The following is a 257,558-nucleotide window of genomic DNA, read 5'->3' on the forward strand; positions in this document are numbered from 1 at the left end:
TCTGGGCAGTCCTATCGTTTTATCTAAAAATTGCTCCTTCCTTCCCTGCTGAGCAGTCAAAGCATCTTCCACGGAGCCTACAGCGACGCATTCTCCTCTCCACCCTTCTCTGGGGGGAGTCCTCCCCAGCCTGCACCTCCTCCTGCTCCCCGAGTTCTGACCTCTTTGCCATCGCTGTTACCTCCCAGGGGATTAAAAAGAGAAGTATTTGCTGCTGTGGCAGCTCTCTCCTCTCTGGGGCACCCCTCTCCATTTTTAGCCTCCACACAGCCCCTGGAATGATGTTTTTTAATCGCGGTGTTTACACGCACCCTCTGGAGGCTGCTGAAGCGCCCCGACAAGCCTCTGAAATCAAAGGCTCGGAGGTGCCCCCGGGGCAGGGACCAAAGGGAACCCATCACCTGGGCGGGTGGGCTCGGGTCCACGGCACCCGCAGGTCCCACCCAGCCACCCACGGGGACGCGGGTCCCGACACGCCGCCCGCCGCCCCCGCCCCGGCATCCCAGCCCGCAGACGCCATGGCAGACCACAGGCAGGCTTCCACGCCTGGCCAGGAAAGAATCCATAAAGTTAGCGAACATCTTCAAAATGAAGCATCTGACAAGCCCCATCCTGAAGCCGAGGGCTGGGTTCCAGTTTGGCACCGGCCCCGTGCCGTGCCCTTCCCAGAACGGCAGCCGGTTCCCTCGGCGTGTCTGTGGGTCCCAAATGCGCTTGGTGTCTCCTCGGGGAGCCAGGCTGTGACACGGAGCAGGCTGGGGACACTGCCACCAGTCAGGGGGCAAAGGAAGGCAAGAGGACACTGGGAAAGTGGGGAAGACGTGGCCTGGGTCCTCATGCTCTGCATTATCCCAGCAGAGCCCCTGTTCTGATTCCCAGGAACGTTTTGCCCCCTGACCACCCATTTTCAGGTGTGGTGGTGTGGATGGCTGATGTTCTCAGCCCATCCCGGGCGAGCAGGGCTGTGTCTCTGGGGGAGGCCATTCCCCTGCTCCCTCAGGCTGGGCTGAGGGCTTGTCCGTGCTGCAAAGGCCTTCGTGCCACGCATCCTCATCCTCGCTGCCGCAAAGCCCTGTCACCAGCCCTGTCACCAACACAGCGACGGTGAGACCGGCCAGCAGCCCTGAGACAACCTGTCAAAACGCTGCGTACCCCGACGCTCTCCCGCTATTAACAGTGCAGCACCCAGCGTGTGGATGGAACAGACCTGGGATGTCCTTGGCCTTGCAGCAGGAAGGGACAGGCTCTTCTCAGCCCACAGCGGGGGGGTTCCCCCATGCGTGCCCCCCAGGCGAAGCTGCCCAGGGCGGAACCTCCTCTCCAGCCTCCTCTCTCCCCATCAGTCTGCTTTGGGTATCCTGCATCCCAACCCATCCCTCCTGCAGACGTCTGGGCGCTTCACCCCACTCATCTGCTCCTGCCCCCTCCTTGTGGGGCCAGCCCCCCACCCCAGGTACCTGCCCCCCACCCCAGGTACCTGCCCCCTTGGGCCAGACCAGCCCCCCACCCCAGGAGACCCTTTCCCACCGCCTCCCGCCATCCTCTGCCCTCCACTGCTCTCCTGCCGGCCATAAAAATATATAGAATATCGAACATTATTTTATGACGTACTATAAAAAAAAAAATCCTGGAACTACAAGACGCGCCAAACCTCGGCAGCACAGGGGGAATGCTTTGTTCCAGCTGTTGCTGGGTTGCCTGAGCTCTTCCCAGCATAGTTCGAAGGCTTTTTGGGACAGGAACCTTGTTTTCTTGATTTATTTATGTTTTCTGGCCTGGGGCGGCAGCAGCAGCAGTTGGGGCTGTACCTGGTTGGTGATGCCATTTGTCCCTTCCACACACGCCATCCTGCTCCAGCACCCACACCCCGCGATGCCAGCCCCTGCTCCTCCTTCCCCTTCCCCTCCTGGGCTGGTGAAACTTTCCTATAAAACCTGCAAACCAAGCTCCATAAAGCTCCCGATTCATTCTGCAGATATTTCCTGCACGGGGGCTTTCAGCAGCATCTGCTGGTTTGAAGTAGGGTTTTTATTCGTCCTGGGGGCACCATTACTTTCTGCTTTAGCAGTTTTGCCTGCTCTGTAGTCTCTGCCAGGCTCCATCCACGGAAGAGAAAATTGGTGAAAGAATAATAATTATGATTGTTATAAACAAATATTTCATTGCAGTGGCCCTTCGTGCATGTGTTCATCACTGATGAGGAGACCAGAGGGGAGAGCCGGTGGTGCTCAGCTTGGAACAGGCTCCTGACAGCAGACGCTGTGTCCTCACCCAGCCCAGAGGGCAACTGCCCTCCTCCTTCTCCTTCTCCTCCTCCTCCTTCTCCTTCTCCTTCTCCTTCTCCTTCTCCTTCTCCTTCTCCTTCTCCTTCTCCTTCTCCTTCTCCTTCTCCTTCTCCTTCTCCTTCTCCTTCTCCTTCTCCTTCTCCCTCTCCCTCTCCCTCTCCTTCTCTCTCTCCCTCTCCCTCTCCCTCTCCTTCTCCTTCTCCTTCTCCTTCTCCTTCTCCTTCTCCTCCTCTTCCTCCTCCTCCTCCTCTTCCTCCCAAGACACCTGCCAGGACGCCCCTGTCTCTTCTCCCCAGAGGCTCTCTGGTGGGTCACAGGGGCCAGAAGAGTGGGACATGCACTAGGATGGCAAGAGGAGGGGAAGGGAGCGACTGAGCTGGGGATGCTGGGGAAAAAGTCTTGCAAAGCGGGGCATGGGGAAAAAGTGCATAACCGTGTCTTCTGGATTCTGCCTCAGTTTCTTGATGGACGTCTGCTCTCTGCCAGCTGGCTGGGAACACAAAGGACTGATAATTTTGTTTGTAGATGATTCACAGTGGCAACCAGCAGCAAATTTCTCCTCTCATCAGGGAATTATTTGAATGAGAATTTTGGGAGGGAGTGTAGAGGATCTTTCCCCCTCTCTCTTCTTTCACCAGCCATGCACGATCACCTTCTGCTCGTGTCCCCCAATCTCCGAGCCCTGCGGCCTGCGGATGCTCCACGGGCGAGCGCCCCGGCCCCTCACTGCCCCCCAACCTCCTCCACTTTCATTTCCTGCTGCAGAAGGTTCCAGGTATTTCCTGCAGCCACTTTACATTTCCTGGAGGGTTTCTTCATCTCACCCCCAGCAGGATGGCCTGAGAGGACAGGGGCAGTCCTGCAGAACGGGTACGCGGGAAGCCCAGCACCCCCACCCTCCTGCAGCATCCCCCAAAGCGGGGACTGAGCAGGTCCTGCAGCTCCCTGAGCCACCTCTGAAGCTGGGCCAGCTGCTCTGGGCACTGGGTCAGCCCGAGGAGTAGAGCCCAGTCTCCTAGCACCCCATCCTGACACATCGCAGCCTGGGAAGGCGGGAGAAACAGGCGAAAATACACCAAACGGAGCTTGTATGAACGCAGCACCAGCTGTGAAGTCTAGGATTGTTTCCCTTTATCTTCTGTAAGATCGGTCACAACCTCTACTGAGCCCGTCCTCCCACTTTGGGCAGAGGACACGGACCTTTCCTGTGGCTCCTTCCCCGCTCCCCGCTCCCCTGTGCACATCCCGGGGGGTACCCAGCTCCTGCAAAGCCCGAGCATCCCGCTGCGGCCACGTCCGCCCCACACGGCCCAGCAGAGCCGTCCCCAGCACCCGCTGTCTGCTCCCCGTGTAAACAGACATTGCCATGGAAAACCCACACAGCTCAAACAGCGGCTCAGCAGTGTTTGCCGAAAGCCTGGTTTCTGAGCCCAGAAGGAACCCGTGCAGCCCAAAGATTCTCTATTGCCCTTGTTTGCACACAAGTAAGCTGTTTCTTATGTTAATTTGTGCTTCAATAAACGTGAAATAAAATTCATTCTGCCCTTTCCCAGCTGGCGTCATCACCGTTTCCCTCTGTTTATCGCATCAGCACCATCGCCCTGGCAACCGCGGCGTGTCCCAGGCGGGGATGCTGCCTGCAGGTCCGGCAAGTGCCGGCTCCGCGCCCCCGAAACCAGGATCCCACTTGCACACCAGTGTCACCGGTGGCACGGACGGGAGGGAGGGACGTGGGGGAACAAACGCGAGCTGGGAGCTGAGCGGGCTCAGCAGAGGATGCTCTTGGCAGCGGAGACACCGACCCCGCAGCGCCTGCAAGCCCGAGCTGCGGAGGTGTCTGCCCTGTGAACCCGCAGCCGTGGACATCCCCCCGGCCTGGGTCCGGCTCCGGGAAGGATCCAAACGGAAAGCCCAGCTGGGAAGGAGGGAGTTCGGGCGCAGTTCGGTAACCTGGTCCTGGCGTGGGCTCGTCCTGCGCCCAGTCCTGCTCTCCCGCCTTGCTGGGCCCTGTCCTCCCCCCGTGCCTCCCCGTTGTCCCGGCAAGCACCGAACGGACCCCTTCCAAACCACACTCCAGACACCATCTGCAGCGGGATTTTTTCCCTTTTAACCCCACAGCGATTTGATCTCAGAATTCACTTTACAAATTAGATCCTTCCTCTCCAGGAGCCCCCCGAGCCCCCGCGCTGGGCACAGCGGCTCAGCCCGAGGCTCTCGCTCCTCTCCACCCGCTCCTGCTCCAGTGCCGAAGAGCCGGAGGCCACGAACACGGGATTCTCGCAGGAGCCGCCGACCGATCGGCCGCGCCTCCCGCGGGCTCCGCCTGCCCCCCCGCGGCAGCGCCCGGACCCGCGCGCGGAGACACGCACGGACACGGACACGGACACGGACCCACGCACGGACATGGACCCATGCACGGACACACGGAGCCGTGCACGGCCCCATGCACGGACATAGACCCACACCCGGACCCACGCACAGACCCATGATAGGACCCATGGTGGGACTTATCCCCGGACAGGGACCCGCACCCAGGCCCATGCATGGACACACGGACCTATGCACGGAGCCAGGGTGGGACCCACGCACGGACCCACACCAGGACACACGTCAGGACCCATAGTGGGACCCACACCCGGACACAGCCCCATGGTGGGATCCACACACATACTCACACTAAGACCCCCAAAGCCGATGAGCCCGGCCACTGCAGCACCCCAACAAGTGCAGGGGTGTAACCCCCATTCCCAGCTCCTACTCCCACCCCCCATTCCCAGTCCCCACTCCCACACTGTGTGGGTGGCCAGGAGTCCCTAATGTGTTTGCTCCCTCAGACAGCTTTGCATCTGCTGGTTTTAATGGCATTAACCTCAGGTGGGCCAGTGGTTCCGGTGTTCTGACCAGTTGTCCTGGAGGGCTTTTGGAAGATTTTGCTGCTGTTCAGTGGCAAAAGAGAGCACCTGTCTCAGCAAGGTGGGGACAGGAGCCAGGTGGCTGCACATCAGCCAGTTTAACCCTGTTATGGGAAAAATACCGGACACATTCTCCCAACAACTTGTAAGCAGAAAGAAGATAACAAGGCAAGGAAAGCAGTCAGCATGTTTTTCTCAGGAAAAAAAGTCATGTTGAACTAATCTCACACTTCTTTTTATGACAGAGCAACAGCCCTTATGCTTAAAGAGGAGCAGGAGTTGTCCTATGTTTTGTCTGTTGTGCCTTTTGATGTTGTCTGTCGTGAAACACTCGTGAGCAAGGGAGAGGAAAACCGAAGTGATGAAGAACTGGGTGCTGGCTGCCGCAGCCCTGCCCGAGCGGAGGGCTCCAGGCTCCCGCCAGGCTGCGGTGTGCGCGGAGCGGGGCTGACTCCGGGCTCATGCATCCATTAATGGCTTGGCTGGTAGAATGAGAGCCTGCCGATTTATTTGGCATATGTGATGGAGCAAGAAGGACACAGGAATAGGATTTGAATTTGAAATGATATTGAGAAATAGGAGACACAGTCTTGGGGAAAAGTGAAGCACGGTTCAACAGGAGTAGATGAAGCTCTGCCCTTAGGAATGATCAAGCGCACAGAAGCAGGAGGGGAATGGTTGGCAAGGCGGGCTCTGAGAATGGCAATGGACTTCGCCTGAGCGTGAGTCCCCCGTGCCACTCCGAGAGAGAAGGCCAAACGCTGCCCAGGCTGCCTAGCCAGCGGTTCGAGATGTGCAGTGCAGGCTCTCCCCTGCTTTGCCCTGCAGCTGTGTCAGGAGGAGCAGTTCGGGGCATTGCAATTCAAGGAATTTGTGGGAAAACGCCAGAGAAGGATCAGAGGGAAATGCTGAACCATTGGGGGAGATTCACTCAAGAGACAAGACTGGAGAGTGGACATAATCCTCCCCAAAGGCACACGTTTTGGGGCTTATACCAACCTAACATCAGTCCAGCTCCTCTAACTTCAGCCACTCATGCTATGAGGATGAGGTGAGTCCTACCTGCACTGGGACTGGGACCAGAACCAGGACCGGGACCCTCTGGAGGCTCCAGAGCCGGTCTCAGCTGAGCCCGACCTGCAGGCAGTCGTCATCCCCTGCCCCACACCCTGGGAAGCCCAGTGCCCTGGAAGGACACAAAGCCTTGGTCGAGAGCCAGGGGAGGGGCTGGATGTTGACATCCCCAGGGGAGCCTTGTGCAAGGCTTTCAGCTGGCACAGCCAGCAAATGAAGATTAAATAGCCACAGAAAGTTGCTTTGCCTCTTATCAAAGAGCTGTTGCTCTCCTCTCCATTCACAATGACTCATGCTATGCTGGAGCACTTTCCCCAGCCTCATCTGGGATGGATTACTGCCTTGGACCCCGCTCTGCTTCCTTACAGACATGGATTCTCCTGGAATGTCTGCCTCCTCCTCTTCCTCCTCTCTAGTGTTTCTGCTCCTCGGATGTTCCCCTGCCAGCTGACAAACGCAATACCCTGAGCAGGGCTCTCCTGGGCTTGCCCACGACTCCTGGGACCCCCTTGTTCATGGGCATTCATCCCATGAACAGCAGAGCTGCAGCGGGAAGCCAAACCGTCCTGGCAAGAGTAAGACGCAGCCAGGAGACGGCCTGCGGTGCAACAAGTCTCAGGCATCACATGCCTGCGAGAAGAGAGGATTTTTGCCAGCAGGTGTGATGCTCAGGTACATCAGGGCTGAGGGACGCCTGCGGTCCCAGCTGGCGGTGCTCAGGGGAATAACCCTGCCTGCACCCAGCACCCAGCACCCAGCACAGGCATATCTGCAGCCCAGCGCTGCGGATGGCGCTGCTCCCCAAAGGCTCCCCTGTGTCCAGGAGCCAAGAACCCCATCTGTGCCCATTCCCACCCGCTGGCCCCGCTCTGCCCATGTGGGTTCTGTGGGTTGCAGAGCTGCCCTCCTCTCTGGTTAATTCTGACCTGCAGAGGGGCCACGGGAGGGTGTTCAAACTCAGGGCAGTGAGCACAGATGCATTGGATCTTCATTAGGAGCTGCCAGCTGACATGGGAGGGGTGATTGCATGCCCCTCTCTTTAGGGAGGTTTAATTTAACTGCCTCGGAAGCCCATGTGTCATTCAGTGCTGGGGACAGTGGTGACACGAGGAGGCAGCAGAGCTAAATCAGATGCCAAATACCGATTCCTTTGCACGTCCCCCGGGACTGACAGCCAGAGTTACTCTCACCATCTGTCTTCCCGCGTGCAGCCCCTGGAGAAGACGCACGCTCCTTCAGCTAACACTGAGACAGCAAAAGGACAAATGCTTTCGTTTCCAAGCGTATGGATTTTCTGTTCAGGTATTTCGGGAATGCGCTGCGTTAGAGGAATGTGTTTTATTCATCTGCGTAATGGGCCGCAGCGGCTGCACTGTGCTGCAGGAGCAGGTGGTGCGTGCTGCCCCTGCTCTGCTGCTGGGCCGGCCCCTTCACAGCCGTGCCCAGGGCATCTTTCAGGGAGTTGTGTTTGCACTTCAAGATCCTCAGAGGAAAAAAATGTGTAAAATATTATATTTATTGTTCCTCATGCTCTCAAACTTATACCAGGCGAGCCTGGAGGCTGAATGGGTTGGCCAGAAGCTTGGGACATGTGATAAAGTCATTTTCTTTCTAGATAGGACACGTGTCCATGGGAGTGAGACCGGTATTAATAAACCACCAACTAGCAGCCAAGTTTGTTGTGTTAACTCAAAAGTGATGAGGTTGTTGTGAATCCCTGGGAGTCTGGGATGTGGGTGTAGAAAACAGCTTGGAAAAATACTATATTTGGCCAAAACCTGCAAGTGAACCCTTTTTTAAAAATTTTTTTTATCGGTTGAAACTATTTAGCAGTTTATATCCTTCGTGTTAATTTTCCCTTTCAAGCTTCCCAGAAAATGGGAGGGTAAACCCCAGGAACTGCAAGAACCAGCCCAGCCAGGGGAGCTGATGGGGGCATGGGCAGGGACCCCGAATCGCCTGTGGACGGGGCTGTTGGTGACGCTGCTGTGTCAGAGGAGCCGAGCTGGGGAGGCACGGGGGCGAGCTCTGCTGACCTGGCCGAGCCTGAGCCTGAGCCTGAGCCCGAGCCTGGCCAGCAGCGGGAGGAGGCTGGGGTCGCCTTCCCCATGTCCCCAGACACACAGCTCTACAGCAGCAGTCCGGATGGCTTTTTGTCCCTCAAGGGGCGCTCGATGGGCAGAGCACTCACAAAATGTGGGAAAAACACTCGTTTACAAAAGTTTTCCAGGCTACGGGTGTCTGGGGACTTTAGGAAGTAGCTCGGTGGAGGGTGACATCCGAGTCAGACAAGTTCTCGCAGAGAAAGGGAGCTGTGGTGGGAAAACCCACTCTCCCCAGCTTTGCATATTCATTTATTAAGATTAACAGGCTAATCCAGTGCCCCTCCCTGCACTCTGACAACCTCAATACCCATCTGCACTTTGAATTACCTTTTCCCTGCAAGGCCTGGCTCCCCAGACCACCCACAGTATCACCAACAGCTCCTGCTTACCCCCCGCATCACCCGGGCTGCCAAACGCTGCCAGAGCCAAGCCCTGGCCCAAACCCTCCTGTGCTCGCGGGGCTCATCCCCAAACCCAGACAGCCCAGCCTGAGCTCCTCTCTGCTTTTTTGTCTCCACACAGTTGTGTCCCTGCCATGCTCTTCCTCCTGTGCTTGCATCCTGGCAGGTTCTCCTCATCTTCCTCATCCAGCCATGCTGGACCACCCTTGCTCAGCACCCCTGTGAGAGCATCTCTGTCTGCACGGGGACACCGGGTAGGGTGGCAGAGGAGCCACATCTCGCCCTGCTCGTCCCGAGGAGCAGCGCAGGTCCCCAGCCTTCCCCTACCCGACGCCGCCAGCAGCTCTGCTCCCCAGGCCCGTGCTGCCACGTGCTCTAAATCCCAACTGCTCGGCTTAATTCAAGCAGTGGCTCGTCCTGCCCCACCATGAGCATCTGCAGGGGCTGGTAAAGCTCCAAAGAGTGCTGGAAAGGCATTGCTCGCTGCCCTCAGCCCTCCAAACCCCCCATCTTTGCTTCAGAAAAGCTCTGGTGATGCCAGAGTGGTGCGGGTTAATCCATCTTCTCGGAGTGAGAACTGAAACAGGAGTATGTAAGCTCTTCCAGCAGCAAGCCCGATGGATCAGGGATTCAGAAATGCCCCACTTGGACCATCGATGTTTTATTCAGTGCTAATTTGCAAGTCTTTGCATTTGAGATGATATTGAAATTACTGTAGTTTCCAACAGTGGTAAAACCAGGGCTTACGCAGACCTGGAGGAAGCTCATCTGCTTCATCACCAACTTGGCTTCCACAGCATTTCCCAGAAGGGCGAACAATTCCGCAAAGAATCAGCTAAAAAGTGACATATTCACCCGCCTTTGTTTTCACTTAGATCAGCTGAAATCTTCCTCTTTAATTCCTGTAATGCTCTTATTTACAATAACTTTGCAGGAACATGCGAGTAACACGATGCTGCGAGTTCCCGAGCAGCCGAGCAGGGAAACCCGCAGGAAAACAAGACCGGGTTTGGTAAAACCCATCCCGACGGCTGATGCCTGCACGGGGCGATGCTGCTGCTCCCCGATGTCCCTGCTCACACGGGGCTGGGCCCATCGCAGCAGGACGTGGGGGGACAGGGCAGGGACCCCCAGGCACTCCTGAGCTCCCAGAGTTCCCATCACTGCTCTGCTCCCATCTTCGGGGGGTTGTTCACTGCAGGTACACTTTTTATTGGATTTTGTTAAATTAAATGTGTGATCCCCTAATATCTGACCCAGCTTTGAAATCTCCCAGGCACAAGTAAGCGCTTGCTGTCTCAGCTTTCCATTTACATGTTTATTTACTGCCTTTCAGATCACCCGGTTTGCACTGTGCAGCCTCTGATGAATAAATAACCAGTGCCCTTGTAGGCCAGATTGATTAAATGTATTTAATTAATGAGCCTGGCTCCCCTTGAGGGCTCTCCCAACTAAAATACTGAAACCAGCCTTTTATATATGACACCACCAGGACCCATTGATTTGCAGCAATATGAAAGAGGAATAATTTATTAAGTTCATTGATGCCGTAACAAGGATGTCCCCGAGGACGGGGACAGGCTGCTGAGGGGCTGGGTCACCAGCGGTTCGCACATGGGTTGCTTCAGCCACACAATGCCTGCAAATGTCTTTATTTCTGGCGGTGGCGGCTGTCTGTCTGTCTGTCCCTATCCCGCCAGCTGTACCCACGCAGTTGGAGGGACCGGGCACTGCAGAGCTCCCAATAACATCGCAGAGATACGGGTACTGGGAACAACGGGAAAGAGTGAGGTTTGTGCGCAGACCCGCAGTGACCTGTACCTGGGGACAGGAGCTGCTGAGCTGTTGCTCCCACGGGAGGCTGTGCTGGGCTGCTGGGGACGGGGGCTGCAGGAGATGCTCAGCCAGGATGGGTGCAGCATCATCCCCGGAGGGGCCAGCTGGGGCTGTTCCTCCCCAGGGTCAAACCTGGGGGACTCCAGGAGAGGGGAAGTGGGGGCAGCACTGAGGAGCTTGCACTGGGCTGGAGCAGGGGGGCTGCCCAGGGCCGGCCCCAGGGACCACCCAGTGAAAAGGGACAGACGAGCTTCTGCTGCACCCCCAGTTCTCCCAGTTGGAAGGCGGATGTTGGGCTGTGCCAGCAGCTCGCTCTGCCGCAGACCTCGCCCTGCCAGGCTCAGCAGCGTCCTAGAGGAGATGCCACATGTGTTTGTTAATGAGTCCCTTAAATTACTGCTGAAGCTAATTGAGACCCACACCTTCCCCCTCCAGCTCGCTCCCCACCGGCCGCAGGCTGGGCAGGCAGACGCAGCACTACGGGCGATCAGCAGCGTGCGGCTGATGAGCCGCCCCTGGGTGCCGCGGGAGCATCCAGCGCCGAGCGTGCCGGGTCCGCCGCGCCGCCGGCACGGGCGTCTGCCGGGCTCATCTCGGTGACGATCGTCAGGTTTTAATTAGTCTCAAACACGATTCCTGTCACAAACACTCTGCTGGGGGTTGTTTGTTTTAATTTGATCAGGGACAGGCAAAAGAGAGGGGGAAGAAGGAAGGTAATTAAATTTGACTAAAAATCTTGGAATGCCGCGAAAGCTGATGTCCTCATTTGCATAATCCGCCACCTGCAGCGCCCCAAATTGCAGCAGCCTGACTGTCCCCTTCCGGCAGAGGGTCCCGCTGTCCCCAGAGGGCACTGCGGCCGCGGAACCTGCGCGGGGGACGGGGACGGGGATGGGGGACGAAAAAATCCCTGGCTGGCTTTGTGCACATCGGGGGCTGAGGGGGAAAAAATGTCAACATTTGGGTGAAGTGGGGAAAATGCCAACACCTGCATGAAGTGGGGAAAATATCAACATTTGGGTGAAGTGGGGAAAATACCGTCAGCTGGTGCTCGCTGCAGGCAGGCGCCTGGGGGCAGCCTGGAGCGGATGCCTCAGTCCTGCCCCAGGACCAGCGCGGTGACCATCAGTTCTGTGCACAGGACGCCAGAGCAGGGTGACAAGAGGCGGACACAGCTGACTGTGGCTCCAGGTCCCCAGCCCGGGGACAACTGAGGGGCCCCCAGCTGGGGGTTCAAGCACAACGCCAACAGAGCAGCAGGTGGGTGTAAGATCAGACTGGGCATTTCTCTCCTCTGTCTTCCTTTTGTGTGGCCTTAAACAGCTCCTTTTGTCCCTTGGTGCTTCTGTTTCCCTACTTGTGTTTCCCTGTTTAACACGGAAAAAACACTGTCCCTAATTTCCCTGCTTGTCTGTCCATAAAGCAATTATCCGAAAATTATTTCTGCTCATTGGCAAGTTAGTTCTAATGATGTTTGCTAAACATTTGATTATTATTGCAAACACTGCTTTTGCATGGGGAGTCAGGGCTGTGATTTCTAGAGACAGCTCCTGGCAGAAGTAGGTTTCACAGGCAGGCGTTTTGTTTTATAGAGATGTCACAGTCAGGACTAGAATGGGTGATGCTGTTAGGTTTTTCTGGCTGTATAGATAAAAATAATCAAGGTGATAAGCTTAGACTGGGTGACAAACAGGGGTTTGATGGCTGGTAGTAGAAATCCTGGGCAGTTCGGAAAGAAACATGGAGATGAAGAGGTACTGGGTGTGTTGGAGGAGGCACAAGGATGGCCCTGTCCCTGGGGTGTGCATTTACAGCCAAACCAAATCCTCTGGATGTTTCATGCAGGAGTACCTGCCCCTGTCCCTCAAACCCCTCCGCGGTGGGTCCAGCCATCCCTTTTCGAGCCCTGGAGACCATTACACAGTGTTTAAGAAACGCTATTGAAGGGCTTTCTGAAGGATTTCTGTAACCATGGCCTTACCCCAAGAGCCGCAGGGCACCAGAGGTCGGGGGTCATCCCAGGGAGGGTTTGCCCATCGCTCCTTGCTGTCTGAAGGCACACGGGCTCCTCACATCGCTCCCTCTCATTGCAGGAGCTGAGGGGACAAGAAGAGCCCGTGAGAAATAACTGAGTGGGTTAGAGTGTGAAACACCCAGGCATTTGGTGAGAAGAAGAGAGAAAACTGGAGAGAAGCTTCATTTCAGCCCCCAGATGGGCTCTAGGAGGAGAAAATGTTGGTTAGACCCACATAGCTGCCCAAATGGCATCAGCTCTTATCTGGCCAGAAGACAGAGCCACCCTTGCAGCATCTGGCACTGCTCCTTCCCCATAAACTTGCTGGGAATAAAACCTCAGAAAGGAGAGAAACAATGCAGAGATGGAGCTGGGAAAGCCGAGGGGCTGTCAGGGTCCAGCCCAGTGCTGCTGGAGCAGGAGAGGCTCTTGCAATACAACGCTATACAAAAAAGAGGACTGAAGAGTGACACAGAGCAAGGTGAAGAGGCTGAACTGTTAGAGGAGCGGTGCAGGGAAAGAAAGAAAGTGATGTGGGCAAAATGTAGGAGGCTTTTAGCAGCTGAGGGGAGTCTGAAGGAGAAGGTGCTGGTGTAAAGGATGTGAAGGGGGCTGTCATGAGCACGCTTTGCAGCAATTGCAAGAGTGAAAGGAGCTGGAATGGCACCTGCTCCGAGCAGCACCCCTGTGGAGAGCACCCAGGAGGAACTGCCCCTTCCAGGGCGCTGTGGGAACCGGGCACCTTCCTCCAGCACACAACGCTGCCCGTGCCGTGGCTGAAAGACGGGGCTGGCAGCAGCAGCGCGTCGGGAGCTCATCACCTGGTGGTTGTTATGGCAGCACACGTTACCTTTACGAGGTGACGTGGTGGTGTTCAGCTCTTTCAGGAATGGATTGCATTTATCACGGGCCCCAGCAGAAATAGGATGTCACAAAAATGAATTGCGCTCGCAAGCAGGGTAACATCTGTCTTTGCTATGGATGAGCCCCAGGAGCTGCCTTGGGAAGAGCCCCAGCCGTCCCGCACAGAGCAAGGGCCGAGGGTGCGATTCTCTTTTGTGCTGTCTGCAACCACAGCGCAGGATCTGCGAGATGTTGTCCTCCTGCTTAAAAAAATACGAGGCAAATGACACGTTGGCTGTCACTGAATGCTGAGCTGGAGCATCCTCTGAGCGCCGTTCCCAGCCCATGTGCTGTCGCTTTCCCTACTGCTGAAGTAACACAGCTGGAGAAAACAGGCATGATCCAAAAGTCATTGCTGCTGCTGTTCCCGCCCTCCCCTCAATATTCAGCCTATATTTGGGGTTGTTTGGCCTCTCTTGTGCATCTTGCACCCTTCCTTTGATCGCACAGCTAGGGGCTCCTCCCGAGCTGTTCCCTACCCTGCTCCGGCAGCATCTTCCCCTGGGAGCCCCCAAAGTGCTGGCCCCTCCATGCAGTGCAGCAAAGCAGGTGAGATGGGCGCAGGACTGGCCAGCGGGATCTGCATCGCACTTTAAATCTTCCTGTTAAAGGCAGCCCCGTTGTCCCCTTCCTCCCCGCTCTTGGGCCCTCTCTGCTGTCTCTATTACACACAACGGTCTGTGCATTCGCAGTTCAGGAGTCTCGGGCTGCCCAAAGCAGCCAAGGACACAGATGTCCAAAGATGCTCTTTAACACAGTGCACATCAGAGCCCCAGGGAGGTGAAGATCGATCTGCAGCTTCGCCAGGCAGGTCCAGCCCTGCGGGAGCAGAGCTGTGGGTGGGAAGGGTGGCTCGGCAGGGTCCAAAGGACCAGCAAGAGGAAAGCTGTGCTGGTTCCTCTGCAAGGCCCAGAACGGGTTTAATCCCCTTCCAGACCTGGTGGTCTCCAGGGAGCCGGTTCTTGAGCTTCTCTTTGGAACAAGAGCGAAAAAAAAATCAGTCATTTTCTTCAGATGCGTGTTTTAAAGCACCTGTAATGAAAGACAACTGTACATCTTCCTTTCTGTAATGGGTCTGTTTGCACTACAAATATGGTACATTTTCTACCTGACTTGCTAATAAGCAATCATTTTATCTCCTTTTATCTATAATTAAGCAGAAATGAGCCTCATGTTGCGGTTTTGCAATCATTTGCTAATATAGAGTTCTGCTAAGCTTGTAAAGGTTGGCTTTTATAAGGCTTGAAAAGATTGATCTGAAACAATATGCAGGGGGAAAAAACATGAATCCCTGTTAATGGAACTTGAAGGATTTGAATAAGGGATTGATTTTTAAATGTTCATTTGTGAGAGTCATGGGTTGAAAGAAAACACTCTTGTACTCATCAGCTGACAGCGCTGAACAGGTTTGAGAGCGGGGCTCTGATCCAAACAGCGCTGAGGTGCCTCCAGACGGTTTTGCAAAGCCTTGGGGGTTGTTGCTTGTTTAGTGTCCCCAGCAGCTGCAGGATGGTGCGATGGGACCCCCTTTCCCGGCTCTGTCCCCGCAGCCCCGGGGTGCTGTCACAGGGGGCTGTGCTGGCATCGCCCTGTCCCCAGCCCTCCCCGTGCTGCTGCCACCTTTCCACGGGTGCTGGTGGCAGGTGGGTTCCTGGGCAGCCTTCTGTGCCTGGAGCAGCACAGCCCCTGCCCACAGACAGCAGCCAGCAGCGCTTTTATGTGTGTATACATACATACATTTACATGCATAAAGCCAAAGGCTGCCCAGTTCTGTGACGGTTTTATGGCCATGGCATCAGTGTAAAGGGCTATACTCACTGGTACTTTTTTCTCACCGTACCCTGTGGTCCCACCCTCCCAGGTGCAGACGGTCTGACGAACACCTGCCCCTTCATCATTGGAGCCTTCGAGCCCGAGCACTTGGCGAGTACCACCAGCATGCCTGGGGCTGGACGGGCAGCCTGGCCACCCTGTCCTCCAAGGTTCGGTCCTGCTGCTCACTACAGGACCCTGGAGGAATCCCGCGCCATTGTTTTCCCGTTGAAGCCCTGCAGAGCTGCGAGCAGCAGCCCAGCGGTGCTGCGGTGTCCGGCTGCTGGGCTTCTCCCTCAGCGGTGCTCCCCTGCGCTGTCAGGACACCTTTGGCAACAACGGGAGGAGCGGGGTTTGCTCCCCGCTGCAGTCCTACCCGGGCGAGCGGCCCCGTGCCTGTGGCTGCTTGGCCACCACCTACCTGGGTAAGGCCAGCATGGGACCTGGGGACAGGGATGATGTGGGGTGGGATGGGCTTGCCTGGTGAGACCAGCCAGGGCTACCGAGATGCCTCTGCCCCCTCTAGCGACAGAAGCGGGAGTCGTCCTGCTGTCAGCCGCACCACCACCCCCGGTTCATGAGGTTTGCACTTTGGCTGTGCCCAGAGTGAGATTTCTTCCTCTCCACGCTTGAATCTTGCAGCCTTCATCACCATCGTCTTCACCTATTCCAGCACGTTCTACTCCATCCACGTCGTGGCGTTCAAAGCAGAGAGAAGCGTCTGCTACAGCAAGCTGCCATCACAAAGCAGATCTTCTTCGTCATCTTCGCGGATGCTCGCTGCTGGAGCCCCATCTTCTCCCAGAGCTGCTCTCCCTGCTACAGCTGGATCCCGTGTGAACCCCCACTCCTGAGGCAGAGCCCACACGGCTCAGCTTGGGGTTGCTGCTGTGCTGAAGAATCACAGAGCGTGAATGTTTCCTCATCAGCCAGCAGGTATCGTTAGTACTTTATTAATTACATGGATGGGAAGAGCACCCCCCATCCAAGTCAAACAATCTGTTGCAGTTGCATATGATACAAAACAAAAGTCCCTTAAATACAAAATACATGTCTTTTAAGTGAGCATCACCTGGCACTGAGCTCTACTGCCAGCGTTATATATTAATATTCCAACTGTACAAGTATTTATAGATAGGAACACAAGAAACATTTTAAAAAAATATTAGGAGAAAAATCACTCTCCCAAATGTTAGTTATATTTTTATATATATATAAATATATATATAAAAACAGAGAAGAGAGGCTGGGTTGCTTTTTTCTTTCACCAGGAGACAGACAGGTCGTGTTACAGCGAAGCTGACACCGGGAGTCGCTCCCGCGTGTGGGTCGTGCTGCCTTCCAGTTGGAACGATGTCTGGTGACTTGGGTCCCCGCTCCAGCGCAGGAACCAGGTCAGGTCAGCTCCGGCGGGGGTTTCTCCGCGGAGGAACAGGGAGGGATGGGGGGGAACGGGAGTCTCTGCAGGGGCAGTGCTGGGGAGGCAGCTCCACGGCTGGGGAGCAGGGACACCCCCACCTCCCACCGCCCCACTGAGCCGGGGCAGTGCCAGGGGAGCCCCAACAGCAGCAGGACCGGGGAGCTGCAGCACCCGCCGTGTCCCTCCTCCTGCCCACGGCACCTCTGCATAACCAGCCCAGGGCTCCAGATGTGTCCTGCCCCCTCCAGCTGCTGGGGATGCTGGTTTGAAGGGACAGGCTTGGCTTGGAACGTGGTTCATCCAAAGCCCAGTGCACGAGAGAGGGCTTTTAGCCCAGTAAGAGCAAGGCACAGGACTAGAGGGCTTTTCTTCTCCTATGAAATTCAGCACCAAAGGTAATTCCAACAGGCTCCTTCTGCCACTCGGGGCAGAGCCCTGTATCTGTGTGCAGCTGCTCCACTCCCAGAACCGCCGCTTCTCTCGCTACCTGACAGCTTCTGCTGGTGCCTCCCTGGCTGTCCCTGCCGGGTGACACCGTGCACACCGCCCACCCCTCGCTGCCCACCCTTCACTTCCCAACACAGCACTGCGACCTCCCCGCTCGCTTCTCCCACTTCTCCCCACGCACCTTCACTCCTCCTAGCACAGTGGGACCCACTGCGCCCCAGCCCTGTCCCCTGGGGTCACCCCCAGCCCCTCTCTGTGCTTCCCAAGCCCTCTGGTGGGGACTAGGGGCTGCACGGCTTCCTCTCTGCTGTGCCAGGGCGGCCAAGGCAGCATGGGGACAGCGGGATGGGGATGCCCAGCCCAGGGTACAAGGACACATATAAATATGTGTCCCTGCCTCCCCTGCCATGCTCCCCCCGAGAGCCCATTCTGGATCCACCAGCAAGTCCACATCTGACAGGACCGAGCATCCTCGTGGCGCCTCAGATCTTCGTCTCGGGGCCGCTGGGACTCAGGGCAGGGAAGGAGTCGCGGATCCTCACCAGCTCCATGGCACAGAGGTGCCCAAAGACCCTGTTGTACCACTCGGGAGACCGGCCCCTGGGGAGGGAACAGGAGGGCGTGAGCGGGCAGGAGGGACCCTGGCAGGGGACAGGGAGCAGGGTGTCCCTTTGTGCTCCAGGATAAGCACCCAGCGTAGCTCGACCCGCGATGGATGATGAGACACTGAACCAGTGCAATGTGACAGAAAAGGGAACATGACCCCCCGCCAGCCACAGTGATGTGGTGACATAGGGGAATGTCTGGGACCCAACCTGGCTTGTGCCAGCCCAGAATGACGACCGGAGTGCCACTGGCCCTGTCCCCAGCCCAGTCCCGCTTCCCTGGGGCAGGGTGAGCGGGTGAGCTCCTGCCCCTCACCCTCCCACGGGCCTCTCCTCACCTGAGGTCAGCTCTGCAGATGTGGGTGACCCTGGAGCGGCCCATGGCGCTGGGCTCCATCAGGTACTGGGACGTCAGCACGATGGCTTTGACGCCTCCCTCCGCCGGCAGCTTCTCGTGCTCCACTGAGATGGAGATGAGCAGGCAGGCTCCCCGCGGCAGGTCCGTGTGCCAGCGCCTGGGGACACAGCGGTCCCCTCAGTCCCGTCCCTGCCGCCCAGCCCCGTGCAGCCCCTGCTCACCCCTCCGGGGGGGACCCACCACCCCAGGTCCCTCCCTGTCCTCACCGGAGCACCACGCAGTCCCTGCGCGGGTGGGGGGCCATGCTGTCCGTCACGTAGTGGTAGACCTCCACGTTCTTGTCCAGCGCCTCCACCACCTTGCTCTGCAGCAGGTCCTCGTCCCAGAGGTGACGCTCCCGCAGCACCCGGTGCAGCACCGTGGCCGGAGGGGCCTCCACCTCCGTGGACACCTTCCACAAGCGCAGAGGGTGCCCGTCCCCGACCTGACGGGCCGAGGGAGGGGTCAGGCAGGCTGTCCATGGGACTCCCACAGTGCTGACCCTGAGCAGCTTTACTGATGGCTCCCAGTGCCACGGAGCAGCACCAGAACAGCTGCTTGTATGAGGAGGTGGGATGGCAGCTGCTCTGGCTGCTGGAGAGGGGCTGGATGCAGGCACAGCTCCCCTGCCAACACCACCATGGTGTCTCTGTGCGACTGCTGGGCACAGCGCACCCTCCAGCCCAGAGCTGCCCATCTCTCAGCCCAGAGCTGCCCATCTCTCAGCCCTGACCCTGGCCAGGGAAGGGGCTGCTGATCCCTCCTCACCAAAGGGAACAAGTGCCAAGGGTGCTGGCAGGTTGGCAGGTGCCTGCAGCACCTGTGGCACCCAGGGGTCACCCCGTACATGTTTCCCTGTGTGACTCCAAGCCCCCTCCATACAGTGCCATTTACCTTTTTGCAGGAGAGCTCCGTGTTCAGGGGCCCTGGGGTGCTCAGCCACCCCTTGAATTTCTCTGACGACTCTTTCAGCAGGTTTTGGACGCTCTGCTCGAAGTAGGAGTGTAAATCCTTGCTCTCCCCCTGACACACGAAGTCAGCCAGGGGATGGGGATAAGCATCTGCTGCCATGTAGGAGCTGCTCAGCTGGAGCAAGATGTCGTGGGAGACCTACAAGCCAAGAGCACACAGATCATCGGAAAGCCAGATGGAGCCTACGTGGGCTTGGTGAGTGGTCCCAGGCAGCTAGAAAACCACAACTCCTCATGTCATCGAGGAGGGGTGAAGGGTGGACACAGGCTCCCAGGGGACAGGGCCCGCAGCCTGTGACCTGCAGCACCACGAGATGCCGCTGAGCTGCGCTCCCGGGCTGGCCGACCAGCGGCAGCCGTCCCGCTGAGGACTGGGGGCCCTTACCTCACCCACACTGACTCCTCAGGACCCGCACCCCGCTGGCGAGGTCGCATCTCCCTCTGGCAGCACCCGGGTAGGGCAGTACCGGGCTGGAGATGCCACAGCCACCCACCTGGAAGAGCTTCTTGCAGTCGGTGATCATGTGGGACAGCCCCTGCGTTGCAGCCATGTTCTCATTGAGGTCCTTCTGGTCAGGCTTCCCCATGGTGCCCCTCTTGTGGATCACCCTGCAGGGGAGCGGGCAGGGCTGGCACCAGTGGGGACCCCCTTGCACAGCACAGCACAGCACAGCACAGCACAGCACATCCCACCAGGGAAGGGGTGATGGGGAGGCTGGGGAGCCAGCCCAGCCCTTACCTGGGCGAGGTGCTCTCCTTCTTGGACACGTTGAGGTGGAAGATGGAGGGGGCCAGGCAGACAGCCAGGTTCCCAGCGGTCATCTGGTTCTCCTCGGCGGAGGCGATGTCGCTCAGGAAGTAAAGCAGGGTCTGCAGCACCTCCCGGTTCTCGTCCGGCATCAGGATCACGGCCGCTTGCACCGCCTGCAGCCGCTGCTCCTTCGACACGACTGCCGGCGCGGGGCCAAGACGACGGTCAGCAGGTCCCTCCCCGCAGGCCACCGCCTGCCCCACCGCCCCGTCCAAAGGAACAGAGAGGTCCCTCCCGCCAGCAGAGCCCCGCTCCCACCCCCAGCCCAGCACTCACACTGGTAGATCTGCAGGAAGGTGTCCGTCAGCTTGCTGGTGAAGATGGGCTCAGGCAGGTCGCGGAAATACTGCTTCAGCAGGTCAGCCACGTCGTACGCCGACTGCCCCTCGTAGTTGACGTTGTCGGGGCTGCTTTCGTTCATGTGCCGGAGCGCCTGAATCCGGGACTTCACCCCGGACTTGCGGAAAATGCCAACCTGCCAGGGAACAGCAGTTGACGCTTGGGCACAGAGTGGGCAGGACCGGCAAGGCAGCCCCTTCCCCAAAGGTCTCTGTCCCCACCCCAGAGGAGACACCTGTGGGAGTGGAGGTCCCACAGACAATCTCACCCTCCCGCTTCACCACAGCCAAGCGCCACGAGAGGCGAACAAAAAGAACCCCTGAAAGCTCGTTTTTTTCCCCAAATGACAGCGATGCGGTGCAGCGGTGGCATCACCTGGTCCAGGCACCGGCTGCGCAGGTAGCGCATGGCCTGCTGGATGCTCTGTGGCAGCGGCTGCCCCGTCCGCTGCACGTTCACGATGGGTGGCACGCCAAAGACCATCTTGTCCCTGTAGTCGGGGACTTTACTCCGCTTCATGAACTTGGGCACGGTCCTGTGGGGTGGGACAGACAGACGTCAGTGCAGCAAACAGCTCCCTCAGCACCAGTGCACAGAGGGGAGCAGGGCCCGGGTGACACACACACACACACACACGCGCACACACACATGCACACACACGCACATGCACACACACACACGCTTCTGCCACGTTTGAAATGGAAGTGACGCAGCTTTTGAGCAGGAACTGCAACACATTTATTAAGCCAAAATACACTTTAATGCTCGGCTACAAAAGGAAACCACTGTCCCGCTCTTACATTGCTGCAGCATTTTTAATGCCCCGCAAATGCCTGCATCCCTCCTGGACGCAGATGATGCCACAACCTCAAGCATCAGCCCTCAGCTCACACTTGCAAAGATGCCCACAGCCACACAGAGCAAAGGCAGCTTTGGTTTTGGCTTTTCCCCTCCCTCTCCAGCACTTTGCACATCAAAGCTGCCCCAGGCTGCGGGACCCGGTCTAGGGGCAGCACCCAGCACAGCCCACGGGGTCACCGTCCCCGTCCTCCTCCCCAGCAGCTCACCATGTCCAGGCTTGCTTGTGGGGCACAGAGTACTTCTCCATGATGGCCGTGAGCCGGAGCAGCGAGCACTTCTGGAGCAGGTTGAGCTGGGCAGAGGACTGGCGGTTGATCTCCAGGGAGGCCGAGTTCAGGCTGGGCCGGTGGGAGTTCTGGAAACTGTGCCAGCGCAGCTTTCTGCGGGGAAAGGCTGGTGATGGTGGAGCTGGAGACCCCAGGGAAGGGCCCTTCCCTGCCCGCGGCCCCAGTGCTGGGGGTGCTGTGTCCTCCCCTGGGTGCTCACAAACCCGGTGGGATACGGTGCCAGGGAGAGCACAAGTGACACTGAGGCCCTGCCAGGAGCCCGGACACTCAGGGTGACACATGCCTACAGGGCCACCATGCAGAGCAATGCCATGGCAAAGGAGACATCTCCAACACCTGTGTTCCTGAGAACAAAAGACACCCCAAGGAAGTGGTGTTCTCTTGGGAGCCTGTTAAGCTCTTCCCAAGTCTGTGCTGTTCCTGCCCAGTTGCTCCAGTGCATCCCCAAGCCCAGAAGGGACATTCCCAGCTAACGAAAAGTCCACCCGTCTTTATCCCTCCACACCTGCCTGCAGGCACATCACCCTCCAGCATCGGCCCAGCAGGGCTAGGAAAGTCACAGAACTCAGCAACGGCTGCAGTTTCCTTAGGGAAAGCCAAAGAGAGCTCCAGCACACTGCAAACAAGTGCCTCCTTCATCTAGACCTGTTGTTAGTAAATGCAAACCCGCTCAGAGAGGTGGCAGCCTGTGCACAGCAGGCAGCAGCAGGCAGGAGCAGGCAGCAGCCACCAGAGTGCACCAGCGACCCGTGCCTCTCAGCCTTCTCAGCACAAAGGTGCTCCGGACTCCTCAGCATCTTTGTGTCCCTCTGCTGGACTTTCTCCAGTAATTCCTTGTCCTTCCTAAACTGGGGAGCCCAGAACTGGACCCCGTTCTGCAGATGGGGCCTCCCCAGGGTAGAGCAGAGGGGGAGGATTCACCTCGACCTGCCGGTCACACTCTTCCTCACACCCCCAGGTACCACTGGGCACACCGCTGGCTCACGTCACCCTGTTGTCAACCACAACTCTATGATGCTGCTTTCCAGCAGGTCAACCCCCAACCCGCACTGGTGCCTGGGGTTACCCTCCCCGGGTGCAGGACCCTTCCCCAGCCCAGCCCCGCTCACCTGCAGGGCCTGGTGAGCGATGCTCCCACGCCCGAGTCCCGCCGCTCCCGCATCTCCATCTCCTCAGCCTCGTTGAGGGAGTTGCCCGTGCTGTCGAAGTCACTGGCAGAGGTGCCAACATCCGACATGGATCGCTCTTCGAAGTGCAGGTTGGAGGGTTCCCCTCCCGAGTCCGACTCCTCCTCCTCCTCAGCCCCTTCCTCCCCAGCCAGGTCGGGGGAGATGGCTTTATACCAGAGCTCCACCTTCTGCTGCAGCCCCCACATGTGCTGCAGGATGTCGTCGAGGTTCTCGTAGGTCACCTCCCCGTCCTCCTTGCAGAAATCCTCGCTGCTGCCGAACTCGGGCACGTTGTCGTACACGCTGACGCGGCTGCCCAGGGAGCTGCAGGAGCCCCGGCGGCGGCAGGGGAAGCCCCGCGGGGAGGACGAGCCCTCCACGCTGCTGCCACCGCCTGCCACCAGCCCCACGGGCACAGTCCCCGACTTCCAGTGGGTCAGGGAGCTGCCGCCCACGGGACACAAGCTTTCAATGGACAGGGATTTGGGGAAGGTGCCCGGCTTGTGGTCCCGCGGGATGTACACCAAGCAGTCCCCCCGGTACACCTGCCGGCACGGGCGGTCCCCGGCAGCCCAGTCGCCGCTGGCCGTCACCGACGTGTCGTAGTCCTCCAGATAGACCCCGCTGCGTTTGGAGTCAGAGCCCACCTTGCTCCTGCCTGCACCCAGTAAGCGGTTAGTCCTGTACGATACCGAGAAGAAGTGTTTTTTGCCATGGAAAGAGGCAGATATCCCTCTTTTGGGGGAACTGGCCTTGGCAGCTGCAAGGTCCCCGTTAGTCTTCAGGGTGCCCCATCCTGGTGTGGCCGTGATGCTGCTGTGTGGGGCCACCTTCTCATCTGTGCCAGCTTTCTCCTTGTCCTTCCTTCGGAGTGACTCGATCCTCTTCAGGAAGCTGCGAGACCGTCGCTTCTTCAGCTTCTCCTTGGAGCCCGTGTCGCGGCTGGAGGGCTGCTCGGGCGAGGAGCGCTCGCTCAGGCTGTGCCTGGAGGCGGCGATGGCAGCGGCGGTGGCGTGGATGGGGGACGGGGGGCCGGGTGGCGCAGCTGCGATGCCCAGCGTGCCGCCCGCGCTGCCGCTGCTGTGCAGGGACGTGGCCTCCGGGTTGGTGCTGAGGTCGGTGAGGACGCTCTCGCGGCTGGACGCCAGCGGCATGGTGGAGCTCAGCACCTCGGAGCCCTGCGAGAGGACGTCGACGGAGCCCACCCGCGACCACCTCTTGCTGTCCCTCTGGAAAGCCCACCGGTCGCTGATGGCGCACAGGTCTTCCTCCTCAGAGTCTTCATTCTGCAGGTGGTCGACAAGAGGGGACAGTGGATCAGTCAGAGTCCCAGAGGGTCTGTGTGTCCTCCCGCCCCGCTGTCCTGGGACAGGCGCCCCAGCAAAGGGCACAGTCGCAGCACATCCCCTTAAACCCATCCCGGTCCTCTTTGGTGATGAAGGGCTCCAGGGCCGTGCCTGTCCTGGGTGACAGTGGAACAAACAACCGGGCAGTGCCGGGGCCGTGCCTGTCCTGGGTGACAGTGGAACAAACAACCGGGCAGTGCCGGGGCTGTGCCTGTCCTGGTGACAGTGGAACAGACAACCGGGCAGTGCTGGGGCTGTGCCTGTCCTGGGTGACAGTGGAACAAACAACCGGGCAGTGCCAGGGCCGTGCCTGTCCTGGGTGACAGTGGAACAGACAACCGGGCAGTGCCGGGGCCGTGCCTGTCCTGGGTGACAGTGGAACAAACAACCGGGCAGTGCCGGGGCCGTGCCTGTCCTGGGTGACAGTGGAACAAACAACCGGGCAGTGCCGGGGCCGTGCCTGTCCTGGGTGACAGTGGAACAAACAACCGGGCAGTGCCAGGGCCGTGCCTGTCCTGGTGACAGTGGAACAAACAACCGGGCAGTGCCGGGGCCGTGCCTGTCCTGGGTGACAGTGGAACAAACAACCGGGCAGTGCTGGGGCTGTGCCTGTCCTGGGTGACAGTGGAACAAACAACCGGGCAGTGCTGGGGCTGTGCCTGTCCTGGTGACAGTGGAACAAACAACCGGGCAGTGCTGGGGCTGTGCCTGTCCTGGTGACAGTGGAACAGACAACCGGGCAGTGCCGGGGCTGTGCCTGTCCTGGGTGACAGTGGAACAAACAACCGGGCAGCGCTGGGAGCTGCTGGGAGCCCGGGGCAGCCCAAGCACACAGGTGGTGTCACCAGTCGCTGCCACCACTGCGCGCATTCCCCAGCCCCTCGCCTGCCCACGAGCGCGCAGGACGCACCTGTTTACGCTGAAAGTGGACTTCCAGCTTCATGGAGGCACAAGTGTTCAGGGTCATCAGCCTCCTGCAAGAAAACAAGTGAGGCTTTACCCCAGTCCTGGCCCCTGGGGGGCCACGGGGCTCTTCTTTTTGCCTTCTTTTCTGTTTCTGTCTGAGAGCCCTTGTTTGCTGTCACCTGTCAGCCAGCAGCTGCGGCTCCAGGGACCAGGGGGACACGCAGAGCAGGACCGGCCCCAGCCAGGCCCTTCCCCTTTCCCTAGCCCACAGCTTCAAGTCCTGTTCCATTTTCTCTACACAAGCGAACAAATCTTCAGTTAATTCACTTTAATCAGCACCTTCATGAACACTGAAACGAGGACTTTTGTTCAAGCATGCCAGTCCCATGTCTGCACAGCCAAAACACGAACCTCAGGGACATTTTACCAAAAATGTGTCTGCTGCCCCCCTTGCGACCTCACTGAACCCCTGAGCGAGCGCGGCCCTGCCGAGCATCCTGCGGCAGGTTCAGCCTGGCAGAGGGAGCGGGATGGGAGCACACGTGTGTCGGGGAGAACACGTCCAGGGGATTCATCGTCCTGGAAGAGCTGCACTTTCCAGTGCCCTTCTAGAACTTTTTGTTAGGCAAAAATTGCATGGGGCCACCTCAGAGACCCCAGAGACAGCGGGGGGAGCCAGGGACACTCCTGCGCCGTGTCCCAGCCACCCTGCACAGGGATGACCTGCTCAGGTCATTAGAGCAGAACCATCTCCGAGGCTCCTGCGGCCAGCCAGGCAATGACAAAGGGACCCAAAAGCTCAGCTGGGGAGGGATGGCCAGAGACATCTCGCTGCCTCCCACCCTGCTGCAACCACAGCGAGGGAGAACAGGAGCTCCTGTTTAGCAGCACAGGGGATCCCCCCTGCCCAGCCTCTCTGCTGGGAGAACAACCAAGCGGCAGAGCCCTTCCCGTCCCTCTCTGTCCCATTCAGCAGCAGCGTGCGTGGGAGGGACGGCGCGCGCCAACGCTCGTGTCTCACCACGGCGTCAGCGTGGGGGCATGGGCAGGATGATGTGTCCCAAAGCCAACGGTAGGCTGAGTCACCACGTGCCAGAGGGACACACAGCCCCCCCAGACGCTGGGACAGAGTGGGGGTCCCTCCTTTTGGGTATTTCCTCTTGCTCAGGCTGGCAGAGCTGGGTGAGTCCCCCAAACACCCGCTGCCAGCAGCAGTGTGTCCTGCTGGGAACACGTGGCTGTGTTTCCAGGTACCGGGTGACAACCGTCACCCAGAGCCAGCGAGCGCGCGGGGACGCGGGAGCCCCTGGCTGTGCGGGGAGCCGGAGGGACCGGCGGCACAGCTCACCCGCGCCAAGCGGGCCCCAGCACAAACTGACAGCTCCGAACCGCCAGCAGGAGCACCCCCAGCTCCTAACGACCTGCACAAAGCGCTAATTAGCAGCCTGCAGCTTCCATGGAGCCCCTCGCACAGCACCAGTCTCAGCACACCCCTCGCTGTGTGTTTTTTCTCTTCCGCAGGCGCCTCACACCTGACAAACGAGGGAAACTCTGTCCACAAACACGATTTCATCCACAGGCACTTTGACTTGAACCCGCCTTACACTGAGGACCCAGCAAGATCCCTTCGTTCTGATGCAGCGACACGGTTTCCAAACTCCATTTCATACTCAGAGACATCATGAAGCATCCTTGCAAAATACAGCAACATCAAACACACCCGGGGAGACACGGCTCCCTCCCCTGGGGACTGCAGCCCAGAGGTGCCCCCAGGGCAGCCGGCAGTGGCAGGGGACAGCGTGGGCAGTGGGGACAGCGTGGGCAGTGGGGACAGCATGGGCAGTGGGGACAGCATGGGCAGTGGGGACAGCAGCTCCGGGTCTCTCTGCACCTCTGCTGCTTTACAGTTCAGCTCTGGCCAATCCACTCCTAACCGAGCTCTACAGCACAGTTACCCAAGCGCGAAATTAAAACACAGCCCAAAAGTCACACCATGAGAAGAATTATTCCTGGGAAATATTTACATTCTCCAGGAGCTCCACATGTTCACAACAGAAACCCCTGGCACCACCCAGCAGCGCTGCCCGATTCCGAAGGCGAGCGCATCCCAGCCTCTCGGTGCCAAGTGGTACCTGCACAGGGATTTGAGGGAGTCCTGGTCCAGGAAGCTGTGGTCCTTCTTCACAGCGCCGATGTCGAGAGGGAACAACGAGTCTGCGGAGGGAAGTGAGAGGAACATCAGCGTCGATCCCAAGGCAGCCGCCCCACAGGGCCAGCGCCAGCGTGGGAGGGGATGCTGCGAGGAGACACTGAGGATGGAGAGGTGTGGGAGGATTCTGGGCTGTGAACATGAGGTGGAAGAAGCCAGGAAGGCTGGGGCATCGCATTGCCACTGGGAGCTGCCATCCGGATGGGTGTTGGGGTGGATGCTGGGATGGGTGCTGTGCTGGCTTTAGCACTCGGTGAGATGAGCTGGCTCAGAAGCCCAGCCCAGCCCTTGCAGCACGTTCACACGCCCACGCGGGTGCCACCACGGGGCTCTGCTCCCAGCTGAGCACAGCTGGAGCTGCCCCTCTGCAGCGGGGCAGGGACCCCTCGCTCCTCCCCTCAGCACCTCATGGTGGTTTGGGGAGAGCAGCCACCTCCCTAACGCTGCCCAAGACACAGCTGGGTGCCCCTCAAGGCCACACCTCACACAACCACTGATTGCTCATTAATGTCTCCCTGCTCACATGGATCCCCCAGGGTCAGGAAAGCCCCTCAGCTCCACTGGGCTGAGCTGGGAGCTGCTAAGAAGTCCCCTGGGGCAATAAATTTGTACCACTATAGTGGTACAGTAAACCTAGCATCAAATTAAATCCCCCAGCACGTTTCAATGGCCACGGGCTGGGTGTGCAGGGGCAGAGCCGCTGGCTGGGCCCGGGGCAGGAGCTGCAGGAGCAGTCAGAGCTGGTGTGTGCCCAGGGACTCGGGGCAGTGCCCGTTCCAGGTGAGCTGGGGGTGGCAAGGTGCCCACAGATCTCCAGCCACGTCCCTGCCCATCTCTGTGCGCTCAGCTCTACTGGGACAGCGATGTAGGACCTGGACCACTAACCACGAGTGCCTAAGCCCAGCTGTTAATGAAGCTACCGAGTGCAATTACCAAGGGGACACTGAGCCCTCACAGCTGTGGAGAAAAACAGAATGAAACACTTGGAGGATGTGGAAAGTTTTGCTCAGAGAGGGTGGGAAAAGTGTTGGTTTATTCACAGACCGCAGCACCCAGCGCCCGCTCCTGAGGTCCTGGCCTGTGAGCACTGCTTGGGGACAACACCTGGGGTCTCCCCTGGATGAATCCGGCCGGTCCCTGCACGTGGCCGTGTTGGGAGCCTGTCCCCTAAAATAGCAACCCAAGGCAAACAGGCAGCCTGTAAAGCCATCACCCGGGGGGCAAGAGCCGGGCTCCCGCGCACGTGTTGCGGGGGGCGGTGGAAGTGCCCGGCCGAACAATGGCCACGGCCGCAGCCCGCGGACACCCGGCTTCCCGGTATTGTCCCGGCCCCGCGCCCCGGCCCCCCCGCAGGGACCAGCACACAGCTGAGCAGGAGCAGAGACCCATCCATCCCCAGAGCCACAGCAGGACCCGCAGGGCTCTGCGCATCCCCTGCGCCAGGGGTACCCGTCTGCTCCGGCACAGCTTGCTGGGGGCTCGGAAAGCACAGACCTGCTGCCAAACAGCGCGTGGGGCAGGGCAGGATGCGTGCGCAGGGAGGGAGGAGGGAATGCTCCCCACATTACCCGCATTGACTCCTCTGCGCTCCCACTCCTTGCAAACTCTCCCTGGAGCGCTGAGGAGCCGCTGGCTCTGCAAAATCTGCCTGGCCCTGGCCCGAGCGGCCGCCCCGGGGACTCCCTGCAGCCCAGCCTGAAGGGGAAGAGTTCAGGAATGCAGGAGGGTGAACAGCAGGGCTGGCTGGCCAGGCCACGGCCAAGTCCCAGGGCTTGGAGTTTTAACACATGCTCATGTAATTCGTAAACAGTCTTCTCCATCCTCTCCTCTCCCAGCGCTTCGTGAGCTCTCCCCGCAGCCCCCTTGGAATCTGGCTGAGATACAGGGCAGGGCTGGGGAGCAGCAGAAGAGGCGCCCTCACCTTCGTACAGCTGGGCATACTGGGGGAACCCCGCCGCCCGCAGCCACTCGCAGGCTTTCCTGGCTTCGGTTTCTGAAAGAGAGCAAAGACCCAGGCTCAGCATCGCGCCCGGCACAGCGATGCTCCCGCGGCAGCAGCTGCTCCCCCGGCTCCCGCAGGGCCCGTGTTCCATGGGCACAAACTGAGGAACAAGCGGCTGCAGGTTCGGAGCCAGGGAGCCCGGGGGAGCCTGGGGGGGCTGAGGGGGCAGCGATGCCCGTGCACGGAGCGTCTCTGCCCAGGGAGCAGAACTGCCCGGCTTCAGCCGCCCCCCGGCACACAGCACAGAGGAGCCGGTACCACAGGAGCGACAGGGACACAACACAGCGCTTCAACCTGCCGGTGAAACACTGCATTTCTGAACCCACTAAACCAAACACAGCTCTTTGCCAGGCAAGAGAGGAAGATCTTTATTTTTAATAATTAGTTCAGAGCTCACCAAAGCTTAGGGCTGGTCACTTTTGCAAACATCCTCCAGAAAAGCCTGCCAAAGAAGCCTTGCTCTCTCCTCCCTCCTCCCACCTCTTCTCTCAAGCCATGTTCACCCTGGCAGGCATCAAAACCCTGACGGTTTTCTGTGTCCCCCCCTGGCCGGGTCCCATCCTCACATGCGGTTCAGCTGTCGCCCAGATGAGCCCACCCAACAGCCAGCCCTGTTTTCTGGGAAATGTCTTAAACTTACAGAACCTGAGGGCAAACAGCCCAGAGCTCAGGCAGCCAAGGAAGCTGCTGCCGGGAGTCGGACCCGGTCTGCTGAGATTCACCCTGCTGAGGGTGGCAAACGTTTGACCTCAAGTGCAGAAAATGCAATGGCAGTCTCAGGGTGTCACCCGTCCCTCTCGGAGCACCACCCAGCACAGACGGGACGGGGGGGATCCACCCAGAGCAGACTGCAGTGAAACACCCCGATTTCATCACCATCCATCAACAGCCTTGGCCCAGAGCTCTGGCTGCATTTCCAATTACAAAGCTACAGCAGAGGGAAAAAAAATGTGCTCAAAACAAGCGGTTCAGTTCAGGACGGGACCAAGCCAAAACCTTGGACCCAAATATTACAGAAGTTTTGGGAAGAAGTTCTGGATTAAGCATTTGCAACTGGGTCCAAACAGTGCAGCTGTCCTTAACCGCACCAGGAGCTGGAACCCTGGGCCTGACCCCTCCTGCCCTCCGCTGGGCTCCAAACCAGTGACTCCAGTGGAGACCTCAGCCCTGGAGCCTGAGCGGGTCACCCTGTCCCGCAGAGCAGCGCATCCCTCCCAGGCACCCCGCACCCCCGCGGGGAAGGTGACCGGCCATGGGGGTACCAGGACGCCATCTGAACAGATCCCTTTGGATCCAGGGGCAGGCTGGGCCCAAGGACGGGCATCTCCCCCAGCCCCACCAGCAGACATGCCAGCCCCCCAACTGCCCCCAGTGGCCACTGGCCATGCGGCCACCACAGCCAGAGGCTGCAGCTCAGGGTGTCCCCAGCCAAGAACACAAACACCAACCTCCTAGCCCTCTATTGCCCCATAATGTCCTGATCCCCCTGCCCGCCACCCCCGGGGAGGGACGGGTCCGGGGTTCCCCACGTGCTGAGCTTACCTGGGACAGAGCAGGGGCTGAACTGGCAGAAGCGCATGGCCAGGGTGGCGATGGGCACCGCTCAGCCGGCCAGGGGATGCAGAGGAGCCCTGTGGCACCCCGCGTGGGGACAGCCACCCGCCGTGGGGAGCGGCCGGGGCTGCGGCAGGACGCTCCGGCGCAGGACTGAGCTCTGCTGCCCATCACCCGCTGGAAACCAGGAGCCAGAGCACGACATTTCCTTCCCCCCGCGCCTCCTCCCAGCGCAGGGGCTGCCGGGGGGGCCACGGGAACCAAACCTCTCCTGGCCCCTCTTTGGAGCCGGGTCCCCAGCTCTGTCCCCAGCAGCAAGTCCTGCGCCCCCCTCGAGCCCCCGCAGCGGGAACAAGTCCACCCAGAGCAGGGACTCTGCCCACCCGAGTGGGGACACCAACGTGCTGGCACTGAGAAGGTTTCCACGAGTCCCCGTCCGGAGCCGGCGTCAGCGTCCTCCTCCCACCCCGCTTCCCGCAGACGCACTTTCCCAGGGAAGCGCAGGAAAGGACAAGGACGGGCAGGGACAGTCCTGCCCAACACCCAGAGAGGGGCTGAACCCCACTGGGCCGTGGCCGGACACCATGCACGGGGTCACCCATCACAAGACATGTCCCCAGCCCATCCTCATACCTCCCGGCAGCTTCACTGCCAGGATGAGGTGACAGGGGACCCAAACCCTGCACGGGCAGCACAAGAACCTGCCTGCTGCCTCTGCTGGACATCCAGTCCGAGCCCCAGGGACACTGCCTGGGGACCCTCTGAGCCCCAGGGACACTGCCTGGGGACCCTCTGAGCCTCAGGGACACTGCCTGGGGACCCTCTGAGCCCCAGGGACACTGCCTGGGGACCCTCTGAGCCCCGGGGACAGTGCCTGGGGACACTCCGAGCCCCGGGGACAGTGCCTGGGGACACTCTGAGCCCCGGGGACAGTGCCTGGGGACAGTCCAAGCCCTGGGCACCCTCCGCTGCCTCAAGCCGGGCAGAAGAGCCACGAGCAGCAGCGATGGAGATGGGTTTCCAACACAGCTGTGTATCTAGATGTGCAGATACCCTGATGTCTAATAAAGGCTCATGACACACTACGTCCACCCCTCAGCAGGGCTGGGAAGAGGGTCTCGTTGCTTCCTCTGGTCAGTAAATTATTTTCATGAGCTTGTAGTAACTTAATATCTTTGCAATCTGCAGTTTAAATGCAACGGAAATGATCCCATCGGAATTGTATTGCGGGAGGAGCGGGCGGCCGGCTCCGGCAGACAGGCACACACACACAGCACCGGCTTCCTGGGAAACACGAGGATCAATCCTGCCTCTCCAGCACCCACCCGGCCCCAGCGCGGAGGAACCAACCCCCGCGCACCCACCCGTGCCAGCCCCACGCCAGGGCCTCTCACCTTGCTGGTGAAAGTGGAAGAAAAGGACAAAAACCAACATGGAAGTGGGAAAACAAAAAGGACGCAATTCCCCTACTGACCCTCCAGCACAGGGACCGCACCGTGGCGCTTCCCTGGACGGGACCGGCCGGCGGGGAGCACCCGGACCCACGGCGGGTCCACGCGGTTCCGATGGGAAGGGCTCCTGGCCACGAGATGTTTGGAACCCAGCATTTCTCCCTCGAGTGCTTTTGGGACGACAACTACCCCACCCCTGCTCTGGAACAGGCGCGGATGAGGAAAAGCCCGGGAGATGCAATAAAAGCTCTAAAACGAGTGAGGTGGAACACCAGAGGTCAACGTAATTACAGGCAGGAAAGCCACTTCCCAGAACCCCGGCTCTGCACTTTCGCTTTAAAACTCCAAAATAAAAACCACCCCAGCATCCCAGCTTCTCACAGCAAGTTTCCAAATCCCCCATAAAAAGTCCCACACAGCCAATTAGTGTGTGAAAAGCAAACCACATCCAGCATTGCCCACACATGACCTAATGGAAAGCCCTGCGAGCAGCTGCCCAGCAGACGCGGGTGGCAGCTCCGAGCGCCGGCTGCACGCTCCGCTGGAAACACGCTCTTCGCTTTGCTTTTTGCTGCATTTTCTTTCCATCCCACCTTAAAATAAACTGCTGCCTACAAGAGTGCCCATGCAGAAGCGGAGCTCAGCTCGCCTTCCCAGCCCATAAGGTGCAGCACTTGCCTATAGAAGTGACACCTCAACCAGGGGTACGCGCCTTCCCCGCCTGTACAGGTGAGGAGCTGAAACAACAGCTCCCATGGAAACGTGTACCTTGCGGCTGCTGCAGGTACGGGAACAGGGGCACGGCCGGTGTACGGGAAGTTACAGGGGAGTTAATTCCGGCTGCAACGCTCAGTGCTGAGCTCTCGAGGATCAGAGTCACCTCTCTGAACGGGGCATCACTCGGACACATCCGAGGGCCAAATCCGCCCCTCCGTGCTGACTGAAGGTGCCTCTCCTGTCACAGCAACCTGGGCTTTGGGAGCAGGAGCAAAGGCATCGCCATCCACACATGCCACAGGCATCCCCATCCACACATCGTCTGGCACTCAGCACCAGTAAATACCAGTTATCTGCCTCCAGCCCGGCCCGCTCCCAGCACCATCCAGCAAAGCGCAGAGATTTCCAGTCGCCAGCACGGACAGGGCACAGGGATAGGAATGAGAAACGCAGTTGGACGCTCTCCCAGATGCAGCGGGTTTCCATAATTAACCTTCACGCAGTAAATAGGTCTCACAAGTTTTGGAAACTGCTCCTCACTACGTCGCCAACAAGGAATTGTTCAAATGCCTCCACCACCTCCGGCCCCGAAATGTCCTGTCTGCTCCCAAGGGCATCGCTGCCCTGGGGGTGGCACCTCACAAGGGGGAGGGCACATGGTGGCACCGCCAGCCCCAGCCGGTACCAGAGCCCCCCGCCCCGTCCACGTCCCAGACAGCCACTGCCTGGTGCAGGTGAACACGAGGGAAACCTGGGCTAACACTGATCCTAGAGGCAGCACAGGAGCTGCTGGCCAGTGCTGGTACCCAAGCACAAGCCACCCACGGCAGAGAGACCGAAGCTGTTTGGTTTCTGGATCAGCCCGTGTACCACCCCCAGGTATCACCCCAGGCTCCTCCGCTCCCAGCTGCCCCAGCCCGGTGCTGTCCCCTCCTTCCCCATCGCCCCGGCCGTCCCAGCGCCCCATGCTCGGGGCAGCGAGTCTGGGACCCCCAGGCGGCAGCTCGGGGTGGGACAGTGGGGAGGAAGGAAGGGCCCGGGGTGCCGGACAAACAGCTGCTCTGTGGTCAAAGGAAAGTTTCCAGGCAATAGAAGCGGCTCCACGCAGTGGGTCCCCCAGCCCAGGGCAGCAGTGGCTCCATGCAGCACCCATGGAGCTCCCCCTTTGCCCCTCTTATCTCTGCCCCGCTCACAGCTCGGCTCAGCGCCAGGGCTGCGTGCAATCACCGCTATCAACTGAATGTGACAGCTTTGGTTTCCTCTTCTGCAAACGAGCCTAACCGTAGTCTCCTATCTGTTTTATTCTGTTCTAAAGAAAGTTAAAATACAGCCCTTTGCACCCAAAGTGAGTAGGACCTTGTGTTTTGCAGTCAGAAACACAGCTGTAAGACCATGGGGGAAGCAATGCCGGAGCTCGGCTCTACAACACGTCCAGCCAAAAAGCGGCTTCTCCCTGTGCAGGCCGGCACCCGGCTGGGAGCTGCAGCCGACCCGCGGGGAACACCATCGCTTCCACACACAGCACCTCGAGCCACTTAAATGCATGTTTGCAGCCTCTGCTGCCTTTAATAAAGATCGCAAGATAGCACCAAAGCAGCCATATCAGCCCCAAACGGATGAGGCTTCATCCGACTTCTGTGAAATGCAAACACTTGTTACCTTCTTTACTTCAAAAACGGGAGAAAAGTCCTCCTTTCAGTGTTCACTCCCCTGGGACAACAAAGCTGAACAGCCACCTCCAGAGGAGCCGAGGTGCATTTTCTGCAGCAGCAGAGGGTCTCATTCTCCCCTGGGCTGTTATTTCAGATGCAGCAGTTGACCAAACAACATCCACGCTCAAGAGACATGGGGTGCCACAGCTGCTGGGGGAGAATCCAGCCAGGCAGCTGGCCACGCCACCCGTGGGACATGGCTGCAGGACACGGCGGGTGACAGAGAGGGGACGGAGCCGTCCCCGGGGCCGGCGGCTGCTCCTGGCCGCGGCGCTGCTCACACGCGGCACGGCAGAGCAGGCGCGAGCAGGTCCGTGTGTCACCAGGTGAGGCATCCCCTGCAGGGTGTCCCAGGGGACAGGCGAGCCGCCTGCTCCCCACAGCCCCCTCCACTGCCCAGGGTCTGCTGGCACCTTTGGCCACCCCAGGTCACCTCCTCCCGGCCTCGGCTCCAGCCCGTCCCTGGGAGCAGGAGCACGGCGGCAGCTCAGGGGTTAAACGCGGCACGTTTGAGCGCTGCAGCTGCAGAGCAGATGTCTGGTGGGAACAAGGGAATGGAAAGGGCACGGATAGGAACAGAAACAAAGGGCCAGGAAGGTGAAGACCCTGATCCATCCTCCTTTCCTCCCCCACCTGCATTTTTGCAGCTGCTCTGACCCCTGAGGAATAACAGCCGGGACAGGAACCACTCCGTCCTGCTCTGGCCAGGGGAGCCTCCGCTCCAGCCCACCCCGTGCATCACCCAGAGAAGGTCCCTCAGCACCGGGATGGCCAACAGCTCTGCCTGGGTCTGGGCTTGGGGTGAAAAGTCACTGTCTTCTCTTTGGTACCAGTTCCGTTATTCCCTTCCTGGGCTCTTAAGGCTGAGCTGCCTGTATCTCCACAAACACACATCTGTGTGCAGGGGACGGCCAGAAGCTTCCCAGGGAAAATAAGAGTCAGAAGGTGCTCACCTGGCTGAGGCACCCAGCAGGAATAAGCGAGGCTGGTACAAGTGACCTGTCTGCAAATTAATCCTTCTTGCCCATCCTGTACCCCACCCTTTCTAAAACAGCACTGCTGTTTTCCTGTTGATCATCCCGTGGGTCTCACACGCACTTTGTTTGGACTAACGGACGCCGTCCCTCGAGCTCAGCCGGTGGTGCTGGAGCTCCCACCCTCGGTACGGCATGGGACACTGCGGATGCTGACCGTGACCCCGACGAGAAGGGACCACATCATGCATTATTATACATTGACAACAACAAAACCCCATTTTCTGCTGCTTGAAGAGGCTGGAGCCAGCACTGGCAGAATGACACTGCCCCCGCAGCGCGCCTGGAGGTTAAAGCCCAGAGAGCCGCATCCTGCTGCTGCTCCTGCCGCAGCACGGACAGCGAGACCCGGCACAAGCCACTGCCGAAGGCCAAGGAGGGTCAAGGCAAAGGAAAACAACAACAGCTTCACCAAAAAGCCAGAACCAGCGGCAGCTCCCGCCTTCGCAGAGTGCTCTCAGCTCCATCATGCAACACCCACAGCCGATGCACATTCATAGCTCCAGCCCATGCAACCAGCTGCAGGCTCCCTCCCACACCGCCTGCTCCGGAGTCATCCTCAGCTCCTCTGTTTTTAAAGCCAGGCATTACAAACAGTTACTTGCTTAAGACACGAGGGACTTTCCTCCTACTTCTGTGCATTTATTTAGAATAAACACTAGTGTGTGTCACCAGAGGAACCCCATGGAGCAGCATTCCCTCCTGGTCTTCCTGCAGCTTTCATACGTTGTACAGATTCTAAACCCCACCAGTCCCCAGCTGAGGGACGCACAGGTTCCTGTGGCCTTGGTGGCCGTCCTGCGAGCCCCTGGGGACGCCGAGCCCAGAGCCAGCGCTGCCCGAGCTGATGGCCGGCACCGCCAGACACGTGTCCTCGCAGGAAGAAAGGGGCACTAAATCCTCAGCACAGGCACAAAGGGATCGCTTCAGGGCTCTTTTCTTCCCTTTTTAAAGGCTGCAATACACAAATAAGCCAGAATCAAGTATTCCTCCAGCTGCGCACAATAATGCAGCTCCTTTTTCTGCCTCGGCAATCCCCTGTTGCAGCAGGACGCCGCAGCCATCCCCTGGCGCTGCATCCTCACCCAGCGGTCACTGGCGTTTGCTGTGCCCAGACCACCAGCCGGTCCCTGCGAGCAAAGGCGCCCAGCGCTTCTGCGCACACAGCCACACGTGCCGGCCGCTGAGCTTGCCAAAATCCCACCCCACGCCACGAAGACTTCTGCAAACACGGCTCTGTACCACCACGAAGCCCTGCGTGTGCAGATGGCCACAGTCCCACTCCTCAGCCTGCGAACGGCGGCTTGCGGGTCATTTACAGAGCGGCCCCCCTGGCCAGGGACATCTCCCTGCAGCCCTTCCGGAGAAAACTACAAATCAAGGCGTAAAGCCAAAAAAACCCCAAAAAACTTCAGTTTCAAAAAGCAGCCAAGTGACATTTCCTCTGCAAACGCAGGTGTGTGTGTGCTGGGACAGGACTGTCACCCTGCCTGCGCTGCCAGTGGGAGGGGGTCAGCGGGAGGGGTCAGGGTCAGGGTCAGCAGGAGGGGTTGGGGTCAGGGTCAGTGGGAGGGGTCGGGGTCAGCAGAAGGGGTCAGGGTCAGTGGGAGGGGTCGGGGTCAGCAGGAGGGGTCAGGGTCAGCGGGAGGGGTCAGGGTCAGCGGGAGGGGTCAGGGTCAGGGTCAGGGTCAGCAGGAGGGGTCGGGGTCAGGGTCAGCGGGAGGGGTCGGGGTCAGGGTCAGGGTCAGCAGGAGGGGTTGGGGTCAGCAGGAGGGGTCAGGGTCAGTGGGAGGGGTCAGGGTCAGGGTCAGTGGGAGGGGTCGGGGTCAGCAGGAGGGGTCAGGGTCAGCGGGAGGGGTCGGGTTCAGGGTCAGGGTCAGCAGGAGGGGTTGGGGTCAGGGTCAGCTGGAGGGGTTGGGGTCAGGGTCAGCAGGAGGGGTTGGGGTCAGGGTCAGCAGGAGGGGTCAGGGTCGGGGTCAGGGTCAGCAGGAGGGGTCGAGGTTAGCAGGAGGGGTCGGGGTCAGGGTCAGTGGGAGGGGTCGGGGTCAGCAGGAGGGGTCGGGGGTCTCGGCTGGGGCTCAGGACAGCAGGGCAGGTCGGGAGGAGCTGGCACGTGGCGCAGCCACCGCGCTGTCACCAGCCTGGCTGACTCTGGGAGCATGAAAAAGGCGTCAGGTCCGCCATACCCGCTGCATCTGAAGGCGGGAGCAGAGGCGAGGAAGAAAAGCTCCACACAATGAACCGAACCCGGGCTGTGCTTTGTCACATCCACCTCCCCTCTCCTTCCTCTCGGCACAGCCGCACCCTCAGCACTTGGCCTGATTTTTTATCAGGGTTCGGGGCTCACAACACAAGCGGCTCCAGCCCTGCCCAGCCCGCACGCTCCTGGCACGGCGGAAGACGCAGGTCATTCCAAGGGGAAAAAAAGGTAAAGGAAAATCTAGTCCGTTTTGTAAGGAAAGGGGAAAAAAAAGCTTAACAACACAACAAACTACACCTCCTAACCCTTCCCTCACCCTGCAGCGTCAGAGCCACAGCAAACTGACTCGCTGCAAAGGAAACGCCGTTTTCGAGAAACGTCCGACAAGAAGTAAAGAAAGGTCACTTCACAGGCTTTCCCATCTCCCCCAAAAGAGCGCGTGCTGGCTCAAACCTCTACAGGATGGAAACGCAAAGCTGGGACCCGAGCAGACTCACCGTGGCAGGAGGTGTTAATTCTGGCTTAAACCGTGGATTCAATGTAGAAAACAACATCAGCATGACCACTGGCCTCCTTGGCCCCCCCAACCCCCCCGGGCCATCCGCCGCAGGGGCACTCCTGGCCAGGGACCTTCCCGCCGGCGGTCAGCTGCAGATCGCCGATTTTTCCACACGGGACGATCGTACTGAGCTAATCCAACGTGCTCGCATTGACCCAGCCGTCGTGCTTCTCGCCCAAGGCAGACGGGACGGCCCCGGGCGTGCAGGGCTGAGCTGGGGGAACAGCGGCGAGGCCGGGGGGAGCAGAGCATGCAGGCTCACTGCTCCCGTCAGCCCTGCCCCACCGGGGACAGGGCACAGCCCCCAGCAGCCTCCTGCAGCCGGTGACACTGCTGGTCCCTGCAGAGAGCGGGCACGAGGTGTCCCAGAGCAGGGACACCAAGGTGGCCATGGCCAGCCGGGCATAGGATGCTCATTCCAGCCAGGTGGGCAGCAGCTTTCAACTGCAACTGGAGAAATGAGACACCGAGGTGCTGCTCAGGGGGACACACTGCTCAGGGGGACACGCTGCTCAGGGGGACACGCTGCTCAGGAAGTGATGCTGCTCAGGGAGAACTTCATTGGCTCCAGGCTCTGGGAGCGGCGCTGCCTTGCAGTGAGCTGGGAAGGGGGAAAATGATGGAGACCCCCAAAACCACCTCTGCCATCCCACCAGACAGTGACTAGACAACCCCCAGACCTTAAAGCTCAGCTGAGCAGCTGCTCTTGGTCACTGTTTGCAGCCCACAGGGGGTGGCACCACTCGCAGCCGTGCAGGGCAGTGACCACAGACGTCCCCATGGGCAGGAGCCGGGCTGGGAATGCTGATCCAGCATAAATCACCCAGTCCTTCGAGACACCAAAGAGGACTAAAAGCTTTGGAAGAAGACAGTTCAGGGACAAGACAAGGAGTACCTGCTGTCTGAGATACATGGATTTCATAGCCCAGTTTTCTACCAATTCGTGGTCTGCGCTCAACCCACCGGTGCTTCGCCTTGCCCTGGCACTGCTCCTGGGACTCGTCTGAGCTGGGGCGGCTGATGGGAGCTGAGGGAAACGGCACAGCCCCTGCAAGAAGCTTGGGGTGACACGGGATTAGTGTCCATAGCGAAAAGCACATTCTCTGTAACTGCAAACCTTGGAGAGGAGCGGGGTGGTGAATGCATCTGCGAGCAAACCTTGGAGCGGAGCGCAATGGAAACACCCGCACAAGCGACAGCCGTCGCCTCGCAGATGAGGAGGCGTCTCTGCGGTCATTCCAGTTACCAGCGACCACGTGTGGAACTTCCACCAGCACAGGAGGAGTCAAGAGCTGCTTCCAAATGTGATCTCACGGCGCAGCGATGCCGGGAAGTCCCGGCTCGGGCAGCGGTGCTGTTGGCGAGCTGCAGGGGCTGCTGCCCTGGGCTCACCGCACGCACCGCACCGCTGCCAGGGACCACACGGACCCCGCGCTTCACGAGATCCTTGAACCCAGAGGTCTTGATCCTCTGGGGGCTGAAGGCAAGTACGCTCTTTGCAAAGAGAGAACTGCTAAAAACAAGCTGGCGGTGGACTGAGTCAACCCGTAACAAATAACAACCATATTTTAGAGTGAAAAAGGCCTTTCTGTGCACATATTGCAGCTGACACCAAACCCAGCTGCCGCTGCAGGTGCGGGATGGTGGTGGCCGAGGCTGGCTCCCCGCAGAGACGCACCAGGGGTGCTGGGGCGAGGTGTCAGGGGGCACAGGCGAGTGCCACAAACACGTCCTGCCCCTGGAACAGCCTCCCCCTCAACACGGGGATTTTGGTCTGGCTCTCCTCAGGAAAAGCCTCTTCCAGCACTGTCCCCGGCCGGACCTTCCTGTCATTAACACTGCTGTGGCGCCAGAGAAGGAAACCAGGCCGCGAGTTCCAGCTGCAGCAGAGGAGCAGCAGCCGCCCCCGGGGTCTCCAGCAGCCAACATCTGGAGGTGGGACTGGAGGGAGCAGAGAGGCTCCACTGGCTCCAGAGCAATGGGAGAGGCAGCCAGGCGTCCCCTGGGCTGCAGCAAACCAAAGTGCCGCCCAGAGAAGAGCCTGACAGGGTCCCTGAACCCACCGCTCCCGCTGCGCCGTGGAGAACGTCCCAGTGCCACCGTCCCCTTCGCCTCTGGGCCAAGCGGCTCCCCGCATGCTCCGGGAGCTGCTGCCCCGAGCGGCGCGGACCTGAGCTCTGCGGGGGTCACCAGGACAAAGAGGAGACCACAACCTGCCCCCCTCCCCACCAGAAGGAGATGGTGCTGGCGCTGGAGCCCAAGCTCCAGGTTGCCTTTTCTGCAGGAAGTTAACCGGAGCCGCTGCAGGGAGCACGCCAACGGGCTTCTGGAGAAGCCATTTTAAAGAACGTCACAGTTTTGCAAAGAGACAAAGAAACATTTAAAACAAAAAACACAGAGGTCTCCTTGTCAGGAACGTGGGGAATGTCAGAGAATATTAGAAAACAGGACGCAAAAGCTGGCCTCAAGCGATGTTATAGACTCACATGCTGACCTGAGTCAAGATACTGCATCCCGATGGAAGAAACCCACGGGAAAGGCAGACGGGGCTCACCTGGCTTGGTCCCCACTGTGTGTCCCCAGTGCCGTCACCTCTGTCCCTGCACCCTGCAGCCCTTTCCCCCGACACGCATCCCCACAGCCCACACACAGCCTGGACTGCGGCCCCTTCTGCGTAACGGGGCGTTTTGGGGGGCGCTGAAGCGAGCAAAGCCCGTGGGACACGGACGAGGAGCTCGGTCACGGCAGAGTGAGGATCCGAGGATGGCCAGCGGAACGGGATGAAGGACAGCCCTGCATCCCAGACCTGGGCTGCAAGCAAAACCAAACCCTTCTCAGATAGTGGTAAAAGGGCTCTCTTCTTCAGTTCTGCTAACGAACCGAGGCCTCCCTGGCCTCCCCAGCGGTTTGCAGGCGCAGGAGCTCACAGCCCCGGCACAGCCGCCCCGGCGCACGGAAGCTGCGACACCGAACCGCGGAGCCGGTGCAAGCGCTGCAGCCAGCGCGGGGGAGCAGAGCAAGAGCTCCTGGGTCTGGGTCAGGGCCAGGAGAACCCAGGGGCTCGAGACTGCAGGAAGCCCTCATTCCACACACCAGCCCTTTGCAGCAGCAGCAAACAGAGGCAGTTACTGGCAAAGCAACACCTTTTGGCAGGAACGGGCATGTTTTCTCCAGCTTCCCTTCCATGTGAAAGCCCCTGTGTAAGTAAAAGATTTGTCACAGCAAGACCTCCTGGGGGTTTCCTTGCCCAGCACAGCATTGCCCCAGAGCACAGGGGTCTTGCCCGTGCTGGGACACAGCGAGGAGCAGTCTGCTGCTAAAGGAGACAACCTCCCCTCCCAGCGACCGGCTTGTGCAGGGGAGCTGGGCTGATGGAGGCTCCAGCCCACGCCTGATGCTTTCAAGGGGTTATGGCAGGAAAACCTTGCCCTAAAGGCAGTCACACGGGAACATCCACCTGCAGCCACACGGAGGAACCTCTCCCACAGCTCCTCTGCTGCGGTGGCCGGCACGGCGGGGCAGCCCCGCTCTCCCCATCATTTTGGGGCAGGAGGAGCAAAGCAAAGGCCGGCACGGTGCTCACACGGGTCTCCTCAGCTCGTGGGAGCCCAGCCGGAGCGATCCCTCCGCAGCGCTCAAAGCCCGCACACCGGCGTGTCACAGGGTGAGGGACCTCGGCGGCATCGTCCCCCCTACCTGCGCCCCAGAGCCCCCCCGTCTCCCCCCTGCCCTGTACATAAGTGCTTTGCATGGCAGCATCTTACACGTGGAAACTTCCCCGGCAGTCATCTCTGCGTCTCTCAGAACAACGCTTTAGAATGTTTGCATCTTCTCACACATGCTACCAGCATGGGGCAATTCTGCTGCCGATGTTTCCAAGGAAACCTTTGCCTCAGAAAACTTCTACCTTAGAGCTGCAGGCTAACGTCATCTGGGGTAGATCAACCAGCTCACACCCTTCTAGAACTCAGCCATGTCTGCTTCTGTGAGTCGCTAATTTTTGACTCACACGCGCGTGTTTTCCAATGGGACTCAAGGCCCTTAATTAACACTCGGCTTTCACGAGTGGCGAGAAAATCAAGCACTGAGCTGCTTGGAGCCAGCAGGCGGGGAAAGTCTCTGTCCCCGTCCCTTTGCGAAGGGCGGGCCCAGCATGCCAGCAGCCCCGCTCAACCCCAGCACCTTTGGGGGCAAACACCAGCCAGCACGGCCACCTGCTACCCGGCCCTGGCACAGCAGCCCCTGCCTGCTCCTGTCCCAGCACACGCCAGCTGCAGTGCAAAGTGCACAGACGTACAGATGCACGGAGGGATGGATGGATGGATGGATGGATGGATGGATGGATGGATGGATGGATGGATGGATGCACAACTGCTTGCCTACTGCTCAGCTGGTTCACTCCCTCAGCACCATCAGACAGGTCGAGCTGAAATTACCTGTGCTCATTTTCCCTTATTTCTTGTCCTCCTTTCCAAGCCCTTCCTGCCATTACTGCTCTCCCCTCTGGACAAGGAGCTGTTCGGGTTCCCTGCCCATGGATGGCCCTGAGCAAAGCTGGAGATGAGCAAAGCGGGGCAGCTCACCTTAGATACCGGGGAAAGCACGGTCAGAGCTGCTGGTGCATCATCCGATACTGCGATGGGCTTAGGAGCCTGGCCAAGAAACAAGAGCACCTCAATAATCTGCAACACACAGACTTACGCAATGCTGAGCTATATTTGTCTGCGCTGTCTCCATGCTGCCAGGAGCATTCACAAGCACAGCTCCCATTCCAGGGGTGCAGGCACCACCAGAGAGCGGGTCCCCTTCCCGGGAGGTGACGTTGCCAGCGCAGCAGAGCCCAGGGACAGCCCGGAGCTCTGTGTCCACGTGCAGTCGGGGATGGCATCTCAGAGGCTGCAGGTCCCACCAGGCAGGACCCCATCCCGGGCAGTCAGGGGGGGCTGGTCCTGCCAACACAGATGTTCCTAATCCACCATGTTTTCCTCCTCTCTATGGAGACAAAATGCCAGTGAACCTTATCAAATGTTAATCACTGAGACTTCTGATCTCATTATCCCCTTGCCACCTCTGACAGACGTGGCCAAATCAGAGACGTGAGACACGGGCGCCTTTCGCAGGAGCTGGAGGACCTCAGTCCCACCTCAAAATGAGAGGTTCCAGCCCAGACACAGCTCTGAGGGCAGAACAGGGGCTGCCCTGGCAGTGCCGGCCGAGCTGGGGGATTGCACGGCGGAGAAGGGGCCAGGAAGGAAGAACGTCAAACCGCAGAGCGCTGCCGCGCGCTTGGCGCTGCTTCCGCCACGGCTCCGCAGGGCTGAACGAGCAAACAGCTGCGGCGCCACATCCCGTGAGGAACATTCACAAAAACACGCTCCATTCATGCAAAAAAAAAAAAAAATAAAATAAATCCATACTTGTGAAGCAGGTGGGGAAGCTGTGGAGAGCAGGGGCAGAGCAGCACCACTGCCCGGCTGTGCCCCAGCCCCGGGGACGGCGTGACCCCCGCCACGGCTGCCTGCGCAGGCGGAGAGCTCTGGGCACACCCAGCTCCTCCAAACAGCCTCTGCCAGCAGAGAATCCGCCCCAAATGCAGCCCCAGCCCCTGCTGGCCGAGCCCAGCCAGCCTGCTGCGGCTGCGGGCACCCAGCGCTGTGCAAGGGCAAGGTCACGGCCACCAGCACCCTGTGCCCACGGAGCACGGCGGGCACCACGAACCCTGGGCCGGGCAGCAAGCTCTGCCTTTCCTCTTTCTCGACCCCTTCCATCCCGTGCTACGTGTCCTGCCGCCACCACGGGGATCTCTCCCGGACACTAAGCAGACAGGACGGGGAGTGACGGGGCACCTCACACACCTCTGACCCTGCCTGAGCAGCAGCTGCTGCCCACTGGACACCAGCACATCCTCACTCAGTCCTGCCGCTGCCAGGGGACCCCAGTGCCACCCGCTGCACCTCGGTGTCACCGTGGAGCTGAGGCACCCTGAGCAGAGCAGCAGAGGAGCGGGGAGCGTGCAGACCAGGATTCACCCCCATGTCCCAGGGCAGCCAGGCAGGGACGAGCACCAGGACCTGCAGCTCTGCGGTGTGGAGCTCCTGGGGACCCCCAGGGAACCCAGATGGGTTGGGGGACAGCTGGGACACCTGGCACAGACAGCACCGCGCCACCCACAGCCAGGATGAAAAGGCGCGTGTCCCTCTTGTGGCAGGTGTCCTTGCTCCGAGGACCACGTCTCACACCTTCCCTACAAAGCAGAACTAAAGGAGTACTGGAGAATGAATAAACCCAAGAGTGCAGGTTTGTTTTCCCAAGAGGGGTCCTGGAGAACAGCAAACATCACAGCTGCTCCAGCTGGGGACACACACAAGGCTGCTCCCCGCTCCCAGCACCCACACCTGTGCTCCAAAGTGCCATTTCCAGCTTTTCACCATCAAAACACAGGTTCCACCCAGCACCGTCTTAGCAGGCAGCAGCAGGAGGTGAGAGCAGCCTCCTGATTCACCAGCAAACACGTCTGTCAGACCTGCAGCAGCCACTCAAGAAGCAGACTTCTTCAGTCACATTCCCTATGCAACCATTCTGTGTTAAACTTAATTCAAGCCTTTCAGCTTTCCGAATCAAACACTTAAACTCGGAGCTAACAGTCCGCCAGCACGGGGGTGTGTTCAGGCAGAGCGGCACCAACCAGCCCCTGCAGGCAGAGCCCGGTTGGAAGAGCGGCCGTGAACCGGGCAGTGCGAGCATCCCTGGGGCAGCGGGTGCTGCCATGGGAGCCCTGCAGAGACGCAGCCTCCAGCGAGCCCCCAAACGTTTCCAGAGGACATCTACAAAACCCCGTGCTCCCACCTCACGGCCAGCAGCATTGCGTGGCCAGGACCGCTGCTCCTGGGGTTGCCAGAGCCAAGCAACGTTACCGGTGGCCTCGGCAGAGACGGGGCCAGGAGCCAGCGCGAAACAATGAAAACCATTTACAGAGCAGGAAGCTGCATCTGCTGGATGAAACGCTATCTTCAAACAAGACGTGTTTGGATAACTCCAGTTTCATAACTCGCCTCTTCCGATGTTAGGAAATCACAGTAATAAAAAGAAAACAAAATGGGGGAGAAGAAACTTGGCAAGGGGAACAATGGGAGAATTGCTTGAGCCCCAGCACTGCCTCGGAGGTGAGCCCAGCCACGAGGGATCGGGGACCGGCACAAGAACAGAGCTCTGCTCAAATATCAGTGGGAAGAAGAGTTAACTCTGCACGACAGACAGCAAGAGCACTGTGAATTTTGATTATCTTTGATTATCTTTTGATTATCTTGATTTTTTTGTTTTGTTTTTATCAGACATCAAAGCCATTGTGGGGGAGGGAGCAGATACAGGTGGTCAGCAATGAGCCTCAGTCTTGAGATCCAGCAGCACTTACCTCCATCATCCCAAAGGTGATGGAAGGGATGGTCTGAAGGGGTGCGAAGGGCTGACAGGTCAACTTTTCTTGGCGTTGACCCCTTCTTGGGCAAAACCAGCTCTTTCCTGGGGTTAGCAGGGCTGAATTACAGTGAAGATAAACCTGTCTGCTCCATAATTCCTGACGCTAACCTCAGCACCCCACAGACGATAGAGAAGGACTTAGCGGTGTCTTAGCAGGTCACTGCTCAGCAGGGAGAAGCCAAACACGAGAGCTCCTCAGCTCCAGGCCCAGGGCGGCTGCTCTGACCCGGAACACCGTGGGTTCCCCCAGAGCTCTGCCCGAGCAGCGAGGCCGGCGCAGATCCACAAGAACCAGGGGCGTGCAGGGATTGCAAAGGCAGGGCTTGGTAATGGGATTTTGCTCCTATCTTTAAACACTGAGGCTTTAGTGTAAACCAGGGCTTGCTGCTCCACCGGAGCTTCACACCGTTCTGTTTGCTCGGACCCATCTGTGCAAACGGGTGTTTGTGTCCCCGACACCCCGCACGCTGCCGGGACCCCCTCGTCACCCCGGCCGTCCCACAGCTGCCACCTCCAACAATCCAGGACAAGGAGCCAAAAGCTGAGGTCACTCGGCTGGGGCCACCGGCCCCCTCCCCAGCACCCACCTCCTCTCCCCACCCTCCCCAGTCCAAATATAAACTTGCTTACAGGAAATGCCTTAAAGAAAAGGCACCTCCCTGCATCCCAAAGAATGCCCAGAAAATAAACTGTCTCTGGACACGAAGGAAATGGCTTTTTTTTAAAAATCACACTGCAAAGCAGTTTTAACCGTTTCAGCCCCCACTGCAAACCCAGCCACCCCGGACTTCGGAGCTGTCTGCGCCCCAGGCTGGCGATGCGAGAACCACCTCTTGCCAGAGGTCCCTGCGTCCTGGCACCATCACCAGATCTTGAGCAAAAATGGTCCAAAATCCACAACCCCAATGCAAACTCTGTTTCTGAGGAGGAAAAAGGCAAAGCGGCGCGTGCCGGGCCAGCCCGCAGCCCCCAGCAACACCAGCGCCCCGGCACCGCATCTGCTCCGGCCCCGGTGGGCACACGGCGACAGATGGAGGCTTAGGAGGTACAAACGCTGCTTTCACGCCAACAGCCCTACACAACACATGAGAAAGAAGAAAGTGAAGAAATTCGGGAGATCAGGACACAGAAAGGCAGCTGTCTCAGAACAGCTGGTCAAGGAGGCTCCAGAGCAGGGACAGGAGACAGCAGGAGACGAGAGCAGAGCTCACCCTCCCCAGTCCCGCCGGGGACCCAGGGCATCTGGCATCCCGGGAGAGCCCTGGGACCAACACATCAGCACGGTGGCACCAGCACGGTGGCACCGGCACCCCTGAGGGCACCAGGCACTGCCAGAGCTGCTGGAGACGAACAGCGGTGCGGCAGGACCAACAGAACACAACTTGGTGGCAGGATCTGGTAGCATCCCCGTGTGTTCACAGGTCATAAACTGTTTACAGAGAAACTGAATTCTCTGTTGTCCCACTCCTCCGAAGAAGAAAGCTGAGGCAGAGCCTCTCCCGGAGCAGAGCTGGGAGCAAAGCCAAGAGCGCAGCCCAGCTCCCTGCGTTCGCAGAATCACTTCCCTTGTCACCGGACCACAACGCCTCCCTAAACGTGCCCCTTCAAAAATGTATACTCAGGGCTTTAAGTCTGAGATGCACAAAGCAGTTTGATACAATTCAGCTGCTGTTGCAGAACGCCTAGAATAGTCGTTTTGTGCTGTTGTTCCGAAGGCCCCGGCGCTGGCACGGCGCTGCCGCAGAGCTGCAGAGGTGTGCGCTGGGCTGGGCGTGGGAAAGGAAGGGAAAGCAGCGGGGTCAGCTCCCACTGGGCTGGGGCGCCGGTGTCCGGCCGGAGCACAGGCGGGCTCAGCGGGAGATCACACCCGCCTCCCGAGAACGCACAATTTCTGCTCCGTCCCTGCTTTCTTGCCTTGTCTGTTGCGGTGATCAGCGCTGACCCGTGCAGAACGAGAGCCTCGAGAGCTGGCAGTTCTCCTGCAGAGCGGCACCCAGTGCTCTGGAGAGCTCTGCAGGACGCAGGGTCCAGGAGAGCAGGATTGTGCAAGGACATCCAGTGCTCAAGTCAGCATTGTGGGACCTGAAGCCTCTGGAGATGCCCACATGGAAGGTGTTAGGGAAGAGCAAACCACACAGCGGAGCCGGGAGATGTCCGGACGGACATCCCCAGCAGCTGGATCTGCAGCACCATGAAGAGGCACATGTGGGAACGCAGCCCTGGCTGGGCGAACCAGGGGAGGCCCAGCGATCCCCCCGCTGCACTGTGCCCGGGATACATAAAATAAAAGCAATAAAAGCCCCTCTAAACCAAAAGAGCAAAAACTTCCCAGGCAGAACTGCTGTGTGCGCTTGTCACTGCTGCAGCAGCAGCGGGGCAGCCGGGGTCCCACCGCCCTCGGCCTCGGGATGGGGAGCTGCGGTGTCAGCGGAGAGCCCCGCGCTGCCCAGGGGCTCAGGGGCTGGTGCCACTGCCCCATCCCTACCTGCTTGTCCCCACATCCCCAACACCCACACCAGCCAGGCACAGCTGGCACCTCGGGTGAGCCCGCCATGGACCCTGCGCTGCGCTGGAGGGGAGGGAACACTGCAACGTCCCACAGCAGCACTTGTAAATCACTGATCTGGACTTCAGCTCCGTTTCTGCATCGCCGGTCCCGCTCCCAGCCGCGTTACAGGGCGGTCACAGCACCCACCCATCCTCCCAGCACGACGAGGCCCTGAGCAGACAAACAGCAGATGTTCAAGTACCTTCCGCTGCGGAGCTGCCGCTGCTGATGCCTGGTGCACCATAGAAACTAATCAGGCCATATAACTGTCCCTCAAGAAATGTTCCCTGCCCAAATTAGTAACAGAAGATCAGAATCAGAAACATTTCTCGTGGAAGATAAAAAGATTTGGAGGTGGGCACAAGGATGCTGAATGAAACACAAAGGAGATAAGCGCTGGCACGGCCAGGCTGGCTCTGCCATGGCCCAGCAAGACAACGCTCTGTCCCCATCACAGGCGAAGGGTCCCTGGGCTGCAGGGGGACAGGACGGGGACGAGGGGACCCAGGCAGGGCAATGGGGCACTCTGGCACACAGCAGGTAACGGTCACCTCCCTTCCCATGTGCAGCCTCAGGCATGTTCAAGTCCTTCGAACCCTTTTTGGTTTTTTAATAGAAGCCCATTATTCTTAGCTGGGTGAGAACCGCTGCTTCCTAACTTCTTGTTGCTGCTCTGACACCACCGCAGCTTCACCCAGGACTTCACTCCAGGGTCCTTACGGCCGTTACGTGCCCATCCCCGGAGGGTCAGCCGGGGGCTCTCACCGGGGCCACCCTCCCCGGGAGGTTTGCTGCGTTCAGCACCAGGGAGCAACACCCTGCCTGGGAAAACGGTGCTCAAACACCGGCCCTGGCTGCCCAGACATTCTGCTCTTGCCCAATGGCCGTGATGAAACAAGGTCAAGTGTGCTCTGAGTCACCGCGAGCGTCCCTGTCCGGCAGCCTCGTGACACCCCCGCCTGCCACTGCTGTGGCCAGTTCCAGTTTCGCAGGGAGCAGCAGAGGGAATGGACCCCAGCCACCCCCGTGTCCTGTCTCCCCTCTCCCCGCGCTCCCCCCGCAGCCCCACTGCGGACACTGCTCCCTGCTGGGGGCAAAGGGCTGGATGTGGGACAGGTCCCCTGGTCCCCCTGCACAGTTGCACAGGAGGCTGGCAGCGCAGAGATCCCTCCACGCTGCAGATTTACTGCACCGGCTCCACAAACACCCGGTTTCCAGCTGGCAGCTGCCATGGGGCCGTGGGTTCGACCTCATCCCCCCAAAACCCGTGGCAGCCAGAGGCTGGAGCCCCCACAACGGCGCGGTGGGAGCGTTTTGTTGCCAGTCCTACAAGGAATGGGGAGAGAGCGTGACTGCTCTGTGCTGCACCAGACAAAAGCGCATTCAGAAACCCAACTTGTGCCCTTGAGAGCAGCGAAAGCATTCTTGTAAAATTAATTGGGGGGGAGGGAGAAATGGAGAATAGAAGCCCCATCGTGTACCTTTGCAAGCAAATGGTACTTGGTCAGCAGCACGCTTGCAGGTCGGATGCACGCTGTCCCGCTGCCACCTGTGCGGGGTCCAGCACAGGCTCCCGCAAGTGCAGCCACCTCCTGCAATAGTGGCATTGATCACCTGTGCCCTGGAGCTCCGACCAGCGGTCCCGAGGCTGCTCCCGCACGCACTGCGAGGCTGGGAGCGCCTGGAGCCACGGGCTCTGCAGCCACAAGCGCACCCTGCGCTCGATGCTTTCACTCCCAGATGAAGTGCAGGAATCCCCGGGACACCCTGGCTCTGCTGAGCCCCAGGGGTCAGCAGCGTGACATCCCAGCAGGAGACCCTGCCTGCTCTCACCCCACACACAGCAAAGCAGCCCCAAGGCTGACGTTACCTCCATCCCAGTGACGTTACCTCCATCCCAGTGACGTTACCTCCATCCCAGTGACCACCCCAAGCTCCCGCTGCCATCCCTGCACCGAGCACGGCACTGGCAGGCACAGCAGCGAGCATTTTCCCACTGGCTTAGCTCCCAAACCCCACACAACTGCTCGACCCGGCTCAAAGAGACTCTGCAAGGGACCAGCCTGCACCTCAGCAGCTGCACCTCATGTGCACAAGGTGTGACACCAAACCACAGCCTGGCCACCAGGTTTTGGTGACCCCAAGTTCCCCCTGACCAGTGGCAGCAGTTTGCCACGCAGACTAGGACATCTCAGTGGGACCCAGGAGATGAACACCAGGAAGATATAGAAGAGGATGGTTGAGCTCAGCCACGGGGCAGCACGAGGAACTCAAGCTGGCAACGTGACTCTGTGCAGCGGGACACGGGACGGCTGAGCCCCTGGGGAAGGTCTGCCAAGCTGCTGCGCCTGTCGCAGCCCGTTCCCAGTGCCAGCCGTTAACGTTTACTCTGCCTGTGACTAGCAACGGGTGACAAGTGCCCTTTTCTGATAAGAGAACCTTCAACTGGCTCGACAAACAGCCCTGCCACTGCACGGGGCCGTGCCCGCGTGGCGCGGGGACCCTGTCGATGATTAACCGAACCGCAGGGGCAGAGCCGCGGGTTGGCGAGATACCCGCCCCGGGTGTCACAGCTCAGCAACCAGGGCCAGGGGCTGGACACCCGCATCCCGCGGGCTCAGGGTTGGCACCTGGGTCCCATCGGGGAGCACCAGGCGGAGGGACAAGTACAGAGCGGGGCCAGCGGGGCTCTGCAGCCCCAATGGGCCTTAGCGCAGAACACTGCAAACAACGTGCCAAATCAATCAGAAAGCAAACAGACAGTGAAAACCGGCAAGCCACAGAAAAAGAACTTCTTGCTGGAAACACAGGAAAAGACCCTGCCTCTTTAAATTTCTGTGCCCAGCCCTGGCAGCTTGGAAAAGTTAATATAATTATCCGGAGGTGACTTTCAGAAAGGCTCGCACAGGAAGGGTTATTGTGGCTCAATCATTAACCTGGCGGGAGACCCCCGGCCTTGCAGGAATGTGGCCGGTGCTGCCAGCGCTGCCGCTGCTCCCTCAAGCTCAGCTCAGGGGCCGAGGGACGAGCTCGGCTCAGCGGTTCAGGGACGAGCTCAGCTCAGGGCTCGAGGGACGAGCTCGGCTCAGGGGTTGAGGGACGAGCTCGGCTCAGGGCTCGAGGGACGAGCTCGGCTCAGGGCTCGAGGGACGAGCTCGGCTCAGGGGTTGAGGGACGAGCTCGGCTCAGGGGTTGAGGGACGAGCTCGGCTCAGGGGTTGAGGGACGAGCTCGGCTCAAGGGTCGAGGGACGAGCTCGGCTCAGGGCTCGAGGGACGGCTCCTCCCCGCCAGCCCTGGCCACTGACCCAGGCAGCCCCCAGCCGCCCTCCAGCACGGCCTCTCTTCCAGGAAGGGTGTGAGGATGAAGGAAAGCTGAGAAATGACCCGACCCAAATTCCATGCAGACATCCCCGCTGCCACACGTGCCTCAGCTCCCAGCTCAGCTGGCCCGGGCGGTGCTGGCAGCACCCGGTTTGGGTGTTGCTGCTCCAGGCAGCTCTTGCACGGGCACAGCGCGGGACAGGAGGCAAGGGCAGCGGCATCTCGGCTCTGCAGCCTCGTGCTGCCCCGATAGCCTTGCACAGCCCAACACCCTGCCCAGCTTTCAGCCCTGGGCTTTGGCAAGATACTTCACCAAATCTGGCGGGCAGAGGGATGAAGCAATGTCTCCGTTATCAAGCTGGTGGAGATGGAAGGAGATGCCCACGTTACCTGACGCACCGCTGGGCTGGGCTGGCTTGCTGCCTGTATTTGGAGGATTAAACTCCCACAGACCTCTGAACGCAAAAGCTCTGCAAAAACCACGCAATATGCAAATTCAAGTCTGCAAACCCTTGCAACAGGCAAACCGGGGCTCTTCAAGGAATGACCGGTCCAAGGCAGGGGACTCGGTTCTCCTCTGCTGGCCATGGTTCCCCTGCTCCCGCAGCTGCCCCTGCTGCTCACAGTCACACAGCGGCCGCTGCTGCGCCCTCGGGGAAAGGGCAACCTTTCTGTCCCCTGCTTGGCTTCCATTGGCTTTGAGAACCTTCAAATCTTTTTGAAATTAGTACAGAAACCAAGGGGAAGTACTGAAGCGCCCTTAGGCAGAACCATATTTTGTTCTCTTACAAAACTAAATTGCTGGCAGCCTGTCCCATGCATATGTTTGGGTTTGGACATTTGAGGCAATGCAGACAAGGAACGCTTAACAGAAGCACGATTGGATTTATTCAGTTGGTCTTTTATTAGAAAAGCATTTCTCGGAGGAAGCACAAGCACATGAAGTGAATGTAAGCACCTCCTCAGAAGCCAGGTTTGAAACCTGCTCTGCATTGGGACTTGGATGTTTTGTCACATAAGGAAATTACTGTCAGGCTTTTGGCACAAAGGTAGGGGCTGATTTTCTCCCTACAAGAAGGGAGAGAGGCTGACGGGGTCTGAACGGAGCCGTGTTCCCCGCCCAGCTCCCTGCCAGGAGCTGCTGTGCCCGCAGCGCTGCCACCTCCCTGAACTGTGCTTCAGTTAAAAGGGAAAAGGAAAAAGCACATTCATTGATAAGAACCGAAGTATGCACATGGAAAAGAATGCAGACTTCTGCCAATAACGTCATATGGGCTCTGACATCCTGTGACTGTATGAGGGTCTTTAAAAGAAGAGGCTCCTCTGCACCAAGGAGCCGTTCTCAAACACAAACCACAGAACCGAACGCACAAAGAGCTGGTGTTTGATTTAGCCACGATCAAACAACCCTGAGAAAACAGCCTCTCACCTTGGCAGCACGCTCTGACAGATTACTGCTCGTTCTCAACGTGACAAACTACGCACGCCTGGCAAACTCACTTCTACCCAAGACAAAGGTCTCCATGAGAAACGATGAACTGGAAACACGTGCCTACAGCACCGAAATCCAGAACGCGGAGTCCAGCCTCCCCCCGCCACGGCGCAAGGGCCTGATCCGGAGCCTCCTGACGTCAATGCAGCTTTTCCATGAACTCACTGGCTCTCTGGATCAGACGGCAAATCCGCGCTTTTCCAGCCACCAGTTTCACCGCCAGTAATCCCAGCCGGCGGAGCGCTGAAGAGGAGCCCTGCGACACCGAGGGCAGCCCAAACCCCCCAGCCAGCCCATCTGCATCCCCCCGCCACTTTAGCGACAGTTCTGCTGGCAGTGAACGTGCTGAAGGAGCCATCAGCCCCCCCGCCAGCCCCACCGGATCCACCCCACGCATGGCTGTGACTCAGCCTGGGAACGATGGGGACCCACCAACAGCTCGAGTGTGTCAGGGGCCGTGTGCCAGCTCCCAGCCTCTCCTCCTCCCCAGCTAAGAAAAGCCGGCTCGCACCGACACACAGACACCCCGCGCCGAGCAGAAGGACCCCGACCGCAGTTCGCTGCCCCTGGCAGCAGCTCCTGGCAGCGCGGCCCGAGCAGCATCCTCCCGGGGGGCAGGCGGCGGAGCGCGGCCGCGACCTTCCGAAATCCGCCCCTCTGCTGCCCTCTTGCCCTCCCACACACCCACCCTACCCCCCCATACACCGCCACACACGGCCAGAGGACCCGCAGGTTCCTGCTTTACCTTCGGGCTGCGCGGCGCCTCCGCCAAACCCGCGCGTTCCGGGGGAAGCTGCCGAGTCCCGGCGGGTGGAGAGGAAGAGGAGGAGGAGGATGAAGCGGAGGGCGTGGGGGGACCCTCGGCGCCGCCGCGGGCAGCGGGCGGGCTCGGTGCGGGCCGGTGCCAGCCGCGGCTCCGGCCCTTGTCGGTGTGAGCTCGGCAGGTGCGGAGCCGGGACGCGGGTCCCGCCGGCTCCGCCCGCCCGGCTCTCGCCACCGCCCCCGGGTCCGCCCGCCGCCCGCCCCCGAGCCCGCCCGCCCCGGCTCCCCCGGGTCCGCAGGGCCGGCTCACGGAGCAGCAGCACACGGGACACCGGGACAGCCCGGCTCAGCACCCGCCACCAGCGCTCCGGAGCCAAGGGGAACCGAAACGTGGGTCCCCAGCTCCGGGCTGCGAGGCTGAAGCTCCCGAGGCTGTGCCACGCACAGACAGGACAAACCGTGGAGCCACGTCAGCTGCAGCCTGGGGAAGGGGCTGCCACGACACGCGTGAAACCCAGCACGATCTCAGCCTCTGTGCATGGTCCGCACTGTCCCCCCCGCTCCGCTTCCAGACCGGCAGCAGCAACTGCAGGGCCTGGCCTGGCCCCAGCTACACTGCCAGCGTGGGCTGGGGCTGGCGGCTCCGGCACAGGGACACCAAACAGCTGCAACGGCCCCCAGCACCCGGGAGGGTCCCTGGGGGTGTTCCCCCAAAGACCAGCCCCAGGACGGTTTCTGGACTGACGCCCGGCTGTCCCCAGCTCTCCCTGCCCCTCAAACAAAGCAAGTGGCAAAAGCAGGGCTGCAAGCTGCAGCAAGGCACGGAGCAGAGCAGAGGCTGCTCCTGCAGGGCTTATTTCCCAAAAATCCTCCTCATGCTGCAGGGGCTGTTTGCTGGTAGTTACTCCCCCGACAGGACTGGGCGAGGACAGAACAGAACACACGTCTTCCCACAGAACACACGTCTTTTGTGGCCTGGTTTCTGCATCCCAGGCCCGTGTGATGTCAGATGGGACAAGCCACAGACTGTATGCAACAGGGTGAAGAAAATGGGGAATAGGGTCTGGAATATAGGGGTTAAGATGAAAAAATAGTGTTTAAGGTGGACTTGAGGGAGGAACTTCGTGGGAAATGGGAGGCAAAGGGGCTGGAGGGCGTGAAAGCACCAGCCTGAGAGCAGAAGGAGAAGCAGAGAGGAGTCAGAGCACGAGACAGACAGCAGGACAGTGAACACAGAGCATGGATGCGAAGCAAGGAGAGGCAGGCAATGCAATTTGGTGTGAGGATGGCCAGAGAAGCAGGAGAGACCTCGTACATTGTAAGGATGCCACCAACTTGCTTTTCTTTTGATACTACTGGCAGGGGTTGGAGTATCGCTCAAGCACCTTAACACGTGAGGATCGGGGGGGAAAAATGAGTTTTTTTCCATTGTTTTCATAATCCAAAAGGCTTTTGATGCACTTCTCCTTCCTTCCCCAGCCCCAAGCTCCTGACCCTCCTCCACCAACCTCCAGACTGCCTCTGCCCTGGCCCCCACCGCGGCCCCCGCCTCTGGCGGAAGGGGCACTCAGCACAAGCCTCTGAATGAGGCCCTTGTGGACTTGAAAGTCTTTCTAGAGCTTTGTGCAAAGGAGCCTCTCACCAGCCAGGGACAGGGGTGGCCGGGGGTCAAGGGCTCCTGCTGCTGGAGAACAAGCAGCCGATGCCAGCTCTGCAATCAGCCACGGCGAAGGGAGCAACCGGTGAGAGCACTGGTGGAGATGGGTGCTGACTAAACCAAGGAGGGCTGGAGGCTGCAAGCACCTGCTACAGAGCCACAGGCAGACGAGGCGTCAGAAGGGGGGTTGGAGCATCAGGAACCCAGACGAGCCTCAACCCCCCAAGTACCAACATCCACAAAGTGCTGCTCCCCGGGATCCAGGAGGGTGACAGAACAAGGTGGAGGGGGATCAAAACCTCTGGAAACAGAGGATGGGTGCAAAACCTCGGGGTGCTGAGCAGCACACCAGCACCCCAGGGGATGGCTTGGACTGATATTTCACTCTGGCCACATGAGTGGGAAAGCGACAGAGGCAGAAAGATGTGGCACCGTTCCCAGCGTGGGGAGCACGGCTGGTGACAGCTCACAGTGTGTGCTGCCGCGGGCACCAGCGCCCAGGCAGCCGCAGCCACACGGTGATGGCCAGTGGAAAAATCACTCAGCCCACAGGGGGATTTCAGGCATTTTCCACCCATTTCCTCATGCAGAGCGGGAACAGGGAGGGCGTGGGGGCAGAGAGGCAGGAAATCTCCCGGAGACGCTGAGCTATAAACAGGCAGCACAGAGGGCAGGACCGAAACGGCGGGTCCCACGCAGACCCCGCGGGCACACGCTCGCACCGGGAAAGCCGACACAGATGCTGGGAGGAGCAGAAGTGGCGCATACCGCACGCTCCCCCCGCGCCACCCCCATGAATGGGCGGCATTCACACCCCGCGGTATTAATAGTTCCCAGCGTACTGCCGAGAAATGGCAGAGCGCCCGCGGGCTCGCCTCCGGCCGCCCCGCCGCCTGCGCGGGGCACTCCGTGTGCGTGCGTCTGTGTGTGGGTGCACACGCGTGTGCTCACACAGGCACCCCGCGCAGGGGTGAACGCTGCCTGTGCCCAGCACACCCACCAGGCGCTGCCAAGCAGAGGGAGCAGGGACGGAACGGACGGAACGGGCTGGGACACGCTGCCCTGGGCAGGGCAGGGGGAACCGGGACTGCCGAGGGGTGGAGGTGCCTGCCCAGCCCCGGGTAACCACCACCAGCAAGGGGAGAGGGATTAGGGTGGTCCTAAAGGGTGACACTGAGAAGGGACAAGAAAAAAATCCAACAATGGCCGTTTTGGGCTGGCTGGACACTAGGAAAACATCAGGAAGCGTGAACAGGCTCAGCCCCCGCTCCGCCCGCGGCAGCGCCGGCCCCGCTCCACCGGGAGCAGCCGCGGGAGAGGGCGCCCTCTGCTGGCCACGTCCCGCAACGGAAAACGCCCTGGAAAAGGCAAAAAACGAGCGAACAGCTCAAAGAAGGGGGAAAAAAATAATCATATGAATGCATGGGAAAAGCAGCTTCGCTCCAGCTGAGCACCCACCCCGAAAGGAAAACCCGCACATCCCCTGAACCGGCCCCGAGGTGGCCAGTGCCCACTGCTCCTCTTCCACCAACCAGAACAAACAGGAGGAAAAAAAAAAGTTAAAGTTTTCTTTCAAGTGTATAAATAAAACCCAACAGAACTGAACAAACCAGAAGTGGGTGTCCCGGGGTAATTTTATGCACAAACGCATGCTCAGGGGACTCTTGCTCTCCTAACACAGCATTCTCCATGTTTCAAATTTTTCCACTGCCCCAGCTGGAGAACAGGAGAAGCCCACAAGATTTTCACGTGAACCGGCTTCATCCAGGTTAACGCCCCATCAGAGCTGGGCCCAGCCTGCACTTGCCGCCCTCTCCCACCTTGGGGTGCTGGATTGATTTCTCTAGCTGGCCACCCTTGTTTGCTTTTCTCAATCCCCAGCTATCGCAGCAGACACCTCGCCGCTGCCACTGCAGCCCTCGGGGTCCCCAGTGAGACCCCCACGAGGAGCCCCCGCCCAGCAGAGCATCCCCACACACCTGCCAGCGCACACCCACCGCAGGGCACCGCGGGCGGGCCTGTGCCCTTCGGAGCGCGTGGATCCACGCGGATCTGTGCAGGGCACCAGGGCGCTATCCAGAAAGAGGGATTTGGCATCAGGCGTCCCACACAAGGCTCCAATCCCATCGAGCAGGACAGGAGCCGCCTGCTCCTGCCCACTTCAGAATGTTTCTGCAGCGCAGATAACCCAGAAGCTGCCTTCGCCCCATCCACCAGCGCTGGCCCTTGCAGGACGGCGTCTGGGGGTGCTCCAGCAGCACCGTGGGCAAGCTGGCTCCAGCTGAGAGGAGGAGGATGGCTTCAATATCCTTGTTTACAACAGGAAAATCCAGGGAAAGAAGTGAACTGGCATACACCAAATAGCAGATGGAGCCGGTGCCACCAGCTGCACAAGTACATCAGGCAGGATTTCACCCATACTGAATTCCCCAGCTACCAAGGGAGGAGGGCGAGAGGGAGGAAAAGGGAAACTCAGAGACATACACACAACAGCATCATTCATGGCAGCTGATTTTGTGCAACAAGGGTCCTGTGTCTGGCCCAGAGCTCAAGGCAATTAAAGCAGCAGCCACAGATCTCCGAGAAACAGCAGGAATTTATCTGAGGAATCCAGATTATGTGGCCACTGCCGAACCAGAGCAAAAAGCCTCCAGCTCCTGGAAGGTAAACATGTTGGCGAGCAATGAGAAGCAGCAAGCAGCTCAATTACCCCAACTGTTTCTGGTTCACCCACCCATGCTGCAGCCCCCTCCTGTTACATCGAGGTGGGGGGGTGACTGCTGCTGGTTCTCCCTCCATGCAAACGTGGCCACCAAGGGGATGGGGAAGACCCAGGTCCCCTAGTGCACACGTGGGCTCTGCCATAGCAGGCAGAGGAACAGCCTGGTAGAGGGCACTGTGTCTGCAATCAGAGGCACGAGCGATGCCAACTACTGCAGAACTGCTACAGGGACATGCAGCAAACCAGGACGGTTTGTTGTTCCAGAGACAGCAGTGCTGGTTTGCAAGTCTAAGAAAGTGGTTTCTCCATTCTGCTCCAGCTCAGGAAGCACATACAGGGCTTACCAAGACAAGTAAAAAGAGACAAGATGCTGATTAATCTCTTGAAAACCTTACTGGCACATCTGGCTCCTGGGAGCAACTACGGATCCTGTGGGTGATCCTTGAAGAGGACTTGCAGCTGCACCCCCAGCTCTTGTGTGGGTCATCCCAAAAGAACCTCCTGCCCAGCTGGGCCAGCAGTCCCTGGCACCTTTTGGGCCATTCCTGAAGGGATCATTCAACAGCAGGAGGAACAAGCCTCCAACACCAGCCTCAGGGCAGGTACAAGATGTAATTCTCCTCTGAGCATCAGGGCTGACTGAGGAACTGAGCCACAGCGGTTCCTCTTTCACACAACCCAAAATAAATTGCTTTCGAGATTGTTATCCACACACTGCATCACAGGCACCTTCAAAAGCCACAACAAAGCAGTTTTAGCACCAGAGTTCCAAACGAAGAAAAAATCCGTAAGCATTTTAACAGTCTAAATAAAAAGACCGATACAAGCATCAACACATTATCAAATACATAACAATGCCCCTGTTTTTATGGAAAGTGTGGGGTTCATTTCTCCTCATGCCCCTCGGGTGGGTGATCTGCTTTACCCCTCAGCTCAGGACAGACACCCCTCAGCTTTTGGGCGAAGCTCCCCCGCTCCGCTCCCAGTGTCTCCAGCAGCAATGACAGAGACCGAGGGCCGCAGCAGCACCGGGACATGCCCGTCCTGTCCCGGTCCCTAGCAGGGAGCTGTCAAACACAGCAGGGTTCAGATCCGCAGGACTGAAGGGACAAGGCTCACGCTCGACCTCACACACACATCCTTACGAGCCATCAGAAACACATTAAACCTCCCCGGCACTGCCGCTTTCCTCGGGGACATCAATGGACACCAGCTGTCCCTCCTGCCACACCAGGAACACCCGCATCAGCAGGCAGAGAGACACCTGGTCAGAACATCACCAAATCCACGCTAGTTTAGACCAGAAGGGAAGCAGACCCCCAGGTCCCTCTCAGCCCACGTTTTCAGGCCACACTCTGCCTTTTGCATCCCACCTGCGCTGCCTCGCCTGCCGCCCACCTTCCCCGCAGCCCCGGCTGCTGCCCCCTGCGCTTCCCAGCACCAGCGGCACCCGCCGCCCAGCCCCCCGGACCGGGCTGACCCCTCAAGCAAACAGCGAGGCCGGTCCCCCCCGCCCCTCCCCGCCGCTGAGATGGGGAGCGAGGAAGAGGAGGAAGAGGAGGAAGAGGAGCCGGGGCTCTGCCAGGGCCGGACAGAACGGTCCCGTCCGGACTCACCTGCGCGCCCGCGCCGTCGCCGTCCCCGTCCCCCCCCGCAGGGAGCAGCGGCCGCTGCGCGGCGGAGCCGCAGCCCCAGGGACCGCCCGGAGCCCCCGGCCCGGCACCGGCCCATCGCTCCGCGGCCGGACGGGCGAGCGGCGGCGGCTCCTCCCCCGCACCCCGCGGCCCCGCCGCTCCCGGCCGCCCCCTCCCTTTCCGCCGATTTCCTCCCCGGCGGACACTCACAAGCCGTTCCTCCGGCAGAGGAAGCCGCTGGCCCCGGGAGAAGGCTCCGCTCTCCTCCTGCCTCCCGGTCCTGCCCCGCTCCCCCCGGGACCCGCAGCATCCCCGGCGCGCAGCGCTGGGCCCGGCCGGGGCTGGGTTACCACGGCCAGAACACGCTGCCCGTGAGCCAGCCCGGCTCCGGCCGGCACCCGCGCCAGCTGTCAAGGTCAACGTGAAGATGATTCACGTGTTCCCCGTTTCATCTGCATCCACCTAAAACTGAGTCACCAGCGGTCCGGCCCCACGCAGCACCGGCGTACCTGGGAACGCGCTCGCTCCCGAGGGTGGGTTGGTCTTCCAGCACCGAGGGTGTTTCAGGCAGGATTCAGAGTCTCTTCGTTGAGAAGAGAAGTAACCAACATGATCAGACTGGCCTGCAAACACCTCACACCTTTCTTTCTCTCATCTGACCTCTCAGGCTTTGAAAAGAAAACCACAGGAGTATTACAAAGCACACCAAGGCCGCGGCTGCACAGCCCAGAGCCTCCTCCACGGCCGGCAAAGTTCTCTCCAGAAGCACAGGCGAATTATTTCAGACACAGGAAACATTACCTTTCCTTGCATTTTTAATGCTGCTCACATGTCAAAGCTTTACCAAAGCAAAACCATTGTACAGCCAACCCTTTCTCTCAGCTTTCAATGTATTTTCTCATTATATTTTCAGGGAAGTAACCACACTCAAAACTTCCCTCTTGACCCTTTTGGCCTCGTGCAAACTGCCCAGAGGCTGCAGATACAAATGTACTTTCTTGCCTGCAGTTTATTTCCAGTCTGTCTCAATCGCTTCTTGCTGCCATGGGAAAATCCTGGAGACGCGCTGGGCACAGGGCGGGCAGAGGGGCCTTTTCCCAGCTCTTCCCCTGCACTCCGAGCGCCCGCAGCCCGGCCAGCCCGAGGACAACCCTGGCTTTAGCCAAGGCTCTGCCATTCGGGCCTCCAAGGCAAATCACCCCGCTCGTGATGGAATCCTGCTGTTCAGAGGGGAATCTGTGTTTGGTTAGCTACAGGAAACGGAAAAGCTTCCAGACCCTGGAATTAAAGCCCCAGAAGGATGAAGGGGACGAGCTGGGGGATGGGAACCAGTTACTGCAGCAGTCCCTGAGTTTCAGAGTTACAGAAGGTTTTATAGGCAGAAGAGGAACAAGGACAAGAAATGGCCTCATTTCGGGGGCTGGAGGGGCCTCTTACCTCTGAGAAATCATTTCCCCATGATCATTTATTGGAAAAACGGAAGTGTGGCCAAGTTGGTTTTGATTTTCTTTTAAAGTCTTTTTTCTGATTTGGTGTTTTCCGCTGGTTTCTCGGGAGCTGGTGGTGCGGGACGGCGCTCAGCGGCGGGGGCAGAAGGGGTGCAAAAGGGGGGGCTGATCCGGCAGCCTTTGCCTATTTGCCAAAAGAGCACAAAGGTGACACAAGAACAACCCAAAAGTGTTCAGAATTGCTATGGGCCAAGATACAAAACGGAGTCCTATGCGTGCCCATATCACTGCCCTGGTGGTTCCTGTTAATTAACCACGGTTATAATTGCGTGCATGGCTCCGTGGGTTTCTATGAGCGTTCTCTGCAGGACTGCGGGGAAGCAGCAGCACGAGGCCGGCGGCTCTGGGGACACGGGCGGGTGTCACGGGGGCAGCGCTGGGGACGGCAGCGCCTGGCACAGCACCAGGCGTGTTGTGTTGGAGCCACCAACCCGTAAATGTCCCCAGGCAGGGGACAGCAGGAAATGTCAGAGCTGGCAGCCTTGGCTCTGCCCGGAGGCTTTAGCACCAGCCTAATTTCTCAGGGAAATTAAACCAGTATGGATAAATACATATCAAAGAACTCAGCAGTTCAAAAATAACCTCCGGGGTTCACTGAGGAGGCGGGAAAGGAAACGCTGGAGATGGTGCCTCGAGCCTCAGGAGATGCTGTCCCCAGCTCCCAAGAAAACCTCTGATGGAGAGAAGCATGAACTGTTTGTTTGCTCTGAAAATGCCCTGGCAGGGTGATTTTAGTGTGTGTATTCCTGTTCAGGAATTATCCTTTTACTCTATTAAAAACTTTTTTACTACTTAGAGTGAACCACAAAGCACTTCACGCTGGCCGGGCAGGACATCAGTTCCCAGCGATGGGCGAGTGGCCCGGGAGTGTGGCCACAGGGGCTGCAAGAGAAGCAAAATGAGAATATTTGAGAAAGAACCCTCTTCCTTTATGAGAACTGAGCAGAAGAGGGGCAGAGCCCGTCCCAGGGTACTTGGGGACTGAGGCTGGTGTCTCAGGGTGATTCAGCAGACTGACCCCACAGGCAGGGAAGAGGAAGCAGCGACGCAGACACGTCACCCCAAAACCACTAATAATCACATTCGGTTCAGCTTTTCTATTTCCTACCCCCTCGACGGGGATCCAGACCCGTGACCGCGTTTTCCACCACGTAGCAGGCAGCGATTGCTCCGGAGTTTCAGAGCTCCAGAACTCAGCATCCCACCCCACGCCGGTGTCCCCCTGGCACCAACAGTCCCCGCGTGTCCCGGCGTGGCCTCGCGCCCCCCGGCAGCCCCGGCTGCTCAGCCCGGTCACGCAGTGACAGAGAAACAGACACCAACCCCCGTTCTCCCCGGAACACAGGGCACCGAGCGCACAGCACACACCAGGCGGGGAACAAAGAGCTCGTCCTGCAGAACCAGTGCGGGAGATTTTCGTGTAAAGAGAGAAGAATAACTCAGCTGTGACAACATATCAACAACAGCTAAATTTAGCGCGTTATTTCTGGAGATGCAGATGCTGGGTAAATACAACCTTATTCTTTCACATAGGGGCAAAAGTTCAGCAGAGTCCCTCGTGCTTCTTTTCTCTGTTATTTCACCATGCCCAGCCGCAGAGGCCCCTTCTGAAAGGCTGTGACACCGTCATTGCCCGGCTGCGCTGGAGGGAGCCGCCAGCTCCGTCCCTGTCCCTCGGCACTTCAGGGAGGCCACTGCTCAATGACAGCTGCAGAGCTGCTCCCGACCCTGCTTCTGGAGACCCGACGCTGCTGTCGGCAGGAATTCACTCGGGGACGTGGTTTCTGCGTGCGCAGCTGCGCGAGCCTTTCCTTTCTGCTTTGTCCAGAACAATACATGGGAAGTGGAGGCTGGAGAGGAAGCGGAGGGCTCGGAAACCCACGGAAACCTGGCCTGGGAGGGGAGCGCGGTGGGAGGGACCAGGGCCAGGCGCTGGGGGCGATGGAGGAGCCGGGAGAGGCACATCCCCAACAGTTACCAGGATAAACGTAGCACCAACTCAACCCTGCCGCGTGCCGTTGTCTCAAGAGCCGAGATCCTCTTGGCGCCCGCCTCAAAGAGACTAAAACATCAGGGAAGGGGGTGGCATCTCCCGAGACCACTGTCTGAATGTTTCCTTAAGTGACCCCCATTTGTCAGCATGTTCTGGGGATGCTCAGCTAAGAGGACAGCAAGCAGCTGCCCTGGCCTCTTCTCAGAGCTTCAGACACCCCAGGGCGGGTACGAACTGACAGCGGGCTTGCTCCAAGCCAGCACAATGCACGTGAAAGGGAAAGCTCCAGCCACGCTCCGCTGGGCTTCATACTTTGCACCAAACTCCTAGCTCCGTACTTCATACCAAACTCCTAGCTGTGAATGTGATCTCTAAGAGCCTTCCCTGCCCTTCCCTCGTGCAGGGCTCCTTAAAGCTTTCTAACAAGCTCTTGATAGTCATGTTGTTAATCTCTCCCACAAAAGGGCAAGAAAGACCACCCAGGATTACCTCTGGAGCTCCCTTCACAAAGCACCTTTTGTTGCCCAGAGCTTTCCTGTGCTCCTGGGCTCTTGCGCCAGCAGCTCGAAGCTCACCGAGCCTTCACGTGGATGAAAAACCAGAAGCCAGGTCTCTGCCCTCCAGTTCAGGAACTGTTCAGAGATCCCGGGCACATCCCCCAGGCTCCCTGGGGGGCAGCAATTCGCATTTCCCAGCACTGCTCCTGCCACCTCTGCTGCTGCTCCAGAGCTGCCATCCACAGGACCTGCTGCTCCGGAGCCACCATCTGCGGGATCTGCTGCTCCAGAGCCGCCATCTGCGGGATCTGCTGCTCCGGAGCCACCATCTGCGGGATCTGCTGCTCCGGAGCCACCATCCACGGGACCTGATCTGAACTCTGCTGAGAGCGGAGGAGCCGGCACAGCACCCAGGGTCCCTCCACTTTCAGCAACGTCTGACAGCAGGACCAGGCCAGGTTTAATTCTGGGGGTGTTGCTTAGCAAAGAGTCTCCATCAGACCAACCAACCAAGTTACAAACTGCAGGACCTCTACACACCTTGTCCACAAGCAGGGCCGCGTCTGGCAGCAGGGCTGTTTGTCCATGGTTGAACACGAGGACAGGGCAAGACCCAGAGCATCTCCTCACCCCCCTCAGAGCAGCACCCAGGACCGGCTGTGCCACTTCACACCAGTGTGGAAGCAGGACCCTGCAGCTCTTAAAATGAGCAGTGGGCTGTGTCCTGTCTGGGAGCCCACAGCCCTGTCCCCAGACCTGGTCCCCAACCCCTCAGATGCACCCCTTCTCCTCTTCCCCTTTTCCTCTTCCTCTTCCTCCTCGCCCCACAGACCACCATCAGCCTCCAGCCTGCCCGGCACCCACAAGCTCCCCACGGCAGGGTGGCCCCGACCCCCAGCCTCCCCCCCGGGTTTGCAGAGGGCTGGTTGGGGCAGACGCAGCCCCTGGGCCCTGGCGCAAGAACCACAGCTCAGCAGGAGCTGCCCCCCGGTTCACATCTCAATCACACCCAGCTGGGGGGGCTCCCAGCCGGGAAATCCCCCCTGGAAATGCCCTGGAGCTCCTGATGAGCTTGTTTGCAGAGGATGAAGTTGTTCACCACAAAGAGGAGAGGATCTGAAAGGGCACCAGAAAGGAGCAGAGCTGCTGCCACCTGAGCTGCCCTGGCTGAACGGCTCCCGGTGCCAGCACAGCTCCAGCAGCTCCGGCGAGGGGCTGCTCCGCTCCGCGGGGTCCAGCGCACACACCGCGGCCGGGATGTCACCCCGGTCACCGGTGATGATTGCGGTGTACAGCCAAGCCACGTCTGCAGCCAGGAGGGAAAGGATGGGGCCAAGGGGGAGCCGGGCATGTCCTGGGGTCCCTTCGGCACCGCCGGGGCTCAAGGGGTACCCAGGCTGGCACTGCCTTGCGCTGGCTGCATTTGCTGCCCCTTTGAAAAGCAACGGTTCAGGGAAAACGCGTACTGCTGGCAGGAGAAACCAGAAGCCCGGCACGAGGATGATCCTCTCCTTCTTGTGACCCCTGCCCACCACGCAGCAAGGGCACTCCTGCCCAGAAAACATTGTCACGCTTACCTGCATCTTTCTTGTCTTCCAGCAATGTGAAACACTGTGAAAAGAAAGAAAAAAGATGATAAATCATTTTGTTATCTTTTTGATTTTCGTATTCATGGTCTTCTGCCACTCGCGGTTGGGCTCTGTGGGAGCAGCAGTGCCTGCTCGGGCGCTCGGGACAACACGGTTTCCAGTGGCAGAGCCTCGCCAGCACATGGGAGCCGATGGCCGTTTGCAGAGACGTGGAGGAGCAGGAAGGTCCCCGGGTGACACTCCACAGGCCCCTCTCGGGTGTAGGTGACCCCCCCAGCACAGCCGCAGCCAGAGCTGTTGGGGCGTACGGCTGCAGGAACGTGGTGCTGCTGAACAGCCTTTCCCGTGGCCCCGGGACCCCTCTCTCCTTCTGCCGGGGGTGCCCTGGGGCAGACGGGCTGACCCATCTCCCCGCGGCTGCGCCTGCCCCAGAGCAGGTGCTGGTTCTGTGCCCCCGGCCCCGCTCCGCAGCGTGCGGGGAACCGCAGAGCATCAGAGCCGAACGCGTTTGGACGGGGCGATGCTCACCCCTCACGTCTGCTCTCACGAGCTCTGCCAAGGGCTGTGCAGCCGGCACACGCAGTGCGACCAGCGAGTGGGGCGAGGGCTGCGGGCACTGAGCTGGGGCTGCTCCCCCAGGCCACAGCAGGGAAACGGGGTCCCTGTGCTAAAGGGGGGGCCTCTTCTCTCCTGCCATTGTGTCCTGGCCCTAATGCCTTCTTTTTCCCGTGAAGTCTGCCACCGGCAGCAGCTCCACCTCATTTAACCTGGAAAGAGCGTTAATCCCGCGGACAGAGCCCTGCACATTTCTCCTCCTTCAAGAAATTTCTCTGCTGGTCCCAGCGAGTAGCTGAGCAAACCAGCACTGGGAGGAAACGGGAAAGCGAGCTGGAGCAGGAGCTCAGCCCCGCATGAGGCCATCCGTGCTCGCCAAGGGAAATCGGGAGGGTGATGTCCCCTGTCCCTTCAGCTCCCCTGGCCCCAGAGCCCACGCAGCCGCTCGACTCGGCTGTCAGAGCTGCTCCCGGCTCCCCTGTCCCAACGCCCCGTGTTCCAGGAGGGCCTGTGCAAGGTGGGGACCAGCCAGGGTCCGTTTGCCGGTGGGGGCGGCTGCTGTGGGGCTGCAGTGGGTCTGTGGGGATGGCAGCGTGGTGATGGAAGAAGAACGGAGAAATGAAGTGTCCAGCAGATTATCTCGTGTTGCTGCAAGCAGAGCAGCGGGAAGCTTAAAGCCAGCAAAGGCAATGATGCAGAGAGCACAAGCACCCCTGAACCTGGGAACAGCACCTGCGGTACCCAGCAGGGAGCCCCTCATCCCCAGTCTGGGCTTTTGCAATGCCAAACGCAACATGAGCTGCATGGGCTGAGCTAACGAGGAAGCACAAAATGCAGAATCACCATTTTGTGCCTCCCCTCTGAGCACCAGGGCAGGTCCCACCCCAGCAGAGTCCCCCGTTCCTCCATGCTGGCTCCGCTCTGGGGGAAGCACCACTTGGCTTACATCCTTTGAGCAGGTTTTCTTCTCCCCATGGCCAGTAGCTGGAGGTGCTGAGCCAAGAGACTCAGCCCTCTTCTCCAGGGCTCATTCTCCTTGGGCAGAGCCATCCCTTCCAAGCACAAAGCCCATCTCCCATGGCAGATTTCTTCTGGAGCCCCCGGATGCCTGGAGCTTCCCTTGTCACAGGCCCCTGGCCGTGACAGCTCAGTGTCCGGGGTGATGGTGGCGAGGAAGAGCCCCAGAACCGGAGGACAAAGTAATCCCAGACCCATCGGTGACTTTTGCCTGCGCTCCATCCCCGCACTGCCCTGGGCATCTGGCAAAAGTGTTTTCTAAGCAAGAATCAGATACAAATATTGGCTTAAGTAGTAAAACTGGAGGGTTCAGACGAGGAATTATCCTCGGGTTGGAGGGTTTGGAGTGTGTGCAGGGTGGGGAGAAGCCCCATGTGCTGCCGGGGCCGTGGCCCGAGGAGCAGCTGCAGTTGGGAGTCCCAGGGACAGCGAGGGCAGGAGCTCCCAGTGCTCACCAGTCCCCAGCACCCACAGCGGTCGGAGCAGCGGCCCCGTCCCGGGCAGCAGGTTCCTGGGCTCTGCTGGGTGCTCTGGGCTGTGCTGAGGTCCAGGCTGGAGCCCCCGGGGAGCTGCAGCTCTGCTGGGGGGACACAGGTCCCAGTCCCTGTCCCCTGTGCCCTGAGTGCGATGGCCACAGCAACACACAGGGATGAGGAGGGTTAACAGGGACATGCTAAGCTCTCTGGAGACAGCGGGGACAAGACAGCTACTAATATTATTAATGAATTTCACAAATGTCATTTTTAGACTCAACTATTTTGGGCTTTGCATTGAAAGCCCGGGGGAACAGCCTGCATTCCACATCCATGTCACCACGGCAGAGCCACTCGCCTGACTCAGCCCGGTGTACGGCACGGGCTGGAAAGGGATTTCACTGCTTTTGCCAAGCCAAAACTCCTGAAATCCACACTAACAACACCTCCAAAATCTGCCCAGCACACCTACCGCCGCACTGGCTGTGATACTATAGCTTTAACACAACAAATGGAGGCAGTCGGAGAGAGCTGCACATTATTAAGGTGGCAGATGAGAAATTAAACCCGAATGAAAAATACCAGATGCCATGAGAACCACTGCTGCAGGAAATTAGAAGCTCAGGGCCTCTGGTCTCACTGCTCTTTTGTCACCCCACATCCCTGCACACATCCCACACCCATACAGACATCCCCATCCATACACACATCCACACCCATACACACATCCCACCCGTGTTCGGCCAGGGCTGCCGGCTCCGGGACGCTGGTGCCACCGCTGACGGGCAGCGACAAGCGCAGGACACACCGAGCAACCCATCCGCACCCTGCCCATCCAAAATTAGCCTTTCACGTGTGCATGGGGCCCGGGCACGGCGTCCCTCTGGTCCCTCTGGAGCAGATGACACCACACACGAGCCCCAGCCCTGCCTGAGCCCCCCCCGCCGCCCTTTCCAGCGGCTCTTCCTGACACTCGGAGGTGTCGGGGGCCGCCGTTCGGCAGCCGGTTCTTACCCTGGCTCTCTTGAAGCAGGCCCAGAAGAAGTCCAGCAGCGGCATGGCGCGCCGGGCGCGGGGCGGGCGCGGGGCCCCACTAGAGCGCGGCGCGGGGAGCCCCCCCCGGCACCCCCATGGCCGCTGCGGCAGAGCCGGCGCGGGGAGGAGGCAGCGCTGCGGCGGAGGCGGGTCAGCGATTCAAACCCTGCACCGCTACGCAGTTGGTTGCGAACAGGCTTGGCCGGCGATTGAAATTCCCCGAAGACTGCGAGTTTTAAACAGCTCCAGCTTCGCTTCCTGCCTCGAACGCAGCCGCGCTCCGTTCCCAGGCAGCGGGACGGGACAGGGGACAGAAACACCCCGAGCAGCGGGAATGGGAGTTTCGCTGTCAAAGGCACATGTAGGACGTTGGAAACCCAAACCCCAGATGGTTTAGGTTTTCACCCCGGCCCCTGCTCCAGCTCACCAGCGGCGCTCACAGACGCGCTGGCGATGCCGTCCCCTCCGAGGGACAAGCCGTACCCACGTGGTCACGTTGTTGTCCCCAGATGCCCCCACCACAAACCCCTGCGTGCTCCGGCACAGCCAGCCCGACCCCCAGGCAGCGGCAGCGCTGGCAAACCTGCAGCGTCACCACAGCACGGGCAAAACGCAGGGGCCCCCGTCACCAGGTGTGGCCCGGCCGGTCACTCCGGCTCTGTTCACAGCTCCTTATCTCCCCTCGCAAACATTTGTGCAAGCTGAGCGTTTGTTCACGAGAAGGACCGTAACAAAAGGCAATGCCACAGGGGCTTGTGCCAGCCATCCGGCACACCGGCCCAGGGCTGCAAGGCTTCCTGCAGGCGCACAAAATCCCCAGCAACCGATGATTTCCAGGGTTATCCAGAGCAAGCGATGGCAAATGCTGAGCCACGCTCCCCACGACACCGGCAGGAGCCCAGCAAACCAGTGGGACCACTCCTACCCAGCGCCCCCGGCTGGTGTCTGGCTCCACGTGCCCCAGGGGACAAGCCCTGCACACCCCAGGGGACAATCCTGCCCCCGCACAGCCCCGGGACAGGGCTCTGCCGGTACGGTGCGCGCAGCAGCTGGGCGCTCTGCCCGCTGTCAGCGCGGGAGAGCAGGATGCGGTGCTGCGGGCCCCGAAGTGGGACCAGCACCTCGGCAGAGCACCCCTGCCCATCCTGGGGCCACTGTCACTGCTTGTTCCCGCCTGTCACCGGTGCCCTTCAGCCTGCCTGGCTCTGTGCACGCGGGGGACACTGGCACAGCCCCCAGGTGCTGGTGGGGGGAAGAGCATCAGGGAGAGGAGCGGAGGGGCAACAAAGCACCGTGGCCATGGTGGGAAGGACCGGGTGGCTGGCAGTGCCAGCACAGGACATGACATGACGTGTGGCAGCTCCTCCCAGCCACAGCCACCACCGCTGCTGACCCAAGGGGCTGCTCAGGCCCCAGATCTCCCTCACAGCAGGAGCAGTGCCAGCCTCGCTGGTGCTCTCTGCGACAGAGTGGGGACAGCGGTCACAGCTCCCAGGGACAAAGGCAGGGACTGGAGCACAGACGACCAGGATGCAACAGAGGCAGAGATGCTGCGCTCGCCTGGAAGATGACATTGGGCACCACCACCTGCAGCATCCCGCAAACCCGACCTGCACCCAGGGCCCCCGGATCCGCAGCGCTGCCCCAGCACAGCACCAGCACGGCACTGGTGGCACCAGCAGCACCACCACAGCCCCGGCGGCACCAGCGTGGTCCTGGCGGCAACATGCGGGTGGCATCGGTCCCGGCGCCGGCTCCAGCTGCCTCTTTCCATCTCCCCCTCGCTCATTCCTCAGCAGCGCTTGGCATCGCTCCCAGGCTTGGCACCGGCCGCGGCTCCTCCGCCGTGTCCCCTGTGTTACTGAGCCAGCGCAGTGGGGCTGGGGGCACCGAGGTACAGTGTCAGCTCTGTGCTTCAGCCTCTTTTCTCCTCCCTTAAACACCCAGGGCTGGGAAGACCGTCTCACCTCTATGGGACACTTGCCCGGGGTCACCTTTCCTAGCAAGCATCTTAGCCATAGGAGGGGGTACGTGCAATGGCCGCTTCCAGTGAGCACGGGCAGCACGTGAAGCGGCAAACAGCCATGGGGAAGGCAGTTGTGACAGACGGACGGAGAGCGCTCTGTCCTGCCCAGACCAGGGCAGTCCTCGCGGAAGGGCGAGCAGCCGTGCAGCAGCATGGGCACGGCGATCCCAGCCCACCAGAACAGTGCTGCCAGAGACACGGCCCCCGGCACCCAGTTCACTGCTGCCCCGGCCTTTCCCGCTTCCTCCAAAGCAAAAAAAAAGAAGGAAAAAAAAAGTGAATGCAAACAGAAGAAAGCTGTCTCCTTCCCAGGGCCTGCAAGACGAACCACAGAGGCTTCTGCATACTTGTGCAGCTTCTTCCTACCCAGTCATCCCAAAAGCATCCAAGTAATTTTAAATCTAGGATCCTCCTTTAACACACCAGGATACCACCCTTGATAAGAATAGGTCCCCGGGACTGGACACCCTGCGAAGCGCCTGAAGTCTGCACACACCAAAGCAGTTATTTCTGCAAGCGGTGCCGGGACGCGGCTCCGCTGCTGCAGTTGTCTAGCCCAGCGTTCTAAGGTACCTGCTCCACAGACTCCTGCAGGAAAAACAAAGGCAATTTCTATTAATTCTCTCTCTATATGTATCACTATCACCTTCAGACTTCCACGAGAGCACATTTTAAACTCCAGTTCATTTTAAAAGGCTGAATCTAAGGAGAACCCCACCCTGCACGCACTCACTGAGCGTTTTGCAGGTGGTGACCGCCAGCCCTGCCCCACGTCCTGCCCACGGTGCCCAGCGCTGGGACGGACACCGGGACACTGAGCCCGACCCAGCACTGCCACAAGCACCTCTGTAAGTCACAGGACAGGGAGAACAGGTACAGCCTCTTCTCACAACAGAGCCTCACCCAGAGGATCCCCCATCACTGTTCCTGCCCATTGCAGCCTGGCTGCTGCTCGAGGCACCCGGCACAGCATCCACACCGGCGAACTCACCGACCAGAGCAGCCAGTACCGCTGCTGGCACCGCTCCCCGGGCCGAGCAGCACTGGGGCCGCCGGCAGCCCCGCGAGCCCCAGCACACGGTGATTTTCCACGGCTGCTGTGCGCAGGCATTGCTGTGCGCGGGCATTTCCCGAGGTGGGGAAGGAGCCGCCGCTGCAGCACAGGCATTTTCCCATTAGCATATTGGGAACAGTGATCCTTTTATTGAGTACGGTGGAATTGCCGGGGCAGGGCTGGCAGCGCCGGGCAGGGCTGTGGCACCATGGGGGCGGCCAGAGAAGGGTGGTGAAGGCTTAAAACCAGGGAGCTGCGGGGCCCAGGGACAGGGCTGAACCCTCCTGCACCCAGGCAAGGGGCTGTGGGGGCTCTGCCCCACATCACCCCATGGCTGCAGTGCTGTTCCCAGCATGGACCTCAGCACTGGGCTCCAGCCAAGGCCCTGCTGGGCTGGGGGCTGCTGCACCACCACAGCTGGCCCAGAAGCCCACGGAGACACGGGACCACGGCAGAGCAGCAGGAGACGTTCCCAACTTCCCGCTGGCCCATGGCCACCGCTGAGCTCCCTGCCCGCTGCTTTTCCCTTAAAAACTTCCCCGTTAAAGATAATCCCGATGTGCATGCTCCAGTCTCCAACAGCGTGTTCAGGAACATGAGAAAACTGTTCAGATATGGATTGGTTTTTTAACAGACGGCTGTCTAATTTCTCCGGTTCTGATTCTAAACCAAACCACGCAACCAGAGACCGTGTTGTCTCTCGGACAGGTACTGAGGGCACCGCGGCTCTGCCCCGGGGGGACGCCGCACCGGGCGCTGCCACGGGACGGTGAGCAGGACGGAACAGCTCTGACCAGTACAAGCTCGATGACAAACTATCCCCATCCAAAGCGATCAGCCTTGACACACGCCCGTGAAGAAGGAGCCCGTTTAACAACAGAGGAGGGTTATTTCCAGCGGGGCCCCAGCCCTCCCTGACAGACAATTAGGCAATTACTTAATCCCCACACGCCAGCTCCCGCAGCCCAAGGGAGCGCTCCGGTGAGCAGCGCAGCGCCCGCATCCCCCTGGGGCCAAGGCATCAATCCCTGCCCCACAGCCATGAACCCACCAGCCGGTCCCACGGGCCCCCTTGGCAAGTCCCTTTCCAAAGGCTGCAGCAGAGGAGGGGACGTCCCCCCCAGGCTGTGGCACTCGTGTCCCACTGATGTGTCCCCCTCCCAGCCCACGTACATTTTTCCAGCCCAGGCACACACTGGAATGACTTGGGGTCCAAGGGCTCTTCGCCTCACCCACGGCTGCAGGAATGCACCCGGCCTCCCCAGCCCCCCCGTAGGTCCCGGTAAGGGCTGCATCTGTGCATTTCTCCTGAAGGATGCTCGGGTTTGTAAATACCAGGAATGCCTTTACAAATTCTGATTTGCCTTTACAAATATTGATTTGTTTAGCATACACACAGAAAGCAAATAAACTTTCCAGATGACCAGTCCTCCCAGACCCGCAGAACCCCTCAGTTTCACTAACCCAGAGACGCCATCACCGAAATACACAGCCCCTGACATTCCAGCGGAATTCCCGATGCACAAGCCGGGCAGCGCTCCTGCCCCACCACCGGGACTCCCACGGGTCTCTCAGTCCTCAGCTGTCAGCCAGAGCGCTTGAAGACTTCAACAACAGGAGGTTTGCACCAGTGAATTCCATTAACACACAGACACCACAGCCTTGCCGAGGGGTGTCCCGGCTCCCCCCGCTGCAGGGCATCCAGCCGGGTCACCGGGACCCCCGTGTCCCAGCACGGGTCGTTTCTCACCACACACCCCTCACTTTGTGGTTGAAGTTCACGATCCTGCAGTGCCAAGGGCTTGTGATCCATGGGGAAAGGGCTCGATTTAAGTGCATTTGCAGGAGCGTGGCCGATATGGTAACGCTCTCGAGATGCTATAGACAAGTTACACAAATTGCAAATAGACCCAAGTGATTTAGAAGGAAAATGGATTTTCCTGAGACCTGTGTACCTGTCTGATTTTAACTCCATTATACTCAAGCACCTAAGAGTGTCCGGGAAGAATCTACAAAGACTCTCACACGAGGCAGAACTCCAGCAAAAACCTGCTGCTCTGCCCTAGCTTTCATACAGGCATCCTGAAGACAAAAAGAAATACATTACAGGCTGCATATTTTACGTATAAAAGATATGTTACATATAAAAGATATTTTTACATCTAAAAGATAATTCTACACACAAAAGATATTTTTACATGTAAAAGCAGAATGGTGACAAGGAGCTTTCCCTTCCCCATGGGAGCGTTCCGGAGCCCGGCTGGGACACTAATCCGCTGTCCCCGAGGGCCGGCGCCAGGGCAGCGCAAGGAATTGTGAGCATCTCTTATAATTAGCAAGGGCAGGGAGGCTCCGGGGACAAGCGCACAGGCCGGCCCAGCGCCGCGCTGAGCAGGGGCACGGACGGGCTCTGGCCCCAGGGGGATGGGAGGGACAGTCCTGGGCAGCCCCAGCAGCAGCCGGTTCAGCAGGGGCTGCGGGGAGCAGCACGGGGAGCGCTGGCAGCACCCAGGGGCTCCATGGGCAGACACACACGGACAGACACACACGGACAGACACACACGGACAGACACACACGGACAGACACACGGCAGCAGCTGCTGGTGCAGGGAATGCACTCCTGCGGGTGCCTGGCTACCTGCCTCCCACAGCCAGCAAGCTCAACAGCTAAAGAGCAGAAATCACAAGCAGCAGAGACACATCTGTCTTTGAGTCTTCTACAACCAAATGCCATTTAATAAACTAGATTTGACCTACTCCTATATTTTCGCACATAGTTCTAGCAACAGCTGCTGTCTGGGGCAGATCCCAGCCCTATTTCTGGCCGAGGCTGGGGATGAATTAAGGGACAGAGGAATCTGTGCCAGGTGCAGCGCTCTGCGCCCCGCGAGCAGGGCAGGTCTCGGCGAGTCGAACTCTGCGTGACAAACCCCCACGCAGCCGCCTCTCGCGTGCAGGGCTGGACCATCCACGTGCCCAGTTCTCCATGTCCCGAGCTCAGAGGCAACCCCTGAATCACCACCACAGCGATGCCCTTCAGGTCATCGATTGCACAAAGAAGGAGAGACGCTTCTTGCTTGGGGACAGCAAGTGCCTGTCCCATGTCCGTGTCACTGCAGCCCCTGAGCTGGGCAGGAGCCGCACGCTGCTGTTGCACTTCCTTGGGGACACCAGCAAAGCCCAGAGGCAGCTTCAGACAACGCTCCATGCAAACCCTTGTGCACACAAAAGCATCATTATTTAGCAGCAAATTCTTTCCTTCCCCCAGTCCCCGTGGCCACAGGGGCTGCCAGGCCGGTCCTGGCGAGCACATCCCACGCCCGGCCCCGTGCCGAAAGGCTGAGCTGGAGCCATGGGCTCGGGGTCCCTGCTCCAAAGCAACCAAGAGCTACAAAAGTGACCCTGCAGCGCTCCTTTCTGAGGCTGCAGCACGCTGTAAACTTGGCTAGCTAACGGTGTCAGGTCAAAGGTGCTGTAGAACACCTTGGACAGACCGCACAGGCAGTAACCAGCAATAGCTGCCTGTCCTGTAACTGTTCCCCATGTGTTGTGCACTAACACCTCCTGCAAACATCACACAATTGCTCAGCCTTTCCCCATGCTGGTTTTGTGTTCTTCATTTCTCTCTTAAAACAGAGAGCTCCTTTTACCTGTTTAGAGGGAGCTGGTGTTTCGCGTTATGCTCTTCCCACTGCTCGCAGCACTGGGGGAAGAGACGAGGTTTGCAGGGCTCTGTCTGGGGCGTGTTTGCCCTGGGCACCTTTGGAAGGTTCGGTTCCAGCTGGTGCAGCGCAGGGGGAGCTGGGGCCGGCGGGCAGGGGCTCAGCCAGGACAGACGGCGATGGCTCCGGCACAGGTACGGCGGCAGCGCCGGGACTGCTCGTTCCCCCTGTGTCTGGGTGGCAGGGGCTGCCTCGCTGTCCCCAGGGCTCCATCGACACGCAGCTCCTCACCACGCTCCGCAGCACACGCAGCGGCTCAGCAGCCGCAGCTTCGGGAGGCAGATGTGCCGAGGTGCCAGGCACAGGCAGACGTGAACACGCTGAACAAAACCGTCCCTGTTCACTTTCCCGTGCGAGCAAACGGCTTCGAGCCCTGCAGTGTCGGCAGAGGGTGACAAGGGTCGAGGAACACCACCAAAGTGGAAATAAGGAAGCTATCCTCTCCGCGCCAGCACGTGCATTTGTTTCTAACTTTTCATTCTCACTAGGATTGAGGATGAAATCTGGAACAAGTCTTTGCTGCTTTCCAGGACCCATCCCCTGCCGTGCACATCCCAGCCCCGGACAGCACGGCACTGCCCATCGGAACAACGGGGTCGCTGTGCCCGCGGTCACAGCGCGAGCGTCTCCCTGCAGTGACGGCCGCGGTTGGACACTCGGGACTCGCCTCCTGGGGCTGCCCACGAGCTGCTGTCCTCACGGGACAGCTCAGACACGAAAAAGGGGCTGCCGGTCCCACATCTGCCCTGGTGGAACAGGACAAGGCAAGGGGAGAGGTCTGCAAGGCCGTGTCGCCCTCTTGTGACCAGCAGGACACCGTAGCCTCATTCAGCCGGACCTGGCGCCTGCTGGCCGTGTCCCTGCTGCGGGACGGTCCCCGCTGTCACCCGTGGCACAGAGAGCACGGCCAGGCGCCAGCAGCGGATCCCAACGTGCACCTGCAGCAGCAGCGACTCCGCTGGCAGAGGGACGGGGATTTATCCTCACCCCGGGGCTCCCGACATCCAGCTCACCGATGCGCAGACACAAACCCAAATCCAATGCATCCCGTGGGCACAGGAGGAGCGGATTCGGTCGTTTCTCTGCCCCACCTTCGTTTAACTCACCCCAGACCCCCAGGCCGTATAAAACACCTTTTCTGTGGCCAGGTGTTGGTGGGATCCCCTGGAGCGTCCCCATGGGACAGGCTGCTCCCGACAGCCCGCACCACTCTGCCCGCTCGCCTTCCCGTGGGCTTTGATTTACACGTGTAACATTAAAACCAATACATTCTTTTCATTGGTATGAAATAAGTCGAAATTAAATTCAGATTCAAACACATACACCAACTTCAGCTGATGAACAGTATTAAAAATATATTAGCAGGGAAGAAAGCCTGGTTTACACATCAGAAAATCATTTGCTTTGCCTACAGAATAGTTAAAACACTTCATTAAAGGCAAGACGTCCATGGTTCTTCTTGCTGTCCTCCCCTCAGCCAGCTTTAAACAAGAAGGAGGAGACTTTTTCCCCTTGGAAACAACGACAATTGAGTCATCACACACATTTTCATAACAGATGGAGAATCTCTGTTGTGGGTAGAAGGTGCCTGACCTGCACGTGGCTTCGGAGCAACGTGCTGCGTAACTGGCTGCACAACGCGGAGCCCCACTCTACAAACAGGCACTCACGTCACTCCAGCATTTTAAAGGACTATCGTCAATTCCGGGCAGCCCGTGACTGCCAAACAAGCTCGAGGTGTTCCGCTTTCCTAAACCTGAGATGATTCAGTTGTGCTTTCCCGTGTCCACATCCACACCCTGCGGAACCCCCCGTGGAACCCCTGTGTGCCGAGGGGCAGAGGCAGCGGCTTTGCGCAGCAGCAGGGCTGGGCTGAGGGACAAATTCCCGTTCGGCTCCTTGACGTTTTGGAGTCAGAACACAGTTAATCTTCAATTAATCAATATGATTCTCATTCCCACTGACCCTCCCCACTCGCTCTGCCCTCCTAAGCAATCACACTTCACGTTTTTCCACTGATGATCATCTTCGAGTGCGGGCCGAGCCACTCTGGCTGAAGCGCTTCCAGACCGAGCGCAGCGCTGCTGGAAACGCCTTTGGACCAGCTCTGCCGTGTGGTCCTGAGCGGCTCGGCACCGGGCAGGCCCCGCAGAACACAAGGTGAACGAGGCCACGAGCCACAGCAACCGCAGCTCCTGGACGAGGCCACTCGTGTCCTCTGCTCCCCGCTAAACAACGAGCAAAACACCACCGTACAGAAGACATGGGACTTTATTCAACTGGAGGCACAAAGCTCAGAAAACCTGGTTTCCTAGCCACATCCTCCCAGCCAAAACCTCAGCACAAGTTACATCCTCAGTGACACAAACCCACTTGTGGATTTTACAGCTCCAGATGATGCTTTCCATACTGAAGGAGGATCAACGAGTCAAAAACCAGACAAAAGCGTTCACAGCATCATACAAACAGTATATTTCTGCCTATTCTTTCAGATTAAAAACATCTCTCAACTAAAAACTTGAGTGATCAGTTGAAAAGTGAACCTAGTTAATATAAAAATAATTTTCTTCTCTCTTGTAGAAGCCAAGAGCGACGAGACAGAACAAACCAGCATGAGACGTACAGCAAAACCAAATCAAGCAGGGAAAAACTGGGGGTTTAATTCCTTTAGAAATCATTTTCCTTCTTTTCAGAAAGATACTGGATCAATTAAACATTACTCCAATTATGTTTCAGACACAATATCAGTTTAAGTCCCAAGACACTGGAGCTAGAACTCCGAGGATTTCCCTACAAGTGTAGTTGGATTCTTTTGCTGCAGAGGGACAGACAGACCTGACTCAGACTCCCACTGTAGCCATCAATAGCTTTACTCTCTACTTCTGTTCAATATTTCTTTTCAGCTTCATGAAGCTCAGCTCATGTTTAAAGGAATGGAAAACCACACGTTTAAAAGAAAAATCGCATTCCCTGTCAGTAATAATTGCAGGAAGCTGGAGGATTCCCCTGGCAGCCCTGGCACAGCACCCCGGCCCCACCGCGCAGGAGCCCCCCCAGTCCTTCCCTCCCCAACCCCTCCCGGTCCTTCCCTCCCCAACCCCTCCCGGTCCTTCCCTCCCTGCGCACCCCCCAAACCCAAAGAGGTACTTTCCATCTGCACGTTTGGGAAACCTCCATCCCAACTGTCAAATACTTACAGTGTTTACAGCAGAAACTGCACTTCCCATATATAAATATAAACTAGGTGTATTTGCACCTCAGCAGGACCCACGTACATGAATTCCAAATCTATTTGCATTGCTATAGGAAAAAGAAAATACGATGCTCATTTTCAGAAAATGTGACATTTGAACAGCAGCTTTTTGGCCCCCAGGTGTTTCAAAGCTCTCCCCTTGGATTGCTCACTGAGCATCACGCACAACATGGGCAATTTCTGCAGAGTTTTCAGAAAGCAGCTCCCAGGTCTGTCCCTACACTCACACACGAACCGCACCCCCATCCACTGCGGACAGTTCTCCATGCCAGCGCGGCTCCTTCAGCCTCATTCTGTTTCCTTCCTCCAATCCGTTTCAGAACGTTGAGAATTTTCCGTTCTCAGTACGCGCTGACAGCCAAGTCCCCTCGCAAACCAGCTCTGACTGTTTCTCCAGGACTTTCACCTCTCTAGCCTGTGGTCCCATGGAAAGGTTTGTAACACACTCCCTCTCACGCAGTGCAAGGGCTACTCAGCGTAACTACGGCGATGGAGGCATTTGGCTGAAACGCTCTCCAAGTCTGAAGGGAAGAATCAGAAACACACAGTACACGAATACGAGCAAAGGCGGTTCCCTTCTGCCCGGTCCCAGTTCACTGCAAACTGGACCCAACTTATTTTCTGCTGAAACGCAGTTTCAAAGTGAAAGCTCACAGTCCTGCGATGCACTTTATCTACATTTCACCACTCTGAAGGTCAATGAAAAACGACACGCACGTTTCTTCCCTGTGCAACAGATAACAGCAACGAAGTTCTATTATTTCATAAGGCATCTTCATCCTCAGTGAGAATCCGAGCACAAGCGAGAATTCCGCCACGCCGTGCGATCCTGTGACTTCATCTTCACCTACCCAACGTCTTGGCATTTCAGGACCTCCCACTCTGCTCCTCAGGTAGAACAATCCCTGTCACAGTGGACATTTTCTAATCTAACGCAACTAAAGAGCAGGGCTAAATAAAAAACCCTCAGCAGCTGCACTTCTCTATCTTTCAAAATGAGGGACACAAACGACCGATTTTTGCAGTTCTCTGGCTTTATCCCATAACCTGCCTTTTTACAATATCTATATATATAAATTAGAAAGAGATAAAGCCAATGATTAACTGCTGTGTTCATGAAAAAACTCCAGTCTGTATCAGAGAGTCTCTTCCCTTGGGCTGGGAGATCACTGGGGTGTGAAGGTGAGGATCATCCAGCTGATGACGAAGTAGAAGAGGAAGATGGGGTACACGACCAGGGCTTTGCGGTTCGGGGGCTGACTGTCTGCCAGGAACGCTGTGGATGCTGCGGAGAAGACAAACACGTCATAAAACTGCAAGTCTTAGATCCATTAGATCTGCATTAGAATTATGTTGAAAGAGAAAACAGAGCAATACCAATGGCCTGTAAGCAGATATTAAAACTTTTTAAAATCCTATAGAAAGATAGACGCTGATTAACATTCTGTGACAAGAGTCAGACTTACAGATTAAGAAGAGAAAAAATGCAGATGCATCTGTACGAAATTGGCATTTTCTGATAATATTTACAACATATATCACAGGAAACACCCATCAGCATCACATGGCATTTAATATTAAATTATCAACCTCCTGCTGAAGGCAATTTGAATATGATGGTGACAATCACCAGGAGCAGAGGCCGAATCTTTGCCAACACAAGGGCTGGAAGAACTATTTCAGCAGCCTTAACCCACAACATGCACGGGCTGCTCCCAACCCAGCGCACGCAGATCAGGGTCAGGCATCGCGCTGCTCAGCGCACACAGTGCTGGAAAGTGCTCACCTAACGTTGACCAGGCGAACATGGCGACTACGACAATGAGCCGGATGATGAAGCTGACGGTGCCGGCGCCGGCCAGCAGCACCAGCCTGCACACCAGCATGGCCACGGTCAGGGGCAGCACGCAGTAACCCAGCACACACAGGCTCTGGAAGAACGAGCTGCAGAGACACAAACGGGGAAAAAGTGGTCAAACCAAAGCCTTGCAGAAACTCCTCTGCGACTAAATAAGCCAGCACTCACATAGTTCCTCCGAGAAGCTTTGAGTTCAGTGTGATGACAACGGCACCAAACCAGATGATGACAAAGACCTCGGCAAACTGGGGCCCTCCGTCGTCTTTGCTGTCTGCTGCACCCCCCTGCAGCATCCTGCCACAGGGAACAGATACAAACGGTCATTTGCAACTGACGGCTGAGTTTGGGTAGACTTGGAGTAGATGACAGAATAGGAGCCCAAAACATTGATCTCCAGCTGGGGTGCAGACGGATCATTTTTCATCTGTTTGCTTATTTTCAGTACCATCCTCAGTTTTGCATAGGAAAGGAAGATGGTTGTGATGCCACTGAGGGCATTTCAGTCTGTCTGTTTACCTGCTTTGAGGTCTGTGTGAGCATACAAAGAACAAAACCACAGATAACAGGCTAAAAGGTGAAAATTATAGTACCAAAAGTTTGGTAACCTCTCAAAACAGGCAGTGAAGTGCCCGATAAAACACTTTAAGTATCAAGGAAAGCTTATAACTTTAATAACACAAAGCCTGGAAAAGTGACCATGCATTGATTTCAGCGTTTCAATGACACTGTCTGCTCTGCCAAAGTTTCACCAACACCTTCCTAGATGGTTTCTGTACACTGAGTGTGTAGATGCACCTGAGCCAGCTGATATCACCAGCATTTCCACGCTGCCCCAGGCAGATCTGCGCACACACCAGCGGAGCAGCAGGAGCTCCTGGGAGCCACCATCAACTCCCGCAACAGCCGCTCCTCTTCATCACAGCCAGGAACCCCCAAACCCTTCACCCTGAAATCCTAAGTTGGGAGAAGGGAGGTCCTGGCGGGCTTGAAGTATCAGAAACACATTTTATAGGAAAATCTAAACAGGCAGAAGACCAACAAAGGATGAGGTGAACTTTATCTCAACACACGTAGTCAGAAATGCGTAACTTGTCCCTTCTCCAATGTAAAAGGCTATAAAACCCCAACTCTGCCCACTGTGAGTACTTACAGTGCAAGGGAGACACAAAGCACCAAAGGGCCCCAGAGATCCCCTGTAAGTAAAGGAAAAAATAAAATCACAAATATCATAGAACGGTGCTCAGTTTCATTTTCCTGGGAGTAATACAGCACCTCTTCCAACTCCCAGTGTATCACTTTTCATATTACACTTTCTTAGAATTTCCTAATTTAGCATCTTATGCCATTTTTTATAATACAATCTATTTCAAGTCTGCCATGCATTCCACTTTTAAAGAGTTTTGGGAACACTCTGATTTTTCATGTTTGCTATTCAGCATTCTACCACAGTGGAAAGAACACGGAACAAAGACTTCTGAGCCCCTGTTCCCCCAAACTCCTCCTCCAGGGCAGGCAAAGCCTGTTGGCAACACATCCTTCCAAGACCTGGGAAATCTTCCTGTACGTACAGTCTCTGAGGAGCGCGCTGCTCTTCTTCGGGTACATGACGTGGACAAATTTCTTCCCAACAGCCTTCAGATCTCTCATCTGAAATGAAAACGTAACTTTAATTTATCCTAGTCTAAAGATTACCGTTCCCAACTAACAGACAGAAGTAAAGCAATCAGGAGAGGATCCAACCCAGAGATTTCTGCAGCATCCTCTGCAACAAGAAACGCCTACTTTTTCTACATTCCTTAACGACCGCAACGTTGTATCCTTTATTAACATCTGGTTAAGACTAACGATTTATTTGCTCCTCAAGGGAAAGAAAATTAATGAAAAATCCTGTTAGCCAGGGCAGTTTTCTTCCGAGCTCCATCTGAGGCCTTTAGCCTTGCAAAGATTTTGAGATCACGGAGAAACTTTGAGGCTCCTACTCAGACATTTTTTGACCCTCAAGAATTCATTTTACATGGCTAATTCTAAGAGGAAAAAAAAAAAAATCCCCCAAGTTACAACAAAGTCAAGCAGAGCTATGCAAAAATACAGGGTTTGCGTAAGTCAGCCAAAGATGACACCAAAACACGCGTTTTACCCCAGACAGAGGCAGGGACTCACAATAGTGTCCTTAACGGGCTCATCCAGCGTGGAGAAATCATCTTCAGGAGAGTGCGATCCCACAGGAACCGTGATCTCCCCCTCCACGGGAATGTCTTCCGATATCGACACATCCGCCAGACCTGCAAACTGCACGGTTTTTAAAGCTTTAGAAAGAAAGAAATACAAACCGGCTCCCATTCACCTCGTCTGTTTTCAGCGGGGTTTAGCATGAAAACACCTGCTCAGAATTCAAAGATGCCCCACTTCATAACACAGCCACCAAGGGAGCGCGGCTGCTAAGGGGTCCAACAGCTCACAGTCTGAGCAGCTGAGCGGGTGTGTATAAGCAAAGCATCTCTGCCTCCTGCCCTCTGTTCAGCCAGCAATAACTAACGGCAGTAAAGGCTGGTTTGTGCTTTTAAGCAGTGCGATGCCGGCCCCTGCGGCCCCGAGCGCTCCGTCCGTCCCGGGGCCGTTAAACCAACCGCAGTTCCGTGAGAGCGCCCGGCTTCCCGGACACGGAAACAAAGAGACCGACGGCTTCTACAGCGAACTCTGGGGCGGGCGGCAGCCGCGGGAGCGACGGCTCCGTGTTCGTGCCCGTGTCCGTGCCCGTACCTTCCCAGCCCCGCTCCCGCCTGCCCCCCGGCCCGGAGCGGGAGGCCCGAGCGGCCCGGCCCCGCCAGCCCAGCCCCCGCGCGGCCCAGGGCACCCGGAGCTCCGGCCGCACCGCTGGGCCCTCTCCTGCCCGGCCGACGAAGGCCCGGGCGGGCCGTACCCCCGGGCGGGCCGAACCCGCCGCCCCGCTCACCAGCGGCCCCGCGGCGCCGCCCGCCCCGCTCCCCTCCGCCGCCGCCATCTTGGCCGGCCAGGCGACGTGGAGGCCGCGGCGACGTCATCACCGCGCGCGGCGAGCCCCGTCGCGTCACGCGCCGCCAGGGGCGTCCATGGCAACGCGGGCGGGGCCGCTGCGCCCCCGCCCCGCCGGCAGGGGGCGGCCTCGCCGCGCGCCGCCCGGGGCCGCGGAACCGCCCGCACCCCCGGGGCTGATCCGGGACCCCGGGGAAGGTCCGCGGCCCCGGGGCCTGCCCGGGAGCTCGGCGGGAGGGAGCCGAACAGGGGCTGGTGGCGCCAGCCGGCTCCTGCTGTAATGTGACCCAATCTCGGAACATTAAACAGGCGGAGAGGCCACAGATCCGAAACCTGGTGTTGATAATTGAACGGAAACCGGTTTTTTAACGATCTCCGAGGGCATTTGGGGCCATTCCTGCTGCGGTGTCCCCCGCCGGCCTGCCCGCGGGCTCCCTGCGCCTCGCCCCATCTCCCTGCTGGGGAGACCCAGGGACGCTCATCAGCGTTAAGGAAGCGGCCACCGGAGACACGATCAGCGCAGCCCGCGCCGCGGCAGCGGAGCCTGGGCAGCGCTGCGGGGCGGGCAGGGAGCCACGGCAAACCCCGGCGGCACCCCCGCCCGGCGGAGCGCGGCCGCGGACCGAGCGGTGACCGCGCCGCGGCCGTGGCGGGCGGCGCCGCGTGTCCCCCCGCACCGAGGCTGCCCGGGCGGGCCCCGCCGAACTACAAGTCCCGGCAGCAGCGGGAATGCCGGAAGCGGGGGGCGGGCGGGGCGGGGGTCGCCGCAGCCTTGGGCCTGGCGGTCCCGGTGGTCTCGGTGCCGCGCAGGCGGGCGGCCGGGGGGGAGCTCCGCCCGCCCGAGGCTCCCGGGGCAGGGCTGGGCCGGGGGCGGTGCCCGGCGGGATGGCCGCGGCGCGGGCTGCCCGGGGCGGAGGGCGGGCGCCGTAGCCGCAGCCGCCCGCCCCGCAGCGCGGCGGAGCCGGCGGGAGGAGCGGGCGCCGCGGAGCCATGGGGCACCCGCCGCTGGAGTTCAGCGACTGCTACCTGGACAGCCCCGACTTCCGAGAGCGGCTCAAGTGCTACGAGCAGGAGCTGGAGCGGACCAACAAATTCATCAAGGAGGTGATCAAGGACGGCAACGCGCTCATCGCCGCCATCCGGGGTGAGCGGGCCGGGGGCCTCCAGCCCGGGGAGCGGGGGGGACGGGCAGGGCCGGGGAACGTCCTGCCGTGCGGCGCGGTGCGGGCGCGGCGGGGATGGGGCTCCCCCGGCTGCCCGGAGCGGCCGGTGCCTCTGCCGGGGCTGAACGCGGTTTTCCCTCTCGAACACCGCCGTGGTTCTGCAGCGCACCCCGGGCCGCTCCCGCGGAGCTCACGCCCTCGCCCCCGGTTGCTTGGTCCCTGGTTTGTCACCGGGTGGTTCCCACAGGGACACGTCGGTCCCCATCGCCCGGGCGAGCCGGGCTGGCCCCGCAGTGCGCCGGCTGCTCAGCCCCTCGAGCGCTCCCGGGCCTTTGTTTGAGGAGAATAATCTCACGTTTGGGGAAGTCGTTCAGTTATTCTGCTCCACCGAGGAGGGGTGGAGCATGGCCGGAGGAGCACGGGTCACCCTGGCACCAGCCTGGCCTCCCGGGGTGACCGGAACCAGCGGGCTCCATCCCGAAGCAGCCTCTGGTCCTTTTGTTCTGGGTGTGATTTATTATTTTTTTTTTCTTTTTTAACCATGATGAGGATTTTTTACAATGAAATGTCGATTTCAGCGTTGACTTTAATGCAGTCACTTGTCCAGAAGTACTGACCGAGACCATCAGAGGTACCTGGGCCAGGTTGTGTCGCCTGAAGCCACCCAGTCCTCATGTTAACGCTCTACTGACCTGTCCTTCTGCTTAGAATTTTTTTCCCCAAGAGAGGCAGATACACCCACCCTGTGTTATCTCTTACATCTTCCCTGCTTTTAGAAATGTGGCTTAAAATATGGCTAGAAGTGTGTGACAGCACAGCAGCTGTGATTGCTGCGCTTCCATCAGGCCAAGTGACGACAAACAAACACATCAGCGGGGCAGGCTCCGATCGTACGCTGTTCTTCTTGCAGCTGGTTGGTTTTCAGTTGGTATTAATAGGTTTAGCTGCTGCTCTTTTGTTAAGAATAATTCAGAGCTTCCTTGTTATCAAGGCCATGGCTGGAATAGCCTGTGTTTGCCCATCTGGAAAATGGTGGAGACAAAAGCTGGTGTGACTGGAAGAGCAGACGTTGCAGGGCTGTGAGGTGCTAAAATGTTCTACAGAAAAAACCCCAAATCTCTGCTCAGTCCAGGGGGAAAAAGACCAAAACCAAACAACAAAACGAAAAGGAAAGTGATTTTAACAAGCTTTAGTTGCTAATGTAAATATTCCACTTTTTCTCCATCACTTTGGTCAAAATGTTTCCGTTGTTAGTGTTTGTAAAGCCTGACGTCCCTGGGAGCAGGGGCAGGGGGCTTTGGCTGGGTCTGCAGGCGCGACGCAGCGGGGCTGGTGGAGGGGGGGGGAGGGAAGCTCGGGGCGCCCCGGCAGCGCAGATAACCCCAGCGCGGACGGAACCCCGTGTTTCTGCTCTGAAGTGCCACGGGGGTGTGTTTGTGCCGTTTTCGTTTTGAAGGGTGCAGCTGAAGCAGCGGGCAGGGCTGGTACCATGGGCTTCCACCCGCTGCCGGGATTCACCCTCCCGTTCAGTTATCAGGGAACTTAGAACAAATATTGCTAGGGTTTTCTCCCTGAATTCTGTCCCTGTGGGACCCTGGGTGGGAATTTGGGACTGTGTGTTGCCTGGACTCCTTGGCCTGGATCTGTCCCTTGGCAGCAAAGCCGATCGTGATCTCACCCAGAGAGAGGGCGAGGTTGCTCCATGGAGGGCAGAGGGTTAATCGTGGCGATTGCTGTGACTGGGCTGGCTGTTACCTGTCCAGAGGTCCCGTCCGTCCGGTCCCCGGTGAATGGGTGAGGCGCGCTCGTGGCAAAACCTTTGGCCACGCCGTTCCAAGGTACTGAGTCACCGCGCTGAGCACGGACCGCCGGTGGCTTTACAGATGTACGTATCATCTGCCCGTTCGCTGATTAATTAATAAACGAACTCCAACGTGATGTGTAAAGCAGATCAGTCCCCCATTTTGCTCAGATTCGTGGAAGCGTCCAGCACCTGCTGTCTCCAGCTGGCAGATGCTTCAGCTGACGCGGGGCTGGAACAGAAGCCTGGGGTGCAGCGGGGGCTGCACACGAGCACACGCAGCCCTGTGGGTTCTGCAGGCGCAGCAGAGCCCGTGCCGGCTCCCGAGAAGAGAAATGCAGTTCCTCATTGCAGGAAAAGAGGGTCTGCTGGGCTTTACGGGACCTGCTGTAAACACAGCCCATACTTGGACTGAAAACCTGAGGCTGCCCAAAGTTGTGTTTTATTTTCCACTTGCCGAGTAATAGGGGAAAAAAGGGAGCGTGACTTTACGCGGGGCTCTGCGGGGCCCTCCGTTCTGCGCTGGGTGGAGCCGGGCGGTTCGGGTTGTCTGTGATAGCAGGAGCACGTGTGTTGTTCCCCTCTTGGTTGCTGGTGCTGTTCAAAGTGTCCGGCCAGCCCAGGTTGTCCCAGCCCCGAGAAGCCAGAAGAGAAACCCCCCGGTATCACAGTACGATGTCAGCAGCACGAGCTGGGCGTCCAGCATCTCGTCAGTGCTACTTCCGTGACTTCTGTATGGAGGCTTCTGGATGTCTTTTGACTTCTTTGTAGCCCTTTCACAGGTAGATTAGTTCACCATCATTATATATGTAGAAAATTAATATGTGAACTTGAGTGCAAATATTTTTAAACAAGTCATTCAAGTACTGTGGGATTGCAAATGCACAATATGAAATGCTTCCAGGGCTGGAAGGTGCACTGTTTTAATTGAATGGATTGCTTGTTTTACAAATGCACGCACTCCTGTTGCCCGGTTGTTCGAAGAATGGCTGCTTTACGTTATTGTATTTCTGCGGCTCAATGTGTTGGTTTTTTTGGGAATCTCTCCTTGCTGTGCTCTGCTCTGTGTGTGGTAATGCAAAACCATCTATTTCCCCCACTCTTTGATCTTATTTTGCAATTGCATATTCAAATGGAGTTTGAGAAATGTCAGTGTGAGGCTCTTCTCATTAATGTATTAGTGCTGCCATGGTGCAAACTGTCCTTTGAAGCTGGAAGAGCTTTGACTTCTCATGCAAGTGTTGCACATGTGGTTTTGAACTTGATTTCTGTGCTGCATAAAGCTTTGCAGATTGCTCCAGCCTTCGCACGTCGGTTACGCGACCCAGGCAGCGCGGGCGGTGTATCCTGGAGGGACAACTCGTGAAGAGGCACCCGTGCCTGCGGAGCACACGGCGGTGGTGTCAGCAGGGACTGGGTGGGCTCTGCCCTGGAATGGGGAGAGCGGGGACCCGGGAAGGTGCCACCGTTGGTGCTGCGGGTGGGAGCCGGCTCATTGTCCCCGGGGACGCTGCCGTCCTCGGCACGGCAGACCTGCTCTCAGCGAGTCCTGTGCCCTTGCTAGAGGTGCTGCTCGAGGGTTTAATGCTTTGGATACAGAAAGCAGAGCGACGACAGAACGCGGTATTTAATGAGATGGAAGCAGCCCTGGCGTGACCTGTCTGCCCGGTTCCTGCGGAAGCCCGGGGTGCTGGGTCATGTAAAGTCTGTAGAGACAAAGCTTCGTTACTACAGTGTAGTGGAGCTAGATACTGGTTTTCGCTGGCATCCGAACAAACCTGAGGCTGCTCTGGGAAGGAGGCAAGGGGAGCGACGTGTCCCACGCACGCCCCTCTCCTGGGGCGGGGGAGCTGCCGCTCTGCCGGCAAACGTGAGCTCAGCGCCCCCGGCCCGCACCGCCGCGCCTGCCGTAAAAATGCCCTGTCCCACAAAGACAGCTCAGTTGTGAGCCGGCATACGGCACGTTAATGAAGATGTGCGCAGAAACGGTCCGTGTGGGTGCACAGAGCCCTTCTGTCTCGTGGAAGCTGCGCAGGATACCCCGGGGAATCGGGAGCCCAAACCAGACTCACAGAGCAGTCTCTGGTGCCGCTGGCTGCTCGTGAGCCCGGGTCAGTAACGCAGCTGCTGCTGAGCGGATCTGACCTCCTAAAGATCGCTGTGTTCTCTCCTTTCTCCGCCGGCTGTATCCTTGCATCGGTCAGTGCCTGAGCCTCGACGTGAGCGGGTGCAGGATCAGACCCTGCGCCAGCGGCACTGCTCTCCAAACAAAGAATTGGCCCTGGCTGGGTGTAATCAGCTGAACAAGGTCTCGGTGGCTGCATTAGCTTGGTCTCTCTGCTGTCACTGCAGTTGGAGATGCTGTTTGTTCTTAAACCAGCGTAGGGGGAACCTGAGCCTGGAGCTGCAGATGGAGCGAGCGACTCGATGGGTGTTGTCCCCGCTGTCTCGTCAGGCACCTTCCTAATGAAGGAGGCTGGGAAGGGGTCTCAGAGAAGACACGCAGACACCGCTGTGCGGGCCGTCCCCTGCACTTTCCCCCTGAAGCATCCCTGGGGCCTTGTGCTTCCTGTGGACGTGGTTTCCCAGCGGTGCTGGGGGCACCGGGAGGGGCTCCCTGGGGCTGCAGGGCCTGGGACACCGTCCCCTTCCTCCTGGAGCACATTACGCACAGCAGCCAGTGCTGAGCTGTTTCTGGACACAGCGGGGGAAAAATGACTTGCTGGAAAATACATCACTCCCCTCTAGCAATAATGCGTTCTCCTTGTACTGGTCTGCTCTGTGCTGGTCTCGGTCCTCACTGGGGGTTTCATCCAGTGAGGGCTCTGGTTACGGCTGAAAACTTGAAATTTTCTCCTAACTTCTCAGCTTTAGTTGTCCGAGAAGCTGTTAGACCTATACCCAGCTTAAAACCCATCGATTGCTTTAGGGTGATGTTGCGTGGAACTAGGCAGCTCCTAGAGCTAGACCAGTCACACTCAGTAAGTTAAAGACGTCGAGAACGTGGTGCTTTAGCCAGGAATCGGGGTGCTCTGCAGAAGAGAAGCGTGCAGTGCTGGAGTGCAAACGTCTGCCGAAGATCCGGAGACCTGCGTGCTGCTGAGCATCGCGGTGCTGCGCTTGGCACCGTCCTACGGCGACGGCGGCCGCAGGAACACCTCAAACCCTTCACACGGAGACCCTGGGCTGGGAGATCAGCTCTGTGTGTGATGGGAGACCACAGAACTCTGCAGTGCTGGTAACACACACCACCATTTGCAGAAGTGATACTGGAAGTACTCTGGTGTCTTTGGCCTGATGGCGTGTACATAACGATATCCACCAAAGGTGATTCCTTCCGCTGAGAAAAATCACATCACCTCTTTTGATTTTCCCTCTGTGGCCCTCTGTTTCTACCTTTGACTGAACCGTGCGTTCAGGCTCCCCGTCCGCTGCAGCAGCGATGCTCAGCTTGCAAACCAGGTTTCTGTCGGCAGCGGACGGGAGCTGGTGTGCCGGCGGCACGGTGTCCATGGTGAGCACCGGGGCCAGCAGGCGATGGGGCGGCTCCTTTTCCTGGGCTGGAGGCACCGTGCACAGAATCTAGGGCCCCAAGTTGGTGCAAATCTAAACCAGACATGCTTTTAACCAGAAACTGGGAAACAATAGAAAAATAAAAGAACAGAAAACCCTTCCCAGAAGCCAGCCCTCCCCAGCCAGAGCCGTATCTCCCGCCGCCGGCAGGAAGGACGCGGAGCAGACAGATCTGCCGCTCCAGCTGCGGGGCGCTTGGGGTGTCCGTTGGGTTTTGCTCGCCCTGCACGTTGCTTTGCTGTGTTGGTGGGGTCCCAAACCCCCCGAGAGCTGCTGGGTTCCGCTGGTCACAGCCACCCCCGCCATGTCCCCTCCTGTCCCTGTCACCCGCACCGGGGTGCCCAGGGCGGGGTTTGCGGTGGGGAGCCCGGGGCAGGGGTGTCGGGGGGGTCAGTGCTGCCTTTGGGAGGTTCAGAGTTTCTGCACAGCTTGAGGAACGGGGAGTTCATAGGCAAGGGGACAGGCTCCTTCCTTGGGGACAGGCTCCTTCCTTGGGGACAGGCAGAGCCGTTGTACAGACCTTGACCGCGCCGAAATGAAAGCGCCTTTCAAACTACTGCTGAAATTACACAGGCAGCAGTTATTTTTCTTACAAAGCATCAAACAGACATTTAAAACATGTCAGCCTTCTGAGTTTCTGATACGTATGAAGAAAAAACAAAGCTTTTGGAAAGCTGTGGTTGTTGTGGTGACGATGGACCGTTCCACGCCGGCTCCAGCTTTCCTCGCAGACCTCGCGCTGTCCCCGAGCCCCTCGGAGCGGCGACCCCCAGGGCTGGGGAACCTTCCAGCGCTGCCCTTGTGTCTGGCGGCCCTTCTTATCACCGAATTCTCCGCGCAGGTGAATGTGCAGTCACGAGTTGTTCGAATCACAATAAGAGCAGCTGGGTAGCCTGAGATAATGTTTATAAAAATAAGTAAAGCCCAGAATTCAAGTTGCTCTTTGCAGTCTGTTCTCTCTCCTTTTTTTTACTTTATCCTGTTCCTCCAGCCAAGGCTGATTATGAAGTGCTGAGGCTGGATGTTTTTAAAACGAGTAATTCTGTTATCTTACTAAACCATGTAGCTGTGGAAATGGAGAACAGGGACATGATGTATTCCTGCGGCATCAAGTGACGGACTGGGGACCTGCGGGGTGCGGGGGTCACCGAGCCCTGGTGGGACGTGGGGCTGCACAGGTGCCCAAAGGTGGGGGGGCTCTCGTGAAGCCCCTCCGGGGGTGCTGGGCTTGCGCTGTGTCCGCACCGGCAGCTCCTGGCGGCCCCGCAGCCGGAGGGATGGGGCTCCCCGCGCTGCCCCGTGCGCAGCGCCCCGGGCTGCTGGCGGCGCTTCCCTCGCACGGTGTGTGACTCATCTGGCTCCCGCTCTTCTCCCCGCGCCCCCATGGAAGGAAACTCTGAGGCGCTGGCGTGCGGGGAGCGAGCCCTGGCCGTGCCGCGGAGCTGCCTGCCAAGCGCCGGCCCGCCCAGCCCTGCCCGTGGAAGGCGGCTGCGGGAGAGCGGCGAGAGCCGCGTCCTCGGGCTCCGCAGATCATGCGATGTCTCTGTGGGGACCGCGAACGCTCTGCCCCGGATAACGGGCTGTTGTTTTCGTGTTTGTTTTCCTGCGTTCGCACTGCCTATGCAGCAGGGAGCCGCGGCTCTTGGAGCACACCCTCTCCTGCGCTTACGCCAGAGCACCGTGCCAAAAGCTGGCTGGGCTGCCGGTGGGGCTGGGAGCGCCGGGCGCCCGAAGCACCGCGAGGGTTCGTGCAGCTCCGGCCTGTCCTGGCTGAGCGGCCGCTCCGTGTGCGGTTCTGGCGCTGCCCCCCGGAGATGGGCTGTTCGGCCCCGTCTCAACAGCTGCTCCTCCCCAGGGACAAGAGAATTCATTTGCTTGCTATGGCTCAGCTTTTTGGGGGGGTGTATTTGGACGCCAGGTGGTCTGCACTTGGTGCCGGTGGAGCAGCAGCCAAGCCCCCGTGCTCGGGTTTTGGTCCGTGGGGGACCAGGAGGCTGCGCCAGCGTTTTCTCCTTGGTGAATCTTCTCTGTCTTGGTGGCCCTTTGAGCATTTGCTAAACATTGGTTATTGCTGTGAGAGCTCACGTGAGCGGTCAGGCTGAGCCTGGCCCTGGAGGTGTGCGCGGCGGTGCCGAGCTGGGCCGTGTCACCCTGTCCCAGCTGCGCCAGCCCGGTGCTCGCGGTGTCGCCTCCCGGCACCTTGGGTGCTGCAGTCCTTGTGAAATGTGTTTTCCTCTGCGTCACCTTAACTCAACTGAAATACAAAATGTGATAATTGCCTGAATGATCAGGCTTTCCTGGAGCTGCGTCGCCGAGGAGGGAACTGCTGGTGTGCGAGTTTGGGGTGAAATCACACCCGATGGGGCTGGCGGCAGCCGCGCCGTTCCGGCCCCTTCGCCCTGCTGGGGCCGCGGGGCTTTTCCTGCTGCCCCTTGTCCGTGACCCGGGGGGTGAAGCTGGTGGGGAAGGCTGGGTCGTTTCCCCTCTGACAATACCGGGTGGGTGTCGTGACGTACGCAATCCGGACAAATCACAGTTGTGTGATTTCTTAACATGCATTTCAGCGCTGTTGCCGATTTCCAAGGCTGCCAATCTTTCCCGACTTCCATTGCAGTTAGCCGCGCGTCCTGGGCGCTCTGCCTCGGCTCTTTTTCCAGTTTCGCTGGAGGAGCCCTCCAGGTTTGCAGGGCTGCGAGATTGGTTGGAAAGGCCATAAAATACCAGAGCTGGAAGTGACCTTTTGAGGAGTTCAGGTGTTCCAAGTGTAGTTTTACCTCCTGCCTGTCGTGAGGTGCGTGGTGCCGGCGGGGGTTGTGCGGCACAGGCTGCGCCGGGGGCCCCGCGCTGCCCGGGACGAACGTCGGGGCAAGCATCACAGAAAATGAATCCATATAGAATGCTTATAAAAACATTACAAATATGGGCTCAAGTGCCGCCCTCCAGGAGACCAGCACAAACCAGTCACTGGGAGAACGGTGGCTGCGCTGCCTGCTCGTCTTCCTGATCAACGGCGTCGATCACTAGGAAGGTCTAGGGGAGGAAAGCGGTGCTGGATAATTAGTGCTCACTTAATCAGAGGTGGGGGAAGAGCATATCATTCTCCCCCCAAACCGTAACCCGCCTCACTTGCATCCAGATTGCTCCAAAACAGACCAAGACATCCCAAAGTGTGGTTGTCCTTCCAACCTTGCTTGCTTGGGTTTGTTGTGTTTTTCCGGAGCGGAGCCCGAGCCTCTCCTGCCCGGGGCAGCCGGACAGGCCCTGCAGTGCCTTTACCTCCCCGAGCTGCAATCCAGCGTCACCAGGTTTGCCAGCTTTGCTGTGGCAGTTCTCCTTCGGTGGGTAAGGGAGGTAAAACAAGCATGAAAAATACACGATAAATTGGAAGAATCGCTGTGTTGGCCTTTTTTTTAAATTAATAAGTAAAGCATGCTTGTCAAACGAGTTTGTGGACTTACCAAGGGGGAGAGTTTATGAGGATGAAAGATGAGGTTTAGGACAGGGAGCAGCTGGGGTAGCAGAGGGTGGGCTGTGAGTTCAGGTGGTGGCACAGCAGTCAGTAACCAGCTTGCAAAGAAAAGGTCCCTCGGCAGAGACGGTTACTGAGAAATGTGTTTGTACGTGAGCCACAGCCGTGCTCTGCTGCATGGAGCCCGGGCTGCGCTGGCTGCTGGGGGGAGCTGCAGCCTGGGGAAGGCTCGGGCAACAAAGGGCGGATTAGAAGCGGTAAGTGTGTAACGGAGGTGTTAGACATTCAGCAAATTCCTTTGCAAAAGATTTGTAAAGTACAGCTAAATATAGGCAGTTATTTTTAGAAGTTCATGCTGGCAAGTGGAAAACCCATGTCAGGGTGTGCAAATGGGCTCTGAGAGAGAAACCCATGTCAGGGTGTGCAAATGGGCTCTGAGATAAACCCGTGTCAGGGTGTGCAAATGGCTCTGTGATAAACCCATGTCAGGGTGTGCAAATGGGCTCTGAGATAAACCCATGTCAGGGTGTGCAAATGGGCTCTGAGATAAACCCGTGTCAGGGTGTGCAAATGGGCTCTGTGATAAACCCATGTCAGGGTGTGCAAATGGGCTCTGAGATAAACCCATGTCAGGGTGTGCAAATGGGCTCTGAGATAAACCCATGTCAGGGTGTGCAAATGGGCTCTGAGATAAACCCATGTCAGGGTGTGCAAATGGGCTCTGAGATAAACCCATGTCAGGGTGTGCAAATGGCCTCTGAGATAAACCCATGTCAGGGTGTGCAAATGGGCTCTGAGATAAACCCGTGTCAGGGTGTGCAAATGGGCTCTGAGAGAGAAACCCATGTCAGGGTGTGCAAATGGCTCTGTGATAAACCCGTATCAATGTGTGCAAATGGGCTCTGCGAGATGTGTCGGTGCTGCCGAGTCCCCGCGACCTTGCCGTGGGTGAACACAGCGTGCTGGCTGTGCAGTGCTGGGCTGTTTCATTACCTAGCGGTAACCGTCTCTCATTTATGGAGCAGCAGGAGTGCTGTTTGCCTCGCGAGGTGCCTGTGCAGATCTGGAACTATCTGGGAGGCTGACAGGAAGGTTGTTTTTCCCCTCGTCCGTACAAGTCACCAGCTGTTTGTGTTGAGCGGCTGTGGAGCGTCGAGCGCTGCGGGAAGAGCGGTGCTTCTCTTCCCCTGGGCTGTTGTCCCCACCCAGCGCCCCCGAGGGCACGGAACGTGTTCCATGGTGACCAAGTGTTGGGAAGAAATAAACGGAGGTGCGTCCGCAGCTGCCGTGCACCAGGGTCTGGCTACGTTCCCCTGAAAAACTGCATTTCAGAGTTCAGTTCCTAACCCTAAAACTTGCCCTTGGCTTAAAATGCTCTTGTTGAAGTACAGAACGAACTTTTATTGTCTTTTGTTTGTTTAATTGAAAGAAAAAAAGACTCTGTGGCTGGTTTTGGTATTTCTGTTCTCAGGCTAGAGAAGAAAGAAGCAAAATCCCAAGCTGGATCTCCTCCGTACATTGGGTCTGTTCACTTGCGGTGCCAGAGCTCAGAACCGCTCGGGGTGCTCGCGGCGGACGGTGGAGCCGCTGCTGATCGTGGGGTGCAGGGCCCTCTGTCCTGTGCCCTCGGGCGGGGGAACCAGCAGCTCGGGGGAGTTTTGTTGTTTTTCAGTGTTCTAAAATGGTTCCTTTCTAAAACTCATGCTGCTTTCCCTCTGTTACAGCCCTGTCCCTGTGCCCCGAGGCGCTCTGAGCGCAGCCCTCCTGGGCACATTGCTCCTGGTGGCCCCTGCAGCTGCCACCAGCGGGGTTGTCACTGCCACTTCCATTGCCAGGTACTCGGGGACGTGTTTTCCTCTCTCGGCAACAGGGAACGGTTGCAGTTGTACAGATAGGATCCTAAATAAGCGTGGCCCTCCTCTGAGGAGTGCAGAGCCAATTCAAGATGCACGTCCGTGCCGTCTCGAGCAGCGTCCCCGTGCCCCGTTCTCTGGGCGCGTCCGCTCGTCCCGGTGGCAGCGTGCGGCGGTCCCTGGGTTGTGTCCCCGCGGGCTCTGTCCTGCCGCAGTGGTTTCCTTCTGTTTTAAATTCTAAGCATTGGGGAGAAAAAGCAGAAGCACAGCCACCTCCCGGTGGCAATCTGGGCTTTCTCAGAAGCCCATGGGTTCTGCGAAGATAGCAACAGTTTTTGTTGGTAGTCTTTGGTTACTACGGCTGCTGCGAAAGGCTGGAGGGAGGGTCTGAGCCCGGTCTTTGGGCTGTGGGGCACGTCCCTCCACGCTGCAGCCTCTGGAGGTGTGTTCGTGCGTACAGAAACACAACCGGAAGGTTCTTTGTGTGCCTCCTGAGACTGATGCGGCTGGAGCTGCTGCGCCGTGCTCCGGGCACGGCTCGGGTGGGCTCTGTGCAGAGGGCTTCGTTTTTCCTGCAGTAGGTTATCGTGGCTGCAGATCACAGACATTGGCATCGCTTGCTGGATGCTGGAGGAAGAACAGTCCTGGAGCATCCCTGGTCGAATTCATTTTGGTGTGTTTCCATGGAAACCGGCCGAGCTGCACCGAGAGCAGGCTGGGGCTGTGGGGGGATTTGCCTGTGTTTGTGGGGTGTCCCTGCTTGGTTTGCAGGGGTGTCCCCCCTCAGTCTGCAGGGGTGTCACCGCTCAGTTTGTGGGGTGTCCCTGCTCGGTCTGCAGGGGTGTCCCTGCTCGGTCTGCAGGGGTGTCACCGCTCAGTTTGTGGGGTGTCACCGCTCGGTCTGCAGGGGTGTCACCGCTCGGTTTGTGGGGTGTCCCTGCTCGGTCTGCAGGGGTGTCCCTGCTCGGTCTGCAGGGGTGTCCCCCCTCGGTCTGCAGGGGTGTCACCGCTCAGTTTGTGGGGTGTCACCGCTCAGTTTGTGGGGTGTCACCGCTCGGTCTGCTGGGGTGTCACCGCTCGGTTTGTGGGGTGTCCCCCCTCGGTTTGCGGGGTGTCCCTGCTTGGTTTGCAGTGCTCATGCTGTGGGAGCTCAGCCCGTTCTCCCCAGCCCCCCCATCCCTGTCCCCTGGTGTCACCATGCCACTGTTCGGGTGCCACCGAGGGAAGGGCTGACTCCTCGCCGAGTGTCTCTGAGCAGCGCGTGGCGATGCTCTGTGCTCCACATCAGGCCCGGTGCTGTCCCGGCTGCGGGACCCTGGGGGACACAGGACAGTCCCTGGGCACGAGCATCCTGCGTTCCCTCGGTGTGCGGTGCCGTCGGGCTCTGCTGCAGTGAGGCAGCTGCGAGTCACCCCGTGTTGATTCCCCAATAAACACCCCATGGTTAACACCGGCGCAGCACCCGGTGCTGTGCGTCCTGCGCGCCTGTAGCTCTGCGAGCCGCCGGCGTTCAGCCAGGGCTCCGTACGTGTGCGGGGACCAGGCGCGCTGGTCCGTACACTCTGCTTTCCATTACCGGCCCGGGAGCCGGGCCAGGCGCTGGCTCTCCCTCCGCGCTGGCCTCTCCTCCCCTAGCCCTGCATCTTCCGCGGTTGTTTTGCTGTGCTGGGGTCGGCGCTCGGCACCAGGCGGCTCCCCCAGGGCTGTCCTTGGCGGCTGTCACCTTGGCGCGGGGCAGGGACGGTGAGGACCTGTTGGCCTGGGCAGCGCGGTGGCACAGCGGGGGGAGCACCCAGGGCCACTGCTGGCAGACGGACCTCCTGCACCAGCTTTGCTGAAGGATGGGGATGTCTCCCCAAAACGAAAAAAATTATTCATCCCAGGCAAAACCAAACAGCACTGAACTAATTAAGGGGCGCTCGTTCTTCTTTCCACCATTAAGCTCATGTGAGATGTGGTTTATAGCACGTCCACTTGGATTTCCTTCAGCTAGACAACTGGCAAATAAACTTTCAGGCCAGACAACCTTTTGAAACAAAAATGTAACTTAAATCAGCTATACAGTTGATCTTTTTCTGTTTAAAATATATTGTGTTTGGCTTTTTCAAACCCTGCTCTGCTGTGGCCCTGCTCCTGTGCCTGTAAACCAGAGGCGAGCAGCTGGCCGAGCCGCATCTCCGGTGCGGGGCTGAACGACGTGCGCGGCGCCCGCAAACCCCCCGCCCTGCCCGGCACCGCCAGCGCGGTCTGACGGACACCGGACAGAGGGACAGACGCCCCGCGGGGCAGGGGAGGCCGTGGTGGATCCAGCGCCGTGCCGGCCGGGGGATGCTGGAGCTGTCGTGGCTACCGCTGGCTTTTGGAGGGGCTGGGTCGGAGGGCGTTTAACTGGGGTGGTGGGAGTTCACCCGCTAACAGGCACGGCCAAGGAGCGAGGAGGGGCCGGGCAGGGGCTGTCAGCAGCACCCGGGGGGCGAGGAGGGTTTGTGGGGACAAACAAAGATTCCCTGAGCGCCAGCTGGATGGGCCCGCGGCCCCAGCCTGGAGCGAAGGCTGCGGGGACTGAGAGTGAATTATTTGCTGAGGTTTTCCACCAAATCAATGGCACCGTTCTGTGCTGGAGTTCACCCATTTACGCGCTCTCAGCCCCCCGGCAGCTGTGCTTAAAAAGCCACATTCAGGCCTGAATCTGCCCATTCAGGAGCAAAGGTTTGACCCCTCGGAGGAAACCGCTCAACGAGGCTTTTGAGGGGAGAGCGGGGACCGGGCTGTCCCCGAGTGCCCCGGGCTCTGGGCGCCCCTGCCTGGGGCCGGGGGAGCGCAGCAGCTGGGGACCTGCCGGGGTCCCTCACCAACACTTCGTTTCTTTTCCCAACGTTCAGTTCAGCGTTGTCAAGTTTTTCTCTGCCCTTTGTAGCAGTGTTTCCGAAACCCCGTGTTTGCTGCCGTGGTGATAGTTCCTTTGTTACTGGGTCTGCAATGGAAAAGAGCAAAAATACACCCAGATCACCGTTTTTGTCAGGTTAGAAATGCAGGGGTAGCCTATTCCGTGTAGACGCAATTCCTCACTAATTCGCTCCTCGCTTTTGGCTGTTGTTTCCCTCCAGATTTAACAACTGATGGCAAAAGCGATCGTGCATGTCTGTTTTGTTAATTTGCACAGACGAAGTGGAAAGCCCGGCCGTGCCCCAGCGCGGCTGTGTCCCGCGGTCCGGCCCGGCTCGGCACAGGGGGCTGGGAGCCCATCGCACGTCCCTGCCGGTGCCGTCACATCTCCCACGCTGCAGCGTCCTGAGCTGCAGACGGTGCCGTCTCTGGTGCCCCCAGGAGCCCAGCCTGGGCCGCGGTCCGAAACGAGGGAAAACAGCAGCGTAAATCGAAGTCTGAAAGTGTTCCTTTGCTTTTGTTGTGTTGTCCACGTCCCATTCGCAGGTTCAGCCTCCCGTTTGTCTCCTGGGTGTGTGTTGGAGGCAGACTAACCCCCCCGAGAAGTGTGTAAGTGGTGCAGGCGTGCAGCCGATGCCCTGCGCTGTGCCGGTGCTGCCGCGGAGCCGCGCGTTTCCCGCAGGACCAGCGCGTCGCGGTCGCTCCCGGCGTGCAGCGGGACACGAGGCTATCGAGGGGCTGCCCTGCGGTTCGGTGCATCCATCAGTATTGTAGAAGCATTTTCAACAACACCGAGGAAGAAAAACAAAACCAAGTGCTCTTTGTAGCCCTTAGTGGGTATTAACACTGCGATGTTTTCTGGAGTGCTGGCATTCATGGTGCCTGTGGATTTTTCTAACCACCTCCCTATAGTTTTGTTCCCTGCAGGCTAAATTTCTAAGACTTGCTCCTTCTGTATAACAGTTTCAAAAATACACAGCCTTGTTGCTCTGTCCTCCTCCAGGTTACTCATCGGCAGTACAGAAGTTCTCCCAGACTCTGCAGTCCTTTCAGTTCGACTTCATCGGTGACACGCTAACGGATGATGAGATTAATATTGGTAAGTGTTTGATGCAAACTCAATAATGAGAAGGCCTCTCCTTCTCTAGGAATGTGCCTGCACTGACGGCTTTCGAACAGCATCACACGCCGGTCACTGCACCGCACACGCACCGTGTTACTTGCAGTGAAAAAACAAAGTGATTCCCTAGTGCATTTTACAAAGCTGAACTTTCACGGGTAGAGTTTCATGTCCCCGGTTCAGCGGATAATGGGTGGGAGCTGTTTTCTGCAGCTCCAGCCCCGCTCCCCGTGCCGCGCTGGACTGGGAGCCGGTGGCACCGGGCACCAGCCCCTGTCCCCAGCCCGGCGGGCGCTGCTCCCGGAGCTGCCTTCGCTCTGCTGGAAACGCCCTGCAAAACCAGCACTGCCCTGGAAGAGGGACCAGGCTGCAAGCTGCTGGGAAAAAGGAATCGCTGCGTGTGTCGTATGGAAAATAACAGCCAGTCTGTGCCGTGGGAACCTGTGGCACCAGCATCATGCTGCTCCCTACGTCTGCTATGGGATAAGCCATCCTGAAGCCGTTTTAGGTCCCTGCCAGCCCCACGTAACTGTGCAGGTGGCACCGCTGCACCAGGCGCTAAACCCCATGACCTAAATGCCCTAAAGCCAGCGCTGTTGAAATGAATCCTGCTCCTGGCCCAGCCAGCGCTGCTGAACAGGGTGCGGGGTGTGGGTGCTGGGGGGACAAGATCCCCCAGCCCCCGCTGTGACCCTGGCCATGGGACAGAGCCCTGGGGGTGCCCGTGTGCCATCACCCGGGCTGCTCCGGGGGCCAGACACAGGAAGAAAGAGCAAAAAAGAAGGTGTTTGTGAGGCTGCTGCTGGAGAGCAGCGGCCAGGGTGGTATTGCTGGTGTCAGGTCTCTCGGCCGTGGCCGAAAGGGGAAGGAAGTGAAGCCTGTTCTTGGGGTTGTTTTATTTAAAGCAATTTGAAACAGATTGCAGCTTACCATTCAAAGTCCGATTTCCTTTATGGAAAGTCTCTAGGTGAAACCCGCTGGAAATGAGTCACCCTCCAAATGTAACAGTAGAGGTGCTGAACTTCCAAACACATCTGAGTAAGGGAGGGGAAACCGTTGCCTTATAAACGCTCCTCCTGGGAGCAGAGGGATCTGAAGCAAAGAGCCGCTCAAGGAGAGGAGGGTCCCTGCTTGGCTGGGGGGACAAAGCCCCCGTGTCCCGGGTGGGAGCGGAGCCCGCGGGCAGGGGGCTGCTGCCGTGGGGCTGTGCGGAGGAGAACTGCTGGAAGTGGCCAAGGTTGAATGTGGGGTCGTGGGTGGAGGAGCACGGGAGATCCCAGCAAAGTGAAACACTCCGTGGTGAAATGAGCGTGTTTCCCTACTTCTGTTTTTGTTGGAGAACGTCTGTTTTGCTGTTTGGAGAAGTGGTCCCCGGTTTCCCAGCCTGTGCTGTGTTCCACCCCCAGCTTTGCCAGGCTCCCGGTTCCCCACCCCACAGCAGGGTGTTGGCGTCTCCCCGAGGATGCCAGAGATCTGCGTGGGAGCTCGTTCGATGTGCAGGAAATGGGAACGAAGCAAAACATCCACAGGCACTTCTTATTGTACTTCAGGGGCCGTGTTTGATCTGGAAGCAGAACTAATGGCACACTGCTTTCTTTGTGTGTGGGCGGAGAGCTGACACCCCCAGGTCAGGTGAGGGCTTTGGGTGCTGCGAGGGTGAGTCCGGATGCAGATGCTGGGTTCGTGTTGTTGGTCGTGAGCAGCACCTTCCCTGGGGATGTCATCAGTCACACTGCTGCGGTCCCTCCGACTGTCACCCCCACCCGCAGCTCCTTCCCAGAGGGACGGAGCGATGTGATCCGGCGGCTGTTCCTCCCTCCCAGGCACAGGAGCCACAGCTCCTCTGCTTTGAAGCAGCTGATGTTCCTGGCTCTGGGCAGCAGCCAGCGAGTGCTCCCAGGCAGTTCCCGGATCAGGGGTGCAGGCAGGGGTGCAGATGGATGCAGGCAGGGGTGCAGGCAGGGGGTGCAGGCAGGGGTGCAGATGGATACAGGCAGGGGTGCAGATGGATGCAGGCAGGGGGTGTAGGCAGGGGTGCAGGCAGGGATGCAGGCAGAGGATGCAGGCAAGGGTGCAGATGGATGCAGGCAGGGGGTGCAGGCAGGGGTGCAGGCAGAGGATGCAGGCAAGGGTGCAGATGGATGCAGGCAGGGGGTGCAGGCATGGGTGCAGATGGATGCAGGCAGGGGGTGCAGGCAGGGGGTGCAGGCATGGGTGCAGATGGATGCAGGCAGGGGGTGCAGGCAGGGGTGCAGGCAGGGGGTGCAGGCAGGGGGTGCAGGCAGGGGTGCAGATGGATGCAGGCAGGGGTGCAGGCAGGGGGTGCAGGCAGGGGTGCAGGCAGGGGTGCAGATGGATGCAGGCAGGGGTGCAGGCAGGGGTGCAGGCAGGGGGTGCAGGCAGGGGTGCAGGCAGGGGGTGCAGGCAGGGGGTGCAGGCAGGGGTGCAGGCAGGGGGTGCAGGCAGGGGTGCAGGCAGGGGGTGCAGGCAGGGGTGCAGGCAGCCTCCCTGCTCTGCCCTGCCGGATTTGGAAGTGTCCCCAGGCCGGCAGTGCGGGTCTGCCCCGGTGCTCCCCACACGGCTGCTCGGCAGCGTGGTGCAGGCTGAGCCCCGTGTCCGTGGTGCAAGGACAAAGGTGGAGTTTGCTCTGTGACCGCAGCTGGGAAACGTGTGCCTGGAGCCTTCCTGCAGAGCGAGGGAAAAGAAATCTACTGAAAATATTAGGCATTGACATTTTCCTCGTAAGTTCAAGCCTGGGTTTTTCTCCTTGCGACAGTTCCTGTCTTGGCTCAGGCTGCCGGTGTCTGTGCACACATCAGGTTTACACGGTGCTGAGTAAGCGCGGTGACAGTCGGTGTGTCAGCCCCGCGGCTCGGCGTGATGAACCACGAGGACGATGCCTGTGCCGGCTCCCCAGCCCTTGCTCGGGAAGAGCTCAGAAGCTCCTGACTCATCAGGACGGCTGTGTTTTGATGATGCCAGCGGAGGGGCCGTGTCACGAGGCTGTGGTTTCTCCCGTTTGTGTCTGTCTCAGCAGCCGCAGAGCGAGGGCTCTGCCCGGCAGCCCGTGCTGGCGCTGCGGCAGCGTTCCGGCTGGCGCTGAGCGGGAGGACGGGCGTTTCTGCTGAGCTGCCGCCTGGGGGTGCGGGCACAGGGCCCTCGGTTTGCAGGCAGAGCATCCGATACGGGGATGCACTGTTGCCGCATGTGCCTCGCTGCACCCCGGTCTGTTCCCCGCCGAGCCGGCTGTGCCGAGCCGGATGTGCCGCTCTGCTCAGGGCTCTGCCAGCGGCCCGGCGCTCCGAGGTGCTGTGCTTCCTTCTCAGGCAGTGTTTACGTGGCCCAGCAGCGCTCCAGTGCCGTGCAAGAGCCGTGCAGGGCTTACAGAGCCGCTCTGGGGTTACAGCCGGCAGCGTGAGGGTGGCCAGGGCCGTGGGACCCGTCCCCAGCACTGTGCCGAGCGGCACCGTGGGAACCCTGCCCAGCAAACCCCGGGCGGCTCCCGCGGGCGCTGGGCTCGCAGCCCCGTGTGCGTGGGCAGGTGTTTGCCCAGCCCTGTCCCACCCCTCCCGCAGAGCCCGGGCTGGGGCCGTCTCCCGGTTTCGGTGCTGCAGGGGTCTCCTGCTGGGAGCATTTTCTGCCCTGCCACAGATCTCGCCCTGTCCCATATTCCCTTTGGTGGGCAGAGAGCGGGGCGGTCAGTGTGGTGTCAATGTCCGTGACCGGTTCTGTACCTGCTACCTTTCTTCTTTAGGTACACAGACCTTGTTCTTCGTGTTGCTGAATGTCATCTTTGTCATTCTGGGCTGTTTTCATTTCACAGACTTGCCCTGGCCCTGGGAAGAGGCTCCAGCTCCTCCCAGCTCCGGCAGAGGCGCCGGGGCCGTTCTGGTGCTGCCGGCAGCGTCCAGGCAGGGCAGGAGCCCCATCCTGCCCGCAGAGCCGGTCCCACCGCGCTCCCTGGGGCCATCAGCCGCCCTTTCCGCTCATTTACCGCTTCCCTGCCACCTGCCTCACTGGCTTTGCAGTACAACTCTAATGAAGCTGATTAACATCATCTTCCCAAGGTGTTATCTGCCTCGTTGCTCCGGCAGCAGGCGCTCCCCTCCCGTGTGTAAATAAATACCCCCATGGCCTTGCCTCGCTGGGTTCCTGCCAAAAGGCACCACCTCTTCTCCGGTTTTTGGCAAGCGTTTGGGAGGCGATGCGGGGGTGCAGCCGGGTTCGGGTACTGCGCCTTGTCCCGTCCCCCGTGCCACGTCCCGGCTCCGCTCACCAGCCTCTCCTCTTCTTTACAGCCGAGTCCTTTAAGGAGTTTGCGGAGCTGCTCCAGGAGGTAGAGCTGGAGAGGTCCATGATGGTAAGATGACCTGAACTGTGCTCTGATAATTACAGCCTTGTCGTTGTGTTTAATGCTAATTCACAGCACCGCGTACGTTGGTGTGAAGCTTCCCATGGGAGGGCAGCTGGTAGCGCTGGCACTATTGCACGTTGTACCACGTCTGGCGACGGCGCCGTTGCCACGGGCCCCGAGCAGCACAGGGAGGTGCTGGGGGGAGAGGTGGTCCCGCAGTGTCCCAGCCCCCGTGCCAGGCTGTCCCCGAGCCCCAGCGCCCTGCCTGCCCCAGCGGGTGTGCTCAGCACAGCCAGGTGTGTCTGAGCGCTGACAGCCTGGTCTGTGACAAAACAGGATTAACAAAGAAGAGGCAAGATGTATTTTTAGGTTACTTTTGCCAGCGCAAGCAGGCAGGTCCCCGCGGCACAGCTCCCGCAGAGCCACGTGCTCCCGCTGCGGCGCCAGCCCCGGCTTCCCCCTGCACCCCAATTCCAGGAGAAGGCGAAGGCTGGGCTGGGTGCGGAGCTGTCCCAGCGCCGGGCGCGCGCTGCTGGGCTCCGCGCCCCTCGGCCTCCTGCGCGGCGGGAGCTCGCGCCAGGCTGCTGGCCCGGCCAGCGCCACCGGTCCCCTGCGCGGGTCCCCTGTGCGGGCAGGGGACGGGTTCTCCACCTCCTGTGTCCCATGGGGACAGCCTGGGCCGCGGGGCTGTCGCTGACAGGACTGTCCCAGGACACAGGGCTGGTGGCAGCCTGGGGACACCCAGCTGTCACAGCATGTCCCAGAGCCTCCTGTGCCGTCACTGCCGTGTCTGTGTATTCTGGATGGGGAAAAGTGGATACGGATGGGTTAAGTGGCTTTACCTACGGACAGAGAATAAATGTGCAAGTTGGAGACATTAAAATCTCGGAGTTCTTGGCATCTGGCCCTGTTCAGGAGAAAATGAATCTGTGTCCTGTAATTAAACTCTTCCTTTGCACCGTAGGTACAAAACGCTAGTGACTTACTGATCAAACCTTTGGAAAACTTCCGGAAGGAGCAAATAGGATTCACCAAGGTAAGGCTTGATTGATTGCTTGCTTTAAATTTGACAGATGCGTTTTCTATTGCTATGCTTGAATTCGGTATTTTGATCCAGTTGTGTTGTTTTGTTTTAAAAAGTGGAGGTTGTTGTACTACGTTTTGAGTCCGTGCTTTCAGAAGCTCCCCCGTCTGGTGCCCACTTCCAGCTGCTGGCCCGAGGCAGCCTGTACCGTGACTTTTAGTCTGATTTTTCAATCATAAGAGGCTCCAAAACCTTTTCCTGAATTCTCCGGGTTCTCTCCTGGCCCGATTCCAGTGCTGTGTCCATCCCGAGCGAGGGGCGCTTGTTCCGAGCGGTGGTCAGGAGATACTTCTCGCTTCTTCCCCTTTCTCCCCTTTGTCAGTTCAGCGCTGCTGAGAATAAAATGCTTCCCATCGATAAGGGAGCGCTGGAGCGGGAGGGAGGAGGAGCAGGGGCCGGCAGTCCCAGCTGGATCGCAGTCGTAGGGCTTTTGCTATGAAATGTTTAAATAAAGCGTCTGATGAGTCTTTCAGATGGATCAAGCTTTTAAAGAAACAAACTATAAAAAGCAAATCCTGCACATGTTGAGCAGAGGAGATTATTTTTCCTTTGTTTGCTATCAAGAAGTCCAGGTTCCACGTTACTCCGCAGCAGCCTGAAATAGGGCTGGCCCTGAACCAGCTCAGAAATGGAGGCGTTTTGGAGAACGCTTGGGGTTTGGACTCAGCCCAGCCCATCTGGAGTCTTTGACGTTTGATAAATGCGGGGTTTGAGGAGCGACCCCGATCAGCGCCGTGCTGCAGCGTCGCCTCGTGGCGCAGCGCGGGGTGACGTTCGCTCCCCGGAGGGCTCTGCCGCGGGCCCTGCCGCCGGCGTCTGTGTTCTGAGCACGTGGACGTGCCGAGGACTGAGAGAAACCCCCTTCGTTATCCGTCTGCATTAACAACAGGGCCAGCACGTGGTCGTGGGAAGGAGTTGTGGGGACAAGGTCAAGCTTATTTTCCTCTCTGTTTATGGAGCGCTGAAGTCAAGAGGGCAACAGTCTGCAAAGGTTAAGATGAGGGTATTACAGTGTCCTTTGGGCTGTTTTTCTCTTGAGCGGCGCTTCAGGTGTGTGAGGATGACTTGGTCTGCAGCCAGAGCCTGCTCTGCTCGAGAGCCGTGTGCCCGCAGGTCCGCACCCGTGGGTCAGTGCCCGTGGGTCAGTGCCTGTGGGTCCATAACCTGTGTCAGTGCCCGTGGGTCAGTGCCCGTGGGTCAGTGCCTGTGGGTCCGTACCCTGCATCGGTGCCCGTGGGTCAGTGCCCGTGGGTCAGTACCTGTGGGTCAGTGCCTGTGGGTCCATACCCTGCGTCAGTGCCCATGGGGCAGTGCCCGTGGGTCAGTGCCCGTGGGTCAGTGCCTGTGGGTCAGTGCCTGTGGGTCCGTACCCTGCGTCAGTGCCTGTGGGTCCATACCCTGCGTCAGTGCCCATGGGGCAGTGCCTGTGGGTCCGTGCCCGTGGGTCAGTGCCCGCCTGTCACTGCGGCGCTGCCGCCCGGCAGGAGCAGCGCGAGGCTGGTGGCGCCGGCGCAGCTTCACCGCGGCACACGGCCGTTCCTCGGCGAGCTGGGCTGTGCCGCGGCCCCGCGGAGCTGCTGGGCGCAGGAGGCGCAGGGGAGCGCGGTGCACCCACCGTGTTCGCAGTGAGCCCGCGCCGGCAGGGGACACGTGCGGAGGCGACAGTTTCTCCGATGCCACCCTGCAGCCGTGAGCGGGCGCGGGTGTCAGGGTGAGCACAAAGCCGGGCCGGGCTGCGGAGCAGACCGGAGACATGACACAGAGAATTTGTGCCCTCTGCTTCGCTTCCCGTATTTTGGCAGAGTCGCCTTCTGTGAGATGTTTTCTGTTCTCTTTGCAAGATGCTGAAGCCAGATAGGAAGAGCCGTTGAATGGGGTCGTTGTGGTGGCTGTGGCTGGGCTGCAGCCAGCCCGTCTGACTCACACATCTGAGTCTGCATTAACCCGGGTGCGGGTGCGGGGGTGTCCCCGCTCAGAGCCTGTGCTCCCGCGTGGGGCAGCCCCGCTGTCACCGCACCCGCCGCGGCGCCCCCTCCAGCCACCTTAACCACGGCCCCGGCGGATCGGTGCTTTCCCCGTGGCTCGTTGGTGAACGTTTCTGTGTGGAGGCATCAGGAATCCCAGCGGAGGATCTGGGAGCCCCTGGGCTGCAGCGTTTCTGGGCACGGGTGGCACCGCGGGGTCGCGTGAGGAGGGAGCGGCCGGGGGCTCCGGTTTGACAGTTCGCAGCAGCTCACGTTTCATCCTGATTCCACTCGGAAGGAGACGGTTTTGGGTTTGTTTCTTAAGAAAAAACCCCAAACCAAACATGAAGACGCAAAGCAAAAACATGGAAGGGGAAAGGCTTCTTTGGGCTCATTGTGAAGCTGCTGGGGGAACACTTACTGTGCTCTAGGGTGCTGAATGAATGCAGTCTGTCTTGAAAAGTTCTTACATAGGAGGCAACATGTATTCTTAAAACCACATAGTTAATTCTATTATTAATGTTTCATTCATAATAATTTCAGAAAAAAGGGAGGACAGTAACTTCTACTTGTTTTTATCTCTGTGGGAGCAAGATCTAAGGAGCATTCGGGAGAGCACAGGGGATGGGGGGAAAAGAGCGGGCGGAACTGAGTGTGCTTTTATAGAAATGCTCTTTCTACGCCCCCCACAGTGGCATTTTACTTTTTAGAAATGATCTTTTTGTAATCAACTGGTGGTGCATGACACCGATCGGTTGAACTCCGGTGTGAGGTATATTTTCCATGGGAACACGTTTCTCTTCTCGCGCCCCCCGTGTGCCGGGGGCGGCGCAGCAGGACCCGCTGCCACGGCTCCTTCCAGCTCCGCTCCAGCCGCCGTTTGCGGTTCCCCAGCTGATGGGGTTTGGATTCACCCAGCGCTGCCTTCAGGGAGTGATGGTGAACGCGTCCCCATCTGCGCTCCTGACCGCCTCTCCAGGTTGCAGCACGGGGCGGGAAGTGCAGCGGGCGGCTCTGCCCGTGGCTGCATTGCCTGGCTGGCACCGTCCTGCTTTCCCTGCTGAGCAAACACAGGGAGGCTGGGTGGCTTCTTGGACTTGGCAAGCGTTAGTGGGAAGGTGGTGCTGTCCTCTGCTGAATATTCATGAGGAACTGATTTGTGCTCATGTTTCCAGATTGTGCTTCAGTCTGGGTGGTTTTCTGTGTTGTTTTTCTGTCTTGGCTTGCTCTGTTCAGCAGCCAACAAGCTGTTAGGAGCTTTGACTTGACAATCAGGAGGGATTTGTCGTTCATCCCTCTGCTTTTCAGTATATGTTAAATAGCCGGAGTGGGAGATGATTGGCAGGCCCGCTTTTAGTGCCAAAACTGCCGTTCCAGCTGGTGCCCACCTCGGCAGTCGTTCCCGATCCCCCGTCCCAGGGGTGGCGCCGACCCTGCTGTGCCGAGAGGCCACCCCCGCGTGCCACCTCCCTGGGGACAGCTCCGTCTGGCTGGCCGGGTTTGGAGCTGCCTTTCCATGGCTGGGGCCGTGGGGACCTGCGCGGTTTGGCCGTCCCCGGTGAGCTGCAGGGAGCTCGCGGTGCGGCGCGTGTCACCGCGGGGCTGCGGCCTTGGGCTTGGTGGCTCCTGGCCACAGAAGCGAAGGCAGGTTCCTGCCTGCCCTGGACGTGGCGTGTGGCGGCACGGCCAACGCAGAAGCGTGGCCCTGCAGACGTGGTCGTCGCTGCTTTGCGAACGCTTTGCCGCTCCGGGTTGGGCCGGGCTGCTCGGGGTGTTAGTCACGAGGGTGGGGGTTGTTTTCGCAGCCCTTCCTGGCATCGGCTCCGCAGCTGTGGGGCTGCTTAAATTCGGTTTCGCTCTCGGAGGACTCTCTGCTCCTCTGGATTTCATGGGGATTTCTTTTCTTCTGAGGTGTGGATTTGCTAACATGAAGTTCCAGTATCCCTGATAGTGCAGGGGACGACACCAGAAGATACACTGACTGCTCTGCAGGGCTCTTGTAATTGCGGGGTCTCGGTGGGGCTGGAGCAGTAACTACCGGGGTAGAAAGGTTTCCAAGCTGCATGTGCTCCAGTAAAACTGTACGAGTGTCTGCCCACGTGAGCCCACCAGAAAACAACCCTTCTCCTTCCAGAGGCACCGGGGCAGCGGGAGCGACGGGCTGAGCAGGGCAGGGCTGGGGGCACCCGCGCCCGGCCGAGGTCCCGGTGTGGGAACCCCTGGGTGCCCCACCGGTGGGACATCTCGGACAGACCGGGCAGCCCGTGCTGCTGGAACGGGGAAGCAAAACTTCATGGCAGGAGAACCCACTGAAGAAAGAGAAAAGACCCTATTTAGGAAATGCAGCCTCAAACTTTGCGGTCGCTGCTGAGTTCATGAGGAAAATCGCTGGTGTCAGCCAGCGTGGCAGGGTCCGTCTGCCCTGTGTTGGTGTGAGTTTGCGTGTTCATGGATTTCTGAATGCGGGGAAAGAGAGCAGCATTTCAGAACTTTTAGGACATAACTTGAAAGATACCAGTAATTCCACGGCAGGCTGGCCTTTCATCACCCTGCTTTCCACTTTCCTGAGCTTCAAAAGCTAGACAGAGGATTTGGGCATCCTGTAGATACTCTGTAGTATGTATACACCAGTCCTCAGCTACTTGGACCTGACAGCGAGGCCTCTGCCCGGCTGGAATTTCCTTATTTAAGCAATATAACTGCCTCTCAGTGGCCGGCGGTGGCTCACTCACCGTCTGATCCGAGTGTTTGTCAGCTGGCATCTGCTCACGGTTGTGCCTTGGTCGCCGCAGTCCCCCGCGCGCTCACGGTCACGGCGAGGCAGGAGCGCGCGGCCGCGTCCTCACCGCAGCTTCTCGATGGGTTTTGCTCTCAAATGTCTCTTTTTGCTCTCATTCTGGACATTGATTTGTTTTAACTTGCTCCTGTTTGCTCTCGTTCTGCCGGAGCTCAGTGTCGAGGTGCAACTCAATCCAGTGTGGGCGACGAGCTGTAAATCAGTGCCGGTGGCCGGCTGTTCTGGGTGGGTCCGCCAGAAATTTGCCATAAGAATACTGAATTACACAGAAGGTCTGGGTGGTGTTGCGTGACCGTGTCTGGAAAACACCAACAACTGGTTGTGCTTCAACTCTTGCATCTACAGGAAAGAAAGAAGAAGTTCGAGAAGGATGGTGAGAAGTTTTATTCTATGCTGGATCGCCATTTGCATTTATCTTCCAAAAAGAAGGAATCCCAGTTACAGGAGGTGCGTATGGAGTTTTCTCCCATCGGGTCCTGAACAGAATCTGGATCTTAAAAAGGGGCTGAAAAACCATCCCTTCCAGTAACCAGTTGAAGCTGATAAACAAGTAAATCTACCCACAGCCTGTTCACGTGGATGAGACCAGGGAAGCTGAGGTGACAGTTCCCCGTGTGTCGAATGGCAGTAGTGGCTTTAAGCATCGTCATCGCTTGTTCTTACAGTGCAGGGTTGTGACCAGTTCTCCTGGCAGCCTTTGAACTGGCCTGGGGAGCCGATCTGGCTGAAAAGCAGCTGGTTTTGACTGTTTTTGGCAGCCCGCTGTGGGTGCCGGTGCCTGCGGGGCGGTGCACGGGGGCTGCCCCTCGGCCGCGGCCGCACACGAACGGGCAGAACGGGAGGCACCAGCCGCTCCAGCCCCATCGGAGCAGCTGGATCAAACCAGACCTGCCAGACCACTTGTCAGATCAACCTGCAAGCGTCTTTGCAAGGCGAGCTTTGCGTAAGCCGTGGTAAGGCGGCGTGCCACGCTGTGCCGCCCGGCGCTGCAGCGCTGGGGTTGCCGGGGTCGGGCGGGAGGAGCGTGACGGTGGCCTTGTCCTCAGCAGCTGCGGGTGGAGGAGGAACTTGTGCTGAAATCACAGATGTGCTTCGGGAAAGCCTCGTGCTCGCAGAGGGGAGTGAGGTTCTAAGCGGAGCCAGAAAAGAGAGGAGAATGCCCAGTGCTCCAGTCTTCCGCTTCAGAGCGTTCAAATCCTGGGCTGGACACCTTTGGCTGGCTTTTCTTAAGCAAGGACAGAGCTCCTTGTGGGCTGACAGACAAACACTACTCAAATGTCGTCAAGCTAGGTGGGATGGATTTTCTCTTTTCACCTCTCCCTCTTTTTCCAGGCTGATCTTCAGGTTGACAAAGAGAGACACAACTTCTTCGAGTCCTCGCTCGAGTATGTGTACCAGATCCAGGAAGTGCAAGAAAGCAAGAAATTCAGCATTGTTGAACCGGTAGGAGCTGCCTTTCTGTGCAGGCCTTGCTGTTTGATGCTCAGATGTGCTGGCTTGCTGACAGCCACAAGGGATGAGTTACCGGGCTGGATTTGGTCCCGGGGAACCTTGCGGTGGAGCAGGAGCTGACCTTGCACGCGTGGGGCGCTGCAGCCGAACAGCCTCACCGGGGTTTGCTGGAGCACCTGGTGAGGCCACAGCCCTGTTCCTCCTGTCCGTGGGTCTGTCCCGAGGAGCAGGCTGGACACCGTGTTATGCGTTATCTCCACACCTGTGTGCGGTGAGCGTCAGCTGCCATGGAGCGCATCATGCTCTGCTCGGCTCAGCTGCCCGCGCGGGTGCAGCGGGACGCGCCGGCGCCCGTGCCCAAGGACCCTGTCCCGGGGTGGCTCTGTCCTTCCGTGGACGTGGCCGAGCGTGGGTCCGGCGGGACTCGGACGAGCAGCCTGCGGGGCTGCGCTGGTTCTCCCGGCAGGGTCTTTCGTTCTGGGTGTGTGTTATCAGGACGAGCGTGTGGGTGGTAGACGGGGGCCTTAGGGACTCTGCGGTGGATAAGTCATACTAGAACTTGCATCGCTCTAGAATTGTAAGGAAAACCATTATATTTGTATATGTAAATTCTGAAACTCTGTGTCCTGTCTTTCCTCTGAGCAGAAATATAGACGTTTGATCTGTGTCCTTTCTCTCCTTCGCAGGTGCTGGCTTTTCTCCACAGCCTCTTTACTTACAACAACCTGACGGTGGAGCTGACGCAGGATTTCCTCCCTTACAAACAGCAGCTCCAGCTCAGCCTGCAGAATGTGAGTTCCTGCCCAGCTCAAGTATTTTTTGCATGTGACTTCTATTTCGTTTGTGTTTAAACGCCTCTGCTGGGAAGGCTTTTCCATGCAAGACAAGCTGTCCGTGTTTGCCTTGTGGGAGGTGCAGACAGAGTTATTTCCCTCTCAGTTCACATGTGTTTTCTCCTTTCCCGCACAAGACCGCCTGCAGCAGGTGCTGTTATCACGCTTTTCTCTGTCTAGGAGGGGGACCACTGCCATTATACCATTCAACCTTGTGCATAAACAAGCCTTATAATTTCTTCCAATGTCATGAGATCGAAATTGTACACATCTTCTAAAAAGGCTTCCAATGTTGATGTTAACGGTCTCAGATTACAACGTGCCTCGGTAAGGCCCTCGCTGGCTGAGTGCTCCCACGGGGAAATACCTGTGTCCTGCTCCTTTTATCCTCAGCGTTTCGTGGCCGACGCTCATTCCCGTGCAACAGCAGCCGTGAATGTGCGCCAGGCTGAGTTTGCTGCTGGCTTGTGAATTGGTCTGAGAGGTGTTCATAAAACCCTCTTTAAAAGCCATCCCATGCCCAGCGGTGCAGCACGATCTTCTGAGGAGTGGGCGCCCGTGGTTGTGGAATACACCTGTTACCTGAGCAGCGGTGCCGGAGCAGCTCAGGTGCTCCCTCTGCCTCACCTTGCTTTGAAATGTGCTAAGGTTCTTTCATTGAAAGAGCAAGTGTCCTCCCAGTCGTGACTCCTCAACACCATTCCGCACACGGTGTGTTAAGCCTTGTCCGTTCAATCACGCTTTAAGAGCCCGGTGTTCCGAGAGCTGGAGTTTTCATGTGAATTTGTGCAGTGGCTTCCACGTTTTGTACATTGGGGACCGATTGATTCCTGCCAGAGCACCTGGATTTTGAGCAGGGGTACCTGAAGCTTGCTCTTTGTTCATGTTCAGATGTGCTTCTTTGCATTCTCTCTGAACAGACAAGGAATCATTTTACCAGCACACGGGAGGAGCTGGAAGACCTGAAGAAGAGGATGAAGGAAGCCCCCCTGACCTGCAAGCTCCCCGGGCAGCCGACCATCGAGGGCTATCTGTACACCCAGGAGAAATGTAATGGCTTTTGCATGCCCCTCCAGGCGGTAGGGAAGGGCGAGCCGGCTGTGCCGGGAGCCGCAGCATCGCCCGGCTGTGCGCCGGGACCCCGGAGCTGGCAGCCTGCTCGGCGGTGGCACCCAGCCTGCCCCGCGTTACGCGAGCCGTGTAAGCGAGGAGCTAATTGCCCTGCGCTCCGGTGGGCTGAGACCGATGGCTCTGCTGTAGCGCTGGCCGGTCGCACGTTGGCTGTGTTGACGGGAGCCGGGTGTCCTGCCCAGCGCTGCCGGGGTCCGTGAGCGCGGCTGGGGCGTTGTGCACCGGCAGAGCTGCGCTGCCGGGAGCCAGGCTGCTCGTGATCCTGTGCAGGGTCAAATCACACAGATCCAGCCCCTTACAGATGCTCGTCGTAGCTTCACATGGCCACGCAGGCACCAGCACGCGGGACAAACCTGTGTGCAGAGCTGTGACCTCGGGGTCTGCACACAGCCTGCTCTGTGAGCCATTCATTTTTGGATTATATATGCAAATATATTGATACATATATTTGTATGTATGTTTACCCTGCTTTTCAAAGAAAAGACATGGACAGGAATTTTAGGCACAAGCAAATGTGGCACGTCCCTACCTGCTAATGGCTGCCTGCCGCCCCCATTTGTGTTTCCCCTATAAATGGAGTATGAAGAGAGTTGTTCCTCCAGACACTGCGACTTACAAAAAAATACAGAAAAAATATCAGCTGAAGTATTTAATATAAAGGGGTTCAGGTAAGACAGCAAAGAAAAGTGACAATAAATCTAGTGTGGTATAAATAGGGACTTTAGAGTGTTCTAAAGACGCTGTTGTCTTCACTGCCAAGTTTTCGCCGGCAGGAGAAAATAGTGGTGTCTGTGTGAAACAAACATTCAAGCCACGTAGGATCCTGCCAGCATCGGGCTGGGCTGGGCTTGGCCAGGCCGGCTTGGCTGGGGACCAGAGTCCCACAAACGCCCTTTCACCAGCCGCCTTCTCGGAGGGCGATGGAGGCGGCTCCTCACCCGCTCCTCTTCCTCCCCCCTTCCTCTCCTCTTCCTCCCCCCTTCCTCTCCTCTTCCTCCCCCCTTCCTCTCCTCTTCCTCCCCCCTTCCTCTCCTCTTCCTCCCCCCTTCCTCTCTTCTTCCTCCCCCCTTCCTCTCCTCTTCCTCCCCCCTTCCTCTCCTCTTCCTCCCCCCTTCCTTTCCTCTTCCTCCCCCCTTCCTTTCCTCTTCCTCCCCCCTTCCTCTCCTCCTTCCTCCCCTCTTCCTCTCCTCCTTCCTCCCCTCTTCCTCTCCTCCTGGCTCTTGCGGGTGGAGATGCTGGTGAGGGGGGTGTCCCCGGTGAGGGGTGTCCCTGGTGAGGGGGGTGTCCCTGGTGAGTGGGGTGTCCCTGGTGAGTGGGGTGTCCCTGGTGAGGGGGTGTCCCCGCGGTTTCGGTCCCTGGAGCTGCAGGGCTGTGCTGTCTGTGACTCCAGCTCCTTGTGTGTGTGCAGGGGCGCTGGGCATCTCCTGGGTGAAGTACTACTGCCAGTACGAGAAAGAGGCGAAGACCTTACGGATGACGCCCATGGACCAGAAGCCTGGAGCTAAACAAGTGAGTTCGTTTCTTGGAGGGATGTCCGCAAACACCGACCCAAACAGCGGGTCTCACCCCGTCCCCCCATCTCATCTCTTGCCATAAGCAGACAGACGTACAAACGCCACAGCCCCGCTGGCAGGAGCCATCGTCTGGCAGCTGGGGTCCCCTGATGAGCAGAGGGCTGTGCTGGTGTCCCCAAATAGGGCTGTGCTGGGGTCCCCTGATGAGCAGAGGGCTGTGCTGGGGTCCCCAAACAGGGCTGTGCTGGGGTCCCCTGATGAGCAGAGGGCTGTGCTGGTGACCCCAAATAGGGCTGTGCTGGGGTCCCCTGATGAGCAGAGGGCTGTGCTGGGGTCCCCAAACAGGGCTGTGCTGGGGTCCCCTGATGAGCAGAGGGCTGTGCTGGGGTCCCCAAACAGGGCTGTGCTGGGGTCCCCTGATGAGCAGAGGGCTGTGCTGGGGTCCCCAAACAGGGCTGTGCTGGGGTCCCCTGATGAGCAGAGGGCTGTGCTGGTGTCCCCAAGCAGGGCTGTGCTGGGGTCCCCAAGCAGGGCTGTGCTGGGGTCCCCAAGCAGGGCTGTGCTGGGGTCCCCAAACAGGGCTGTGCTGGTGTTCCCAAGCAGGGCTGTGCTGGGGTCCCCTCACGAGCCCAGGGCTGTGCTGGTGTCCCCAAGCAGGGGGGGTCCCGTCACGAGCAGAGTGCTGTGCTGGCAGCAGACGCGGGTTCGTGTGACGCGAGTGTCATTTGAGCAGTGGTGACTTGCGAGTTTGGTCCAGTGTGAAGCTTCTGCCTTTCTAGACAGGCTGATTTTTGTGTTTCTCCACAGAAACGGGCAGTGACCCTGCAGCCTGGTTTGCACATGAGCCTCTGGCAGTGATTCCAAGTGCTGGAATTACTTGAGCTGCCAGCTGAGCGCTTCCACAAGCAGGATTCTCTGCCTCTGCGTGTTTGCTCAGTCGCTGGTTTGTGGTTTTGATTTCTGTTTTCAGAACTCGTTACCGGCGTTAGGAGAGGAGGAGAGGGCAGTGGCTGCAGCTCTAAACTGCGCAATGAAGCAGTGGTTTGGGGCACTACTTCTTTCACAAAGTGCTTCGGTTTTCGGCAGTGAGCGATGTGTCTGGGAGTTCCTGCCGTTCCTAGGAGGGGCCGGGTCGGGGGATGATGGAGCACAGCGAGCGCGGCCAGCGGGGCCCACCCGCCTCCTCTGGCGTCCCCCGGGGCTCCGCAGCCCCTGAGCTCATGCTCCGCTCCTTGGCAGCCCTGCGCAGCAGTCACACAGAACGTGCTCTTTGGAAGCCCTTGGCAGAGACCTTGACAAATACACGTCCGAAACATGGACTGGAGAGATCTGTTGTCATCTCTGCCGTAAACACGTCTAGTGAGGGCAATTAGCACAGGGCAGGGACTTGTAAAAATGTGAATTAGTGCTGTTCCCAAACTCTTGCAGTCTGGTAATCTGCACGTTTGAGTCACAGCTGCCACACAGCTTCAAACGCCACTGTTAAGAGTGCTCTTAAAAACCCCAAACAACCGGCGCACACAGAAAACACGGCCAGGAGATTTATCAGCACAGCGTGGAGGCTGGACCCAGCCTGGGAGCAGGCTGGACCCAACCTGGGAGGAGGCTGGATGTAACCTGGGAGCAGGCTGGATGTAACCTGGGAGCAGGCTGGACCCAGCCTGGGAGGAGGCTGGATGTAACCTGGGAGCAGGCTGGATGTAACCTGGGAGCAGGCTGGATGTAACCTGGGAGGAGGCTGGATGTAACCTGGGAGCAGGCTGGACCCAACCTGGGAGCAGGCTGGAGGTAACCTGGGAGCAGGCTGGACCCAGCCTGGGAGGAGGTTCCTTGTCACTCTCTTGGCTCTGCTCGATCCGCTCCTGCCAGAGCTCCGGCAGACTCAGCAGTGCCACTCGGGGTGATGAGCGCGTTCCAGGTTTGCAGCTCAGCCAGAGGGTCTGGTTGGTTTTAAGGTCTCCTGAGCATCTCTTCAGAGCTCCTGCAGGTCCTGGAGATCTCACAGTCACATCACAAATCGACTCTGCTGTAGAGTCAGTCAATGCCCCTTCACTAGGGGACATAACTTCTTCTCAGTGAGGGTGGCAGAGCCTGGCCCAGGCTGCCCAGGGAGGTTGTGGAGTCTCCTTCTCTGCAGACATTCAAACCCGCCTGGACCCCTTCCTGTGGAACCTCAGCTGGGTGTTCCTGCTCCATGGGGGATTGCACTGGATGAGCTTTCCAGGTCCCTTCCAATCCCAAACATCCTGTGATACTGTGATAACACAGAGGTCCAGAGCACAGCCCGCAGCGCCGGCCGCTCAGCAGAGCGCGTCTGCTCTGGAGCTGGTCGGTTACTGTTCTTTTTCTACAAAGTATTTTGTGTCAAGCTGTTTGTGCCATGAACGCTGTGGATAATTGTTAGTGCTGATTAGGTCCGACGAAAATCAGGACTCAGCTGTGTCAGATGGCGGACAAGCACAGTCCTGGCTCCGAGACCCGCGCCTGCCTCCCGCGGGTTGCTCTCGCAGGGCTCCTGCTCTGCAGACTCGTTCTGATGCTGAGGTATTCAGCGCTCATTCGCAGGTAGTGCCATGAAGTCTGGAACGCTCTGTAGCCGAGGAGAGGAAGCCTGGCTCCCGAAGCCTTTGAGCTCTGCGTGTTGATGGTGGGAAGGACCATCTGTGCTCCCAGTGCCGATGCCGTTGGGCGGCAGGGCACCCTGGAGCCGGCGCTCTGCGGGCAGTGCCGCACCGTGCCACACCATGCCACACCATGCCACACCGTGCCCCACCATACCACACCGTGCCACACCGTGCCACACCGTGCCGCAGGGTGCTGAGGAGCCCCAGGTCTCCTGGGCTTCTGTCTTCTGACCTTGGCTTCTGTTTTCTCTCCCAGGGCACCTTAGACCTGACCCTGAAATCCTGTGTAAGAAGAAAGACGGACTCCATAGACAAAAGGTTTTGTTTTGACATTGAAACTAATGAAAGGTGAGATGCGTCGTGTTCAAATGGCCTCGAAACAGATGAGCCCTGTGAACCCGAGTGAAATCGCTCTCTGCCATTCATTAAAAAACCCTTCCTCTTCGTTTCCCGGCAGGCCCGGGACCATCACGCTGCAGGCGCTGTCGGAAGCCAACCGCAGGCTGTGGATGGAGGCCATGGACGGGAAGGAGCCGGTGAGTGCGGGAGCTGCCGGAGCGCGGCCGAGCAGCGTCCTCTGCCGGCGGGACCGCGGTGACACGGCCGCCGCTGTCACCTCCTGCTCTGCCTGCGGCGTCACTCAGCCCCCACCGAGCTGCGGCTGGGGGCTGCGCAGTTCCGTGGGGCACACACGGGTCTGAGCGGTTCCATGGGGCACACACAGGGCTGTGCAGTTCCATGGGGCACACACGGGTCTGGGCGGTTCCATGGGGCACACACGGGTCTGAGCGGTTCCATGGGGCACACACGGGTCTGAGCGGTTCCATGGGGCACACACGGGTCTGAGCGGTTCCATGGGGCACACACGGGTCTGAGCGGTTCCATGGGGCACACACGGGGCTGTGCGGTTCCATGGGGCACACACGGGTCTGAGCGGTTCCATGGGGCACACACGGGTCTGAGCGGTTCCATGGGGCACACACAGGGCCGTGCAGTTCCATGGGGCACACACGGGTCTGAGCGGTTCCATGGGGCACACACGGGGCTGTGCAGTTCCATGGGGCACACACGGGTCTGAGCGGTTCCATGGGGCACACACGGGGCTGTGCAGTTCCATGGGGCACACATGGGTCTGAGCGGTTCCGTGGGCACACATGGGTCTGTGCGGTGCCGTGGGGCACAGATGTGTCAGTATGGTTCCATGGGGCACAGATGGGTCCGTGCGGTTCCGTGGGGCACAGAGGCGTCCATGCGGTTCCGTGGGGCACAGAGAGGTCTGTACGGTGCCGTGGGGCACACACGGATCTGAGCGGTTCCGTGGGGGACAGATGGGTCTGAGCGGTTCCGTGGGGCACAGACGGGTCCGTGCGGTTCCATGGGGCACAGATGGGTCTGTGCGGTTCCATGGGGCACAGACGGGTCCGTGCGGTTCCATGGGGCACAGATGGGTCTGTGCGGTTCCATGGGGCACAGACGGGTCCGTGCGGTTCCATGGGGCACAGATGGGTCTGTGCGGTTCCGTGGGGCACAGATGGGTCTGTAGGGTTCCGTGGGGCACACACGGGTCTGAGCGGTTCCATGGGGCACAGAAGGGTCTGTGTGGTTCCATGGGGCACACACAGGTCCATGCAGTTCCGTGGGGCACACATGGGTCTGAGCGGTTCCGTGGGGCACACACAGGTCTGTGTGGTTCCGTGGGGCACAGATGGGTCTGAGCAGTCCCATGGGGCACACACAGTGCTGTGCAGTTCCGTGGGGCACAGATGGGTCTGAGCAGTCCCATGGGGCACACAGTGCTGTGCAGTTCCGTGGGGCATAGAGGGGTCTGTGCAGTTCCATGGGGCACAGAGGGGTCTGTGCAGTTCCGTGGGGCACAGAGGGGTCTGTGCAGTTCCATGGGGCACAGAGGGGTCTGTGCAGTTCCGTGGGGCACAGAGGGGTCTGTGCAGTTCCATGGGGCACAGAGGGGTCTGTGTGGCTCTGCCGGCAGCACAGGCTGCACCGGGAGTGGTTTCCCCATGGTGCCGCAGAGCCGTGGCAGCTGCTGCCGGGCAGGAGGCTCGGGCCGTGGGGCTCGGGGCTGTGGGGCTCAGGGCCGTGGGGCTCGGGGCTGTGGGGCTCAGGGCCGTGGGGCTCAGGGCTGTGGGGCTCAGAGCTGTGGGGCTCAGGGCTGTGGGGCTCAGGGCTGGTGCTGCCAGCCGGGCACGCGGGGGCTGGGGATCCCCCAGCTGAGGTGTGTTGTTACATAGGACGGATTTTTGATTTTCTGTTGGGAACAGCACCTGCTGTTTATTGTTAATAAATAAAATACAGCGTTTTTTGTATCGGATGAAAGAATGTCCTGACACTTAAATCTCTAAAAGCAATCAAATGGAGGAAAAGCCCCCAGCCCCTGCGTGCCCGGCTGCGTGTTCACTGCGCACCTAGGGACAGGCAAAGTTTCCTGTTCAGTTTTTGGGAGACCTGTATCCTGGAAACAGGTGCTCCAGTGAAATGCAGCAACAACCTGTTTACTGTGTAGATAATGGTACCTTGCTTAATTATAAAATGACATTTCTTGGGGAGATTGTCTGGCTGTGATTGACCTCGGGTGATTTATGGGTGCTGCATTTTCTTTTGAAGGGAAACACCAGCTCACTCGCACTGTGTTCTCGTTTCTTGCTCCCCGTTTCAGATCTACCACAGCCCCATCACCAAGCAGGAGGAAAGTGAGTAACCGCTGCTGCCGTTCCCGGAGCTGCCGGGGCCAGATCAGAATGGGTTGCGAACGGTAAAATGTGTCGGTTGCGATGTGCGGGTTTTATTTAGCAGAACCAGCAGGACGCGGGGTTCAGTTTGTGCCTCTAAATCCCAAAGTAACAGAGGGGAAAAAGGTCAGCGGGAGATTTTGGGGACGTTTCCCTTAGCAAAGATTATAATTGGAAAGTAGAGGTGGCATTTAGTCCCTGGAGCTGCCATCCCAGCACCTTGTCCCATGTGTCCCCTCATGTGGGGGTGTCCCCTCCCCCCAGAAAACACAAACAACTCTAGAACTGCTCAAAAACCACCACCACCAGCCACAGAAACAACAAAAGACAAAAACCAACCAAACAAAAGCCAAACAAGAAGCTGCAGCACCGTGGTTATTTAGGAGAAATCCAGTGTGAAAGTCTGCACTGAACAGAAAAGCGTCTCCCGTGGTAACGCAGGCCGTCCTTCCAGGTACCCTGCGAACGTCAGCAGGAGTGGTGATGGGATTGCAGAGGTTGAAATATGTGTATGGGGACAATCCCGCGTTCCCACCTGCGTCGCGATGCTCCAGGCGGGCAGAGCCGTGCTCTGGGTCAGGCCTGGGACGGAGCTCGTTCTGCTCCTCCCAGCACATCGAGCTGTGTTGGGTTTGCTTTTTAGTCTCGTCGAGTAGATAGGCAGAAATTACACGGTCCTGTGATGGGGAAGAGCTTTGGCTGTGGATTTTGCAGTGCTCTGGACTGATTAATCTGCTCTGGAAATGATTAAGCAGCTTCTTATCAGATACAAATTCACATGTGGCCAGACTGATGTACACTTTTATTATTAAAGACAGAAAGGGGGTAGGGAGCAATGCTGGAACTCAGGATAAATAGAAGGAAAAATGGAGCACGTGGAACTAATAATTCCTCGTAGGATGCAAGGGGTGCCGGTGTTTTCCGGGGATGCGGGTGCGGGGTGCGAGCGGGGCCGGCGGTGCCCGCTCAGGTAACCCGTGTTGTGTTTGGCGCAGTGGAGCTCAACGAGGTCGGCTTCAAGTTCGTGCGGAAATGCATCAACGCGGTGGAAACGAAAGGTGAGGTGCGGCCGCCCGGCTCCCGGCGCTGCCGCCGCCCTCGCGTTGCTTCGCGGCCCCAGAGTTGTGCTGTGTGTGGGAGTCCGCGACACGGGGCTTCGGCCGTTAACTGGAGAGCACGTGTCCGAGCAGCAGAAATCCTGCGCCATCCCGGGTGTCGTTGTACCGGATGCTGGTTAGGATTGAATTTCTGCCCTTGTGCTGGTTTCATCGACCAGTTTCTCGCACACGGGTTGATGGCAGGATGAGAGCTCTGGTGTGCCTGTGCTGGGGGACAGGCAGGGTTAACTGGGGTTAACTGGGGTTAACTGGGGCACCGGCTCATTCAGCCTCATGTTGCTGGAAGCAGCAGGACAGAAGCGGGGGGCTTTTGTGGAACACCTGTGCTGGTTGGTGTGCAACAGCTGTACCAGTGTACATGGCCTGAACCAGTGTACATGGCCTGTACCCATGTACATCAGCCTGTACTGATCTACATTGCCTGTACTGGTGTGCATCACCTGTACTGGTACACATCACCTGTACTGGTGTGCATCAACCTGTACTGGTACACATCACCTGTACTGGTGTACATCAGCCTGTACTGGTACACATCACCTGTACTGGTGTGCATCAACCTGTACTAGTGTACATGGCATGTACTGGTGTGCATCACCTGGACTGGTGTACATCAGCCTGTACCAGTGTACATCACCTGTACCATGTACTGGTGTACACTGGTCAGGGTGTGGAGCTGAGGGTCCTGGGATGGGGATGGGAACAGAGCTGGGGTGCGGGGCTGAGGGTCCTGATCAGATCTGGGGTGCAGGGCCGGGGGTGCTGGGATGGGGTTGGAGGTGCGGGCCGGGGGTGCCGGTCAGATCCGGGGTGCGGGGCTGGGGGTGCGGGACAGGGGTGCCGGTCAGATCCGGGGTGCGGGCTGGGGTCCCGATCAGATCCGGGGTGCGGGCTGGGGGTGCGGGTCCCGGCCGCTGCGGTCCCGGCGGTGGCGGTGGCGGCGGCGGTGGCGGTGCCGGTGCCGCCAGGGGGGGCCGTCGGGCCGCGCCGCCCGGCTGACGCGCTTTCCCCGCCAGGGCTCGCTACCGAGGGCGTGTACCGGACCGTGGGCAGCAACATCCAGGTGCAGAAGCTGCTGAACGCCTTCTTCGGTAAGAATGAACTGTTCTGTGCAACCAGCTTCTGCAGTTTCCGTGTCGTTTAACAGGGACAGCGCGGGTCAGGTTTCCCATGTCCGGCACCGCTGTTGGTCCCCCTGGCCCCACTTCACCTCCTTTTCTGGGCTTTTTTCTGCAACCTGCTCTAGTGCCTCTCCCTTTAAACTGCGTGTCTGTTTTAAGTTAAGAGAGCAGCCGCGAGACGAAGCGAGGCAGTGACCCCGGAGCAGTGGGGACGAGCTTTCTCCCATCGGCTGCTAAAAATATTCAGGCATTTTGGAGTCACGTTCCTGCTGCGGGCCCAGGGTGCAGGATGGTGGCCAAGGAGAGACGAGCCCTCGCCCTGCACTGCTTTGCCTTGTCCCACCTCCTAAACCAGCCCCCCGACCAGCGCGGGGGACCCTTGTCCTTGGTGGGTGTCACAAGAACTGTCCCCTCCAGGGATGCCATCCCGCTGGGTTAAGGTGTTCACCTGGATGGATGGGATACCTCACTGTATGCAATGTGTACGTGGGTTGGTTAATGTATGCATTTCTGTGTTCCTGCGGTAAGCACTGCAGAAGGTGCCCTGGCACCGGTACCCATGTGCCTTGGGCTGCACCAGCTCCCTGCGCACACATCTGGTATCAATGCAGTATGCAAAGGCTTTACTCTGGTTTTTCACTATTGTTTGCTATTGATTTTGGTATTGTTTGTTAAAGCAGCTGGTTCGTGGTGATGTGTAGCTGTCCCGGTTCCCGCGGAGCCGCGCTGCACACAGCTATCCAGTTACACCAGCTACTGACTAATTACTTAGCATAAGTTTTTGTTGCTTCTTGGTTCTCACCCTCCCTGTGAGCAGCTCTGCGGTTTTCTCATCTGAACCCCACCAGTGAATGGTTTTTCGTTTTATTTATGGGCATTGGTCTGGTTGGCCACTTGCCACCCCACTGTGTACAGACTCAGGATGGGAAGTGCAACAGCACAGCAATAGCTGCTGCAGGAGGAGCAGCTGAGCTTTGGTCACAAGATAGAGATTTTTTTCTTTTTTTGTCTCTAGTCCTATTCCTTTTCATAAATAAATCATGCAGTTTGTTTCTCGAGTGCAGCCGCCCCTCATCCCCGAGCAGGGCACGTCCGTCTCTCCTCCGTGCCCAGCGGCGCTGCGGCTGCCGGGGCGGCCGGAGCGCTGTGTCCTGCTCCTCCTCGCCCTGCAGCGACAGGGGATGTTTCCAGAACAGCCTGCAGGGGAGGGCGTGGAGCTGGACCTCTGGTTACTCTGAGTGTCAGAAAGCTTGTCTTGGATCTAAGTGTGTCCTCTCTGCCCGTCTTGGCTGTGCTGGGAAAAAACAAACTGTAGAGAATGTGCCCTCACTGACTTTTCGCCACTGCTTAAACATAACTGCTCTGTCCCCGCTAGCGCTGCTCCTCAGCCCTTCCCAGCGCCGACACTGGCACTGTTGTTCTGCTTGTCCCAGCAGAGAGAACCAGCAGCTTTCCTGCTGTGCTGCGGGAGCTTCGCGCGTCTCCAGAGGAGCCCCCGAGCGCGTGCTGTGTATGAACAGCCTCCAGGCGGATCCTGTTCTAAACCTATTGTGTTCTTCCTCCAGATCCAAAATGTCCAGGGGACGTGGATCTCCAGGGTGGCGACTGGGACATCAAGACGATCACCAGCTCACTCAAGTTCTACCTCAGGTAGCGCTGCAGGTCACACCTGTGCCGCGTGGGCTAAGGAGCTTGGGGCTCACCTGGGCAAAAGGCGCAGCGAGCTGCCAGGTGTTGACATCTGGCTCCTGGAAAGGGCGGAGAAGTGGCAGCGGCTTTGGGAAGAGGAATGGATTTTTCAATTTTAAGCTGCTTTTTTGAGAAATACGCCTGTTGTAGAAACGCCACATCCCCTGGGGAAGGCAGATCGGTACTGCTGGTGGGGGGAGATGCCCCGGGGAGCGGCGGTGCGGGAGGAGGAAGGGGTTTTGGCGTCTGTCCCTTGCCGTCAGCGGTGCGCGGGCACTGCCCCGCAGAGCTCAGCCTTCTCTCTGCTCCTCGCAGGAACCTGTCCGAGCCCGTCATGACCTACAAGCTCCACAAAGAGTTGGTCCTGGCTGCCAGTAAGTCCTGCGCACGGCCGGATCCCCCGGTATGGCTGGATCCCCCGGTACAGCCAGATCCCTCGGTACAGCCGGATCCCCCGGTACGGCCAGATCCCCCAGTACAACCAGATCCCCCGGTACGGCCGGATCCCCTGGTACGGCCAGATCTCCTGGTACGGCCAGATCTCCTGGTACGGCCAGATCCCCTGATACGGCCAGATCCCCTGGTACAACCAGATCCCCCCAGTACAACCAGATCCCCCCGGTACAGCCGGATCCCCCTGGTACGGCCGGATCCCCTGGTACAGCCAGATCCCCCGGCACGGCCGGATCCCCGGCACGGCTCTGCCAGCCCCACGCCGCGTGTCTGGCCGCAGCCCCACAGGAAGAGGAGGGACCCTCTCTTCTCGGCGCTGCATTGCAGGGAGCGGCAGGTGCTCTTCCCTTCTTTCCTTTGCTGTCGCAGTTCTCGTCCCTCTAACAGGGCTTTGTGCTCCCGGGGGTCTTGAGAGCAAACACAAGTGTCCCGGAAGGATTGTTCCTCAGTAGTGTTAATACCTGTGAGGGAGTGGGGTGTGCTGTTGTCACACAATAGATAAGTGCTCCCTTTGGGTCATGGAATTTGCCCTGGGATGTTGAATTCAAAGTGTCTACCAGCACATGAAAGACGTTTTTCCGCTGCCGCTCTTGCGACTGAGCTGCAACCCGTAGTGACAGGGATGAGCCCAGGCAGGTGGACATACCGACAGCGTTGCCTCGGCTGCCCCTTTGGTGTGGCTGGATTTAATAAGCTGTAATAATCCTGCACTGAATCCTGAGAGCGTGTTGAGAGCCAGCGCGCTGAGGTGGAGCCTGGAGGGGTACAGGGAGACGCTCATCGCCCTCAGAATGAGGGTCCAGGCGTTTGGAAATGCCGGCGCGCTCCGGACACCTGGGGGAGGGCATCCTGCGCACCCCTGCCGCCCCGAGCCCGCGGGAGCGCGGAACTCCCGCTTCTCTTCGTTTTGGACCTTTTGAGAATTAATAACACTTGTTCTTTCCTGGAAAGGAAAAAATTTCCACCACCTGCTGATTGCACCCAAGCCCAAGATTTATTAGTTTCAGAACCGGTTAAACCAATGGCGACTGGGTACTTGTAAACCGTAATCCCTTCCCTACCTCAGAAACCTGCACGTTAAGCTTCTCAAGAAGCCCCACTATCATTTCACGCTGTTTTACCGTGTCTCCGTCACCCGTGTCTGCCCGGGCTGGTGAGGTGCCCGCGCAGGGGGCGGGGCGGGGGTCCCCGGCCTGCCCGGCTGCTCAGTGCTGCCCTGGCTCCCGTGCCGGCCTCATTTCTGCCTCTCTCCGCTCCGTTCTGTTCCTCACCACCATTACCCCGTTGCTACGTAATCTCGTTTTCCTGCGCGTCCCACGGCGGGTTTGGCCAGCCAGCCCCACGCTGCACAGGGAGCAGCTCCCACAGAGTTTCTTTGGCTTCATCTTTCTCTGATGTGTTTACTTTGAAAGTGGTGGGCACAAACTTTCCTTTGTGTTATTGCTTTCCAGAGTCCGAGAACCTGGATTACAGGCTGGGAGCCATTCACGCTCTGGTCTATAAACTGCCTGACAAGAACAGAGAGATGTTAGAGCTCCTCATACAACACCTCGTCAAGTAAGCAGATGTTTTGCTCTGAAGCCCAAGCAAGGGGGATAATGGAATCAGCAGCACAAGCCTTTTTTTGTGGCAGGTTTGCAAAACCGTATCCACCGCAGTCCCCCCGGGAATGTAGGGTTGGAGTGCACGAACGGTGGGGCTGTGCGTGCTGCCCGCTGCGCTGAGCGCTGCTGCTCCTTCAGCTGCCGCTTTCGCCCCCGCTCTGACAGGAGCAGCCAGGAAATAATTTTAAAATGAAAATACCCTCTGGTAACAGAGCTATAAATTGTCACATCTCACTCCAGTTAACAAGAACGTTAGGTCTGGGGTTTGGGAACAGCTGTGGGACCCGCGTCCGTGGGCTGACATGCAGCGTGCTTTGGTTTTATCTCCAGCTCTGTGGACTCCGTGTCCTGAGCCCCCCGAGCAGCACGAGGGCTCGAGCGTGCCAGTCTGTGCCCCCAGCAGGGGCCACGGCATTGGGGTGACAGGGATCGCGCTGGGACTGTGGAGAAGTCCCTTTCAAAACCGTATCAGAAATAAGCAGGGCCGACCTGGGATCGTCACACCCGACACTCAAGGCGAGTGCTTGGCCCCTGGTGCCAGGGCCCCTCTTTGGGGGATCCCACCCTCTCTGGGGGATCCCACCCTCTCTGGGGGATCCCACCCTCTCTGGGGGATCCCGCCGTCTCTGGGGGATCCCGCTGTCTCTGGGGGATCCCGCTGTCTCTGGGGCTCCTGCCCGCCGTCCCGTTGCAGCTGCCCATGCACGGTGTGCGGTTTTCGGAGCCCTTTCCCGGCGGGCAGCAGGGCTGCGTGTCCGATGTGCCATCCGGTGAAGCTGACGCTGCACTTGTGATCATTGTGTTTATTCCTTAAAGTGTTTACTCTTGAACCCTGCTCCCTGTCCCTTTGTGCCGACAGAAACTTCTCTCACAGCAGTGGCGCGGGGCAAACCCGGGATCAGGGTCCCACTGTCCCCGTTCCAGCTCTGGTGCGGGATCAGGGTCCCGCTGTCCCCGTTCCAGCTCTGGTGCGGGATCAGGGTCCCGCTGTCCCCGTTCCAGCTCTGGTGCGGGATCAGGGTCCCGCTGTCCCCGTTCCAGCTCTGGTGCGGGATCAGGGTCCCGCTGTCCCCGTTCCAGCTCTGGTGCGGGATCAGGGTCCCGCTGTCCCCGTTCCAGCTCTGGCGCGGCCGTGCCCAGCGCGGTGGCCGGTGCTGCCCCGGCTCACGAGCTCCTGCTCAGCTCCAGGGCTGCTGGAGAGCCAGCTCTGCCCCGTGAGAACGGGGGCTCTTTCAGAAAGAAGATGCTGTAGAGATCAATCGTGAACCTCCAAAGTGTGCTCCCTACATTCAATCCTCCTCCTTCACAGAGGAAAAATTAAAACCAGAAGTCAGTTCTGGATAAACAGGATATTCCTGTTTAAATGGTTCCTTTTGTGTGTGTGTTGCGCAGATGACTTTTCGTTGCAGAGTGAGGAGGGGAGCCGGAGTGGGAAGGGACACATGGAAGTGCTGTTGCTCTCCCAAACACGCGTGCCGTAGCCAGAGACACGTTTTATCTCTGGGAGAGCTGGGAAACAAATTCTGCTGAAACAAAATGAAGCAAATAGAATGACTGATCCTTACACTATCGTTTTCTATTCCTTGGAGTAAGATCTGTTTGAAGAAGCCCAAACCAAGCCCTGTTCCTCTGTCCGTCCTCTCCGCAGCGTGTGTGAGCACAGCCGGGAGAACCTGATGTCCCCGTCTAACATGGGGGTGATATTTGGACCGACCCTCATGCGGGCCCAGGAGGACACCGTGGCAGCGATGATGAACATCAAGTTCCAAAACATCGTGGTCGAGATCCTCATCGAGCACTTTGGGAAGGTAGGGGCTGCTCCGGCGGCTCCATCGCTCCGTTGGCTGTTGCTGCGGCAACGATGGAGCTCGGGCTCTTTTTGCCGGAGTCTCCGCGGGGACTGGGGGGTTTCTATAATGCGCTGTGCAGAAATGCTTGGGAAGGAAACAGTAGTGCAGATATGTTCCTCGCTCTTCCCTTTAGCTACTTCTGAAAGAAGCTCTGAGTCCAGGGATTTTTGCTTTTCTTTTTAAATAAGAGGAATCTTTATTGAAAAAAATAACCTGTTCTGTGCCTGGAGATACAGGCAGGCCTCTCCATGTTCCTTTGCTGAAGGCAGGAGCCAGACCGGAGCGTAACTGGTTTCAATGGGCACAGTCCATGATGAGACACTATACAACTATTAATACAGGGGAAGAACCAGAATATTCCACTGCCTTCTGTATTAGTGCTTTCTCCTTGTGCTGTCTGATAGGCTTGTATTTCGATATTTAAAAACTTGAGCAGCATTCGCATTTGGATCAGCATTCCAGGGACCAGGTCGCTCTCCTGTTAACAGCACTCGCTTTGGAGGAGCGAGTTTGGTCCTTCAGCCTTCCATAATGCTTGATGTTACAGAGTGTACAAGCACCCTCTCCTGTTTTAGGGTAGAAGACAGTTGGAAGCCATCCTTTAAAGGGATGGGGGGTTGGAAAGCATCCTTTAAAGGGATGGGGGGTTGGAAAGCATCCTTTAAAGGCGGTTGTGGGCTGTGGGGCGATGGGGTAGCGCTCCCAGCAGGCAGGGCAGCCCCCGTGCAGAAGTGGGGGTCCCTTTTTGGGAAGGGGAAATGAGGCCGGAGCTGAGGGAGCAGAGTTCTTACCAAAGCAGTTGTGGGGTGGGAGCAACCACACAGGGACCAGATGGGTGCACGGGACTTGGGTGTGGTGTGGGGGTTCGCACCAGAGATACGAGATGAAAGGGCTCGGAGAGGCTTTAACATCCACACGAGAAGCTCATGGAGATCACAAGCCAGACCCTTTGTGGGTCTCTGCGAGCGCTTTTCGTAGGTTCCCGCAGCAGCACAGAGCCTCGCTCGTGTGTCGGGCGCTCCTCGGCTCGCTGCAGAGCCCGGTCTGTCCTCCCCTCGCGCGCAGCCCGCGGTGCCGCTGAGTCAACGCGCCGTTTGCCTCCAAGAGCTGGAGTTACAGCTTTAATTAAGCCACACATCTCTTTGCTTGCTTTTAATTTCTTCAGATATAAGATTAAGTTGGTGACATTTATTAGATTGAGCTTGTAAGCGCAGCGTCGGAGTTGAGAGCATCTTCAGCTCACACATGAGCAAACACTCTAAATGAGCCTGGAGGGAGAGCGGGATGTGGTTGATATGGTGCGTTATGAACGCTCCAAGGACACAGTAACTGTTCATGAAGTCTTTGTGGACAATTCCTGTTTCCACAGCTTATGTTTCAGTGCCGTGGTTAAATTAAATAAGTTGATAACTCTGGAAACACTGTCTTCCCTGTACAAACCTTCTAACCGTGAGGGTCTGTCAATATCTTTGTACCTTCAGGTTGCTTAACTTGGGTTTTCATTTGGAAGGCAGAAGCAAAGCAGAGGCTGCACCCCCATCTTAAGCAGAGTAGTTTGCGGTGGGTTTTATTATGGGTTTCAGATGTTGAAAAGCATCTTATCAGAACAGCTTTTTGTGGTACCTGTATAAGCATCCATGGGGAAAACAATATTGGACTCTTGTCAGGATACAGGGCTGAGGTTGATGTTTCCAAAACGTTGCCCTGCTGCGGGTAATCCTCTGCTGTTTTAATAACGCGTGAGCTGCTGCTCTTACATCGTGGGCTGTTATGTCACAGCAAATTCCTCCGGATCCAGGCAGGGGGAACCCACCGCACTTGGTGTTCTGGAGCAGAGAACGCGTGCTGGCCCCGCAAAGGGCAGAGACCCAAAGGGCATTGAGCACCGGCAGCCCCGCTGTGCCCCCAACGGCCCCCGTGTGCCCCCAACAGCCCCGCTGTGCCCCCAATGGCCCCCGTGTGCCCTAACAGCCCCACTGTGCCCCCAACAGCCCCGCTGTGCCCCCAACGGCCCCCATGTGCCCCCAACGGCCCCCGTGTGCCCCAACGGCCCCCGTGTGCCCTAACAGCCCTGCTGTGCCCCCAACAGCCCTGCTGTGCCCCCAATGGCCCCCGTGTGCCCCCAACAGCCCCACTGTGCCCCCAACAGCCCCGCTGTGCCCCAACAGCCCCACTGTGCCCCCAGCAGCCAAAGCAAAGCAGCCAGAGGTACCAGCCGGGGGTTTGGAGCTCGGTGGGGCCCTGCACTGGATCTGTTGCTCCTGTCTCGGTCAGAGCGGGGCAGATGAGGTCGGGAGCAGAGCCCGAGCGCATGGTGTCTGCACCGAAGGCTGGGCAGGCTGGGCTGGGACGCGCCAGGTGCCCCCTCGTCCCCGCGCTGCCCAGGACAGGAGGTGACAGCCCGGCTGCCGCTGCCCGTCCTCGCCCCAGCGCATGCTGCCCCGGCCGGGGATCACGAAGGACAAAGTGGGACGTGTTGTTCTCTCAACGTGGCCTCGACAGCCCCTGCCACCCCCTCTGTATTAGCTTGCTCTTTGAAGCCTGATATAAATTCACACAATCGTGGACTGGGTTGGACTGGAAGGGACCTCAGGGATCAGGCAGTTCCAGCGCTGCCGTGGGCAGGGACGCCGTCCCCAAGCAGCTTTCCCAAAGCCCTGAGCACCCCAGAGGGCTGGGGCAGCTCCTCGCCACCCTCGTGGTAAAGAAATTGCTCCATTAGTACCCACGGGAAAAACACATGAGCAGTTGGGGTTGGTCCTTAATGTGGTGGTTCAGATCTTCAAGAGGCTGCCTGGGAGCTTGACTCTTTCTCAGCTCTTAAAAAAGCACTGACATGAATAAGAGCCTATAAATCAAACCAAGCGAAATAGGTGCCATATGACCGGTGAGAAAAAGAGATAAAACCCCTTAGCAGCATTGTTTCTATGCCAGTATTTCATCCAAGATCATTTTGTGGTAGCACACGCTTCATTGTAAGCCAAGAGACGACAGGTTTTTAGCATTAAGTCTAAAACAATGCGGTGGTTTGTATGGGTGCTTTCTGTAGATCATATCGCCTCACTGGTGTGGAAAACTGCGTGTTTCTTAGGAGCTGTCGGCTTCGAACCTTCCTTCATCTGCTCGGGGATGATGTGCTCCTGCACGTTTATCTGTGTTTGTGATTTGGTGCATTAATGAGTTTGGTGCTGGCGTTGCTGCGGTGGGGGTGTGGGTGGGTGGGTGTGTGTGTGCAGTGGGTGTGTAGGTGCAGCGGTGTCACCGTCTGTCCCCCTCCAGAGGGGCTGGGGGACGTGGGGACGGGGCTGGGGTGAACGCTCTTGTGGGGCCGGGTTGGGCAGCCCTGGCTGTCCCAGCCCCCAGGGGGGTGACAGGTGACAGCTGGCAGCCCCTCAGTGCCCGCTGGGCCGTCTGACCGTGTCTGCCTTTCCAGATCTACTCCGGCCCTCCCGAAGACACCGCTGCCCCCCCGGTGCCCCCTCCCAGGGTGGCTGCCCGGCGCCACAAGCCCATCACCATCTCCAAACGCCCTCTGAGGGAAAGACCCGTCTTCTTCGGAGCTTCTGTGGAAGACAGCGGAGGTCAGTGCAGCTGCTTGCGGTGCCTTCCCTCGCCTGCCCCTGCTCTCCCGCCCAGCAGCTCTCCAGGAGCAGCAGCGGGTACAGCAAAGGGTACAACAGAGGGTACAGCAGAGGGTACAGCAGAGGGTACAACAGAGGGTACAGCAGAGGGTACAGCAGAGGGTACAACAGAGGGTACAGCAGAGGGTACAGCAGAGGGTACAACAGTGAGTACAGCAGAGGGTACAGCAGAGGGTACAGCAGAGGGTACAGCAGTGAGTACAGCAGAGGGTACAGCAGAGGGTACAGCAGAGGGTACAGCAGAGGGTACAGCAGTGAGTACAGCAGAGGGTACAGCAGAGGGTACAGCAGTGAGTACAGCAGAGGGTACAGCAGTGAGTACAGCAGAGGGTACAGCAGAGGGTACAGCAGAGGGTGCAGCAGAGGGTACAGCAGAGGGTACAGCAGAGGGTGCAGCAGAGGGTGCAGCAGAGGGTACAGCAGAGGGTACAACAGAGGGTACAGCAGAGGGTACAACAGAGGGTACAGCAGAGGGTACAGCAGTGAGTACAGCAGAGGGTACAGCAGAGGGTACAGCAGAGGGTACAGCAGAGGGTACAGCAGTGAGTACAGCAGAGGGTACAGCAGAGGGTACAGCAGAGGGTGCAGCAGAGGGTGCAGCAGAGGGTGCAGCAGAGGGTACAGCAGAGGGTACAGCAGAGGGTGCAGCAGAGGGTACAGCAGCGGGTACAGCAGAGGGTGCAGCAGAGGGTGCAGCAGAGGGTACAGCAGAGGGTACAACAGAGGGTACAGCAGAGGGTACAACAGAGGGTACAGCAGAGGGTACAGCAGAGGGTACAGCAGAGGGTACAGCAGTGAGTACAGCAGAGGGTACAGCAGAGGGTACAACAGAGGGTACAGCAGAGGGTACAGCAGAGGGTGCAGCAGAGGGTGCAGCAGAGGGTACAGCAGTGGGCAGCCCTTCCCCGCACGGCAGAGCACGGGAAGGAAACAAAACCATGCTCACACACAGGCTGCACCACCTCACCACTCAGACCCCATGGGCGTTTCTTGCAGCCTTCTCCCTCTGCTAAACCAGGACTGGTTCCTGAGATGAGAAGCCCAGGGGAGAGGTTTTGCAGCATCAGAGGCAGAAATGCAAAGTGATGCAAACACAACCCAGGAGCGGAGCTGGGGGGATGGGAGCTGGGGCACTGCTTGTCCCACCAGAACGGAGCCGTCCCCAGAGCGTCCCCAGCGGGGCTGGCTCAGCCGCAGGCGATGGTGCAGCCAGAGCAAGAGCACCGGAGCACATTTCAGGACCTAGTGATAGGATTTTCTAGAGCAAGTACAGTTCTGCTGGTAAGCTCATTTGATTGTAAGGAAATGGTAAGGCCCTTATTATCATATCGAAGGGCACATCAGTTTAAAATCGTGTTTCTCTCTGCACCTGATTTGCTTTAATTGTCATTGTAAGCTGTGCCCTAGATCACATAGTCACCGAAGAAATGAAGAGTCTGTTTCTCTGTTACAGTTTTCAGAGCTTTGATGATGTTTTAGGCTTAATACTACAAGTGTACTTTTTGGCACTGGCAAAATATAATTGATTCAAATTGCTCTTTAGAATCACAACGCTGCTCATGTAGTTAGCAGCGGCCTTGCATTTGCATGCTCCTGGGAATGGGGAGCAGAAGCGTTAGCGCTCGGCCGCCCGAGGCTGCAGGGTGCCGTGGTTTCACGGCAGCGCCTCTGTGTCCCACACAGGGTCTGCGGCACGGCGGGGCGGTTTGGGAGGCACACGGGAGCACAGCACACGGCCTCTCATGAGCAAGAGCGCTGGAAATCGAAAAGAAACCCAGAAGTATATTCTGCTACATTCAGTGTTGTTTCCGTTTTCTTTATTCCTCAGCATTCCCGTGAGCCACTTGCTGTTTGCCTTGTGCTTGGAGTGAAGGTCCATGGCTGCCGGAGCAGCCGCCTCCTCCAGCTGGTCCTGCGGTGCTGCCTGAGCCGTACAACTCGGGGACAGAGACCAGGACACCTCTGTGCTCCGTCCTAACCCGCGTCTGTCTGTCCTTGGCTCTGCAGGAGACCGGCACGGCCAGACCCCCAACGGCAGCGGTGGCACCGAGGTCCCCAAGCCACTGCTCCGCAGCCGCCCGCCCGCGCCCCGGCCCGGGGGCGATGAGCCGCGTCCCCCCAGTGAGGGCCGGCCCGAGGCAGACGTGGGACGGCTGGTGGCCAGGCTGCAGGATGGGGCAGCCAAGCCTGCCAAGGCAGCCAACGGGCTGGTGGCCAGCCCAGCCCTGCGGACCAGCACGCTGCAGGCCAGGAGACCCGCTCCGCGGCCGGGGATCCACGGCAGAGAGGGTGAGCGGGGCTTGTGTCGTCCTGGGGACAGCCCGAGGTGCTTGGGCAGACGTGGTGTGCCAGGCCAGCCGGAGCGGGCGCTGGGCTTCTCGCCTCCAGCCCCTGGGGCAGCTCAGCGAGCATGGGGGGCACACAGCCCAGCTGGAGGGTGGGCAGGGACCTGCACCCCAGGGCTCGGTCCAGCCGGGGCCTCCCCAGTCCTCCCGTTTATCTCAGACAGTGGGTCCCAGCGGGCTGGTGCTTGTTGGGGTGGCTGCTGCGGGGTTTTGGAGCCGCCTGCAGAGCTGGGTGCCGGTGCCGGTGCCGGTGCCGCCTCTGCCTCTCCTCTGCAGGTGCCGGCACATCAGACGAAGCAGAGCAGGCTTCCCATGCGGCAGCTGAGCCTCTGCTCACACTGAGCTCAGCCCAGCTCAGCGGACTCATAAAATTCACGCTTGAGTAGCAATATAAAGGCCATTAAAGCCGAGGCAATTTGTAGCCAGCGTAAGCGGCTGTCAGCGCTCTGGATTGTCGGTGCTCTCCGCAGCAGGGGCGAGAAGAATGGCTGAAGTCACATTTTGATTGCTGATGGTTTTGTGTGTCAGGCCCCCGCGACGCAGCCTCCGGGTTACCAAGGCTTTGCTGGGAACACGTATTTCAACAGTTCATCTGTCGTTGTTAAATATAAATAATGATTATTAGTTGTATTGTCATAAGCTTTACTCAGGAATTCATTACAGTCAGAAACAATTAGTGTGGGGCCCGCTCCGAGCTGGCGTTGCCCATTTCGGAGGAGGCAGGCGGGCGTTTGCAGCAGTTGCAGGACCGTGCACGCTATGTTAATACAGATATTTCATGCTGAGTTCTAGGAAGTACGGTGGTCATAATAGAAGATATATTGTGTGCTGCCATTTGCCAGCTTTTCCTGTGCGCTTCCCAGTGCTTTTCAGATGCTGTCGTACCCTGACAGCTTCACAGCCCTGCGCTCGGGAAATAAAAACCAGGCTGCGTTCTTGACAAATGACTCCCATGTGCAACGCAGAGAAAGAAAAATGGCCCGACTCGGTAGCACAAACATCGGATTTGTCTGACTGACACTACTGCCTTGATTTAAATTGGTTGTATAAATGGTAGGTGGAATTCTGCTTTTGGAAGAGTAAGATGGCTTTTAAAGTTGGTTTATACATCAGCTGCATTTAGCGCTTCTGAGCGTTCCGGATTTGCACGATCACACGCGAAGCGCTGCCGCGTGTCCTGGAGCGTGGCACGGCCGGCCGCGTCGGTCCCCGAGCACACGCAGCGCCCGAGGGGCCGCAGCGCCGCGGTGCGTCCGCGGGTACTTCCGACCAGCGCTGGAGCGCTGTCTGAGCCTTTAATGTGCACGGTTTGGCCATCGTTTTTAAAAGCTGGAGAAGCCGAGAGGTACAGGCTAAAGGATTAGAAAACAGGCTTTTTACCGAGAATTTCGAGTTATGCAGCTTACTGAGGAGAAAATTTAGGATCAGAATTCACAAATGCAAGCATGGAAGAGAGCTGGTTAAGGACTGGTGTTTGAACTGGCACACTGGGACATAATAATGTGTAACTAAGGGGCTGACAAAGCCTTGGTGAAGTAATTGCAACAACTAATTATCTCACCAAACAGAGAAACGTCTTTGACTGATTTGTGATCAGAACCAGGACTGTGTAGTGGTGGAAATGTCTACAGGAGCAGGAACGCGGCCCTCAGAGGGCTGGGAGCTGCGTGGGTGGCCAGGCAGAGCGGGGTTGCTGCCCCGTGAAGGTGAAGTGGGTAAGGAGGTCGGCTGGGTCCTGGGGACGCAAAGCGGCCGAGGCAGGGGCTCTGGTGACAGAGCAGCGAGCGGGGACAGGCCGTGTGTCTGTGACCAAAGCTGGGGACACAGCAGCTCTGGGCTGGTCCTCTGGCTTTGCAGGAGCAGCACTGCACAGGGTTTGTTCAAGAAAACTTGTCGTTCCCAGGCAGTATCATCTTGGCACTTAACAACTACGTGAAGTTTGTCATCAGAGGGTCCAGCGTCAGCGCCTCTGGTAGTGCCGGGCAGGATGGGAACTGCCTTTTCCTGGGACTTCTTCCCCAAATCCTGGCTATGGGCTGCTGTCAGAGAGGGAGTTGGGGCAGGCAGGCAGGCAGGATGAAGCTCATTGACTTGTTTAATGCCTCTCTGTGAACACTGAGCGCTCCACCAAAGCTCCATACTCAGTGTTTGTGATGCCACCCTTGCAGGCGAGTGCGACGGTGTCCCCAAGCCGCGATCCCATGGCGACAAGCCCGTGATAACGCGTCCCCCCGTGAGACCTCCGGACCCCCCGTGCAGGACTCCTGTCCCGCCCCGGCTGGAGCAGAGGCCAGATCTGATCGCAGGGACAGCGGAGGAGGTGCCTCCATCCGTGTAAGTCAGCGTCCTCGCGGGCAGGTGGTACCGGGTGCGGGGGAACAGGGTCAGCCCGGACAGCAGGAGCTGGTGTCACCTACTGGCAGTTTTGGAAGAGGAGGAGGAAGAGAAATGCCCTGTTGGTTTCCAGCACCGGTGGTGTACGATGGCTGGAGCCCGTGGGTGTCCCTGTCGACCCCGGTGCAAGCGCGGGTTTGATTACGTGTTGGAAGAGCTGTGCAGAGGGCAGGGCCTGGGAGCGGAGCTGCCCTAGGAAAAGCAAACACACCCAGGGAGAGCAGAGCTCTGAGCCTTGCCCAGCGCAGCGCTGGGCTGAGCTCTGTCCCGTCACCCTCTCGCTGTTTCTCAGGCGGCTGAGGCTGCAGACCCTGCCCGGCTCTGAGCAGGGCTCGCGAGTGAGGCGCTGCCTGGGAAGGATGGGATCCAGCTTGGAGCTCTCACAAGGAAGTTGGATGATGTTCAGCTTCATCATCAGATTTCTTTCAGATTTTAAAGGGACAGAAACCCTGCTGGCTTCAATGGGAATGACTAAGTACGGGGGGGCTGAGCCCAGCAGGCAGGACGGCGTGGTGGGGGCTGTAACCTGGGTGCTGCCGCGCAGCCAGCAAAGGGGCGTATTTCGGTCCCTGCCACCCATCAGGGCAGCACCACAGGTCTGTGCTAACACCCCTCACCCCGTGCTCTGCACCCCTGGGCCCCCCACCCGCGGTGACACGAGCTGCGGTGTCCCTGTGCCGTCCCTGCGCTGCGGGAGCCGCCAGCCCGCAGGGACCGTCCCCTGCCCTGGGACACGGCTGCTGGGACATGGCTGCCCCGGCGCGGCTCCGCACGCCGCTCTGCGCTGGCCCCGCTCTGGGACAGTCCCGGGAAAGCTGCTGCGCCAAACCCCGCGCTTGTGCTTTTAGTCCGGCAAAGCTGCTGTGAAGTTCAGCACCCGCAGGGCAGGAACGGCCTGAGTCACTCGATAAAGCTTTTCTTTCTATGAGGAGAGCCGGAAGCTGAATATGAAGCACATAAAAGCTGAAGGAGAGGCCATAAAAACTGACGGATGCAGGTTTATAAACCAGCACGTAGTACTATGGAGCATGGAAATAAGCAGCCAGCGAAAAACAATGGGGCTGCTGAGCCAGGGCGGTGTGGGGGCGAAGGGAACGGAGCTGGAGCACCAGGAGCCGCCTCTGCAGAAAGACACGGCTCGAAGGTGACCGTCTGCGGTGTCCGCTGGTGGTACCGCTCTTCTTCCGGGCACAGGTGAGATGTGATTAGCAAATGGCCTTTTCAGATAGCCGGAGTGACCTCCCGTGTTCTCTCTGCAGGGTGGCCTCTAGGACAAAGTTCTTTGAGACGGCTTCGCGCAGGGGCGGCAGGTGAGGCTGGCACGGGGGGCACACGCTGTGACTCGGGGGGCGCGCACTGCGGCTCGGGGGGCGCGCGCTGCGACTCGGGGGGCGCGCGCTGCGACTCGGGGGGCACACGCTGTGACTCGGGGGGCGCGCACTGTGGCTCGGGGGGGCGCGCACTGTGGCTCTGGGGGGGGCGCGCTGCGGCTCGGGGGGCGCACACTGGGGCTCGGGGGGGGCGCGCGCTGCGGCTCGGGGGGCGCGCGCTGCGGCTCGGGGGGCACGCGCTGCGGCTCGGGGCGCCCGGCCCTCCTGCCCCGGGCGGACGCGGCGCTCAGCGGCGCTGCTGGAGGGGAGCACAGGGCACAAAGTGTGAAACGCGAATCCAGATACAGACGATAAGTTAAATGTAAATCAGCCGAGCAATGAACGTATTTCTGGATCGTGTTATCACACGCGTGGATCTACGCGCAGTACACGCTGTACTTGCCTTCAGCCGTTGTGCAGAGCAGAGATAAGATGCTGGGAGATGCGAGGAGGGCTGGGCAGGTTAGAGATGTGAGCCCAGAGGGTGGATCCTGCGCACAGTGTGCAGGTGCAGCTCCACCGCGGGGCCGTGCGCTGGGACGGGTGACCCTGGGGCGGCGGAGCCGTGGGGCTGGGCTGGGTGACAGCGCTCTGGGTCGCAGGCATTGTGCTTTGTGACAGCACGTTTCATTTGCAGTAATATCTGCTCAAATAAGCTCACCCTCCTGCTTTTAAAGATCCCCAGCCTCTGCCAAAAGTGTGAGCTTATAATGTAAGTGATAAGCGTTCCCTGTTAGTGCTGATAGTGGGTTCACCTGGTACACTGAAAAATACGTCCCTGACCTGTTGTTCCCCAGCCCGCTGTTTGTGTTTGTGGGTCTGATTTGGAGCTTATTGCGCTATTTTTTTTTCTGTTTCCTTCTGCTTCCTTAAATACAGTTCTCCATCACCGCAAGGCAGGATCCCGGGTGATGAGAGCTGATGATAGAGGTACGTGTTTATGACAACAAACCGAGCGCACGCGTGACATCAGTTCAGCATTTATGGGTGGGGGGAGTCCAGTGGAGGGAAGGGAATCTCAAAGAACGATCAGGAGCAACGTCCTTGCCAGGGGAGACCCTTGCGGAAGGAAGGGTGAGGACGGGGGGTGGTTCGCGCCCCTGGCTGGGGTTCCGGCCGGCAGCACATGGGCTGCTCTGCCCTTCCGAGGCTGCACGAGCGCTCAGGGCTTGTCTTCTTGTGGCTTTGCCGTCGCTGGTGAATTTGTTGCACAGAGCATCCTTGTTTTCTTCTTCCAGCCTGCGTATCCACCTCAGCCCAGCGAGACCCGGGAGATTTTCTGTGCTTGTGAACACAAGCGTCTCAGCTGAGACGCTGCCAGTCCCGGTGCCCCTGGAGAGCAGCTGACTTCCCGGATGATTCCCGAGCATGCTGTTACAAGTGGCTCAAGAAATTAGGAGAGAGGGAGATGAAGATGGAGAGGAGACCCTACGCACACGTTTGTTTGAACTTCCCCCATCTGTCACCCCTCGGCTCCACGCGGGCTGGATGGTGCTCGTGTGCCCGTGGGGGTGGGAGCAGCCGTTGTCCTGCCCACGTTTTGGGACACAAGCCCTGGCCAGGGTGACCTCGGGCTGTCGTTGGACTGGAAGCGCGAGGGGCTGACTCCCTGTGCCGGGATGCAGGGGTGGGGCGGCCGGAGTTTGGGTTGGCCCCCAGCCACGAGAAGCTCCTTCTTTATGTTTTTTTTCCTCGCTCAATAAGCTATGGTGTGTTTGTCAGCGTGTAGGAGAGCAGCACGTGTTACTGGAGGTGCTGCTTGTGCTAAGGCAGGACAGGGATTGTGGGACCATCGTGCTCAGCTCTGGGGACAGCTGTGCATCTCCTTCCCGGTGTCAGCTGCCCCTGGCCCGGCAGACGCGGTGCCGGGGGCTTTGCCTGCGTGGGGCCGTGTCCCCTGCCCGTGGGTCGGCTTTGCTGGGCGGGCCGGCGGCCTCCGAGAGCGCGGCTGAGAGGAGGCAGCAGGCAGCCTTCCTCCTCGTTGTCTTCATCCTCCTTCTCCTCCTCGTCGTCTTCATCCTCCTCATCCTCCTCCTCCTCCTCGTCGTCTTCATCCTCCTCATCCTCCTCATCCTTCTCCTCCTCCTCGTCGTCTTCATCCTCCTCATCCTCCTCATCCTCCTCATCCTCCTCCTCCTCCTCCTCGTCCTCCTCCTCCTCCTCCTCCTCCTGCTGCGGGAGCTGCTCTCCCACCAGCTCCACTTCTCTGGGCCCACCCAGAAGCCTCGGTGCCCAGAGTTACTCTGGTGGGCCAGCACGGGGGTGCTGAGGAACCGGCACTCGCTGAACACGGGCCCAAGGCCACCGTTTTTCAAAGAGGCGCCCGGTTTCTTGTTTGCTTGTTACATTGGTTTCCAATCCAGGAGATGCCCAGTCTCCTTTTGCTGAGCAGCGACTGTGTAGGTGATGCCCTGTGATCTGGCAGGGTTTCTCCTGCCAGGACCAGCCCAGGACCCCTGTCGGTTCCAGCCGACACCAGGGCTCGTTCTGAGCTGTAGCATTTCCCTGTAAATAGGCAACAGGCGCCTCCCCCGCTTCCCCTCACCAGCCCAAAGGCAGCTTCACCATTTTGAATGATTTTCCATGGGTGCTGGGACCATTTCCCAAACCAGTGACCAAACCTCCCCGGCAGCTGCATCCTGGGTGCTCCATCCCTCCAGCATCCCACCCTGCCCGGTGCGGTTTGCCGGGGCTGTGCCGCGGTCCCTGCTGCGCCGTGTCCTGCCGCTCGCCGTGTGTCTGTGCCCGGGGCTGTGCCGCGGTCCCTGCTGCACCGTGTCCTGCCGCTCGCCGTGTGTCTGTGCCCGGGGCTGCGCCGCGGTCCCTGCTGCACCGTGTCCTGCCGCTCGCCGTGTGTCTGTGCCCGGGGCTGTGCCGCGGTCCCTGCTGCGCCGTGTCCTGCCGCTCGCCGTGTGTCTGTGCCCGGGGCTGTGCCGCGGTCCCTGCTGCGCCGTGTCCTGCCGCTCGCCGTGTGTCTGTGCCCGGGGCTGTGCCGCGGTCCCTGCTGCGCCGTGTCCTGCCGCTCGCCGTGTGTCTGTGCCCGGGGCTGTGCCGCGGTCCCTGCTGCACCGTGTCCTGCCGCTCGCCGTGTGTCTGTGCCCGGGGCTGTGCCGCGGTCCCTGCTGCGCCGTGTCCTGCCGCTCGCCGTGTGTCCGTGTCCCGCGCCCGGCTGCTCTGCCACTGAATGTAACTGGCCCTGCGGTCACACGCGTCGTGTCCACGGTGCTGCCGCGGGCTGCTCGCTCCTGCGCTCCTGCTTGGACAGTGGCATGTAAAAGTGGCTTTAAAAAAAACAACGTGATATCAATGCCTGGACTGTGTAGCACACGCTGGCATCTCAGGGCTTTGTGAAGCTCCGGTGAGCCCTTCTGCAGCCGCCTCTGGCCAGCGCCCCGGCAGCGAGCGGCACCGAACCGCGCTGTGTTGTTCTGATCGGGTGTCTGAGGGCAGGTGAGACCGTGAGCCCGCGGGCCTGGGACAGAACAGAGGTTCCGACCGGCCCTGAACGGCTCTGGGTGCTGGGGTCGCCTCCCAGGGTGGCTTTGTCACCTCCCGGGCTGGGTGTCCCAGAGGCCACCATTTCCCTGACGCCGTCCCCTGTGCCTGCGGGTTTGGGCAGCGCCGGGGTCCCAGGGAGCGGGGTGGCTCTGCTGGTGGCACCTGCAGTGCCCATTGTGCCGGGAACAGTGGCTGCTGTGTCCCCCCCGCTGCTCATGGACGGCGACACTTGTGTCCCCTCCCCAGCACCGCCCCATGGGACAGCCGGGTCTGTGGGAAGGGAGAAACGTGAGGGAGTTTTTGGTTTTCAATCTGACATTGTGAACAACGGAGGGAAGCAGCTTGTTAGAAACGGGTTTCATTGTGTCCTCCTGAAGTCATTTGTCATGCGTGTCTGTGGTGGCTTCCTCCTGCGTGCACCGCGGAGGGCTGGGACCAGCGGCAGTGGGGCTGTGCTGGGGTGTGCTGGGGTGTGCTGGGATGTGCTGGGATGTACTGGGCTGTGCTGGGATGTGCTGGGTGGTGCGGGGGCTGTGGGGCGCAGTCCCACTGCTGGGGACATGGAGCAACGCAGGGACGCGGGGTTGGCCCCGTGCAGGGCCCTGGACGTCGCCGTCAGAGCCGCCTGTCGTGTAAAGTGTAGGCTACTCCAAGTGTTTATAAAGTTTCCATGAGTTAAAAAGAAAGACGAGTCTACTTGTGCTTTATTTGCTGTTCGTGGAGCGCTGGGGCTGTTGCACCACCCTCCATGGTGTGACCGCCCCGGGGTCCCCGCCTGCCCAGACACGGGCTCTGGGAGCCCCGGCAGCACCGGCCGAAGCAGCAGCTCGAGGTTTGGGGGTTTGTTTCTTCGTGGCTCCTCGTTCCTCTGCAAACTTTACTGTAACCTTTCCAGGGGTGGGTTCCTTCGGAACAATGGTGTTTCAGGGAAAGAAACCGTTTTCTTTTTCTGTTGGCCCTTGTATTAAAGGATTATGGACTGTAACGAGCACCGGGGCGCTGCCCCCGCGCTGCTGCTGCCCCCACGCTGCTGCTGCCCCCGCGCTGCTGCTGCTGCCCCAGCGCTGCTGCTGCCCCCGCGCTGCTGCTGCCCCCGCGCTGCTGCTGCTGCCCCAGCGCTGCTGCTGCCCCCGCGCTGCTGCTGCCCCCGCGCTGCTGCTGTCCCGGCGCTGCTGCTGTCCCCGCGCTGCTGCTGCCCCCGCGCTGCTGCTGCTGCCCCCGCGCTGCTGCTGCCCCCGCGCTGCTGCTGCTGCCCCCGCGCTGCTGCTGCTGCCCCCGCGCTGCTGCTGTCCCCGCGCTGCTGCTGTCCCAGCGCTGCTGCTGCCCCCGCGCTGCTGCTGCCCCCGCGCTGCTGCTGTCCCCAGCGCTGCTGCTGCTGCCCCCGCGCTGCTGCTGCCCCTGCGCTGCTGCTGCTGCCCCCGCACTGCTGCTGCTGCCCCCGCGCTGCTGCTGCTGCCCCCGCGCTGCTGCTGCTGCCCCCGCGCTGCTGCTGCCCCAGCGCTGCTGCTGCCCCCGCGCTGCTGCTGTCCCGGTGCTGCTGCTGCTGCCCCCGCGCTGCTGCTGCCCCAGCGCTGCTGCTGCCCCCGCGCTGCTGCTGCCCCCGCGCTGCTGCTGTCCCGGTGCTGCTGCTGCTGCCCCAGCGCTGCTGCTGCCCCCGCGCTGCTGCTGTCCCCGGCGCTGCTGCTGCTGCCCCCGCGCTGCTGCTGCTGCCCCCGCGCTGCTGCTGTCCCGGCGCTGCTGCTGTCCCCGGCGCTGCTGCTGCTGCCCCCGCGCTGCTGCTGTCCCAGCCCGGTGCGTGGTTTTGCTCCTTATGGAAACGTTTGGATTTCATCTGAGCAACAAAAATATTTTTCTAGCATAAGTAAAACCTTGTAGGTTTTTATAGAGAAAAGCTATCAAAACAAGAAGTTTCGAAGCTCAAGGCTGGGCCCCAGTGAGCGGTTCCCTGGGGAGGAGTTTGGAGAGGTTAGAGGCACACTGCGGTAGACACATCTACGTGATGAGTTTAGAACTGAGATGGACTGAGTCGAGCACTGGCATCTTAAATTTATGTGCTGCACAGAGAGCCACGAGGGCCCAGGAATCCGCCCACGCGGGACTTATTGCAAGAGCAGAGTCTTAGTTTTAAGCTCCATAATTCTCACTGGCCCAACTCTCCGCACAATTAACCAGCTGAATGCTCTGATTTAGGAGCAGCTTTCTGCACCGGACGTTTTCTTGGCAACCCTCAGGAGCGTTACTTGGGCTGTACATCCGTAAATCAAGAGTCGGGCCACCAAAACAAAAATCCTGCAGTTGGCTTAAAAAAATCAGGAGATGCTTTAAAGCAGCAAAAGGTGCAATGTACTTATTTTCCTTGTATTCTCAGACGTTCATCAAGAACGGCTCCCATGGCCTCTGTTGCAGTCTGGGAGGGAGCTCCCGAAAGGCAGGAGCTGCACAGACTCCTGAGATCGTGTGTATTGGTAACAGTTCCCACTGCCCTGGAGGCTCGGAGGAGCGCACCCCTTCACGCCGCCCCCAGGACCCCCACCCACTCACAGCTCCAGCACCTTTTGCTGGTGTCCTGCACGCCCCGGTCCCTCCGCGGTGCCCTGGCCCTGTGGGGACATCCTGGCCCCGCCGTGTCCCTGTGTCCCTGTGCTCTGCTCGCGCTGCTTGGCGCCTGCCCGCCGGGAGCGGCAGCGGTTTTGGGCGAGGAGCGGAGCCCAGCGCTGGCCGATGTCCCCGGTGTGACGCGGGTCGGCGTGACCCCTGAGCCTGCGGCCGCTGCTCCAGCCCCGCGGGACACGGGGGGTGCCCAGGCACAAACTGCAGAAGCAGCGAGAAACCAGCAGCCGGGCTCTCTGCAGGCACCGGGGCAGCCTGGGCTTCCCATTGCCCTGATCTGGAGACAGCTGCAAAATTTATGTTGTGCAAATTGGAGAAACTCAATTTAAAGGGCTTTCTTAATAAACAATCTGCTTGTTAGCAGGCCCTGTGGTCTCAGGCACACCCTCCCACAGCTGGGAGTCCTTTACCACCGGGGTCTGTACAAACAACAGCCGTCTCCAGCCACAGTCTGCAATTGCTGTGTTTAAACACCCATTTGCAGTCCCGGACCTACAGAAAGCTGGTGGCCCTGGCCCTGTTTCTGTTCTTTGACCAGGATCAGTAGGTGCTTTAGGACACTGTCGGACACAGGACAACTAGATGGCCGCATCCTGAGACACAACATGCGCATGGCCGGGGCTGCATGTGCAGCATTGTTCTCCCCATCCATGCCTGATCCAGCCGTGGGGCCAAGCCCGGCTGGGCGAGGGGACGGCGGAGCCGCCCGAGGGCACGGTGACACTGTGGCTGCGGCTGGAGGAGCGGGGACCCCGTGGCGTGGGGCTTCGGCACTGGTGGGTGTGAGGGCACGGTGACACTGTGGCTGCGGCTGGAGGAGCGGGGACCCCGTGGCGTGGGGCTTCGGCACTGGTGGGTGTGAGGGCACGGTGACACTGTGGCTGCGGCTGGAGGAGCGGGGACCCCGTGGCGTGGGGCTTCGGCACTGGTGGGTGTCCGTGGGGCTGTGGGGGCGGGTTTGGGCAGTGCTGGCTGTGTCCTGTCCACATCTCTGCAGTGACCCCTGCAGAGCAGCTCCCCGCTCTGGGGCAGCCTCGGGGGGTCAGCGCACCCCAGACCCCATAAGCCCGGAAGGCTGCTGGGGGATGGTTGCTGGTGCAGCTGGGGTGGCGTGTGCAGCGCTCCCAGGGAGGCAAACCACTGCCAAAATGTGTTTACAGCAACCCATTGTCGCTTTAGGAAATGGAACAGTTCTTCTGTTTTAAAGGTTTCCCACTGGCTGTTGTGAGGACAAAGGCAAAGCAAACGGCTCTGAAGCCTGGAGCCATTTCAGGGCTGCTTGACATGCGATGTTTTCAGGGGGAAAAAAACCCAAAAAGGCAGCAAGATTGGTTCCTCGCTTGGTTTGTGCTGTTCGGGTGCCCCTGCCGGGCACAGCTCCCGCTGCTGAGGGGCAGAGGGGCCGTGTCCCAGCAGCCCCGCAGGCTCGGCTGACGTGGTCCCACTGCGCTTGTCACCCCAACGCCCGGGAAGGGCCGGGGACAGCGGCTGTTTGCTGGCTGGGCTGCAGAGACCCACAGCCCGCTGACAAAGGCAGCGAGCAGCGCAGCGCTGCAGCCCCCAGACCCCCCAGCACGTCCTGCTCCCGCTGCAAAGTGGAGTTTCTTCTGAATTGCACGGCTGTTGTGGAGATGAAGCGGCTCTGTGCTCCAGAGCAGCTCCCGAGCTCCAGGACAGCTGCCGAGGACTGAGCGCTCGGCCCGAGCGCTTCTCCCGTCCCTCGGGGGCAGCACTGCGCCCCCAGCCTGGCTCCATTGGATGGGGCTGGGGGGCAATCAGGGTAATCAGCAGGTCGTGGTGAACACGGGGCGCGTGGATCATGACGAGCAGCAGGAACGGCTGGAACGTAACGGAGCAAAACCAGTTCAGGTGAAGCGAATTTGCCCTTTAGGGCAGCCCCAAGCCCTGCAGGAGATCTGACTCAGGTCCTGCTCTGCTCACACAGGGAAACTCTGCGGAACCACCAGTGCTGGAGCCAACAGGACACGGGCTGGGGGACCCAGAGCCACGCAAAGGACAAGTCTGTCCCCCCCTAGGACGTGCTGGCCCAGCGGCTCCAGAATGTCCCAGGGGATGTTTGTGGCTGCGTGAGAGTTTGACGGAGGGACCCTGGGTCTAAAGGATGCTGACGGGACAGAGGGACCCTGGGTCTAAAGGATGCTGATGGGACAGAGGGACCCTGGGTCTAAAGGATGCTGATGGGACAGAGGGACCCTGGGTCCAAAGGATGCTGATGGGACAGAGGGACCCTGGGTCTAAAGGATGCTGACGGGACAGAGGGACCCTGGGTCTAAAGGATGCTGATGGGACAGAGGGACCCTGGGTCCAAAGGATGCTGATGGGACAGAGGGACCCTGGGTCCAAAGGATGCTGATGGGACAGAGGGACCCTGGGTCTAAAGGATGCTGATGGGACAGAGGGACCCTGGGTCTAAAGGATGCTGACAGGTACTTGAGAACAGCGCTGGATTGTTCAGTGCTGATTAAGGGTGGAGTTGGGAAATCACGCATTCATTTTTAACTGTGGCTCAACTAGAGGGACAGGATCGGTCTCTGCAGGTGACTGAATGTGACACTTCTCCACGTGGGGAGGGTTTTGCAGGGTTTCTGCTTCCCGCCCCGGTGCCTGTCCCGCCGGGGGGCAGCTGCACACCAGACGTCCCCCGCTCTTTGTGCACTGATATTATGTTCTTCCCATGCTCTTTGATTTGTCTCACAGTGAACAAAATCTTGGCCCTGAGCAGCATTCACATCTGTGCGTTGGATTTGAAAAGTGGGCTATGATAAGCCGTCTTTTTTATTACTCGGAGAGCGCAGGTCAAATTTCTAACAAAGTTCCAGCAGAACGGATTTACAACTGCTCATAAAGATACTGAAAACAACAACAAAAGGAGGAGGACACTGGCCTTTATTAGCTCCTTGCTTTGAGAAATACATTAATCAAATGAAATTCAATTTAAAAGACCCAAAGAGGCATATATGAAAGGATTAGTCAATTGATGTGTAAATGAATAAACAGTTCAGACGTGATTACTAGCAAAATCCGACTGAAAACAGCCTATATGAACAACCCCACACGCAGCCTTGTCCACTGGAAAATGACCCACTTGTCCCTGGCGTCTTTGAGAGCTCATATTCACCACACCAGATAACGGTTTTCATGCACATACTGAAACAGAAGCCAAATACACACGCAGAGCGGCGCCCCAGCGAACGAGATTCTGCCTTTGTTGTGCTTAGAACAACAAGAGACGTGAAGGTTACAAGAGGAGCCGAACACCGGGCGCGCAGGCCTGGGCTGAAGGGTCCATGAGCGGGTTGTGCGTCCCCAGCGCGGGAGCGGTGCTGCCCCCGTCCCGGCTGCCAGGCTGGCTCCTCTTCCTTACGAGAAGAAACGTCCCCAGGCAACACGGTAGGTCTCTGTTCTCCTTATCCAGCGCGTTCAGGGCCAGATCACAGTCCAATTAAAACAAAACAGAGCAGCGGCAGCAGTCCAACTAACATCCTTCTTTAGGAGCAGAATTTGGCCTCAGATGCTATCAATTTAGGCAAAACGCTGCCATTTCTGGAAGGTGACTGGAAAAGACTGCAGGGTTGCAGCCGTAATGAAATGCTACGAGCGTGCTCCGAGTCCATCGCCCGTGCTGCGGAGGAGGAAGGTGCAGCGCGTCCCACCCAGACACGGCCGAGCCCTTTTCCAGCTGAGCACAGGACGCTGCGAGCTCAGGGGAGTCACCGTGTCAGTGTACCCGACAGTCCCTCTGCCCGCTCCATGGCTGCTCGTCCGTTTTCTTCTGGGAACCCCGCAGAGTTTGCTCCAGGGCTCCGCTGAGCAGCGCGGCACAGACCTCCCGCGCGTTACCCCTGAGCGCTGCTGCGGGCTGGGAGTCCTTCCCAGGCAAAAAGGCACCGGCAAGGAGCTTTTTGGCTTATTACAAAGAGAACAAAATATATCAATATAGAGAACTCTCTTTATTACAGAGACATGTTAACAAATAAAACCAGCCTTAAATTGCCACGGAACACAAAATACCTGGCACAGAGAGCAGCTTACTGCGAATTCGCTGTGGCTGTATGTGTGGGGCAGATACTCGGCTTTTCCATCCCAAGTGCAGGTTCCCCTGCAGTTTAACGGGGATGAACACGGGTCCTGTGAGCTGCCCGGGCACAGGCGCCACCGTCACGGCCAGGAAGGGATTTCTGCGCCTCTAAAAGTCAACTTGGAAACACTCAGAAAACAGCAACCAGCTCAGAATCCCAGGATTGTGCCCCAAAGTGCAAGGACACTTTGTGCAGTTGAAGAGGGCGGAAATAAAGGACGCGGTCATCCCCCAGGTGCAAATACTGTCCCTGCCTAACCAGAATCGGCTACAGGAGAGCTGCAGAAGCAGCTCCTGACAGCAGACAGCGCCAGTCTGCCCTCTGCTCGTGGCACTGAAGGACGGACCTTTGGAAACTGGGCTGCACCCAACCAGGAAAAATCATTAAATTAAAAGTTTCCATTAATATCGGCACATACTGACCCATCTCCTGAAGGATGTTTAGTTGCAATCAATGTGCAATCAGAAAATAAACTCTCTTAGAGCATTAAATAGATACCATCTTTAGCAATATAAAATGGGGCATGCCTTCATATATAAATACATATATATGATCTGTTTAACATACGTTACTGAACCATCCAGGGAGCGAGCTCCTGAGTGCAGTCACAGTGCAGGGGCTGCAGGGACAGGTAGTGCTGGCAGGTGACACCTCGGGTCCCAGCCCAGCATCCCCAGCACCACGGCAACGGCGATAACCAAGGACAACCTCACCTGCACCAGCACCACGGCAATGGCGATAACCAAGGACAACCTCACCTGCACCAGCACCACGGCAATGGTGATAACCAAGGACAACCTCACCTGCACCAGCACCACGGCAACGGTGATAACCAAGGACAACCTCACCTGCACCAGCACCACAGCAACGGCGATAACCAAGGACAACCTCACCTGCACCAGCACCACGGCAATGGTGATAACCAAGGACAACCTCACCTGCACCAGCACCACGGCAATGGTGATAACCAAGGACAACCTCACCTGCACCAGCACCACGGCAACGGCGATAACCAAGGACAACCTCACCTGCACCAGCACCACGGCAACGGTGATAACCAAGGACAACCTCACCTGCACCAGCACCACGGCAATGGCGATAACCAAGGACAACCTCACCTGCACCAGCACCACGGCAATGGTGATAACCAAGGACAACCTCACCTGCACCAGCACCACGGCAACGGTGATAACCAAGGACAACCTCACCTGCACCAGCACCACGGCAACGGTGATAACCAAGGACAACCTCACCTGCACCAGCACCACGGCAACGGTGATAACCAAGGACAACCTCACCTGCACCAGCACCACGGCAATGGTGATAACCAAGGACAACCTCACCTGCACCCTGTAGCTCAGGAAATTGTACCTGTTTGTGCAAAAATGCAGCTCCCGGGCTGACACCAACTCATGTTCCTCATGTCCCATCTGCTGCCTTCGGCGGGCGCTGCTGGTCTGAGCCAGGACCCGGGTTAAGCCAGCGCAAAAGCCCAGACGGCTCCTACCTAAACCAGAGCAGAGGAACCACCGGGGATGGGGACAGGGGCTGGGAAACCTCAGCAACAGCTTCTACGTGATTGTGAAGATGGTGACAGTCTTTCGCTTTATTAGAGCAAAAGTAGAAAACACAAAGTATAAAGACATATGGCAGGAGCTGGACTTTGGTATTTCTTAAGTCTCTTTTTTTCCCCAGTTCCTGGAGCAGCTCATGAAAATAAACAAGGCAACAGCATTAATCCCCCCGGCAAATACACACAGAGGTGCCAGTGACCCCGGTTCCCACATCCTCCACTCATCCCTCTAGTAATATCGAAAGTCAACTTGTGAACAAGAAGTTGCAGCAGCGTATTTGGTGCTGGGGGGCAGAGAACACAGCGCGGTGCGGGGCTGCGCACCCCCCTCCGGCACACAGCACACGCACCGCCCCTTCCAAACCCGGCTGCGTTCGCACCGCGCTTCCACCAGCCCCTCAGCGCATGCAAATCCTTACGAAGTTTACTTTCCTCACAAAGTGCCAGCAGAAAATCACCCAGCAGGACACCTCCAGTGTCGTTAGCTAATGAAAACCTCCCTGACACGAGCCCGTGCGGAACACAGAGCTCTCCAGAGGAGCCATTCAGAGTGCTCGTAAACATCCTCCTGCTGATGACAGAGATCAGGGCGCTGCCAACCCCGTTATTTATTGTATCCTGCTAATAGCCATAAAATGTTCAACAAGAGAAGGACGCATCAGCAGGATCTTTTTTACTGGTTCATTTGCAAGTATCAGTAGATCATATCAACATTTTAAATGCTCGCTGCCCTCTAAAATAGGAAAAGTTATTAAGAACACCATCATTCAGGAAGGTTATCTACAGATTCTGCTGCCACCTGTACAAAGGGATTTCAGGAGGAAGAGCACGGTCAGAGCCGTATCCAGCACGGGAGGAAAACCCATTACAAATAACCACAAAGAAAGATCCTCTCCTTCAATAGTTTTGAGTTGTTTTTCCCTACCCCTTCCTTTAATGAAAATCACATAGCACAACAGAAAAGCATTAGGAAAAATTAAGTGCTTGTTCTTACTGGGAGTTCGCAAAGAACCCAGACGTACCGTGGGGCATCGCCTGCAGAGCTGGGGGCGACGCAGCTCCCGAACCGCCCGAGCGGCAGAGGCACCAGCGCTGTTGTCTGCGCCGCACGTCCGGTCGCCAGCGGCCCAAACCCCCTTCCCTCCGCTTTTACACACCCGACCAACAGGAGCGGCTGGCACCGCACAGGGCAGCGCGGTGCGACGTCCCACGCGTCTGATGGGGCTCGGCTCTGTGCCACGGCCCACGGGGCTGCTCTGGGCGGGCACGGCTGTGCCGCAACCATCGCTCCGTGCCGCAACCATCGCTCCGTGCCGCAACCATTGCTCCATGCCGCAACCATCGACCTGTGCCGCAACCATCGCTCTGTGCCACAACCATTGCCCCGTGCCGCAACCATCGCCCCGTGCCGCAACCATCGCCCCGTGCCGCAACCATCGCCCCGTGGCGCAACCATCGCTCCGTGCTGCAGCGGCACAACCCCCGCTCACCAAAGAACCAAACATGCCCTGGCACTGACTTGCCGGCATAAGGGCACCTTATAGACGGAACGGAGCTCAGCAAATAAACAGATCTGAACATCAGCATCAGATGGGCCTGCGTTTCCCTCTGAACGTGGGACAGCAGGTGTGGGATGGCGTGCGCGGGGCGGTGCCACCCTGGGCTGCAATCAAGCACCGCAATTAGCAGGAGCTGCGCGCATCGCTCAGGAAAGCATTAGGTCTTGGCAGTGATTCCTTTGCAAACCCCTGAAGTGCCACGATAGGTGCCACAGCCACCTCCCCGGGGACAGGACCCACCACCAGCGTCCCGTGGCCTCACAGGTCCTGCTGCTCTGCTCCGGGAATGCGCATCTGCTGGCAGCAGAAAGAACGGCTGTGACAAATGGAAATCTGTAGCTGGAAAGCCAGGTCTGCGGACACCGAGGGGAGCAGAGCCGGTGCGGGGCTGGGCAGGGGCTGCGGTGCCACCGCAGAAGGGGACAGCGTGAGGTCTGAGGGCGTCAGGCACTTGCGGAGGCGGGCATGGCCGTGTCGGAGCAGCAGCTGTCGAGGACGGGAATGTGAGTGCTGAGCAGCCGGTGTCTGCGGGACAGAGCGAGACGGATACAGCTTGACCGGCTGTAGGAGACACATCCCAGGTGGAAAACAGCAGCCATCCGCCATCGCTGGGCATCTCCGCAGGGCAGCTCCAGCCCTTTTGCCCACAACCCCGTGACACTGCAGCTCATCACCGTCACCGCTGGCCCGCGGGGCTGCGGGCGCTGTGGTCGCGGTGCTGCCCGGCAGCTTCCGACCCAGACCAGGTCCTGCCAGTTCATCAGGCTGAAAATTCACCTCTTCCGCAGAACTCTGCTCTGTTTCTCTGCTGCAGTATTTTAATTCACCTGCTTCCCAGCACCATAATGCAAATAAGTCCCAAAGGAGGCCAGTAAGGTAACCCACACTCCAACTCCCAGGTTCCAACTGCTTCTTGCCTTGTTTTTAGAAAAAGCCCAAACCCAACAATTGCTGGCATTTCTGCCATGGCCCTGGGCCACTGAAAGTCACTGTGGAAAGCACACAAACAAGAGAACGTAGACACAGTGCTGCTGCCACCGTCCCTGTGCCAGCACGGCCAGCCAGGCCGGGCAGCTCAGCTCAGAGGTCCCTCAGGAAAAGCAGACATCTCAGGAATCCCAGCAGGTCGTCATTTGCCACTGTCCGTCCGCTGGGCGGGCGGGATTCCCCAAGGCACTGCAGTGCGGTAGTGCAGAAATAAACTGCAGGACGTGGCCGAGGCGGCGGCACAACCGGGGTCCCTCAGGAAGGTCACTGTGCGTGGAAGTAGATGGGCTTGACTTTTCCAGACAGGATCTTGGGAACCTGCACAGAGATGATCTCGGCCATCATTTCAGGGTAGTCCACGCTCACCATATGGGCCTTAATCAAAAGGTCAAATGTAAACTGGTGCAGATCCTTGGCAATCTGCAAAAGGAAGAGCGTTTGGTCAGTGAGGAGCCCCTGGGCAGCGGTTTCTCTGGGAGGACCCAGTGCAGCGTGGAGCGGGTGCTGGACCTGGCTGCGCTGGGACCTGCTCTGCTCCGGCCACCACTGCCAGGCCTGCGCCCAGCCGCGGGTTCCTGTCCCCAGGGTGCACCAGGCGCTGCCCAGCCCAGGGCATCAGGCGCTGCCCAGCCCGGAGCACCAGGCGCTGCCCAGCCCGGAGCACCAGGCGCTGCCCAGCCCGGGAGCACCAGGCGCTGCCCAGCCCAGGAGCACCAGGCGCTGCCCAGCCCGGAGCACCAGGCGCTGCCCAGCCCGGGAGCACCAGGCGCTGCCCAGCCCGGAGCACCAGGCGCTGCCCAGCCCGGGAGCACCAGGCGCTGCCCAGCCCAGGAGCACCAGGCGCTGCCCAGCCCGGAGCACCAGGCGCTGCCCAGCCCGGGAGCACCAGGCGCTGCCCAGCCCGGGAGCACCAGGCGCTGCCCAGCCTGGGAGCATGTCACGTATTTTGCCACGATCCCTCACACTCGGACATTACCAAGTCCCACAAAAAAACGTATAAAAACAGCTCTTCCTCGGTCCTACAGCAGCTCATCTTACTGTGTGCAGATGCTGCTCACCTCACTCACTCACTAAGAACTACTTGTGCTTGTAGCCATACAGCTGTACGGGCAGGGAGCTGCGGCCCAGGAAAGAGGACAGGTCCAGCTCCCGTGCCACCAGTAAAACTAAGTCACAAACAGAGAAGTTGTTTTCACTGCTATAATCAGAGAAGATTCATGAGGGGCACTGAGATTTTGAGCTGTTCTGCTAGGCTGGCGATGGAGAAGTATTGCCTACAAAGAGCTTTTCATTGCTCAGAAAGGAAGCCCATAAACCCGAGTGGTTATTGCGGGCGGTGACAGGCGCAGACAGCTCGCCCGCAGCACACTCAGCGGCTGTCTTTTCCCTGTCCCTTACTTTGGGAGCACACGGCAATGCTGTCCCGGCAAAGGTGTGCCAAGAGTTAAACCCAAAGAACCGCAGAATCATCCAACAGCTCAGATTGAAGGGACCTAGAAAGGTCACCCGGTGCAACCGTTCCTGGGAAAGGGAGCGTGGATGAGACCATCTCGTGCCCTGTCCCACCGCATCTTGGAAACCTCCACTGGGGGGGACAACCAACATCTCCAGAGAAGGATCGTTCTCCCTGTAAAACGTTGCTTTTTTTTGTTGTTTCTTACGTATGTAGACAGACATTTCACTGTCCTCTCTTACAGGATGCACGGAGTCCAGGACCTTGGTGAGCTGGTAAAACCGCCGAGAGCAGGACGTAGGGTTCTTCCTCTTGCAAGCAATGATACGGTCAAGTTCCTTGATGTAATTCATTCGAAGTTCATCAAAGAGCTTCTGGTTCTTCAGGCCATCCACTGGAACTGGAACACGGCAAAGAGACAGCAAGAGTTACCCAGAGAGCGGAGAGAACGCAGGACCAAGAGGAAGGCTGGGGAAGTGGTGAGCGCAGGCCCAAGGAGAAGGTTCTGCCCACCAGCTGTGGTCCTCTGACCAGCTCAGTGGACTGCTGCTAGCCCAAGGATGCGCGTTCAGCGGTCACTACAGAAGACAGGCAAGAGAACAGACTGCAGCACTGCTTTCCCACTCAGCAGGTGACACTCAGAGGTCCCCATGGTGACAGCGGCCAGGCCGAGGAGCCACCCCCGGGGAGATGCTGTGCTCGGCAGCGGTGGGACAGGTCACCACGGGCTGGCTGGTGGCTTCCTCGCCACAGCAGCTCCGCGTCTGTGAGCAGCTCAGAATGACGCAGAGAGGGGAACACCCACAGCCCCCCCGGGAAGCAGGGGCACAGGGACAGCAGCAGACACGCGCGAGGGCTGCGAGGAGGGGCCGGCACTCACTGATGCTGAAGAAGAGCAGAGCCTTCATGCAGAGGAACTCCTGCGGCGTGATCTGCAGCCAGCCGAACTCCTGCGAGAGGTGCCGCATCCGCACGCACTGGCTGTACATGCGGGACTTGTGCATGCGGTACCTGCGGGGCGAGACGCGTCAGGCACGGCTCGAGGTGACAGCGCCGTGTGACGTGGGGCGGGACACGGCCCCAGCCCGGCGCTGCTCGGGGGATGCCGGCAGCCACGGGCCTGTGTGCGGGAGGGGAACGTCGTCCCAAACGCCCGTGTGTCACCATGGGTCCACCTGGGACTGCAGGGTTTGTGTGACCCTCTGCCATGCTGAGACAGGCTGCAGTGTCACCAAACCTGGCTGGCTGCGAGGGACACAGAGCTGAGCCCAGAGCTCTCAGAGCACGTTTGGGCTCACTTGCTGCTGTGCCCAGTTATTGGGCTTAAGCTCCTCTACCTTCACATCAATAAAACAGGCCCGACTCTAAGTCATCAGAGAGAACCCCCTGGCACTTACAATACACATTACAATACACATTACAATACACATTACAATACACATTTCAATACACGTTTCAATACACATTTCCACCCTGCTGATGCTCCAGTGGAAGCCAAACCCACAACCCACAGCCAGGCTGACAGACCAGGAGGAAGGACCAGGAGGGACACTACAGCTCTCCTGATGGCTCCTGGGATCCCTGCAGAGCACTCGGAGGGGACACACAGGGCCCTCCTGGGCTCTGCTGGGCTCTCAGAGCACCATGACGCAGGCTGCATATTTCATAGGCAAATTCCTTGTCTCGTTCTCATTCCTCATCTAGTCTGACCCAGACAAAGCACAATATTAGACTGCTATTTTGCACTTACTCATTGAAGACCAAATCTGGAGCGAAGTAAAGCATCCTGGAATTGACGTTGGTGAAAGATCTCCAACCCATAGCAAAAACCATCAGGCCCATCCAAGAGTACTGGATTATCGACATCTGGTCATCCACATGCAGGTTGCGAAATCCTATTCAGAAAACGAGAGGGGGACGTTACAGATTAGAGTTGGGTTCGTGCGGTGAGCAGGGCAGTGTCTGCAGACCCCAGCGCTCCTGCAGCACTCCCGTCACCACGACGTGAGTAACCAGTGAGGAACCCTGAGCTCTCACCACGGGGTTACAGACTGCTCCAGTTTCTCTGTCAAATACACAATGCATTGATCTCATTACTATAAAAATGAATATGAAAACCTCCGTTGAATTGCAGGCTAACCAAAAACATCTATTAAACTCCAATTAGCACTCCCAGATGGCGGCGCACAGCGAAATCCCAGGCGTGTTTGCAAGACGCGCACAAACACCACCCCAACACTGTGCTTTTTCCAGATTTCTGTAATGAGTGGAGCGGACGCGTCCCCGGGGAGCCCTGGCCCTCGGGTGAGCGGTTCTGTGTTCTGTGTTTCCCTTTGTCCTGTGTGTACGGGCTGGATCCCCGCTCTGGGGCGTTACCTGCAGCAGCAGCACCCCGAGCAGCACCCGCGGCAGGCCGAGCGCCATCGGAGTGCTGCTTCCTTTTGGATTAGCCCTGTTTCTCATTGGTTTCTGTCGCCTGGTTTTGCCTTTGTTGTGAAATAAGGTTTGTTTGAGCTTATTAATTGTTTGGGTTAGTTCTGGTGCACCTCTGTGGCAATCTGGTTTCAAGAAAACCATACGTTTTTTCAATCAAATATTGAAGCAATTCTAATGCCTCCGGTGTATAATTATAATCCACTGCAGCAAGCATCTGTTTCTTGCCTGGGAAGCTGCGAACTGCAGCTGGGCGCACGGCAGTTTACTGCTGACTGAGCTTGCTTCACATTTGTAAGTTTTCCTTCCATCTTCCACGGCAGCGGACCGGAAAGCCGACGGCTGCGTGCGCTGGCGCCGCCCCGCGCGGTGACCTCCGCCCGCCGGCCCAGCGGCGAGTCCAGACACGCACCCGGGCACCCACGGGACCCATCACGCTCCTCTCGCGCGCGTGTCGAAATCGGGGTTTCAAATTTAATTACACTACTGCATGCTATAAAAACACTTTCTGTTTATCCAGTAAATTTGGTCAGAGACTCATTCAGCGCCTTTGAAGGCCCAGGCCATCCACAGCGACAGCTCCCTGCCCGGACCTGCCGCTGTGGTTCCTCCTCGCCCAGTTTCTACAGAGCTGGGGAGAACTGGAGTCCCTCGCGGAGGAGCCGGCGGCCGGCCCTGCACCGGGGCTGCGCGGAACGGTGCGCACGGCGACAACGGTGATCGTCCCATCGGTCTGCCACACACTCACCCCCCAGTCCATAAGGTGGAGTTTTCCCTTTTAAAATTGCTCTTAGAAGGACAAACGTTTCCTGTCCTCAGCGGGAATCAGCAGCCAACGCTCTGCCAAGGGCGGACACGAAGCAGCGGACGGAAGCGCAGAGCGACGGGCAAACCCTGTGCGGCTTGCGGTGGGCGCTGGCCAGGCTCAGCGCGGGACGGCCGGGACGCGCACCCCACAAAGACGCTCTGAACCTCGCGGGCCAGAGAATCCCACCGACACGACCCTATTTGTGGCGGCAGATGCTCTGTCTTCAAAAGAGACACCGGAGCTTCCAGTGGGTTTGCCCGAGCGGCGCTGGAGGGCAGAGCGCTGCCAGCACCACCGTGCGCGGCACGACCCGCGGTGCTCCCAGTGCCAGAGCCGCCCCGCGGGGACCGGCCCCGCACCCACCTCCCCGCCCACCTCGCCGGTGCCCAGAGAAGCATCTTCCTGCACTCCTTCGTTACCTTGTCATTACGCTCACCGGAAAAAAATATTTGTGCGAGCTTTATCAATGTTTAAGGAAAGGTGTTTGAACACGAGGGCTTGGTTGTCACAAGGCTTTAAGATCACTCTCTGCTTCTCCACAAAAACAAGCCCTAGAAACACAGCGGCCGATTTTTCTAAAAGGAATCACTGTTTCCAGTTCCTGAGCTGAAACGCCTTGAAACAAAACTGATGTTCAGAGATCAGGCACCTACCGTTCCCTGGGAACCTCCCCCTGCAGGCATCTCTGGTGAGGTACGGCCACAGTCACCGTAAACCAAAATAAATACTAAACTAATACCGCAATACATTGTTAAATTGTTAGCACTGGCATGGTTTGAAGAGACCTAAAAGAAGCTGCCTTCTACAGAAAGGAATCAGAGCACAAGTGAAATTAAATTAGTGATGATTTGAAGAAGATCAATGCATAACCTTTTCCTTGTGAACGATCCTAAGGCAGCCTGCTTGGGAACACAGGCATCATCCTCCCTCTTGACGCGCCGCTGTGCCAGAACGGCATCCTCCTAGGAATCAGCAGCGGAGCAACATCTCGTTACCGTAAAGCAACATTTCTAATAGGAAAAAACACTCATTTTGTGTCTGGAAATGTCATTGTCCGGAGAATGGAAAAGGAGGCACCATCAGTTGTATCATTATAGCTAAAGGGTGAGTTAGAGTATAAGGCAACAGACTGGAAACAGAAAAGCTAGCAATGGCCTGGAGCCCCACGCACCCCGACTACCGCAGGACACGCAGGCTTGGGGTGGCTCTGATAACCAGGTCCTGCGGCAGCAGGTGCCGCGTCTCCCCGACCACACCTGCGCCAGCTGCCGACCCACAGGGCTGTGGCTGCTGTGCCACACCTGTCCCTGTCCCTGTCCCCAGCAACGTCCCTGTCCCTGTCCTGCAGACCTGCCATTTGTCACAGACCATTTCCTGACAGCTTTGGGGATGAGCTGAAGGCTTTGCATTTGCTGCCAGTCAAAATTATCTTTAAACTACCGTGTCTGAGCGCTGAGCTAAATTAACACCTTCCCTGAATTTATTCATACGGAAAAGGGAACACACATACTCCTTCCACCTACCTTGAAGTGGACAGATTTCACAAATTTAATCAGACTTTCTCATTCTGTTTCAGCAGCTTCCTTCACAAGCTGTGGTTATTTAATCTTTCATTTCCAGGGAAACCGCAGTTTGATTCTACCTCCTCCCATGCAGAATTTCAATTGCACAGGGTCCAAAGGGCCACACAGTAAATTTTCTCCTCGGGACAGAGGCTGACATTGCTGCTGCGGGCACGCAGAATTCAGGAACCCTCCTGCCTAATGCTCTTTTCTTCCTAGGGTGTCAGCGAAACCTCCCTGTAACAAGTGCGGCAACACCGTGCTGTGTATTAATCACTCGGTATACAGGTGATGCTCATTACAGGATGCAAGGTCAACAATCACCTATTAACCAATATTAATTTATTGCCAGTCCTACCAGGCTGAGGAAGTTACAGGTGCGAGTTCCCGCTCCCCCCGCCAGCACCAGCCACTGGAAACTAAAACCTTTACCCGGATTTCTCTCGTAACTGATGCTCAGGGCTGCTTGTGCTCAGTGAAGCCAATGCGTGTGCCTCATTGACGGGGAGAGGGGAGGGGGACATTGCCGCCCTGCCTGGGGACCGGGCGGCTGCCAGCAGGTGCCAGGCTGCCCTTGGGGCCGTGCACGGAGCCAGGGAGACGCGCTGCCATGTGCTGATGATGTGTGTCATGCACTGATGTGACGTGTGCCATGCGCTGATGTGACGTGTGCCATGCGCTGATGTGACGTGTGTCATGTGCTGATGATGTGTGTCATGCGCTGATGTGACGTGTGCCATGCGCTGATGTGACGTGTGTCATGTGCTGATGATGTGTGTCATGCGCTGATGTGACGTGTGCCATGCGCTGATGTGACGTGTGCCATGTGCTGATGATGTGTGTCATGTGCTGATGTGACGTGTGCCATGCGCTGATGTGACGTGTGCCATGTTCTGATGATGTGTGCCATGCGCTGATGTGACGTGTGTCATGCGCTGATGTGACGTGTGCCATGTGCTGATGATGTGTGTCATGTGCTGATGTGACGTGTGCCATGCGCTGATGTGACGTGTGCCATGTGCTGATGATGTGTGTCATGTGCTGATGTGACGTGTGCCATGCGCTGATGTGACGTGTGCCATGTGCTGATGATGTGTGTCATGTGCTGATGTGACGTGTGCCATGCGCTGATGTGACGTGTGCCATGCGCTGATGTGACGTGTGTCATGCGCTGATGTGACGTGTGCCATGTGCTGATGATGTGTGTCATGCGCTGATGTGACGTGTGCCATGCGCTGATGTGACGTGTGCCATGCGCTGATGTGACGTGTGTCATGTGCTGATGATGTGTGTCATGCGCTGATGTGACGTGTGCCATGCGCTGATGTGACGTGTGTCATGTGCTGATGTGACGTGTGTCATGCGCTGATGTGACGTGTGTCATGTGCTGATGTGACGTGTGCCATGTGCTGATGATGTGTGCCATGTGCTGATGTGACGTGTGCCATGTGCTGATGATGTGTGCCATGTGCTGATGTGACGTGTGTCATGCACTGATGTGACGTGTGTCATGCGCTGATGATGTGTGTCATGTGCTGATGTGACGTGTGCCATGCGCTGATGTGACGTGTGTCATGTGCTGATGTGACGTGTGTCATGTGCTGATGTGACGTGTGCCATGTCCCCCCAGCCCAGGCAGCCTGCGCTGCTCCCGCCCTCCGCTCTGCTCCCATCGCACCTCGTCAGCAGCGGCCTTCGTTAGCAGCCTCCAGCCTCCCAACGCACCCCGGGAAGATCCTTCTGTTTTAGTAAAACAACTGCACCCCGCCGGTGTAAATGGCTCGGGTTTTGTTTCCATTACTTCTGTCCCTGCGCACGTTCACCGGCAACACCCGCCTCCCGAGCCCGCCGAGCGCCAGGCTGCCCAGCCAGCCCACGGGCTGGGACCGAACACACTTCTGCTTCATTAACCAAAACGTAATTTAAATAAACTACAGCCAGCAGACCACCTCTGCCTGGGGGGCAGGATTCTGCATGTCTACCCAAAAAGCAAAGCAGCCACGGCGTGTGCAGGGCAGGGCAGCGCCGGGCAGAGCCGTCTGTCCCTCACCTGTCCTTGCCCAGGGAGCCCAGCGCCCGCAGACCCTGCAGCAGAACCTGCTGCCCAGCATGGGGGCTGCGGAGCCATCCCCAGGCACCGCCGCACCAGCACCGCGCGGCTGTCGCTGCTTCCCTGGAGAGCACCAGCACTACGGCTAAGCGGCGAATTTGTGGCCATCACTGCTGAATTCCAGCACTGGCACACGTCAGGGAGCTGCTGGGAAAACACACAGGCTGTGCCTTCACTGCACGAGCAGTGATGGTAACGGTCAGACCAGCACCAGATGTGATGCCCATGGTCTGACCTGCACCAGATGTGATGGTAACGATCAGGTCAGTACCAGATGTGATGCCCACGGTCAGACCTGCACCAGATGTGATGCCCACGGTCAGACCAGCACCAGATGTGATGGTAACGATCAGGTCAGTACCAGATGTGATGCCCACGGTCAGACCTGCACCAGATGTGATGCCCACAGTCAGACCAGCACCAGATGTGATGGTACCGATCAGGCCAGTACCAGATGTGATGCCCACAGTCAGACCAGCACCAGATGTGATGCCAATGGTCAGACCTGCACCAGATGTGATGCCCACGGTCAGACCTGCACCAGATGTGATGGTAACGGTCAGACCAGTACTAGATGTGATTCCAATGGTCAGACCAGCACCAGGTGTGACGCTAACAGTCAGACCAGCACCAGATGTGATGGTGACGATCAGGCCAGCACCAGATGCGATGCTCCGTGGCCGCAGATGGGGGCAGCCAGCGGCACCGTCCCTCCGCAGCACGCCCACACAGCAGAGCTGGGCTCCACACAGGACCCCTCCCTGCAGAGGGTTTGTGGTTATGCTGTAAGCGCCCAGAGCGCGGTGACCGCCCAGATGTAGGATAATTTTGCCCAGATGCAGGATAATTTTGCCCAGATGCCGTTGCTGGCGCGGCGGGCACCAGCGCAGTGCTGCCACGCACACGGGGTCAGAGATCAGCTGCAGCACAGGAGCGTAAAAGCCTTTGATAAGGGGGTGGTTATGATGAAAACTGTTTTTCAAAGCACTCTCCCTTCCCATTAGCGCTACCGCAGTTTTCCAACCTCAGCCCCCGGATTGCTGGTCAGGTTTGGTCGTATCTCTGTGTACTTTTCTGGAAAAGTCTTGGTGTCTGGTATAGGTACGCCAGCAGAGAAAGCGCGATTTGTCCCTCGCTTCACATGCCGGGTGAACCTTTTCTGACTCAAGAATGTAAGAAATAGAAGGGGCTACTCTACATTTAAGCATATGCAGACTAACACCCCCGGGGCCACCAGCCAAGCTGCTTCCAGGGGGGCTGCCACGTTTCTGGGAACATCAAACATCTGACTGCAGCTCATCACCAGGCTTTGGCACCTAGTGGCAAACTTCCTCTGCCTCAGTGCTCTCCTTGGTCACAGCACCCGCACACAGGAGCAGGGTCTGTGCAGCATGGAGCAGGATCTGTGCAGCATGGAGCAGGGTGTCTGTGCAGCATGGAGCAGGGTCTGTGCAGCACGGAGCAGGGTGTCTGTGCAGCACGGAGCAGGGTCTCTGTGCAGCATGGAGCAGGATCTCTGCAGCATGGAGCAGGGTCTCTGTGCAGCATGGAGCAGGGTCTCTGTGCAGCATGGAGCAGGGTCTCTGTGCAGCATGGAGCAGGGTCTCTGTGCAGCATGGAGCAGGGTCTCTGTGCAGCATGGAGCAGGGTGTCTGTGCAGCATGGAGCAGGGTCTCTGTGCAGCATGGAGCAGGGTCTCTGTGCAGTATGGAGCAGGATCTCTGCAGTGAGGAGCAGGGTCTCTCTGCAGCCAGGAGCAGGGAGCTGGTACCAGCCCCACGCCCCAGCTCGGGGGTGCGGGAGGTGAAGCGGCTCCCGCTGCACCCACAGTGATCTCAGTCCTCTGTAATTTCACTCGTTCCCTGGCAGGATTACGACGCAACAGGCGGCGTGTTACGGACTGGTAACCTCTGTGCTCAGAACCAGGGTGCGTATTCAGGGAAACACATCTGTCACCAGGATGTTTTCATTTACAGCACCTGATCGCTATTAGTATTCGGAAACTTTCCAGCCATAATGTACTCCCATAACACAACTCTGAATGCATCATAAACATATCCCAGCAGCCTGTCACACAAGAGCAGCCTGACCGCCGGGAAGAAGCTCTTTGGGATTTCATATCTCTCTTTTGCCATTTTACAATTAATTGGCCTATGAAATACAGCACAGGTGAGGAAGGATCTCCTCCATCTCTCAAGCCTCAGCTCCTTTCAGCCCAGTTTTCCCATCTCCCTTTCACATCATGAAATAGCACACGTCTGAGTTACCCGGGGGAGCTATCACCACTCCCTGTGGGTTACGGGATGGGCTGATGATGGTTTTGAGAAGCCTTCTGCAGGTCTGGTGGCCACGGCCCTGCCCCTGGAGCAGAACCCCGCACGGGGAGCGGGAGGAGAGCGGGAGCCCGAGCCCCACAGCAGCAGCCCCTCAGTCTGCACAGCTGGGACAGACCCCAGCCCACGCCTTCCTGCAGACTCCGTCACCTCTCCCACCGACCAGCCACCCCCAGCAGACAGACCCAGGGCTGCTGCGGCTGCTTCCCGGAGGTGTTACACACGGGGTGCACACGGAGGTGCTCCCCAAGGAGCAGAGCGATGGTGGGACACAGGCTGTGGAGCCCTCCTCCCAACCCACCCCGGCAATGCAAGCGGGGCCTCGAGGACAGTGCCAGGGAAGGGATGGGCTCGTTAGTTAGTTAGTTAGTTAGTTAGTTAGTTAGTTAGTTAGTCAGTTCTCCTCTCACCTGGCAAGGCCTTTGCCCATTTGACCACGTAGACCAGCTGCCTCTCCCCGAGCTCGTTCAGGCTGCTCAGCAGGTTGGAGAAGGAGTCGGGCTGGCTGTTGTCGTGGCCGGCACACACCACGCCGGGCTCAATGGCCTCCAGGACGTTGAGGAAGATGGGCTGGCACTCGTACCCGTCAATGTGCGTCATCACCATCCTGGGCGCCTGCTCCTCCGTGGGGCTGGACGAGCTGGCTGCCTCCGCCTCGTCTTGTGTCTTCAGGTTCCCCAGCTTCTTCAGCTTGCGGGCTGTGGAAATGACGCGTTTTAGTGTGAGACTTAAAAATAAAACAAACAAACTTGAGGTTTCTTGGCCTCCAGCTCCATCACTTATATTTAGCAGGAAAGGGAACCTGATGGGCACCAGCAGCTCCTCCTTCAGCGCACACTGCCCAGAGTGCCGGGCACCGCGGACCTCCCGTAAGGACAAAAGGGAGGACACACAGCACAGGGAAACCCATCTCCTCATTAATCTTGTATGGAAAAGAACAAGCATCATTTACATCCTCAGCCGCGACCGGCCCCACACCAACTCCCACTTAGAAATGGAGTGGAAGAGCTGGGGAAAACAGAGAAGAGGTGACTCAATCTGCACAGCTACTCAGGTGCAATTAAAAAGGGAATACCCTCAGTAGAGGGTCACGTTCCAGGGGAAAAGCCATTGCCTCTGGACGCTCAGGTCAGGCTGTGCCATCCCAGGCCAGGGCGGACACGGCGGGGTGGCCGGGGTCTGCTCACCCGCTTCGGGAGCAGCACGGGCTGGGGGACTGGGGCTGAGCGAGCAACTGTGCCCATGTCACTGGGATGAAGCGTCTCCTGTGCACTCAGCGTTAATTACAGACACTAATCTGCTAGTGAGATGCACCAAGAGCTTCAGATGTGGGACTTGAGAATTCTTTGGGAGTCAGTGAGCACCAATCTGACACCTCCGTGACGGTGCTCAGCACAGCACAGCCTGGCAGGCCAGCGCAGACAGGAACAGCCTTCGCCCCTTCCCGGCTCCAATAAACCCTAATTAATTACACAACAAAAGCCAATTGTTTAATTCAAGTTGAGAATATAACATCAAACCAATTGTCCTTGGGGTTTTGGCTCCTTCATTACATGATGCTTATCTCAAATTTCCTTTCAGCTGTAATTAGAAAAATAAGCAGCAAAACATAAAAATGTCAAGTTAAAGTGCAGCTTTGTAAATCAATTCAAAACGTTGATCTTTAAGTGATGCACTTTGGATGATCTACTGTACGAGCAATTAAGACAGGCTGCTCTGTAAAAGGAGGAGGAGGAAAGAGCGGCAAAGGGGAGCGGCGCGGGGCGCGGGGCGGTGGGCAGGACACCCCCTCGGCCCCATCCCACCCGCGGGACCTGGGGGGCAGACCCCACAGCTCACAGCGGCGCGTGGCGCGGGGCCCTGGGAGACGGGGGTGCCGCAAGGAGAGAGGAGCCCCTGGCTGAAAGGAAGAAATGAACCCCAAACTGTGACCATCGGGTCCTGTGCACAAACGGAGCCAAACCAGTGCTGTATAAAACACACACACGGTTTGGTTTACATGTTACTTTTTTTCTTAAAATTGAATTATCTAGTACTAAAAGATGTGAAGTGCGAGGAGAACAAGCACCAGCCACGCTGGCTCCGAGCTGGCAGCTGCAGACCAGCCCCTCTGTGTGCGAGGGCAGTGAGGGCAGGTGGTACAAGAACTGCTCGGGCCCCGGAGCCCCGGGTCTGCGCTGCCCAGGAGCTCCACACTGCACCGAAACACCAGCGTCACTGGGTGGAGAAACACTTTGGAGGCAGAGAGTGCCTTACGTTCAGTCCCCGTGCAAAACCCCGGGTTGGTGGTGGCTCCTACTACTCAGCAGCCACTGGGAACAAAACCAGAAATAAACAGAAATTAAAGGCATCTGTTGTACTTTAAGTCTGGGATGAGCTCAGGCAGGCAGGAGTCCGCACCGCACTTCTCCAAACCACGGTGGGACGAGCCCCAGCACGTGTGACTGCTGTGAGTGGGGACAGTGACACCGGGATGCGGGAACAGCGTCCGCACCGACGGGAGGGGGAAAGCTTAGAGGACGTAATCAGCTGTTCTCAGGATAAAATATTCACCAGTGAGAACGCCCAGGGAGCGCAGGACAGAGGATGACGAGGTGACAGACGATCAGCATCGTCACCTGCCCACGCTCCCGCTGCTGGAGCTGCTGAGGGAGCACCCTGGGCTCCAGCACCAGCTTCTCATGAGCGCTGGGGCTCGGGGGGCTCGGGGGCTGGGGGGAACCGCTCCGCTCAGCAGCAGCAGGAGCGCCCGCCCAGCACCACGCACCAGCCGCAGCTGCAGGCTGAGCGCCAGAGGCTGAAACAGGACCCGACTTATATCCTGCTCTTTAGATTTGTTATTAACATCAACATGCGGCTTGTCAAAACCAGATCCTATCAAGCTATCAGTCTTTCTTGGCAAGATAACTTTAGTTGATAATTACAACAGAACTAGCACAGCAGACATGTTCAGGGGATCTGAGTTAGTCTGGCTCACATGAATTAAAAGGCTCAAATTATACAAAATCAGACGGTACCGCTGAACGATTTCAAATCGCTCAGGTGGTACATCTCAAAAGGAACTATAAATGTTCAAACAACATCAAGTTTGTTTCTTATGATGGTTGTTCATGGCCCTTTGCTAGTGAACGTCTACATGGATTCCAAAAAGAAAATGAACCATGTCTACTAAAGTCTACTGAAGTCTGTATGACAACGCCAGGATGGGAAAACAGTAACGAACATTGAAGGCTGATAACTGAACAGATCGATTAAGGTCTGCTGAAAAGCTCAGTCTGTTAAAGCAAATTACGTTTAACTGCAAACAGACGTACAGAGCAACTGCAAAAGTGAGCTGAGCTCGCTGAACATGGAACTCCATCCTGGGCCGCCTGAAGCCCCCGAAAGTAGCTGGACAGACAGAGCCTGGCTGGACAGACAGAGCTGGGAGCTGGCAGCAGGTCCAGGGGACGCAGAACCACGGGCAGGAGGAGACGCCCCTCACCACAGCCCCAGGCACCGGTGCTGCCGCTTAAACAGTGACGCCCAACCACAGGAGCCACAAGCACAGGAAAGACCACACAACGCACCTTGGAGCAAGGAAGACAAGAGCTCGGCCTAGGTGGCGGGGCACGAGGCTGAACAGCTTCCAAGTCACAGCCAAGATACCCACCGTGGGGCGGAAATGCAACACAAGTCGTTTTTTCAATCAAGCAAGCAAAGCCATAATAAAGATCCAGTGGCTGGAAATCAAGGACAGACAAGATGAAAAATAAGGTACGTCTATCACAACACCGAACCTAATTAACTGCTGCAACGGTGCGGCAAAAAATGTGTTAGCTGCTCCACCGCTGGAAACGCTCCCCTCAATACCAACTGGGTTTGTACGACGTGAGCTCTGTTTTAACCACAACAACTGGACCTGAATCAGCACCGAACACAGGTGTGACTGGCGCCTTGGGCTCACGCAGGCTGCTGGCAGCTCCTATGCTTTCTAGCCCTGCCACCCGTGGAACGAACTGAACGTTACAGATGTGGGAGGTTTTGCCCTGGGAACGGGCGCACAGAGCGCAGTCCCTGGGCAGCGCTGGGCACGGGCAGCAGGTGCTCGAGGGACCTCACAGGCACTGGAAAGGACGCAGGGGTTTGAGTGCCTGCGTGTGCACGGGGCCTGGAAGGATGCGTGTGACCGTGTGTGCAGCAGCACGTGGACAGGATCCCTGTGCCCACGTGTGCAGCGGCACAGGGACAGGATCCGTGTGATCGCATGTGCAGCGGCACAGGGACAGGATCCGTGTCACCATGTGTGCAGTGGCACAGGGACAGGATCTGTGTCACCGCGTGTGCAGCAGCACAGGGACAGGATCCATGTCACCGCATGCGCAGTGGCACAGGGACAAGATCTGTGTCACTGCATGTGCAGCGGCACAGGATCCATGTGACTGCGTGTGCAGCAGCACAGGGACAGGATCCCTGTGCCCACGCATGCAGCGGCACAGGGGCAGGATCCGTGTGACCACATGTGCAGCGGCACAGGGACAGGACCCTTGTGCCCGCGTGTGCAGCGGCACAGGGACAGGATCCGTGTGACCACATGTGCAGCAGCACAGGGACAGGATCTGTGTGACCACATATGCAGCAGCACAGGGACAGGATCCGTGCAGGCACCTGCGCTGGTGCTGTGGGAGACAGGACAGTGCAGCAGCCGAACCGAGCACAGAAAACCAGCATTATCACTTTTTTTTCCTCTCTTTGGCTCTACAGTGTTGGTCGGGAGAGAAGATTCTGTTGAATGGATTTCAGCTTGCAGGTCAGAGTGATCCCAATGAATAATGAAGTGCTCCGACACGCTGCCGTCTGTGCCAAAGCAGAGAGCCCTGAATCAGGTATTCAGTGTCACCTCCTCCCCCGCCCCGCTCCCGCACCGCCGCGGCTCCGCTGGTCACAGCAGCGCTATTGTACCTGCCCGACTGGTCATTAACAGGCAGTTAAAAACAACTGTGCGGCTTTGCGAAGGGTTTTCAAATGCTCTGCCCCTCTACTGTGGGAGAAATAACTGCGGACAAACGCATAGTGTGCATGTTTCTAACAATTGCCTTAAACCGACGTTGAAAACAAATGTAAACCAGACCAGGCAGAACAGGTCAGGGTGACCCAAAGAGCTTACGGAAAAAAAAAGGAGGGGGGGCTAGCAGTATTAGCGTTAATTTTGTCAGCGCGTCCTGCAGAAGAAGGCTCCCCTGATGTATGTCTTCTCTCACTTAAGGAAATGTCACCAGAAAAAGGCACTTAAAAATACGAGCGTGCTCGCTGGGGATGGCGGCGCCGCTCGCGGGTGCTGCTGGTGGAGTGGAGTGGGGCGATGGCTCCGGCGCCGGCTCCGGCTCCTGACCCGGCCCCGCCGGGCCCAGCGCGGCCACGGGCAGGGTGGTGACAGCGTCCCCATCCCACCCCGCCCAGCAGGACACGGATGGTCCCGGAGGAGTGTCCCCGTGGGACGCCATGGCCACCAACAGCCACCAGCGGCCACGGACACGAGTGTCGCTGGGAGCCCCCGCGGGCAGGGACGGGTGATGGGGCTGGGGCAGGGACGGGTGACAGGGCTGGGGCAGGGACAGGTGACGGGGCTGGGGCAGGGACGGGTGACGGGGCTGGGGCAGCACCGGTGGGGCACACACTGGGAAACGAACCGGAGAAAGCAGCCGGTAACCCCTCCCCTGTCCCCTGCGCTGTCAGGGGCCATTTCAGCACGGGGCAGGTCCCTCTGCCCCGCTTTTCACACGAAGTGAACTCAAACACGAGCCACTCGGTCATCTACATTGTAGCCTCTAGATTTTGAGCAGAAAACCTCTGGCTTTGGATACGAGCATTGTCACACTTTGGTGGAGCTACAAGTCTTGGGAAAAACAGCAACAAGGATCTTTACCAAGGACAGAGAAGCAACTTCAACAAAGAAAAATACTGGGGCTGTAATCTTATAAAGGAAAATGTCCCTTTCTGCCTGGGAAAAATATTCTTAAGAGATTGCTCTGTTGAAGGAGGGTTCAGTGTGAGTGGGGATCCAGCTTACCCAGCCCGTTACATTTTTTCAGACTAACAAGGTTTTAAATTAAGGAAAACAGTGTTCCCTGAAACTCAAACAAAGGCTTAATGAAATTCGCAGTCTGGGTATTAGAAACCTGCAAATGTTTCCCCAGGCTCATTACACTCTGTCAGCCTCATTTTTCCAGACATTTAGTGACTATTAATATGCCAAGTAGGTTTGTTATCTGCAGATTAGCCCGGCTGCCCCAGCCCAGCCCAGGAGCCCCGGGGTGTTCAGATGGAGGAGCCTGGGGTGTTCAGATCCAGGAGCCCCAGGGTGTTCAGACCCAGGAGCCCCAGGGTGTTCAGACCCAGGAGCCCCAGGGTGTTCAGATGGAGGAGCCTGGGGTGTTCAGACCCAGGAGCCCCAGGGTGTTCAGATGGAGGAGCCTGGGGTGTTCAGACCCAGGAGCCCCAGGGTGTTCAGATGGAGGAGCCTGGGGTGTTCAGACCCAGGAGCCCCAGGGTGTTCAGACCCAGGAGCCCCAGGGTGTTCAGATGGAGGAGCCGAGGTGTTCAGACCCAGGAGCCCCAGGGTGTTCAGATGGAGGAGCCGGGGTCTTCAGACCCAGGAGCCCCAGGGTGTTCAGATGGAGGAGCCGGGGTGTTCAGACACAGGAGCCCTGGGGTGTTCAGACCCAGGAGCCCCGGGGTGTTCGAGCCCGGGGTGTTCAGCCCGTACCTCCCAGCGTCATCCCCGCCTCGTAGCACTTCCGCAGGCGGCAGGACGGGCAGTTTTTCCTCCGGAACTTGTCGATGGTGCAGTCGTTCCGGCTGGCACAGAGGTACTTCTGTTTACCTGCAAACACCAGAGGAAACGGCCCATGGGTGCTGGGCACCCGCCCGCCCGGGCTCACCAGGAGCAACGGGCTCTCGCTTCCCCAGTGTCCCCAGGGTCAGTGGCACCACGGGAGGAGGGACAGGAGGGACCACGTCAGTGCTGGTTTCCCAGTTCACTTCCCACCAGGAAATTTCAGTTGGAAGTCGGTATCCTTTGGGAAACCAGCACCGCTCTCCAAGGAGCAAAACTGCTGTGCAGCACAGCAGGGCAGGCAAGAAACAGCCTTTAAAAAGCAATGAAACAGGGAGAGTTTGGTTCTCATTTTTAAATACCGCACGCCTCGTGGTTGGTTTTTTGCTGCGAAGAGCCGTTCTTCTCCCAGAACACGGTTTGATCCGCCTGCCACGGCACTTACCCATCGTTTGCTCAACCCGGTCCCCAGTGGCCTTCCCTCCACAGCACATTGGGGGCTGAACTGTTCCTTGTGCCACCCATTAGCACCACCTGGGTTTGTCTGCAGGCCCCAGCTCTGCCGCAGGTGTCCGGCACCAGCCGCCCCGTCCCAGGGCTGCCCGGGCAGCTGGAGCGAACAGGACCGGAGGGGCCCTGTGCGGGACACCCTGTGCAGCCACAGGCTCGAGGGCAGGCAGGAAATCCAGACCTACAATTTACTTATTGTCAGACTAACCAGTATTTTAGACTCACCTTTCCATTTGTTCCCAGAGCAGCCCTTAGAGCTCCGAATTTCAGCTCCTTTTTAACTGCCTCATTTGCTAGACATGCCAAGAGTGAACTTTCCTTCCTGACTCATCATGTGTTTTCTTGTCAAGTCTAAACACGTTTACTGGATCAGGATTTATCTGATGTTCTTCATACTGTTCCAAACTAAACCAGCCTTGGGAAATAATAGAGCTGTGCACCTCAGACTCTGCAGAAGCAGCCTACATGGGAACTCCGTCTATATCCGGCCTAACCTTCATTTATCATCCTGCAAGTGTCTGCTTCTATATTTATATAGGAATAGCCCTTTAGAGTCACCAGAGCTCCATTAAAAGGATGAGGCTGAATCTAACTGCTCCATGTACCAGTTTTGAGAAGAGATGCACCAGTTCTGGTGCACTCATTTACCAGCTCCCCACCTGCCCCACACGCACCCACAACTTCCGAAGACACCAGAATCAGAAAGAGCAAAGGTTTCACCAGCCTGGTGTCCTGGACCTCCCTGGCACCCTCTGGTGCTTCCCCACCACCCCCAGCCCCAGCGAGCAGGAACCCCCGAAGGTGCCACCGTCCCCCAGCGCTGGCTGGTGACACCGTGCGGCTGCAAACCCCTGCAGCCATCGCAGGGGTGCAGAAAAGTCACCGTAACGCTGGTTATAACCAACTCCTCATCACCCTGCCCGTGCACAGCACTGCACCCCAGCTGCCAAAATACCACACGCCCCAACTTCTTAGAATCACGCCTATTAAAAGCTGATCGCTACACCCGCCCAGCGCCTGAGCTCTTCAGACTGGGACATAATGGGCCGCGAGTGCATTACCTGCAGCACGTGAGACCTCCATAGACCCTTTTAACACTGCTCTCATCAGCAGCTCTTCTCATCCCCTCCCTTTGCTCATTATCGGTGTTAAGGACACTCAGACAAGCCTCAGAACACAAGCACCAGCCTCCCTTTCAACAGTTCATTGAGAAGGATGAGTAATAAACAACTTCAGCTGAAACTGGGTTACTTGGAGTTATTTTTGTGCTATGGGAAACGAGCGCCGAGGCCACACTCTCTCCACTCGACCTCTTTCCGAGCGTACGTCAAAGGGAACAGACGCTCTCCTTTCCCAGGCATGGGCAGCGGGAAGGGGATTTGACTGCCCTTCCCCTCCGGCTGCACTGCAGGATTCCTGTCCCCAACAGCGTCTGACAGGGGACGCTCCAGAGCCCAGCAGAACAACCATGAGTGTGAACCGGCCGGGGCTGGGGTGCCGGGAAGGCTCAGTCCCAGCGCAGGGCCGGCTCGGTCCCTGGCCGAGGCCGCGGGGCTGCCCGGGAGCACCCGCACACCCTCCCGCTCTCCCCGCGCACCGGCTCCTGCCCCTTCCCTGGCTCGCCTCCCTAGTCTGAACCACAGCTCAGGATCTTCACAAAGGTCAAGCCTGCCCATGAACGGCCGTAGCAAGGGAAAGCAGCACAGTCACTGCCCAAGATCCCTAAGGCCACCCCAGGGTCAGGCACAGCCCCATCTCAATTCCCCGGCCAAGAGCAGGAGCACCCCCAGTCCTGCCCCTGCTCTCCCCAGGCTCCGGGCAGTGTCCCCACCCCGCTCTGTCCCCCCGGCACCACTGGGAGGGGAGCAGGGCAGGACCAGGTTTGGCTCCAGGCACAGCTGTGCTGTGTCCCTCCAGCTGTGCAGCAGCATCCACCACCTCTGGCACATCTGGGAAGGGACGGGGACAGGGACCCATCCGGCACCAGAGGGACCAGGCAGGAGCCTCCGCCCCGCAGCCCCGCTCACCCTGCACAGCGGCCCCCGTTGGGCTGGGCTGACCGCGAGCTGCGACGCCGCAGCCAACAGCTCGCTCATGGTCACGGTACGGTGATTCTGCTCAAATGGCGAGCGCCTGCTTCCTGGTTCACAAAACGAACTCTTTGGGGCAGGAACCCATTTTCTGTTAACCGTACACGCATAGGCTGGCACTGCGTATTTTAGGCTGTTAGCCATTAACACAAAGGGAAACAAATGGTCATCAAATGGCTGTTCATGACTCTGCTTCTGCTCAGCACGACAAGCAGCTCCTTGCTCACCTTGTCCTAATTCCAAGCAACGCAGAGATCCCCCTTTTAATTACTGAAGAAACTCACCACCTTCATCACTGCTGTCCCCAGCTGAGGATACGGTTTGTGAAACAAACCCAGGACCTGGGAGAGGGACCACACCCTGTCCCTGCCCCAGCAAAGCCAACTGTGCTGCCCTGCCCGCGCTCGCCCCATCGAACCGCAGTGAACCGCAGTGAACCGCGGTGCCGGGACGCTTATCACCCAGCGGCACCGGCACAGGGCTGGACCCAGCGGCTGGCGCAGACACCAGCAGTGGCAGCTCCATCTGCTCCATCCGCACCAGCATCCTCTGTCCCTTCTCCCCAAGCCGGAGCCTGCATTAGTGACAGGGACACGATCGGCTGCGTCCCCCGAGCGCAGCACCGGTGTGCGGAGATGGTGCCAGGGGCTGTGAGAGCCAGAGAACAAGGAAGGGTGGCTGGAGCACAGAGAGGTTCCATCTGTCTTAAGTAACTTCTCTTATACAGAGACTTGGTTTTAATTTCAGGATAATTTAGTCTCTTCATTCACGAGCAAGCTGGGACACTTGCAATCAGCTGGTCTTTATTTAAAGTTAAACGCACTGTTTTATTCTCAACATTGGAATGACGTTTTTCTCTTTTTCATTCCTGCAAACAGCAGAGGCGCTTTCTCACGCTGCTCCAGAGCAGGGGCTCTTGCTTTGCAAACCTGCAGGTACAGGTCTAAACTTCAAACCTGCTCTCCTATTTCACCCAGCGGTGCTGCTCTTTGCAAAGCCAGGCACCCAGACCCTTCACAATGGGCACGTTGCCCTCAGATACAATCACGCCGCTGACGACGCTGCGGAGGGCGCCCAGAGAGGACCCCTCTCCTTCCCCGCCAATGCAGAGGCCGTTTGCCATGGACGGAGGTGACAGGGCAGTCCCCAGGGCACTCGCTGTCCCTCTGCTCCGGGAGCAGCCCCAGCAGACGGGTCTGTGCGAGCGGGACCCTCGCGGCTGCGGGACCCCCTGCTAACCGGTTCCAAACACATTGCTGTGCCCTGCCCTTCCCTGGGGACACCCCGGCACCCGTGTCCCCCCCTGTGCCACCCGCACCGCCAGAAAGGCGCTTCTGCCACCCCCACGTCCTCCCGCCCGTCACCTGCCATGGGCACAGCGGCAGCCGGGGAGGAGCACTTCTCCAGCCTCCACTGGAAATAGCGAGTCAAGGAGAAAGATCGGCTGCTCAGGCCGGAGAAGGTGTTTTGCCAAAAGCTTGTTGTCACTTGAGTTGTCGTGCCCAGAGTCGCTTTCCCTTCCAGAAAGCAAAGCAATCTGTGCTAAGCCTGGAGGAAGATTTACGACTCTGAATGTGAAAACCCACTAAATGCCTTTTGAGTGAGGACAGGGACGGGGACCTCGTCCTCCTTGTGTTTCAGTGCATGAACCAAATCCTAAGAGCTGGGGACTAAGGCCAGGCTTTCCGAGGGGGTGACTCCCCCAGGTGTCACATAACCACAAGGTCTTCAGTACAGTTAGGACAGCAATCATCACCTACCACTGCCCTGCATCCAGTTTTATCAAGAGCCAGATCTATTGTCTGTTTCCCAGAATAAAGACTCTATCCTCGTACCCCATGGTACGGATGAAACCTCGCGCCCAGGCTGCCGCTCCACGGTCTCGTCCAGGGAAAGGCAAAGTGCTGCTGCTGCCAACCCCAGCACAACCCGCCCTTCTACCCTCTGTGACACCCCCGGGCTTAAAAACTAAGCAGAAATACAATTTACATTAACGATGTAACACAACTGGGAGAGGGACCACCACCACAGCACATGATCAAGAGCAGCGCAAGCAGCTGCCTCATCCCGCAGCACCCCACAACATCCCGCAGCACCCCACAGCATCCCGCAGCACCCCACAGCATCCCGCAGCACCCCACAGTGTCTCCCAGTGTCCTGCAGCACCCCACAGCATCCCCCAGGATCCCCCAGTGTCCCCCAGTGTCCTGCAGCATCCCCCAGCACCCCCCAGCACCCCCCAGCACCCCCAGCGCCCCGCATCCCTGCCCAGCGGGACGGAGCGCACGCTGGTGTACGATACAAGGAGCAGCACCGGGACTCGCCTGCTGACACGGGGCATTTCATCAGCCCTTTATCTGACAGAGAGCGCCAAGATTCCACTTGCTATAAATCAACAATAACTTGCTGACTTAAATAAGCATCTGTTATTTACTCTGGCTGCACAAGCTAATCCAGAATTGGTGTACAGCAAAGGGACTTATCTGTAAATTATTTACTTGAGAAAAATATGCCAAACTTATTATCTATTAATATGACTCGGCTGTCTGATTATGGCAACAGGATGCTGTTGGCCTCCGTGGCACAGCCACTCCTTCCCTGAACCAGTGCTGGCAAGTTCACTCCTGGCATGTGAGATGAATGAGGAAAAATGTGACTCCAAAACCAGGCCGGATAACGCCAGGATCAATCCAGAAGCGGCGCTGTGACAGCAGCAGGTGAGCACCCACCAGTCTGGGACCTCCGCCCGACAGAGGGTGACGGGAGGTGCGGGGGGACGGTCACAGCCCTAACGCCGACCACCAAGGCCGTGCCAGTGCAGCACATACATGATGTCAGCACCGAGGGAGAACGATGATTTTTTGGGTCCATGACTCCAGAAAAGCAGCCGGATGTGTGATTTACAGGCGCGTTCCGCCAGCAGACAGCTGGGCTTCCACAGCAGAGTCCCCCGTGCCACCAGGGCACCGCAACTCTGACCTGCGGTGACAACCAGACGGTGCGGGAACAGCTGGGCCGGGCCCTCCTAGAGCCCACCGACCAAGGGAAGGCGGTGCACAGACCCTGCCGTGGGCAGGGAACAGCTGGGCTCAGACACCCCTGGAGAGCCTGGCACCACCAGCCTGGGCGAGAAGAAGTTGCTTTCTCAAGGGCTGGGGAGGGGGATCATGGACACTGAGGTCAGAGCACGGCTCTCGATGGACAAATGGCTCTGTGGTTTTGCAGGTATTGAGAGAACTGAGCCTCTGGAAGAGGAAAAGCATCCCCTAAACTTGGAGCTGTGGCTCTGAGATCACAGGAGGGCTGAGGGAAACTTAAAGCATCCTTGAGAGTCAGGAGAAGCAGAACCGGCTGCTCCGGGGTCCCACCGCTTTGCCAAGACAAGCAGTCATTGAAAAGGTTTGTGTTCTGGCAAACTGGTGTGGCTGCTTTTTGAGGGCCATCTGCAACGTGGAATGACAAACGTATGACAAAGAAATGAATTTACCCTTGAATTTTCTCCTTTACTAGTTTAAGAGGCCTTAGAAACCCACCAGATGTTGTTCCCACTACTCTTCTCTCATTCGCCCTTAACCTCTCTCAGCTGGAGGAACAGACATCGCGACGCTGCAAACGCCTCCAGCACTAACGCGTTAGTGACCTGACTGCAGACGAGCAAGAACTGGTGTCAGCAGCACCCGACCCCTCAGCCGCTTTGCCGAGAGAGCCCACGCTGCGTGGGACTGGTTTCTCCTCCGCACACGTTACCTTCAGCCGCCCGTTTGAAGAAGACCTTGCAGCTCCCGCAGGTGAGGGCTCCGTAGTGGCACCCAGAGGCTTCATCCCCACAGATCAGGCAGGTCTTCTGAGGCGGAAAGTAATAGTCGATGGGCAAGACATGCTCCCGGCCAGCGTCCAGCCTGCAGCGGCAAACAGAACGAGAGAAGCGAAAGGGTCAGCACCCGAGGCTGGGACGAGGTATTGCTGAGCACAGTGGATGGCGCTTGGGAGGACACTCATGGCAAACCCCAGAATTTCAGCGACGGGACAAGCCAAGCGCTGATCAGAAAGGAGCCAAGCAAGGACTAAGCCGAATCTCACTCTGACCTTGGGACTCGGTCATAGAATCACAGAGTCATTTAGGCTGGAAAAGACTTTTAAGACCACCAAGTCCAGCTGTAAACCTAACAGTACCAAGTCCCCCTGTCCCTGTCCCTGAGAACCTCATGTCCGTCGGTCCAGCCCTCCAGGGATGGTGACTCCAGCACTGCCCTGGGCAGCCTGTTCCAGTGCCCCACAGCCCTTTGGGGAAGAAACTGTTCCCCAGATTCAACCTCAACGTCCCCTGGCGCCACTTGAGCTGGGTCCCCGTGATCCAGGACCATGGGAGAGGATTTCACCCGCCAGTGCCGCATTAACCGCAGCACCGGGGCGCCCCGGGAGCCAGCGCTGCTCTGGGACCCGTGCTCCCCACACCCCCTCCACCGCACCCCCAGACCCATCCCCGTGCTGCTGCCCGTCCTGCTGCCTCCCTCCGACACCCTCGTTTGAGAAGCTGCCTTTTCGGAAGGCAGCAGGAGAGCTGCTTATCAGAATCACAAGTCAACGCACGCCCAGGCAGAATGGGGAGCAATAGCGTTTTAAGTTATTTGCGAAAACTGGCTTTTTGTCAAAGCACCAGATGAGGCAATTAGCTTCCAACAGTTAGCAGGTCACTGCAACTTCTGGGTCAAAATTAGATCTGCTCTTGGTTTCTGGTATTGTTTGAACGCTTGCAGGCGAGCTCTCAGAAATCAAGTTACATCAGGAGCAAATGTGACAATTCTGGGACTTCTTGGGAAAAATCTTTATGCTCAGAAAAGCCCCATTTGTACCCACAGTATGAATAAACCCCAAATCACCGAAACAGAAAACAGCCGCGTGAGATGGCGGCCTGAACCCCTACTGTGAATCCTGGGCAAAGCCTTGCAGCTGTTGGGCTTCTCCACCGGAGTTTAAGGGGCTGCTGCTGCTACGTGAACACCAGCTGGGCTGTGTCACCAAGGCCAGCGCCGGCACGGGGCACGGGGCACGGGGCGGCGTGCTGCCCGCACCCTGAGCGCGGCTGGGACGGGACAGCGGCGGGGACAGCGCAGCCAGGCCCAGCGCCACCCTGCCGCCAGCTGTGCTCCCCCAGAGCTGCTGTCTGCTCCTCGCCAGAGAGCTGCGCAGATCCTGCCTGCATCGCAGGTTAATAACTGGAGCAGCGACCTTATCCTCTGCTCGTAAGGCCAGAAACAGCTTCAGTAATCCCTCATCGTTTCAGCAGCCGCAATCAGCATCAGTGACTGATCTTAGATGCTGCTCAACTCTCCTTCCCCTACAACCTCCATCGCCACGGCTTTTCCTGAACGACCGATTAAACGGGGCGGTACAGGGGGGTGCGACAGATCCGCCGCAGTAAGTCCTGATGCAACAACCCCCTCTCTGCCCCACCCAGCGTCCCCGGCCCGGTCCCACCGTCCCAGCAGAGACCCAGGACACCCCCCGGCCCTCAGTTCCAGAGGGACCACAGAGCTGACACCACTGAGAAATAACCAGCAAACGATAGCAAAGCTTTGCTAGAAATATCTTATATATCCAGCAATGTTTTAGACTCCAGCAGAACCAGACCTTTCCTCTAACGACTTGATACCTTTTTGCTCCTCTCCACGCAATCAGAAATCTGAAAGGAGCTATTTTATCTTTTTCTACAAGGCTTTCCACATTGTGCTTTCCCAATTCTTTGCGCTGTGTATTTCAGATCAGAGATCAGCCAAAGTGGCTCTCGCAGCAGCAGCTGTTGCGATGACAGAAGCAGGACCCCCAGAAGACCTTGGAGTACTTTTGAGGCGTAATTATTTAAAGCTGCAAAGTAGGTTACCAATTAAGGCTCGAGTGCTTTGTAAACAGCTCCTTCTCCACAGGACGAGCTGTGCAAGTGCACATACACCTTTGTGCCCACAGGTGCCTACAGAGGTGCCTCTGCGCACGCGGGCGCTGGGGCTGCCCCTGCAAACCCGAACCCCCGCGTGGGGCAGCCCGGCCAGCCGGCCCCGCCAGGCGGGACACAGGGGCTGCCCAGGCCAAGGCTGGGCCTGGCGCGGGGCTGCGCTCACGCTCCTGCCCTCGGGGCTTGCGCTGGGCAGCGCGCAGACCCCTCCCATCGGGAGATGGACGCTTTGGGTCGGGAGATGGACGCTTCAGGTCGGGAGATGGATGCTTTGGGTCGGGAGATGGACGCTTGGGGTCGGGAGATGGACGCTTCGGGCCGGGAGATGGACGCTTCGGGCCGGGAGATGGACGCTTCGGGCCGGGAGATGGACGCTTCGGGTCGGGAGATGGACGCTTCGGGTCGGGAGATGGACGCTTCGGGCCGGGAGATGGACGCTTCGGGCCGGGAGATGGACGCTTCGGGCCGGGAGATGGACGCTTCGGGTCGGGAGATGGACGTTTCACACCAGCAATGTTTCCAGCTCGTCCCTGTGCCTTTACTACCAGCAGCACGCTGTCCACAGAGTGGAAAGATTTGCCGGGGAACACCCCTGATTTTAAAAAGATGCCAATTTGTCTCTTTCTTATGTTTAGAGGGAAAATTGTAAGAAAAATATAACTTGAAATGCGACCAACTCAGAGCGAGCTTTAACAATCTATTTTCCAGTTTCCAAGTGACCTTTTAAGGGCATTCTCTACACACAGGGGTGACGGCACTGCCACGGGCCAGAGGCGGCTGTGGAGGCCGTGCAGCGCGGGAGCTGCCCAGGCAGAGCCCCGGGCACCACCGGCTCCCAGCGGCGCCAGGGGCTGCTCTGTCCCTGCACCGGGGACCAGGGGTGGCCCAGCACCAGCACCACAACCTGTGCTCGGCACTTTGCTCCCAGCAGACATTCTGTGTCGGTACCTCCTGATCGTACCCACCCCACGGAGCCACAGAAACACAGAGCTCTGACCCAAACAAGCAATGAGCGCGGCGCGGGGGCTCCAGAATACGCGACGGTAGTTTGCACAATATGTGGCAAGTGTCACAGCGGGTCCGAAAGCCAAAGCAGGAGATAGCGCGGCGTGGGCAGACACAACCGGCGCAGCCGTGACGTCGGGGCCGATTCAGCCGGCGCACGGCCCCAAGGCCAAGGTCAGGGCTGCGCACACAGCAGCCGGAGGAAAAACAACCTCAGTATCTCCCTGATGGCTGCAGGAAGAATTTTACTGTTGTTTCAGAGGGTTCTTTAAGGAAAGGAAGAGTCTGCTGACCTCCTGCCACATGCAAATATTTCTGTGGAGTAGGAACTACGATTTTGCAAGGAGCACTTGTTTGTCAATAGTTAATTTAACCAAACAGCTGAGATTTCACCACGTGCCCAGAAAGCCAAGGGCAACCGCAGATAAGAGAAAAGCCAGCCACTTCTCCTAACCCACCAAGAGGGTTTGCACCCCGACAGCAGACGGCGCTTGGTCCAGCGGGAGCCAAGCACAGCTGCCCAGAGCTCCTGGCGCCCAGGACAGAACACGAGAGCCTACGTTTGTGCTTATCTGCAGGGCTCTGCAGCCCACGCTACCTGCTTCATCACATTAATTCATTAAGAACTCACCACGATGCAGATTCCTCACACTCCCTGTTTTCCGTCAGTCTGACAAAACTGAACAAACACAACTTCCACCTCCTTCACTCTTGAATTTGATTTGGGTTTGGGACTCAGCTGTCCCGTCCGAACAGCTGCTGAAGCACAACGCAGGGGACGCGCAGACACGGGGACGTGGCTGGAACGGCCTTGGACAATCCTGCCTGCAGCTGCCACGTGCCCAGCGCATCCCGCCCCGAAGGCACAGCCGGGAGCGCCGGAGCGCGGCACCGGAGCGCGGCACCTCGCTCACTCACCCCGGGGGAAGGTCCTGGGGTCCCGCACCTCCACAACGCTGCTGCTAAAACTCAGCCTGGCCATTGCGCCAAGGCGACGCTGAGCCATGAACTGAATGAGCACTTGCACACAAGCCCGGATGACACAGAAGCCTGTCCAGCCATTTCAAGTACTGTTATTTCTGAGATTCTGTGATGTTATCAGTGGTAAATGTTGCCTTTAAAAGGGCACAGCGTGTGCATGACATTTTCAAGCACAATATCAAAAATAACCGGCTTCCCATCCCTGGAGCTGCGTGGCGACGTCTGGAGCAGGGTCTGTGGAGGACAGCGGGCGCAGGTCCCGCGTTCACGGTGCTCGGTTCGGGCAGGAGCCTCAGGTCCTCCCGCACATCCCCGTTTCGCTGCCACCAGCCTCAGCACGAGCTGAACTGAACCTCCCCTCCAGAGCCACCGAGCTGCGCTGACCCAGATAACGAGGTCTGCGCGGACACTTTCAAGCATCCCATCTGCTAACGTGCTTTGAGCAGTCTAATCTATAAACACGCAGCCTTGTACACTGGATTTATTTCCTTTTTTCTAAATAGCCTTGACTATGTTTCTAAACTGACCACGTCTTGTTTTCATGCAGGACCGCTGGAGGCGGAGAGGTGAGACAGCATCTCTGAGAGAGCAGCGCGGAGCACAGCGCGAGCAACGGGGCAGCCCGCTAAAACGCACAGGGAACTCCATCTCCATTGGATTTAAACAAACATCAGAGACGACAATGGGCTTTGCAAACATCCCTGACGGCAAGGGCGGGCAGAGCCAGCGTCCCCGGGAAGGTCCTCCCCGTGACGGGGCTGCTCCCGGCCCGGGGCAACGGCAGCTTCTACAAGCACAGCTGCACGAACCCCTGCTCAAACCTCCCAAACCGAATTATCTTTTGTCTTTTCAAATGCTCCGTTTACTAATTTGGTCAGTTTATTTTTCACAGCCATAACCAAAGCCCCATCTCTACCAGAGGCTGGGGCCGCTTGTCCCAGCCCCGGGGCCAGTGCCCAACGGCCATGGCACACCGAGTGATGGGGGGAGAGCAGAGGCCATGGCAGAACCCAAACCCCCGCCGAGTGTCCCGACTTCAACCACCTGGCTCCCACCTTCCAGTCGTCCCCAAGAAAGCAGCAGAAAACGAGGTTAAAAAGGAGGCAGATGCGGTACCCCTGAAATGCAAAGGTACACGGCAGCAGCTGCTGCGATTTGGACACAGTACTGAGACCAAACCTTCTGCCTCAACACTTGATCCCCAGCCAGGGAGCTCAGGGAGCAGCTTAAATCAGCCCAGAGAAGATGAGACACTTGATTTCCCCAGGCAGAGCAGGATCTACAAACGGAGACAGCATGAATGTATTGCAAGGTTACTTAAGATGGGAATTCACCTGATTATGAAACATGAAGGGGACAAAAAGCAAAATGAGTAAAACAAGTGAGGTTCAGCCCCGGCGAGGCCATCAGCACCGTGCACCGTGTCGCCCTGGCGACTGCGGAGTCACCCGGAGCTCCAAGGACAAGACCCCGGTGTCCTCGGTGCACACAGAGCCCTACTTATTGCCCGAGGAAACAGCCTGTCCTGACTAATGTTTTTTAAATTAAACCACACCATAATCTTCCATTCTCAAGTCCACTTCCTCTGCTGGCAAAAAGAAAATGTGAGTATATGAAAATCACCAATAATGAGATACTCTTGATCCATGTATTTAGTCTCCAGGAGACCCGGCCACTGTTCTGGATGGGGAATCCTGCCTCGCCATCCTGGCAGCATCCTGGCTGTCACAGCGGGCTGTAACAGCCTGCCGTGGGACACAGTTTGCCACAGACACAGCCTGCCGTGGGACACAGCCATGGGACACAGCCGTGGGACACAGTTTGCCACGGACACAGCCATGGGACACAGCCTGCCGTGGGACACAGCCAGGGGACACAGCCGTGGGACACAGCCTGCCCTTGGGAAACAAGCACCGCGACGCTCCTCAAACACTTTGGGAGAGCTGGCGCATGCTCCTCGGCGGCTCCTGGCAACAGCCAGGTCTGAAGCGCCAGTCCCCAGGGGTAACAAACCGCCCCCCTGCCCACGGCAGCCACGTGTCACCAGGGCTGCTCCCAGGGCTGGGGGCTCTGCCGGGGACGCTGGGCTCACAGCCGTGGACACCAGCACAGGACACAGGACCAAAGACCAAGGCTGCTCCCTGCACACGCCCTTCACGTGCAGATGGATGCTCCTTTTGTTTGTGCAGCACACGATCCCATGCCAGCACTGCATTTATAAACCAGACAAGCGGGCCCTGCTCACAATGCTCTGTAGGACGATTCCTGCCCAGAGACGCTGCGGGGCAGGACACCCGGGGCTGCAGAGGTGACCAGCACTGACCCGTGTCCCGTGACAGGCGCCGCCGGGCACCTCGTGAACCGGCCGCTTGGCCCCCGCGGTATCTCCACAAATCACCGGGTCAACCCACCAGGTGACGCGGTGTCTCAAACAGGAAACAACAGCTGCTGGGGGTGATGGGCTGGCAGGACGGGGCTGCTGCCAACGCCGTGCTCAGGGACACCCCCGCAGCAGGACCAGCACCGCCACCCCTTCACCAGCCCATGGACACCCCCAGCGGGACCAGCACCGCCACCCCTTCACCAGCCCAGGGACACCCCCAGCTGGACCAGCACTGCCACCTCTTCACCAGCCCATGGACACCCCCAGCGGGACCAGCACCGCCACCCCTTCACCAGCCCATGGACACCCCCAGCAGGACCAGCACCGCCACCCCTTCACCAGCCCATGGACACCCCCAGCAGGACCAGCACCGCCACCCCTTCACCAGCCCAGGGACACCCCCAGCGGGACCAGCACCGCCACCCCTTCACCAGCCCATGGACACCCCCAGCAGGACCAGCACCGCCACCCCTTCACCAGCCCAGGGACCCCCCCAGCGGGACCAGCACCGCCACCCCTTCACCAGCCCAGGGACCCCCCCAGCGGGACCAGCACTGCCACCCCTTCACCAGCCCATGGACAACCCCAGCGGGACCAGCACTGCCACCTCTTCACCAGCCCAGGGACACCCCCAGCGGGACCAGCACCGCCACCCCTTCACCAGCCCAGGGACACCCCCAGCGGGACCAGCACTGCCACCTCTTCACCAGCCCAGGGACACCCCCAGCGGGACCAGCACCGCCACCCCTTCACCAGCCCATGGACACCCCCAGCGGGACCAGCACTGCCACCCCTTCACCAGCCCAGGGACACCCCCAGCGGGACCAGCACCGCCACCCCTTCACCAGCCCATGGACACCCCCAGCGGGACCAGCACCGCCACCCCTTCACCAGCCCAGGGACACCCCCAGCTGGACCAGCACTGCCACCTCTTCACCAGCCCATGGACACCCCCAGCGGGACCAGCACCGCCACCCCTTCACCAGCCCATGGACACCCCCAGCAGGACCAGCACCGCCACCCCTTCACCAGCCCAGGGACACCCCCAGCGGGACCAGCACCGCCACCCCTTCACCAGCCCATGGACACCCCCAGCAGGACCAGCACCGCCACCCCTTCACCAGCCCAGGGACCCCCCCAGCGGGACCAGCACCGCCACCCCTTCACCAGCCCAGGGACCCCCCCAGCGGGACCAGCACTGCCACCCCTTCACCAGCCCATGGACAACCCCAGCGGGACCAGCACTGCCACCTCTTCACCAGCCCAGGGACACCCCCAGCGGGACCAGCACCGCCACCCCTTCACCAGCCCAGGGACACCCCCAGCGGGACCAGCACTGCCACCTCTTCACCAGCCCAGGGACACCCCCAGCGGGACCAGCACCGCCACCCCTTCACCAGCCCATGGACACCCCCAGCGGGACCAGCACTGCCACCCCTTCACCAGCCCAGGGACACCCCCAGCGGGACCAGCACCGCCACCCCTTCACCAGCCCATGGACACCCCCAGCAGGACCAGCACCACCACCCCTTCACCAGCCCAGGGACACCCCCAGCAGGACCAGCACCGCCACCCCTTCACCAGCCCATGGACACCCCCAGCGGGACCAGCACTGCCACCCCTTCACCAGCCCAGGGACACCCCCAGCGGGACCAGCACCGCCACCCCTTCACCAGCCCATGGACACCCCCAGCAGGACCAGCACCACCACCCCTTCACCAGCCCAGGGACACCCCCAGCAGGACCAGCACTGCCACCCCTTCACCAGCCCATGGACAACCCCAGCGGGACCAGCACTGCCACCCCTTCACCAGCCCAGGGACACCCCCAGCAGGACCAGCACCGCCACCCCTTCACCAGCCCAGGGACACCCCCAGCGGGACCAGCACTGCCACCCCTTCACCAGCCCAGGGACACCCCCAGCGGGACCAGCACCGCCACCCCTTCACCAGCCCAGGGACACCCCCAGCAGGACCAGCACCGCCACCCCTTCACCAGCCCATGGACACCCCCAGCGGGACCAGCACTGCCACCCCTTCACCAGCCCAGGGACACCCCCAGCAGGACCAGCACCGCCACCCCTTCACCAGCCCAGGGACACCCCCAGCGGGACCAGCACTGCCACCCCTTCACCAGCCCATGGACAACCCCAGCGGGACCAGCACCGCCACCCCTTCACCAGCCCAGGGACACCCCCAGCGGGACCAGCACCGCCACCCCTTCACCAGCCCAGGGACCGGGATTTAATTCAGCAACAAGGACCCCTCTGCTTAAATAATCAATTTCCATCTTTTCTACACCTGCCTTTGGCAGCGATTTTCCCTGAAGCACGCATTGGGTAACAGCCCCTACCTTCCCATCTTCTCTTTGCAACGTGCAGAACGTGTTCGTTTCAGCAGGGCGCTGCTGATGGCTCCGCAGAGGCTGTGACAGCTCTTTTCATTAGCGGGAGCCTTCCCCTGCTCCACATATACACATCGCTTTTTTGAAGCAATTCTGCAGTTTGTCATGACTTTTGATTTTGCATTCTCTAACTTAGAAATGGTGTATATCACATTTCTTATTTATTAGATTCTAGGCTAATATTTTATTTGTGACGGGCCGTTTTCTAAGGGATCTCCAAGATTCAATAGCCGTGGGACACCCCTGTCCCGTGCCTCCTTCTCCACTTGGGCTGGATGAAAACCTCCCGCATTTTCTGGCTTTTTCACAGCTCCGAGTAGATCCCTGTTTCGAACGACGAGCCTTTGAACTGAACTGGCTGAATAAACCGGATTTTCTCTACTTTCCAGAGCTGGTTTAGCAACACAGTGAATTCCTGGTGCTGAGGTGCTACTTCTGCTGGGAGCTTGGCCTCCTCCGCGCCTCCGCAAACCCGCGAACCACCCACCATTATATTTTACTGACCTCCCGTGAGTTTCACAGGCTCTGGTAAACACAAGCGGCCACATTCTTCCGTGATGAGGAAGTGGATATTCGGCTCCACGCTCGCCCCGCTCGCAGCGCGTTGCTCTTGCTGCGGGTGAGCTGTCCCCCCGGCCGCAGCACCCGCCCCGGTCCCCCCCGGCCGCAGCACCTGCCCCAGTCCCACCAGCTGCAGCACCCGCCCCGGTCCCCCTGGCCACAGCACCCGCCCCGGTCCCACCAGTCGCAGCACCCGCCCCGGTTTCCCCCAGCCGCAGCACCTGCCCCGGTTCCCCCGGCCGCAGCACCCGCCCCGGTTCCCCCGGCCGCAGCACCCGCCCCGGTTCCCCCCCGGCCGCAGCACCTGTCCCAGTCCCCCTGGCCACAGCACCCGCCCCGGTCCCACCAGTCGCAGCACCCGCCCCGGTTTCCCCGGCCGCAGCACCCGCCCCGGTTTCCCCGGCCGCAGCACCCGCCCCGGTTCCCCCGGCCGCAGCACCCGCCCCGGTTCCCCCGGCCGCAGCACCCGCCCCGGTTCCCCCGGCCGCAGCACCCGCCCCGGTTTCCTCCGGCCGCAGCACCCGCCCCGGTTTCCCCCGGCCGCAGCACCCGCCCCGGTTTCCCCCGGCCGCAGCACCTGCCCCGGTTCCCCCGGCCGCAGCACCTGCCCCGGTTCCCCCGGCCGCAGCACCCGCCCCAGGCCCGCGGGAGCTCCTGGGGACTCATGCGACCATCCCAGTTCTTCCACCCAGGAACGAGTGGGTGCAAATGGGGGTGCAGACCGGAGCCCCCCACCACGCGTGGCCCTCAGGCCGCCAGGACAAGCCCATCGCGGGCAGGCTCCCAGCCGGGCTGCTGGGGGACGTCAGGATTCGCTTCCAGACTCGCACATTTAACACGTGTTGCATTTTCCCCAGTTCATCTGGCAGCGGAATTATCGCTAAGGAAACCGGTGCTGCAAATTCTGCATCTGTATTTCTCCATGGATGAAGCAAGAGTTGAAAATGGGAAGAGGAAGATAAGGGAGGAATCCAGCATGGGACATGAGAAGACCACAAAGGCCACTTACATGGGAGGGACACACAGCGGGCACAGAGACCAACGCACGGGCAGCAGAACCACAGAAGCCACCATCCCTGCAGGAGCTTAAAATACAAGGTTCTTAAGGACACAGTTTAGTGCTAAAATCAGGTTCCGGTTGGACTCGATGGTCATGAGAGTCTCTTCCCATTGAAAGGATTCTACGATTCAGCTGGTCCTGGAACTTCCTGGCAGAACTGGTTTATTTGTAGGCACGTTTACACCGAGACCAAACCTTTGCAGAGACACAGTTCCAAGGGCACAAAAATGCTTTTCCTCATTATGTCCTAAATGGGTATAAGCTATAGCTGCAAATTTTCTCTTCAACTCTGCTGGCAAACCACTTGTTTTCTAGAAGAGACTTCACAACTTACGCAAGAATATCATATCCCCATGCCCTCAAAGCAGATCATGCTTTGAGTCATCTCATAAAGAGTAAACACGCAAATGATAACAAAGGTTTCACATATCTATGGTCTTCTTGGCACTTCTAGCCCTGATCTCAGCAGCAGAGGCACATTCCTCGGCACCCCACAGCAGCCGGTCCCCCACGCCGTGGCCCTGCTTCCCTGCGCGTGCCGCGGCCACAGCTGCCCACATCTGCCCAGGGAGCGGAGCCCTGCCGCCGGGGTGCTCCTCTGGAGACACCAGGCACGGGCAGCCAGAGCGGGGGCTTGGGGCTGGAAGCATTTACTGGGAAACAGAGCGGGCAGAGCCCTGCAGCAGCCATCGGCTGATCCCGGGGTCCCGGAGCACAACCACCGTGACCTGCGGCGGCGCCGGCCGCGCTGGGCAGCGGTGCTGAGCGCCGAGGTGCTGGAGCATCAGTCAGGAGCCCAGCACGCTGCTCCGGCCCTGCTCTGCTCTTCTGAGCAGGCGAAGAACCAAAGCAGCCAGGAACCATTTTAATCCCGCCTGCAAACCAAAACACAGATGCCACATCTAATTTTAGGCCTCCTAGCCTTGACAGTGTTCTCTGAATTCTCTTTTAAACACGCAGCAAGATAATCATCTCGGAACAGCGCGGCCGAGCGGCACCTTGACCCAGCTCTTGGACAGGCGCGGGTGTGCGGGGACAGAGCCGGGAGCAAGCGTGTCACCGCCGGTCCCAAGGGATCCCCACGGGACACGGAGCCCGAGTCCCCTCTGTCACCGGAACACAGAGGGACGGTCCCGCTGCCCTGTGACACCTTATACCCGGGGCCTGGGCAGCTGGCCATGAGGCCTGAGGCCATAAGTCAAGCTTTTAAGCACCAGGCTGAGCTGAGCGAAGGCAGCACCGCTGTCCCCAGGCCCCTCTCAGCTGCCACCCCAGCCCAGCGGTCCCACGGCTGCAGGGGAGGATGAGGATGCTCCGTCCTGCAGCGCTGCCCCGCGCGGCTCCCCCGCACAGCCGCCCTCACCACGGACCAAGGACCTGCCATTTGGCACAGGCTGTGCTGTAAACAAGAAAGGGAAAAAAATCCCTGTGCTGCTATTTTTTCTCAATTTAATCATCTAAAGATGTTCCTGGGGACTTGGGAGCAGACTGGGAAGTAACAGATTTCTTTGCAAGTGGAAGATGGTGCTATCAGGGAGAGACTTCCCAGCCTCAGAGGACACACACAAGCAAAGCGAAAAACTGAAATCCAGAAAACTAAACCCGTGTGAGCAGGGTGAACTCATTGGGATGGCCCCACACGCTCTGACGTGTACGAGCACGCACAGGGACAAACTGGAGCCAGCCAAGGAGGGGACACGGTCCCGGTGGGACCACAGCTCCAGGTCCTGGACCTGACCGGGACACGTGCCACCCAGACACAGGGACAGCGCTGCCAGACAGCAGGGAAGGGAGCTCAGGGACCTGGAGCTCTCAGCTCTGTCCCGGAGCAGTGACAAGATGAGGGGATGTCCCTGTGCAGAGGCTCCAGAAGCCCCGTGTCCCAGGGGACGCCTGTGCCCAGCACCCAGGGGCAGGATGGTGCCGAGCGCCCGTTGCTCCAGGTCTCCCCTGGGGGCGGATTGCCGCACGCACCGCAGCGAGGGACGCACGCGTTCTGTAAGCGAGGACGCACACGACCCCACGCGCGGTGCCCAGGGTGGGGGCGCCCACAAACGCGCGATCCAAGAAAAAATGTAGATCGTCCGATCAACATTTGCACGTGGTATTTCATTTTCCAGTTCACGCACCTAATTGCCACCCAGATGAAAGCAATTAACCTGATCTGCACACACACTGCTTTTCTCCTTTCCTTTCTTTCACAGCAGTAAAGAGGAGAACTGAGCAAAGGCACCGCGGGAAACGCGCGGCCGCTGCTGCGGGGGGAGGAGGGGACGAGGCAGGAGCCTTCCCCAGAAATCACTGATACAAACGCTCCTGCCTGGACTGTTCTCAGCACACGGGCCAAGGTCAAAGCATTTTTTTCTGCCATTTCTAACCAGCAAAGAAGCAAATGCAGCTAAAATATGTAACACCAGTCAAACCGCTGAAGGGCTGGTGGGAAAACACCAGGAAAAGAAGCAAAGTATCATCCTGGGAAAGACAAGGAGCAGCAGCCCTACGAGGCCTCCCCGACCGGCGAGAACACAGCGGGAGGAAGCAAAGCCCAGGGCTTTCCCACCCTGCCTGGGCAGCTGATCGCGTCCCAGTGGCTCTGTAAATGCACTTCAGGAAACCTGCCGTCTCCCCTCTGCCATTTCTGGGGATGGCTCCTGATGGCACTTCAGGAACACCCAGCGAGGTGGTGGCCGGCAGCACAGACCAAGGCGCTGTTGTAACGTGGGGTGTACCCAGGGCTCTTCCCAAAGCCGCCGCCAGCCCCAGCGTCCAGTCCCAGCAGAGCATCCGTGTGCAGGAGGAGGGCACCCAGTCTGCGCCCCCAGCCCCAGCCGAGTGTCTGGCACAGCAGAGCCCCAGACTCCCCCAAAACTGAACCCCGAGCTCTGCAGCGGTGCTGGCAGCCCGGGCCGGGCAGCCAGTGTCAGGGACATCCCCCTAGCAGCACCCGGCTGACGGCGACTCAAAGACAAATCGTTACAACACAGCGCAGCGGTGGCGGCTCCTGTCCTGGAGGGGCTCCAGCTGGACGTGGCGCAGACCCCAGGTCCCCCACATTCCGTACAGTGACGTGTGCCCGGCTGCCCCCCGGGGACCCGAGGACGCTGCCCGCCGCACCCCCTCGCTCTCGCAGCAGAGGATGCCCCGCACAAACACTGCTCGTGTCCCAATACGGGCAGATCTGCGCTGACTTTCTAAGCCTTATTTAAGGCCTATCCTTTGCTCCCAGAGCGGGTCTGGAAGCAGTAGCCACCTCGCCTGCAAGCCCCAGGAGCCCAACGCGGTCCATGGCATCACCAGCCCCTCGGCAGCCCCACAGTCGAGCGGTGCGGTGGGGGCACCAGCCAGCCCCCCAGCAAACATACGGGCTTATCCACTGCTCTTTACCAGGACTGCCACTTATTTATCACGGTGTGCTCCATTCTGCTGTTTGATCACACAGAAAAGTCACCAGGAGCCCTGCGGAGAGCTCGGGGTGTCACCCGCCCTGTGCGGATGCCCGGGATGCCCAGAGCAGGTGACATCCAGCTCCCGCCCAGTGGGACCGGTGCCCGCTGCTGGGAAAGGGCACCGGCTATAAATACCCATAGAGATGGGCTGTATTTCTGAGATTATTTCTACTGCCGCAAAATCACTTAATCTGTGGCCTGTGTCCCACCAAATCAGTGTTATTGCTTTTGAGGACGTGTCATCATCTCACTCCATCTACGGAAAAGGAATAATATCTATTTTGCATGGTTGCCCGCGGGCTAAATGAATTGCTGCTCCTACGTGCTCCAGAAGGAAAGTGCCATCAAAGCAGAGAGCACTGCTGCTGGTAATACTTCGATTACTCTTAGAGGATGCATTGAACTTCACTTGAAAATGCTCGTGAGAAGAACAGGGGTTGTGAAGGTTATTTTAAAAGCAGAATAAATCACACACGCGTTGCACGTGTGGCCCTGCGAGCTGGGGAGGGTTCGCGCGTCGGGGGGCGAGCAGCACAGGCACATGGGTGGGGAGCACAGAGGCAGCGCTGGAGACAGCGAAGGAGTACGGATGAACCTCCCTCACAAGGCTTCGCCATGACAACTGGGTCAGTTCCTTTTGATTTTAATGAGCTTGCTCATACAACTACTGTTGTTGAAAAATAAAGCCAATTCTGGTCAGGCTGTTTCCCAGCTACACCAGGCTCCCAAACGCTACAGCAGCCTCGCTCATCTAAATTAACTCTGGTCCCTTAACTGAGGAGTAACAGGCTGCGTATCTCGACAGGAGATCAGGTCTCCGTGTCCAGCCCCCCCGCAGTGACAGTGGGAAAGCCCCGGTGACACCGGCACACCGGCCCCAGCCAGCGCCGTGGCCCCAGGCAGGAGCATCCCGGTGGGAAAGACGCTCCCAGACCTCGGGCTCGATGTCTGTGCAAGGGGCAACTTCATTTTCTCCACGTATTTCCACCGTTCAGCTGCCAGAGCCACACAACCGCTGCACAGATCTTCGGGACCAGCTCAGAGAAACCAACGGTGGTTTTTACTAGAAGTAGTAGAAAGTCTCCCACAGAATAGTTTCCTTTCACTAAATGCTCCTCTGATAACTTTAAAATGTTCCCGTAGATGATAAAATGTTTATATTTTATATTTAACTTTGTAATTCTAGCCTGCGATCACGATCACAAGCGGAAAGTATCGGTGTCACAGCAAATGGGCTCGGAGCAGGGGCTCGGGCACCTGGCAGCGCGCGAGCGCACACCACGCACCCCACGCCGCGCACCCCACGCCGCACACCCCACGCCGCACACCCCACGCCCCACGCCGCAAGCGCAGGAACGGCAAACCGGGATAGCCAGTTGTTAATCAGCAACCCATAAAACATGAACGAAGCTCAGTGCTAAGATAAAAATGTAATTAATATAAATGACAGAAAAATACAGAGAACAGACCTCCTGCTCTATATCACAAATCCCTGTTAACTCTGTGAATGGAACTGCTTACATCATGTCCAAACAAAATGTTCCCATATGACCAAAAACACTTCCAGCATTTCAGGCAACGTTGGCATTTCTTCCTGCAGGAAAGAGCGACACGTCCAGTCTTCCTCCCCGCTGAGGACCAGGGGCGGGATCACCCCTTCCCTTCCACCACGCACAGACCCCGGCGCCGTTCAGCTCCGAGCCCCACAGTGCCAGTTGGAAAATAAAGACCACTGAAGATGGCTCCTTCTCCTCCGTTCACTGCTAAACCCCAGTTCAGTGGCAAAGGAGGGGACAGAGCTCCCACCACCTCCTGCACGGCCCCCGCAACCAGGAACCTGGGGGAGCACCCCGAGCACCGGTGCTTCTGTCAGCCCAGGGGCTCACCAGTGTCAATACAAGGACCAAGATCCTTCCGGTCCAGAGCGTCTTCTGGGCGGCTCTGGGCGCCTCCAAAAGCAAACAGCCAGTCCCCCGGTGCATTGTGCCAGCAGCACCCAGGCTCCCGATGTGGATTTCAGTGTGCTCCCAGTACCAAGTCTTTAAAAAGCCTTTGAAAAGTGGCACTTGCTGCTCTTGCACCCTGTGGGCTGAGTCTAGGTAACTAGCCCAGCAGAGCCAGGCTCCAGAACCGCACACCCCAGCACAGCCAGGCTCCAGAACCACACACCCTGGCAGAGCCAGGCTCCAGAACTGCACACCCGCCTGCTCCCAGCAGAGCCAGGCTCCAGAACCGCACAGCCCGGCAGAGCCAGGCTCCACAACTGCACACCCCGGCTGCTCCCAGCACAGCCAGGCTCCAGAACCGCACAGCCCGGCACAGCCAGGCTCCAGAACTGCACACCCGCCTGCTCCCAGCACAGCCAGGCTCCAGAACCGCACAGCCCAGCAGAGCCAGGCTCCAGAACCGCACACCCCGGCTGCTCCCAGCACAGCCAGGCTCCAGAACTGCACACCCGCCTGCTCTCAGCAGAGCCAGGCTCCAGAACTGCACACCCGCCTGCTCCCAGCACAGCCAGGCTCCAGAACCGCACAGCCCAGCAGAGCCAGGCTCCAGAACTGCACACCCGCCTGCTCCCAGCACAGCCAGGCTCCAGAACTGCACACCCGCCTGCTCCCAGCACAGCCAGGCTCCAGAACCGCACAGCCCAGCAGAGCCAGGCTCCAGAACCGCACACCCCGGCTGCTCCCAGCACAGCCAGGCTCCAGAACTGCACACCCGCCTGCTCTCAGCAGAGCCAGGCTCCAGAACCGCACAGCCCGGTAGAGCCAGGGTCCAGAACCGCACACCCGGCTGCTCCCGGCACGGCCCCAGCACAACGCTGTTTCACAACCTGACCTCAAGCCATGGCCAGCCCCTGGTCACAGCTCGGTAATGCGCCAATTGCCATTTAAAGGGGTCCTGAGTCCTCTGAGCCACATGCGGCACTGGTGCAGGACTGGCGTCTTATTCTGGGTTTCAAACAGCCTTCCCGTGCCTGCCAGAGGGGGACCAGCATCAAAAGGTGATGAGGAAGATTGTTTTTAATGCAGGAAGATTGTTTTTAGTGCTTTCTCTTTACCAGGATCCATCAGAAAGCTCCAGCACACCAGAGACTCTCCCGGCTCCTCGAGCTTTGCCGATCGTACCAGCAGCTGCGGACCGCGAGCTGGCCAAGGGACCAGCTTCGGGAGCCACGTTCTTCCACGCACAGCTTGTCTTCAAAAGCAATATGTACATAACACAGAGTTCCCCTGAGCAGAAAGGCCGTAGTGACAACTGCAGCGGGAGGGCCGTCCCCTTCCCAAGGGCTTCGGGTCCCGCAGTGAAGAGCTGAGGGTCAGAACCCCCCAGTCCCTGGGACGGGGGACGTCGCGGGGCGGCCCAGAGAGCAGGCGCTGCCCTCCCACCTGCCAGCCCAATAACCCGCCCTTGATCTCTTTATCAGAATCTTATCTCCTCCTTCAGTACAGAGAAATTATTACAGGTATTATCTGCATGCGGTATCACAATTACATAGCTGGCCACAAAGAGATTATCTGGCCATTAGGGCAGATACATAAACACATGGCGCTCGCCCAAGCTGATGGCAGCTGAACCGAGGAAAGGAACCCGCAGGTAGGTGGAACCAGCAAATACAGCGATACCAAACCTGTAACAGCAGCAATAGCAAGTGCCACTTAAAAATGTCCGAAACTACATGGACAGCTACATTTTTCTGAGCCAATTACCGCCTAAATTCATCACCTTTGTTTCCATTGCTTCAGTAATAACTCCTTTGAGTCCATTTTAGCCTAAACAAAACAGACCTATACCCCTCACCAGCGCTGTGCTTTGGTCTTGCGAGCCATATTCTGTAAGTGCTGCATCTCACTCTTAAAACAGGTTATTGAGTCAGCTCAAAGACTGCTGGTAGTAATTATGCGATAACCAGAGCACAAAGATTAACAGCTACAAGTGCACAGTGTAACAAAAGCTTGTATTAATTTGCTAACTACAAATAAGCATTACTGGCACAATCAGCTGCACCATATCAAAAGCTTTACATTAACCCAGATTCTATTGATGCCTTTGTTTCCTCTGCCACGTTTCAGTGCCTCTAACCCCAGACAGCCCCCCCTGCACATGGAAAGGGCCGGCAGCGGCGAGGGACCCGCGCCGGCACCGCCGCAGCGCCCGTCCCACCGCCCCTTGTTCCCGGAGCTGCGCTGCCGCGTTCCCGACCCAGGGAGGCCCGCGCCTCCCTTCCCATTCGCGAGCCGTCCAGCCCCGTCTCGCACAGCTTCAGGGGAAACTCTTCTAGCAGGGACCCCAACACCCAAACTGGCTGTAGTTTATAGACAGGGAAAGTGTCAACAACTCTCCCCAAACATTAACAAACTGTTCACGCTTTGAAGTCCCATTGGAGAGTGTGTGTTTGTCTCTGCCTTAAAAAATACCTACTTACACCAGACCTGGACCGCACCGGGCAGAGCCGGGGTTGTGGAGAGAGGTTCTCCTGGGAGGGGAGAGATGTGAAGCCACTGGCACAAAGCAGCGACCAGAGCCAGGAGCCGCACACCCCCGAACGGCCGGCACTGCTGTGCCTGTAGCTGCCGGCACTGCAGCCGCGCGGGGCTTTCGGTGCAGGTCTCGGGCTGGCGCAGCTGCACCGAGCCCACAGAACTGCCCTCAGCAAAACGACAACACGACTTTCCCAAGGCCAAGAGGGCAAAGCTTTTGTGCAATGCCGCGTAGGGCAGGATTTTAAACCCGGCACTAGAAGCCAGCAGCGGAGCACAGATCAAGGCATACCGTCCTTTGGTGAGCGAACCTTACAGTAAAGCGTTTTAGCCCCCCCGACCCTCTCCTCGCAAGCGCTGCTGCCTGGGAAGCTGGAGCACGACCGCTACCGGCAGCACCGCGGCTGCAGAGGGGCCGCCTGCTGCGCTGGCACCGCTCGTACCCGGGGAAATTAAACATCACGACAATTAACAGGCAGCACATGGTAAAGTAAAGGGAGACTTCGCTGGGATGAAACATAAACTTGGCAGCAATTGACCTGGATGGCTTTAGCCAGACCACAAAGGAGCGTTCTGCTTTCCTTACAGTATTTAAAAACTGCATCCGAACGCAGAGCAGGGTATAGATACTATCAGCCTGCGGCTCAGGCGCAGCAGCTGGGTAACGCTGTACGAGCAACGGAGTTCAAGGAACAAGGTGAGGGTATTTAAAGCCTTCTGTGCTGGCTCCAGTTCCACCGATCCCTGCAGACACTTGCCAGTGGGAGCCCCGGCCCTTTGGAGCCGCTGTGCCGTGGGGACACGGACACAACGCGTTGAACAGAACTGCGAGGAAGAGGAGGACACGGCGTTTCCCATGGAACACCATTTATCTCTAAGGCTGGACTTGGGCAGAATTTACCTGCTGCCCAGGTCCAGCGCACACGGCCGCCTGCCGACCACCCCGTGAGCCAGAACCCGCTCTCAACACAACATTCCCCATCGGCGCGCGGCTCCGTTGCACGGGCAGACAAACCATTGCACGGCTGAGCCTTCTGCTATCGAAAACCTGCCTAAACCTGCCTCCTCCATTGCCAGCACCTGGACAGTCGAACTTCTCCAACTCCATTCACCCCTGCCCACTCTGCACTGATTCCAGCAGAGATTCACCCGGCTCCAGAGGAGCACACGCAGGCTGTGCAGACTCCTGCCCGCTGGACTCACTGTGACCCGGCCTTGCTTTCCCCCCAGCTTTTCTGCCAAGCCCTCCCCTTCTTCATAAAATCCCCAAGTAAATTGTTGTGTGGAATATAATCACTACATTGCCTGAATAAAGCCGAGAGCATTTTAAAGCACCAAACAAGCACAGACGCACAAGCGTGATGCATTTGCCCTCTGCTAATTTAAAGGGAAAATGTAGCTGTTCGTTTTAATCTTTGCTCCCACCAGACCGAATTCCACAGCGTGTGCATGCGGATGCGGAACTCCGAGGATGCAAACCCCGGCTCAGGCCATACCAACCACTTGTGGCTGGGGCTGCCTCCGAGCCAGCAGGAAAACCCTTTTGCAGTCACATTCTCACTCCCATTCCTACCAGCTGCAGCGATTCCCACACAGCAATGTGATTTGCCGTGATGAAAGGTGAAGATGCAGTATGCCCACTGGTTTAGATGGTATACACCTATTTCAGAGACAGTTAATCTCCTTTTCTTGGGTTAATCCACCAGCAAAAATTACTTTTGAATGAACCCTTCGCAAACAAACCTCTCCTCTGCTGTACTCCTATCTCTACTCTAAAACACAAGTTCTACCCGTACCTAAAGCAGAGCTTCAGAGCACACACAGTATTTCTCTGCCTACATATCCAGCAGTCGCAGCCTGTTCTGCACAGCTCATTGCCCATTTGTCCAGCTCACAGCAGAACGAGGGGCAGGGAGAATTTTAACTTGATCTCAAGATCTGTCCGTGCTTCAAGTGCAGCATCCTGATTCTCGCACGCTTACAGCAGCCGAGAGATGAGGGACAACAGATGCGTAACGAAATTAGACAAATGCACTCAACCTTTAGGGGCCGGCGGAGAATACCAGGAGTATTTCTGGCACAATCTTGCCTAATAAGTCACAAGTGACAGCATTTCGGTAAAAGGGAAGGCTCGGCAGCAGAGAGGTGAATCAAGCGGGGAGCAGGCAGGACAGAGGCGGGCTGGACCCGCGGCGTTTGCCGGGGCAGCTGCGGGAGGCAGCGGGGCGGCTGGAGGGGTGCGAGCGCCGGTAGGATGCAGGGTGCGGTGGGGCGCAGGGTGTCGGTGGGGTGCGCGGCACGGGGTGCCGCTGGGACGCGGTACGCCGATGGGCTGCAGGGTACGGGGCGCCGGCGGGATGCGCGGCACAGGGTGCCGGTGGAATGCGGGATGCTGGGTGCCGGCGGGACGCGGGTACTCACCGGACGTCGCCGTAGACGCCGGCGTAGCCCTCGGCCCAGGGTCCCAGCTCACTCTTGATGCAGGCGGGGGCGGCGAAGGGCGCCCGGCCCGCCGGGTACCAGGCGTCGGAGGGGAAGTCGGCGGTGTCGGCGGCCGGTCCGCGGCCGCAGCCGAAGGGCCCGGCGGGCAGCTCGGCGCAGGGCCCGTACAGCTGCTCCTCCTCGGCGAAGAAGGCGGGCCAGGAGGACGCGGGGCCCGGCGGGGCCATCTCGGCGCCGTAGCGGCACGGAACGCCCCAGCCGCCGCCCGCCGCCGGCCCCGGCGGGCTCTCCAGCTTGATGCGGGCGGGCGGCGGCGCCAGGCTGAAGCCGGGGGGCGGCCGCGCCGCGGGCCCCGGGGAGCCGCGGTAGAGCCCCGGCCCGGCGGGCGCGTCGACGGCCAGCACGGCCTCGGCGCCCGCGAAGGCGGCCGGGGCGGGCAGCGGCTCCGGCGGGTCGGCGGGCGGGCGCGGGGCGCGGGGCGGCGCGGCGGGCAGCGCGAACATGCAGTCCTCGCGGGGCAGCGGCTCCCCCGGCGCCTCCAGCGCCTCCAGGGCCAGGCCCATGGAGGCGGACACGGCTCTGCAGAGCTGCTTGGCGCTGTCGCCCAGCGGGTCCTCTTTGGGCTCCGCTTCGGCCTCGGGCGGCGGCAGCAGCGGCAGCGCGCCCGCCTCGCACAGCAGCTCCCTCAGCTCGCCGGAGCCGGGGAAGGGCGAGCCCATGGCGGGGCCGGCGGCCGGCACCCCCTTCCCGGCGCCGCGGGGCTCCTGGGGCGGCAGGCAGGCGGGCGAGCCCGGCGGCGGCCGGGGGCTCGGCGGGCAGGGCGCGCACGCCGGCGGCTGCTGGCTGGTGCCCGGCTCCTCCCGCGGCGCCTGGAACGCCTCGCAGACGCTCTGGAAGAAGGTCTGAAAAGCCCCGCGGAAGGTCCTGCCCGCCGCCCGCGGGTAGACGCGGCCGACCCCCAGCTGCACCTCCATGCCTGCCGAGCGTGGGGCAGCCACAGCGGCAACGGCGGGAGCGGAGAGCGCCGGCAGGCTTCCCCCGGCCGCCCGCCCACCCAGGGGGCTACCAGCCGCGCTGCCCCGCGGCGCCCGTCCCCGCCGGAGCGCCGTGCCGGGCGGCGAGCGGCGGGCACGATGCTCGGAGCGCGCAACAGGCAGAAAAAGTTGGAGCCGGCGGAGCGAGCAGCTGCGTGCGGCCCGTGTGAGCGGCGGCGGGGGCAGCGCGGCAGGCAGGCTGCGGGGGAAGGAGGTGCGGCGGGGGAGCCCGCCCCGCGCCGCCGGCCGAGGGCTCTGCAATGATTAATCCGGTCCCCGCCGCGGAGGGAAGCGGCACCCGCCCTGCCCGCGGCTCGGCTCCCCCTCCGGCGGCAGCGGAGCCCCGCGGGGCGGCCCAGGGGCTGCGCGGCCGCGGAGCTGCAATTTCTGGGCTCGGCGCCTCAGGCGCGCCGGCCCCCGCGGGCGGAGCGGGACGGGACGGGACGGGGAACAGCGCCCGCCCCCACGGGCTCTGGGCGAGCGCCCGGGCCGAGCGGGGCGGAGCGGGGCTGCGGCGGCCCCGGTTCCCGGGATGGCGCCTTCCCCTCGCCCGCAGCTCGGGAGGGCACACGGCCGAGCCGGGTTCAGCGGCGAAAACGCTCCTGTCCACAGTGCACTGAGGCAGGCGGTGCTCAGCAGCTTCCCCAGGCTGGGCCTGGCCAAGGGCACCTGTGTGACCCCAGCACCCGCACACCTTTCACTTGGTACCCGAGGGAACCAGCCGCCCTCTCCTTACCCAGCGGGAGAGTTTGCTCCCACCTTCCTCTGCTCCGCACCGTCAACAATCCCCGCTCCGCACCACGAGACCCAGCAGGTTGGTGCACCTTGTGCGTATGCACCACTGCTCTGGGTGCAGGTGAGGTTGAAACAGACCAAATAGCCAGCAGACATCATTAGCGTAGGACCTACCGTAAACAACACTTGAGCTCCCCTTACTGGTCCTGTAATAACGGAACCCATTACTGGAAAGATACTCATTTAAGATAGGTTAAAACAAGCCCGTTAATTTCAACCTTTTTTAGAACAAAGGGAAAAAAAGTAATGATTTGTTGCAAATGGAGAAGTGGAGCCAGTCGGGAAAGTGAAGACTCACGTCCAGCCTTTTAAAAGCATTTTTACAAGCCATAGAAGATAAAAATATAAAACTAAATACAGCCAAGCAAAATTTGGCAGCGTCCTCCATGCTGCCTGTGACGCAGAGAAGCCGGCCAGTTTGTACTGACAAGTAATATAGCCCCTAAAATAATAAAGAAGCTCAGCTAAACCCTCAAAGTGTAATAACGGAGGGAGATACTGTAAGGTAGGTGTGGAGTCCCTATTTGAACACTCGCAGGTCTCAGCGATCCCGCCTGCACCCCGGAGCTCCGTCCGGCACATCGCGGCGCGGCGCCCGGGGAGCCGAGCAGCCGCAGCTCCGCGGCCGGGGCAGGGACAGCCGGGGATCGGGGAGAGAAACCTGCAGAGACAAGGAGGACTCTGCGCGGCCAAGTGTTCGCCTCGGTACAAACTGCTCCTCACGTCCCCACGTGGGGAAGAGCCCTAACACGGGGCAGACTTGTGAAAGAAGCGTCTCCTGCGGGAATAAGGTTGTGTGCATCGCTTTTCACAAAGCTGGTATAAAAGGCTTAACTGGATTTTCTACAAGATTAGTGCGCAGCAGTAACGATGGCCTGGCTGAACTGCAAAGCTGCTCCGCGTTTCAGAAACGATGGCAAAAACCTAGAGGCACAAACCCAGGATTCACAACTGAATCTTATTATGGTGTCCCCTGTAAATAATGCAAATGCCCCACCCCGCCCCAGAAAATCAGCCCCGAATCCATGCAGATACCTGCCAAGTGGATGCAGATTCCAGCGTCTTTGCTCTTCCATCCTCCAGGAGTTGTCAGGCCTCTGGACGGAATATAAGGACTCTGCAAAACATCAAGGGGAGGGTTCTTGTGATTAGCACCAAGAACTGTACGGAAAAAAGCTGAGGATGGAGATGCAGTCTATTATCACTTAAGAAACAGATGCGTTTGTGTTTTAAACAAAAGTGTGCTGTTCAGATGTGCGAGTCCAAGGGGCTGTGTAAGCACTTGGTTTGACACCAGCACTGCCGCCGGGGAGAGACCTCGGCTCGAGGCGCTGGAGGGGGCCGAGCCGTGGCCGCGGTCCGGAGGCGCTGGGCACAGCAGGCGCACGGGACGAACACCGCGAAACCGCGTCTGTGCTCCTCGGCCCACAGAGCCAACGCTCCCGTTTTCACTGGTTGTCTATGTGGTTAACGTGTATTATTTTAGAAGCAATTTTCTGATTAGATCTTCACAGAAATTTGAAGAAGCTGGTAATTATTATTTTTTTAATTTATTTCCTGGAAAGGCATCTTGTGAGCATTTTGTTTCCCTGGCATTCATGTGCCCTTTTCTCTGTGTGTGTGTGCATGGCTGCACATGCTTTTTCTTAAAGGCTTCACGTATTTTAATCTTTATACCTGGCTGATGAAGGAAAATCTGTACTGTTAATGCACAGAGCGTTTTATTTGCGGTTACTATCTTGCACATATTAAAATGTAACTTTCTTTAGCGTTTCAAAGTTCCTTTCCTAGTTTCATTAAACCCTCTCCATAAAACCACTTTCTAGAGTTTAGAAGTCAAGCACAATCTCGGTTTCCATCTTCAGTTCCGAGCACTGTGCTTTACCCAGTAAAATGCGCATTGTTTGGGGAAGGACCAGGCAAAGCCCGCGTGTGTTCGTGGTTTCTGTGTGCGCGCCGAGCCGTGGGTTTGGTTACCGCACGAGCGAGCGGCGGCAGCAGCCTCCGCGTGTCGGGACGCGGCTCCTCGGAGCCCAGCGGAGCTTTGCTGCAGAACGAAGCTGCAGGACGTGTTGGGGGTTGTTTGCCGGGACGTTGTGCGGCTCCGGGGTCGGCGCTGAGGTATTCCTGCATCTGATTGCGGTTTATTGCTGAACTAAGGCGGGCTGAAAGCATTTTGTTTCGCTTTGCTGTCTCACAGCTCCCGACGCGTTCTTGTCTAGCGCTGCAGCGGTGTTTGGTTTTGTTCATTAAACCTGAGTGCAAGAACGATGATACCCCGCTTTCTGCTGTAAAATAACATTAAAATCAGACAGCGCGGGGGGCATCCAATCTGAGAGTGCCGCGGTTTCAACCAGACGAACACGTCCGGAGGGCGCAGCCGTCCCGGCGGTTGGACGCGGCGGAGCGGCTGCCGGGCCCAGCTGTGCGGTGCGAGCGGCGTCTCCCCCGCGCCCCGCGAACCGCCCGCTCGACGGAACGGTAACCGCGAGCGAAGAGGGGCTGTCCACAGACCACTGTGTTCTAACTGAGGTACATGTGGCTTTTGTTATAGAATAATGGCTGGGGGAAAAGCCCGCAGGATGGATGGGTTCAGCGGAGCTCTGGGAGCAGATGTTCCTGCAGGTGACCCCGGGGTGGTAAATGATGATAAAATGATGCGTCAGATAATTTTAAGAGAAACATAACTTTTGCCTTTATTTTATGAGGGGTTTACTGACGTAAACTAAATGCATGTTGGTTAATTAAAAAAAATTGAGACCCTGGATTCATGTCTAAACCTAATAGAGTCTATAAAGATATGTTAAACTAAACATGAAAACATACTATTATTCCCTGTATTTGCTCCCAAGATCATAAAGACATTTTTACATTTGCCAGGTGAAGTCACTGCTCAAGTACCGAAAACCGGAGTTTATTGAGAAGTGAAACGGTCGTTTCCCGGTGTCCCATTGGGGCCAGTGAACATTCCGGCCGAGCCCGTTGCCCGGCCCAGGTCGCCAGGCCGGGCAGCAGCGCGGGGCAGGAACCCGGGGCAGGAACCCGGGGCAGGAACCCAGGGCAGGAACCCGGGGGTCCTGTGCCCAACGGGGGCCGGGAACCGATCCGATCTGTGCTGAAACCGGAGGGACACACGGACCCTGTGCAGTCGATGAGACGCATTACATGGGGATAGCACTTTATTTATCTGTTAAAATACTTTTATCATTAAAATAATCATGTTTTTACATACTCGGAATTTAATAGCATTTCCTTTAACTGTAAAAATGATCTTAAAAGTCTGCATCTATATTTTAACTGATTTTTAATGCAGCTTGATACAGCAGACAAACAAAAGGAATAATCATACTGTAATTAAGAAATAATTCATTCACCTTTTTTTAATGTAATAAGCGTTCAGAAAACTCTGAAAAATCCAATGCTGAGCAAGATACAGTTCAATGGTTGAGATCTGTTTCTCGTACCTAAATAGAGAATTAAAACTCCTGCTATCGACGAATCTCCGGGTAGCGCGGCCCGTCTGGCAGAACTGGGTCAGCTGGAAACCAGGGGACGCGTGCGTACGGAACAGAACACAAACCCAGCGGGGGGAACGAGCTGGGGGGCAGAACGTGGGGCCGCTTCACAGCACGATTTGCAGCACAAAGCGGACGTTTCCTACAGCATCCATTTGTAAAACCCTCAGCATATTTTTCCCTCTTCTCCTAATTTAAAAAAGCAGCTCGCACGTATTCTGTTACTCAAGCTATACGTATCTTACAAATGGTTTCTCCACTGGAAATATTTAACAGGAACACGTTCTCCTCGCCTTGCACATCCCAGAGACAGCCCAGCAAACGCGAGCAAACCGCTGCTCCCCGTAGTTACTGCTGGGAACCTCGATGGTTACGGCACAGCTGGATGTGCTAAACGTGCTCCGCAGGGACCGAGCGGGTAATCAGGATCTCCCGGGCTGCGGACCCTCGCGGGGCTGGAACTGAAATGACTTCACAGGACAACTACTTATTACCAATGTCAGAGTAACAAAACGTTTGCCCAAACAGAACGCATTAAAACTTGACATAAATCCCCTGGGACTCTTAAAAGCAGCTCCATGTTAGCTCTGTTGTGTAAGCCCTGTTTGCACTCATGCGAGCTTGTTTACCAACACAAATGTCTGACACTCGCTTTCTAACAGTTTTCACACAAGACCAAATCATTTATGTTTCAGTTTATCATAAAGAATGCTACAATATTTATTTATCACTTGGATACAGCGAAAAGCAAAATGAGGGATTTCAGTTAACATTTGACCCAATAAGCTTGCAGTTTCCTTCCCAGGTCCCTGCAGTGTTTTAGCGATTTTTGAGCACTCTTTTCTCTTTCCTGGCTGCTCCCCCCGCTCAGCCCCAGCGACACTGTTTGCCGGACACGGTGACACGGCTGCCGGACACGGTGACACGGCTGCCGGAGATGGCGACACCGTCTGCCGGACACGGTGCCTGCGCGGGCTCGGCTGGGGACGCGGAGGGAGCAGATCCCGTAGGAACACAACGGGGATCCACAAGACACCATCTGTGTGTGTGTAACATCGCTGCCCGACGGGTCCTTCCCACCCCGGGCAGGAGGCACCGGGCCCTGGCTCTGCCCTGGGTGTCCCCTCGCTGCCCCTGCCCTGGGGCCGCTCCTGCCCTGGGGCCGCTCCTGCAGGGACACGGCCGGGTGGGACACCTGCCGCAGTCCCCAGCTCAAACCGCTTCCCCGGCGCCGTCCCGTGTCCCGGTGCCGCGCGGCGCTGGCCTCGGGCGCTGCGGAGCCTGGGCCACGGGCAGCACGGCTGCCGGAATGAGGGGGAGCTCCGGTTTGCTGGTGTCCCCGTGTGCTCAGAGCCCACCCGAGCACTGCCCACGTCCCCCATTACAGGATCCCCGCCCCACGGCCCCGTCCCTCCTCCTCCTCCCGCAGAAAGAAGTGAACAGCTTCCTCCTTCCATTGTCGTGCTTCCCTCTAGTGCTGCCAGCCTCAAGGAGACGGTCAATATTGAGACAAATGAATCCCAAAGTGTGACAATATTTGCACTAATGCTGTGTATTGCTGCCCTTCACAACCCAGTCGTGTTCGTGCCTTCGTGACTGACCTCGCTTGCTTGAGGAAGGGGCTTTAAAAGGAAAATGTAGGATATTAGCCAGGACACCGTGCTACTGACAGCAAGACAAACCCATCCCGGTGCTGGTGACGCCACTCCAGCTGCTACATAAATATTTCCTACGTTCTTTCTGTAGCTTGCTCTGCATTGCTGATACCAGAGGGATTTTCGGCTTTGTTTTCGATACTACCTACAGGCTCACAAAGCTAAAGCTTGGCTCTTTCAGCCCTAATTAGCGTTTTGCATTTTGAGTCCTCACCAAATAGTTCCCGAGGTGCTGGTGTCTGTTACAGCACCTGCTGGCTGCTCCCCAGGCCCCTGGAGCCCCGGCCGGACCCCCAGCCCCTGCCCGGGGATCCCGCAGGGACCGATCCTCACCCCACCAGACTCGCTGCTCCTGTTCGCTGGGACAGGGAAGCTGGCTCAGCAGAGACTCGATCTTATTGATCTGGAGCGCACACGTCCTCGCCAACGCCGGGAGGTCACCCTGCGGGGAGGCTCGCCTGGCGAGCAGCTGCATTAGATCAGTTTTACAACAGACGAAAACGCTCTCTGGGGCCATTGTACAAGTGCTCATCCCTAGAAAGATCAAGCAGGCATTGCCTGCTGAGCACGGGAGGCCGGGAGCAGCAGGAGGGCTTCCTGCAGCAGCTGGGCCGCCCGTCAGGTGCTGCAGTGGGAACCGCACCAGCTCCGCACACCGGGGGAGGCGCGGTTCCCAACCGCCACACAGCCTGTGCACGTTTCAAAGGTCTCGTCCCTGCGCAGTATTTTAGCTGCTGGGTAGAACTGCCTTGATGTTAAAGTGAAAGCCGGTAACAGGGCAATGCTATAAAAGATGTATGTGCTGGGACTGGCCTCTGCTGGCTGAAGGGGTTCCCAGTATTTACATATTTAATCCTATACCGAGCTAACTATACAAGTTAGTAATCAAGTCCTTTGGGATGCCTCCTCTAACTGTATTAACTAGGAATCCTTACAGTGTTCGCCTTTGTATGACTTAACCATGTCAGAGCAGGAATGGGCAGCAGAGCCTTGGCAGCTGGGCAGGTGGGAGTTTGTGTGAGCACCGTACACACAGCACTGGCTGCAAGGAGGTGACTGCAGGGCTCTTCACTGCAGCCCCGTGTGTTAGAATCTGGCTCAAAATGTTCCATGCTCTGTACATGCAACAGGAAAACAGCTATAAATATTCTTCAGGCTGTGCTCAAGCACAACAAACAGTAGATTGTGGACAGTCAGTTATTCTTGAATGTGACTGTCAGAGGAAATTACACAGTTTCTTCTGCCACTTTGACCACAGACAGAAAATTTTATTGCATGCAATTTTCTGCTTCCTTGTCCTATGGAGTGACACATCTCCAGCGAGCCCGTCGTGCCTGTCTGCAGCACACAAAACGCCTCTAAAACTGCCGCTTTCAACCTAACTGCGAGAGATCTGTTCAAACCTCGTCTGTAGCATTTCTGTTTGAGCCTAAGCACTGAAACCATCGTCCTTGTTTGCACATTTCAGATGTGATGGCGAAGGTGGCCGGGCACGGGGCGCTGCTGGGGACGGTGTCCTGCCCACGCGGGGCTGGGCGGACGGGCCCCGCGGCCCCTGCACCCAGCCCGGCCCGTGATCGTATGAAATACTCATGTGCTTACCGCTAAGGATTCACTTAAGTGCTTTGCTGGATCAGTACCAAAACGATTATTTACAGAGTGCTGTCAAACACATCAGACACCAAGAAGAGACTTTTTCTGATGAAATCCTTTGGCTGCTCAGAACCGCAGCAAATAACATTTCTCAGATAGATAGGGACTTTCCATTTAAAACCTTCTCCCTAGACTCAAAATTAGCGGCTGCTCCTTCCTTTTGTTTCCTGAAACAAAATTTCCATACCAGGTGATCTTTAAGAGCACAAATCTACAGCCATTGGGAGCCCAAATGTTATCGCGCTCCCGTGGAGCTCGCCAGGAGCAGAATCAATCACTGATAGCCATTAATCTCTAGCAGAACAAGGCCGATAGCACAGAGTTCAACGGTTTTGCTTCCACTCATCTGAGGCAAGTTGCAGGCATAACTCATTAGCCAGTTACCTACAGTATTATTTTGACAGTTCTACTTCTTTTGTGCTACCCCAGCTATGAGCTGATTAACCTATTTATGGTATGGCTGCAGAAGACCTTCCTTATCCAGGTCCCATAAGTGTTGAAATAACAAAGGCCTTTCCAACCACAGTAGCCTGTATCAGAAAATTAAGAACTGTTCTTGTGATGCATTTAGAATAACGAAGCAAATACTGAAAGAGAATCTCGAGCACAAGCGGCACCGCGCTCCCCTGGCGGCACAGCGTGATCAGCCACAGGCGTTCGTGCCTCTGCGGATTTGAACTTGTTACTGTTCTCACCTAATTATGACAGGGAAGCAATGGAGACCGTGTAATTTGGGGGAAAAAACCACGCAAGCAGGTGAGGTGTCCTCTGTATCTGCTCCAGACGCCGTGGCGCAGGGCAGCGCGCGGAGGGGAGCTCGCTGCGCTCCAGAGACGCAGCCGCCGGCCCCGGGACCCCCACCCGTCAGCACCTGCAGCGGAACGAGGGGTCCGCAGGGACCCGGCTTCATCCTCCCGCCCACACGCCTCCTCCTTACCCGACTGAGTGTGCTATTCTCAGGTTGCCTGGTGCTACACAGAACCTGTTAACATTTCAAATGTTTTGGCCATTAGTGTCAATCCTGGGCTGCTAACTTTGCCTTGTCTCGTTAGACAGACGTGTGAGTTCACGTGGGTGGGTTATGAGGCTTCAAAAACTGTCTTTGCAGATGGGTGCAGAAAATGTTTTGGCTTTCATGTAATTCTGAAAGGCAAGAATGTCTTACATCTCTTCTTGCTCAATGTGTTGCATCCTTTCAATGCAGGACCACAGGCTGCTGAGCTCTCCCTGTACCTCTCCTTGATGTTCAACGCTCACGCTGGTTTTACCCAAGAAAGCCCAAGCCTCACGTGCTCCCAGGAGGGGAACTGCCCGGCTCCTCGCCATTGCCCTTGTGCGTTTTGATGGTGTTTATGGCAGAGATCAGCGAGAGGATGCGGCTCTGTCCACCAGTCACCCCGCATGCCGCGTCCCAGCCAGGGGCAGTTGGTGGAGCATCGTCCCCTCTGCAGAAGAAAGCACTCGGGAGACGAGCGGGATGGGCGCCGGGCACGTGCGGGACCCGTGGCCGGTCCCTGCCCAGGAGCAGCATCAGGCCATGGCCAGGTTGCCCAGCACCCGGCAGCACCGCTGCACAGGGAGCGCAGCCCGCACGGGGCTCTCGGCACTGTTGGTCACACCTCTCAAAACAAGCCCGCGCTAAACACAGGACGGAGCAGATGCCTTAGGTAATATTTCTGGAACCGTTACAGTCACCTGAAATGTTTCTCTTCTCCTTGCCCAAATTCATCCCTGTCACCTCCGAAGAATCGCTAACGTATTTTCCTTCTCTTACAAATTGGAGACAGATTTTCAGAACAGCCTGTTCATGCAGCTTGAGGAAATGACTGAAGCGCTTGGCCCATTTGATCCAAGGCAATCAGCGCGGTGCCGAGAACTCTAAGAAACTTCATGCCTAATGAAACACACATTTCTACCATTTATCGTGTCTTACACAACTGCGTTTTGGGCAGAGTTTGAAGAGCTGGGGAGATAATACATGGTGGTGTGACTCCTAAGCTCCTCTCTAAAGCCTGGCCCAAGGCAGCCCTGTGGGCAGCCCAGTCTGCCCAGTGCACAGCTGGGAGGAGCTGGGACGAGCTGCTGGCCAGGGACGGCCACCTGGGGAGGGACCAGGGCTGCGGGAGATCCACGGGAGGCACGAACCCCCGGGCCATTGCTGCTGCCCCCAGCCGGCTCAAACACCGCTGGCGTTCAACGGCCTGAGGAGCTCAAACAAGCATCAAACGCTTTCCTTTACCTGCAGTTTCCAGCATTGCCGGTCTTTGTCTGAGCAGGCACAGCTCTTCCTCAGTACACCTTGGAGCTCGTTTAAGTTCTGGTTTCCAACCCTGCTATTTAAAGACCCCGTAACAGAGCGAACGGACATGGCAGAGGAAAGATGCGCCACGGCTCAGCCGCGGGCATGATTGAGGGGTTAGGTTGTGCTGGTCGGGGTGTGAGCTGCTGTGGGAAGGGAATTGCCCACGGGAAAGTGCAGCAAAACTGCACATCTGTATGACAGTGCTACAGTACGGGTCACAAAAACACTGATGCAATGTCCTAGAGGTGTAAGATTTTACACAATTTACTTCACTGTTCATCGGACACTGAGGAGTCCATTCTTCCATCAGGTCAATCTATTATGTGGCAGGTCAGCCCAGCCTGGCCGGGGTGTGCGGCCCGTGTGCCCTGTCTGAGAGCTGCCCCCGCTCCTGCAGGAAGGAAGCAGCATGCTGGTGTGATAAGTGACGAGGAAAAACAAAACAGTGCATCCCCAAGGGAGAAACAGTAGAGATAAAAAGGATTTGGCAAGGGAAACCTCATGCATTTGACCTGGAGAAGAAAGCCATCGCCAGTAAAACGGCTGTGACGCACAGGTGTGGAGGGACCCCCCCCCGCCTTCTGTTTTCTGCAGCTCCCGAGCACAGTGGTGGGGGAACGGCAGCCAGCCCGCGGGAGAGCTGTCCCACAGGTGCCGGCAGCGGGCTGCTCCGCGGGACACCCCGCGGTGACACCCGGGCCGGTGACGTGACAGCGGAGCCACCGTGGTGCTCCAAGCCCCGCTCCTCCGCGGGGAGCGTTGAACTGGCCGTGGCTGTTGATGGGTTTGTGGTGTGGTGCCTGCTCACCAGACACGGACCGTGCAGCCACTGGCCGGGACTGGGCGCTCAGCACCGCGCTGGGGCCCACAGCTTCCGCCTGCAGACCCGAAGGGAAAACCACGCAAGGGCACAGGCCCTGGTCAGCACTGCCCCGACCCCACGCAGTCACTGCCTGTGGGTAACAACCGCCTTGAGCCTCCTATTGGTCTCAAGGTTTATTCTTTCAATTTTCTGTAGAATAGGAAGCAGCGGAATGCAGCGGGGTAGCTGATTGTTGGTGTGTGTCTCACTCAACCAATTACTGACTTTAACATTTTATATAACTGTAACTGGAACCATATTGTCCAGAGCCTCCTTGTCAGACCTGATTATTGCTCATCATGTGATGTTCTGGGTGCTTTCATAAACTGTTGTTGCGAATTCACTTGGGGAGTCCTTTGTGCTTCTAAATCATTGGCAGATGTCTCATTTTTCTGAAAAATCAATAAACTGGCAGCTTTAAAAATAATAATAATAATAATAATAACATTTTTCTTGTTGTTGTTACTGTAGCTCCCAATTATACAAGAAATCTTCAGCTGTTGCATATATTAGCATTCTGTTGTTTTCCAGTTTTGCCCCTGAGGAACCGATCCTTTTGATACCCAGCGCTATGTGGAAGCAGAGAGCAGAGACGGTGTCTCTGTGCGAACGCTCCCGTCCCGGCCGCGCCGCGGGGCCGCTCTGCCTGTCCCGCTGCCCCCAGCAGCACCAGACCCGTTCCTGCCACCGGGGCTGCTTCCCGGGACCGCGGCCGCTTTGGCCTGGGCTGGCTGGAGGGAGCTGTGCGTTTGGAGCTCCGTCAGCTCCTGCACAGCTGCACTTTGTTCATTTTGATGAATTCTGTTTCATGATTTTTATTCCGTCTCGATACAAAAATAAACTGATGCAGCGTCCTGTTCTCACCTACATGGGGTCAACCTGAAATAGAAACTTTCTGGTCTTGTTTGCACCAAACAGACGACTGTCACTGAGCCCCAGAGAATGTAAACCTGTTGTTCTATGATCTTCCTTGCAGCAGCTCAGCCCAGGCAGATAACAGAGCTGGTCCAGCATACCAAGGCACGCTCGACATCTCCTTCAGGCTGGTATGTTCCGTGGCGCCCCGCAGCACCCCCTCCATCGCCCACCAGCCTGCAAAAGCCAGGGCTCAGGGGGGTTATGGACGCGAGCCCAGCCCCAGGGACTCCGAGGAGCTGTGTCCTGGAGCCCGAGCGCTCTGTCTGTCAGTCCGCAGCAGAAGGCTTGCAAAAGCATCCACGGTGCAGAAAACACAGCTTAAAAGGAAAATGGAACTCCCTTGTGCCAGAGTCTCGGTCAGGTGTCTGACAACCCTGTTCACACTGTTTTCCGGGAAGCCAAGAGTTTCAGCCGAGCGTTCAGAGCCCCCTCGCTCCCCACGTGCAGCGGCAGAGCGCCCACGGGGCAGCGGCTCGGCGCCGTCGGGCAACCGCGGCTGTTCAGGTCCTGCCTCACCACCGACCCCCGAGTACCTTAAACCTGCACTGTCTGCTGAGCATGAACTGGACAGAGTCAGTTTTAATGTGGCAGAAAAAGACACAAAACCCACAACAAACAAAACCCCAACAACAACAAACACCAAAAAACCCAGAACAGTCCCCACACAACAACACCACCACCACCACCCCAACCAACCAACCAACCCCCACAAAACCACCATGCTTTCAGTCTTTTTAGCCCAGGAGAAACAAGTCCAGAAGAAATGCAAAAGGCGGATGTCCCAGAGACCCCAGCAGAGCCAAGCAGGTGATTTTCCCCCTGGATGTCGATGACTTTACCCCAGCAAAAGGGAAATGGCTGCACGATTTTTGGCAGCTGAAGAACCGAGACAAACTCCCAGGCTGCTCGTGCTGTCTTCCTCTCAGTGGTGCTCGGCCCCTTGGCGCCGGTGCCGCCGTTCCCCCCGCAGCCCCACACCCCACAGCCCGGTGTTCTGCACCACACGGGACAGCCGTGCACAGTGGCCGGTGCCACCATTCCCCCCACACCCCACAGCCCCACAGCCTGGTGTTCTGCACCACACGGGACAGCCGTGCACAGTGGCCGGTGCCACCATTCCCCCCACACCCACAGCCCCACAGCCTGGTGTTCTGTACCACACGGGACAGCCGTGCACAGTGGCCGGGGCCACCGTTCCCCCCACACCCACACCCACAGCCCGGTGTTCTGTACCACACGGGACAGCCGTGCACAGTGGCCGGGGCCACCGTTCCCCCCACACCCACAGCCCCACAGCCCGGTGTTCTGTACCACACAGGACAGCCGTGCACAGTGGCCGGTGCCACCGTTCCCCCCACACCCACAGCCCCACAACCTGGTGTTCTGTACCACACGGGACAGCCGTGCACAGTGGCCGGGGCCAGGGCCCCGCTCGTGTGTCACACACCCGTGTCAACGTCCCGCCGGGTGTCCCGGCAACCTCATAAGGTTCTGCAGCCCTAAAACTCTGCTGTCATAAAACTGGACTCGAGTGCAACGAGAAAACTGATCTGAACAAAGAGGAATGAGGCTGGTTTATGTATAAATAACTCTGTCAGACCTGGAAACACAAACCCATCCAGTATTATTAGATCAGTGAGCCGCACGACACACAACGAGGCAGCTGGAACTGGCTGGCTTTACTCTCCGGGGTAACTGATGAGCTCAGAGACAACGACGGACGGGAAGGGCAGCCTGAGAGTGAGATTCCTTGCGTCCTCGAGCCTCCGCAGTCTCCCGGGCTCGGAGGGCTGTGCAAGGTCCAAGCCATCTGTGCTTCGTGGTGGAGCACAGCCAGGGCTGAGGAACCAGAGGCCTGGTTTCCAGAAGGAGGAATCAGAGTGTGTAATAGTGCTGAAGATAAGATTGAAGTGTTACCCATGTTCTTCTTTGGAAAAAGATGTAAGAGCTCAGAACAATGAGCTGAAAGGAATCTGTTGTTTTCACCAGTGCGAGAGGTGAAGAATCCCAGCGCGTCTCCAAGGCACCGAGCGGGCCAATGTAGTATTTCTAATTCATCATCTTCTCTGCAAAGAAAGTCTCTTTTCCACAAACTATCTGCTCTTGTTCCATCCCTCAGCAAGGACATTGCAAATCCGTATTAGCTGCCTGTTGGGTAATATGGGACGTGTTGCCTCCATACTGTGTTATCTCTCTATCTGCAAGGAGGTACCAGGTCCTGCCTCGTGTTTATGGGCTGATTGTTGGCTTCGTCGTGTTGACTCACTTGGCAAAGCAAAACGCGATTCCTTATCCAGCTCTATCTTCTTCTCAGCCACGCAAGAACGTTTCACAAGCAATCAGTTTCAGGGAACGCTTCCAGCCGTTTTTAAGGGTGGGACCTTATTGATTTTGGATGAAATTAAAAGTTTTGAGAGAAAAATGGGGGACCAACAGCTGCAGAGACTACAATAGGTAAATAAAACGAAAAAATGTGGATGAAAGACTCCCAAACACCCACCGGAGAAGACAGACCTTGGATGTCAGCTCTGCCCTCCCCAGAACGGGCAGGGTGTTGCTGTCCTGACGAAGCTGCCTGGGCAAGGAGGAAGACAATTAATTCCCTTCGCCGTGCGCCAGGCCGCCGGCACAGCAGGCAGAGCTGCCCGAGCAGGCCCGCGGCGCCCGGCAGCGGCACTGCCCGAGCCCTGTGTCCCGCCAGCGCCACCGGCCACGCGCCACCGCGGCCCCAAGCACACGGTCACCCCTGCAGCCCCGTCCGCGGCCTTGGCGCTCTGATCAAATGGCTTTCTGGCTGGAACCGAGGCATCCTGCACACTCGGTGACACGGGCTGGCTCCCGCCATGCCCAGCACCGGCCCTCCCGCGCCCTCCGCAGAAACAGCCCCGTCGCTCTTCGTACAGTTGCAAAAGGTACTGGCAGTGCTGCCGGAATTCGCTCAGTGCCTCTGAGCAGGCGAAGGAAGAGAAAGGGCCAAGACGCGGCCTCTGCGACGGCTTCCTACATTTGTTGCTCATTTGGCTGCCGCATTGCCAATGGCTCATTGCCTGCGATTCCTGTCACCAGATCCGCTCCACATGTTGCGGTGGCTAATGTGGCTAATAAGGCTTCTACCTCACTGGAGGAATGAAGAAACACAGTAATCACAAATCAGCTCGGGAATATGAGATCCCTTCACCAGGCTGCCAGCCAACAGCCAGGCAGACAGACAGACAGGTAGCTTGTAGATGTCGACAGGTGAATACACGGATAAGCAGACCAGACGTTCGCACCTGGGGTCCCCCAGCCCTCTCCTGCGCAGACTCCGAGGCACGCGCGGAGTGCAGCGGCAGTTTCGGCTCCAGCAGCCGGGCCCGGGTGTGCGGTGCGGATCCGCCGCCACACGTGCTGCGCCGCAGGCTCCTCCACTTGTCCACATCGCTGGCCTCTGAGCCAATGTCATGTGCACTCAGGCATCATCTGACTCCAGGCACGCGATGCATTGCAAATAACGGCCTGTTTTCCTTGGGATTTTCAGAACTACACTGCTCTAGGGATATCGGTTCTTGCGAAACAAACAGGAGTTCTTTAACTTCCACAGAATTTAAAGGAAACGCACCCTGAAATACGTCTCAGTTCACGTGCAGTCTAATGAAGTTCTTGGGGTACAGCTAATGGAAGAATTTATTGCGCTCTGACTCTTTCATTTTCAAAGAGAAATAAGCGCAGGCTAGGATCAGGGTTTATCTCAGCTCAATCCGTTCATTTAAACTGAGTTCTCCTGTCTGTCACTATTCAAATTCGACAAAGATGATTTTGTATGAATGTTGTTTAAAGATATGAGCGCCTGGAATAAAACCCTAGTGCAGAGAATCATGACAATTTCAGGAAGAACCCCACGGCAGGATCCCGCTCGCCCTGGGTGGCCCGCGCCCGGGCTCCCGGTCCCGCCGGCCGTGGGCCGGGGTCTGTCCAGCCCCGCTGTCCCGCGGCGCCCCCGGAGACCGAGCCCCGTCTGCCCTTCTTCTGCTCACCCCAGCTGCTGTTCCGCGGTTATTTCTGAGGACCACGAGACTGACGTCAATGTTATTTTCATCTTTCATCCTTCCCCAAAGCACAATTAAGCCCATTCACCACTGTTCAGTTCAAATCTAGATTTGAGTATCAGGCACTGGTTGCACAGTCTCCTTGAGAGCCCATTTGGTAATCACCCCTCAGCCTTAACAGTTGATGCTGCCGATGGAAGCGGATGCTCAACACTGTCACTCACAGCCTACAGAGGGATCACGTTCAGAAACTGGACATCCGGCTGGTTTCCTATAGCATTCCCATTCCTTTCCTGCAGCTGAGCCATTCCTGTTGCTGCCACCGAATCTGCAACAAATAATTAATTGCGTTCCCAGCTGCGGTTCGATCTGTGGCTTTCTGTAAACTTCCTTATCAGGTGTATCTCTTAGCACCTTCACACACAGAGTGCTATGAAAATAAACCCTAATTAACCTGCACAACTTCCGTGTAAGGCTGGGGAGCTTTCTGATCCTTCCTGTGTCCGTGGCGAAGTTCTCTGTTTGCTCCAAGCTCATAAAAAAGCCGATGTCAGAATCAAGGTTAAAACTCAGAACTCCTTAGCTCCTGTCCCTGGGATCTGAGCTTGCCCCTCTCGAAGAACCCCTGTTTACACCTTAGCGGGATCCGTCCCTCCCACACCAGCACGGACCGGAGCCGTTAACCCGTCGCGCTGCCAGGACCGGGGCGCAGGTGCGCGGCACCGCGGGCACAGCCTGTGCCTGCCCCGTTGTCACCTTCCCATGGATGTCCTTGTTTAATTCCACATGCTCTGCAGTGGACACCTCTTATTTGCACTAGAAGTCAGTATAACTACCCTGCCCGTAAACAAAGAATTTAATACACTGAGGGAAATTTACTTAACTTGGGCCATGGCAGATTTATAGTTTTTAAATGGAACGCCAGAAGGTTGTTGGCACTTAGGGAAACCTGGTTTGTTATTTCATAATCACATATTTATGGTTCCCACAGCATATTGTTTTTGTCTCGCTGTTCATTTACTGCAGGTCTATTAAGCTGTCACTGCTCAGCTCCAAGGCGCTGTTGTGTAATTCTACCCCGCGCTCTGATTGTGCTTTCATCCTTCTGATGGAGATCAATATCAGTGCCGCGGGGAATAGATAAGGAGCATGTTCTGCTCTATGAAGCGGGCACAGAAAAAGTGAAGATTGTGACCGAGCTATTGTCTGAGAAACACGCTTACAAGAAGGATTGTCAGCAAGCGCAGGTGTTGGCTCTTTGAGTGTATTTGCTGATGAACGCAATCCCATGTAGCAGGACCCACCCACACACCTCACTATTCCCGCTGGCAATTGCGGCTGAGAAACCCGAGTTAAAGTAGGTAATTGATACTTAGCTTCCCTGGAAAAAGAAATGCCACCTGGAAACCTTGGTGTGTTTCTTGCCCAGGCCAGGATTGTGCAGCTCATTCTTCTCCTTGATTTCTCCTCCTCTGAGTGGGCACTGACGCTCGGTTCCAGAGAAGGAGCTGCCTGGCTGTTCCTGTGAGGATAAAGGTGGGCTGGAGTCCCCGGGGGGATGGAGACGGAGCCAATGCTTTGTAGAAGGTTACGTGTGTGTGACGATGAAACCGAGACTCGAGCCCGAGAGCGCGGCCAGTGGCGGCTCTCAGCATGGGGAGAGCTGTCGATGGCACCGGCCCTGACAGCGAGTGCAGACCAGGCCACCGGGAAGGGCGCTGGGGTGACCATGCAGCCCCCAAACGCCTCCCGGCCCCCGGAGCTGCCCGAGCACGGGTGCAGCCGGGGAGCTGCAGTGGGTGTGCGGCAGGGTGGTCTCACACCCGTGAACATCTGGCCCTGGTGTGCGGCAGGGTGGTCTCACACCCGTGAACATCTGGCCCTGGTGTGCGGCAGGGTGGTCTCACACCTGTGCACATCTGGTCCTGGTGTGCGGCAGGGCGGTCTCACACCTGTGCACATCTGGCCCTGGTGTGCGGCAGGGTGGTCTCACACCTGTGCACATCTGGCCCTGGTGTGCGGCAGGGCGGTCTCACACCTGTGCACATCTGGCCGCGGTGTGTGGTGGGGTGGTCTCAGACCTGTAAACATCTGGCCCTGGTGTGCGGCGGGGTGACCTCACACCTGTGCACAGCTGGCCCTGGTGTGCGGCAGCGTGGTCTCACACCTGTAAACATCTGGCCCTGGTGTGCGGCAGGGTGTTCTCACACCTGTGCACAGCTGGCCCCACATGTGCAAACCTCTCAGCTCCCCGACCCAGCACTGCCAGCACATGTCCAGAGCCACCTTCACCTTCTCCAGCTCTTCTCAGGTCTTTCAGTCCAATCTTGTAAGCCTCAGTGGCTTTAGATTTTTCTGCTGCTGTTACACCTCTCCCTGTCCTCAACTCCTCCTCGCTGTTCTCTGCCCCGCCATTTCCATCCAGCCAGGGGGTGTCTGAAGTTCTGCCAGGACATCCAGCCCCAGAATGGAGTCATTTCAGGCACGTTCTGGGCAAGCTCCTCCACGTGTCCCCCACCAGTGCACGTTCTGGGCAAGCTCCTCCACGTGTCCCCACCGCCTGCCCCTCCAGCCACCACGGCCCGGTCTCCAGCCACCACGGCCCCGTCTCCAGCCACCACGGCCCCATCTCCAGCCACCACGCCCCCGTCTCCAGCCACCACGGCCCGGTCTCCAGCCACCACGGCCCCGTCTCCAGCCACCACGGCCCGGTCTCCAGCCACCACGGCCCCGTCTCCAGCCACCACGGCCCCGTCTCCAGCGTCTCTCAACCCAGAACCCTACAGCTCTGCGGTCAAGTTTAAAAAGCAAACCTAGCAAAAGTAACACAAGACATCCGCTTTTGCTTTGTACCCGAAATATATATACATTAAAAAAAAAAGGCAAATCACTTCATTATGGTTGGAATTCAGCAGCCAACTGACAGATATACGTGTTCACAAGGACAAAGAGACAAGGGACGCTCCAAAAGCTGCTGTGTGTGACGAGGGGCTCTGGGCTTTCCAGGCGTCGCCCAGCAGACAGCGTGCGGATCAGCTCTTACCGCTCCAGCTCCTTCCTCTGTGCGGCTTCAAGTTCACGGTGTGACTTCAGGAACCGCTATGTGTGCAAAAGGTAACGATCCATGCAGATACTTACAAAAGGTTTACAAAATATTTGTTTGTGCTTAAAAAACAAATCGATGCAATTGAAATTCTGCCCAAGAATGCAATTAAACAGAGGAAATAGTGAATACTGTGTTTGTGTGAAGGGAGGGTAACAAATAACGGAGAGTACTTAACAGTCACTGATTTGCATTTTCAGCATTTTGAGGTTTCATCCATGCTGGAAGTTTCTCTGCAAGGCCTGGACTTTCTAGAGAGACTTCTGCGCGCCAGCGAATCATCATCAGTGGTGCTGCACTCTGGCCCTGGCCCTTGTCACACTGGGATCAGGAACTTCTCTGCCTGTCGTCAACGGCTGGGAAGTTTTCCCCAGGTATTTCCAGCATCATCTCGTACTAAATGCCGGGTCACTCTCGCTGGGCTTGACCTCATCGCCGTCCCTGCAGAGCCGGGCTCGGCGTGCGGGGCTGGCCGCGGCTCTGCTGGCAGCTGCTGCCTGTCCAGCCTCATCGCAAGATGGATGTGCCGGCGCTCCCTGCCAGCGCCAGCGCCGCAGCTCTCGCCTTGGCCTTGTGCAAAAGCAGCGCTGCATCAAACCAGAGAGACCCCTGGGAGCGCTCCCATGACCCCTCCTCGCCTCTTCCTTCTCTCCAGTCAGCTAAAGCAGCTCGCGATTGCGAAGCCAGTGCTGAGGTCATTCCTGTTCTCGAGCTGGCCAGCTGCTGGGATCTGTCACCGCAGCCGGCCGGCGCGTCCCCGCGGTCACCGAAGAGCTCGTCCCGACGAGCCGCAGCCCTCACACACCGCGGGTACGTGCCCAGCACGGTCCAGCAGTCACTGCCCAAGGGGTGTGAGAAAAGCACCGGGATACCGCGCTTCCCCAGCAAAGAGTGTTCTCAGCCACCCTGCCCGGCACGGCGGGCTCGCCCCTCCCCGCCTCCGCACACAGGCTCACGGGCTCACAGGCTCACAGGCTCACGGGCTCACAGGCTCACGGGCTCACAGGCTCACAGGCTCACGGGCTCACAGGCTCACAGGCTCACGGGCTCACGGGCTCACAGGCTCACAGGCTCACAGGGTCACAGGCTCACGGGCTCACAGGCTCACAGGCTCACGGGCTCACAGGCTCACGGGCTCACGGGCTCACGGGCTCACGGGCTCACAGGCTCACGGGCTCACGGGCTCACGGGCTCACAGGCTCACGGGCTCACGGGCTCACAGGCTCACAGCCTCACGGGCTCACGGGCTCACGGGCTCACGGCCTCACAGGCTCACGGGCTCACGGGCTCACGGGCTCACAGCCTCACAGCCTCACGGGCTCACGGGCTCACGGGCTCACGGGCTCACAGCCTCACGGGCTCACGGGCTCACGCGCTCACGGGCTCACGGGCTCACAGGCTCACGGGCTCACGGCCTCACAGGCTCACGGGCTCACGGGCTCACGGGCTCACGGGCTCACAGCCTCACAGCCTCACAGGCTCACAGCCTCACGGGCTCACGGGCTCACAGGCTCACGGGCTCACAGCTGCGCCGGCGCCTCGCGCTGCTTCCAGCTGCGCGGAATTTGCTGGACTTCTATCTGCGAAAAAATTTATCCGGAATCCTTTTTGCACAACTAACACCAAATGTAGTTCTAGATTTAGAAGAGCATGAGCAACCCTGAGGTTCAGTAATCACGGTGCGGTTGGGAACGGGACGCACTGCGGTCCGTGTTGTTCAGCAGAGAACTGAGAACCAGGGCACGCAGCCTCCTTTTCTGAATGAGTGCACTTTTTGATTCACTTGATCATCCAAAAACCTTTCTGATGAGAATATCCATAACTTACATGGCACAAGCTTAAGTTTTGTCTGAGATTTAAATTCATTTGAAGTAAAATTCTGTAGTGCAAAGCTGCAAATAACACTAAGAGATCTCCATGGAAAAAACTCTTATAATGATGCATATCATGTGCCTTCTGCTGTGCAGAGAGCTTTTGATGTTCGGTTCACATTGAAAAGCAAAGGTGTAAATAAGCTCTAGAAGAAGTGAAAATAACACAAAGGTTTTGCCAGAGCCTTCTGCAAGCGCGATGCTGAGGCCGTCAGCCGGGGCACGGGGTCTGTCCCCGCGTCACCAGTGACACACGGGCGGCTCAGAGGGCTTCCCGCACACCAGGGATGCTGTGGGAGGGCAGGACGGCTGAGGACGCCCCTGCGGCATCCAGATGAGCCGGGCAGGGGCAGCGCAGGCGGGCACTGTGTGAGCGCCTTTTGCTCACAATTGTTTACGGGCTAAAAGACAAAAAGCTAAAGCAACGAATGTCCATGTCAGCAGACGTATGTCCATGTCAGCAGACGTATGTCCATGTCAGCAGACGTATGTCCCGTCAGCAGACGTATGTCCATGTCAGCAGACGTATGTCCCGTCAGCAGACGTATGTCCTGTCAGCAGATGTATGTCCATGTCAGCAGACGTATGTCCCGTCAGCAGACATATGTCCATGTCAGCAGACGTATGTCCCGTCAGCAGATGTATGTCCATGTCAGCAGACGTATGTCCTGTCAGCAGACGTATGTCCTGTCAGCAGACATATGTCCATGTCAGCAGACGTATGTCCCGTCAGCAGATGTATGTCCATGTCAGCAGACGTATGTCCATGTCAGCAGACGTATGTCCCGTCAGCAGACGTATGTCCTGTCAGCAGATGTATGTCCATGTCAGCAGACGTATGTCCCGTCAGCAGACATATGTCCATGTCAGCAGACGTATGTCCCGTCAGCAGATGTATGTCCATGTCAGCAGACGTATGTCCATGTCAGCAGACGTATGTCCCGTCAGCAGATGTATGTCCATGTCAGCAGACGTATGTCCTGTCAGCAGACGTATGTCCTGTCAGTGAGAGGTCTGCTGAGGAGAACAAACAGCATGTGAAAATCACAGGAGAGACACAGCCCCGACGGGTGCTGCAGATCACGAGGCTGAGAACTTCAGCAGCCGCGGGGCACTTTGTGTCCCCTCCCCGCGCCCCGCCAGCCCAGGTTCCCGCCTGTCCTCTGCTCCAGGTGCCCCTGCTGTTGGCAGAGAACCGAGGGGACCTGCCCCAAACGGGACAGAGCGTGGGCTCAGACCCGGAGCCGGTGTCCGGCACCGCCGTGTTCCCGTGGGCCCCACGGCGCCGGGCATAGCGGGGACGGGGCCCCGCCACGGGGACACTGCTGGGCAGGCGGTGCTGCTGCACTGCTCGGCCGCTGCCTCTGCAGCCTGCTGGGGGCTGGCTGGTTGGTTTGGTTTGGGTTTGGTTTATAAAGCCTGTTGTGTTTCAATCTAATCTCCCACACAGATTTCATTCTGTTTTCGTGCTGCAGTACAAAACAAATTACTTCCATGTTTGTTTATTTCATAGATCACTGACTTGGGAAGGTCAAATGCTATTTCCTCTTCCTCCTCTTCTTCAGCCTGTTTCCCTAAGGCAATTAAATCACCGCTGTCGTGTACCTGCTTGTGTTTGTGCGCACGTGCGCACGTGCGGGGCTCTTCTCGCCACCTCGGGTTTTTTGATAGGGCAGGACTGTTCCCGGGGGGCACGAAGTTCAATCCTAACAGTGTTGTGAAAAAAGTGCATTTGTAAGGGCAGGAGGACCTACTGACGAGTGGCTGGAGGTGAAAAGCTGCAGTGTGACTGCAGTCCCTTCAGTCCCCAAAGAAGTCACATAAGGGACAGGTGTCACACATTCGCTGAAGGTGGGACTGAAAAGCCTCAGCTGGAGGTCACGCTCTGAAAAGGCTCCATTCCCTGACACCTGGTCAGGGCAGAGCACATCACTGCCCCAGCACACCCTGCTGAGGGCACCGGCTCCCGCAGGCCCGCGTGGAACATCGACCGCATCAACCACGCAGGGAGCCCGGACAGCCCTGCTGGCCCTGGGCAACCGCGGCCCACCGTACACAGTGTGGAGGGGACCTCAGGTTACACACATGGGGACATCAAATGCAAACTTCACCTTTCCAACGGGTGTTCCCGCAGAGCCTGTACCACAGAATTTCCGCGTCAGAGCGGTTTTGTCTATAAGTTCAAACACTCCAGGGTTCCCCGCGGTTCCGCAGGCAGCCGCACCGCGCGGGACCAGCCCCGGAGCAGGGTCAGCAGACACGGAGCCCAGTCCCTGAGTCTGGTTGGCCCTCAGCAAGCAATCGACCCACCATGTCACAAACCTCCATCCAGGAGTATTTAAAAGCAAAATCGTGCACCTCATCAGTGCAGTAACTCAGTCGCAGCAAAGCTAATGGTAAAAATAGCATTTGTACCTTGACTTCTGCATGCAGCTGAGAAAACTGCGTATTTACGGCGAGTCCCAGCCTTCTGACCCACCGCGACGGTACGACTGACACTGCCAGTCTGCGGTGAGCGAGCAGCAGCGTCCGGGCGCTGCTGGTGTGAGCGTCCGTCCCACCAGCGGCACCAGCGCGCGGGTTGGTGCGGCACGGCCGGGCCGGGCAGCGCACGCAGACGGAGCTCACCGGGCTCCCCGGGCTGGCAGCCGCCGGGCAGGTCTGCCCCCGAGACACGAGCCACCTGCCCCCGAGACACGAGCCACCTGCCCCAGAGACACAGACACAAGCCACCTGCCCCAGAGACACGAGCCACCTGCCCCCGAGACACGAGCCACCTGCCCCAGAGACACAGACACAAGCCACCTGCCCCAGAGACACGAGCCACCTGCCTGCTGCAAAATGTCCCTGAAAACCTGAAACAGGCAGCATGCTCAGCAACATCAGTGGGCTGATTTAAATCCCTATCTGACCAAACATCACCTGTTTTGTCTGGGGCCGCCATTCCCCACCTCGGTGAGAGGAAGAGACTGAGCGAGCGCAGCAGAGGAATGAGGAAAGACGCCTGGATTTATCGAGCTGAAAGCCCCAGGAAACCTGCTCTATTCTAAATAGATGTTAATCTCTTTCAAACTACCTGCTCCTTTTTATCATGCATATTTCTCAAGACCTCTCTGAACCGATGAAATATTTATCCCAAATCCTCTGTGTGCGGATACGAAACCAACACCTACGCTCAGCCCTCCTCCTGCCCTCCGCGCAGACCCATCGGAACCACAGCCTAGACCAGGGTCGGGCTCACACTGTGCTCTGCTTCCAGTTACCAAAACGTGTTGTATGACACACAGCTGGTTTCACATCTCAGCTCCCCGGTTCACGCTTGACACCTGGCCAGAAAATGCCACCAATAAGGACAGAATTTGACCATATTAAGCCCGGGTCAATCTATTATGCCCATTTGGTATAAATTTAGGAAAGGCTGTTAGTTTATCACATAGGATCTGAAACTCCATTCCTGGTTTTGCCACTTGCCCGGGAAAATCTGTTTTCTGTTGCTGTTTTAATCCCCGGTTTGTAACCCGCGTTATCTCTGCCGCACACATCCTGCCCGCAGGTCTGGTGCCTCGGAGCTGATCTGTGTTACACTCCAGACTCTGCTGGGATAGTAACAGCTACAACAGGTATGCTCAGCACATCCACCGCCTGCGTTCAGCCTGCCGTACCCGCACACGGAGCGGGGAGAATCAACCCCAGCTCACCTGCCCGGAAAGGAGCGTCTGGGGCACGGCCGAGCTCGGGCCTGGCCTGACCATCCTCTCTCCTGGCAGCAAGGAGGAAGGCGAAAGAACATCTTAGCCTCCGCTACACTGCTCAATTATTCAGGAGTTACTGTTTTCCCCATAAAGAACGGAGAGAAGGCGCTAAGGCAGGCAGCAGTGTCAGAGGCGCTCTCGCCGAGCACCACGCAGCGCCACAGCCGGAGGTGCAGCACGGCCGCTCTGTGAGCCCTGGGAGCCCTGGGAGCCCTGTGAGCCCCGCTTGCCCCGCAAGCCCCGCTCCTGCAGAATTCGGCCCGCAGGAACCTTGTCTAAATAAAGACAGCCTTGGCAAGCGCGTCGTCCAGCCAGCGGTGCCTGCCAAGGCAGCCTGCGGTCAGGGCAAGGCCGTGCGGCGGGAACCCAGAGCAGAGGAGGAAGAAAACACATTTCTGTTCAGGTAAACAAGGGAGAAAACGGAGCCTGGCAGCGAGAGCCAGTGAGAACCCGGGCAGCACCCCAGCAACGTCGCTCGCCCCGCCGTGCCGTCGGGAATGCCGAACCCCTCCAGGAAGGGGCATCTCCAGACCGGTGCCTTTGCGCCCCTCTGCAGCCCTGCGCTAATCTGAAAGCTGACGGAAAGAGAAGGAAGGCAGCACAGCCTTTCTATACATACTACATACATAATAGTGCTACATATGTCATAGCGCTACATATAGCAGACTATGCTCATTCTCTCATAGGATCTGAACTTCTCTTGAAAATTTTGTATCCCCTCCCAAACCCAAAAGCAGTTGGGTTTCAGCCTCCTGAAGCTCAGAGTGCAGGGGGCGAGCACCCTGCTCCAGACAGACACCCGCAGAGCCCCCTGCAAAAATCTCACTGCTGGTTACCACAGCCCCTAGGTCAATACTGTCCTTAGACCTGATGTAACTGCAGTGCAGGTTGACTGTACGTCTGGGTGTGGAATGAGGACAGTTCCTGCTGGAAACGGGACTGCCAGGAAAAGCTTCCCTGCGGTTCCCCCAGCACCTGGAAATCAGAGTTAGCACTGAGCAACGGCTTGTTCGCTTCAGACAGCGCCAGGCAGACAGAAACGTCTGTCAGACCCATATTCCCGTGCTCTTGCCTCTCCAGCAACATGGTTTCTCCTACCTACAGGAAGGGGAAGAAGCGCGGTGCACGGGAGGGGACGGGGTCCCGCACGGCCCCCCGCGCTCTGCAGACAACGGTCTGTAGGCACTGCCGCCCGTGCCGCAGCCCCTCCAGCGCCGACCGGGCCCAGGCACAGCACAGCCTCCTGCACACCTGGCCGTGCACCTACAGCCAACACGAGAGTGCTAAACCTCAACGTTCAAAATACGTACGTCCTTCCCCTGGTCGAAGGCAGAGGAAGTCTGTCCACAACTTCCTTACAAAAACGGTCTCGTGATGATAAACCATGAATTCCTAATCTTCAAGATAAGGAGGGATATTCGATCTGTTTATCCTTTTCCTAAAACCATCTGCTATACAGCAGCTCTGTGATCTTAGAGCTGGTGACGTGCTCATGCCTTCTGCGAGAAGACACGGACAGACCAACAATAGCAGTAACACATTTGGCAATCCAGTGTAGGCCAAGCAGCCCTCCTCCTCCCCCCAGTGCACCACGGTTGTTCTGTATCACAGAGGTGCTCTGAGGACAGAAGCCCCAAGGGTCTGGGATGCTCGGGTGCCTGACCCAGCGCTGCTGTCCCGTGCTGCCCCAATCACCCAGGTAACGAGCTCGTGGACCTCGCGCCGTCCTGCCCGGACCCGCAACACAGCCCCGTGAGGCACACGCAGTGACGGGGAGAACAGGAACACCGTCCTCTGGTCAGAGGGCTTTGTGGCTGCTTTTCTTAGATCAGAAATACTACTGTGCTCAGGGAAACCATGTAAATGGAATCCAGTTTCTAATTTTCTACTGCATTCCTACTTAAACTTCTAAAAGAAACACCAAAAAGCATCCAGCCCAGGCTCAGGAATGAATACAAAGCAAATACTGTAATTTATCTGGGTTGCAGTCACTGCAAAGTGATGAGTAAATTCAACAGGATAAATAAAACTGTACAGTTTGGTTGGTCTTTTGGAACACTGGCAACAGATACCATCCTGCAAAGCACAGAGATCCGTGCGAGGAGGGGAGCCACGTACAGGTTCTGAAGCTGCTGACCGACATAAACAGGCTGTATGTTCAGTAGGGAATGGCGCAAGTCAGAGAAAACAGGGAGAGAAAACATATGGCCATGGTCTGAAAAGCGGATGAAAGTTTGAACTGGGAAAACAAACCCAGCAACTCAGACAGGGAAATACTCGTTCTGCTTAGGCGTATATAATGATCACGTCGAGAAGATCACGTGTGACGTTATCTGCAGGCAAACAGTTTGAGAGAGACTCAAACAGAAAACTGAGTTCTGGATACCTGTGACCGTGACGTAACCTGCAAACCCGCAGCCACGCCATGCACCGTGCAGGCGCCGCGCGTGAACCCCAAACGAGCCCGGCCGCAGGCGCTGCCCCGCGCGCTGCCCGACAAACCCAACCTTCCGGCTGCTCTGCAGGCAGCTCTGTCATCTGGTGAGAGCTGCACAGCTCGGGAATCACACCCAGGCGCTGAGAACCGCAGCTTTCTGTGAAGAGCCGACCCACTGCAGCGCGGAAGGGGCTGTGTTCCAGAGCCACGAGGGACGCTCCTCTGCAGCTGACGACATGGCTGGTGCCGTATGCAAGCGGTTTCTGTCGGGTCGGCAGCATGTTAAATAAACCAGTTTGTTTTTCCCATGTTAGCCGGTGAGCTATGACTTCTCTGGAGGGGACTTTACACCTCAACGTCATTTATTTTTGGTTGTTACAACTGCAAACTTCTGTGGTGAATGAGAGCATTTGTCCCAAAGCAATCAGTGTACGAAGCTTTGCAAGCCCCTGAGCAAGACATCGCTCCGAAGGGCAGAACGTGCCTAGTACTGCTAACTGATCTCAGCCATCTCTGAGGTCTCGTGACAGAATATTTACCTGGGAGCGTGCTCACTGCCACAGACCGCAACAGCAGCCAGCCCGGCCTCCAGGCAGGCGAAGGGCAGCTGAGGGCTGCGTCTGGGAGAGGGGATGCTGGCAGAGGGTGAGGAGGTACCGGAGTAAGGAACTCAGCTTGGAGCGAGGGTTCCTGGGGAGAACCAGCTGTGCTTGCCCGCGGGGCGCATCCTGACGGCCGCAGCTGTGGACGGTGCCTGCCGTGTTCATCTGCCTCTCGCCTGAGAAGAAATCGTGCGCTTGGAAAGTACTTCTGGCAAGGAGGAACAGACATCTTCTGTGGCTGTGGCTCACAAATACGAACCAAAATTCACAGTTCATTGTTAGCGCAGTGTTACCCTTTGTCCTTATTATTTTGCCTTTAAACAGACATAATAAACGCTGTTCATTACTCAGATTTATTCTGAGGGAGTCTAAACTTCCTCAGCTCACTCTTTAATCATCCTCTGGCTTACACTTTTGTCCTTCCTTCCAAAATGCTAATAATAAATAAAGCTGCTGGAATGGCCACAGCACTGCGTCAGGCCTGCTAGCACATACAGCTTTTTGTAGTTGTCTGTGGTTGGTTGGTTGGTTGGTTGGTTGGTTGGTTGGTTGGTTGGTTGGTTGGTTAGTTAGCTGGCTGGTTGGTTGGTTGGTTGGTTGGTTGGTTGGTTGGTTGGTTGGTTGGTTAGCTGGTTGGTTGGTTGGTTGGTTGGTTGGTTGGTTGGTTGGTTGGTTAGCTGGTTGGTTGGTTGGTTGGTTGGTTGGTTGGTTAGTTAGCTGGTTGGTTGGTTGGTTGGTTGGTTAGCTGTTTGGTTGGTGGTTGGTTGGTTGGTTAGTTAGCTCATTGGTTGATTGGTTGGTTGGTAGGTTAGTTAGTTGGTTGGTTGGTTGGCTGGTTGGTTGGTTGGTTGGTTAGCTGCTTGGTTGGTTGGTTGGTTGGTGGTTGGTTGGTTGGTTAGTTAGCTGCTTGGTTGGTTGGTTAGTTAGCTGGTTGGTTGGTTGGTTGGTTGGTTGGTTGGTTGGTTTTGAACTGCCCAATGTACAGCCTCCTAATTTCAGAGGCCTGAGGACGTCAGCACTGCTCAGCTGGCATCCTGCCTCAGAAGATGTCCCACGAATGTCTGCCACAGCTTGCCTCTGATATTATCAGCAATGACAATCAATAAGAAAAGCCAGAGGGCACCTGGGGGCCAAGGGACAGGGAGGCAGGGAAATGTGCTGCTCTCCTGTCTCCAACCCGCCCTCCATGGCTGAAGGTGAAGAGAAGGCACGTGCTTAGATCTGATGGACACCTGGGGCACAGACTAAAATACATTTAAACCCAAGGAAAACCCTTTTCCAGAAAGAGAAACGCTGCCCGCCCGGCTCCTGCACCAGCCGCTCTGCCTGACCCAGGTGTGTGCGGGCAACAACACAATCCCAAAGCAAAGGTAGCTGCTTCCTTTCCTACACATCCGTGTTCAGATTTTTTGATTGGTTTCAGAGGTATTTTAATAGCTACATCTTTTTAAAATGAGGCAATTCAAACTCAGGTGGCTCTTCCAAAAGGTGGGGTGACCACACGGCACGCACACTCGCTTCAGGTGCTTTGCTACAGTTGTCGAAAACTGGACGGAAGGAGAAGGGATTTTTGTGGCAGAAAGGTCAAGAAGCCCAGCGGATCTCGCTCCCAGCGCGAGACCCAGCAGATCATGAACATCGGTTCCACGGGGAGCTCCGACGATTGCGTGGGGAGCTTTACTGGAAAATAATTAACATCAGGACTTTCTTCCCATTTGCGATTTTGTACCCTGCATTTGTTCTGATGGCCCCCACCTGGCTCGTGTGTAACCAGAGAGATCTGCTATTAAGTGACATGCAAGCATGACATTATACAGCTTCCATTGCTGGATACCTCTGCAATTATCCATATTGCTACCAGATGTTCAATCACACACTCCAAGTCCCAGTTTGGAAAGCAGAATCCCGGATTGCTGGTGGGTACCGGCGCCCCCTGTGAACGGTTGCAGGGCCCCTGCTGCCCCAGCAGCCCCCAGATGCCAATGTGATCCTGTTGTCTTCTCTCCTCTTTGGGAAAACCTGCCGTATTTTCATGCCAAAGCGTGCAAAGCAAAGGGGATTGCACATAATCTCCAAACAGTGACTGAGCCATCCACACCCGAGAGCTGGCAATTGTATCGGGGAGCAGCTAGGATATAAATAAGAGAGGGAAAAAGGCTATAGTACAAAAGGAATCATCACTACTGTATATTCTCTCAAAAAATATCTGAATGTGAAATAGGAGCCAGTGTCTTAGTAGCAACAAGGGCTAACAGCACCCATTCATCAACCAGACTTCAGGATTTTTGGCGATCTGGAAAATCGAAGGCTGGAGCGGCTGCCAAAATCACCTCAGCCCGTCCGAGGCACGGAGAACAAAGGCGCTGGTTCAGTAACGTCTCCCTCACAGCCCTGGAACGATGCAGCCGTGACTAATCCATTGCTGCGGTGAGTTCCCTGGACCGGCTGTGTCAGCTGCGCCGCTTTCCATGGATGGACTTCAATCACACGCATGAGAAAACGCTGGTACAGAAATTCTATGATGAAAGGGAATTTGAACTTTTAAGTTATTTAGATTATTGGGAAAGAATTATTCTGTATAGCATTGCTTCATCCAGCTCGTGCTTTTAAGTTAATGAACTCTGTTATGCAATTGTAATTCATCCTTCTTCTGGACCGCAAGCATTAATCAAGAAAAGAACACCACTGATTGGCCTGGAGAAGCCCTGATGGCCAAGCGCCGCCTGGGAGGGACGGGGACACCGCGGAGCCTGCGGAGAGCGGCCCGGGCGAACCGCAGCCCTGCGGTGCCGAGAGCGCCGCAGCAGGACCCTGGGCCCGGGTATCGGCACAGGGCGGCACCAGCGCCCGCGCCGCGTCCCCCCCGGGGCTGCGGCACAGCCCGGCCCTGGGGTGCGGGGGCCAGCTCACCCGGTCCCGCACACCAGGGACGGCCACCGCAGGCACATCCACGTTTAACACCCACGTGTTAACCTCTGCCACCGCTGAGGAGGTGCTTTCCAACCCCTCGCCAAGAAGACGATGCTGTTGCCGATCATATGGCACCACATAGGTCAGTTTGACGCTGTCAGTGACACGCCAGGGTGACAGGCAGCCCCACGGCCCATTGCCTCCCGTGTGATCCGCAGCTTTTCACCCACGCCAGGCACAACCCGCTGTGCTGATGCGGCCCATTGCTCTTGACTTCCATACCTGGCCAGCCTACTCCCTTCTACTACTCCTGGCTGTGTTTCCATCTCCCCATTGTTCTTTGTAACTGCTACGAGGCATTTTTATTTATTAAGAGATGGCGCAAGTTCCAAGATCAAAAAGCAAATAAACCATTAATGATGGCTGTACCAAATTAAAATCTCTCTTATCTTTCTAGTTCTATCGTTGTTTATTCTACTGATTCCACGGTTGGAACAAGTCTAAATATAACAGACATTCCTCCTCTGCCCATCCGCACAGACCAGAAGCAGGAGTTCAAGGAAATGCACTGACACGGCTAAAGAAAACCTACAGTATGAAAACCAGCAGTTCTCAGCCTTTCCTACATCACCACTCAAACACTGTGAACAAGATGAAACCAAGAATCTTCAGCACACTAAATAACACAGAAAATGAAGCCCGTTCGTCATTCCCTGACACAACATCCCAGTTTTGGGGGGCTCTCAGGTGGGAACCCCGCAGACCAGACGGTTTGCTGCAGCCACTGAGGCTGCACAGTGGGTAGGACACACTCCGCTCTTCTCAAGAAGACCGTCAGGGCCAAGTATCTGGAAGCTCTTCATAGTGATGTGTTTTTAAGACAGTGGAATTATCTCTTACTGAAAGTGGTTGAAAAACCCATCCATCAGCCGTCCAGCAGTGAGCATCACAACGTTACTATGGGCAGAGGTGGACGAACGGAGGGTTTTACGGGTTCTTTCTGCTTCCAGATGCTGTAATTCTGCTTCGTTCCCTGCCCAGGAGCAGCGTTCACCAGCTCCAAACAGGACCAAGGAGGAAATGCAGCAGGGCAGGAGTTCCTAAAAGTCACTGAAAAATGGATTCTAAAAGTGGATAAACATGATTGCAGTGATCTAGACACTGAAATCCTGGGAAAGACTCTCAGTCTGCTTGTATCAAACGGTTGTTGAGAATGACTAATGGCCATTTCCACTGGCTACAAAACACACAGAAGATAAGAGGACCTTATGTTCTCCCCCAGGCTATCGGCTCAGGTGTGAGGTTCGTAATCCCCCGTTTGTACCTCCATACGAATAACGTGTGTACGTGGGTGGCTGACCGCCCGTGCCTGGCCGTGGAGAGGACACGTTTTGTTGTGCGGTTTCTTTTCTTCTAACACAGCAAGAAAGAAATCGGAGTCGCCTGGGTCACCATGGTCCCCTGAGGCTCCTCAGTCACCACAGTCAGTCTCCTCAGCAAACACTGAAACACAGGGCAAGTTTCATCAAACTGATGGGACTTTTACAAAAACATCGTGGGAAGACGTATTTCGACATCCAGCCATCGTGATTCTCTGTCCATACGTCACTGTAAGCTGCTTCTGCACTGCACAATTAACAGAGTCATTAACGCTCTTTTACGGGAATCAAAATCTATCGTGAATGTTTCATGGGGACATCCTAACCAGCTTTATACCTCCACACAGCTATACAAGCTATGGCCATGTTCCCCGATCGCATCCTACACGGTGGTGAAAATCTGCCCGTTGCAAGAGAACAGTCACTGCACGGGAAAGCCGACCTCTGCATTTTGTGTCTGCCCCACTCCGCACCCCGGCTGCAGGAGCCACATCTCCCCACCTCCGGAGCCAGCGCTGCCCGCACCACCCGCCAGCGAGGCCTGGGCTGCAGCGCGCTTGCCCTGCAAACAAAGCCCCACCGACCGCCAGGGCTGCCCGAGGAGCTGGGCAACACTCCCACTAAAGCTTCCAGCCCTGGTTTGCCGATCTGAAGCGCCGAACACGAACGGCTCCTCTCTCGACAGCCTGGCCCCATGGCCGCCCCCCGCTGCCAAACATCCCCGTCATGTTCCTGAAGTGCATCTTCCCAGCTGGAGTTCGCAGCCCCTGCATTTCGTTACGCTTCTATGAGACACAATTAACAGTACAGGCTGTTCTTTCCAGGACTCTCTCTAGTGATACATCTCTCAGATAAGAGCTTCACTTGCTTCAGGCAAAAACTACAGCAAAAGCTTATTCCTTCCCATCTCAGATTCCTGCACAGCACTGGGTATGGTCACAGAGACACGCTGTGATTCCCACGGCTCCGGCGCTGTCCCACCCGTGTCCCACAGACACACTGTGACTCCCACAGACACGCCGTGACTCCCACAGCTCTGTCACTGTCCCACAGACACGCCGTGACTCCCATAGACACACCGTGACTCCCACAGCTCTGTCACTGTCCCACAGACACGCCGTGACTCCCATAGACACACCATGATTCCCACAGCTCTGTCACTGTCCCACAGACACGCTGTGATTCCCATAGACACACCATGATTCCCACAGCTCTGTCACTGTCCCACAGACACGCTGTGATTCCCACAGACACACCATGATTCCCACAGCTCTGTCACTGTCCCACAGACACCCCATGATTCCCACAGACACCCCGTGATTCCCACAGACATGCCGTGACTCCCACAGACACCCTGTGATTCCCACATACTCACCGTGACTCCCACACACCGTGACTCCCACAGACACACCATGACTCCCACAGCTCCGTCACTGTCCCACAGACATGCTGTGACTCCCACAGACACACCGTGACTCCCACAGCTCCGTCACTGTCCCACAGACACGCTGTGATTCCCACAGACGCACCGTGACTCCCACAGCTCCGTCACTGTCCCACAGACACGCTGTGATTCCCACAGACACACCGTGACTCCCACAGCTCTGCCACTGTCCCACAGACACCCTGTGATTCCCACAGACGCACCGTGACTCCCACAGCTCTGTCACTGTCCCACAGACACCCTGTGATTCCCACAGACACACCATGACTCCCACACACCATGACTCCCACAGACACCCTGTGACTCCCACAGACGCACCGTGACTCCCACCACTCCGCGCTGTCCCCCCTGCTGCCCCATTCCCGGCACCGTCACTCTCGGCTGTCCTTCTGCCGCGGTGCCGTGTCCCGGCGCCGACCCCCCGGCCCATCTGCTCCCAGCTTTGGCCGTCCATGCCACGGATCCACCAGCTCCTGTTCACTGAAAAAATGAACTGGAAACTTGATAGAAATGTGTGTATGTGGGGGACGGGTGAGGTGGTGTGGAAGGAAAGCAGGAGTCACCTTCTCTTTGCACCCTCTATTAAATGTCTTGTGCTGCAATTTCCTGGCTCTGCCTTCTAGTGAGTCTTTGCTTTCATAATATGGTACTTGTGGGTGCGAATCTGACAGGCACTGGGATGCTGACTTCGCAGTTCTGCTGTTTCCTTCCTTTGGATCCGGTGGTTTGGGGTTTGACCCCTGTCCCCCAGGGCTCAGCTGCTGGTCCCCGTCCCTCGCCCCGAGCCAGCGGCAGGACAGGCCGTGTCTGCCCACGCCGCCCCGCGGCGCCCGCGCGCATCCCGCCCTCTCTTCGCTCTCTCCCCGTTAAGATAAAAGCACAACATCTCACTTCTGAGCGCGAGCACACGTGGAGGGTGAAGGCAGAAGGTCAGAGGGCCCGGGCTGCAGGTACGTCCCAGGGCACGCGGCTCTCTGAGCGCAGGAGCTGCAGGTACGTCCCAGGGCACGCGGCTCTCTGAGCGCAGGAGCTGCAGGCACGTCCCAGGGCACGCGGCTCTCTGAGCGCAGGAGCTGCAGGTACGTCCCAGGGCACGCGGCTCTCTGAGCGCAGGAGCTGCAGGCACGTCCCAGGGCACGCGGCTCTCTGAGCGCAGGAGCTGCAGGCACGTCCCAGGGCACGCGGCTCTCTGAGCGCAGGAGCTGCAGGCACGTCCCAGGGCACGCGGCTCTCTGAGCGCAGGAGCTGCAGGCACGTCCCAGGGCACACAGCAATCTGAGCGCAGGAGCTATTGCACCCCCTCCTGCTCCCCCGGGATCTCCCACCCGTGCGCTGTTCTTGTCCGTTTTTGCAGTGGGTACAGGGTATAAATTTTGCACTGCTCCAAGGGTGGGCGGTGACGATAGCGAGGGACTTCTGAATTTTTCTGACATGCTGACCACGGTCATCTTACAGGGATCCTATCTGCATGTTTTTTCTTGATAAAAAGCAAAACCACAAGTGAAAGCTCTCGACACCAGCACCAGAGACAACTATCCCTGTTTCTCTTTCTGTGGATCCCCTCCTTCAGCCCCCAGCGTACACAAGAGAACAGAAGCCCCAGCACCACTGTCTGTGGGACTGGTAGGGCTCTGTCACTCTCAGTGCCTTCGCTTCAAGGTTCTCCAGCGCAGTGTAAGAGCGCAGACTGGCAGCACAAACCCCCCAGAAGAGCGAACACGAGATAGCGCAAATCATTAGGTACAGTTCTTCGTATGTTTCAGCACCATATCATATAAGCCCATTCAGAAACTCATCAAACAGCACTGTAAAAGGTAATCCAGTTGTTCTTCCTCCTCCTTTCTGCTCCTCCTGGAAGGGAACAGGGCACATCTACGCACGAAGCATTTGCTTTGCCTTGGTTCTCAAGGCACGGCGTTAACGGCGGCTCAGACACCTGCAGCCCACACGGAGCCGTTGCTTTGCGTGTGACTGTGTCTGGATCCAGGGCTCCTTGTCTCCCTGACACCTCGATGTTCCTCCTTCACACCTGCTTCAGATTGGATTTTAATTACAAAACCTACTTCTAAGATAAACATGTCGGAACAACGGCACAAGACAGAGTTGTGACACCAATTAATTCTGTTTCCAATCTGGCTTCTTATACAAATAATTATTGCTTAACACTACGAAATTTTCGTATGGGATACGCGAAAGTCAAACTTCAAACACATAACAAAGAACCACTGTGGGAAAAAAACCCCAACCCAAACCGCTGATATCCATCTGCTGCTTCCTCTTCAGCTTCTTGGGCCACAGAATGATCAGTTTCCATCAGACCTCGCACAAAAACATCTCTCCGGTCTGCAGGTGGTAACATTGCTTTCTGCTGAGGACACGGTGACAAACGACGGCTTTGATCAGCTAACCACTGCAAACCTTCGTGCATTTATTAGTTAGTTTCTACAGGGCGGGCATGGGTTGTAACCAAAGGCCACTGGAATAAAGCAATTTGGCCAGTGCCCAGTGCAGCAACGTTTACCACAGCACACGCTGTTCGGCTGCACTGATGCTCGAAGCTATCAGTCCTAAGTCTGAGGTTTTTATTATCACTACTATCATTGAGATTTTCGGCTGTGTTACCTCTTACTCCAGGGGTAAGGGGGTGGGATGAAGTTTGACCCTGCTCTCCACGTTCGAGGCAGTGCTGTTACGAGTGTCCATCCTCACTGCCCGCACGGTGTGCTCGGTGTCCCACCTGCTCCCTCGCAGGGGAATGAAGTGTCACCGTCCCCTGCCCGGCCGCTGTCATTCCCACCTCGGAATGGTCTGCTCCCCTGGAGCTCCTGGCTTCCTTCAGCGAGGTGCGTACGTGCGAACCCCGAGGGATCCGAGTGGTCTAGTGTCACTAGGTGTGTAAATCCCACCGTGTTGTAACCAGGTGACCGGGGCAGAGCTGGTAAAACGGAGCCCCCATTCTCCTAGGCCTGCGCCCAGGTCACCTTTCACTGAGGCGACCCAAAGACGACGTGGGTTCCGTGCTGTCCGCTGACACCCCTTGGTCTCAACCGCACCTCTCCCACTGTCTCGCGCGGCTCTCCCAGGATACCCGAGCACCAAACCATTCTGTGCCAACGCCGCTGCAAGGGGGCAGCCAGACCCGGGATGTCCCAGAACTTCAAAGGGACAAAAAGGCTGACAAGACCCTAATCCAGAAAATGAATAATGACACTGCCCAGCAATTGCAGAGAACGGCAAAAACATCCATGGTTTTGAGGTTTCACAAAAACATCTAAGCTATCCTGTTTCTGTTGTATCTGGAACATCTTATGCATGAACGGAAAAGATCCCTGATAGCTGGAAACTCATTAGCTCCACTCTCGGTTACAGAACGTGTAAACACTGGCAGCACACGCTGGCAGCGCTCGCCACTCCATGAGGGTCAGAAGAACGCGCTCGCGCTGCTGCCCGGGTCCCCAGCGCGCCACGGGAGCACCCACTGGTGTGCGGTACCAGCGGGACAGAGGGCGGACGGGCCCAGGGACCACAGCACCCACCTGCACCACACCAGGCTGGATCAGACCAGCAGCTCCGGGCAGATGCACGTCCAACCTGCTTTTAAAGGCCTGCAGTAACGGAGGCTTCACCGCCCCAGGCAATCTGTGCTCCTGACTCCACTGCCCCTGGCCAATACTTTTAAAAATTAATGTCCTGCTTTAATCACTCGTGCTGTGGTTCAAGCACATCATTCCTTGTCTTATCCAGCATGAGCCCAGAGAACAGATTATTCCCTTGTGTAACAGCATTTTACATATTTGCAGTCAGTTATCTGTCTTTATAGGTCATATAGACAGGTTATAGGATTTCTGATGACTTTTGTTACTCTGGCTCTCCAGCCAGTTCATGTCTTCTTTGGAGAGCAGCCCTCACTAATTGTTTTACTTGAGGCTTTACCAAAACTTAGTTGAGCCACAAGACTACTTCAGCTGTTTCGCTGGCTGGATTCCTAATTAAACATCGTATTATCGGTCTTTTTAAAACAGTAAGACTCTATTTTGGGTTCAGGTTGTGATCCGCTCTAACTCTGCATTCTTCTCCGGACAGCCATTCGCTCCCGCCCCGGGTTCCCCCCAGCGGTCCCGAGCGCTCTGTCCTCCCTGCTCTACACCCGCAGCTCCGGTTGCGAATGACAGCACTCACAGTCATTCCAGCACTGGGAACAGTGTGCCCACACCTCTCACATGCATAGTGCTTTGTCAACAAGGGGGTGACAGCGACAACACCATTTTGCAGCCTGGCTCAGCAAATGACACTTTTGCCTGGAAAAGCCGTTGTCTGGGTTCAACTCCTTTCCCAGCGCCCGGCGCCCAGCAGGAAGGACCTTTCGGACACTAAACCTCCCGCTCCACGTTGCTGCGGCCGCGCCAGAGGCAGCGGAGAGCCCAGACACGGGTCACACCGCACGGGCACCCCCAGGGTGATGGGCACACCGCGTTCACACCGCGCGGTGCACGCACGCGGCCCCCGCTCCCCACTGCGGTGCAGCAGCAGCTTGTTCTCCAAAGCTGGTGACCAGGCACACCCCCATTTTAGCTATTCTCGTTTTCTACCAGGCTGGACATCTCCAAAATCTTCATCAAAGCAGTAATTACAACAAGAGACCATTTCCTGGTTGCTCACTCTTGCCTTTGCTCAGTGGATGACTTGAGAAATCCGGAACAAAAAGGTTACGTTTCTTCATTTGGAATTTAATTCAAAGCTGTAATAAACCTTCACGTGTCCAAGCTGGTCAGGGAGGATCAGCACCAACAAACCTAGCGCTGCTGTGCCCGCGTCTTCATCACACTGAGGGCTGCTGACCATTTCATTTACAAACCCCGCAGGAGGAGCTGCCTCTAAACAAGGTTATTTCCTTAGTCCAGCACACAGAGCGAAGATAAATCACACTGAGTTTGTTGATGCCATGCTGAAGCAATATGAGGGTGAAACACTGACAGAAAAGGTAAGATTTTAGAACCCTATTTTAGGGTCCAAGATGTCTCTGCTAGGTAGTCTGGTAAATTTCTGGATCACAATGGAATTCAGGTTATCCAGTGTGCAAGGTACAAACAGCTTGCTTTTTAAATTCAAAGACATGGCATGGGTCTCCTTAAAGGTCGCATATTATTGCCACGTTTTGTGAGCTGTGTTGCGTTTTCTGTGCCACTACGACCTATATGGTAAAGCCATGACAGTGCCCATCGCCAGGAACGGGTCTGCTGTGTGTGACCAAAACGACCCGCACCCCCGGCACACCCTGCGTGGTCCCCCATGCGATGAGCCCGTCGGGGACCTTCCAGGCGAACAGTGCTGAGCTGGTAAGTCCATATCAGCAGCTGCTCCAGATTCTGCTTTAAAGGGCTGGTTTGTCGCTGTAGTGTTTGTATACAGCCCAGGAACGAAAATGTTTATTTGTAGATGAGGACAGCAACCATTTCCAGGCCTGGTGCCCCGGCCGTGTAGCTGGGGGCCCGCGGCGCCCGCGCCAGCTCTGCGCTCCCGCGCCCCGAGGCCGTGCTGGCCGCGCTGCTCTCGAGTCCACGGCCGCCAGCAGCGCTGCGGCAACAGCTGCGCCAGGGCCGTCCTCGGGCAGCACAGCTGTCTGAGAAAGCAGCGTCTTCTTGGAGCCTTCCAGGACAGGGCACGGAAGAACACAATGCGAGCCATTTAAACAGGAATAGCAGAGAGACCGGGAGCAGGCGTCATTTCAAGCTGCTGCTCCCATGAAGGGTCTGCGCAGAGGAAGGATCACAAAAGCTCGCTTCACTGCTACCAGCTGCACTGACGAGTCTTTCATCACAAACTGGAAATGAAGCTGAGCGGAATGAGGTGCAGGTGTAGGATCCCCAAGCCCGAGGAGCATTGCACAGCTCCAGGGGCCGCTCCACACCCCAAGCTGCACGGGCGGCACCTCGGGACCCTGCGCCGCAGCCTCCGAGCCAGCCCGGAGCCACTTCTGAGCGTCTGCATTTTATGCAAATAGAACAGATAAACCTGTCACTAATACAACAGGTAACTCTGTTTTCAAAGGGTTCTGACATGCTGAACAACCAGGAAGCGTCAATACCAGAAAACTACTGGTGGATGCTGCCAGAATAGCAGAGGAAAACTCACCTGGAAAAAAAACCAAGGCCTAAATGAAGGACAGGCCTTTTAGAAACCTCAGACTAATCACGCTGACAGGACTCACGCTCTATGGTCTTGTGCTTTCATGGAATCCATGCATGAAGCCTCCAACAAAAGGCAAACCATCCCGGATCTCTTGGCCGCTCCTGGTGTGCTGGCTGCGGTGTGAGCCAGGCGGCCGAGGGCCGTGCGTGCCACCAGCGCCGAGCTGCGCCCGGAGGGCCGGCTGTCCAGGTCTGCGAGCCATCCCGACAGCCCCTCAGCAGCCAGAGGAGGTCCCGGGACAGCGGCTCAGAGCAGCACCTGGCCCGGCCCCAGCTGCCCCCGACCTGCGGGCGCCCCCGCTGCAGCGCCCCCAGCTCCCCAGGAACACGGGAACGTCCGACCTACAGAACCCCCCTTCTGCACCCACAGCTCCCGTGTTGTGTGCTCCCATCGCCTTCACAGAATTTCCCTTCAAAATAAAAATCTGCCTGAGAACAGCTACTCTCCAACTAAACAGACCTCAGTGTTACACAAACAGTCAAAGCTCTTTCTGGATGTTTTCCCCATAAAGTTCTCCATCAATTATCACATTAGTATGAAGATATACAAAAGTGGATTTGCATACAAAATTTGCCAGGTAGTTGCAAGTTCAGAGATCTGTTTTAAATCACAATCGCGTTATTTTTAAGAAAGTTTAAATCCCTTGACAATTTTTCCTTTTCCTATTGCAAATACATTTTTGCTGTAAAACCTAAACTGCTCTCTAGGAGGGAGTTTGCCAATTGCCAACTGTCTCCACCAAAAAGCTTTCAACAAGTTCTATTGAATCTTAAGCTACAGGGTTCAAAACCAAACTGGATTCCTCAAAGACCTGATGTATATGATATTCAGACACATGCTCAACAGCCAGGAGCCCTCCTGGGTTCCCCGGGATGCTGGGAGCCCCAGTCTGCTAACGGGGGCCGCAGACAGACGTCGCAGCAGGGCACACCGTGCACGGCCCGAGAGCGGGCGCTCCGGACGCTCCGCAGCCATCGCATCAGTGAACGACAGCCACCGAGTGCAGAGAATCGACTGCAACGGAGCCAAATCACCATCAACTGAAAATGACGTGAAACGTGGAAGCGTAAAGAGTAACCGCGTTACAAGGCTGAACGCACAGAGGTACCGGCAGATGCTGCCCTGCTTAGAGCATCCAAACAGACAGGTACATGTGTGGCACACGTGGAAGAACAAACACGCAGCTGTCACAGCAGTCTTTCGAGCCAGGTTAAAATACCCTTGAGAGTCGTGTAAATACCTCGGGGGGTGCCTGGGGAACAGGGCGCGCGGGAGATGCCCCTCCCAGCCCAACACACCAGGGAGCTTTCTTTGGGCAAAGTTAAAGCAAAATAATGTTATGGGAAAAAGAATAAAAAGTCACAGAACAGAGCCCGTTCCCCGTTCCCACTGCAGGCCACGGGTCTTTTACCTGCTGAACTCCAGCGGACACCTTCGAGCGTCTTCTGGAGAGATGAAACAGATGGAAACGGCCCGGAAGAATGGATCTGAAAAAACCAACCATTTCCACTGTTAGGAATGCTTCTAGCAATCCCTCGGTAACCCGAATTTTAGACCATTTTTACATTAAACTTTGCACATTCTAAGTTATTTCACTCAGCCAGACAGCAGGCGATTTGTGGACTCCACGCTCCGGGCGCATGCTGGAGCACCTTTCTGGAGCCTGTGCTCAGCCTGAACGCGCTGCTGGGGGCGAGAGGCACACACTGCCGCAGCAAGAGGAAAACTCACACCCAGCAGAGTAACGCAGGAAGCGGATGTGCACCCAGTGACTATGGCCAAAACTAAAGATCAGATATTCTGTAGATGGGCATTGTGGCTGTATGCACTCTCATCTTTCTCCTTTTGGGAACAATGAGGAAAGCATTCAGCTAAAGAATCTGCATAGGTAATGTTGCCTTCTTTTGTTCTGAATTGATAACTGAATGCATTTTATGCATGAAATATGGAGCATAAATACTGCTCCATGGAGGGGAAAACAAATTATGGTAGTGGAGAGCTCAAAAACGAAGCAGGGACTAAGGGTCCATTAAGTCTCTTGCACTGGTTTTAATGGCACTAACTCACAAATGTTCCTGCGTTCTGACAGACCCGTCTCTCACCACAAACTCTAAGTGCAGACGCCGGGCTGCTGAGCAGGATTACAGCACCACGCTGACATTTGGAAAGACCAGAAAAAATATACACAACTGGAGAAAAGCAGTAACATTTCAGGACTGTTTGTTCCACTATCAGCAAACCGAGAAGCCTCAGAGGAGGGCACGGGCATCATTTCAAACTGCCAAATGCCCTCAGAATGCCTGATGTGAGCTGTGCCAGCCACAGCCACAGAGGAAAACACCTGGAGCGTGTTCTGAAGGGCAGTGACCATTTGGTTGGCCAGCCATGACTCCCAGACACCGCAAACAGAACACAGACCATTTGAGGGCTGAGGAATTGGCTGCACGGCTGAATCCATAGTGTGGCACTCAACGGCAGCTGAACAGGCTTCACAGGGCAGCTCTGGCCAGATGCAGCAGCGCCCCGTGTGCTTTAGGCTTGACCTATTCCCCCTGGCGAGGACCGCTCTCCTCGCACCCCAGAAACACATTGGGGTTCATCGCTGCAGCCACAGACGAGGAAACGGCGCGAGGGGTAGAGCCCACCGCAATGACACGTGGTGCTGCGCATTCACGCGAGGGTTTGGATCTGACCCCACAGGCAAAGCGCGGCCCAGTGAGTTACACGAGCCCATAGGACTATCTGGGTTACTTAAGGTGAGGGGCTGCTGTCTCGAAGCTGCGGGCCACACGTCCCGCTAACCACAGGCTTCATCACACCTTGTCTAGATGGCTCAGCAGAGCAGCGGGGGCCTGCCCAGAAAAACTGCCCAACAGCAGCGTTTCACCGCCAGCTGAAACCAGAGCACCGATTCGCTTCAGCTCGGCCAGAGCCAGCAGAAATCAGCATGCTGCTAAGTACTGGTGCCCGTGCCCACGGTCTCCACCGAGCTCCAGCAGCTGCAGGTTCAGTACTACACCAAAATTATTTTACCTGCACAAAGCAAAGAATCCCAGAAGCACTATCGACCATCATCTCCTGCCGAGGGCGGCTGAAGAAAGCAGTGTGTGACGCCTCTGGGCGGGCTGTTCGATGAAAGGCAGCAATGTGCAGGCAGAAGGAAAACACTTGCCCGCAGAGCTCGCTTCTGGTTTCAAATTAGGCCCTGGAGTCCACGTGCAAACCAGCGTCTGTGCCAGCTGTCTCTTCTCAAGAAGCCGCCCTGCCCCGCCGCCCTCGCCGTGCTGCCAGCGGGATGCGCCCTGCCCTCCTCCTCCTGCAGCCCCTCTGCTCTTCTCCCCTGCCCTCTCTCCGCCCTGGCTCACACCGTGTGGCTCCAGCCCGGAGGATTTTCTGTGCGAATCCTCTGCAGGGAGCTGCCGAGGCCCGAGCTTCGGGTCTGCAACCGGGCGGGGCCGGGGCGGGCGGGGGTCCCGGGGCGGGCGAGGGTCTGGGGACGGGCAGGGGTCCCGAGGCGGGCTCTGCAGCGCTCGTTGTTCGCATTTAAACGCTCTCGGGTCAGTGAACGCTGAGGGCGCTGCCCACAGAGCGCCCCTGCCAGAGGCCCCGGAGCCCCCGGTCCCCCCGGTCCCGCGCCACCGCACCGAGCCCGCCCGCGTGCGCGCGGCCTCGCGGGAGCGGCGCCACCTCGCGCTGCGCTCGCGCCCTGCGGCCTCGCGGGAGCGGGGGCCCGATCCCCTGGGGGGCCCGATCCCCGGGGAAACCCGGTCCCCTGGGAAACCCGATCCGTTGGGAAACCCGGTCCGCTGAGAAACCCGGTCCGCTGAGAAACCCGGTCCGCTGAGAAACCCGGTCCTCTCGGGCTTCAGATCCTCTTTGATTCTGTGCAAGTTGAAGTGACAAAGTCAGATGGTGCTCGATGGAGTGATGGTGTTTTTCTACGTGCTTTGCCTCGGTGGTACCAGCAGGACCCAGGCTTTGGAGACGGCGGGTGCTGTGGTTCCCCTGTCCCCACACAGCACCGTTGCCACCAGTTTCTTGCTGCCCATCCTGTTGCTGTGCTGGAACGATTCTCACTCTGTTCAGTTAGCACACTCTCATTCTCCCAGGCCCCTCAGGCGGTCCCACGTCCTCCCGGCAGTTCCGCCCTGCACGGATGTCCCTTCCTCCCAGAGCAATCCGGGGAAGGCGCGGGTGTCTCATCTCGGCGGGCAGGCGCCTGCTGCCCGCACACGGCTCCCTGGCTCGCTCACACCTCGGAACGCTCCCTCGGTGCTGACCAAGAATTCAAGCTGTATTCTGGTTTTGCTTTCATTTCCTTTCCTTGGTTTCCTTCCCAAAGGTCCAGCGTTCCTGCCCAAGCCGTGTCTGTCGCTCCGGCTGGTCAGGCAGCAGCCCCTGGTACAGCCCATGCTCCAGACACGTGCCGCTGCCTTCCCAACCAGCCCCGTGGCGCTGCCCCTTGCTCCTGGTCTGTGTCCTGGCGCACCAGGGAAACACAGCTGAGCTTCAGCTCGGCCCCCCTGAGCCCAGCTGAGCCTCGCCATCAATCTTCCAGCTCTCCAGAGCCTCCTCTCACCTGAAGCAGGGTTCCATTGACGACCTGCAGAGTTCAGCATAAAATGCATGAGTTGAGGAGCAGCATAAAGGCTGCCACCTTTTCCATTCTGGAACCCTCTGCCTCCCGTGGAGCGGAACCGTTTCCGGTGGTCGCTGGAGCCCAGCAGCGGGGTCCCCACCCCTCACCGTGGCTCAGCCCCGCCGCTGGTTCTGGAGCGAAGCGGTCGAGCGCAAACCCGCCCTGCGCCGACGGGCAGCGGTGCCGGCCTGGCGCCACGGCTGTTTGGTTCGTGTTTAGGGGTTCTGGCGTGTGAGATCAACGCGAAGGCTTCAGCTGTAAAAAGAGCAGTTCTACGTCCCACCCCCTCAGCTCCCTTGTCATGTGTTGGAGTTTGCTCAGGAGCTCGAGCGGCGCATTGGCCAGCAGGTGCTCCCGCGCCCAGCTCTTCGGATCTGGTTCTTCTTTTTTCCCATAAAGGTAACACAACCTTCTGTTGCTTTCTGCTCTTCCCATTAACATGTGCTTGTCCCCTTCTGGGTTTAATCTCTACTGGTTTCACATTTCAGCTTTGTTTTGCTGTAGACTGTGATCTAAAGTGAGGATATCTGTTATCTATGACTTGTGTGCATGCTCCAACACATAATTCAGCTACAGAGCATGATAAAGATCAATTTTTTGGAAAATAAGTCCTTTTTCACCTTACTGTTTCTCCAGCCACATAATAATGCGATAGGTGCGTTCCAGTGAACGAGAAATCCTCCTTCACACACCCCGTGAAGAACGGTAGGAATCACCATCTAAGTTTCCATATGGAAAAAGAGCTGTTACACCAAACAATACTAATGAGGGTTAATAGTGGTTAATGATGGTGTTTGGAACCTAAGTTCTTGATAAAGCTCATGGAAGAGGTGGCTACTTCTCATCCTGCTAAGTGGGAGACATCGCTGGACACCTTTCCACAACAACAGAATAAACGGTAGAAACAGCTGTCCAAAAGGAAATGTTGCTGTGCAAGTCCTGAACAAGAAATCACTGTGCAGACAAGATGTTTTCCTGGGGAACTGGCTACCGGTGCTTGTGGGGCCGTGCAGCTCTGGCCCCGTGTTCGAGGCAGGGGGCGGCTGGGAGGCCTGAGGGCTCCTTGGAAGTTCGGTGCACAAAGAGAACAGAAAGAGCGCTCAAGGGCACAGCACTGGCTGGAAAGTGTGCTTGGAAACTGTTAACGCGGAAACTCCTGGCTATTGCTGACCTTTGCCATGTTTACAGAAACAGAACTTCTGACACTCGCAGATGGGAAGGAATGAACTGAGAAAAGATCTGACTCACATCATCATTTTCACCTCTTAACAGAAACAACTCCATAAGGCTTCCAGTACCACCACGTGGGCCAGGAGGCAGCAACTCGTGACAGCAAGCTGTGTTTTGAGCGTTGCCGCCTGGTTGCTTTGCTGGTGTTCATTCCACATCCCTTTCCATCTCTCCCAACAGCATCCTGACATCTCCCGCTGCAGAGTCTGCCCGCGCTGCTGCCCCATTGCTGCTGCCCCATTGCTGCTGCCCCATTGCTGCTGCCCCATTGCTGCTGCCCCATTGCTGCTGCCCCATTGCTGCTGCCCCATTGCTGCTGCCCCATGCCCTCGAGCTCCTCCCCGGGGCCGCCGGCCCGCAGCGGCACACGAGGGCAGAAAGGACGGCCCTGGGCTCACACTTCCCGTCCGTGACAGCGTTACCGGGGATCTCGCCCGTTTGTCACTGCCACCACCGCACTGCACCTGCGGTGACTCGGTGTCTGTAAGAGCTTTGCTGTGGAGCCACATCTGAGCAAAGCTAGCGAGGGCTCCTGAAGGTGACGGGGCTGTTAACAAAGGGCTGCAAGGACAGAAAGGTGCTATAATTAGAAAAGCCTTGCTCACTTGGGAAACCAGCTTAAAAAGAGCTGTTGTTGACAGTCGCAGCTGAGATGTTCTTTCAGGGAAGGTAAACAGTAATGCTGTTCTCCTGCCAATAGGTGAGACCCTAAAATACCCGCGATGTTTTGTGAAGGGCTGACAGAGCCCTGCTCGAGGTGCGGGGGGGACGGGGACGGGCCCTCCAGCCCCGCAGAGCTGCCAGACCAGGTACGGCGCTGCCGTCCCCTGCTCCGAAACGAGACCTCGCCCTCTCAGTCTGGTCAGCGCTGACTTTGAGATCACCTGGGGTTTTGCTGTGAGCGCTGGAAGCTCTGAGTACTGAGCGCCTCAGAGCCAGCGGGGCTGAAGCCTTAACTCCACCGCAGCTTCCTGGTCGAGGGGAAAAGCACAACTTCAGTCTTTTTGTTCACGGCACAGTCGGGCTGGCACGAGCTCTGCGCAGGCCGTGGAACAGCACCCGGTGCTCAGCTGGGACCGTGGCATTCCCCGAACGCCCGCGAGTGACCCTTCGGCTTTGATCATCTCTGTTAATGGAAAAACACGATTATCCGATACGCCTCTGCTCAAGTTCTTGGAACCGCTGATATCTAGCATTTCGGTAAAGGATCAGCAGTGGCAACCTGCAAGCTTTGGCAAACAGAAAGTATCTTCTGTAGGATAATGTCCCAAGCCCCCAGTCCCTGGCTGCTCTCGGGACACACACGTATTGTGATGTGTGTTTTGAGAAGCACCAGAAGCGCCTCCTGTCATCCTGCGTCTTCCACCTCCCCTGCTCCAGAGTATATCCACCGCCCTACACTAGATCGGGCGCCAAAGTCTGCCGTGTCCTGTGCTGCCTTTTGAGAATACAACACAAGGACAGACGTGCATGCTGAAAAATATGGAAATGATTTTGTAACCGAGACCTGATGTACTGCATGTGTGTTGAGCTGGCTCCGTTGCCAGGACGCGTGTCTGACGTGGGGTTTGGTGATCGGCAGCGACAGGCGCGCAGCCAGCCCGCTCCAGGAGTACCCCCGTGGTTTTGGAAGCGCACCCGCAATAATTAACACATTGAGCTGGTGCTGTCTCTAAAAGCCTTCATGCTGCGTGGACCTTTTGTTCACAGCAGACAGCTCCGCAGCAGCCCCAGCCTCTCCGTGAATCATTCCTTCACCAGGGCAGTTCTGGGATGCCGTGGGATTCTTCGCACAGCAAGAAGCGCCAAGTCCCTTGGCGCAGCGCACAGACTGTCCTGCGCGTCCCCCCGACCCCCGTGGCGGTGGCAGGTGCTGACAGCGTGGCCCGGAGGTCTCTGCAATGTGTTTTACTGGGCTGGTGCATCCGCAGGGGCGAATGTTCAGAGGTACCAGACCTGGTGTTCTAACGGAAGCAAGTACCTCCCCTTGTCACAGTATTTGCTTGGCAGTTTGTAGCATTCCCACGTTCCTGTCTTCATCATCAACTGCCATAAGGACAATTAGTGTAGGTGTTAATTCATCCCATGATGGGGTGGGAGAGAAGGAGGCCGCTCAGTCCCAGCAGCACATCTGCTGGTCTCAGCTGCGGAGGGGAGTACATCTCTGGATACCTTTCCTTTGGCTGGTCCAGCTCGTGACCACTTGGAGAGACACGGTTTAGATCTCCCAGAGTGCAAAATGAGAAGTTTGTGGAGGGCAATACCTATATTTCTCTTTCATCGGAGAATCCCCAGGACCTTTCTGCTGCTATCATGTTGCTCTCAGTTGCCTGCACCTGTCTGCAGATTAACCTGTCTGCTGCCAGTCCTGCCTAGAGATGCCACATCATGTTCAACTGAAACGGTAGAAAAGGTCATTAATGTCAGGCATCGCTCAGCGTCACGGTTTGGACTGTGGAGCTGCCATGTGTTGCATATGGGGCTGTGGAAAATCAGGCAGAGGTCAACGGTGACAGCAGACCCTGAGCGAGGATGGGGCCGTCAGCAACCTCTGTATGTGTCCAAAATCGTTCATTCACTCGGGATAACAGCACATGATGAGAGCTATTGATGGATGACCTTCCCGAAGGTTGTTTTTCAAGATGGTCGTAGGCATCTCCCAGTAACGTTAGTGCCACACGAAGTGCGTGGGAGGCTGTGTGAAGATAATTCTCGCTGTTTAGCGGTTCCCGGCTCCAGCGGGGCCGCAGATCCGCGCAGGACGCTCCCGCGGTGCTCTGGCACCCGCGGTTCTCACTTGGGCCGGACGTACTGGGAAAGCAGCGTTTCGCTATTACCGTTGGGCAAAGCTCCGGTTCAGCCTGACTTTGGGTGAAAAGTGAAACAGAAAGCGGAGGAATATCTTTTATTTTTTCATTGGTGGCTCCAGTTAAAAGACTCAGCAAGAAACACCATCTGAAGTGCCAAGATGATGGCGCTTGCTGAAGACGTCTCTGCTCATAAAGGATCCAATATCATACAAAATACACTTTACAAGAAGCAGTGCTTTAAGCATTTGTTGATTAAAGGAGAGATCCTTGAACTGTACGTTTATGCAAAATGTAAAACACAATATTAACCCTCACTGAAAGCAGTTAAGTACATCGTGCATTACTTGGAAAACATTCGAGATGTCATTTCAGGCATCTTCATCTTGTTCTCCCTCTTCTCAGTTTTCTACAGCTGAGGGAATATTGTGCAAGGTCAGGTCAGTCTTTCCCCCCCACAGGACTGCAGCTCGCCCGTTTGAGCCTGTTCCCAGCGCACACCTCGCGTGATTCGGGAGGGACGTTCGCAGTCGATTCTGCTGCTCTCATCGTCCACTCGGCACCTGAACGCACGTGCCCGTCGGTTTCTGTGCAGTTGTGGGAGCCTGAGCGGTGGACTCGCGCGGCGCTGCGTGCGGGGGCTCCAGGGCGGGCAGGGACGTTCAGACTGGATGGTAGGAAAAAGTCCTTCCTGGAAAGGGCTGTGGGGCATTGAACAGGCTGCCCAGGGCAGTGCTGGAGTCACCGTCCCTGGAGGGGTTTAAAAGGCGTTCAGATGAGGTTCCTAGGGACATGGTTTAGTGCTGGAGTGAGGCTATGGTTGGACCTGATGATCCTGAGGGTCTCTTCCAACTGAAATGATCCTATGGCTCTATGGGCAGTGCCGCTCCTGCCTCTGCAGCCCGTGTCCCCAAGCCTGGGGGCTTTCCTTCGGGCTGGGCTGGCGTCCACACCAGCAGGAGCCGTGGTTGGCATCTCAGCACTGTTTTGAAGTAGCTGACGGTATTTTCTGGAAGCCAAGATCAATCTGTTGCTTCAGTTACTGAGTACGATACACAGTAATCCAGTCTCGTAAAAGTCGAGTTCCACATCCTCTCTTAATGGGTTTCCAGTGAAAGCAGCGGAGCGCGCCCCGGTGCCCCGGCCAGGGCAGACCACCGCTGCCTTCCCCAGGACAAGGACGCCTTTGTTCTCTGGGAACAGGGCGCACGGCTGAGGCAGGTGACGTTCCTTTGATTCGGAGACCTGGGGAGGTTAAAATTCACTCAGACTTCGCGGTTCAGTGTCGTTGCCTGCGGCACAGCGGAACGCTCCCAAAGTGTCCTGTCACAGGTGACTGGGCCGCTTTCTACTGTTGTTATCGCTGTGTTATCTGTGTGTTCTCAGCCCCCTCCATGCCGGTGGTTGTCCCGTGTCCCCCGGGCCGCACGGCGACCCCTGTGCTCTCCCGCTCGCCGGGGCCCCGCAGGCGCAGCCGCCCACGGGCTCAGGGAGCGTCCCCGGGAACGTTTGCCGTGACCCCAGAGCTGGTGCTGTGGGACGTGTTCCGTTTGAAGAACTAAGAACCAAAGCCGGCCGCCTCACAAACGTCTGCAGTGTCCGTTGTGCGTGAAATGCGAAAAGAAGAAAAACACCAGCTTTCACAATAATTCGTTTCTGCAGCCACTTTCTTGCATTTCGTGAGCTGGCGTCCTGCAGTGACACCAGGGTGACATCGGGATGTTGCGAGTGGCACCTCTTCTGCATTTCCGTGCCCTGGCTGGCGCTCCGGGCTCACGGTGCGGTGCGGCTGCCACAGGCCACGCGCGCGTCCGCGGACGGCACAGGGCGGCGGGTGCGCTGCCGGCGCTGGGTGGTGGCTCCCAGCTGTCACAGCCGCGCTGGAGGAGTGGGGGGCAGTTTAGCACATGGAACACCTGCTGAGGCAGAGGCCAGAGCTCCCAGCCGACGTTCCAGGGCGCTGCGAGGGCGCTCTGTGCCAATCGCACACGAACATGCTGAGATCCCATTAGCTCTGACTCTTCTGATGCTTATCTCTGCAATTTGTTCTATGTTTTCACTTTCTCTTCCTTATTAAAAAAAAGATGCCACTAACTGAATACTTGGTCAAGCTCTATTCGTCAGTTTAATTTATTTTGGCCACAGCCTGAAGATTAAAGCGTGCGAGCGAAAGGGCGGATGAGAGGAAAACTGGATGTGAAAGGAAGGGATCTGAGCGCCCCGTCACAAACCTGTGCTGAGCACCTGGTGTAAAACACACCGCGTGGATCACGTGGAGCTTCTCTATTAGAGACACTTCTGGCACCATCAGCCCCAAACTTGCCTGTTCAGTGGGCTAGAAGTGACCAAAATGGCTCTGCTCGTTAAATACATCCCACAAGTATCTCAGATCCCTGTTTCGTTCATTTGACATATTTTGATGTCAGTAGCACTTGGTTCTTTGGTATCTCTCCTCAGGTGAGTGTCGCCAGCGGTGTGTGTGTTGGTGGGCTCTGAGGACAGAATGCTGGGGCTCTGTGTCCGTCGTGGTCGTTGCAGGTGGCAGCTACAGACGAGCCCAGCAGGGTCTGCCGAGGCAGGAGCCGTCTCGGAGCCGCACGCAGCCCGGCCAGGGCAAGAGAGCTACGCTTGGCCCACTCCTTACATGTAAGTTTCTCTCAGAATCACGCTCATTAAATGAAGTTTCTAATTTTGCAAACAATTGCCAAAATATTTGGGGTTTGTTTTGGTTTTGTTTGTTTGGGGTTTTTTGTTTGTTTGTAGGTTTTTTTTGTCCATAAAGACGATAACGAAAGGAAAACTGAGGAGCTTGGTGGGCAGAGGCTGAACTGTGCTGCTCGGTACTCAGCAGCTTTCCATTTTTTGTTTGCTTTCTTTGTTGTTGGTTTGGTTGGTTTTGGTTTGTTTTGCTCTGTTTTGTTTGGTTGGTTTCGCCCTGCGTCCCCTGGGCGACACCGGTTCGAATGCAACCAGCGCACAGCGCCAGCTGCGCACGGGGCCCTGCAGGGCTGGGGGGACCCCACGGACGGTGTCACCCACGGACGGTGTCACCCACGGATAGTGTTCCCTGCAGTCGGTGTCACCCACGGACGGTGTCACCCACGGATGGTGTTCCCTGCAGTCGGTGTCACCCACGGACGGTGTCACCCACGGATGGTGTTCCCTGCAGTCGGTGTCACCCACGGACAGTGTCACCCACGGATGGTGTTCCCTGCAGTCGGTGTCACCCACGGACAGTGTCACCCACGGATGGTGTTCCCTGCAGTCGGTGTCACCCACGGACGGTGTCACCCACGGATGGTGTTCCCTGCAGTCGGTGTCACCCACGGATGGTGTCACCCACGGATGGTGTTCCCTGCAGTCGGTGTCACCCAGGGACGGTGTCCCCTGCGGTCCCGCACGCGCTGCGCAGGGTGCGTGTGGCTCGGAGCTCCCCAGGCGCAGAGGGCGCTGCAGGGACCACAGAGGACACTTCCCCAGGTGACAGCGGCTCCAGACGTGTCCTGTACGGGGGATGAGAGACAACCAGGGAAAATGTCCTTGCTGCCTTCTCTGCTGGTTTTCGGTAGTTACATCATGACAAAAGAGCCAGTAACGTGCTTCTTATATGAAACAGTTGCTGCTTTTCTGGACTCTTTTGAGTGAAAAATCTTTTTTTTTTAAAAAAGAGCAAATATTTGAGTGTTTACATTGGAACAGTTCGCAAGGTTGGGCTAGAATGGCTTTGCAGTATATTTTGCCATTTTTCTCTGAAAATATTTTCAGAATTTGTAATTGCATTTATTATTTTACTAACTTGCAATGAGAAAAATTATGACTCTAAATGTGGGAATCACTATTTGGGGTTTTTAAAAGACAAAATACCTCATTAAAGTTTGGATTCAATGACACTTGTGGAAAAGTAGGGTAAGCAGTTTTGTGAGAAGCCGATGAGTGGCCCGGGGGTGACAGCGTGCCCTTAGGGCTGAAATCAATCCAGCGCTCCTTATCCTCCCAAAAGAGCTGCTTTATTTCTCCTCTGCCTCGCTGGCTCCTCCGGTGCTGTTTCCCTGGGTAGAAAATAGCTGCAGTTCTCGGGAACGCTGGGAGGGTCCCACTGGGAGGGAAACAGTGCCCAAAATCACAGGCGGGAGGAGATGTGTCCACAAAAATACCCACGCAGTGAACACAGCCCGAGCGCAGGCTCTGCGCAGGTCCCTGCTCAACGGGCCAGAATTACAGCAGAACAAATCCATAGTCAGGGTTGTTTCCTCACAATCCCTCTCTCTCTGCTCCGTTTCGAGCGGTGTTTGTTCAGACCGGCTCGGACCTGGCTCCGCAGCCCCTGGCGGAGGGTGCTGGTGCCTCTGCGGCTCGGGGCGCGCTGGCGCTGGGCTCGCGGGGGTTTCCGTCTCGTGATGCGGGAGGAAACGTGCAAAGCCAGAGCCCGCAGTGATGCAGCACGGGCGGCTCCTCGCGTGTCCCCGAGGTACCGCGTCCCCGTGCAGGGGAACATCTGCCACCGAGCAGATGCCACCAGGTGACTCGTGCCGTGACTCACGCGTTGCAAAGGTCAAACCAAGCTGGAGAACCTTGAGCTGAAGCTGAGTCAGAGCCAGGGGACGGTCACCACCTGTGGGGGTCCTGGGCAGCCTGTCCCTGTCCCTTCCAGCGGGGAGGTGACCAGGGACCCCTCCCCAGACACAGGGACACTCACCCATCGCAGAGCCGAGCTGGGTCTGTTACCTGCTCTGGCTTCCCCGTGGAGCCAAGAGTGTTGTGTGTGAGCGAACAGCTACAAAAGGAAGATTTAATTAAGAACAGAAGTCATAAATCTGCGGCAGTTTGTTTTCACCATGGCTTGATTTGATATTTACCTTGAAAAGATCAACAGAGTCAGGGGCAAAGCCAACAGTGATGAATGAGGTGACAGATTCATCCATTGTTTTCTCCGTGCTGCGGGCGCTGGTCGTGCCGCTGGCTCCCAGGGTCGTCGCTCAGCTCGCCCCAGCCGGAGTCGAGCCGGGCTCAGGGCTCGGGTCGGTGGCTCCCAGGGTCGTCTCTCAGCTCGCCCCAGCCGGAGTCGAGCCGGGCTCAGGGCTCGGGTCGGTGGCTCCCAGGGTCGTCTCTCAGCTCGCCCCAGCCGGAGTCGAGCCGGGCTCAGGGCTCGGGTCGGTGGCTCCCAGGGTCGTCGCTCAGCTCGCCCCAGCCGGAGTCGAGCTGGGCTCAGGGCTCGGGTCGGTGGCTCCCAGGGTCGTCTCTCAGCTCGCCCCAGCCGGAGTCGAGCCGGGCTCAGGGCTCGGGTCGGTGGCTCCCAGGGTCGTCGCTCAGCTCGCCCCAGCCGGAGTCGAGCCGGGCTCAGGGCTTGGGTCGGTGGCTCCCAGGGTCGTCGCTCAGCTCGCCCCAGCCGGAGTCGAGCCGGGCTCAGGGCTCAGGTCGGTGGCTCCCAGGGTCGTCGCTCAGCTCGCCCCAGCCGGAGTCGAGCCGGGCTCAGGGCTCGGGTCGGTGGCTCCCAGGGTCGTCGCTCAGCTTGCCCCAGACGGAGTCGAGCCGGGCTCAGGGCTCGGGTCGGTGTCCCCTGCGCGTCCCACCCCGCGCGCCCCGCTGTCCTGCACGCGGGCTCTGCTGAGCCGGGCCTGGCCGGGCCCTCCTGCTCCTCAGGGTTGTGCCTGTCCATGGGTGCCTTTCATCCTCTGGAGAAAACAGAGGATCTGGAAAAGCTGAAGTGGGGGGGAAACAAGAGCTGTTTCAAAAGAGCTCATATTGTAGTTATCCAGAGAGGAGGCAGGAGGAAAAGGAGATCATCCAGTTTGCTTCTACCTTCCAAACCAAAATGAGCCTAGGAAGAAACCGATTAAACAGTGGCGTTAACCGGATTCCTAAGGAGCTTTTCTGGGAACTGCAATAGCCTGGGCCAAGAAATATCAATATTTGAAGCTCTGAGTGCGTTAGGTCCTGGTGCAAATGTCTCCACCCGACCTTCAGAGGAGGCCCGTGCTCGGACCAGTTCCCCCATAAGCACACCAAGAGGAGTGGTGGCCCGGCCCCGTCTCCGGGCAGGTTTCTATTGTCGCACCCCACGCTGCGGTCACGGGTCCCCGCGGGCTGTGCTGGCCCGGCGCTCCTGACCTGTGACAGTGACCCGCGACAGTGACCCGGGCACCGCAGGGCACGGCCGCTGTCACTGCCAGGAAAAAGACAAAAGGCCAGCAGACAATAACACAGCCGTAAATGAAGGCTGTAAATACCGAGGTGGACAGCAGATAACCACAGGCTTTCTCTCGTACACGGGGCGTCCAGCGTGGAAAGTCCTGTGGGTCAGGCTGTGGCTTGTTCGATGGGATGTAGGAGTTGGGCGCAGCAAATCAAAGCCTGTCCTTGCTTCCAGTCCTCTGGTGACCGTGGGCATTTTGGAGTTCTGTGTCTCATTTCTGGAAACCTTGCTCCAGTGCTGCTCGAAGCCCAAAAGGAGGTGAGGTCTGTCCACCTCTGTGGCTTCGCGTGGCTCTGTGGTTCATCAGCACCCATCGGTGTGGCGCTGGCCACAGCCCTCTCAGGGTGACAGCCCGGAGGGGAGGACCACTCGCCCTTTAGCGACTGAAAAACAATGCATCTGCTTTTCTCAGCTTCCATGGGTGGACATTTAGATGCAGGGTCAGTGCTCAGGTTTCAGCAGAAAACAGGAATAATAACACCCGCAGCCCCTGAACGCTGCCGGGCTTCTCAGAGACGAAGCTCTCTCGTGGATCTGAAAGTAAGTTCGAAAAATCAATTCAGAGAATTCAATTGCATAGAATGAGGCTGTGGGTACAAGTGGGAGCAAAAGGTTGCCCAAAGATCCTGGTATGTTTAAAAAATCACACTGATTTAAGCTGACTCCATGCCGTGACTGCCCTTCCGAAACAGTTCTTTGCAATATGAATTTATAAGAGGCTGAAACGTTACTGAGTTATACAATAACACCGTGGCTCTGTAACAGCCGTAGTTACTGCCAGGAGGTTAAGAACAGTTGATTTGCACTAATGCCTATAAATGTACTTGAGGCAGTCGGTTGCTACTGCTGAGTTTATGCTTAATTCTGTATTCTGGACTGCCAGTGTTGGCACTCGATGTATGGACGCGCTTAGGGCTGACTTCTGTTCGGCTGCAAATGGGCTGCGCGCTGCCGAAATCAGAGCAGGTGCGCGTCTGCGGACCAGGCGGACTCGCAGCAGTGGAATCCTCGCAGAGAGCCTGAGCTCCCCTCCCGGCCCGGGGCGGCTGGCAGGCGAGTGCGAGGGGCAGCGCTCCTTCTGCAGGCGCCATCCGGCAGCACCGTGCCGGGAGGACGGGGGCAGCGGGCCGGGTAGACCCCTCCTGCTCCTCGGCCCGGCCCCCCTGCCCGGGGTGCGCTGCCCGCCTCCTGCAGCGCAAACCTGGCGCTTGTCACAGCAGCTCTGGGCTTCCAGTTCAGAACAAATCAAACGTGCTTCCCTACACACTGGGTGCTTGAGCCGTGAAACTCATCTCCAGCAGATTCTCTGGATGCTGCATTTGTCCGTGGGTTTGGGACCAAACTAGGGATTCAGGGAAGAGGAGTCCACCAGGGCTTACTAAACAAGTGTTTGTGCTCTGTTTTCATTCTCCTCCCTGTGTCCCAACACCTGTCAGAAGGAGGGTGCTGGGCCGAAGGGTCCTTTGGCGTGGTCCTGGAAGCTTTTTCTTCTGTTCTTCAGTAATTCGCTCTCTGGAGTCTTTCCCTCTATTAAATCTAGTCGCTGTCTTCACCTGCAGAGCTTTACACAGCTCTGATCATCTGCAGGTGCCCCTTTGCCAGGCTCAGGCCCCGTGTCCGTGAGCAGCAGCCGGTGCCGATGCTCTCAGCCTCGCCGCTGCTCGTCGGCTTTCCACACCAGTCCAGCTCCAGCCCCTGGCTCGGGCTCCCCCTGCTCTCTGCCATTTCCATTCCGCCTTTGGAATCTGGCCTGAGAGATCTTCAAGGCAGGGCCTGTCCTTGGGCTCTGGAAGAACATCTCTCCTCCTGGGTGCCGTGCAAAAGGCCGACAGCACAGCAGAATCATTAATCAGGGCTCGGGAGCGGTGTTTGCGTGGGCAGGAAGGCGGCAGCGCCAGCAGCGAGGGCTGCGCAGCGAGGAGGTGCCCGGCGACGGCCGAGCCCGGCTCCTGACAGCAGGAGCTGCGAACAAAGGAACCCCTGTCTGAGAAGCCAAAAGCGGTTCGTGGGGAGTTAGAACAGCGGTAGAAATGCACCAGGTCTGTTCAAAGCGTGGGGGGCTTGCAGCTTTTCTTATCTACTGGATTCTTCCTGTAAACTGACCCAGGGCGAGGAGGAGGCAGCAGCGTCCCCTCGGTGGCCGTGTGAACACCGAACGTGCCCCGGTGTGCCTGCAGCTGCCCAGGCTGGGGGCAGGGTGGCTTCGGTGCTGTTCCTGCAGCTATTCCATCTTATATGTTTTTATTATTAACTATGGAGCAACAATCAATGACTTTTAAGCACAGAATTGCTCCTCTTCTCAAACACGCAGTTGTTAGGAGTACATAAACACAACGTGCTTGCTTATTCTCTGACAGCATCTTGGGGCTGCCAGAAAGATTCTCAGTAACTTTCTACCAGTTCTGCCAAGGGAAAGCTCCCGAAATCTACTGTGATGTCCTCCGAATGCTGCAGGGGAAAGGTGTGTGCCAACAATTTGTATCTGTTCTGCTTTTACTTTTGATCATGCTGAAAGAACGCGTTGCCAAAAATGAATGCCATGAAAAACATCAGGGATTGTGCAGAGCTGTTTTCAGTCTGCGAGTGAAACTTGGCCTTTCTCCTGCTGAATGCCGGCGCGCTGGGTCCCGTCGGATTTCCCTTGAAGTGTCGGATGGATGTGTGACCAGGACATGAAGAACAGCGGGCGCGTGTCCTCAGGTGTCCCGTGGCTGGCGAAGCTCCGTCCGGGCAGGGTCCTCGTCCCGCAGCTCGGCGGGGGCGGGGGCGGGGGCAACTCGCCCCCCGGCTGGCAGCCAGCTCCTGCAACACACAGCAGAGCAGCCAGCCAGCTGCTCCAGCCAGCTCCTGGGCATCGTTTTCCCCTCCGAAATCAGGAGACACTCTGTCATTTCCACAGCCCCCATTTATCTGGGGTGCTCCTCCTGGTTTCTCACTGGAGTGACCAGGGAAGCACCTCCCACCTTAAAAACCCCACCGAAGCCACCAAACCCGAGCCGCTGCTCCCTGAGGGCAGCCGGGGATCCTGACCTGCAGCGGGTGCTACAACCAGCAGCAGCTTTTGTTGGGTGCAGCCGGGGTGACGGCGCTGCCCGGTGTCTGTGTGCTCTGCTCTGCGTGTCCCAGCATCCACAGCTCACCGGGGACCTCTGCTCAGCCCCCCATGGCAGCCGCCCCAAAGCAGCCCCTCGGCAAGCTCACAGAGCCTCAGGGAGCTCCTTGTGCTCTAGGACAGCAACACCATCCTGCTCTCGTCTGGCGCATTTGAAATTCGCTCTTCATCCTCCCAGCTGGGAACGTGAAAAAGTTAAAATCATTCCTTGTCCTTTTTCCCTCCAATTAGAGTTTCTTTCTGTCCTCCTCCCTGCTGCCAAAGCCCCCAGGCCCCTCTGCAGCTCCGTGGGTGCTCTGCGGAATCGGAGGCTGTGCCGCCCGAGGGCGCTGCTCTGCAGCAGGGCAGGACAGCTCAGATGGACAGATGGACGGCCACCTCCTGCTCCGCCAGCACGGACACACTGCTGTGTCAGGGGGTGGCAACTGCCCGTGGCAAGGCGGTGACTCCGCCAGAACCAGTTCTGCTGCACTGCCCGCCTGGCCGAGACTGCTTCCCTTATGGACTTGTAAATGCAGTTTTGCTAATGGCCTGAACTGCACAAAACAAAGCGGAATTTCTCTCAGGATTTTTCCCTTAAGAAAGACCACCTGAGGAGCACTGGAAAGAGCCAAAACCAAGAGCATTAAGTCCAGCAAGACACAAGTAGGCAATAGGGCTGGGTACAGCAGCAGAGGTTTATTCTCTGAGAACCTGCAGTGGCACCATCTGCTCCCGGGCACACCGCGGGCTCCCAGGTCCCGGCAGCACCTCCCTGGCCTGGGCACACTGCAGGCTCCCCGCCTGTGGCTCCTGCACAGCCCGGCAGTGCCCAGGTCCCAGCAGCATCTCCCTGGCCTGGGCACATCGCGGGCTCCCCGCCTGTGGGTCCTGCACAGCCCAGCAGCGCCCAGGTACTGGCAGCACCTCCCTGGCCTGGGCACACCACGGGCTCCCCACCTGTGGCTCCTGCACAGCTCAGCAGTGCTCAGGTCCCGGCAGCATCTCCCGGGCGTTTCCCTGCCTCACTGAGGGTATTCGAGTCACCCTGAGCTGTCTGAAGGGTGTCTGGCGGGAAACAAGGGGCTTTGAGCAATGGTATGGAGAGGAGTGAACAAGAGTGAGGCAAAGGACAGCTCAATTGGGGCTTGCTGCTGAGCAGAATAGCGTGAAAGCAAGGGCCATGTGCCTGAGTTTGAACACATCCTCCCTGTCTTCAGGGGTGCTGCCTGCTTGTGTTCTCACAGCTAGAACTGCAGGAGCGTGCGCACAGTGTGAAACAGGGGTGTCCTGTCCTGCTGGCTGCGGCATGGGCAGCTGTGAGGGCTGGTGGGGTGAAGGGCATGGTCAGCGAGATCGTGGGGAAGAGTCTCAGGTGCTCAGAAACCTCGCACTGGGTGTCTGCAGGGACACAGCAGAGGGGTGGAGGGAAAGCTGGAGAAAATGGGTGAAACTGGCTGTGAGAATAGAGAGAAATAAATTATCTAAGGCGAAGCAAAATGACATCTGTGCCGGTGGTTGTGTGACCTCCCCAAACCAAGCCCGGGGAGGAGGGTGATGAACCGATGTGATGGGTCTGTGCAGCATGAGCCGTCCCGGCGAGCACCCAGTGCCCTCTGCTGACACCGGCCCAGCAGCACCTTCCACAGCACCCTCTGCCCGGCACGGCGCGTTCCCCAGCGCCTGATTCCTCCCGCAGCAAGAAAACCAAGCAACTCCCCTTGGGGAGAAGCTGAACCCAGCGCTGGGCTGGCCCTGCCGGGGCTGCGGCGCCCGGTCCCGTGTCCTGCCCGTGCATCCCACACCACCCCGGGAAGCAGCCGCGACCCAGCGCCCGGGGTGCTGCGGAGGAGCAGCCCCGGCAGGCAGGGAGGAGGCAACGCTGGCAGCGCGGGGGCTGGGGAACCCGCACGTGAGCTGCTGGGCTCAGAAACGGGAACCGCGTTCCGGAGGCCGCTGTGTTCAACTGTGAGGACGAGCAGATTCAGAACATTTTTAACCATTAATACCCTGGAAAGATTTGTGACAGGTATGTAGGTCCAGGTACGGACTTCAGGCTCTGGCAAACCAGCAACATCAACTTTCACAGGCCCGCACCCAAGAGCGAATGTGCAGGTTTGAAAGGAGAGATGGGCATCCCGCACCGGGGAGTTTGGATACTCTGCTCGGGAAGGCTGAGGATGTAAAAGCCTACCTGGCTTTTGTGGGCTCGACAAATTCCCTGGAAAAATAAGCCACCAGCATTATTTAATGCAAAGACACCACTTGCCCCTGAACCACCGTTTGCTGGAGACTCTTCTGGAGAAGTGTCGCGTTAGCCTTGTCCTGGTGGCTGCCAGAGAAAGGCTGTCAGGCGACATCTGTCCAGCGACACTTGTTCTTAGGTGGGCTCGTGGCTTATCACGTGGAGAGGGGAGCTGCATTTCCCTCCTCCGCTTCCCAGGAGAGCGGCCCAGCCGATGGGAGCTGATGGAGAAGCAGACCCCACCGTCCGTCCCTCTCCAGGCTG

At 57.9% G+C, this 257,558-nt stretch overlaps 5 protein-coding genes across 10 annotated transcripts; 2 read left to right on the forward strand and 3 right to left on the reverse strand.

The window, feature by feature from the left end:
• Window positions 1-16,279: 16,279 nt before the first annotated feature.
• STARD8 (StAR related lipid transfer domain containing 8) lies at window positions 16,280-68,979 on the reverse strand. Of its 5 annotated transcripts, XM_065846242.2 has the most exons (15): window positions 68,599-68,979; window positions 65,528-65,561; window positions 29,032-29,103; window positions 27,034-27,115; window positions 24,906-24,969; window positions 22,590-23,935; window positions 21,400-21,573; window positions 20,708-20,867; window positions 20,270-20,468; window positions 19,922-20,132; window positions 19,677-19,791; window positions 19,106-19,321; window positions 18,439-18,656; window positions 18,153-18,329; window positions 16,280-17,809 (listed from the first exon to the last, which is right to left on the reverse strand). In XM_065846242.2, the coding sequence occupies exons 1-15, from the start codon at window positions 68,641-68,643 to the stop codon at window positions 17,692-17,694; spliced, it is 3,231 nt and encodes a 1,076-aa protein (XP_065702314.1). In that variant the 5' UTR covers window positions 68,644-68,979; the 3' UTR covers window positions 16,280-17,691. The 5 variants fall into 5 exon arrangements, with proteins under 5 accessions (XP_065702314.1, XP_065702313.1, XP_065702316.1 ...); XM_065846241.2 differs by lacking the exons at window positions 65,528-65,561; window positions 68,599-68,979 and adding an exon at window positions 59,935-60,057; XM_065846244.2 differs by lacking the exons at window positions 65,528-65,561; window positions 68,599-68,979 and adding an exon at window positions 53,923-54,134.
• A 9,672-nt stretch (window positions 68,980-78,651) lies between these two features.
• On the reverse strand, window positions 78,652-83,563 carry YIPF6 (Yip1 domain family member 6). Its single transcript, XM_065846882.2, has 7 exons — window positions 83,486-83,563; window positions 82,693-82,821; window positions 82,101-82,179; window positions 81,683-81,725; window positions 80,701-80,826; window positions 80,461-80,618; window positions 78,652-79,959 (listed from the first exon to the last, which is right to left on the reverse strand). Exons 1-7 carry the CDS (start codon window positions 83,531-83,533, stop codon window positions 79,841-79,843), a joined length of 702 nt encoding a protein of 233 aa, XP_065702954.1. The 5' UTR covers window positions 83,534-83,563; the 3' UTR covers window positions 78,652-79,840.
• A 786-nt stretch (window positions 83,564-84,349) lies between these two features.
• OPHN1 (oligophrenin 1) lies at window positions 84,350-141,675 on the forward strand. Its single transcript, XM_065846172.2, has 24 exons — window positions 84,350-84,688; window positions 99,293-99,388; window positions 103,708-103,769; window positions 104,728-104,799; window positions 109,954-110,055; window positions 110,941-111,051; window positions 111,747-111,851; window positions 112,814-112,943; window positions 114,433-114,533; window positions 117,419-117,510; window positions 117,620-117,698; window positions 119,837-119,870; window positions 120,905-120,967; window positions 122,041-122,115; window positions 123,711-123,795; window positions 124,150-124,208; window positions 125,739-125,844; window positions 127,540-127,699; window positions 131,175-131,322; window positions 133,390-133,671; window positions 135,896-136,061; window positions 137,381-137,431; window positions 138,371-138,421; window positions 138,730-141,675. Exons 1-23 carry the CDS (start codon window positions 84,535-84,537, stop codon window positions 138,411-138,413), a joined length of 2,376 nt encoding a protein of 791 aa, XP_065702244.1. The 5' UTR covers window positions 84,350-84,534; the 3' UTR covers window positions 138,414-138,421; window positions 138,730-141,675.
• A 4,814-nt stretch (window positions 141,676-146,489) lies between these two features.
• Window positions 146,490-240,717, reverse strand: AR (androgen receptor). 2 transcript variants are annotated; one of them, XM_071813622.1, is made up of 10 exons: window positions 240,123-240,717; window positions 238,501-238,576; window positions 199,508-199,589; window positions 175,679-175,830; window positions 169,263-169,379; window positions 162,928-163,215; window positions 155,022-155,166; window positions 154,152-154,282; window positions 153,514-153,671; window positions 146,490-152,238 (listed from the first exon to the last, which is right to left on the reverse strand). In XM_071813622.1, the coding sequence occupies exons 1-10, from the start codon at window positions 240,162-240,164 to the stop codon at window positions 152,083-152,085; spliced, it is 1,347 nt and encodes a 448-aa protein (XP_071669723.1). In that variant the 5' UTR covers window positions 240,165-240,717; the 3' UTR covers window positions 146,490-152,082. The 2 variants fall into 2 exon arrangements, with proteins under 2 accessions (XP_071669723.1, XP_065702242.1); XM_065846170.2 differs by lacking the exons at window positions 199,508-199,589; window positions 238,501-238,576; window positions 240,123-240,717 and adding an exon at window positions 196,623-198,060.
• On the forward strand, window positions 148,432-155,886 carry LOC139828870 (uncharacterized). Its single transcript, XM_071813623.1, has 2 exons — window positions 148,432-151,707; window positions 153,516-155,886. The coding sequence occupies exon 1, from the start codon at window positions 148,432-148,434 to the stop codon at window positions 149,053-149,055; it is 624 nt and encodes a 207-aa protein (XP_071669724.1). The 3' UTR covers window positions 149,056-151,707; window positions 153,516-155,886.
• Window positions 240,718-257,558: the final 16,841 nt, after the last annotated feature.

This window comes from Patagioenas fasciata, chromosome 11, assembly GCF_037038585.1.
Source record: "Patagioenas fasciata isolate bPatFas1 chromosome 11, bPatFas1.hap1, whole genome shotgun sequence".
NCBI lineage: Eukaryota > Metazoa > Chordata > Aves > Columbiformes > Columbidae > Patagioenas > Patagioenas fasciata.

Bases quoted from the DNA above. Each gene is read 5' to 3' on its own strand.
- AR (XM_065846170.2), bottom strand. From the start codon at position 197,617: ATGGAGGTGCAGCTGGGGGTCGGCCGCGTCTACCCGCGGGCGGCGGGC. The intron at 154,283-155,021 runs GTAAGTGCAAAA...CTCGCCCCGCAG, and splicing joins CCAGATTTGGTCTTCAATGA to GTACCGCATGCACAAGTCCC. The intron at 152,239-153,513 runs GTAAGAGAGGAC...TTCCTTTTGCAG, and splicing joins TCCTGGACTCCGTGCATCCT to ATTGCCAAGGATCTGCACCA.
- OPHN1 (XM_065846172.2), top strand. From the start codon at position 84,535: ATGGGGCACCCGCCGCTGGAGTTCAGCGACTGCTACCTGGACAGCCCC. The intron at 119,871-120,904 runs GTGAGTAACCGC...TGTTTGGCGCAG, and splicing joins CATCACCAAGCAGGAGGAAA to TGGAGCTCAACGAGGTCGGC. The intron at 137,432-138,370 runs GTGAGGCTGGCA...CCTTAAATACAG, and splicing joins GCTTCGCGCAGGGGCGGCAG to TTCTCCATCACCGCAAGGCA.
- LOC139828870 (XM_071813623.1), top strand. From the start codon at position 148,432: ATGGCGATAACCAAGGACAACCTCACCTGCACCAGCACCACGGCAATG.
- YIPF6 (XM_065846882.2), bottom strand. From the start codon at position 83,533: ATGGCGGCGGCGGAGGGGAGCGGGGCGGGCGGCGCCGCGGGGCCGCTG. The intron at 82,180-82,692 runs GTGAGTCCCTGC...TTTTCATTTCAG, and splicing joins AGCCCGTTAAGGACACTATT to ATGAGAGATCTGAAGGCTGT. The intron at 80,827-81,682 runs GTAAGTACTCAC...TCCCTGTGGCAG, and splicing joins CTTTGTGTCTCCCTTGCACT to GATGCTGCAGGGGGGTGCAG.
- STARD8 (XM_065846241.2), bottom strand. From the start codon at position 60,049: ATGGGCCGGTGCCGGGCCGGGGGCTCCGGGCGGTCCCTGGGGCTGCGG. The intron at 21,574-22,589 runs GTGAGCGGGGCT...CTTTCCCCGCAG, and splicing joins TCGCTCACCAGGCCCTGCAG to AAAGCTGCGCTGGCACAGTT. The intron at 20,868-21,399 runs GTGAGCTGCTGG...CCCACCCCACAG, and splicing joins CACAAGCAAGCCTGGACATG to GACCGTGCCCAAGTTCATGA.